Here is a 213,198-nt window from a genome sequence, read left to right on the forward strand (position 1 = left end):
CAATAACAACAAAATATACATCCCAAATATCGAGGTTTTACTGGTGAAACCCGATAAATCGAGATAATTTTTAACACAGAGCGAGCTGTACTACGTGGGCAGTCTTACCGATTCGTTGCCGCGCGCCGTGCGGCCGGCCCGGTGCACGTAGGAGTCTACATCGAGCGGGAAGTCGAAGTTGATGACGTTGGCCACGTGCTGGAAGTCGATGCCGCGGGACACGCCGGACTCTTTGTCGCGGCGACGCTTGGATGCTTGCTGTAAACAAAAATAACACTTCAAATCTAAACTTTATCCTTTTAAAAGTGGAAAAGTACTGCATTGAATGAGACTTGAACTCGGGGTCTCTGGGTCTATTTTCCAGCTATGCCGTGCCACCAAGACTTCAACCAAGGTAGAGAAATTTTCCACCATATTGGTGAATGGGACCTGTGGCGACATCTACTGAAAGAGTGTTATACTTAAACGACACCAGTTACGATGCGCTAACTATGCTAAGTTTTTACTTTTTGACAAGCAGAAACGTCTGCAATGGATGCCACTCATATTAGTTTAGCTTTCTGTTGGTCTTCCTCTCTTCAAGCGGCAGTATGCCTTCAACAGGTTTCTCTAGCGCCTTTTCATCAGAGGCGACGATGATCTGGTAACATCCACCGTTGAACTAGACGAACTAGTCCACGGACAGACAACGCACTGTGACCCTGAGTTCAGGAGGAACTGATATTAAACTGCTGTTTTTAGGCTTCTCTAGCGCCTTCTCATCAGAAGCGACTATGATCTGGTAGCGGCCTCGTTTAAACTGGTCCACTGACAGTGCACGACGACCGGCAGTTCCAGGTTCAGGAGGAACTGATATTGAACTGGTTAGTTTACCTTTTTCTTGGTCTTCCTCTCTTCAAGCGGCAGGATGCCTCCGACAGGTTTCTCCAGCGCCTTCTCATCAGAAGCGACTATGATTTGGTAGTGGCCTTGCTCGGTTAAACTGGTCCACGGAGAGACAGCGCACGGCGGCTCTCTGAGTTCAGGAGGAACTGATATTGAACTGGTTAGTTTACCTTTTTCTTGGTCTTCCTCTCTTCAAGCGGCAGTATGCCTCCATCAGGCTTCTGCAGCGCCTTCTCATCAGAAGCGACTATGATTTGGTAGTGGCCTCGGTTAAACTGGTCCACTGACAGACAGCGCACGACGACCGGCAGTTCCAGGTTCAGGAGGAACTAATATTGAACTGGTTAGTTTACCTTTTTCTTGGTCTTCCTCTCTTCAAGTGGCAGGATGCCTCCATCAGGTTTCTCTAGCGCCTTCTCATCAGAAGTGACTATGATCTGGTAGCGGCCTCGGTTAAACTGGTCCACTGACAGACAGCGCACGGCGACCGGCAGTTCCAGGTTCAGGAGGAACTGATATTGAACTGGTTAGTTTACCTTTTTCTTGGTCTTCCTCTCTTCAAGCGGCAGGATGCCTCTATCAGGTTTCTCCAGCGCCTTCTCATCAGAAGCGACTATGATTTGGTAGTGGCCTCGGTTAAACTGGTCCACGGAGAGACAGCGCACGGCGACCGGCAGTTCCAGGTTCAGGAGGAACTGATATTGAACTGGTTAGTTTACCTTTTTCTTGGTCTTCCTCTCTTCAAGCGGCAGGATGCCTCTATCAGGTTTCTCTAGCGCCTTCTCATCAGAAGCGACTATCTGCCCTATCTGGGGCCAATTTCTCGAAGCTACAAGTTACAATTTACAAGCGGTAGTCAATGTCTAATTTGACAAGTTGGAAAGAGACTTCCGCTTGTAACTTGTAACTTTCAGTTTTGAGAAACGGGCCCCTGGTAGCGGCTTCGGTTAAACTGGTCCACTGACAGACAGCGCACGACGACCGGCAGTTCCAGGTTCAGGAGGAACTGATATTGAACTGGTTAGTTTACCTTTTTCTTGGTCTTCCTTTCTTCAAGCGGTAGTATGCCTCCATCAGGCTTCTCCAGCGCCTTCTCATCGGAAGCGACGATGATCTGGTACCAGCTGCGGTTAAACTGTTCCACGGAGAGACAGCGCACGGCGGCTCTCTGAGTTCAGTAGGAACTGATATTGAATTACTGTTTTCAGTTTACCTTTTTCTTGGTCTTCCTCTCTTCAAGCGGCAGGATGCCTCCATCAGGCTTCTCTAGCGCCTTCTCATCGGAAGCGACTATGATCTGGTAGCGGCCTCGTTTAAACTGGTCCACTGACAGCGCACGACGACCGGCAGTTCCAGGTTCAGGAGGAACTGATATTGAACTGGTTAGTTTACCTTTTTCTTGGTCTTCCTCTCTTCAAGCGGTAGTATGCCTCCATCAGGCTTCTCCAGCGCCTTCTCATCGGAAGCGACGATGATCTGGTACCGGCCGCGGTTGAACTGGTCCACTGAGAGACAGCGGACAGCGGCTGGCAGCTCTGAGTTCAGGACGCAGGAGCCGATCTTGAACTGCTCTAGGTATAGTTTTAGCCTGGAATTATATGAAAAAATTGAAGATATTGATTAGAAATATTGAAGTATCGTTAGCGGACGTTTCCACTTATTAAAAATTGATATACTTATAGTTTGGGTCATCACGTTGTTAGTGGTGAGTTCTCAGTACTACTTCAGTGCCGTTACATGATGTAATTGTCTGTCGGTAGATGTCGGTATATGCCAGTTCAAAGGTGCGTATGCATAAGCAGAGGACTGGAAAGATTTGCGAGAGTCCGGTACGGCTTCGGTAGCTTAATTGGTTAAGACCTGCGGTTGCTGCGGGTTCGAGTCCCGTTGGGAGCATACATTTTTCCATTTTTCTTTTTTACAAGTCAATTTGCAGAAAATTCGCGTTTGTACGGGACAATGGTTGACTCTTTCGTGGAATGATTCCCTAATAGAAAATATGCAATCACATACATAGCAAGTATGTAGTAAAAAGCACTCACTTGTAACACCTATCCACCGTCCGCACAAAGATGATACTCTTCCCCCTGATCAGATTCAACTTGAGCAGCGCATACAAGATGGCGGCCTTATCGTCTTCCTCCGCGTGCACGTGGTAATGCTGCAGTTTTGATCCAGCTGCTAATTCAGGCTCCTCCAGTTTCAAGGTTACGGGGTTGCGCAGCACGATCTTCTTGAGACTGAGCACGTCTTCCGAGAGAGTGGCAGAGGCCAGGACGGCTTGGTAGATCTTGGGGAGGTGTCTGTGGACGGAGATGGTTAATTCAGACGAATCCCATTGTTTGACATAATGAAAAGTCATAATGTAATGATTACCAGGTTATCATTAGTCATAAAACTGCAAACTAAAAATTGCATGCGAGAACAGGCGCCGTGTAATAAGATGTCTTTTTAAGTTAAATTGCGATACCCGAGTTGGCATTAGTATAATAGAATATGACGTTTTTGGCACAAAATGCATCGTTAATTATATTCACATTAGAGTTATTCACATGACCTTATGGTTAGCAATATGCTGAGGCGGGACCATTTCGTGGTAAACAACAATATCTGGGCGACCGAGCTTCGCTCGGTTCTATTTTAATATATCACGTCTTTAGATAAAAAAAAACTCTTATAAATACAAAAACAAAAAAAAAGACAAAAAACAAAAACTTTATTTCTGGCCGGGATTCGAAACCCTGACACCTACGATCTATCTGCGTACATTAGACCGACCTCGTGCGACTGAGCTACGCGGAATCGATGCGCGCGCGGCGAAATTAAGGAACATATTTTACGTTTACAAATGCGAAAGAAAAACTCATGAAAACTCGAAAATTCGCGTTTTCCGGGATCTAAGGCTACGCTAGATCGATTTTTCACCCCCGAAAACCCCCACAAAACAAATTTCAGCGAATTCGTTAGAGCGGTTTCCGAGATCGTCGGTATATATAAATAAATAAATAAATAAATAAATAAATAAATAAATATACAAGAATTGCTCGTTTAATAGTATAAGATTTATACTGTTTTTTTTATAACCATTTGTTTGTATTTTTTTTTATGTGTGTTTACCATGAATAAATGCTTTGTATTGTATTGTATTGTATAGTTAAGTACCTCAAAAATTAAAATAAACAATGAATATATGTTGAATGTCCTGGAAATAATAGCAGTATCAGTAAACATCCCATATAAAATATAAACACAAGCAATACATGGTATATGAAATAAATTACACGCAAAAAATACAACATATATCAGGTTAATAAAAATATAAAACTAACAAAATAGACACATTAAATAATCAAAACATTTCATAAATATACCTAAAAATAAACCACATCAAAATAATAGATCAAGTACACAAACACAAAATATATAGGTCAAAAATAATATAAAGAAAAATATCATCAGGTAAAATATTGAGCATGCACAAGTAAGAATTATAATAAACGATAAACATAAAGATCTATTCTACAACACCAATAGAACACACAAGGAATAAGAATACAGGTAATGTAATATTTTATGCAGTTCATTCAGATAACCGGACACACAAGTAAGTATATAAAAATACACAATTTCAGTAAAGAACATCTTAAACCTGAAAAGTAACAATCGGCAGTAAGATAAAAAAAAATAACAACATACACAAAACAGTAGGACACTTTGCAAAGTGGATGGCCTCTTGGGCTTCTCGCGAACTTCGAAGGTACGCGCACAAATTGTAAAAAAGTACCACAATTGACCCCCTACAATAGTAACATTGGTGATGACGTCCCTCTCAAGGTCATGGGTGTTAAGGTAAATAGTAAAGACAAATGACTGTCTCCCTTTATTTGTTCAACTTTGCCATACGATGCTGCAGTCGAGATATCGCAGTGGTGAGAAGCCTTTTAAGTGGGACGTAGACAGATTCTCAATCAAAAGGTTCGCCCAATGAAATATCTATTCCTCCATCTCTATCTGTGCTGCTAGGATGACGAAAATAAGGAAATATAAATGTATTAGAAAGACTATGGTGGTTTTTATCCTACAATTTAGACATTAGACAAAGCAGTGATGTTCGGAATATAGCAGTGGCGGAAAGCACAAAAATGGAAACATATAAAATATTAAAATGCCGTATATTGCTTTCTAATGTAGATATTTTTAATTATTATCCGCAGTGGTGACAAGCCTTTTAAATTGTAATGTAGTGTTTTGGATATCGCATCGGTGAGAAGCCTTATAAATGGGAGGATAGAAATCTCAGTTATAAGGATTCCCGCAACGAGAAATCCATGTTTTATACCGGCGATAGACAAAACGCATTCGCCAGGATACTTTTACATGGGCTAGATGGAATAATTAATTAATAACAGTATTAATTAATTAATAACAGTATTAGGATTAATAACAGTAAAATGAGCCTTATTTGATCATCTATCTAGAAACACATGTATGAATTCCTTTATTTCTACCATGCTGCACCAAAATTGCTGGAAAAGTTACTTTTCGGCGAGAAAACCCCATGTTTTTGCGAAGGTGACGGAAATAACGTGGCGATTAGGAAATCGCATTGGCGAGAAGCCTTTTAAATGGGACAAATAGAATTCTCACTTAAAAGATTTCCCGCAATGAAAAATCCACTTTTCCTAAATAGGTCGGCTGCTTCTTCCGACCTGATGATGGATGATGATCATAGACTTCAGGAAATATTGTAGAATTCATCATATCAGCTCTTTATCGCCCACTGCTGAGCATAGGCCTTTCTTCTAGTACACCACTTCTCCCGGTCCTGGGTTAGTCTCATGCAGTTGTGACCCGCAATTTTACGAATGTCGTCGACCCAACGGATGCCAGTCACTGTAGTGTTGAATTTATTTTAGGATAAATGGTCGCCTAGGAAATATCTGGATTTTTGTAACTCTTGATCAATTTTTTCATATGGAAACCCTATTTATAGTTGAAACATAAAAGAAACATGTTATCAAAGAAAGAACTGGAGCAGCGAAGTCTTTTGGGATATCGCAAAGACGAGAAGCCTTTCAGTGGGTATCGAGCACTCCCACTGACAAGGTGTCCCGCTATGAAACACCCAAGTTCCAATTGTAGACTTAAATAATAATAAATATAACATAATTATTATAAGACATTCTTACACAGATTGACTGAGTCCCACGGTAAGCTCAAGGCTTGTGGTGTGGGTACTCACGACAAAGATACATAATAATATACACAATATAATAAATATATGTGTGCTCATCACACAAATAAATGCCCTTACCAGAATTCGAACCCAGGAATTAGCAGGCAGGATCACTACTCGCTAAGGCCAGACCTTTCGTCACACTTAAGAAACATGGTGCGATTGACGAAAGAGCATTTTGGGATATCGCAAAGACGAGAAACCTTTTAGTTGGGAATCAGAATCACGCAATCCCATTTAAAAGGTGTCCCGCTTTGAAAGATCCAAGCTCCGACTGCAGACTTAAGAAACATGTTGCGATTAACGAAAGAGCATTGTGGGATATCGCAAAGACGAGAAGCCTTTTAGTTGGGAATCACGCAATCCCATTTAAAAGGTGTCCCGCTTTGAAAAATCCAAGCTCCAACTGTAGACTTCAGAATATCTTACGATTGAAGGAAGAGCATTTTGGGATATCGCAAAGGCGAGAATCCTTTTCAATGGGAATCACGCAGTCCCATTCAAAAGGCGTCCCGCTTTGAAAAATCCAAGTTCCAATTGCAGACCTAAGAAATTCTGTCTTCACATTCCATCAGGTGTGACTAGGGTCAATCGCCGATAAGACTAAAAAAAAAAAAAGTTGCGATTGACGAAAGAGCATTTTGGGATATCGCTAAGACGAGAAACCATTTAGTTGGGAATCAGAATCACACAATCCCATTTAAATGGTGTCCCGCTTTGAAAAATCCAAGTGCCAACTGCAGACTTAAGAAATTCTGTCTTCACTTTCCATCAGGTGTGACTATAGTCAATCGCCGATGAGTCTATTAAAAAAAAAAAGATGTTGCGATTAACGAAAGAGCATTTTGGGATATCGCTAAGACGAGAAACCATTTAGTTGGGAATCAGAATCACACAATCCCATTTAAATGGTGTCCCGCTTTGAAAAATCCAAGCTCCGGCTGCAGACTTAAGATACATGTTGCGATACTTACGATTGACGTAAGAACGTTCTGGGATATCGCAAAGACGAGAAACCTTTCAGTTGGCATCAGGCAGTGCCAGTTGAAAGGTGTCCCGCTTTGAAACATCCAAGCTCAGACTGGGAATTTAAGAAACACGTCGCAATTGACGAAAGAGCACTTTGGGATATCGCAAAGACGAGAAGCCTTTTAGTTGGGAATCACGCAATCCCATTTAAAAGGTGTCCCGCTTTGAAAAATCCAAGCTCTGCCTGTAGACTTCAGAATATCTTACGATTGAAGAAAGAGCATTGTGGGATATCGCAAAGGCGAGAATCCTTTTCAATGGGAATCACGCAGTCCCATTCAAAAGGCGTCCCGCTTTGAAAAATCCAAGCTCCGGCTGCAGACCTAAGATACATGTTGCGATTGACGATAGAGCATTGTGGGATATCGCAAAGGCGAGAATCCTTTTCAATGGGAATCAAGCAGTACCATTCAAAAGGCGTCCCGCTTTGAAAAATCCAAGTGCCAACTGCAGACTTAAGAAACTCTGTCTTCACTTTCCATCAGGTGTGACTATAGTCAATAGCCGATCAGTCTATTAAAAAAAAAGATGTTGAGATTGACGAAAGAGCATTTTGGGATATCGCAAAGACGAGAAACCATTTAGTTGGGAATCAGAATCACACAATCCCATTTAAATGGTGTCCCGCTTTGAAAAATCCAAGCTCCGGCTGCACTAAAGATACATGTTGCGATACTTACGATTGGTTGGGAATCACGCAATCCCATTTAAAAGGTGTCCCGCTTTGAAAGATCCAAGCTCCGACTGCAGACTTCAGAAACATGTTGCGATTGAAGAAAGAGCATTGTGGGATATCGCAAAGGCGAGAATCCTTTTCAATGGGAATCACGCAGTCCCATTCAAAAGGCGTCCCGCTTTGAAAAATCCAAGCTCTGAGTGTAGACTTGAAGACCATCGGTTCTCTATTATTTAAGAGTGTGAAAAAACATCTGGATGTAATGTACCTGTAGTGAATGTGGTTGGCAACTGTCAAGTTTCACAGATACCATCAGCAGAGGTTTAAAATGCTCGCAAGGAGCCTGGCTTAACTTAATATTATACTTTAACATAATTAAAAGGAAACCTCTGCGGGTGCCATATGTAAAACTTCGTTATGTCGACCAATGAACATCCGTCAAAAATCCATAATTATACTGGTTACCGCCACATAGTTATGGGATTGGGATTTCACTGTAGCGAGAAGCCTTTTAAGTGGGACAAACTGCACTCTCATTTAAAGGTGTCCCGCACTAAGGTCCGACCGAGATCTCGGTCTCGGTCTCGGTCTCGGCATTCTCGGCCGAAAATCGGGCCGAGATCTCGGTCTCGGCTCTCGGCCAAAATGGGCCGAGATTCTCGGTGAAACCGAGACTCAGATTTTGAATTTATTGCGCACTCGCGTCCAATCGGTTTTTAGCTACCCTTTGATTACATCGCCCGTTTAGTATCCCGATTTTAGTGATTTTGGTAGGTCATTTATCGATATAAGCTATGGCGCCTGCTTACCATCAGGCGAGCCGTATACTTGTTTATCACTGATGTAGTCTATTTTGCTACGGTAGATAGGTAAGGGGTGCGGTAGGTTTGGGTAGTTACGGAACCAAACACTAAATACGGCCCGACATGCTCCTGGATTCCTGATTAATAGGCGAATTTCGGTTATGAAAACATTTTTTGCAAAAATTGCATGTTTTTCGCTGTTTTATAAATTCTCGGTCTCGGTCTCGGTCTCGGCCGAGAATCAAATTGAATCTCGGTCTCGGTCTCGTTCTCGGCCGAGACAAAAATATCGTTCTCGGTCGGACCTTATCCCGCACTGAGAAACCAACTCTTCGAACTTAACATAGTTCACGTACAATTATAATAACACAAGAGCGTAATATATGAACAAGATAACCTAAAATAAATACGCTAAAAAAAAAACAATGATTTTAGGAAGACATAAGTAAAGAATATCAAATTTAAAAACCTGTAATGTAAAGTTAATACCATAAAAATGAAAAGAGAAATTTATGCACAGATTATAAAGCCTGACCAGACATATATGACCACGCGCCATATTGCGGAATTAATTAGAACTATTTTCTTCATACTACACTGAACTGTCACCGCATACATCAGAATAACAGCGCCGTCTTGACAATAGTCACATATTTCTGCAGATGAACAAATAATACGACAATAACGGTTTTTCGTGATTTGTAACGTGTTTCAATAACAATAACGTAAATTTTAATTCAATTAACATTCAGTATACAAACGTTTATTGGGGAATCCCCGATGCTGCGTGTAGCGTGGAGAGGCGGTGGTGTTGCCAACAGTAAAAAGTGATAACTACCAACTACAGATTTCGTAAATGTTACTTTTATAAGACCAGAAATTAAAGTTATTTGATTAAATTCGTTTAATAGTTAACATTAAGTCTAAAAAACCGTATAAAAGTATTAACTACTTTCAAATTTTGAGATTTCGTACTTTATAAAAAAAACATACTACAGAAAAAAAACTGTTTTTTTTTTCACGGTTTTTTTTCATGTTTTTTTTTCAAGCCAGAAAAAAAACCGTTTTTTTGCAACCCTACATAGGTGCAGTACAGTTGAGTTCATAAAATGTGTGAATTTTTTCTCCTTATTGCAACGGGTTAAAGTGAAGAAATGTATAACGTATAATTATGAACTCGACTGTACAAATAGTGCAAAAAGGACGGCCTGACGTTGTCTTACTGGTCAGGCTTTAAAATTATAGTTCAAACAATAACAGCAAAAAAATGTTTTAAGTTAAAAGATGTGTACCATATTTACCCCAACAACTCCTTGATCTCATCCTCATAACCGAAGGAGAACACGAGGTCCGCCTCATCAACCACCAGCATAGCCAGGTCCTCCTTCAGCCTCATGTTGCCGGCCTTCAGGTGCGCCAGGGCTTTCGATGGAGTGGCTACAACTATGTCGGGCTTGTCGGAGAGCAGCGCTTTCTGAGTCTGCATGTCGCCATTGGCTGAGATGTCTATGCAGCGCACTTCTCGTGCACATTTGAGTGTGAGGTCTGCTATCACTGATGCAATCTGAAATAAAGAAAAATCGTTTTTATCATCCATCAAAAAAACTGATTTGTTGTGGAAAGGTTAGGTTGGGACTGGGCACAGAACTTTATTTAGATAGAAGAAACAAGTTCGTCTATTTGTATAGGGGCCGAGCGTGTCAAATTTTGTACTGAAGTTGTTTCTTGCCTGTAATTTTAAATATGTCTCAGGCTCTTGATTGTTCATAATTTTTGTGTTGTTGCAATTGAATATCACGTAACGAGGCATTTTTTATGTTTTGATTAACTTCAACTTACAAAAATTGACGCCCGAAAGCTGCAAGCTGCGATTAAAGACGGACAACTCAGTGGATTTCACTGAGTTCATTTGACACGCTAAGTAGATACGTTTGCTTGATCTATGGTATATATGACATCTGTGGGACTGGGATTAATTTGCTGATCAAATCTTTCCGAAATTTGTTGTCCTAGTAAACTATAGAAATCTACAAAACTATTAACCCGAAGCATGTATAAATATGTCCTTAATTTCCATTTTACTTCAACAAATACACAGTTTTTTTAATACATTCTCGCCACATCATGATCTTTAACCATTAAGATAGTAAAATATAACTATAAATATTATCATGGACATGGACATTTCATTCACAATTTCTGTTGATGGCGATTTTAAAATGTAATTCAATCAGATTTTATTCCTAAAGCTAAAATGAATTGTAACAAACTATTCTCTAAGGTTATTCAATATCCATTTTTTGGTTGTTTTAATTTTAAATTACAATGAACGCAAATAAAAGATAGAAACTCATTAAAAAAAGTCCAGACTCACCAGTGTTTTAAAAATCCCCACTGTTCATGATGTTAAATAAGCTGAAATTAAAAATCAGCTTAATACATTAACAATAAATAAGCATGGTGTTAAAGACTGTTCACAAGTAGAGATTAACACTGATGTTTTACAAAATAAATTACCCACTGCACCTTATCAAGTTATGACCCTCCTACACAAATTGATACTGAACCTGTGTGACCATTATTGAAATAGTTACTTGTTAAGGGTGGGGGGGGGGGGGGGGTAAGATTTTAGAACAGGTAAAAAGACCTTTTCTAAAAGCCACATGAAGTTTACCTTGTATTTTAAAAAATTACTGGATCAAGTTTTTTTTTAATACAGTCATGTAAAAAGAATAATTTTCTTAAGACAATAATTACATTGAAATTACAGATCTAGACATCTTCTATAGTTTATTTGCGTCCATTAAAGTTACCATCAATAGAATTTGCTAAAAAGTTGTCAAACCTTTTATTAAATATGTCCCAATTTTCATTTTGATCTCAACAAATACACATAGGCTTTTTGATACATTCTTGCCACAGCATGATCTTTAACCATAATAAAAAAGATAACAAAATATGACTAGAAATACTATAAAATGGATATTTCATTCACAATTAATATTGATGGTGATTTTAAAATGTAATTCAACCAGATTTTATTCCATACTAGCGAGCCGCCCCGGCTTCGCACGGGTACTATACCCACATGTAAACCTTCCTCTACAATCACTCTATCTATTAAAAAAAACCGCATCAAAATCCGTTGTGTAGTTTTAAAGATTTAAGCATACATAGGGACAGAGAAAGCGACTTTGTTTTATACTATGTAGTGATGATTGCTAAAGCTAAAATAAATAACCTTTAATATTTCATATCAAGTAAGACAAGATGATATCACTCATTATAAATTTATAACTAAATTGGTACAACCTGTTAAGGCACTTGTCCCTTCAAAAGCAAGGAAGTGATGAGCTATCGGGGATATAAACTTAATGAAGATCAAAGTCACTCTAATGTAAATAAATTCACTCACTCCTGATGGGACTTAAAGTACACATGGTATTTTTTTGAAGAATATTACCTGGCATCCTACCTGTTGAACTGGCAACAGGACAAAAGATAACAAAACAATACCACTTCAACTTATTGTCTAGAACAAAAGATGAGCAACAAATTATGGTCACCTAGTTAACTAACACCTTTGTTAACTAGGTGACCATAATTTCTCAGAGATAATACCTTTTTATGTAGGTAACTAAATTTATGTTTTATTTAAATAAGCATAATGCTTCAGTACAGTCAAGGTATTAAATACAACACATGCACATGAACCTGAGTAGCTTCTTTAGACTTACATTGACTGGGATATAGACTGTGATTACCTTTTTGATTTTGTCGAGCTCCTGATAGTTTGACACAGTTACAGTTAATATGGTCAATATAATTTCTAATGAAACTAACCAAGAATCATTTAAAACTGTAGGTTCTGTTTATTAAAATTATATAATATAATAACTCACCTGCCCACACAACTCCTTGCTTGGGGACAAAATCAAAGCCCGTATGCACTGGTGTTTACTAGTATTATTAAGGTGCAAGATCTTCTGTATAACAGGAATGGTGAAAGCAGCAGTCTTTCCAGAACCCGTCCGAGCTCGCATCAGGACGTCTTTTCCTTCCAGCAACAGGGGTATCGCCGTTTCTTGAATCAAGGTGGGTTCTGACCACGCCAGCTGCGCTATAGCCTAAAAATTAAATTACGTTTTTTATTTCGATCTATACTGCACAAAGGTTGATAAACGATCTGATAGGTAGTACACGGAAGTATAACTAAAGCATGGAAGCCATGCTAAAATAAGAGCTCGGTGACATGTATCTTACTCACACCACACTATTACCTTTTTTATATGAGCGAATGAGACAATATTCCACAACTTCTTTCGTTTTCTCGAAGGTTGTCCCTAAATGCTGATGTCAAAACGGACCTGGGGTCCATTTATTATACGGCAAAATTAAATATACGTTTGTCATTTCACACTCGGTCTCCATCTTTGACAACTGTACATAGTCGTATTATATTGGTTCGAGTTTTTAGCGCGACTTCAATGGTCGTCTTGACGATATTTATTTATTTTGTGAGGATTTCTGATAGATCGTGGAAAAAATAGCTCAGTGTATATTTGTGATAGTTCCAAGTTTCATTTCTGACTATGGCTTGTGTGATCAAGTGTTGCAAATCACATTCAGGAAGAAAAGAAAACACGCAAGAGGTTATATCATTTCATCGGTAAGTTTCTTGAGTTTTTGATAATATTTATTGATACGACCTGGCAGAAATATAAATGTACATATTAGTAGTTTATACAATTCAAATCTTATTCAATTCTGTATAGATTTTTGCATATTTTTTGGAAGTTTTCTCAAACTCGGAAAGGTTATGTTTTTTAGCATAGTGATGTGATGTGTTTTATCGACCTTGCAATAATAACCTATCAATATTCATACCTTAAAAACGCCATCAATGATTATTGTTCTTTGTTATGATTCTCTTGTTATTTAGCTATTTTACAAATTCAACTTTATATATTTCTTAGATTTCCGAAGAAGAAGACCGGAAACACGAAGTTCAAGGTGCGATGCTCGCGGTTCCTTTACTCCCAAGACTCCACCAAAAAGAAGGCCAAGAAGCTGAAATGGAGCAGGCCCCCAGATGTCTCCCCAGGTGTCTACCTTTGACAATTGTACATAATCGTATTATATTAGATCAAATATCTCGGCGGTCGTCTGGCCGATTTTTAATTTAATTGTGTTTATTCCTGATAGATAGTTGATGATCCTGCTAAATTCTTATTTGTGATGTGTTCAAGTTCCTTGTGTGATTATGGCTTGTGTGATTAAGGACTGTAATTCACGTACATGGAGAAAAGAAAACTCCCAAGAACCTGCTGTGTTTCATTAGTGAATTTCGGTCAGTTATTGATACTATTATTTGTAGGATCTAAACAAAGCATAAAATACGATCTTTTCATAGTTTATATAATAACTACTACCATGTTAAATTCTGTTCTGAAGTTTCTCCAAACTGTTTTTAGGTTATGTTTTTGTACTAGTGATGTGTCATTTTTATCGACGTCCCGACATTAACTCTATTGACATTCTTGCATTGAAAAGGACATAAAAATGATTAATGATGATCAGGTATCACAGACTGGGTAAATGGTAATGTAACATTTCTAGTGAATTAAACTTATAGTATTTTTTAGTTTTCCAGAAATTCTCAAACATTATTAAAAAGAAACTAAAAATAGGTGAAACTATTGAAATAATAAATTTTGGTACCTACACTGCCGTTTTGTTTTATTTTCTATTTGATAGAGAAAATATTATTGAGGTAAGTATAAGTAGATTCTTGAGTGGTGGACTAGAAATTAATAGAGGGATGCTACACGAATTAAATTACTTAGGTCTTTGCGTAAGGAGAAGAGAAGAATGTATTTATTTGTTTTATACTCGTATCTCCCATCTTCTATTTTTTACAAACTATTTAGGCCGATATTACACTATCATAGAAATATAGTCATAGACAACATGCCGTCCTTTTTATTCACGTTACAGAAAAAGGGAGGCATACAGACCTATGATCAGAGATATAGGTATGATAATGTAATATTAGGACTTGGTAAGAGAAGAGAAGTGACCGTTTATGTAGGTAAGTACATAAACAAACCATTTATTTGCAATCAGTAGGTACGGTTAGCCAAGAAGGCAAGAATGTATGAATATATGACTTTCATAGCCAAAAAGCCACATAATAATCCAAATGAAATGTTTATATCAATATTGTATGTTTTCGTTACTTTTATATATATAACGTTTATATTATTTTTAAGGTGAGAACGTAAGTAAGTGCATATTTTATCGATAATTGAATCGACAAAGTAACATCCCTAGCTAACACAAAACCAGGGACCACCTACCAAAAAGAGAAATAACTAGCATATATCCATCCTTTTTCAATACATTATCTAAGTCATAAGGAAGTCAAGGATGAGTATATGCATTTTACACGAATTTTTATTAGGGGGCTTGATCTTCATCGTAAAAATATAGTTCCCTCTCCTTTTTGTGATCGCTGTCAAATGCTAGAACCTCAGTCTTTAGACCACATCATTTTTATTTGCCCGTCCTTCGGCATACAGCGCCTTGTGCTGATGGATGAGCTACTTAATATCTATGGGGCACCTAATTTAATCCCGTCTTCAGTAACGGATTTATTAAAGGAGACTAAAACTTATATTTCTTTGTATAAATTTGTATATAATACTGTATATATGTTGTAAATAAGTACTCTTTAATTAAATTATTATTCTTAACGGATTTGACTAAATACCTGGAAGAGACGCATTATGCATTTTATTGACTTATTATCGTACTTACTGGATTTGACATAATATTGGAAGGAAGACTTATGAAATTCAAAACAAGATGAATAAGAAAGGCTATGACGAAACAACTGAAAGAGACGAATTTTTTATTGAGACAACTGAAGACATGCTTACTGGATTTGACACATGATATTAAAAGGAAGACTAATGAAATTATATTTTATAACTTATAAGTATTAAAACAAGAAGAAGAATAAAGGAAAATAGAAATACTTCACTCAAGACGAGGCGGTATGGCCTATGGTCCTAGCCTGTCCAGAAGGACGAAGAAAAAAATAAATAAAGCAACTCCCGAAAAGTTTGTACATTTGGATCACGTCTCCGATTTTGATAAAAATTGGTAGGCTGATAGAGTCCATGATGCTGAGCAAGATCGTGCATATACCTATTAACTATTGATGCGTGTATGAGAAGGTTAAATTTGGGAAAGAGGAAAAAAGTTGGACTATCTACCTACAGAGAGTCTTCAAAAAGAAATGAGATGCCATCAAAAACAAAACTTGTAAAAACACCAAGTCTCGCAACTCAGTTCTTCTGGCGTAAAAAGAGTTGAGATCCCTTTAATACCAAGTCGGTTAATTTACTCAGTCCCTACTTAAAGGACCTTCTGCCGTAAGTTGTTACGTAGTTTACCTATAGCTAACCTAATAACATCTTATAACGACCATATCAATATTAAATATATTTCATGTTTTAAAGAAAATGGACTGACTTGGCAATCGCATGAAACAATTTTGTCAACGGTGTAAATTGCGATTGCCAAGTCAGTCCATTTTCTTTAAAACATGAAATATATTTAATATTGATATGGTCGTTATAAGATATTATTAGGTTAGCTATAGGTAAACTACGTAACAACTTACGGCAGAAGGTCCTTTAAGTAGGGACTGAGTAAATTAACCGACTTGGTATTAAAGGGATCTCAACTCTTTTTACGCCAGAAGAACTGAGTTGCGAGACTTGGTGTTTTTACAAGTTTTGTTTTTGATGGCATACATTTATCACAATATGATGGATAATGAATAGGAAACCTTTGATGAGTGTATTTTTTATCTACAGTAACACCATGCCATTATTGCCATCCTTCAATAATTAAAAAAAAAACACGAAGGATCGAGTTGTTTCTGTAATGCCTAATTTCACTGTGAAATAAAAGTTATTTTTATCGGTATCTATTATTTTTAATAAAATCATTGACAAATCGCGTTCGCGAGTTTCGGCGGATAGTGTTCACCCGACGTGCCCACACGATGTTTGACCGCGGGAGCGTTACGGGCCACAGTTCATTGCCTTATGTAAAACTTGAAATGGTGTTTCTTCCGTGAGTGACCGAAATAATACGGTGGCTTATGTGTACATTGTGTGTGAGTGAATTTAAAGTGTTACAATGTCGATTTCGACGGCACAAGTGTTGATGAAGAAGGGGAAGAGAGGTGCAGCCGCGTACATTAGCGCGGATTGCGCGAGCGGATCCCCTCAGCACCTGGGTCCGCTGCTGGACGTGCTCCTGAATCCCAGCAAGGCCATCGACGAATGGGAGACGATCGACTGGTGCCGCTGGCTGCTGGCCGGCGGCCGCACGCCCGACGAGTTCGCGGCTGTCGGTGAGTTCACCCAGCTAACTGTACTCTACAATTATTTCTTTCTTTCTAGGTTATAACTGCTTTATTGCGTAGATTTGTGCAATATCTGCTATATTTGTGATCCGTGAGGTTCCATGCTAGTATAACTAGGACGTTTAAGGTCCTTTGAGCAGTGTGTTCAATTGGAATAAGTTTGACAGTTAGGACAGGTTAACTGTTAATTGACATGTATTCATTGTCTCGTTTTATGGAAAATTCTAATTTTATTATATTTGCTGAGTCCATGAGTATCTTTAGTATCAAATTGCTGCATATGTGATCAAGATCAATAATTAGTTAACATTTAAACCATGCTTTTGTATCGAAGTAAACAAATATAGTATGCCTGAAATGAATAGGAAAGGTGTATATTATATTAGTATTTTCTATAACCAATTGGAATAATACATTCAATCTCTTTATATTTTAATTCTACAAGTATTTGGAGTATCAAATTTGTACATTCAGTATATTTTATTGGTAATTTAGGTCAGTTAAAGGTGCAGTTCATACTGGGCAATCAATATAAATACTAACCATCCTGATTTAACTATTATCAGAAAAGTAAGTAACCTAATATGATTGACTTTTTTACGTGGTAACTGATGGAGCACTCCATGAAATAGTCTACTGTTGCCCCATACAAATTCTAATTTTCTGCAAATTGGCTGGTGTAAGGCAGTGTTCCCACTTAAGCGTCGCGTGTCTCGGGGCGCGCAATGAGTGTGGATGCGTCTTATGAGTGTGGATGGTCCCTAAGAGGATTTCTTATTAAAGTAAGGTGCAGAATGATGCACAATAAATCTATTGCCATTTTTAAAAATTGAAAAAAAAAAAAACAACATATGACATGAAAAGATGATAGTTTCATGTCAAAGACGAATAGAGAGGAGTTTGGTAAAGATACAGAAGATAGATAAGATCACTCAATAATCCGAGGCAAAACTAAGATCATAGATGCACTCAGCCAAGCCCAGATACAAAAATGGAGAATGGCTGGCCATGTTGCTAGGTACAGATGTTATTATATGCCATAGATCAAGCAAACATATCTACTTAGACTGTCAAAGGAACTCAATAAAATCCACTGAGTTGTCCATCTTTATTCACAGCTTTCGGGCGTCAATTTTTGTAAGTTGAAGTCAACAAAAACATAAAAAATGCCTTGTTACGTGATATTTAATTGCAACAACATAAAAATTATGAACATTCAAGGGGCTGAGACGTATTTAAAATCACAGGCAAGTAACAACTTCAGTACAAAATCTGACATGCTCGGCCTCTATACAAATAGATCAACTTGTTTCTTCTATGTCAATCTTGTTCTGTGTTGCTAGGCTCCAGGGTGATAGATGGACCATTCGAACAACAGCTTGGAAAAAGAAACAAGAGCTGGCCATTAGTACGGAAAGGCGACTTGGTAAAAGTAGCTGGGATCAGCTGGATATGGGTAGCCCAAGACCGCATCGGCCATCACAACTAATGTAGAATGTAGTCTGCCTCCTCAGGATATCTCCTTACTTAGTCGCTACAACTATCATCTGGAAAGATGCTGTGGCCAATGATGATGATGAAGACTGCATCAAATGTAGTCAGCTGAAAGAGGCCTGTACCTCAAATGAGGGTTCTGGTGTAACATAAATGTTAGTTTACCCGTTGACCACGAACGCTGTAAAGAGTTCGAAACGTCGGGATGAATTTTAAATTCATTATACGCAATTTCATCCGTTTCAATCAATCAATCAATCAATATTTATTTTATTTTTCCATAGTTTTATTTCATTGTAAACTAACAATAAGTTGTTTTTTACCAGACATAAAGGCTTTTTATTTTTTAACCCCCGACGCAAAAACGACGGGGTGTTATAAGTTTGACTTGTCTGTCTGTCTGTGGCATCGTAGCTCCCGAACGGATGAACCGATTTAGATTTAGTTTTTTTTTGTCTGAAAGCTGAGTTAGTCGGGAGTGTTCTTAGCCATGTTTCATGAAAATTGGTCTACTATGTTGCGGTCGGGATTTTTTACAAAATTTTAATTTTGTGGTTAGGTTATATATGATGCGTTTGTATGGGACTGCCCATGGAATGCTCGTGAGGTTTTTACCAGGTTTGGGTCTTGGACTATTTTGTATTAGTTGTTTTCCTATTGTACATACATACATACAATCACGCCTGTATCCCATAAAGGGGTAGGCAGAACACATGAAACCACTAAAGCTTCAGTGCCACTCTTGGCAAATAAGGGGTTGAAAGAAAACGAAACTGTGACATTGCAGTGACAGGTTGCCAGCCTCTCGCCTACGCCACAATTTTCCCCATATTTTCCTATTGTACATTGCATTAATAATATTTTTATTACAACGTTCATTATCATCTGCCATCTTAATCTAATTTTAACAACAGTCATGTTTACAATACTGATAACTGATAAGAGTTGACATGTTTTTTTATTATTGTTTGGTGGTTGTATAACCATTAGTTTAGTGGGATAGGGTCATTAACAATGCTCAACTAATGGCTTTATCATGTCTAGAACCTATTATAAACAATTAGACAGTATTGAACATAGTTAAAAGCCTGTTCGGGTCACTGGTACATAAAATAATTTCATGACATATCTATGTCACATACCTTCTTCTTCTTCCTCGTTCCCTCAATGCTGAGGATCGCGACCACAAGTAGCATGTCTCCATTAAATAAATAAATAAATATTATAGGACATTCTTACACAGATTGACTGAGGCCCACGGTAAGCTCAAGAAGGCTTGTGTTGTGGGTACTCAGACAACGGTATATATAATATATAAATACTTATATACATACATAGAAAACATCCATGACTCGGGAACAAGTATCTGTGCTCATCACACAAATAAATGCCCTTACCGGGATTCGAACCCGGGACCGCGACGCAGCAGGCAGGGTCACTACCGACTGCGCCAGACCGGTCGTCCATTGAACGCGATCATAAGCCATGTAGACTGCACGATATAGGCTGTCGCCAGTCGACTTCTTGGAAATCAGGCATTACATTGTGGAAATCCATGTCAATCAAAATCTAGAAATCTATTCGCAGATTAGCAATGGAATGTTCTAGGTTTAGATTCGGATTAGTAAACTAGCAGGCCCCAGGCTCTCATATGAACCATAGTAAAATGCTCACATTATTCTGTCACTGAACTGGAACACTGAACTGATGAGTGATGAGTTGATGACCAGACAGGTCATGCAAATGTATTTATTTGTTGCAAATAAAGTATGCATCATCATCATCATCATCATCACAGTATGTATCACAGCTCTAGGAGCCTAGGATCCGCTTTTACAACTAATCCCAAGCACAGCAGTTGTACGAAAGCACCTGCCATCTGACCTTACAACCCAAAGGGAAATTAGGCCTTTTTGGGATTAGTCCAGTTTCCTTATGTTTTCCTTCAATGTAAGTAACAGTATGTAATAACATACCAATTGCAAAAACACCTTTAATTGCAGTCAGTAAGAAACTGTGACTGTTTACAGTCATGACTCATTTCGAGCTGTCATACCATTATTGAATATTTAACACATGAATAATTTTGTCTTAGGCTTTGAGTAATAAACACCTTTGTGTAGTTGTATAAATAAAAACTCCAAGGCTTTGAATTAGAGTTTATATTTGATAACTAGAAACTAAACGGTTTGTAACTAAATGATAGAGATACATTTATTTTTCAAAACAAGACAACTTTGTCTTTTGTAAAAATTATTCATAATATTTTCTTTGGCTATCACTTTGTTTCCAAACTAAATAAACTAGTAGAGGTAAACTCACTTCTAAAATAAGTAGATGCATCACTACACAAGAAAAAATGTCTATGCTTGTATTTTTAAGGTCTCCTAGAGACTATCTCAAAGTCCTATTCAACATCACAAGTCTGATAGGATTACTTGAGCAGCTGGGTTTGGCACAGTAGGACTAGCCCAAACTACAATACCCGACACCCAAACAAAATATTATTATTTTCGTTAAAATTGCCAAATATGGCAAAGAGCAGAGTAAGTACTTAGTAGTTGTTAATTTATTATATAAGTCTTGATGTTGGTCTTTTAGATGGCAAAGTCCAGACAGGTAATCTCAATTCCCTAGCATGGATTGTCTATTACTGCCGTGACTAGTGTAAACGAGGCCTAATCCTTTAAGACTTTTCCTCAAATGGTCAATCGCGGATGCTGGGCCTATCGGTGTCAGCGCACGGCCGTGTAACCCATGTGGGTCAAGCGCAGGGGTCAATGACACCGTGCCAAAACCAAACCTCGCACTTTGACAGCTTATAAACCCTATCGCGAAGATATAAGGCCTGTCGCCGGTGTCAGTGTCCGTCTTTAGAATGACTTGCGACTTTTTACACATGGTCGTTTAGAGGTGTGATCATGCCAAATTATTATGCGTCACATAATCGATTTGGATGTGACTCGGTGACGTCATTTAATGAAGACTGAAGCTTTAGGTAGGTATTACTAGCTTTTGCCCACGGCTTCGCTCGCGTTAAATTCTAAATTTGCGGAATGCTCCATACAAACGTCCACCCACCCCATCTTAGGGAAGTGGGGGGTTCGAAGGAGACAAAAAGTAGCCTATGTCAGTTATGTCACTCTCCATCCCTTCAACTATCTTCACTTAAAAAAATCCTGTCAATTCGTCGCTCGTCGCTCCGTTTTGCCGTGAAAGACGGACAAACAAACAGACACACAGTTTCCCATTTATAATATTAAGTATGGATAAAGGGGGAGAATTTTCTTACGACCTCGTGTATTATAATACTTTTTAGGGTTCCGTAGTCAACTAGGAACCCTTCTAGTTTCGCCATGTGTGTCTGTTCGTCCGTCCGTCCGTCCGTCCGCGGATAATCTCAGTAACCGTTAGCACTAGAAAGCTGAAATTTGGTACCAATATGTGTATCAATCACGCCAACAAAGTGCAAAAATAAAAAATGGAAAAAAATGCCCCTTCCCCCTACATGTAAACTGGGCTGATATTTTTTTTCATTCCAACCCCAACGTGTGATATATTGTTGGATAGGTATTGAAAAATTAATAAGGGTTTGCTAAGATTGTTTTTTTGATAATAATAATATTTTCGGAAATAATCGCTCCTAAAGGAAAAAAAAGTGCGTCCCCTCTAACTTTTGAACCATATGTTTAAAAAATATGAAAAAAATCACAAAAGTAGAACTTTATAAATACTTTCTAGGAAAATTGTTTTAAACTTGATAGGTTCAGTAGTTTTTGAGAAAAATACGGAAAACTACGGAACCCTACACAGAGCGTGGCCCGACACGCTCTTGGCCGGTTTTTTTTATTTAGTCGTATGGCAACGAACAGAAACATTCATAGGTTAAAATTAAGTCCAATCAGCCATTTATTGGCCTCGTCGCTAAGGGTGATCAGGTCTTCTGGAGGTCCGTAGGAAGATTACCTTAGATTCCCTACACGTGTCCCCTGGGTGGTGCTAAAGAGTACCTAATCAACTTTGGCTGCTGCACTGCACTTTTTATGAGAGCCTCGCAGCAAATGCAGCAATATACAGAAACAGAGTTTGTCCACTGCTATTTTAATACTTAATTAACAAGTCTACTAATAATCATTATAGTAAAGGAATGACTAATTAAATCTGTTATGTATTCTACGAAATTGCTAAGATTTTAAGGTTTATATTAAGCTATGAGTTTTATGTTAATTGCTTTTGGCTTAAGCGCTTACCTTTATAGGTTGCTATTAGCCTTTTATTTTAACGATGATTTTACCTGCCTTGCTCGTAAACAGATTTAGTACTCATGCCAGTATTGTGGAAAAGTGCGATTTCTAATCGTATCCAATAGTTCCATAAGTAAGACGCGCCCCCAGGAGGCGCGGCGGCGTCGCGGCGCGCTCCACGACGCCTGGACCTGGAGGCACATCTTACGTCCTTCTTAGGGACCGGCCACACCAGAGCGTCGCGTGTCTCGGGGCACGCAACGGACGTCTCCGCCACGCCGCCTGAATGTAATTCAAAAAGTGGGGTCGGTCCCTTAGACATTGATGTAATTTTATTTTCACCACACCAACTGGTATATAGTTACTTTGCTATTCGAAAACAGATAGCAAAATTGTATTTTATCCACGAGAGTGCAAAAGTAATTTCATACATTTTAACTTGATATGATGATATCATAAGCTCGCTAACAGATTTTACCTATAAATGATGAGTTTGAATCATAAATATTGAATAGATTGATGGATTTAATTTAGTTTGATGTTTTGTAGTTGGTGGGGTGAAACATTTTGTGTTTCACTCGGTGGCAAAGTTTGTTTAATCTTCATGCCTTGAAACCGTAGCAACGCTCATGATTCCACTTTTTGATCCACTTGCTACGGTCGCGGATCAGTATTAAAATCTTGCGCTCGCTCGGGTATAGTGATGGGTCGTCGGTAAAATACTCGTTACCAGTATTTTTCCATTTGGGAATATTACCAGTAAAATACCAATCTTACCGGTAATATTACCAAAACCCGGTAATATACAAAATTAGCGATTTTTATGAGACGCGATGGTTATTTTTTTAATTATGTATTACTAAGTCGCCGCCATAAAACTTAAAAAAACCCGTAGAGTGCCTCGGGGAGTAAATTACCAATCTTACTAGTAATATTCCCAAAAATACCGAGTAAATTACCAGTCTTACTGGAAACATTCCTTTCCTACATCGTCACCAACTGCAAATATACTTCGTATAATTTTGTGGTATCATGTAGCAGAAATATCTGATATTTGAATATTTTGTCCCTGTTCCATAAAATATAAAAACTATTTATTAAACTTATAACTTTGCACACATCAGGCTAAATAGTAGGAAATTGACAGCTTTGGTTAGAGTGGAACCTACCCAAATTTATTTATTTTGACAAAAATTGTACTCAACGATATAAACGTAATTAGCTAATTACCGTAAACTGGGGTTACTTTGATACTTGGGGTTACATTGATAAAAACTTCGTTTTTTAACGCAAAATTCTACATGTCCCAACCCAACGCATCTGTCCATTTTTTTAACGGCGTTGGCACTATATTATAGTTACTTCCATTAGTTGCTCTAACGCAGCGAAAAAGTATAGTCGTGGGCAGTGCAAATCACGTGTCAAAATATAAGTATAGTATATCGCTATTTATCATGTTCAAATAACTTCTAAACTAACTTAGTGGGTATTAAAGGTAAAAGGTTCTCAGTGAATTATTAGCTTGCTAGACATATTTTAGGTATATCATTGTATTGAGTTTCGTGTTAAAATTCAAACTGCGCATTTTATTACTAATTATTTAATTTGTGGGGTGTCTTTGATCACCTGCATGGGGTAACATTGACCATGCTTACACAAAGTTGATTATTGTGTATTATGTCAAGGTACTTATTGAGACTGATAATTTGATCTCTTTTTGTGATAAATATTGAGACAATCTTACATAAAGTTGATTTTTCGTAGATGGTAATTTATATGTTTGATCAAAGTAATCCCAAAATAGCATACTTTTGCAGTTTGTTTGCAGTTTGTGCAGTTGCTTTATAGCAGTTGTAACTTTTGTACCTGCGAACAGATTTTTATGTTTCCTTGAGATAAAATACTTCTGTAAGGGGTTACATTCGATTACCACAAAAAACCTAGTTTTAGTTTTTTTTTCTCCGTACATTATTTTATTAGCATTTCTAGATTTTTAGCAGCGAAAGACTAAAAAAAGTTGATGTTAGAGAAGTTTAAACTTTGAAACTGATCAATGTAACCCCAGTTTACGGTACCTATCTATTGTAATACAATTGCAAGTCTGCATTAGGTACCCAATAACTTTGTGTTAACTATGTGTGTGTACAGAATAGGTAATGTGAAACAAAACCAGCAAAGTCCGAGTAGGACGGCCGATTTTTTTCTCTTTTTTACTCTCAGGTACAGTAAGAAGTGAAACTCCATTATCGGATCATTTTTCTACTATTTACAGTTTAACGAAAATTTGTTAGATGAGATTTAAGCATAAAATATTACCCTATTAATTTTCTATATTTACAATACAGAAACTAATCTGTGTGCCTACGGCTGTGTAAGTGCGTTTTCACATTATCCGATCCGATATCGGAAGTCGGAAGGATTTCAATGGAAAAAATCCAAGATGGCGCCTGTAATGTATGGGATATGGGTCCGACATCCGATATCGGATCGGATAATGTGAAAACGCACTAACCCTGCCTTACCACCTTTCGGTTCTATGGTCCTAGTACTACTACAGGTGATAGGAAATATGGATATTTGCAGGAAATTTTCTATTATTTCGCCTTCCGGTTCTGCGGCCCTGGTACTACAGGAGATCAAAAATATGGTGTAGCTGGGAAAAATTATAAATGAAAATGTTTATACAGACAGACACGTTGCTACAGATGTAGTGCAAAAGCCGAAAGGCTTTTCCTTCGTATTTTTACGGAAACGTTCGTATTTGCCATGCTAGTTCAGACATTGTCAGTACGTCTTATACTGAGACTGGCTGAAATAGCATCACACGCTCGTACATTTCCGTAAAAGTATGAAGAAATTCTTTTCGCACTAAATTTGTAATCTGTGAGTAGCCACATTTCTTAAATTATTTATTAATTAATTAAAAAAAAAACACAATTTTGAGATGCCTATAATTCTAGTATAAGAAGCTCTTTGATGTGATATGTAACATGTAACACAATCTTTCATTTAAAAAAAAATAATTATTACATTACCTAAAGTGACCCCTTATGATAGAAATGTATTAATGTAAGTGACATTTCCGTTTTTGGGTCATAAGGTTACATACGTCTATCAAATTTCAAGTTATTCGAATCCGTAGTTTCGGAGAAAATTGGCTGTGTCTGTGACAGACGGACGGTGTCACAGACCTTAGAGGCTGGCCTATAAGGGTTCTGTTTTTCCATTTTGAGGTACGGAACCCTAATACAACAAATTAAAACTGATTTAACAATTTTTTGTTATATTTTCGCCATATTATTCCTTAAAATTATGATTCATTGCAACTTTCATATCATACTACTATAGAAATATTACCAGTAAGATTGGTAAAATACTCGGTAGTATTGGGAATATTACTGGTAATATTGGTAGTTTACTAAATGACGTTAGGTAGGTATTATTTTTTGTTATAATACAGTGCAACATGTCTCCTTTGTATAAATAAACACAAAAGAAATATTTTTTATCTATTTTTATGTCTATATTTCTCTAAATTACCGCCTAGTGGTAATATTACTAGTAACATTACTGGTAAAATACTCGTTTTAGTAATATTACCGGTAACGACCCATCACTACTCGGGTATCAATATTGGCGTGACGTGCGGTTAAACAACAACTTTGCCCCCTTGTGAAACAAATAACTATTTACAGTCGGAATTACGTTCTAAGATGGAAAGTAAAGGCTTTATATTCAAATCTAATTTAGCTCTGTACCGAATGGGCAAACTATTATAATAAAATGTAAATGTTCATTTCCAATGAAAATTAAACGCCTGACGAGAAGGGTTGCTACATCAGAGCTGCTGTTGGACGTAATTTATGTCCATCATCCAGTCATCATTTCATCAAGGACATCATTTCGTCAACGAGGAACCTTGTGTGACATTGCACCCAAACCGCCGCAAAATGTGGGCATATCATCATTAATGCCAATTCCCTATGAAAATCGAGCGCGAGCGAGCGAGGAACGCTCGAACAGAGTTGTCACAAACGAGTTGGTCGTTTATAGTCATCAAGGCCGCTCTGCGCACCTCGATGCAATATGCAGGACGAGGAAGTAGATAAGCTGACATTCAGGATTAATCCTCGTTTTTTAAAGGCCCTAATACGGCAATGATGCCCTAATTTGTCAAATAAATGTGCCATTTCAGAACTTCATTTTATTCAGATGTAAATGCTGTTACGATACGATACGAACATATTGTCATTTCGGTAGCTCCTTAAATTGGTCTTAGGTCTTACTGATACAGATCACGAAAGGATAGCTTCTTTTAGTAGTTAAATGCTATAATTTTTGTATAAAATTGGCATGGGAGTAGAATTTAACGAAGTAATTTACAGCTAACAAACTAATACTATTACTATACTAAAAAAACTAAAAGGCCCTTTATGTAAGGAATGGGTACGCATCAAGCATCGATGCTTCGAGTCACGTAGGACAATGTAGAATTCTAGACCAAACCGACACGTTCGAGGTCTTGGTCACGGCCACTAGCTTAGTTTCATACCTCCGTGAAGTTGACCGCCCCATATCGAGTGCCCGCAAATTACATATCTATATCGTTAGTTCATCGTTAGTTCACGTTAGTTCAGTATGTGAAATCGTTAGGATCCGATAACAACATCACTTTTTTTAAAAAACAAAATGGAGGGGGCCAACTTCACGCTACCGCCCCAAAACTGATTTTACGGTTTTTGTCAATTGGAATCGAAAGATAATCGTTAATAGACGTTAGTTCAGTATATAAAATCGTTAGGATCCGATTAGAAGTATTTTTTTTTTTTAAATGAAGTGGGGCGGCCAACTTCACGCTACCGCCCCAAATTCGATTTTACGATTTCTATCAATTGAATTCGAAAGATAATCGTTAGTAGACGTTAGTTCAGTATATAAAATCGTTAGGATCCGATTAGAAGTATTTTTTTTTTTTAAATGAAGTGGGGCGGCCAACTTCACGCTACCGCCCCAAACTCGATTTTACGATTTCTGTCAATTGAATTCGAAAGATAATCGTTAGTAGACGTTAGTTCAGTATATAAAATCGTTAGGATCCGATTAGAAGTATTTTTTTTTTAATGAAGTGGGGCGGCCAACTTCAGGCTACACCGCCCCAAACTCGATTTTACTATTTCTGTCAATTAGAATCGAAAGATGATCGTTAGTTGACGTTAGTTCAGTATATAAAATCGTTAGGATCCGATTAGAAGTATTTTTTTTTAAAAAATGAAGTGGGGCGGCCAACTTCAGGCTACACCGCCCCAAACTCGATTTTACTATTTCTGTCAATTAGAATCGAAAGATGATCGTTAGTTGACGTTAGTTCAGTATATAAAATCGTTAGGATCCTAAGTGCAACACCACTACGCATTATTCATTTAAATGGGGGAACCCAAAACATAGGTTGCAGCAGTAAACTGTTTTTATGGCTTCTATCGTGCAAAATCGATATGGATTTGTTAGTTCATCGTTAGTTCACGACGTTTAGTATGTGAAATCATTACGATCCAATAAAAACATAAATTTTTCACTCATAGAAGATTCGCCATAAAAAAATAAAACTTAAAAATTTTAAAAACTCAACTTATGGTCCTATATCGAAGGTCGAAAAAAATACTTGGGATCGGATTCTTACGATGCCACTGTGTGAATACGTTCAAAAGACGTTGCTCAATCAAGATACACAGGTCACTTGCGGGCACTCGTAGAAGATTCGCCATAAAAGCATAAAACTTGAAAATTTTGAAAACTCAAGTTATGGTCCTATGTCGAAGGCCGAAAAAAATACTTGGGATCGGATCCTTACGATGCCACTTTGTGAATACGTTCAAAAGACATTGCTTAATCATAATACATAGGTCATTGGCGGGCACTCGTAGAAGATTCACCATAAAAAAATAAAACTTAAAAAATTTAAGAACTCAACTTATGGTCCTATGTCGAAGGCCGAAAAAAATACTTGGGATCGGATCCTTACGATGCCACTTTGTGAATACCTTCAGAAGACGTTGCTCAATCATAATACACATGTCGTTTGCGGGCACTCGCTGAAGATTCGCCATAAAAAAATAAAACTTAAAAAATTGAAAAACTCAACTTATGGTCCTATGTCGAAGGCCGAAAAAAATACTTGGGATCGGATCCTTACGATGCCACTTTGTGAATACCTTCAGAAGACGTTGCTCAATCAAGATATTCAGGTCATTTGCGGGCACTCGCTGAAGATTCGCCATAAAAAAATAAAACTTAAAAAATTGAAAAACTCAACTTATGGTCCTATGTCGAAGGCCGAAAAAAATACTTGGGATCGGATCCTTACGATGCCACTTTGTGAATACCTTCAGAAGACGTTGCTCAATCAAGATACTCAGGTCATTTGCGGGCACTCGTAGTAGATTCGCCATAAAAAAATACAACTTGAAAATTTTAAAAACTCAACTTATGGTCCTATGTCGAAGGCCGAAAAAAATACTTGGGATCGGATCCTTACGATCCCACTTCGTGAATACTTTCAAAAGACGTTGCTGAATCAAGATACATAGGTCATTTGCGGGCACTCGCAGAAGATTCACCATAAAATAATAAAACTTGAAATTTTAAAAACTCAACTTATGGTCCTATGTCGAAGGCCGAAAAAAATACTTGGGATCGGATCCTTACGATGCCACTTTGTGAATACCTTCAGAAGACGTTGCTCAATCAAGATACTCAGGTCATTTGCGGGCACTCGTAGTAGATTCGCCATAAAAAAATACAACTTGAAAATTTTAAAAACTCAACTTATGGTCCTATGTCGAAGGCCGAAAAAAATACTTGGGATCGGATCCTTACGATCCCACTTCGTGAATACCTTCAAAAGACGTTGCTGAATCAAGATACATAGGTCATTTGCGGGCACTCGCAGATGATTCACCATAAAATAATAAAACTTGAAATTTTAAAAACTCAACTTATGGTCCTATGTCGAAGGCCGAAAACAATACTTGGGATCGGATCCTTACGATGCCACTTTGTGAATACCTTCAAAAGACGTTGCTCAATCAAGATACTTAGGTCATTTGCGGGCACTCGTAGTAGATTCGCCATAAAAAAATACAACTTGAAAATTTTAAAAACTCAACTTATGGTCCTATGTCGAAGGCCGAAAAAAATACTTGGGATCGGATCCTTACGATGCCACTTTGTGAATACCTTCAGAAGACGTTGTTAAATCAAGATACACAGGTCATTTGCGGGCACTCGTAGTAGATTCGCCATAAAAAAATACAACTTGAAAATTTTAAAAACTCAACTTATGGTCCTATGTCGAAGGCCGAAAAAATACTTGGGATCGGATCCTTACGATCCCACTTTGCGAATACCTTCAGAAGACGTTGTTCAATCAAGATACACAGGTCATTTGCGGGCACTCGTAGTAGCTTCGCCATAAAAAAATACAACTTGAAAATTTTAAAAACTCAACTTATGGTCCTATGTCGAAGGCCGAAAAAAATACTTGGGATCGGATCCTTACGATGCCACTTTGTGAATACCTTCAGAAGACGTTGCTGAATCAAGATACATAGGTCATTTGCGGGCACTCGCAGAAGATTCACCATAAAATAATAAAACATGAAATTTTTAAAAACTCAACTTATGGTCCTATGTCGAAGGCCGAAAAAAATACTTGGGATCGGATCCTTACGATTCCACTTTGTAAATACCTTCAGAAGATGTTGCTGAATCAAGATACATAGGTCATTTGCGGGCACTCGCAGAAGATTCACCATAAAATAATAAAACTTGAAATTTTTAAAAACTCAACTTATGGTCCTATGTCGAAGGCCGAAAAAAATACTTGGGATCGGATCCTTACGATCCCACTTTGTGAATACGTTCAGAAGACGTTGCTGAATCAAGATACATAGGTCATTTACGGGCACTCGTAGTAGATTCGCCATAAAAAAATACAACTTGAAAATTTTATAAACTCAACTTATGGTCCTATGTAGAAGGCCGAAAAAATACTTGGGATCGGATCCTTACGATGCCACTTTGTGAATACCTTTAGAAAACGTTGCTCAATCATAATACACATGTCGTTTGCGGGCACTCGCTGAAGATTCGCCATAAAAAAATAAAAATTAAAAAATTGAAAAACTCAACTTATGGTCCTATGTCGAAGGCCGAAAAAAATACTTGGGATCGGATCCTTACGATGCCACTTTGTGAATACCTTCAGAAGACGTTGCTCAATCAAGATACTCAGGTCATTTGCGGGCACTCGTAGTAGCTTCGACATAAAAAAATACAACTTGAAAATTTTAAAAACTCAACTTATGGTCCTATGTCGAAGGCCGAAAAAAATACTTGGGATCGGATCCTTACGCTGCCACTTTGTGATTACCTTCTGAAGATATTGCTTAATCATAATACCTAGGTTATTTGCGGGCACTCGTAGTAGATTCGCCATAAAAAAATACAACTTGAAAATTTTAAAAACTCAACTTATGGTCCTATGTCGAAGGCCGAAAAAAATACTTGGGATCGGATCCTTACGATGCCACTTTGTGAATACCTTCAGAAGACGTTGCTGAATCAAGATACATAGGTCATTTGCGGGCACTCGCAGAAGATTCACCATAAAATAATAAAACATGAAATTTTTAAAAACTCAACTTATGGTCCTATGTCGAAGGCCGAAAAAAATACTTGGGATCGGATCCTTACGATGCCACTTTGTGAATACCTTCAAAAGACGTTGCTCAATCAAGATACTTAGGTCATTTGCGGGCACTCGTAGTAGATTCGCCATAAAAAAATACAACTTGAAAATTTTAAAAACTCAACTTATGGTCCTATGTCGAAGGCCGAAAAAAATACTTGGGATCGGATCCTTACTATGCCACTTTGTGAATACCTTCAGAAGACGTTGTTAAATCAAGATACACAGGTCATTTGCGGGCACTCGTAGTAGATTCGCCATAAAAAAATACAACTTGAAAATTTTAAAAACTCAACTTATGGTCCTATGTCGAAGGCCGAAAAAAATACTTGGGATCGGATCCTTACGATGCCACTTTGTGAATACCTTCAGAAGACGTTGCTAAATCAAGATACACAGGTCATTTGCGGGCACTCGTAGTAGATTCGCCATAAAAAAATACAACTTGAAAATTTTAAAAACTCAACTTATGGTCCTATGTCGAAGGCCGAAAAAAATACTTGGGATCGGATCCTTACGATGCCACTTTGTGAATACCTTCAGAAGACGTTGCTGAATCAAGATACATAGGTCATTTGCGGGCACTCGCAGAAGATTCACCATAAAATAATAAAACATGAAATTTTTAAAAACTCAACTTATGGTCCTATGTCGAAGGCCGAAAACAATACTTGGGATCGGATCCTTACGATTCCACTTTGTAAATACCTTCAGAAGACGTTGCTGAATCAAGATACATAGGTCATTTGCGGGCACTCGCAGAAGATTCACCATAAAATAATAAAACTTGAAATTTTTAAAAACTCAACTTATGGTCCTATGTCGAAGGCCGAAAAAAATACTTGGGATCGGATCCTTACGATCCCACTTTGTGAATACGTTCAAAAGACGTTGTTCAATCATAATACACAGGTAATTTGCGGGCACTCGTAGAAGATTCACCATAAAAGCATACAACTTGAAAATTTAAAAACTCAACTTATGGTCCTATATCGAAGGCCGAAAATAATACTTGGGATTGGATCCTTACGATGCCACTTTGTGAATACCTTGAAAGAACGTTGCTTAATCAAGATACACAGGTCATTTGCGGGCACTCATAGAAGATTCGCCATAAAAAAATATAACTTAAAAAATTGAAGAACTCAACTTATGGTCCTATGTCGAAGGCCGAAAAAAATACTTGGGATCGGATCCTTACGATGCTACTTTGTGAATACCTTCAGAAGACGTTGCTCAATCATAATACATATGTCGTTTGCGGGCACTCGCTGAAGATTCGCCATAAAAAAATAAAATTAAAAAATTGAAAAACTAAACTTATGGTCCTATGTCGAAGGCCGAAAAAATACTTGGGATCGGATCCTTACGATGCCACTTTGTGAATACCTTCAGAAGACGTTGCTCAATCAAGATACTCAGGTCATTTGCGGGCACTCGTAGTAGCTTCGCCATCAAAAAATACAACTTGAAAATTTTAAAAACTCAACTTATGGTCCTATGTCGAAGGCTGAAAAAAATACTTGGGATCGGATCCTTACGCTGCCACTTTGTGAATACCTTCAGAAAATGTGGCTGAATCAAGATACATAGGTCATTTGCGGGCACTCGCAGAAGATTCACCATAAAATAATAAAACTTGAAATTTTTAAAAACTCAACTTATGGTCCTATGTCGAAGGCCGAAAAAAATACTTGGGATCGGATCCTTACGATGCCACTTTGTGAATACCTTCAGAAGACGTTGCTGAATCAAGATACATAGGTCATTTGCGGGCACTCGTAGTAGATTCGCCATAAAAAAATACAACTTGAAAATTTTAAAAACTCAACTTATGGTCCTATGTCGAAGGCCGAAAAAAATACTTGGGATCGGATCCTTACGATCCCACTTCGTGAATACTTTCAAAAGACGTTGCTGAATCAAGATACATAGGTCATTTGCGGGCACTCGCAGAAGATTCACCATAAAATAATAAAACATGAAATTTTTAAAAACTCAACTTATGGTCCTATGTCGAAGGCCGAAAAAAATACTTGGGATCGGATCCTTACGATGCCACTTTGTGAATACCTTCAAAAGACGTTGCTCAATCAAGATACTTAGGTCATTTGCGGGCACTCGCAGAAGATTCACCATAAAATAATAAAACATGAAATTTTTAAAAACTCAACTTATGGTCCTATGTCGAAGGCCGAAAAAAATACTTTGGATCGGATCCTTACGATGCCACTTTGTGAATACCTTCAAAAGACGTTGCTCAATCAAGATACTTAGCTCATTTGCGGGCACTCGTAGTAGATTCGCCATAAAAAAATACAACTTGAAAATTTTAAAAACTCAACTTATGGTCCTATGTCGAAGGCCGAAAAAAATACTTGGGATCGGATCCTTACGATGCCACTTTGTGAATACCTTCAGAAGACGTTGTTAAATCAAGATACACAGGTCATTTGCGGGCACTCGTAGTAGATTCGCCATAAAAAAATACAACTTGAAAATTTTAAAAACTCAACTTATGGTCCTATGTCGAAGGCCGAAAAAAATACTTGGGATCGGATCCTTACGATGCCACTTTGTGAATACCTTCAGAAGACGTTGCTGAATCAAGATACATAGGTCATTTGCGGGCACTCGCAGAAGATTCACCATAAAATAATAAAACATGAAATTTTTAAAAACTCAACTTATGGTCCTATGTCGAAGGCCGAAAAAATACTTGGGATCGGATCCTTACGATTCCACTTTGTAAATACTATCAGAAGACGTTGCTGAATCAAGATACATAGGTCATTTGCGGGCACTCGCAGAAGATTCACCATAAAATAATAAAAATTGAAATTTTTAAAAACTCAACTTATGGTCCTATGTCGAAGGCCGAAAAAAATACTTGGGATCGGATCCTTACGATCCCACTTTGTGAATACGTTCAAAAGACGTTGTTCAATCATAATACACAGGGAATTTGCGGGCACTCGTAGAAGATTCACCATAAAAGCATACAACTTGAAAATTTAAAAAACTCAACTTATGGTCCTATATCGAAGGCCGAAAATAATACTTGGGATTGGATCCTTACGATCCCACTTTGTGAATACCTTGAAAGAACGTTGCTTAATCAAGATACACAGGTCATTTGCGGGCACTCATAGAAGATTCGCCATAAAAAAATATAACTTAAAAAATTGAAGAACTCAACTTATGGTCCTATGTCGAAGGCCGAAAAAAATACTTGGGATCGGATCCTTACGATGCCACTTTGTGAATACCTTCAGAAGACGTTGCTCAATCATAATACATATGTCGTTTGCGGGCACTCGCTGAAGATTCGCCATAAAAAAATAAAACTAAAAAAATTGAAAAACTCAACTTATGGTCCTATGTCGAAGGCCGAAAAAAATACTTGGGATCGGATCCTTACGATGCCACTTTGTGAATACCTTCAGAAGACGTTGCTCAATCAAGATACTCAGGTCATTTGCGGGCACTCGTAGTACCTACGCCATAAAAAAATACAACTTGAAAATTTTAAAAACTCAACTTACGGTCCTATGTCGAAGGCCGAAAAAAATACTTGGGATCTTTCAAGTTGTATTTTTTTATGGCGAATCTACTACGAGTGCCCGCAAATGACCTAAGTATCTTGATTGAGCAACGTCTTCTGAAGGTATTCACAAAGTGGCATCGTAAGGATCCGATCCCAAGTATTTTTTTCGGCCTTCGACATAGGACCATAAGTTGAGTTTTTAAAACTTTAAAGTTGTATTTTTTTATGGCGAATCTACTACGAGTGCCCGCAAATGACCTGAGTATCTTGATTGAGCAACGTCTTTTGAAGGTATTCACAAAGTGGGATCGTAAGGATCCGATCTCAAGTATTTTTTTCGGCCTTAGACATAGGACCATAAGTTGAGTTTTTAAAATTTTCAAGTTGTATATTTTTATGGCGAATCTACTACGAGTGCCCGCAAATAACCTAGGTATTATGATTAAGCAATATCTTCTGAAGGTAACCACAAAGTAGCAGCGTAAGGATCCGATCCCAAGTATTTTTTTCGGCCTTCGACATAGGACCATAAGTTGAGTTTTTAAAAATTTCAAGTTTTATTATTTTATGGTGAATATTCAGCGAGTACCCGCAAACGACATGTGTATTATGATTGAGCAACGTCTTCTGAAGGTATTCACAAAGTGGCATCGTAAGGATCCGATCCCAAGTATTTTTTTCGGCCTTCGACATAGGACCATAAGTTGAGTTTTTAAAATTTTCAAGTTGTATTTTTTTATGGCGAATCTACTACGAGTGCCCGCAAATGACCTAAGTATCTTGATTGAGCAACGTCTTTTGAAGGTATTCACAAAGTGGCATCGTAAGGATCCGATCCCAAGTATTTTTTCGGCCTTCGACATAGGACCATAAGTTGAGTTTTTAAAAATTTCATGTTTTATTATTTTATGGTGAATCTTCTGCGAGTGCCCGCAAATGACCTATGTATCTTGATTCAGCAACGTCTTCTGAAGGTATTCACAAAGTGGCATCGTAAGTATCCGATCCCAAGTATTTTTTCGGCCTTCGACATAGGACCATAAGTTGAGTTTTTAAAATTTTCAAGTTGTATTTTTTTATGGCGAATCTACTACGAGTGCCCGCAAATAACCTAGGTATTATGATTAAGCAATATCTTCAGAAGGTAATCACAAAGTGGCAGCGTAAGGATCCGATCCCAAGTATTTTTTCGGCCTTCGACATAGGACCATAAGTTGAGTTTTTAAAATTTTCAAGTTGTATTTTTTTATGGCGAAGCTACTACGAGTGCCCGCAAATGACCTGAGTATCTTGATTGAGCAACGTCTTCTGAAGGTATTCACAAAGTGGCATCGTAAGGATCCGATCCCAAGTATTTTTTTCGGCCTTCGACATAGGACCATAAGTTGAGTTTTTCAATTTTTTAATTTTTATTTTTTTATGGCGAATCTTCAGCGAGTGCCCGCAAACGACATGTGTATTATGATTGAGCAACGTCTTCTAAAGGTATTCACAAAGTGGCATCGTAAGGATCCGATCCCAAGTATTTTTTCGGCCTTCTACATAGGACCGTAAGTTGAGTTTATAAAATTTTCAAGTTGTATTTTTTTATGGCGAATCTACTACGAGTGCCCGTAAATGACCTATGTATCTTGATTCAACAACGTCTTCTGAACGTATTCACAAAGTGGGATCGTAAGGATCCGATCCCAAGTATTTTTTTCGGCCTTCGACATAGGACCATAAGTTGAGTTTTTAAAAATTTCAAGTTTTATTATTTTATGGTGAATCTTCTGCGAGTGCCCGCAAATGACCTATGTATCTTGATTCAGCAACATCTTCTGAAGGTATTTACAAAGTGGAATCGTAAGGATCCGATCCCAAGTATTTTTTTCGGCCTTCGACATAGGACCATAAGTTGAGTTTTTAAAAATTTCATGTTTTATTATTTTATGGTGAATCTTCTGCGAGTGCCCGCAAATGACCTATGTATCTTGATTCAGCAACGTCTTCTGAAGGTATTCACAAAGTGGCATCGTAAGGATCCGATCCCAAGTATTTTTTTCGGCCTTCGACATAGGACCATAAGTTGAGTTTTTAAAATTTTCAAGTTGTATTTTTTTATGGCGAAGCTACTACGAGTGCCCGCAAATGACCTGTGTATCTTGATTGAACAACGTCTTCTGAAGGTATTCGCAAAGTGGGATCGTAAGGATCCGATCCCAAGTATTTTTTTCGGCCTTCGACATAGGACCATAAGTTGAGTTTTTAAAATTTTCAAGTTGTATTTTTTTATGGCGAATCTTCAGCGAGTGCCCGCAAACGACATGTGTATTATGATTGAGCAACGTCTTCTAAAGGTATTCACAAAGTGGCATCGTAAGGATCTGATCCCAAGTATTTTTTCGGCCTTCGACATAGGACCATAAGTTGAGTTTTTCAATTTTTTAAGTTTTATTTTTTTATTGCGAATCTTCAGCGAGTGCCCGCAAACAACATGTGTATTATGATTGAGCAACGTCTTCTAAAGGTATTCACAAAGTGGCATCGTAAGGATCCGATCCCAAGTATTTTTTTCGGCCTTCGACATAGGACCATAAGTTGAGTTTTTAAAAATTTCAAGTTTTATTATTTTATGGTGAATCTTCTGTGAGTGCCCGCAAATGACCTATGTATCTTGATTCAGCAACGTCTTCTGAAGGTATTCACAAAGTGGAATCGTAAGGATCCGATCCCAAGTATTTTTTTCGGCCTTCGACATAGGACCATAAGTTGAGTTTTTAAAAATTTCATGTTTTATTATTTTATGGTGAATCTTCTGCGAGTGCCCGCAAATGACCTATGTAACTTGATTCAGCAACGTCTTTTGAAGGTATTCACAAAGTAGGATCGTAAGGATCCGATCCCAAGTATTTTTTTCGGCCTTCGACATAGGACCATAAGTCAAGTTTTTAAAATTTTCAAGTTGTATTTTTTTATGGCGAAGCTACTACGAGTGCCCGCAAATGACCTGAGTATCTTGATTGAGCAACGTCTTTTGAAGGTATTCACAAAGTGGCATCGTAAGGATCCGATCCCAAGTATTTTTTTCGGCCTTCGACATAGGACCATAAGTGGAGTTCTTAAATTTTTTAAGTTTTATTTTTTTATGGTGAATCTTCTACGAGTGCCCGCCAATGACCTATGTATTATGATTAAGCAATGTCTTTTGAACGTATTCACAAAGTGGCATCGTAAGGATCCGATCCCAAGTATTTTTTTCGGCCTTCGACATAGGACCATAAGTTGAGTTTTTAAAATTTCAAGTTTTATTATTTTATGGTGAATCTTCTGCGAGTGCCCGCAAACGACCTATGTATCTTGATTCAGCAACGTCTTTTGAAGGTATTCACGAAGTGGGATCGTAAGGATCAGATCCCAAGTATTTTTTTCGGCCTTCGACATAGGACCATAAGTTGAGTTTTTAAAATTTTCAAGTTGTATTTTTTTATGGCGAATCTACTACGAGTGCCCGCAAATGACCTGAGTATCTTGATTGAGCAACGTCTTCTGAAGGTATTCACAAAGTGGCATCGTAAGGATCCGATCCCAAGTATTTTTTTCGGCCTTCGACATAGGACCATAAGTTGAGTTTTTCAATTTTTTAAGTTTTATTTTTTTATGGCGAATCTTCAGCGAGTGCCCGCAAATGACCTGAATATCTTGATTGAGCAACGTCTTCTGAAGGTATTCACAAAGTGGCATCGTAAGGATCCGATCCCAAGTATTTTTTTCGGCCTTCGACATAGGACCATAAGTTGAGTTTTTCAATTTTTTAAGTTTTATTTTTTTATGGCGAATCTTCAGCGAGTGCCCGCAAACGACATGTGTAATATGATTGAGCAACGTCTTCTAAAGGTATTCACAAAGTGGCATCGTAAGGATCCGATCCTAAGTATTTTTTTCGGCCTTCGACATAGGACCATAAGTTGAGTTTTTAAAAATTTCAAGTTTTATTATTTTATGGTGAATCTTCTGCGAGTGCCCGCAAATGACCTATGTATCTTGATTCAGCAACGTCTTCTGAAGGTATTCACAAAGTGGAATCGTAAGGTTCCGATCCCAAGTATTTTTTTCGGCCTTCGACATAGGACCATAAGTTGTGTTTTTAAAAATTTCATGTTTTATTATTTTATGGTGAATCTTCTGCGAGTGCCCGCAAATGACCTATGTATCTTGATTCAGCAACGTCTTCTGAAGGTATTCACAAAGTGGGATCGTAAGGATCCGATCCCAAGTATTTTTTCGGCCTTCGACATAGGACCATAAGTTGAGTTTTTAAAATTTTCAAGTTGTATTTTTTTATGGCGAATCTACTACGAGTGCCCGCAAATGACCTGAGTATCTTGATTGAGCAACGGCTTCTGAAGGTATTCACAAAGTGGCATCGTAAGGATCCGATCCCAAGTATTTTTTTCGGCCTTCGACATAGGACCATAAGTTGAGTTTTTAAAAATTTCAAGTTTTATTATTTTATGGTGAATCTTCTGCGAGTGCCCGCAAATGACCTATGTATCTTGATTCAGCAACGTCTTCTGAAGGTATTCACAAAGTGGGATCGTAAGGATCCGATCCCAAGTATTTTTTTCGGCCTTCGACATAGGACCATAAGTTGAGTTTTTAAAATTTTCAAGTTGTATTTTTTTATGGCGAATCTGCTACGAGTGCCCGCAAATGACCTGAGTATCTTGATTGAGCAACGGCTTCTGAAGGTATTCACAAAGTGGCATCGTAAGGATCCGATCCCAAGTATTTTTTTCGGCCTTCGACATAGGACCATAAGTTGAGTTTTTAAAAATTTCAAGTTTTATTATTTTATGGTGAATCTTCTGCGAGTGCCCGCAAATGACCTATGTATCTTGATTCAGCAACGTCTTCTGAAGGTATTCACAAAGTGGGATCGTAAGGATCCGATCTCAAGTATTTTTTCGGCCTTCGACATAGGACCATAAGTTGAGTTTTTAAAATTTTCAAGTTGTATTTTTTTATGGCGAATCTACTACGTGTGCCCGCAAATAACCTAGGTATTTGCGGGCACACGTAGTAGATTCGCAATAAATATTAAGTAATATCTTCTCAAGGTAATCACAAAGTGGCAGCGTAAGGATCCGATCCCAAGTATTTTTTTCGGCCTTCGACATAGGACCATAAGTTGAGTTTTTAAAATTTTCAAGTTGTATTTTTTTATGGCGAAGCTACTACGAGTGCCCGCAAATGACCTGAGTATCTTGATTGAGCAACGTCTTCTGAAGGTATTCACAAAGTGGCATCGTAAGGATCCGATCCCAAGTATTTTTTCGGCCTTCGACATAGGACCATAAGTTGAGTTTTTCAATTTTTTAAGTTTTATTTTTTTATTGCGAATCTTCAGCGAGTGCCCGCAAACGACATGTGTATTATGATTGAGCAACGTCTTCTAAAGGTATTCACAAAGTGGCATCGTAAGGATCCGATCCGAAGTATTTTTTTCGGCCTTCGACATAGGACCATAAGTTGAGTTTTTAAAAATTTCAAGTTTTATTATTTTATGGTGAATCTTCTGCGAGTGCCCGCAAATGACCTATGTATCTTGATTCAGCAACGTCTTCTGAAGGTATTCACAAAGTGGAATCGTAAGGATCCGATCCCAAGTATTTTTTTCGGCCTTCGACATAGGACCATAAGTTGAGTTTTTAAAAATTTCATGTTTTATTATTTTATGGTGAATCTTCTGCGAGTGCCCGCAAATGACCTATGTAGCTTGATTCAGCAACATCTTCTGAAGGTATTTACAAAGTGGCATCGTAAGGATCCGATCCCAAGTATTTTTTTCGGCCTTCGACATAGGACCATAAGTTGAGTTTTTAAAAATTTCAAGTTTTATTATTTTATGGTGAATCTTCTGCGAGTGCCCGCAAATGACCTATGTATCTTGATTCAGCAACGTCTTTTGAAGGTATTCACAAAGTGGGATCGTAAGGATCCGATCCCAAGTATTTTTTTCGGCCTTCGACATAGGACCATAAGTTGAGTTTTTAAATTTTCAAGTTGTATTTTTTTATGGCGAAGCTACTACGAGTGCCCGCAAATGACCTGAGTATCTTGATTGAGCAACGTCTTCTGAAGGTATTCACAAAGTGGCATCGTAAGGATCCGATCCCAAGTATTTTTTTCGGCCTTCGACATAGGACCATAAGTTGAGTTTTTAAAATTTTCAAGTTGTGTTTTTTTATGGCGAAGTTACTACGAGTGCCCGCAAATGACCTGAGTATCTTGATTGAGCAACGTCTTCTGAAGGTATTCACAAAATGGCATCGTAAGGATCCGATCCCAAGTATTGTTTTCGGCCTTCGACATAGGACCATAAGTTGAGTTTTTAAAAATTTCAAGTTTTATTATTTTATGGTGAATCTTCTGCGAGTGCCCGCAAATGACCTATGTATCTTGATTCAGCAACGTCTTCTGAAGGTCCTCACAAAGTGGGATCGTAAGGATCCGATCCCAAGTATTTTTTTCGGCCTTCGACATAGGACCATAAGTTTAGTTTTTTAAATTTTCAAGTTGTATTTTTTTATGGCGAAGCTACTACGAGTGCCCGCAAATGACCTGTGTATCTTGATTGAACAACGTCTTCTGAAGGTATTCGCAAAGTGGGATCGTAAGGATCCGATCCCAAGTATTTTTGTCGGCCTTCGACATAGGACCATAAGTTGAGTTTTTAAAATTTTCAAGTTGTATTTTTTTATGGCGAATCTACTACGAGTGCCCGCAAATGACCTATGTATCTTGATTCAGCAACGTCTTCTGAAGGTATGCACAAAGTGGGATCGTAAGGATCCGATCCCAAGTATTTTTTTCGGCCTTCGACATAGGACCATAAGTTGAGTTTTTCAATTTTTTAAGTTTTATTTTTTTATGGCGAATCTTCAGCGAGTGCCCGCAAACGAAATGTGTATTATGATTGAGCAACGTCTTCTGAAGGTATTCATAAAGTGGCATCGTAAGGATCCGATCCCAAGTATTTTTTCGGCCTTCGACATAGGACCATAAGTTGAGTTTATAAAATTTTCAAGTTGTATTTTTTATGGCGAATCTACTACGAGTGCCCGCAAATGACCTATGTATCTTGATTCAGCAACGTCTTCTGAACGTATTCACAAAGTGGGATCGTAAGGATCCGATCCCAAGTATTTTTTTCGGCCTTCGGCATAGGACCATAAGTTGAGTTTTTAAAAATTTCAAGTTTTATTATTTTATGGTGAATCTTCTGCGAGTGCCCGCAAATGACCTATGTATCTTGATTCAGCAACGTCTTCTGAAGGTATTTACAAAGTGGAATCGTAAGGATCCGATCCCAAGTATTTTTTTCGGCCTTCGACATAGGACCATAAGTTGAGTTTTTAAAAATTTCATGTTTTATTATTTTATGGTGAATCTTCTGCGAGTGCCCGCAAATGACCTATGTATCTTGATTCAGCAACGTCTTCTGAAGGTATTCACAAAGTGGCATCGTAAGGATCCGATCCCAAGTATTTTTTTCGGCCTTCGACATAGGACCATAAGTTGAGTTTTTCAATTTTTTAAATTTTATTTTTTTATGGCGAATCTACTACGAGTGCCCGCAAATGACCTGAGTATCTTGATTGATCAACGTCTTCTGAAGGTATTCACAAAGTGGCATCGTAAGGATCCGATCCCAAGTATTTTTTTCGGCCTTCGACATAGGACCATAAGTTGAGTTTTTAAAAATTTCAAGTTTTATTATTTTATGGTGAATCTTCTGCGAGTGCCCGCAAATGACCTATGTATCTTGATTCAGCCACATTTTCTGAAGGTATTCACAAAGTGGCAGCGTAAGGATCCGATCCCAAGTATTTTTTTCAGCCTTCGACATAGGACCATAAGTTGAGTTTTTTAAATTTTCAAGTTGTATTTTTTGATGGCGAAGCTACTACGAGTGCCCGCAAATGACCTGAGTATCTTGATTGAGCAACGTCTTCTGAAGGTATTCACAAAGTGGCATCGTAAGGATCCGATCCCAAGTATTTTTTCGGCCTTCGACATAGGACCATAAGTTTAGTTTTTCAATTTTTTAATTTTATTTTTTTATGGCGAATCTTCAGCGAGTGCCCGCAAACGACATATGTATTATGATTAAGCAACGTCTTCTGAAGGTATTCACAAAGTGGCATCGTAAGGATCCGATCCCAAGTATTTTTTTCGGCCTTCGACATAGGACCATAAGTTGAGTTCTTCAATTTTTTAAGTTATATTTTTTTATGGCGAATCTTCTATGAGTGCCCGCAAATGACCTGTGTATCTTGATTAAGCAACGTTCTTTCAAGGTATTCACAAAGTGGCATCGTAAGGATCCAATCCCAAGTATTATTTTCGGCCTTCGATATAGGACCATAAGTTGAGTTTTTTAAATTTTCAAGTTGTATGCTTTTATGGTGAATCTTCTACGAGTGCCCGCAAATTACCTGTGTATTATGATTGAACAACGTCTTTTGAACGTATTCACAAAGTGGGATCGTAAGGATCCGATCCCAAGTATTTTTTTCGGCCTTCGACATAGGACCATAAGTTGAGTTTTTAAAAATTTCAAGTTTTATTATTTTATGGTGAATCTTCTGCGAGTGCCCGCAAATGACCTATGTATCTTGATTCAGCAACGTCTTCTGAAGGTATTTACAAAGTGGAATCGTAAGGATCCGATCCCAAGTATTGTTTTCGGCCTTCGACATAGGACCATAAGTTGAGTTTTTAAAAATTTCATGTTTTATTATTTTATGGTGAATCTTCTGCGAGTGCCCGCAAATGACCTATGTATCTTGATTCAGCAACGTCTTCTGAAGGTATTCACAAAGTGGCATCGTAAGGATCCGATCCCAAGTATTTTTTTCGGCCTTCGACATAGGACCATAAGTTGAGTTTTTAAAATTTTCAAGTTGTATTTTTTTATGGCGAATCTACTACGAGTGCCCGCAAATAACCTAGGTATTATGATTAAGCAATATCTTGAGAAGGTAATCACAAAGTGGCAGCGTAAGGATCCGATCCCAAGTATTTTTTCGGCCTTCGACATAGGACCATAAGTTGAGTTTTTAAAATTTTCAAGTTGTATTTTTTTATGTCGAAGCTACTACGAGTGCCCGCAAATGACCTGAGTATCTTGATTGAGCAACGTCTTCTGAAGGTATTCACAAAGTGGCATCGTAAGGATCCGATCCCAAGTATTTTTTTCGGCCTTCGACATAGGACCATAAGTTGAGTTTTTCAATTTTTTAATTTTTATTTTTTTATGGCGAATCTTCAGCGAGTGCCCGCAAACGACATGTGTATTATGATTGAGCAACGTTTTCTAAAGGTATTCACAAAGTGGCATCGTAAGGATCCGATCCCAAGTATTTTTTCGGCCTTCTACATAGGACCATAAGTTGAGTTTATAAAATTTTCAAGTTGTATTTTTTTATGGCGAATCTACTACGAGTGCCCGTAAATGACCTATGTATCTTGATTCAGCAACGTCTTCTGAACGTATTCACAAAGTGGGATCGTAAGGATCCGATCCCAAGTATTTTTTTCGGCCTTCGACATAGGACCATAAGTTGAGTTTTTAAAAATTTCAAGTTTTATTATTTTATGGTGAATCTTCTGCGAGTGCCCGCAAATGACCTATGTATCTTGATTCAGCAACATCTTCTGAAGGTATTTACAAAGTGGAATCGTAAGGATCCGATCCCAAGTATTTTTTTCGGCCTTCGACATAGGACCATAAGTTGAGTTTTTAAAAATTTCATGTTTTATTATTTTATGGTGAATCTTCTGCGAGTGCCCGCAAATGACCTATGTATCTTGATTCAGCAACGTCTTCTGAAGGTATTCACAAAGTGGCATCGTAAGGATCCGATCCCAAGTATTTTTTTCGGCCTTCGACATAGGACCATAAGTTGAGTTTTTAAAATTTTCAAGTTGTATTTTTTTATGGCGAAGCTACTACGAGTGCCCGCAAATGACCTGTGTATCTTGATTGAACAACGTCTTCTGAAGGTATTCGCAAAGTGGGATCGTAAGGATCCGATCCCAAGTATTTTTTTCGGCCTTCGACATAGGACCATAAGTTGAGTTTTTAAAATTTTCAAGTTGTATTTTTTTATGGCGAATCTACTACGAGTGCCCGCAAATGACCTGTGTATCTTGATTTAACAACGTCTTCTGAAGGTATTCACAAAGTGGCATCGTAAGGATCCGATCCCAAGTATTTTTTTCGGCCTTCGACATAGGACCATAAGTTGAGTTTTTAAAATTTTCAAGTTGTATTTTTTTATGGCGAATCTACTACGAGTGCCCGCAAATGACCTAAGTATCTTGATTGAGCAACGTCTTTTGAAGGTATTCACAAAGTGGCATCGTAAGGATCCGATCCCAAGTATTGTTTTCGGCCTTCGACATAGGACCATAAGTTGAGTTTTTAAAATTTCAAGTTTTATTATTTTATGGTGAATCATCTGCGAGTGCCCGCAAATGACCTATGTATCTTGATTCAGCAACGTCTTTTGAAGGTATTCACGAAGTGGGATCGTAAGGATCCGATCCCAAGTATTTTTTCGGCCTTCGACATAGGACCATAAGTTGAGTTTTTAAAATTTTCAAGTTGTATTTTTTTATGGCGAATCTACTACGAGTGCCCGCAAATGACCTGAGTATCTTGATTGAGCAACGTCTTCTGAAGGTATTCACAAAGTGGCATCGTAAGGATCCGATCCCAAGTATTTTTTTCGGCCTTCGACATAGGACCATAAGTTGAGTTTTTCAATTTTTTAAGTTTTATTTTTTTATGGCGAATCTTCAGCGAGTGCCCGCAAATGACCTGAATATCTTGATTGAGCAACGTCTTCTGAAGGTATTCACAAAGTGGCATCGTAAGGATCCGATCCCAAGTATTTTTTTCGGCCTTCGACATAGGACCATAAGTTGAGTTTTTCAATTTTTTAAGTTTTATTTTTTTATGGCGAATCTTCAGCGAGTGCCCGCAAACGACATGTGTATTATGATTGAGCAACGTCTTCTGAAGGTATTCACAAAGTGGCATCGTAAGGATCCGATCCCAAGTATTTTTTTCGGCCTTCGACATAGGACCATAAGTTGAGTTCTTAAATTTTTTAAGTTTTATTTTTTTATGGTGAATCTTCTACGAGTGCCCGCCAATGACCTATGTATTATGATTAAGCAATGTCTTTTGAACGTATTCACAAAGTGGCATCGTAAGGATCCGATCCCAAGTATTTTTTCGGCCTTCGACATAGGACCATAACTTGAGTTTTCAAAATTTTCAAGTTTTATGCTTTTATGGCGAATCTTCTACGAGTGCCCGCAAGTGACCTGTGTATCTTGATTGAGCAACGTCTTTTGAACGTATTCACACAGTGGCATCGTAAGAATCCGATCCCAAGTATTTTTTTCGACCTTCGATATAGGACCATAAGTTGAGTTTTTAAAATTTTTAAGTTTTATTTTTTTATGGCGAATCTTCTATGAGTGAAAAATTTATGTTTTTATTGGATCGTAATGATTTCACATACTAAACGTCGTGAACTAACGATGAACTAACAAATCCATATCGATTTTGCACGATAGAAGCCATAAAAACAGTTTACTGCTGCAACCTATGTTTTGGGTTCCCCCATTTAAATGAATAATGCGTAGTGGTGTTGCACTTAGGATCCTAACGATTTTATATACTGAACTAACGTCAACTAACGATCGTCTTTCGATTCTAATTGACAGAAATAGTAAAATCGAGTTTGGGGCGGTGTAGCCTGAAGTTGGCCGCCCCACTTCATTTAAAAAAAAATACTTCTAATCGGATCCTAACGATTTTATATACTGAACTAACGTCAACTAACGATCATCTTTCGATTCTAATTGACAGAAATAGTAAAATCGAGTTTGGGGCGGTGTAGCCTGAAGTTGGCCGCCCCACTTCATAAAAAAAAAAAAAATACTTCTAATCGGATCCTAACGATTTTATATACTGAACTAACGTCTACTAACGATTATCTTTCGAATTCAATTGACAGAAATCGTAAAATCGAGTTTGGGGCGGTAGCGTGAAGTTGGCCGCCCCACTTCATTTAAAAAAAAAAAAAATACTTCTAATCGGATCCTAACGATTTTATATACTGAACTAACGTCTACTAACGATTATCTTTCGAATTCAATTGATAGAAATCGTAAAATCGAATTTGGGGCGGTAGCGTGAAGTTGGCCGCCCCACTTCATTTAAAAAAAAAAAATACTTCTAATCGGATCCTAACGATTTTATATACTGAACTAACGTCTATTAACGATTATCTTTCGATTCCAATTGACAAAAACCGTAAAATCAGTTTTGGGGCGGTAGCGTGAAGTTGGCCCCCTCCATTTTGTTTTTTAAAAAAAGTGATGTTGTTATCGGATCCTAACGATTTCACATACTGAACTAACGTGAACTAACGATGAACTAACGATATAGATATATAATTTGCGGGCACTCGATATGGGGCGGTCAACTTCACGGAGGTTAGTTTCATTATACTTCCCTTTGTATCAGCTCGATTGAACATTTATTTCTGACAACTTACAGTATTCATAAAATAAAACTGAAAACGGAATATATTATTACGAATATATCGCGTATTGTTAATTTTATAATACAGCCGACGTTTCGAACACTTTACCACAGTATAATAAAGAGTACTATCGAACAGTATGGCCTTTCCCGCTCCCCGCTGAAAGTGCCACACAACCCCTCTCGGTTACCTCACCGCCTGTCAAAAACGCTAACAGTCGACTTGTCATATTTCACTCATACAAGCATAGTACGCGTTTTCACCTACACGAGCTTAGATTGTGTGCTAGGAACGCGTCTCTTTCATATATTTGATCTCCAGTGTCCGAGGTGTGACTGTACAGCGTTCGTGGTCAACGGGTGACTGAGGAAAATTCACAATACCTACTCACACATTTACTTAATAGTACATTGTGCAACAAGGGGAGGAAGTTGAATATTACTAACTTTTATTCACACTCGCAATGTAAAAAATATGTAAATAGATGTAAAAAAGTTAAGTACGGTACAAGAAATTTCATTATTCCATTGGGAGAACAATTTTTCTATAACTCCGCCTGCGTGCAATAGCACATTTAAAGTGCGGGTGTGATGAAAAGTATTATAAATCTTTGAAAAATGGTTGCTTATCATCCTAATTCCATCTTTATTTGTTGTTCGCATAAACAAAGCGATCTTGCGAGTCTGCTTAACATACACTCGTTATTATGTGCATCAGTGGCCTGTTTCACCATAGTGACAATTGCAGCCCGACTGTGACAGTTCGCCGTTCATTGCCTGTTCAACAAGCAAATATTGTCGCGGAGTATCAATGTTATTTATCGACCTAGAAATAAGCACAGTATTGTCAATGTCATGCACTGTTGAGAATAGGCCACAGTTCGCGCGGAGCTTACTCAAAACTATCTGGACTATCTCTAAGCAAACTACGCAAGTACGCACTGTTCAATATCAATTTTATAACCCTTTTTGCGAAAAAAGTTTATTGATAGACTAATGACTGCGCTGGACGCTCCGTTATGCCTGATCACGTGATGGCAGGGCTAAGTGGCAAGGCGTGCTTCCATTGATCGATGGGAATCTGGAAACTAGGAATTCAGAACGGACGGGTAGATGCGATGATTTCGAGTGAGATATGACAGGTTGACTGGTCGCGTTTTTGACAGGCGGTAACTGTGAGGTAACCGAGAGCGGAAGGGCGTCACTTTCTGCGAGGAGCGGGAGTGGTCATATTGTAGGATGGTACTCTTTATACTGTGGTTTAAGTTGAATGTTAAGCCGGCGTTTGCGCCAAAGTTTTTACGTATTAGCGAGGGTATATGTCAATGAAACAAAGTCTTATCTTGAGACGTTTTCAATTAAAAGGATATGCTAACAAACAACCGACATGACAATGACCATGACCTTTGGTTTTGGTGGTTAGTTGAAAACAATGAAACGATACACTTGTCTTCAAATCATCGGTTTGTCATGTCATAATACAGCATACAGAACAGTGTCACTGAGATGATGAGACCAACAAACGGTGACTCGGTTATATGGGGGTCGAAACGAACGTTGCTCTTGTGCACTTACAAAAAGAATAAGGTACTCGTACCTACTTGCCGCTCTTGTACTCTTCAACAGAATGGGGTACCTAGGTACAGTCGAGTTCATATGTGTACATTTTTTCACCTTATTGCTACGAGTTATATACAGATATTTATGAACTTGACTGTACCTACTTGTCGTTGACCTACAACTGAAATTTGCCAAATACGCAATGGCTCCCACATTCTGGCTGTTATAAATGTTATATAACGTGGTGTGATAGGGATTAGGGACAGCGCGATGGCGCAATGGCTCGTTGTCCCTGTCACATCGTGTTATGTTACAACATTAATAACAGCCCAGTATGGGAGCACCATGATATCGGTTCATACTACACATAAACCCGACTCGTCAACTCGTTCAACGCTTCGTCTATCGTATAAAAAATCGCACGATCCAAGCTGTCAGCAACAGAATAATTTAAAGTATGCGCAAATTGCTAAACTCTACGATTAGCTCGTTTCATTCTGTTTTTCCGCGCACTATTATGCTCCATTAATCCGCCATAGTGCACGCTCGAAGTGTGACGCGTGCGTGCTGTTTTGCTACTGCCACGTTAGGTCATTCCCCATTGGCCCCACAGTAACGTCACGTTAGCCGATTATATTCCCTCGATAGTGCTTAGGCCTATCTCGAATAATACTCGCGCTGCAGTTCGCGATTAGCTGCGTGGTAGTTTTTTCGCGTACCATGCTTCATTAATCCGCCATAGTGCACGCTGGAAGCGTGACGCGTGCTGCTAAACAGCTACTGCTAGGTTAGGTCATTCCCATTGGCCCCACAGTGACGTCACGCAGCCGATTATATTCCCTCGATACTAGTTGTGAGGCCGAAAAAAGCGTTGGAGGCCTAGCGGTAAGAGCGTGCGACTTTCAATCCAGAAGTCGCAAGTTCGATCCCCGGCTCGTACCAATCGGAACTTAAGTGAGAAATGTCATTTGATATTTGTCAGTCGCTTTTCGATGAAGGAAAACATCGTAAGGAAACCGGAATAATTCCAGTAAGGCCTAGTTGCAGTACCCTGTAAGGTCAGATGGCAGTCGCTTTCGTAAAACTAGTGTCTATGCCACATCTTGTGACTGATTAGTTGTCAAAGCGCCGGGATAACGCAAGGAGGATGTGGATGATGAGTTCTTAGGCATATTTCGTATAAAACTCGCACTGTTTTCAGTTCACGTCGTTCACGATTAGCTCCGTGTTCCGTGGTAGTTTTTTCGCGCATGCTTCATTAATCCATAGAGCACGCTTGGAGCGTGACGAAGGGCTACTCGGGTTAGGTCATTCCCATATGCCCTACAGAACACGGTTGAATGTCCTTTAGGTCAAGAATCGAAATTCATTCATCATTAGCGGTTAGTTGATTGACCACAGATAGGAGCTGATATTGATTGATTCATTATCATTATTATAGACAATTAGACATACATAGTGTCTACTAATGATAATGAAACGATCAATGCTACCGAAAGTCATGCATGACTCATGTCTAAGCCCGTCAAAACATATTTAACAAATTGTCTTAGATTGTCTTATTTAGCCGAGGACAGTTAAATAAAAAAATATTGACATTGCTATGTTTTAATGAGTTAACTTCATCGTTCACATTGTCAATGACGACGTTTCGTTAACTTTATTACAAAGACATTACCAATTACCACCGAAGTTTTAAAGAGTGTCCACTTGTACAACTGACACCAGTTTAAAGCTAAAAGTAATAAGTTATAATTGCTACTTGCGATAAATACAAAAGTATGTTCTCCTCAATGGTAAACTATGAAACCCAGTCGATGAAGCTCTTGCTAAATGCACAGTCTACGTTACGTATTGAATATGGATTCGAACAAAGTGCGAAAAATATGTATGTTAATGTACACGACTTTATACATAGCTTACATGCCAAGGTTGTGGATACATATTTTTGGCACTTTGTCCGCATCTAAAGCCTGACCAGAAATATACTACGCGCCAAGTTGCGGAATTTCATTACAAAGAAACTAGTTATTTTCTTCGTACTGTATGTACTGAACTGTCACCGTATACATCAGAATAACAGCGCCCTCTTGACAGTAGTCATATCGTCACTACTTTTAAAAAAAAACTTGTATTTTCGTCTGTGAATGAAAAGAAAATTGTAGTAAGTATGTATGGAATGCATATAGACTTACTGCATTTTAACTTTGAGGAGCAGTGTGAGATACGAGATTTTTTCAAAGTAGTGACGATATATTTCAGCGGGCACACTAGTTCGATTAACTTTACCGCATCGGTGCGTCCCTATCGCAACTTAGAGATAGTGCGAAAAGGACCGCCTGATGACGTTATATCGTTTATCACGCGACCATGCTGGTCAGGCTTTATATTGAACACGTTGACTGTAGTGGTGGTGTGTCAATGAGTTTCTCCGCGCGTCGAGCGTTGCTCCCCGGGGCGACGACCCGCGCCAGCTGATCCGCACGTGCCGTGCACCCTCGCAAGTCTCGCACACGCAGGTTACGTTACCAATCAGCTATGGGCACAGTATAATAAAGAGTACTATTATACAGTATGGCCACTCCCGCTCCCCGCTGAAAGTGCCGCCCATCCGCTCTCGGTTACCTCACAGTTAGCGCCTGTCAAAAACGCGACCAGTCGTCATATCTCACTCATACAAGCATGGTACTCGTATACCTACACGAATTACACGATACGAGTTTAGACCAGGGACCGGCCCGCTATCCCTTATACGGGGTTTTGTATGGGTATTTCGTTAGGCTTAACTTACCCTACCCTTTTGGCGCGATACCCTTTCATTTTGCTTTTAAAGCCCTAACGAAAGCGCTTACCTAAAATAGCCCAATACCCTTTCAAAACCCTTATCATCGGCTCAGCCTAACGCCATAAGGGTAAGCCTTATATTGGGTTTTATTTGCTCTCCCTTATAGCATATCGTGCGAGTTTAAATCCTGTACCTCGCTCATAAAGCACACATTACTCCGAACGAAATAACATACGATCGTTACCTACGGCGGCACTGTGTGTGATATTTGCGCGTTTCTGTTTGATGGAAACGGCTGTAAATAAAATAAGGTTCAATTTTCAATACCAAATCCGTCCGTCCGTCCGCGAATAATCTCAGTAACCGTTAGCACTAGAAAGCTGAAATTTGGTCCCAATATGTATATCAATCACGCCAACAGAGTGCAAAAATAAAAAATGGAAAAAAATGTTTTATTAGGGTACCCCCCCTACATGTAAAGTGGGGGCTGATCATTTTTTTTTTCATTCCAACCCCAACGTGTGATATAATTATTGTTGGATAGGTATTTAAGAATGAATAAAGGGTTTACTAAGATTGCTTTTTGATAATATTAATATTTTCGGAAATAATCGCTCCTAAAGGAAAAAAAAATGCGTCCCCCCCCTCTAACTTTTGAACCATAAGTTTAAAAAATATGAAAAAAATCACAAAAGTAGAACTTTGTAAAGACTTTCTAGGAAAATTGTTTTGAACTTGATAGGTTCAGTAGTTTTTGAGAAAAATATGGAAAACTTCGGAACCCTACACTGAGCGTGGCCCGACACGCTCTTGGCCGGTTTTTTTATCGGACTTGTCTTGATGAGTACCCGAAGTCTAGCTGATGCTGAACCCTGGCTGCACCTAGGGGAACTCGGGTTTAGTGTAATACAGGCAAACGCTGTTTTCGTCATCGGACTTGTCTTGATGAGTACTCGAGTGAGCAGTACCCGAAGTCCAGCTGATGCTGAACCCTGGCTGTACCTAGGGGAACTCGGGTTTAGTGTAACACAGGCAAACGCTGGTTTCGTCATCGGACTTGTCTTGATGAGTACTCGAGTGAGCAGTACCCGAAGTCCAGCTGATGCTGAACCCTGGCTGCACCTAGGGGAACTCGGGTTTAGTGAAACACAGGCAAACGCTGTTTTCGTCATCGGACTTGTCTTAATGAGTACTCGAGTGAGCAGTACCCGAAGTCCAGCTGATGCTGAACCCTGGCTGTATCTAGGGGAACTCGGGTTTAGTGTAACACAGGCAAACGCTGTTTTCGTCATCGGACTTGTCTTGATGAGTACTCGAGTGAGCAGTACCCGAAGTCCAGCTGATGCTGAACCCTGGCTGCACCTAGGGGAACTCGGGTTTAGTGTAACACAGGCAAACGCTGTTTTCGTCATCGGACTTGTCTTGATGAGTACTCGAGTGAGCAGTACCCGAAATCCAGCTGATGCTGAACCCTGGCTGCACCTAGGGGAACTTGGGTTTAGTGTAACCCAGGCAAACGCTGTTTTCGTCATCGGACTTGTCTTGATGAGTACTCGAGCAAGCAGTACCCAAAGTCCAGCTGTTGCTGAACTCTGGCTGCACCTAGGGGAACTCGGGTTTAGTGTAACACAGGCAAACGCTGTTTTCGTCATCGGACTTGTCTTGATGAGTACTCGAGTGAGCAGTACCCGAAGTCCAGCTGATGCTGAACCCTGGCTGCATCTAGGGGAACTCGGGTTTAGTGTAACACAGGCAAACGCTGTTCTCGTCATCGGACTTGTCTTGATGAGTACTCGAGCAAGCAGTACCCGAAGTCCAGCTGATGCTGAACCCTGGCTGTACCTAGGGGAACTCGGGTTTAGTGTAACACAGGCAAACGCTGTTTTCGTTATCGGACTTGTCTTGATGAGTACTCGAGTGAGCAATACCCAAAGTCCAGCTGATGCTGAACCCTGGCTGCACCTAGGGGAACTTGGGTTTAGTGTAACCCAGGAAAACGCTGTTTTCGTCATCGGACTTGTCTTGATGAGTACTCGAGCAAGCAGTACCCAAAGTCCAGCTGTTGCTGAACTCTGGCTGCACCTAGGGGAACTCGGGTTTAGTGTAACACAGGTAAACGCTGTTTTCGTCATCGGACTTGTCTTGATGAGCACTCGAGTGAGCAGTACCCGAAGTGTAGCTGATGCTGAACTCTGTTTGCACCTAGGGGAACTCGGGTTTAGTGTAACACAGGCAAACGCTGTTTTCGTCATTGGACTTGTCTTAATGAGTATTTGGGTGAGCTGTACCCAAGATAGAGCTGATGCTGAAACCTGGCTGTACCTAGGGGAACTCGGGTTTGGTGTAACATAGGCAAACGCTGTTTGCGTCATCGGACTTGTCTTGACGAGGACTTGGGTACGCAATAGCCAAGACAGCGCTGTAGCTGAGCCCTGGCGGTATCTAGGGCAACTCTAGTTTCGGTGCATTATAATATAGAAATATTTCATGCAATGTCAAGTTAGGCATAAAACATTAAATTAACTGTCAAAAATCCTACCAGAAGTGAATATTAACATCAAGTAGTTATAACAAATTTATTAATTTGCCATATATAAAACACTTTATTATGTCTAAAAAAATACGTATGTATATCCATTTGAATATCAAAATTAAGTACAGTCGATTTCACTAATAGTAACAGGGAATAAAGAGAATACTGGAGTTCCAAGCGTCCATAGACTGCGGTAACTATTTACTATCAGACGGGCTGTATGCTTGATTGCCACCAGAAAAGTATTTCTGTTTCAAACGATCTTCATAGAATTCACAACAATCAACAGAAATAGTTTGACAGATTCTATGGTACTACTCAACTCAACCAAGTACCACAGTCATAAAGACGAGTCTAAGATATTTTACACAAAACATACTATGAACAGAAAACAGCGTTTATTTATATTGCACCGAACCTGAGTTCCCCTAGGTACCACCAGGGCTCAGCTACAGCGCTGGCTTGGGTACTGCGCACCGAAGTCCTCATAAAGGCAGGGCCTATAATGAAAACCGGGTTTGTCTATGTTGCACCAAACCTAAGTTCCCCAAGGTACAGCCAGAGTTCAATATCAGCTCTACCTTGGTTACTGCTCACTCAAGTACTCATCAAGACAAGTCCGATGACGAAAACAGCGTTTGCCTATGTTACACCAAACCCGCGTTGAAAATGAAAATGAAATGAAAATGAAATATTTATTTTTCAAGTAGGCATATTACAATGCGCATATGAACGTCAAATAAAGCTACGCCGGCTCTAACCCTACGCCTCAGCCTCGAGAAGATTTCAGTCCCCCCTCAGTTGGGAGGGGGGTATCCACTATGGGACCGGCAAGAAACTCGGCGGGCAACTTCTTTTCAAAACATTACATCTTATAATTAACATGCATTAAATAACAACATACAATTTAACATGCAAAAGTATTCATCAAAGAATATGAACAGACTAGGTACTCTATGGAAATCAATTTCAATAAATTATATTATTGCTTAATAATACGTCGTTCTTCTTCAGAGAAAACATATCAAATTGTCATAGAAGAAAAAGATAATATGAATCTCAATATCATTAAATATGTAATTTACCTACACAACATAAAATATAAAATATTTGATGTGCTTTCTTATCTGAACTGTGTCCTCTATACATAATACAATTATTTTAATTGCTATTCGTTTTTTGTAGTTTCTGGTTCGGGCCATGCATGTTTGTCTGTCAAATAGTCCTCGACTCTGTAATAAGCCTTTAACATCAATGATTTTTTTAAGTAGTTCTTAAGAGCTGGGAGGTAATCTCAAAGCAGTGTCAGGTAACTTATTATAAAAATGAATGCATTGCCCAACAAATGACTTCTGTACTTTACGGACACGAAACTTCTTTATGGCAAGCTTATTTTTGTTTCTAGTGTTATAATTATGGATATCAGAATTCTTAGTGAAACAGTCTAAATTCTTAACAACATAAATTATACTATCATAAATGTATTGGGAAGCTACAGTTAAGATATTAATTTCTTTGAAGAGTTCTCTTACTGATTCACGTGTTCCTAAGTTGTAAATAGAACGAATGGCTCTCTTTTGTAATACAAAGATAGTCTGTATGTCAGCTGCTTTGCCCCAAACCAGAATACCGTATGACATTACACTGTGAAAATAACTATGATACACTAGGCGAGCTGTCTCAACATTAGTCAGTTGCCTGATTCTCCTAACGGCGTATGCGGCTGAACTTAATTTGCTTGCTAGTTTCTTTATATGAGGACTCCATTGTAGATTTTTGTCCAATGTTAAACCAAGAAACAGTGTTGTATCTACCATCTCTAAGCATTCATCATTCAAAAGTATTTTTGTATCGATTGGTTTAACATTCGGCAGAGAAAATCGAATACATTTGGTTTTCTTAGAATTAAGAAGTAAATTGTTGACAGTAAACCACTGCAGTACATCAGCTAACGTGCTATTAATTACATTGTAATCCGTAGATTTTCGGTCAACATTAAAAAGCAGTGATGTATCATCAGCAAAAAGTACTATTTCACAAAAGTTTTTCACTATACATGGCAAATCATTTATATAAACCAAAAACAGGAATGGACCTAAAATTGAGCCTTGTGGCACTCCTAATTGGACTACAGTCCCGCTAGAGCGAGTTTTGTTAACAACTACTGTTTGTGTTCTATTGCTAAGGTAAGAAGACATAAAGTTTAGGGCATTTATAGACAAACCATAATGTTCTAATTTCAAAATGAGCGTTCCATGATCCACACAATCAAAGGCTTTTGAAAGATCACAAAATATGCCAATTGCATCACAAGAATTTTCCCAAAAATTATATATATGTTTAATGAGTACCGAAGCAGCATCGGTCGTGGAACGGCCCCTTGTGAAACCGAACTGTTTGCTTGTAAGTAATCTATGTCTGTTGAAGTGTCCCAGTAGATCATTTAACATTAGCTTCTCAAAGACTTTACTTAGTACAGGAAGTATTGATATGGGACGGAAATTGGTTATATCACTCGAATCACCCGATTTAAAAAGCGGTATGACTTTGCTACATTTCATAAGATCTGGAAAGGTGCCTTGTGAAATTGAAATATTATATATTACGGCCAAGTAAGGTGCTATTATATCTATGACATGACTAATTACTTTAACTGATGTTCCCCATAAGTCTTCCGTTTTCTTTAAATTGAGTGACTTGAATGTTTTAACAATATTTACAGAGTCTACTTGACTAAATTCAAATGAATTATTACATTTCTTAACATTAGCACAAAGTAATGAATGGGCTTGAGCCGCAGAAGAATGTAAACATTTTGTGGTGTTAACGGCTATATTTGAGAAATAATCTTCGAATGCCGAGGCAACATCGCTGTTCGACACTATTTGTTGATTATCTGATACAATGTTGACTTGACAATCGCGTGATTTACATTTACCAGCTTCTTTATTTATAATACTCCAAGTTGTTTTCACTTTGTTGTCCGACACTTTCAATTTAGAACTAATAAAGTTTTTCTTGGCAGTTAAACACACTTTCTTGAAGATTCTTGAGTAGTTTCTTACATAGTCCAGGAATTCTGAATTCTTGTTCAGCTCTCTCTCACCATAAAGTTCATAAAGTCTTTTTCTACTTTTGTGAATACCTACAGAAGCCCATTCACTAAACTTTGTTTTAACTTTTGACCCACTAATAGATTTCACTTTGAAATTGTTATTAAATTGATTAAGAATTACATTGAAAACATCTTGATACAAATGATTACAGTCATAATGCGAAAATGGTATTATAGACAAACTATGTAGAATTTCATTTTTGAATGATTCCAAGCGAGATCCAGTAATGGGTCTATATGTTATTGTTTGTGGAGTATCATGAATAACGTTTAAGAAAGCTGCCCTTTGGCCGCTGTGATCGGAATGAAAACAGTTAAATAATTTCTTATCTATACATTCACAGTTACAAAAAATATTATCTAGGCATGTTGCACTAGTCACACCTACCCGGGTAGGTTCAAGAAATAAATTAAATAAATTAAATGATTTAAACAAACAGAACATTTTAACAGTATTACTAGATGACTCGAGCAAGTTAACATTAAAATCTCCACATACAATAACATGTTTTTGGCCCTTGCATACTAAATTCAGAACATTTTCCATTGTAGATTCAAATATGCTGAAGTCAGCTGATGGTGGTCTATAAACACATACAATAATATATCTGTCTAATTCAACACATGAAATTTCTATAGTTCTTTCTATGGAATATTTTACAACATCTTTGCGCTCTTTACACTTCATACAATTTTTAACAATAATAAGGGAGCCACCATGAGCAGCAGATTTTCTGGCAAAAAAACTAGCTAATTTAAAATTAACATAATCAAATATCAACTGTTCTTGTTTCAACCAATGTTCAGTAATACACATAACTTCAACATTATTACTATCTAAAAATAATCCTACTTCTAATTCTTTGCTGGAAAAACCCTGAATATTCTGGTGAACAACGTTCATATTCAGGTGTTTTTCCGCTGTCTTACATCATCATCATCATCATCATAAACTTAAGAGTTAATCTCTTGTCGGTGGAGTATTTTCCAACTTTTTCTATCCTGTGCCAGCTCTTTGACACTTTGATACGACACGGCCCCTACTTTTTCTTTTATTTGGTCCATGTAGCTGCGTCTGGGCTTTCCTCGACCTCTCTTACGACCAATCCGTCCCTTACAATCTAGTTTAAATGAGGCATGGGGTCCTTGGCTTTGTCAGCTGACTGAGACTTATATATAACACTATTACATCTATTTGGCTCAATATTGAAGGCCAATAACTCCACTAAATATACAAAATATCTGGGCAACCGAGCTTCGCTCGGTTCTGTTTCGTATCCTTGACATGTGTCGCCATCTAGTTCAAAAATGAATAGTACCTACATCGAGCGAAAGAATTCTCAGCCTTAACAACACAACTACTCCACACGAGATGGCGCGCATTTCGCCACAAAAACTCAAATAGTGTATTTTCTATTCGTTTTAGCCTTGACCTGTGTCGCCATCTAGTGTTTGCAATAAATAGTACTTACATCGACCGAAAGAATTCTGTCTTAACAGTACAACTACTGCACACGAGATGGCGCGCGAAGAAAAACGCATGAAAACTCGAAAATTCGCGTTTTCCGGGACCTAAGGATAAGTTAGACCGATTTTTCACCCCCAAAAACCCCCACATAACAAATTTCTGCGAAATCGTTAGAGCGGTTTCCGAGATCGTCAGTGTAAATAAATATATATATAAATAAATAAATAAATAAATAAATAAATATACAAGAATTGCTCGTTTAAAAGTATAAGATAATTTCTTTGGCAAAAATACCTTCCGTGGAGCTAGCATGAAGCGCTCAATGAATTTATTTAAGTCAAAGAAATGGTACTTTTTATTAACAGCTATGGCATGGTACATTAAAGAATTATAGTAAGCTATCTTACAATTATAGTCATATGATACATTTTCTGCATAAGGTAGTGCACATAATATAATTTTCCCCACACCAGATTTTTCAATAACATTTAGTGTGGACATCAATTTATCTATGCTAAGCTTATCTACATTAAGACTATTTCCTAATAAAATTACGTTCCCCTGGGAAAAGCCAGGGTAAAGCATCAGCTCTACCTTGGTTACTGCTCACTCAAGTACTCATCAAGACAAGTCCGATGACGAAAACAGCGTTTGCCTATGTTGCACGAAACCCGAGTTCCCTTAGGAATAGCCAGGGTTCAGCATCAGCTCTACCTTGGTTACTGCTCACTCAAGTACTCATCAAGACAAGTCCGATGACGAAAACAGCGTTTGCGTATGTTGCACGAAACCAGAGTTCCCCTAGGAATAGCCAGGGTTCAGCATCAGCTCTACCTTGGTTACTGCTCACTCAAGTACTCATCAAGACAAGTCCGATGACGAAAACAGCGCTTGCCTATGTTACTCCAAACCCGCGTTCCCCTAGGCATAGCCAGGGTTCAGCATCAGCTCTACCTTGGTTACTGCTCACACAAGTACTCACCAAGACAAGTCCGAGGAAGAAAACAGCGCTTGCCTATGTTACTCCAAACCCGCGTTCCCCTGGGAAAATCCAGGGTTCAGCATCAGCTCTACCTTGGTTACTGCTCACTCAAGTACTCATCAATACAAGTCCGATGAAGAAAACAGCGTTTTCCTATGTTGCACGAAACCCGAATTCCCTTAGGAATAGCCAGGGTTCAGCATCAGCTCTACCTTGGTTACTGCTCACACAAGTACTCATCAAGACAAGTCCGATGACGAAAACAGCGCTTGCCTATGTTACTCCAAACCCGCGTTCCCCTGGGAAAAGCCAGGGTTCAACATCAGCTCTACCTTGGTTACTGCTCACTCAAGTACTCATCAATACACGTCCGATGACGAAAACAGCGTTTGCCTATGTTGCACGAAACCCGAGTTCCCTTAGGAATAGCCAGGGTTCAGCATCAGCTCTACCTTGGTTACTGCTCACTCAAGTACTCATCAAAACAAGTCCGATGACGAAAACAGCGCTTGCCTATGTTAGTCCAAACCCGCGTTCCCCTGGGAAAAGCCAGGGTTCAGCATCAGCTCTACCTTGGTTACTGCTTACTCAAGTACTCATCAATACAAGTCCGATGACGAAAACAGCGTTTGCCTATGTTGCACGAAACCCGAGTTCCCCTTAGGAATAGCCAGGGTTCAGCATCAGCTCTACCTTGGTTACTGCTCACTCAAGTACTCATCAAAACAAGTCCGATGACGAAAACCGCGCTTGCCTATGTTAAACCAAACCCGCGTTCCCATGGGAAAAGCCAGGGTTCAGCATCAGCTCTATCTTAGGAACTGCTCACCCAATTAACTCATCAAGGCGAGTTGGATGACGAAAACTGCTTGTTTTTATGTTGGCAATTAACGTTTTCAATGTGTAATGTTAATGGTTAATTGTATTGATTTTCGGCCAACACTGTATATTTACATGCATACATACATATTTACATAATTATATTCATACATACATACCTACATACATTCATACATACCTACATACATTCATCCGTACGAACATACATACTGATCTATGGGCGACGATGATCATTTACCAGCCATCAGTCCCTTGTCTCCCAGTTCATTAAAAATAATTTCTAGCCGTGTTCTACTTTTATCCAACGAAAACATGTTTCGTTGCAAAATTAAAAATGGGGCGCAAAGTGCGGAGTGGCAACAGCGCATTTTCCTTCCTGTTCTTACAATAGCTTAGATTCATAATCCTGTCTCTTTCACGCAAGGCTCGACTACGCTTTAACAAGAGGGAAAGCCTTATAAATAGCGCTTAAAATAAGGGTAACCCTTATTAAAGGATTGCAAGCCGTATCGGATAGCGGTAAGCCAATGCACAGGGCTAGCTTTATTGTTTTGCTAAGTTTTTTGTAAGGGCTAGTCAAATGAATGGGCTTGCAGTTCGAAAGGGAGAGCCTCTCGATTGGGTCGTCCTTACGTTAGGGATTCCCAATGAAAGGCTTGTAGCGCGGAAGGGGTTGTCCGGTCCCTGGTTTAGACTACGCGAGAACACTGGGAACGCGCCTCTTTCATATATTGATAGCCATGGGTCTAGCACAGACAGCACAGTGTCAAACTTTTTGCGTTGGGGGCCAATATTTGAAGAAATTTTAGAGGGCCAGATTTACACTAACAGTTCAATCTTACAACGATGGTAATCGTATTCTATAGACTTCAATGAGTGCATAATTAAGTTATTAACAATCTTATACTATTAAACGAGCAATTCTTGTATATTTATTTATTTATTTATTTATTTATTTATATATACCGACGATCTCGGAAACCGCTCTAACGATTTCGCTGAAATTTGTTATGTGGGGGTTTTCGGGGGTGAAAAATCGATCTAGCGTAGCCTTAGATCCCGGAAAACGCGAATTTTCGAGTTTTCATGAGTTTTTCTTTCGCGTTTGTAAACGTAAAATATGGTCCTTAATTTCGCCGCGCGCGCATCGATTCCGCTTAGCTCAGTCGTACGAGGTCGGTCTAATGTACGCAGATAGATCGTAGGTGTCGGGGTTTCGAATCCCGGCCAGAAATTAAGTTTTTGTTTTTTGTCTTTTTTTTTTGTTTTTGTATTTATAAAAGTTTTTTTTTATCTAAAGATGTGATATATTAAAATAGAACCGAGCGAAGCTCGGTCGCCCAGATATTGCTGATTTATTTTACAAAATCGCGTGTTAATTTTTTTTATATGTTACTTAATCCCATGACGAACGGTCTAACCATGTAATTATCTGCAATTATTGGTTTTGACAAAAAAATGTCTGCAGCATTTCGTTTGCAAATATTGAAATAAACCAAGCTAATATATGTACGTATATTTACCAATCATTTACGCACATAGCACATAACAGAAACACCTGCCTAATTCCAACATAATAATTAACCTGTTTACCACATACCAGAGATGACTCCAGCTTACATAAGAGTCCCAGTGAGCCAATGGGTTATTTTGGACATAAGTTATTCCATCACAGCGTTGGCAAACATTTATATCACCTACACCTACGGCCATTATTTATAGAAATATGAATGGCACATTCCGTACTCCTAGTAAAAAGTAAACTAGCGACTGTTGTTGCGACTAGCTTACCGTGGGACTCAGTCAATCTGTGTAAGAATGTCCCATCATATTTATTGATATTATTCACAGATCACCCCATCATATTTATGTATTGATTTTATTCACATCAGATCACCCCAAGGTACAGTGTACAGTCAACCAATTACAATCCTATGCCGCTCTAGAAACTGGTAGTATTGATACGGATACGGATTGATAAATTCGCCAAATAATTTGCAGGTAAAAGCACCATGCACCATGGGGAATATGATTTTTAGCGGATCAAATTGAGCATAATGTCTGACCATTATTATGGCAGGTAGCTTTGTTTCTGCTGTTATGGCTTAACTTTATAATCCTCAGTTTAACCACCTTTTACGACAACCATAATAAACATAGCGTTACGTCATCGTTCCCTTGCAATAATGATAAACAATCTTTTCTTAATATAGCGTGTATTTATATTCCCAACGGACCCAATTACCGAGACGCATTAACCACTTTCGTTGACCTTGCTAGCCAAATAATTATAGATCGTCCTGACGACCTGTTTTTGATTACTGGAGATTTCAATATACCTGAGGCGAATTGGGTTATGAATTCAGCATCTGAGATGGAACTAACGGCGTGTATTAGCTTTAGCACTCAACTGATACATGAATTCATATCATATACCGGAACTAAACAGTTTAATTATGTAGTGAATATTAACGACCGAATTCTGGATTTGATTTTTTCTAACAACGACTGCTGCTTATCAGCTAGCGATTCACCACTCACGCTGGAAGATACACACCACAGAGCTTTATGTTTAGAATTAAACCTTAAAACATTCTGTCATTTAAAACCGGCGCCATACTGCGCTTATAACTTCAATGCTGGTAATTATAAAAAAATTAATGCTGAACTTTCAGATACTAACTGGATTCGTTTCTTTGATAATTTGAATATGGATGATTGTGTAACAAAATTTAATGGCTTAATTAAAACATTAATTTCCAAGTATATTCCACAGCGAATTGTTCGTCAGCCAACTTCCACCTCCCCTGTCTGGCACAGCGTACCCTTGCGTAAGGTTTTAAGAGAAAAACGGAAATATCATAAGCGTTGGAAATTATACGGCAACCCCTTAGACTATCAGACTTTTAGTACTTTACGCAAACGCGCCAACAAATTAGAGTTAGAATGTTATAATAATTACATATCTCATTCTGAGAGTAAAATTAAGAATTATCCTAAATTTTTCTGGTCTTACGTAAAGTCGATATTCTCTAAAAATAGACCACCTCAAACAATGCACTATAAAGGCATTACTAGTTCTGACGGCGAGCAAATATGTAACTTCTTTAATTTGCATTTCCAATCTGTTTTTGAGCATCCCAGTAACGTAGACTTGGATGAAATAACAAATAGCCCAGTGTCGGATTGCGTTATCGATTTCAGTACAATAGATATTAATTACAATATAGTCTTACAATATTTAAAAACGGTTAATGTCCATAAAGGTGCTGGGCCCGATGGCATTCATCCGCTTCTTATAAAGTCGTGTTGTTTTACTCTTGCTACTCCCGTCACTATACTATACACTAAGTCAATTACAGAAGGCATAATGCCAAATATATGGAAACGAGCTTGGGTCACCCCTATTCCAAAGGGTTCCGTTAGTAGTGATGTTGTTAATTATCGCCCAATTTCTAAATTATGCATTATTGGTAAGTTGCTCGAAAAAATCGTTACTGATCAATTATTTGGCGTTGTACGACGCGTTATTATTCCAAATCAGCATGGTTTTTATAGGGGTCGATCTGTTGACAGTAACTTGCTAACCTTCACTGACGAAATTTTTACTGCAATGGACGATGGTCATAGCATAGATGCAATTTATACCGATTTCTCTAAAGCGTTCGACAAAATTTGTCATTATACGCTGTTATCTAAGCTTTGGAGCCTTGGTATACATGGCGACCTATTCCGTTGGATTAAATCCTACGTTGAAAACAGGAGTCAGGCGGTTGTTTTGTCAGGCTACCAATCTCAATGGATGTCAGTCAGTTCTGGAGTTCCTCAGGGCTCTCATTTAGGTCCTTTGCTTTTCACCCTTTACATTAATGATATAACTAATCACATCCAAAACTCTAAATTGTTACTTTACGCAGATGACACAAAGATTTTTAGAGTAGTTAAAACTATCAGAGACTGTGAAACGCTGCAAGATGATTTAAACAATTTAGTTAACTACTGTGAAATAAATAATTTGTTTCTTAACTTAGATAAATGTCATGTCATCACCTTCTCAAAAAAGAAAAATGTAATTAATTACTCCTATAATTTATCCGGTAAGACCTTAAATAGAGTAACAGAAATTAGAGATCTTGGCGTGATTATGGATAGCAAACTCACTTTTATTCCACATATTAATAAAATGCTGGCAAAGTCTTATAAACAACTAGGTTTCATAATGCGCGTTGGTAAACCATTCAAAAGCCGTTTTACCTACAACATTCTTTACAATAGTTTTGTGCGTAGTCACCTTGAATTTTCTTGCTCAGTATGGAAACCTTCATACAAAGTACACATTGACAGAATTGAGCGACTTCAGAAAAGATTTATTAAATCAATGGCCTTCAGAACTGGATTAGCTTATACTTCTGACTACAATGATAACTGTAAACGTCTAAATATTCAAACTCTTAGTGACCGTCGCGATTCTACTGATTCCGTTTTGCTATTTAAAATTTTCCATTCACAATTAGAGGCCCCTAGTCTTTTACATAAAATTAGTTTCAGAGTTCCGCGAAGACGTGAGCGCTGTTGTCGTAAGAAAAACTTATTTTCTATTCCATTTAGTAGGACTGGCTATGGTGGGAATGTATTTATTAAACGGGCATGTAAACTTTTTAATGAGAATGTTAAGCTTCGTGATTTTGATTTTTTCAATGGCACACTAGCACAGCTTAAGAATGCATTTAAGTATAATTTTGATTAATTATTAATAGATATAATTTTCTTTTTGTTTAATGAATAGCACTACATATAACTTATAGCTTCTCTAGAGGTAAATCACTGTTTTTTTATACATATATCAAAGTAGATATTTATCTCATCAAACAATGTAAAATTAAGATAATTTTTCGCGCATTTTTAGTTGACATTGTCATCAGTGACACTTGGCTCTTGACAAGTAATTATTTAAAGATATTGGGTTACTTAACTCAAGCAGACTCAGAAATAATGACGCATTTTGTCAATAAAGATACATATCGTGTATTTCGACACTGCTAGTGTAAATCGAAATAGCGTCTCGGTCAAACGCATTGACTACGAAGCAGGAGATCTCGAGTTCTATTCCGGAGTCTTTTTTAATCATTTGAACTTTTTTTGGATTTATTAAGTTTTTTTATATTTTTTAATAGAATAAATATTGTATTAAAAAAGTCTCTTACTATATTTCTTTCCTATTTTTTATTTTCATACAAATATACAATACAATCTTTATTATGCCTTTGTTGATAAAATAAAATGTTACACGTCAGGTCAGGTACATAGGTCATAGTGTGGGCATAGTATTAGTAATGTGCTGACTTCCTTACATTAAATTTACTGAGCTAGTTGACCTATGTTATTGTTGTGTGAATGTTTTTCTTCAACAACTAAATAGTTATATATATGAATATGTATGTAGGTATGTGGGTAGCTTTTGCACATTGTAATTTTTCCTCAGTCACCCGTTGAGCTCAGAGACCACGAACGCTGTAGTGTTCGAAACGTCGGGATGAATTGTAAATTCATTATACACGATTTAATCCATTTTCATAGTTTTTATTTCATGAGTAACTATCGCGGTAACTGAAGACAATATTAACTAAATGGTTACAAATAATAATTATCATCAATATAATCTGGTCCAGGCAGGCAATTATGGTCGCGCGATAAATGATAAAACATCTGGCCGTCCCTATAATCGCACTTACTAATAGTGCGACAGGGACGGCCTGATATTTTATCGTCTATCGCGCGACCATGCTACCCGTGCTGTACTAGCTTTTGCCCGCGGCTTCGCTTGCGTAAATAATCACGTCAATTCGTCGCTCCGGTTTTGCCGTGAAAGACGGACAAACAAACAGACAAACACCCTTTCCCATTTGTAATATTTATTAGTATGGATTTGACATTATTATTTATATTTCAAAAATTATATATGTATAGCCCAATTTCGTCGGTAACAGCGTGTTCTGTAATGGCGTCGTTGGTGAAACAGTCGTCTGTCACGCCGTGAAGGTGCGTTCGATTCCCAGGATTCAATAAACTTTTTGTATTTTTTTGGATATAAATTTCGTATTTTTTATTGACCGAGCAAAAATGGAGAGCCGAAGGTATCAATTTTATTTTAGAGAACGTATTATTTTTTTTATTGTCATTTTGATTTTCTATTTATTAAGTTGAGATATAAAACACAACTTTTAATACCCTCGCCACACCTCGGACACTGGCGATCTAATATATGAAAGAGGCGCGTTCCTAGCACACAGTCTAAGCTCGTGTAGGTGAACGCGTACTATGCTTGTATGAGTGACATATGACAGGTCGACTGTTCGCGTTTTTGACAGGCGGTAACTGTCAGGTAACCGAGAGGGGGTGGGCGGCGATTTCAGCGGGGAGCAGGAGTGGCCATACTGTACGATAGTACTCTTTATTATACTGTGCCCTCGCTAAATATAATATTTTCTCGAGATTGCTCCTTAGATAAAAAAATACCACTTGAGTTTTTTATATAAGCATTACGTTACTCAGTTAACTATTGCATTGTCATTTACTAATTTAAGATTTCAAAAGCGATTTGAATACTCTTGCTCCATTGAAAATAAACAATTATAAAAAAAAATCATTCGAATCGTAGTTTAGAAACTAAAATTTATCTATACTTTTTGGATTTTTTAAAAATGACAGATTAAGATAATTATGTTAGAAATTCTGAGTTCGACGAACCCAAAAATTATTACCATGTAAGAGAATAGGTTTTTAATCTTTTTTGTGGAAAACGCTCAGTAACTACTGTACGAGTAGGTACTATCAGCAGCAAAAGTGCATGGAGAAATTATGAATGAATTCATTGATAAATTCGCCATGCACTTTTGCAGCTGATAGTACATATACATTTATGTATAATAATAAAACAAAAAATAGTGTCTCATAGTGTTGTGTTCCCTGCCGGTGAGTAAGGCTGCCAGAGCTCAACGAGGGTTCGGGGTGCTGACGACGGGAGGACTTGACTTGAGGATTTTGAGGAGCATCATCAGGAAAAATCGTCATGCAAGAGCAGGAGAACTTACCTAACTATGGCATGACGCGATCAAAATAAACATTTCAGTCGATACCTGAAAGACAGTAATGAAAATAATGGGCTTCGGTTTTCACACCGCTAAACAGAAACCATTACTTACTCAAAAGCAGAAAACTAACAGGTTGAAATTTGGACAAAAGTACAGAAACTGGACTGCCGATCAGTGGCGAAAAATAATATGGAGCGACAAATCCAAATTTGAGGTCATAGTTGGCGATGAACGAAGTAAAGTCATTCAAGAAAAAGGAGATGCATTTCACAAAGACTGTCTTGAACGCAAGGTGTAGTTTCCAGTATCTTTAAATGATTTGGGGCTGTATGTCGGCACAGGGTGTGGGATGTCTGCAATTTATAGATGGAACCGTCAATGCAGAGAAATACAAAAGCATCTTGGAATAGAGTTCACTACCGTCTATAAGAAAGTTCAAGTATATAAATGGATTTACTTTTCAACAAGATGGTGCCTTTATGTCATACTGGCAAGACAACGATGGAGTGGCTGAAACAAAAACAAATTCCTACCATATCATGGCCATCCAGCAGTCCAGACTTGTCTCCCATAAAAACTTTGTAGTGGTAAATGAAGAAAAAGTTGCGAAAAGATCCTTCTAAATCCAAAGCTGATTTTAAGGAGAAACTTGTGGGTGTCTGGAATGGAATAACCCCTGAGGAGTATAGACAGTTGGTAGATACAATGCCGCTCAGAATTAAGGCCGTTTTAGATGCAAAAGGTGACGCCACCAAGTGGTAGTTGTTCTTTTCTGCATCGGCTACGCTGAAGACGAACATTTTTGCGAGTGTTACATTTGGTGAAATTATGTTTTTTTGTTTACTAGTGAGGAAAATTGTTAATTTATGTTTTGAATAAATAAAATATGCATTATAAGCTCTCTTGTTTTTATGTTACATGTTCTACTAATCATCTAATTCATCCTGAATTTTGAGGTCGAAGTTAGGACATAATATTTTTTTCATACTAGACGATATCATTTGCATTGGGGCTCGTATTACGAGAATATCATTGTTATTTTTTTACAAGAGGCGCAAAGTAAAATCAACTATACTGCTATAGCATTCACTAAGATATACAATGGTACTTAAACATGGCGTTTCGTTACAAAAACGAAACACAATATTTATACTAACTAAATAATTTTTCAACAGAACTATTTGTTCACCAGTATACATTACGAGAATATTATTGTCATTATTTACAAGAGCTGCAAAGTAATACCAACTTATAAAACAGTCATATCAACTATACTGCGATGGCATTCGCTACGATACAAATAATAGAGTTGACAGCGATGCGTACATATTTATACAAACTTAATATTTTTAAATATAACTCTTCGTTGAGTTTACATTACAATAATATTCTTTTTATTTCTTTACGAGAACTACAAAGTAATGGCAACGTATAAAAAAGTTACAGGAAGTATACTGTCATAGTAACCGCTAAGATTAAGATTGTAAAGATAATTTTTATTTTTTTGGCATTACAAGAAGCTTCTTGTTAATAGAATTATCGTAACCTTTATTCTATTAGTTGTAAATAAAACTAGAGTTCTCGTATATGTAATTCAAACAGAACTGTTTAGTGCATATTAATGTTTGCTTAGTTCTATTGAATTCAAGATATAGTAAACGTAACAATACAGTTGTTTTTATTACGAGATTGTAGTATCAGTTACGATAAATCTATTTTACTAAACGTTCTGGTAGTATTGTTAAAATATTTTTTTTCCGTGAAAAAAAAAAAAATCAACTGTCTAATTAGTGGCTGTCACCGGATTTGAACCCATTTGAAAATGAAAATGAAATGAAAATGAAATGAAAATGAAATATTTATTTTTCAAGTAGGCATATTACAATGCGCATATGAACGTCAAATAAAGCTACGCCGGCTCTAACCCTACGCCTCAGCCTCGAGAAGATTTCAGTCCCCCCTCAGTTGGGAGGGGGGTATCCACTATGGGACCGGCAAGAAACTCGGCGGGCAACTTCTTTTCAAAACATTACATCTTATAATTAACATGCATTAAATAACAACATACAGTTTAACATGCAAAAGTATTCATCAAAGAATATGAACAGACTAGGTACTCTATGGAAATCAATTTCAATAAATTATATTATTGCTTAATAATACGTCGTTCTTCTTCAGAGAAAACATATCAAATTGTCATAGAAGAAAAAGATAATATGAATCTCAATATCATTAAATATGTAATTTACCTACACAACATAAAATATAAAATATTTGATGTGCTTTCTTATCTGAACTGTGTCCTCTATACATAATACAATTATTTTAATTGCTATTCGTTTTTTGTAGTTTCTGGTTCGGGCCATGCATGTTTGTCTGTCAAATAGTCCTCGACTCTGTAATAAGCCTTTAACATCAATGATTTTTTTAAGTAGTTCTTAAGAGCTGGGAGGGGTAATCTCAAAGCAGTGTCAGGTAACTTATTATAAAAATGAATGCATTGCCCAACAAATGACTTCTGTACTTTACGGACACGAAACTTCTTTATGGCAAGCTTATTTTTGTTTCTAGTGTTATAATTATGGATATCAGAATTCTTAGTGAAACAGTCTAAATTCTTAACAACATAAATTATACTATCATAAATGTATTGGGAAGCTACAGTTAAGATATTAATTTCTTTGAAGAGTTCTCTTACTGATTCACGTGTTCCTAAGTTGTAAATAGAACGAATGGCTCTCTTTTGTAATACAAAGATAGTCTGTATGTCAGCTGCTTTGCCCCAAACCAGAATACCGTATGACATTACACTGTGAAAATAACTATGATACACTAGGCGAGCTGTCTCAACATTAGTCAGTTGCCTGATTCTCCTAACGGCGTATGCGGCTGAACTTAATTTGCTTGCTAGTTTCTTTATATGAGGACTCCATTGTAGATTTTTGTCCAATGTTAAACCAAGAAACAGTGTTGTATCTACCATCTCTAAGCATTCATCATTCAAAAGTATTTTTGTATCGATTGGTTTAACATTCGGCAGAGAAAATCGAATACATTTGGTTTTCTTAGAATTAAGAAGTAAATTGTTGACAGTAAACCACTGCAGTACATCAGCTAACGTGCTATTAATTACATTGTAATCCGTAGATTTTCGGTCAACATTAAAAAGCAGTGATGTATCATCAGCAAAAAGTACTATTTCACAAAAGTTTTTCACTATACATGGCAAATCATTTATATAAACCAAAAACAGGAATGGACCTAAAATTGAGCCTTGTGGCACTCCTAATTGGACTACAGTCCCGCTAGAGCGAGTTTTGTTAACAACTACTGTTTGTGTTCTATTGCTAAGGTAAGAAGACATAAAGTTTAGGGCATTTATAGACAAACCATAGTGTTCTAATTTCAAAATGAGCGTTCCATGATCCACACAATCAAAGGCTTTTGAAAGATCACAAAATATGCCAATTGCATCACAAGAATTTTCCCAAAAATTATATATATGTTTAATGAGTACCGAAGCAGCATCGGTCGTGGAACGGCCCCTTGTGAAACCGAACTGTTTGCTTGTAAGTAATCTATGTCTGTTGAAGTGTCCCAGTAGATCATTTAACATTAGCTTCTCAAAGACTTTACTTAGTACAGGAAGTATTGATATGGGACGGAAATTGGTTATATCACTCGAATCACCCGATTTAAAAAGCGGTATGACTTTGCTACATTTCATAAGATCTGGAAAGGTGCCTTGTGAAATTGAAATATTATATATTACGGCCAAGTAAGGTGCTATTATATCTATGACATGTTAAGAGGGGGTAGAGCAGGGAGAATTTTCAGAATCTGTCAAATTACCCCATTACACACACAAACACCCTTCACTCACACTACCTTAACTTACTGGGAAAGGTCAGTGACCCTTAATTTTTTTTACGGGCGTTATTTTGAGTTTGTAGTTAACTACTGACCTCCTTTGAAAAATTAAAACTGTAAAAAGGTTCGCTTATAAGAAGACAGAGATAAAATCCGTGTAATCTAGCTTTCCTCCTCTGTTCATGTCTCGTGTGACTATAATTTACCTAAATAAAGTATGTAGATAACGTTCCTTACTCAGTTGATTGTTTACCTAGGTGTATTTCAAATTACTTTGCACTTCATTTTGCGTTACTTTTCTATACTTAGATAAAAAAATCGTCAGCCTGCCTATCCCAGCAAACATTATTCAAAAACGCGTGTGAAGGTTGATAACTTCAGGTCTTCAGAGGCCTGTGCTGTGCATTACGTGTATATGGGTTGTATAAAAGACTATCAGATATTTTTCTTTACTTATTTCGGTCCTTAGGTTTTTTATCATTTATTTTGCTATAAAAATAAAGTACCTAAGTGTATAAAATAAAGACCTAATAAATAGAGTACAGCCAGCAGCAGTCAAGTCAGAGACATAAAGAAAGACAGGGAATATCGGCGCATAATTATCTTATCCAATACAGCCACCGCCTTCTGCATCAGACTCTTGATATTACCCAATTTCCGAGTGTCTTCTCTAGATTTCAGTTTCTTGCGTTGAAAATGTTGAAACTACTCATACTTAGTATTAAATAAAACACAAATATATATAAAAATCATAATATAATTTTAAATTATAAAAATCATCAATCAAAACGCACCAAAAATAAAATATTGCTTAGGCTTTGTACCAGTTGCAGTCGCCACGTCTGTAAAGCCCCTTTATAGTTTCTTTTAAATGGCTAAATACCTAGATGTTATGTCATAAACATCTGTGATGTGAATGAAAATTAAAAAAGATCGCTCAGTAATAAGGTCCAAAATACCATCAAAATACGAAAAAGCAAAATTAAATGTCAATGTTTTATCACTACCGTATTTCGGGCAATAAGGGCTATTTTCTCATAATATGAAAAAATCTCAAAAGCAGAACTTTATAAAGACTTTCTAGGAAAAATACATATTTTGAACTTGATAGTTTGAACAATTTACAAAAAAAAGCATTTTTTACCTTAGATTGCACATTTCAGTATCGTAACGAATATTTCTTTGAAACAAAAAGAGAATATTTAAATATGTTCACGATGCCTACCGCAAACTGGGGTTACATTGATCAATTCTGAAATCGATCAATTTTGAAATTTAAACTTCTCTAACTTCTACATTTAATGGGTAAAAAAATTGAGAACATCAAGTTTCTTAGTCTTTCCCTGTTAAAAATCTAGAAAGGTAACAAAATAATGTACGAAAAAAAAAACGATGTGATTGTGAGTTAATTTAATAGCCTATGTTTTTTTTTATGGTAATCGAATGTCATCCCTTTCAGAAGTTATTTTATCTCAAGAAAAGATAAATATTACAACTCTTTAATGCTATTTTGGGGTTAATTTGATCAAAAATAAAAATTACCATCTTCGAAAATTCAACTTTATTTGCTATTGTCTCAATAGTTGTCATAAAAAAAGATCAAATTATCAGCCTCATCAAGTACCGGGACATAATCACACAATAATCAACTATCGCAAAATTACCAGTGTCGCTTCCCCAGCTTTTCTGGCATCTACTCATGGCGCGTCAAATCTCATAGGAAATATCTTAAGGGCTTTGCCCACAAACTATGAGATTGCGGGCTTTGAGGATGCCAGAAATGCTTTCAAAATTGCCTGCTCAGGCAAAAACTTTCCAGACAATCCAAAATCACAAAGGAGTTGGGATAATATTTATTGTGATTTATTAGCTTACAATACTCTTCTAAACAACTTCACAGTTCCAGAACACTCGAGGCTTTTGGCGGTCGGAGCCCGGGAAGCCGGTTACTGGCTACATGCCCATCCCTCACCAAACACTGGTACTTTCTTGGATCCGACCTCCCTTAGACTGGCGATTGGTCTGCGACTTGGGGTTTCGGTGTGTACGCCACACAGATGCTCTTGTGGCACGGACGTGGACCGACTGGGACACCATGGATTATCTTGTCAAAAAAGTGCAGGCCGTTTTTCGAGACACGCGTCGCTTAATGACATTATTCGTCGGTCCCTTGCAACCATCAATGTGCCTGCTCTCCTTGAGCCGACTGGCATAATCAGAGATGATGGCAAGAGGCCTGATGGAGTGTCCTTGGTCCCTTGGAGTATGGGACGAATGTTGGTGTGGGATGCTACCTGCATAGACACATTGGCACCGTCTCACCTCCAACGGACCAAGATAAAAGCGGGCGCAGCGGCAGAAAGTGTCGAAATTTTGAAACGTAATAAATACAAAAGTCTTGGCAAAGAATACCTTTTTGTACCCTTTGGCGTAGAAACTCTAGATCCATGCATGGGGTCCCAGCGCGAACAAGTTGTTCACAAAAATCGCGAAGCGTCTGGTTGAGGTAACTGGTGACCGAAGAGCTGGCGACTTCCTCGCACAACGTATCGGCATTGCGATACAGCGGGGAAATGTCGCCAGTATCCTCGGTACAATGCCTCAAGGGCCTATTTTAGACGTTAGCTAGCTTTTAAGTTTAGTCTTAGTTTCTTATATAATTATGTAAATATGTTCATGTAAATAAAGAGGTTAAAAAAAATTAATACATTTTATAAACTATGTGTAAGTATGGTCAATGTTACCCCATGCAAGTGATCAAAGACACCCCACAGAGTAAATCATTAGTAATAGTAATAAATGCCTAGTTTAACTTTAATATGGTTTACTGACGATTCGCCAAAAAACGTTTCCCAAAGTTTCACATCCCAAAATATTATTCCCAAACTATCATTTCCCAAATAAACGTTTGGCAAAACAACTTATCGCAAATTGACATTTAGCAAAACTTTTTTGGCAAGTATTTGTTTCCAAAACATTTACTTGGTCAAATTTCATTTTAAAATATTATTTAGTCAAAAGTATTGTTAGAAACCTTTCCATTTCCCAATATATTGTAATTAAATGGCGCACTAGAAATTTGTTTGTTGATTTTAACTTTGTATCCAAGATTTGTGTGAAAAATGTTATGTCGTATTTTTTATTTAAATGTCAAGGATGACTTTTCATTTACATGTCCGGATACATTTTATTAAAAAAAACCTTATAGTTTCAAGACCATTATGTTCTATTAATTTTTAATTACTTTAAAAAGGCATTTTCTTTGCTCACTTGACACGTTATCCTTCGCTCGTCGTCGCACCTAAACGACCCTGTCACACACGAGTTTTCTGTTACAATACTAATACAATTATTACATTGCGTCATGCCTTGTAATATTTATTGACACGTGGTTTTGCATCTGTAATTTGTAGAAACATTTTTTGATAAAAAAAGTAGTTGACAAAATAGTTTTGTCCAGTGATTAATTTGACAAAAATAAAGTGAGCAAACTTTTCTTGGCCAACTGAAGCCTTCGAATAAAACTGAAATTATCATTTGACAATTTTATAAATTTGGCAAAAAAATCTTCGAAATTAAAAATCCCGTAGAATTGAAAATGCAAATGCCTGTATTTTCGAAATTTGCGATGTGAAATTTTGACCAAACATGTTTTTGGGATATAAGTTTTGCTATTAAAAACGTTTGCGAAATAAAGTTTTGTCTAAATAAAATTTGACTAAGTAAAATTGTGCCAAATGATAATTTGACCACCATTGCGAAACATACCTTTGCCAAACAATACTTTGGGAAATGAAACTATGTATATGATTATTGTATTTGACGAAACGTTTTTTGGCCGAAACTAGGACACCACTCATAACATATTAAAACCTTATTTTTTGGTAAAATAAATATAATATATGCTCGTGACAGGTCAGGTTTTGTTCGTAATCCGAAAGAGTCCAGCCTAGCACTTTTCCCTATTCACCCCCTTTCTGGCCCTATTAACCCCAACGTTAGGGTGAGCAAAAATTACTAAATAAATTACATATTTTCAAAGACAAACTTAAGTTCACACCGCCGGAAGTTTTTTTGTGTAAAAAATTAACATGGCATATATCAAAAAACTGATATCGACGTTCAAAAGTCGGTTTTGGCCTTATTCACCACAAAATTTACGGTAGCGAAAAAAAATTTGGCTGTTCCATAGAAATGAGCGGTATCATGACAGTCAAAATGTATGAAACAGCCAAATTTTTTTTAGCGATTTTGCCATTGGTCCCATAATGAAAGTATTTTATGCCGTTACAAATAAATTTCAGGACTGACCATTGAACTTGGCACCCATTTAGATATCATTTATTTTTTCGCTGAAGTGAATAATCAAGGCATATATCAAAGTATTGAACTTGGCTCTCATTTCACATTTATGTTTTTGATGGGATATCATTACTTTTTGTAGGTATTTTAAGGCTACGGGAACGCTTATTAATATGTATTCACTAAGTTCACTGGTAAATCTAGGACTATTAACGCCATCTAGTAAACCCCGGTTGAACTAAACATGTTTTCACTGAACATAATTATCACTTTTCGAAAATCTTAAAAAATTGCCAATTTTTGATTTTTTTTTGTTTATTTATCTAATTACCTATCTTCATGCCAAATTCGAACTTTCTAGGTCATCTGGAACTGGGTTAGAATTTATGTCTATAGGTATATATATGATAAAGATGTCGATTTTTGGACGTTATTATCTAAACAACCGTTTGAGATGTGCTTATGAAATTTGTCGCACATGTCTATCTCGCATATCTCAATATGAGCCAAATTTGACACGTTTATGTAAAATAGTTTTTGAGTTATGAGGGGGTCAAAAGTGGCTCCAAATGGTTCGTGTAATATTACACACGGTGCTGCTCGCCAGTTCTTTTACTTGAACTTGGCTTGACACGCTACCGCGTGTCTAGATGCAAACTTCAAGTCCCAATAGATTTCATTTAGTATTTTGGAGAATCGTTTCATTTAGTATTTTGGCGGTAACTAGTAAGGATAACTTAAGTTTTACAATTGTATGAAAATAGTTTCTCATTTGGCGGGATTTTTTAACCGACTTCCAAAGTTCAAAAGGTTATAAACTTATGTCTTTTTAATATCACTTCTGGTCCAATTTCAAACCCCTCAAATACATATTAACTTAACGGCAACCTGATAATGACTTAAGTATTTTTGAAATAAATAAAATGCCGAAAAAAAAAGTTTATCAGCAAAAAATACTTACCTGCTTGAAAATAAGGTCATGACCGTTTTCATGTGCATTGAAATAGATATCACACACGAAAGAAAAAACGACAAGGCCCGGGTTCGATTACCGGCTCGGCCACCAATGGGCCTTGTCGTTTTTCCTTTCGTGTATGATATCTATTTCTATTTATTAATATCTGGGGTATTTATTAATATATTATTATATCACGTCTTTTGATAAAAAAAAATCTCTTATAAATACAAAAAAAAAAATACTTAATTTCTGGCCGGGATTCGAAACCCTGACACCTGCGATCTATCTGCAAACATTAGACCGACCTTGTATGGCTGAGCTAAGCGGAATCAATGCGCGCGCGGCGAAATTAACGACCATATTTTACGTTTACTAACGCGAAAAAAAAACTCATAAATACTCGAAAATTCGCATTTTCCGGGATCTAAGAATACGCTAGATCGATTTGTCACCCCCGAAAACCCCCACATAACAAATTTCAGCTAAATCGTTAGAGCGGTTTCCGAGATCGTCGGTATATATAAATAAATAAATAAATAAACATACAAGAATTGCTCGTTTAAAAGTATAAGATTTATATAAACTTGAAAAAGAACAAATCAAAAATTATTTAATAAAATACATTTATTTCTTCCCTAGTTGTATAGTTTCATACTTATGATTTTTATTTTAAAGTAATCCGTTTATATTATAGCAACCATGGGTGATTTTTGCGGATTTAAGTAGAAACGTGAGTTTGACAGAAGTGTGCTTAACATTTCCAAATGTTTATTTCTTATATCTAGTCTAACTACGAAGCAATACATTGACGTATAAATTGGGCCTTATTCAGAGAGGTCATAAAAACATATTTAAAGTCACTTTAGGTAAGTTATATATCTTTTATACAATGTGACAACCATTGACCACACATCCCAATTCACCCCTCTCACGACCCTAATCACCCCCTTCGCTAAACTATTCACCGCCTTTGCGACCCGATTCCCCCCATTCCCGATCCTATTCACCCCGCACGTCGCGGCTATTTATTCATCTCGTAAAAATTCCCCAACACAGTTGTATCGCTTTCTTCATGAAAACCATAATAAGAATGAAAATATTTCTTTTGATTTTCTGTTACTTAAATATAAATTTTTGAAGTGTATAACTACATTCAAAAGGATAATGAACAAATACTTAGCTAAATTTCACACAAAAACCAAGTTAAAATGAGTAAAAATCCAAAAACATTGAACGTCAACTTTGACAGAGATTTTTATGTCTGTAAATAAATTATTTTCCTATTTTTATTGCGGAATATAGAAGGAATATGTCGAAAAATATAATTACATTATATACCGCCGGAAGGCCGGAACCCTATTCACCCCAAATAACGGTATTTATTAAATTGTCAATATTTAGAATGTCGAAAACTACGGAATCCTACACTGACCGTGGCCCGATGCGCTCTTGGCCGGTTTTTCTTCTTAATGTTATGTAAGAAATAATAATAAAAATACACCTCCCAATTTATAATAAGTTTTCTTGCAATAATTTCATTTTTGGCACAAACTTTTATCGCCGACTGTACCTTTCTTTCAACAATCATCTATAGCTCTCCGAGATGTTTCTAAAAACCCCTTACTCATGGGGATACGACGTTTCATAACAGAGTTCCTATGATCACCTTCCTGCTCCATCATCAGATTAGCTCCATGATACCATAATATTACCCACATCTAGCGTCTCGCGAGCGTCACGTCGTGTATGGAAAAAGACGCCGCGTCGACGCGATCAGGCTTATACAGTTGGCCCGACGCGACGCTCGCGAGACGCTGATGTGGGGGGACAAATGATTTACATATGTTAAATTTCAGTTAAATCGGAAACCGGAAAGTGGGTCAAATTTAGCTTCTTCGTTTTGTCCCAAACTAACATACTAACAAGGCAAGTTGAATGAAAGCTTGTAAAAAGGCTTCTGATACCAGATTTGTAATAAGTTTACTTGACATGATTTAAGAACAGATGAGACAGACATATGCACTGAGAGGTAAGCTCGTGTTTCATGGACGTGTCAAATCACCTCATACAATTTACGGCTCTAATGCAACTAGATAGGGTTTGTTATTGCACTTTAATTTCATATTAGTGATTTCTAGCGCGTAAGATATATTTTGCTTTAACAATGGATATATATTTATGTGGATGAGAGTGATAACATACTTAATTTAGATTTTTATAAAGAATCAAATATTTTTAAGCGAAACTATCAGATATTTAGCGTCGTGCCAACTGTGTGGCAAAGCCTGTCGCCGCGTCGGCGCGCGTCTTTTTCCATACAGATGGCCCGAGACCACAAAGACCACAGAAAGACGATGTTTTTGCCGGTCATGAAGCATCACAAATTTTTGCCGGGAATACGTCGTCATATACTTATGGCCCCTATAGAAAATCAGATAAGTCACCATACGGAATACCCGCTCCCATTTCCCTTTCTCCTATTCTACATTAAGAATCGATTAATAAGTATCTGAATGTATGAATAAATTAAATTGTAATTGTTTACATACAACCTGTGAAGTTTGGTTGACAACATTTGACGTAGGTCCTGTCATATATATATTTTTAAAATGACTTGCTGTTAATACCAGCGTAATGAAAATTTATTCCAATGAGTAAAAGAAAACATGAAACTCTTTTCAATTTAACCGAACTAGAATGAAATCATTTAAACTCATTCGGTTGTGTTAGTAATTTTCTTTAATAATGTGATACATTTTTAAAGGTGGATAAAAATAAATAAACTTTAAATGAGGTTGGATCTCCACCTGACATTATTGATTTACCCTATTTATTTTGAGCACAGTTTTACACTGGTATGGTTTTTCGTGTACGTACACTATTTTCTGTCAAAATATTTGTCAAAATGAAACGTCAACGCGGAGCAACCGGCGACACGTCTGCCTCCGATGAGCCGCTCCGGGCATCTAATCGAAAGGAGAATTCTGACAGCAATGGCGAATGTATGGAAATTTTACGAAAGTTTAAGTTTAAGGTAAAATTTCTTTGTTGCCTTTGAGAGGAAAAATATAAAAAACCCCAAAACTTCTAGTCCATTTATCTGGCTTTTAGAAACACTTAATGTTTTAACTAAAGTATCGAATTTTTTTAACAAAGTTTACTAAACGGCGACATACGTTTTTCTCATTTTAGCTCAACTTTGCGTGGGTTTATTTATTATACCGTTGAGAATTGGAGATTCTGAATAGTCAAAAGTTGTAGCCACACTCTTTAAGATAATAACTACATTTATTTTGTTTTATTTTATTGAGAAATATGAGCAGCATTTGTTAAACGCCGAATGCATTTTTCGAGGATTTCGTACGACCCCCTCACGGCTGGGGCAATAACCACTGGCCGTTTACTATTGTCTAGTCTAGCGCCACCTTTACCTGTACGTAGTCAACTTTATTACGACGGTAGAAACGCTCGGTTTAGGCAGAGTGGTGCTGGTAGTACAATGAACGACCACAATAGCCTGCGTCTGCACTTGCGTTGTCAATGTCGTGGTAATGAACCATGGCAATGTAATATAGTGTCTGTGTCTATTTCTTCTATCTTTATGTTACTTGCATAAATATTCGCTTTTGTGTACAAACACATACAAATTGAGTACTCTTCGGAGAGTCAGAATTACGAAGTCTTGTTTATTTTTTAAAAGCGCCTGGCAACCGTTGGCTCGTTGGGTGGACGACATTCGAAAAACTGCGGGGCACCTCTGGATGAGACTAGCCCAGGACCGGGAAAAGTGACGTACACGAAGGGAGGCCTATGCTCAGCAGTGGGCGATAAATGGCTGAAATGATGATGATGAATTCTAATAATTATTTCCGCGATTTGTGACGCATTTCGAAAAGCATTGCTATTGATTTGTTCCTTCTGAACCTTCTGGAGAATGATGATTTATTGCGACTTCACACGCGAACTTTAAATACTCGTTATAAACATTTGATAGGTGGAATGGTTTGATCGGTAGCAATGATAATTTGATGAATTGTCCTGGCGTGCCCCGTTTTTGAATATACGTATATGAAAAATAATGAATTTTTAAGGCTATCGATTGATTTCCTAAACAACATAGTTGAACGGATAAACGTTTAGAACAAAGTTAATTTGATCTGCTGCTGAAACCTCACTCTTTTGTCGAATGTATCATACTCTTGCATGAGTGACCTTCGGTGGAACTCATTGACCTTATTCATGTATTTGTAATAAGGTTTACAGGTTTTCAGAATAATGTAATGGACTGCATGTATGTCGTTTTTCCGGGCCTTGGTTATAATTACAATTTGATTTTTTTTTTAAGATTAAGAAAATGTTACCTACTCAAGCTCCATTGCAATAATCTATCAGATATAATTGTTCAACTTGTCCTATCGAACGTGATTGCAGTATTTATTTATACACAAAGTATATGACTCAACGTATAATGACGCACTACTTACAATATCTGTTCGACGTACTATATATCCCAATATTCCCAATATATCCCAATTTGCACGCATTGACTTTCCGGGCAAACAGCTTCGATCTACAGGCCGTCTGAGAACAGTCCCCCGTCGCATGGCACTTTCAAGAAAGAACCCGCGAGTAATCGGCCCTACTTACTACGAGCACTTACCTGCCCATCTGAGAAATGAGCCATGTGACGAAGCATTTAAGCGCAAATTGAGAAACCTTTTGTTAGATAACCCCCTGTACTCTGTAAATGAGTACATGGATTTGAATTTTTAATGACCGATGATATTATTATGCCTATATTTCTCTGTTATATAATATTTTCTTGCTTCGTGATAATTTCATGATATTGTAACTTAATTTATTAATTTTATTTAGCTTGGCATGTGTATTATCTTTCTTTGTAAATGACGATCCTTATTGGGAGACCCAATTATTTTTATTTGGAATCTATTATGTAATTTTTGACGATCATGATGAGAAGATAAACATAATTTTGACATGTAGCAAATTTATAGTGTAATTTTTATCATGAAATAAAGAAATCTATCTATCTAATTTATCTATCTATGTATGTGCGCGTGCGATGCGCGTCGCTAATTGTCGCAGTCTGCTAATGTTGCGTAATGGACATAGACATAGATACCATTGTACTTTCGGTTTTCGAATCGTTGAACTTCGCGATGTTCACTTGACGTCTGTTCTTTTGAAAATATGCTACAGAATACGGACACCTGACGTTCTAGCACAACTTGCGATTTCGCCCGCGAGTCCATCCATACTTGAAGTCGCGCTTTACGTATGGTCTCGGGCCCGAGAACGCAAGTTGTGCTAATCCGCCTGGTAGAGAAGCTGTACGTAAGTACAATCAATCAGCTCTAATTCTGGGCGTTGGCGGACATATTACTATCAGACTATATTTCACTCCGTTTATCAATATGAAAGAAGAAAAAATAAAACTAAATAAATCTTCTAGTGGCACAACTGTTCAATCCAACATTCGCTGAGAAAAAAAAGATTGTTAAATAAAACACACCGTGAACGGAAACTTTTCTCTGCAGCTGACTATAGTGACTATACACTGTGGTGGAATAATATATGAACGACATGTTTGTCGCTGGAACGACCGGGGCGTGCTCGTAAGTTTCGCCAAAATTAATGGCCGCGCTCCGGAACCGATCCGTCTTGTTAAATTAAACACGAGTGCCATCCTCCACACTTGAGCGACAATTTGTGTATATAACAGCAACACCCCTTAACCATCGGTTGACTTTATCCCTTGTAATAAGGATTACTAATGTACAGCTAACAGTGTTGCCGATGGTACGCGGTCGGCCCAACGTCACACTTTGTCGCATGCCATTAAAACGCTTTGACAGTTTATTCGTATAAAATTACAAGCAAATCTGAGCGTTATAGTAAGCGACAAAGATTAGTGTAAGGGATATTTTGCCGGCCGCTGACATATTTATAGTCTTTATTGCAAATATATTCTTCTTCCTAATAGCTTTATCAGTATCACATTTCCTTGGGGTCAGTTCTCCTTAATATATACGGCGTCGCCAGGTGCGTCTGTCCTGGGTTATCAGAGGCCGGGAGGAAAGGGGTTGCCGCCCGAAGACATATAGACGGATAGGTCTGTGGCGGGAAATAGATAGGTATGTCGAACATGTATACTAAGTAATATGTATGTAATATGTTCTGTGTGGTGACGGGTTAAGAATTTCACCACCCCCTTTCTTCCCGTGGGTGTCGTAGAAGGCGACTATGGGATATGGGTAAAATTGTGGCGTAGGCGAGAGGCTGGGAACCTGTCACTGCAATGTCACAGTTTCTTTTTCTTTCAACCCCTTATTTGCCAAGAGTGGCACTGAAGCTTTAGTAGTTTCATGTGTTCTGCCTACCCCTTTATGGGATACAGGCGTGATTGTATGTTGTTGTTGTATACTAAGCAAGAGTTAAAATCGAAAAAAGAACTTAAGGTCTTATCAACATTTATTGCTTTAAATTGATCTAGACTACAAAGTTGCAAATAGGTACCATGTGTGGGTTAGCAAAGAAAAGAAATTAGACATTTGTTTGCGTTTTCCGCATACATATTTCTGAGCCGGACCACAAGTATTGCACGACTGCGCCAGATTCGCAGAGGCGTTGACCACTAAACCGCCGCGTCATCACGTATAATTACTATCTTCCAATACCGGTTGATAACTCGGCTCTCAATCACAAACTTAATTGAGAGATCACTTGCCCGATCACGGTGATCGACTTTGAAAGGTGGTCGTGTGAAACTTTACGTGTCTTGATTATCTATTGATTTAGGCGATAATGAGGATCGTAACCAACAATCAATACCTATTTGTCCAAGGGTACTCGACGACGGCGACATTTACAACTTTATAAAAACTTTACACGTGACCTGAAAAGTCACATTGGAGTGGCTTGACTACTAAAAGAAAAGACCGATACTGTTCAGACAATTTGTTCGGTTTCTTTTCAAACAAATTGATGAAAGTTAAACGAAACCGACCATGACCTTTATAAAAATCGTTACAAGTTCACTTCAGATCAAGCAAACAAAACAATCAATCAGCAGACTTTGAGAGAAACAAAATAAGTTCTAAAATTAGTCGCCTACACGCATTTGGCGAAGGATCAAAACGTAAATAAAGAAGATAGTATTTACTAACTAGTCTTATCTACGTTATCTGGCAAGCTTTCATTTTCATCGATCGATATTCTAGATATTCTTGATTTTTAATCGATAGTTACTATATTTGAATACTGTCCACATATCGCTTCAAAAATCGTAACAGATGCCTATATCTTTTCGCTTCTCGTTGTCACAGATTTCACGGAGAACATCCCTCTTAGTGTAGAGCCTGAGTGCACGCAAACAGGGGCGCGTAGCAGGCAGGGTGTGTGGCGTGCATGTCAAACTTATGGAAGCTCATACAAGTGTCCTGCACGGGAAGCATGGTCGCAGGCCGTCCCTATCGCACTATTTGTAAGTGCGATAGGGACGGCCTGATATTTTATCGTCTATCGCGCGACCATGCTTCTCGTGCTGGGGCCCGTTTCTCGAAAGGTACAAGCCTTGTATTACAAGTGTGCGAATTCTGTCAAATCGTATGGGTTGTCATGGGAACACACTTGTAATACCAGGCTTGTACCTTTCGAGAAACGGGCCCCTGAGCTCCTAAGTCGAAGCTGCATAGGGTGCACGCTCGCTTGCCCGCCCCGCTGCACGCCCCGCTCCGAGCCGCCACTCACGGCTCAGCCACGACATTGGTCTAAGCGCGGCAACGCTGAGCGGGCGGCCATACATTGGAGCGAGACACAGCGATGGGACTTTTCATTCGCACGTATGGCTGCCGCTCACCGCTGTCGCGCTTAGTCCCAATGTCGTGACTGGGCCGTCAGGCCTTACACTTATGGTGTCAATTTTCTTACAGCAAAAAACAACACTAATTAGGGTCTCAGTTGCAACTAATTGCAGCGGAAATAACTACCTTACAAGTCATTTCTCGCTTTCTAACAGCCGTGCTTCCGTGTTGCACAGTTGTAAATATGACTCAAATTAACATTTCGGGAAATTAGCGATCAAAGAACGCCGCTGATGAGCCCGTTTAATTGATTTATTGGTTTTAAATGGATATTTAACGAGTATAATGCGTACACACAGTAACAGATAAAACACCAGACATCATCAAATACAGGTTTTAATACATAAAACTCAAGAAAACAGGATATTGCTTAGACAAATCACACTACGACGCTCTAATGGCGGACGATGATCTTCTGACAGCTCGACCTTTTTTTTAACGAGGGGAAATGCGTTACGCATACCCATCCCAGGCGCAGGGACCGGCCTGGGATGGTTATGTGGGCCTCCCACACGGAGAAAAAAGTCTCGTCCATGATACCTGAATAGTGTAATCTGAACGAGAAAATCTAGTAAATTCTGGGACAATTGTTCACATAGTATAAATAACTAAACTAGTCTGTTTAAATGCGTTGAGCTTAGTGAACTAGTTATCTTGTAATTGCTACACATTAAAATAGCGTGTATTACTAGAATATTTAGTAATCATAACACGTGGACCGTACAAATAAATAATATTTTCTTGCAGAGCTTAATAAATGAAATGTGACCTTGACAATATATTCTTGTAAAGGTAATATATACATTACGTATCATAAAATAAAAATATTGTAAGGGTCACACAGTCAAAATGTGTGTATTACTAGATTATTCAGTATTTATAACAAATGGAGTGTCTAAATAAACAAAATAATGTAAACTCCACAAGAAATTCTTGTAAAGGTTATAAAACTTTAGTTAGGCCAATAATAGGTATCGTTAAGAATACAAGTCATCTGATATATAATTACATTCTCTTCATTTATGTAAACTTCATTAAATGGTTGATAGAACAAGAAAGTTAGTTACAGCAACTGCATTTATGGTACTCTCTAATAAATATACAATTGCGTTAACGTGTTATATTTTTATCGGTACCTATGAATTTGTCTGTGCACTGTATAGACAACTAACATTTCTTGTAAATGTAAAAAAAGGTTTGTTGTCTATACAAGGTGGTTCAGTAGGATTAAAGGCCGAGCCACGCCAGATACGTGTACGTAGACGTGTGCGTGGCGTGCGCGCTGTAAAGTACGAATCTTCAAAAGAGATGATACACCGCTAGACACACACGGGAAACACGTCACACAAGCGGTGTAATCTCTAATGAGGATTCGTCATTTACACCGCGTACGCTACGCGCACGTCTACGTACACGTATCTGGCGTGGCTCAGCCTTTAATCCTACTGTACCACCTTGTATAGACAACAAACCTTTTCTTACATTTACAAGAAATGTTAGTTGTCTATACAGTGCACAGACAAATTCATAGGTACCTACCGATAAAAATGCAGGTTGCTAGGACCAGTTCCAAGAGACAGAAGCCTATAGTTGAAACTGGGATCCGGAAACCTGGGTCACCCAGCATATGGAATGGATGCTATGAGCGGTGAAAATTGGTGAATCTGAAAGTAAATAAAATAATTATATAATTTGTTAAAAAATATATTTCAACGATCCTTAGTGCAAGACTTTGTTCATATATTCGTCAGTGTTAATAGAACCGTCCTTCATTTCGTCCAAAATTTATATTTTGCAGAATTTTTCCACTTTTGTTCCACAGTATGGCATGGGTCACAGGAAACTTGCAACCATTGTAAATCATCTGAAAAAGACATTAAAATTTCTATGAATAAATTTTACATTAAGTAATATTCTACGTCCACTTCAGATATATATAAAGTCTGTCCACGATAAAAAGTGGTCATATATAACATGGTAAATCTTGAGAATAATGAGAATTTATAAGCAGCATGTTTGTCAAATAATTTGTAGATATTAAACTACATTATAAAAATACAAACAAATTATAAACTTTAGGTGGCCTATGAATTTTAGCAGTATGTATCTCATGATAACAATATTTTTTTGTACAGTGTCTTCTTGCAGTCTTTAAGTACAACAGTTTTAATGACAAAAATATTTTTTTAATGTTTAATTATAATAGCCAAAATATACCCTATTACATACTGATTTTACGATAGTAATAATTTTTCTGATTGTAATCAGATTAAGAAAGTACTGAGATTTTCTAACTTTGCTGAATTCGAATTTTTGACACTTTTTGGCTCTCCATACAAAAACAACTGTCAGTGCTTGGAGTAGAAAGTCTTCCTGACTACCAAAAGTCGAAATGAGTTTCAAAAAGTATTTTTTTGTCTGCTAAGATGTCATTCTAATGTGTGTAAAACAGCTTATAAAAATATAAGTATTTATAAAATTGTGCCAGGAAGCGTGTGAAGTTTGTTAAAAAACACTGTACAAGAAATGAAATGCTTGATGGTATACATTCGGCGAAACCTCAGACACACTAAAGCATTATAAGGAATAGCTTTAATTATTATATAGTTTTATGTATACAGATTTATCAAAATATAATATTGCTTCAAAATGTGCATTCAGGAAGAAAAATTTATCATGTTATGTATGACCACTTTTTATCGTGGACAGTCCTTATTAGTTCAGTATTTAGATTTTGCCCACGTAATGTCGTATGAATTTGTATGCAATGTAAAATGAATACAACATTAAATGCCTTTTTACTCACCATTCTAATTATCTACTAAGTTCTACATGTACGGTATGTGACTCACCTGCTTTTGCCAACTCTGCCATCTCCCATCCTTGCAAGAGTTTTTGCACCTCTTCATCCATTTCCTAAAATGGAAACTACCAAACGAATGGATAATACGTAGTGAGTACGTTTAACGATAAATAATATAACCTATTGCGATCCGCGTCCACGCGTGATCTCTCATGACACGTAAATGGCCGCCGACCACGCCGCAAAACATTGCGTTTCGTTACACAAGCAAAACATTTATTTATGCGGACAATATTTTTGTTATAACAATTATTTTTCGGTGTATATTACGAGAATATCATTGTTATTTTTTACAAGAGGCGCAAAGTAAAATCAACTATACTGCTATAGCATTCACTAAGATATACAATGGTACTTAAACATGGCGTTTCGTTACAAAAACGAAACACATATTTATACTAACTAAATACTTTTTCAACAGAACTATTTGTTCACCAGTATACATTACGAGAATATTATTGTCATTATTTACAAGAGCTGCAAAGTAATACCAACTTATAAAACAGTCATATCAACTATACTGCGATGGCATTCGCTACGATACAAATAATAGAGTTGACAGCGATGCGTACATATTTATACAAACTTAATATTTTTAAATATAACTCTTCATTGAGTTTACATTACAAGAATATTCTTTTTATTTCTTTACGAGAACTACAAAGTAATGGCAACGTATAAAAAAGTTACAGGAAGTATACTGTGATAGTAACCGCTAAGATTAAGATTGTAAAGATAATTTTAATTTTTTTGGCATTACAAGAAGCTTCTTGTTAATAGAATTATCGTAACCTTTATTCTATTAGTTGTAAATAAAACTAGAGTTCTCGTATATGTAATTCAAACAGAACTGTTTAGTGCATATTAATGTTTGCTTAGTTCTATTGAATTCAAAATATAGTAAACGTAACAATACAGTTGTTTTTATTACGAGATTGTAGTATCAGTTACGATAAATCTATTTTACTAAACGTTCTGGTAGTATTGTTAAAATATTTTTTTTCCGTGCATATAATGCTAATGAGACTCATGGTTTGCCCACTAAAACCCCTCGATTACCACCTCTGGGCACGAGGTCACAGGCACGTTTCGGCACTCCTCCGACTAGTGACGTGACTAAGCGACACCTACCGTATTAGGGTTCGACACAAGCAATCACCACAATCGGTTATGAGTAGGTACTTACTATCAACTATATCACAGCAACCTAGATGCTCAAGGATGTCTAAACATGTACAAACAGCAACACCCTTAACTAACCATTGGTAGACTTTATGCCCTTGTAATAATAGTCTTTCAGCTGTTCAGAAATTCGTAAACGCATTGGCTGCACCTATACATCTAACGGAAAGTGACTGTTGACAATTCTTAAAGTTTATTTCAAAGTCATAAGATTCATTGAGAGTCAGAAACTCAGAACGCGTGAAATATTGCCATTTAATTTAGTAGGCTCCGTAGGCTGCCTGTGCTTCAATGGGTCATGGGGAATTTACAATTACTATCAAGTTTTCAAACTGAGGTTCAGAAGGTTCAAGCCCGGTATTGAGAGATGGCAGTCTATGCAGTACGACTACTCATTTTACTATAAGGCTACGTTCACACGGCGACTATTCGATTAGATATTTAATTTTACCGTATTCGATTTTACAAAATAAATTAGTTGCGATAATTTCGCCTCTCCGGTGGCAAGACCCTACTGTATAGTCGTATACGGTAAGAAATATGTCTTGAATATGAGATTTTCTCGTTATGGACGTCGTGTGAACGATTTACAGAGTTCCTATACAAATTTTACGATCACTACGATATTCGATAAAATCGCGTACACGGTATACTGGAAAAATTGTCCAATGTGAACGTAGCCTAACAGTAATTCTCTATATACTCGATCCTCTTTGGTAGTAACAATCAATCATGGCTCGTATTAGTTGTGATCAATTGTGTGATGATACGTGATGGATCGGCGCTTGCGTCAGTGCTCCGGTGAGTCCGACCAGTAATGGAGTATGCTGCTAATAGAGGAGATTATCAAGATCTCACTAATGTACACTCGAGCTTGTTCTGATATCTTATAGGCTACTTGACCCTTTTTTAAAGTCTATCTTATAATATTAATTACTTTTCAATGAACCGTAAAAAATATTGCCATATTTTATTATGACTTGAATACCGCAAAATATAGTTTGCCTTTTGTACTAAAAGTTTTTCTTTCTTTGTGTACAATACAGATTGAATAAATAAATAAATACATACCTACTTTTATTTCATCAGGCATAAACAACATCAGCCATGTTAGTCTATGATTATCTGTGCTTGTCGTCATTCGGCTGGAAAACAATATAAGACACAAATGTCATCATTTATGATTCCACATGAAGTTAGGTTGGAATCATATGACGTCACTACATCGCCGACAACGTTTTCGGTGTCAAAAAAAAGATGAATCTTTTTAAAAATACGTAGTCATCATGCAGTTTTAATACCTTAAACCTATATTGGGTTCTTAAGTCAAATTCTATAGAAAACAATAATTTATTGTGCCTATTGTAATATCGTTGGGTAGACTAGTTCACAAAGATCTTTACTAGCCAATTATCGAAAAATATATTTGCACACCTTTTATGGCCAGTATCTCAGAGTTGTGTAACTATATTTTCTGTACCTGGTAATGGTAAATAATGTAAATATAGGTATTCGTGAAGCCGGCTTCTAGTCCTGTGCCAGTCAATGCAATAGCCTAAATGACTTTGAGAAAGACATTTCTTGCTGTAATGAAGCCAACTGTACAAAAACATGCGTGTTGACTATTACACGCTGGTTCTCGCCGCATCATTTGCGTTGAATGTATTACTAAATAGTACTATTGTTGTTTTTTTTGTTGAACATAACGAGATTTAACAAAAGTCAAATTAATGAGGACTGATAACGAATATAAACAAGCTGTTTGTAAATAAGTTTACACTATTAACGCAAAACCACAGAATTAGATTTAGGTAGAAGAAACAAGTTCATCTATTTGTATGGCGGCCGAGCGTGTCAGATTTTGTACTGAAGTTGTTACTTGCCTGTGATTTTAAATATGTCTCAGGCCTTTGAGTGTTCATAGTTTAGGTGTTATTGCAATTAAATATCACGTAACGAGACATTTCTAACGTTTTTGTTGACTTCAACTTACAAAAATTGACGCCCGAAAGCTGCAAACTACGATTAAAGACGGAAAACTCAGCGTGTCAAATGAATTCAGTAAAAACTCAGATACGTTTGCTTGATCCATGGTATATATGACATCTGTGCGCAAAACTGATTTTTCATGTAAACAACTCAAAGAACAAGAATAAACCTAAACTGACGTTTGTCAGTTCAATGTTATGACCTGTGGTGTCTAGTAAAAATAGTAAAAATATAATTTTGTTTACTATTTCCACCAATATTGTCAAGGTTCTTCGTCGCACGATTTCCATCTTCTCTCTGCAGATTTTTTATAATTGTATCCAAATCTAACTCAACATTTGTTTGTCCACAGTTCGGAGCTACGACAAGCATGACAAATGCGGCCTCGTGTGGATCCCGCGCGTGGTGGCGTACCGCTGTCGCACGTGCGGCATCTCGCCCTGCATGTCCATCTGCCGCGAGTGCTTCCACCGCGGCGACCACTCCACGCACGACTTCAACATGTTCCTGTCGCAGGCCGGCGGCGCGTGCGACTGCGGCGACAACTCCGTCATGAAGGAGGACGGGTAAGTTGTCTTCATTCGACACACCCTGCCACTTTCGCACAACTTGTCTTGTCGCGCGCAAGTCCATACTTGAAGTCGCGCTTGATGTATGAATGGACTCGCGCGACAAGGCAAGTTGTGCTAAAGGGGCTGCAGGGGGGCCCGTTCCGCGGTGGGAAGTCTCGCCTCATCTTCATGGCGCGGTCTTCCGTCAGGTCAGAAGGAGAATGGCCGGGTAGCGTACGGACAGCAGGTCCGTCTGTCGTGAGTGCTGCCACCGCGGCGATTCTTGGCGTCATTTCTAACATAAGGTTCATTTCTCCGAAAACGTGACAAAAATGATGCTCATTTTCCCGGTCTTTAGCTACGGATGGCGGTACTGGTTAGAACAGGTATAGAAGACACTTGCTTGTAGTTGCTGTATACAACTTGTAGATCTAAGTATCACGTTCCCTGCAGATTTGACAACTAACACAAGGGTCGTCATTCTACTTCTGTATCAATTTGATTAGTGACAAAATTAAGAACTGAGTATTTTTAAAATTACCAGTTAGATTTCAAAATTACCGTTGAAACCGATAATACATGGCAACGTATCACGACTATCGCAAGCTTATTCGCTTAGCTACATTTTAGAAAACATTGATTTAAACTATCACGATTATTATTCATAATTATTTTTAATTATATAAAATAACATTATACATTTTACAAGGTCAATAAGTGAATACGTATGTAATGTAATCGGACAGTAAAATTCGTTGACATGGCTCAGTTTCAGATTCAAGTTTTAAATCATGATGATTTATTCAACAATACGTTCCGAAACCACAGAAAATCGCAGGGCTTAAAGTTTTTCAGTAGACATTAGATCGTAAACAGTCTCCGGTAGTCGCAAAAATGGCCGTCTGCCAGTTGACCAGATAGTCCTCCGATACTAGTTTATGCGGTGACTTCATCGCTGCAAATATGCGCGCGATGCGGTCTCGCAATGCGACAATGAACAGCCAATATGCTAAATTACTGCTCATTTATTGAAGTTATTCAATGCATGTACATATAAATGTGTACTACCTATAACACATTCTATTGACCAAAGGCGAATCTTAAATGTTTGCAATTCGGCTTACGAATGACTGGACAATATTGTAGATTCAGATTGACTGACTCTCACGGTAAAGCTCAATACAACAAGGCTTGTGTTTTGAGTACTCAGACAACGATGGATTAAACCTTCGAGAGCTGAGTTACAGCGCGGTTAGTCATAAAATTACACAAACGACAACTTTTTGTCGCTATTCGCTAATTCAGTGGCTATAAAACTCGCGTCAACAATACAAGCATGTTCTTTAAATATTGTAATTTATAACTTTATGAGACATCGCATTGTGACATCTTTATGTCATCATATATGTATGTTTGTTCATGTATGTGGCAGGCATCTTTTGGGCGAGCTCACTCCACCGTAGGCCACCGTCTTTGTCTTTAGCTAGTCTGTGGCCAAGAGTCAGCCCATTTGTGTCGCTTAACTTTCCGCTTTAAGGCTGATTATTATAAAAAAAACCGGCCAAGAGCGTGTCGGGCCACGCTCAGTGTAGGGTTCCGTAGTTTTCCGTATTTTTCTCAAAAACTACTGAACCTATCGAGTTCAAAACAATTTTCCTAGAAAGTTTTTATAAAGTTCTACTTTTGTGATTTTTTTCATATTTTTTAAACATACGGTTCAAATGTTAGAGGGGGGGGGACGCCCTTTTTAGGGTTCCGTAGCCAAAATGGCAAAAACGGAACCCTTATAGTTTCGTCATGTCCGTCTGTCCGTCTGTCCGTCTGTCCGTCTGTCCGTCTGTCACAGCCGATTTACTCGGAAACTATAAGTACTACAGTGATGAAATTTGATGGGAATATGTGTTGTATGAACCGCTACAAAATTATGACACTAAATAGTAAAAAAAAGGAATTGGGGGTGGGGCCCCCATACATGTAACTGAGGGATGAAAATTTTTTTTTCGATGTACATACCCGTGTGGGGTATCAATGGAAAGGTCTTTTAAAATGATATAAAGTTTTCTAAAAAACATTTTTCTTAAAGTGAACGGTTTTTGAGATATCAGCTCTCAAAGTCGTAAAAAGTATGTCCCCCCCCCTCTATTTTTATAACTACGGGGTATAAAATTCTAAAAAAAATAGAGGTGATGCATGCTAATTAACTCTTTCAACGATTTTTGGTTTGATCAAAGTATCTCTTATAGTTTTTGAGATAGGTTGATTTAACTGTAATTTTGGCAGGTGTATAAATTGACATAATAAGTTTATTATATTTGCTGCTACGGAACCCTTTGTGCGCGAGCCCGACTCGCACTTGGCCGGTTTTTTTTTCTTTTAGGAGCGATTATTTCCGAAAATATAAATATTATCAAAAAACGATCTTAGCAAACCCTTATTCATTTCTAAATACCTATCCAACAATATATCACACGTTAGGGTTGGAATGAAAAAAAATTTCAGCTCCCACTTTACATGTAGGGGGGGTACCCTAATAAAACATTTTTTTCCATTTTTTATTTTTGCACTTTGTCGGCGTGATTCATATACATATTGGTACCAAATTTCAACTTTCTAGTGCTAACGGTTACTGAGATTATCCGCGGACGGACGGACGGACGGACGGACAGACAGACATGGCGAAACTATAAGGGTTCCTAGTTGACTACGGAACCCTAAAAATATATATTATGATCTGAATGATAATCAACCTTATATACGTATCAGAAATATCAGAATAGATTTACCCAAGTTTGAAGTTAAGCGGCACATTTATAATAATTATAAAAAATCTTTATGTACATACATAAAGACGCATGTAACGCCGTGTCTTGCGTGGGCGACGGTCGCGCGACGGTCGCGCGACCGTCGCCGTCGCGTCTCATACTTCCATATCGATAAGGTTTGATTTCGTATGCGTCGCATCGCCGTCGCGCGACCATCGCGCGACCGTCGCCCACGCAAGCCACGGCGTAAGCAAAATATTGTTACTGCTTTTCTATCGCTCTTGCACACTCCACCAACAGATACCGATATTTTTTACTGTCAAAGTTCGCAGAAGGCCCTACACAATATACTTAAAATCGCTTGATCATCATTTCGCCGTGACCCACTCCATGGGCACAAACAGGATCGCCTACACAACATCAATATGGCGTTGACTTGACGCTATGGTCATCGGGATTGGTTATTAATGTGCCTCCATATTTGTCACGCTTCCTACTCTGATGGTAGGTCACAGCACAAGTACAGTCAAGGTATTAAATATGTGCGAGCAAAGTGCCAAAAATATATATACACGATTTACTGCTTAGACGTAAAGGTTTTAGATGCATAGTTTTGGCGCTTTATCCGCATATATATTTAGGACCTTTTAACTGTACAAGATAAAGTAATAATATATGAGTCATACGAGACGTGTTATTATTGCTTCATTTATGATGCAATAATTTGAACAGGTGGATTATTTCCCACTTATTTCAGAAGAAGAATTGAGGCTAAAGCAATGCTTAAGTGGATTTGCAGACATGAAAATAAACTTTTTTGTGAACCAAATGAACTAGGATGCTTGTAGAATGTATAGTTCAGTTTTCTTTGCTCCGTGCAGTTCGAAGTCCCTATAAATAACATGAGTGGGTGTTGCATTAGCAACTAAATAAAGCATTGTGTCGCCTACGTTTCGTTCATACCAGCGACTTTATCCGCTTACTAAACTCTAATTTTAACATTATATGGTAGACATTCGCTTGGCCGACATTGATTACAAGATACATTCCCATCGCTTTAGAACTGATCCCATCAAAAGCGAGTGAGCGATGGCTATCGGCTATAGAAATGAAGAAACAAAAGATAGTCGCTCCCGTGTAAATAAAAGAGACGACGTGATGATGTCGCAAGCGAGCAACATTAACAAACGGATCGCACGCGAGCAGCCGACATTGAATTCTATTGCGTCGCGCGAAGGTCGTTGCACTGAATGAGCCGCGAACTCGCGGCCGCCAGGATGTCCTTGTAGCGCGGCGATATAATCGCGGAGTGAGCCGCCCCTGCTTTTAGTGGGACCAGTGCCTTTTTAAAGCTTATACAATACAACCATTTAAGTAAGGCCCCGACCGACTAAATGAAACACGAATACTGGTTTTACAAACAGTTTGACTATTTTTAAACCTTATTTCAAAGTCAAACGGTTCACCTTATTGAATAGTTCGTTTTAATGGAAGTTGAACTTGAACTAGAGACCTTGACCATGAGCGACGTTGCGATAACGACGGTTTAGCGTTCGGTATAGAGGAGTATACTACAAAATATGACGTCATTACCAATGAAAGAAATATTTTCATTCTGTTGCTTATTATGAGTTGTGTTACTTGAAATAAATAAATTTTAATTTTTTAATGGGAATAATAGGATAGCTTGTCTATTCAAAGATAAATAAATAGTATAGGACGCTCTTACACAGATTGACTAAGTCCCAGACAAAATCTTCTAATTCAATACCATGTATTTGTAGACTTTCGGTGAAAATTGGGAACTAGCTTTATGAATCTTCACTTCATATATGTACCACATTCTTAAGTTATAAGAGTGATATAAAGAAAAATCACTGCAAGTAGGCAAACATAAATACCTACATTTCGAACAGTAAAGAGACTAATTTAAAATCCAAACTTTATTCAAACGCGGGACATGAAAGGTCGACCATTTGCTTAGTAATCAGCGTGTGAAACTGATAACGTATTATTTATTGTAGACTTATTAATCAAACTAATTAATATTAATGACCTTGTACAGTCACCAGCATAAATAAGTGATGATTTCTGTACCTTGTCACATTAACGTCTTGTTTGAAATGTCATACGAAGTTGTCAAACGATTAAAAGCGACAAGGTACAAAAATCATCACTTATTTCTGCTGGTGACTGTATACAAAATCAGATAATTACTAAACAACTTTAAACTAGCTACTGGCCTAAGCGTCTATTTCAGACGATTTATGGTGCAATGTTCGAGAGATATCGCTTTTGGTGGCTAAACAGACCTATGCGAGAGCGATATACGCTGCCACATACTGCTGACAAGGGAAGCTTGCAATCGATTGCGACGTTTTGCTATGGTGTCTTCTTTCCCTTTTGTCAGCAAGTGCCGCAAACCAGGTCTCATTGGCGAACTTGCGACCATCTCCGACGCACTTTCGCCACTCCGTCCGCTTCTCCGCAAGCTTCTCCCAGTTTTGGTAGTCGATCTTAAAGGCTGCCATGTCTCTCTTGGCGCAGTCTTCGAAGCGAAGCAATGCCCCCCCCCCCCCAACATCTCTTTTGGCATTCGCTACTTCGCCTAGAAGAACACGGCGAGGTAAACGGGAGGGCTCCATCCTGTGCACGTGCCCCAGCCAACGCAGTCGCCTCTGTTTGAAATAAACAAATAAATAATAAACTTTGAATTATTACACATTCAAATTGTATGCATTAAGCAAATATGTTTTCAAGTGTAATATCAATGTTACTGATATGGTGATAACTGATCGAGTTATCTATAGGTAAAGCCTATGTCAGCTAATTTAGATTGTCAGATGATTAAGTATTCTTAGTTGCTGCAGTTAACCTTGTGTAATATTTTGCTGTTGAACATAGCTTTCTTTAAAAAATCATAGCTGTGTAACACTTAAATAAAAATATTGTAAGACATTCTTACACAAATTGACTGTCCCACGATAAGCTCGAGAAGGCTTAAATATGTTGTTTGTACTCAGACAACCATATACAAGGTATATAATATCCAAAATATGCAGGCTTTATGATGAAAAATTCCAAGAGTTAGACATTTTTCACGAAACACTAGGTAGCTTCAAACAGCACACTACCTCTATTTGTAATAGATATTGTATTACTTAGTGATGTATACCGATACCACTCAAACACCAGTAAACAATATTTTGAATGTTATAACACTTTTAACTGATAATGTTTAGGTTAAGATAGTTAAATTAAGGAAACTGTAAGTCTACAATATTAGTAATTTACACTGTAACAATTGTCATAATACGAGACTGTTTGTTTCTTAAGAAATTAAAAAAAAAAAAATACTTGCATAGAAAACTTCCATATGCCAGGAAGAAATATATATCTGAGCTCATCCCACAAATGGGATTCGAACCCAGTACCGCGGTTTATCAGGTAGGGTCACTACGCGCTAGGCCATATCGGTCGACGAATTGCCTTTTTAGAGATTTCGACGGTAGACGTTCGCGGTAGGCCCTCTGCGTCCAACCCAAGGTTGCACGTTGCGGCCTAGAATCACTGTAGGTTGCGACCTTCGCCTCGAACTCGATCTCATTTCGGGAACTTGAAATATCATTGTCTGCCTGGGAACGACAACAACAAACAAACAAATCATTAATTTGTTAAACATAGGTACAACAGTATGTCTTAAGAATATTTGTATTGGATTTGTATTGTATGTCTTAAAGTACAATCACTACCTATCACTAATACCACTATGTTTCGCCATATGGCATACAAATTGTAGCTACAGACATGTAGGGTACATTTAAAATTTTGGATTACGATGTCACAGCAGATACTTTTATACTACTTTGTTTCTTATGCTAGTGATATTATTATTATTTGTTTGTCTTTTCCATATCTCGGGACCATGGGGTCCCGGACCTTTGGGAGGCATGCGTGGGGCCGAAGCCAACAGCACAGAGGCCCTTTAAGACATTTTAATCTAAAGGCAAGGGATACACTATTATTATGAGCCTATTGTGTCCCACTGCTGGGCAAAGGCCTCCCCCCTCTTTTTCCATTCCTCTCGGTTTTGTGCGACAACTGACCAGTCTCTCAAAAAGGAGTCTAAGTTATCCCGCCATCGCCGACGAGGTCTGCCGGATCCTCGATTTGACTCGAGAGGCTCCCACTGCGTGCGCAGTGATAGCTACAGATATTTTATATAGATACTTAGCGTTAAATTGAAATAAGTATAGAGAAAACTGAGCGGCCTTCTAGCATTGTCCAGTCATGATCCTGCAAGGGAGGCCACTCAGCACCCCCAGACAATAGCAAATGAAACAAAGAGAGATGATTAAACACGTGAACGGGTGAACATAGATATAAATTCTTGTATACCTATACCTACTTTACAACCATAACTTCAAAAAATACAAATGTACATTTTAAAAATGCCAAAATTCCTTTCGGGACAATAAGTAATATTTACATGAATTAGCAAATAGGCCCAACTCGTCTACATAATTATCTTTAGCAGACGGCGAGAAATGCCCAAGGCCGCCGCGAAGGTCTAAAGTCAAGTCAAGTTCAACCGGCGTCTGTCCTTCTCTAACGTCTAGTCATTACCGTTCCTCTCGCTCGCACACACGTGCCTTCGAGGTCCATATAGGACAGATATTTGTATTGTTTAAATAAAAAGAGGAGTTTTGTCTCATGTTTTATTTTTTTTATATTTAGAACTGAGCGCCGGTGAATTTTAAATTATTTTGGTCAAAAGTGAAGGACATGTTTTGTAACTGAGAATGTTTCAGTTCAGGGTTGATCATGTTTCAGGAAATTGTTTTAAGTTCAATAGAATTTTTAGCTAAGAACTATACAAAAACTGCACTCGTTTTAGAACAATTATTGGCTAATAAGGCAGTTTGTATTTTAGGTAGTTAAAATTGTGTATTTTATGAAGTTAAATTAATAGGAAATCCACCTGTCCCGCTGTTGAAGTCTCGACTACCATACACGCGAAAGCACCTGACTGACATACAGTTCAAGTTTATGTTGTAGATATTTTAACAATGTTATGCGACAAATTGGCAGCTTCATCGAACCTACTACAAAGTACCTACTAAAGGCATTCAATTTAGGTCGAGAAAAAGGGAGACAGATTTATGTATTTATTTATTTATTTAGGTTTGCCAACAGGTGTAATACAAAGATACTTAATACATTAAATTTACTTATATTATAAGATAAGCTTGCTCGAGTATGATTTTTCACCCAATTACAGGCAACACGGCATGCATGTTTCAAAATTTTCCTTAATCCTAAGTAGGAACAGATACACAGATATACCCAGTTATATAGCTCTGTCCCTATTTCTCAGCCTAAACTGAACGGCTTTAGTAAATGGTAACCCCCCAGGACTTACACATTGATAGAATTAAATCCTTAATCAAAAATATGACAAGCATCATTGAGTGTCCAGTTTCTAATGAAAAGCTTTTCACGTTACAGATTCTGCAGTAACCATGGCAACAAGTGTCCCAGACCCGGCACGGCGCCCGCGGAGCTCATGTGTGTGGCTGAAGCCATGATGCCAAGACTCATACTGCGACTACTGCAACATTTTAGAGAGAACAGGTAAGCCAACGAGAACAAGCGGGCCTCTATTACTAAGTAGTTTAGACTTAGGCCACAGTATAATAAAGAGTACTGTCGTACAGTATGGCCACTGCCGCTCCCCGCTGAAAGTGCCGCCCACCCCCTCTCGGTTACCTTACAGTTACCGCCTGTCAAAAACGCGAACAGTCGACCAGTCATATTTCACTTATACAAGCATAGTACGCGTTCATCCACACGAGCTTAGACTGTGTGCTAGGAACGCGCCTCTTTCATATATTTGATCGCCAGTGTCCGAGGTGTGCTTAGACTAGTCGTGTTTGCCCAGACCCTTTAGCACAACTTGCCTTGTCGCGCGCGAGTCCATACATCAAGCGCGACTTCAAGTATGGACTCGCGCGCGACAAGGCAAGTTGTGCTAGAGGTGCTGAACGTGCAAGTTGTGGAATGAGCTACCTTCTGAGGTCCCTTGCGCTTTGAATGTGGTTCTTCAAGAAGCAGGTGTTTAGGGTTCTCTCAGGGTGGCTCCCCTGATGTTGCTTATGTCCATGGGCGGCGATGACTGCTTCTCATCAGGCGTTTGCTGCTTATATTATGAAAAAAAAAAAACCACCACTACCGAGCGTTACCTGCACTGGTCCTACCGCGAGCTAGTAAGCTATCGGCTATAAAAACGAACACGTGCGAATAAAAGAGACACGGCGGTTTTGATAGCTCACCGCTGGGCGAGTAGCTATAAACATCGCCCTGTCTCTTTTATTTACACGGGAGTGGTTATCTTTTGTTTGTTTTTATAGCCGATAGCTCAAAGCTTACTAGCTCGCGGTGGGACCAGTGCCACAAGGCTATAGATTAGATTACATTTCATTTAAATTTGTGGGGATATTCATTTCCTAGAACTAACCATTTCACTCAAAAAATGTTTAGAGCCTTTACTTTGCATTGCTCGCCCAATATGAGTGATTCGTATCTGTCACCAGTATCGTTTTAAATGTACGTGTTTCGCAACCTAACACACTGGTACAGTACAGTACAACTATTCCACGGAGACAGCTCATCGTTCTGAAGACACGTGCGTGCTTAGATACATTATGTATAAGGTTAGCGCGGGTCGGGCAAACAGATTATCTCCGCCGCTCTTTCACCAGTCACGTTTGTCACACATCCACATCCGAATATAAATATGAACTGACTAGCCTTTTCGCGCGGCCTCGCCCGCGTATTAATCTATTTTCCTTTTCCCATTCAAACTTTGGACCCCCATTTCACCCCCTTAGGAGGTGAATTTAGAAAAATCCTTCCTTAGTGCTCCTCTACACCTTTTAAGGAACTTACGTGCCAAATTTGGAATCTCTAGGACCATCAGTTTCGGCTGTGCGTTGATATGTCAATCAGTCAGTTTCTTCTTTTATATATTTAGATGGGACTGTTACTAGTGATACGTTATTAGAAAAATCATAACTTGAATACGAATACGGGTAGCTCCGCGTTTTCAGATAATTACGTAGATCCTTCTTGTTACCTTAAAAGCTCGGCCACACATGCGCGTTTTGAGAGCGAAGGCGGAGCGTTAGCGGAGCGCAATGATAGCGGTGCGCCGGACGAACGCTGGCGTTGCGCCCACCGGACGCAGGCGGGATCTAACGAGGGCAGATTGCGAGCGGAATGCGCGCGGATTGCGAGCGGAACGCCAGCGTTCGTTCGGCGCACCGCTATCATTGCGCTCCGCTAACGCTACGCTATCAAAACGCTTTATGTGTGACGGAGGCTTAACTATGAAAACCAATCAATAGAGAGTATAGAAACCTCAATCAGTAACTTTGATCCATTGTTTGTTGTTTGGTCGCTATGAAAGTCGCCTTATTAACAAGTAGGTAATGTGAACGTCCTAAGTATAATTTTAGATATACCCATATGATGGTTGTCTATTGTTTGCCCGACAGTCATTTAACATAATATTCATTTGCCCGAATCTAACTTGCCTGAATTTCATTTGCCCGAATGATTTGTTTACCATAAAAATCATATGACATACTCGTTGTTTATCGGAATATTACCTTCCATAATCATACAATGCCATACTATTTGTTAGCCATATTATTAAGTGCAATAATATGGTTTCATAGAATATTCAAACGCCATAAGCAATTATTGCCATATTAATTGTTGCCCATATTATTACCTAACCTAACCTACTTTCTGATAGCAGTTTCATTTTCCAGGGGTCACAGTTCTAACCTAACCTAACCTACTTTTCCAGCAGTTTCATTCTCCAGGGGGTCACAGTTCTAACCTAACCTAACCTACTGTCTGATAGTATTTTCATTTTCCGGGGGTCACAGTTCTAACCTAACCTAACCTACTTTTCAAGCAGTTTCCTTTTCCAGAGGTTCACAGTTCTAACCTAACCTAACCTACTTTCTGATAGCAGTTTCATTCTCTAGTCCTTCTAGTACCTATAATAGTAGTTTTCGATTCTGCCAAAGCACATTATGGAAATTGACTTTTCTGGACGCTAATTTGTATGACAAATGATGGTATGGAATGTGGTAATTACGGATTTCGATGATTCTGACAAATGACATTATGGAAACTGACTTTATGGGAAACAAAGTTTCTGGCACTAGATTAATATAGTAAACAATGATTATGGCATAAGATGTTATGAGAAACAATATTATGATTGTTGAATAGGATGGCAAATAAAATTATGGCAAATGAAATTCTGGCAAATGGGGGTATCCCCCATATGATACTTACGGTCGATCTCCTAATCGATCATTATCGGTGCAGCGTGACCACGATTTGTTCTCGTCATGCTGGAATGCATATTGTAAATGACGAATTGCACTATTGTTCTCTTGCAGTCTTGTCAACGACGAAATGCTTGCCTTGTTTACACTGTAACTACAGACCTAATAACATGTTTTTTCCCCTCACTAGCTCGGAAACACGTGTTTTGTCTTTCAATACCAGCGGGTAAAAACGCATTTTATCCAGTAGTGGGTAAAGTAATTTGACCTTGAATAAAGTCAAATTAACTGCATTAAAATTGATAAAAGTAGGTGAATCTAGTAATAAAGATGATTTACCACCTGTGAAACTACTGGAAGCAGTGAAAAACGCATTTTTTGCGTTGTAGTTTCCTCGCTATAATGAGGGGAAAAGTTTTGTGTTACACTCGGGTGCAAATGTATTTTACTTCTCATGTGTTAAAAAACTCGCAAGTTCAGGATTCTATTCTCGAACCACTCGCTTCGCTCGTGGTTCAACTATAGAATCCTTTCACTTGCTCGTTTTTCAATTCCACACTCGACGTTAAAATACAACTTTGCCCCCTTGTATAACAAATAACTATTAAAGTTGTGGACTTTGATAATAATTGGGCACGAAAATTAACCCAGTATCTGCAAATTTATAATCTAGGAAAGGAATTAAATCTTATACATGTCCAGAATAGTTAATAGAAAACTAGTAAAAACCAGGTGTGGATTGTGGATACATAAGTAAAATCTTGTTCCCCAAAAACTCGACAGGTACGAATTGGAACTCAAATCTCTATAGATTGTGTGCATGAACAGTTGTTATTAGATAGTCGCCATCTGATTTTTTTTAATATACTACGTCGGTGGCAAACAAGCATACGGCCCGCCTGATGTCAAGCGGTCACCGTAACCTATGGACGCCGGCAACTCAAACAGTGTCACATGCGCGTTGCCACCCCATTAGAAACAGTACACAGCAAAAAGGAGTGTACAAGTTCTAAGGAGGGTTCGGGTTGCCAACGACACAAAGGACAATAGACGGAACAAGTTAGTTCCGTAAGTCCTCCCGTCATCAGCACACCACACACTCTGGCAGCCTTACTCACCGGCAGGAACACAACACTATGAGTAAGGTCTAGTGCTATTTGGCTGCGGTCTTCTGTAAGGCGGAGGTACTACCCCAGTTGGGCTCTGCTCTAGATTCGAGCGAGACGATATTATCCGCTGTGCTGTGCCCTACCACACAAAGCGGAATATGATTCGCTATGCCCTACCTCCTACAAGCCTCATATCAAGCCAATATATCAAAGCGGGCAAAGCTCTCACACACCTCTAAAGCCTTCGCCACACATAAAGCGTTTTGATAGCGTAGCGTTAGCGTTGCGCAATGATAGCGGTGCGCCGGACGAACGCTGGCGTTCTGCTCGCAATCCGCGCGCATTCCGCTCGCAATCCTCGCTCGTTAGTTACCGCCGGCGTCCGCTGGGCGCAACGCCAGCGTTCGTCCGGCGCACCGCTATCATTGCGCTCCGCTAACGCTCCGCCTTCGCTCTCAAAACGCGCATGTGTGGCCGAGCTTTAAGTGTAATAAGGCCTGAGTGGACGCCCGGAGCGGAGCGTTCGGCGGAGCGTGCAGCGGAGCGGGCGAGCACGTGCGTACATTCTATGCAGCGTCGAGTCAGGACACTTGTATGAGCTTCAATTGTTTGACATGCACGCCGCACGCCCCGCCCCGCTGCACACACAATATGAGTGTGCACTCAGGCCTACACTAAGTGCACTCTGTTAAGGCGTTGAAGTAAGTATTCAGTTATCACTGACCACCTCGACAGCTCCGATATATCTGATAGCTACTGCAATGGAAACACTACCTGAGTTTCTTTGTCTTGTATTTTTATTTTACACAATGATGACATTTCTCTCTATTGGAAAGGCCTCTGGAAGTTTGTTTTTTATTGCACCGCACTGCATTATCAATCGAGGTCGCCGCGGCATTACCATAACGTGACGCGATACGCTTACAGTTACATGAACTGATAGTCCCTGCGCTTCTCCGGACGTTTTCAGCGTCACTTCCAATAACAATATAAGCTTTCTAATCGAGTTTTATTTACATACCTTATTTGTTTTGTCCCTTTCTGTCTTGTTGACTTATGTATTTGAGAGAAAGGGACAAAACACTTTTTTAACTAATCAATTCAGTAATTCTTCTATGAATAGGGGCAAACGACTTCTTCTACGAAGGCAAACAACACCAGAACGATCAATAGCCGGCATTTCAGATGAGATTAAGTTATTTTCTTAAGGCTGCTTTCAAAAAAAACGTCAAAAGAATATAAAATTGTTAGTTTTAGTCGGTGAAATACTACACTTTCCGTTATCCAATAGATTTCTTTAATTAAAGTTCCAGTTAGAGCATCTTATTATCTTGATTTTTATAAGACTGGATTTTTGAAAACTAACTCACTAAATTAATTATGAATTTTTCTCTAATGCACGTTTAGAAAAACGCACGTATAGAGCTGAATCAGTCGATCTTATTTGTAAAATTTGGACAATTTTGAATATTAAAACGGGTAAATTTATAATTCGTATGTATATCCTGTACCACAATCATTTCAGACTAGATTTTTATTTTAAGTTTTTGAAAAAGAGTAAACTAGCCTAAGGCGAATTCAATTTTTTTCAGAAATTACCTAAAATTAAGTGACAATTTCTTTGAAAATCTACATCACATCGAAGTAAGTTTTGTACTAAATTAATCTAAAACGTTTACTTAAATTGCTGTTATGCCTTAGTGATTATAAATTGCTATTATTGATTTTTGCCAATTTTTTTAAAACGAGCCTTCACCGGTACAATTATTACCACTTTTGGACATTTTCTCATATTTTGTTAGACCAAGTAGAAAAAGTCCTATAATGTGATATATATTTATAAACTACTCGCAAAGCCCTTTAATTTGATACCACACACGGTATGATCGAGCGCTCGGTTGCGATTTCACTATTTTTAACACGAAAGCCCTCTTAAGGGTTTTATTGAAGGCCTCATCGGTTATCGAATATTAAATCATCTTCATACGTAATTTATAGGCCAAAGTTACAACGGCTAACTTATCAGTTAAACGAGTTCTGCGCTTAGTAAAAGGCTTAACCCCGTTAAAATATAGTTTATTTAAGACACTTTACGGAGAAGCCCTGCAAGTGCGTTTAAGGTTCGACGTTCAAGTGTTTTTAACCTCAGCTGGGGCCTATTGCATAACAATTTACAACTTGTATTACAAGTGGAACTCTCTTTCTTATAAAATGAATTGGAGGGGGACTACCGCTTGTAATATGAGTTGTAAATTGTTATGCAATAGGCCCCTGGTCGCTTGCATTATACATTTTATACGAATGCACTAGTATTTTCTTTAAAACCGTCATTTGTACAAATTCTGCTCAATGGTCCCGAAGTCCGCTTTTATTTAGAAACTACTTATTTCACTTCGCAAGAATAGGTAGTATTTGCGCAGTATACATTCTTCGAGAGCATTCCATGAAATAGTTTATCTCTGTCCCGTACAAAACGCGAATAAAAAAAGGCTGATGCAAGAGAATCTTACGGCTCAGCCACGACAATGGTCTAAGCGCGACAGCGGTGAGCGGCGGCCATACATTGGAGCGAGACACAGCGATAGGACTTTTCATTCGCACGTATGGCTGCCGCTCACCGCTGCCGCGCTTAGACCAATGTCGTGGCTGGGCCGTTAAGGGCATTGTGCAGAATTTATGTACAGAAAAATGATCGGCTGCTTTAGACGCCGATAAAATAATCGCAACACACGAAATATAATGCGTTTGTACGGGACAGCACATTGGATGCTCCGTCGGTGAAATCGGTAGGGACTTCACAAGATATTTTCAAATCCATGTTTTATTTTTGTTCCAGTGACCAACCCTCAGGCCAGGCACAACCCACATCGAACAGCTACCGCATAGCGGTGCAAGAATGCGAGGGCTACGTGCAGATGCTGATGGAGTTCAACAACATGGGAGACCTGATGCGCTCCGCCATGACCAAGGCGCTCATCAACCCTCAGGTATGTTCAAACCCAGGACCGTCGGCTTATCAGGCAGGGTCACTACCCACTAAGCCAGACCAGTGGCCTATAGCAAAGAGGATCGAGTATTATAGAGAGTTACTGTCAAAGTAAAATGTGTAATCGCAGTGCATAGACAGCCATCTCTCGACACAAGCTTAAAACTTTTGAACCTCAGTTTTGACAATTTGGCCCATATTCTTAGCTTGATATGTGTTCAAATGTCAAATATTAATATTAGCGCCATCTTTGGGGCGTAGGTGAGAGGCTGGCAACCTGTCACTGCAATGTCACAATTTCGATTTCTTTCAAACCCTTTTTGCCAAGAGTGGTCTTTCGTTCATCGTGACCTATTGACAAGTAGCAGTACTGATAATTTACGCTAGTTGACGCATGATTGTCGCCAGATGTCAATGTCACTTAACTATGCTTATACAAATAACCCGCATTTACTGATGTATGGAGTTACAACTCTTCCCTTATGCTGTAGGACAGTTGTTTCGTCAACAATTTGTATGTGAATGTGATGAAAGTCAAGTAATTGTCTGTAACAAGAAACATAATAACGGTGGTGCAGAAGAATAAGGAAAACCACAGGTTTATTATTTACGAATCAGGTTGCGGTCTAGCCTTATACAAACAAACACTAACCAGGCTTGGTTAAGAGGTTTGTTAGCAATATTTTTAGTACAGTCACCTGCAGTAACATCTTCGAATTCCGCAATAACATCGAACAAGATCTTATGCACTATTGTGTACTGGACCGACGCGTGGCAATTTTAATTGGTCCTAATTAGATAACAAAAGGCAAACGAAGTATAATTTCATTGATATAAACTAGGGATGTTACGAATATTTGCATTCGCATTCGCATATGCGAAAGATTCGCATTCTTTTAAACATTTGCATTGACATTCGCATTCGCTTCAAACAATGCGAATGTTTTGCGAATGCGAATGTGTGCAAGTCGCAGCTTGTTCCTCGCCCGCGCCGGCCGCTCCAATTGCTACTTGTCGACTGTCGACCCGCGCATGCGCAGATAGGTCAAATTCGTACGGCGTGAACCAATTTTGACCAATAGTAAGCATTTTTAATTTTTTACCTAGCGGGTTGTTGGTGATTGCTTGGTTTTTATTTTGTTTTTTTTTATGAAATTCAGCGATATTCACATTCGCATTCTGAATATTCGCATTCGCATTCGCGAATGTGACACATGCGACATTCGTGACATCCCTAATATAAACTGTTGGGCTGGTTTTAGTGTCACGCGGTCCGACCGCGCGGAGATATCCGTACGAATAATTTATATGAAGTTGACGTGGCAGTCCGCTTTACTCTTAACGTCTAGTAAAGCGGACGGAAATAGTCGAGAGCGTTTGTATGGAGAATTGACCCCTCCTGTATCGTCATACAGGAGGGGTCAATTCTCCATACAAACGCTCTCGACTATTTCCTCCCTGGTTTTGGAAGATAGAGCAATGATTTTTTCAATACCAGATTATTATTATTTTTATCTGTGTCGGGCCGTTTTGATTTTTTTGATATTCTTATCTTTAAAAACGCTAGAGCACATCGAAAATTTCCTAAAACGGCGCAAAAAAGGTGTGGTATTCAAAATTAGTACTATTAGCAAAAAAAACTAAGCGGTTCGACACAGATTATTTCATTATTCTTCAGATTCTCAAATTTCGTTACGATTGATTAAGTTTTGAAGGAGGAAACAGTCGAGAGCGGAACCTCGATTTTAAAGATTTTTTCGCAATATCATTTAACTTAGTTGCTCTGAATGGACATTTTTTTTTCGATAAATAGGTTTAAAGATCTTTATTTATCTCAAAAGAATACAGAACATATTCACTTACATGAGAATTGGTACTATTTTATCATGCAACTATAAAAATATTCGATGAGCGCACATTATATTCTTATTTACAAAATACACTTACTCTAAAACTTAAACTAAGCTTATTTTTTTTTTGTATAAGGTAGGTATAAATACATTAAATCTAGTTAATATCACTATAAATTCCCAAATTGAAAGCATTTTCGCTTCTGTAGCGACTTAAACGCTCCCTGAACTTAATACATATTAGTCCGATGTGGATCGCTCCGCTCGGTCGGTCTACGTGACAATAAAACCAGCCTTGATGTTTATGTCTGACCATGTTTTGTTATATGAGAGAGTACACAATGTTAAAGTCCCGTACGTTATTTACAGATGTACAGAAACCTGGTGGAGCCCCCATTCCCGGACACCGAGTACGGGCGCTACATGGCCGAGTCCAACCTCACCTACGAGAGGGCGCTGGATTCCTTCCCGGCGCCCGAGTACTTCCCTGACGAGTAAGTTGCAATAAGAGGAACCTAGGCTACTGTAGAACTATGTCATAGTGACGTTATGAATCACATTATAAGAAATTTCTTACTGCTTGTCATTTTGGCATGGTTGTAGACCTCGCGAAATCATCAAACTCATTGGAAGTGGTGGGTATCAAAATATATAATAGTTTGAGCCGTGACATTAAAGAAGCGGCTTCTTATGAGTTGTTTGTTAAAAAGCTGAAGGACTTCTTAATTGACAAGGCATTTTTTACGGTCCGTGAATTCTATAGTAAGTTTAATTTAAAATGATGAATGTGTGCTTTCTTCCTTTGACATTTTGTTTTAATTTCTTGTGTGTGTGTGTGTGTGTGTTTTTTTTTTTTATATATAATTATGGTTAGTATTTAAATTTATCATTATTTTTTGACTAAGTTGCTTAAGATTATTTAAATTCCTTATTTATTGTATTATTGTTTTTGTATTTTTGACATGTGTTGTTTATGGCATTAATGGTTTTGAATTGAATTGAATTGAATAGAGTGGCCTAGGGTTCCAATTGGTTGACTGTACAAGTTAGCGGCACGTAAGTTTAGCGCTGAGTGAAATGTGAAGAGGTAATCCCCTGAGAGACCTGTTTTTGACTTCGCGCTAACCTTACGTGTCGCTACTTGTACTTCCGGGCGAGACCGCAAGTTGTGCTAGACCAGCTGAGAATCTGCCATAAAAAATTGAAATCAGTTCGTTATCTGCTTCCCTATCTTGGGAATTTGAATCATAAATATTACGATAAAGACATCTTTAATTGCGATTTTCAAGGTATAGCCTCAGTACTAATTTTATAATTTACTGCAATATACAATCTCATCCACAAAAAGCACAAATTCTTTTGAATAGGAAAACCTACTTTTCTAAATCATATTGTCGTTTGTGTTGCAGATACCGCCACCTCCCGGCATTGGCCCCGCGACTGTCCCACAACACGCTACTGGACGAATTTATCTTCTGGACATTCAAATACGAGTTCCCTCAGAACGTAGTCTGTTTCCTGCTCAACATGCTGCCTGACCAGGACTACAAGGTAAGGCTGGTTGGAAAATATGTATGATGTATACTACGACTGTTTGTGTTCTAAAAAAAAAACAAGAGTGAGTGACTAGTGAGAATTAGGGTGTTTCCAAACTTATCGACGCGAAATCGGCCCTAGCCGACCAAAAATCACTCGTTAGTATGAAGACTCGTTAGTTTTCACATTATCCGATCCGATATCGGATGTAGAACCGATATCCCATACATTACAGGCGCCATCTTGGTTTTTTTACGCGTCGTCGTCGCTGAACGCATTTGGGGAGACTCGGCCACACATGCGCGTTTTGAGAGCGTTAGCGGAGCGCAATAATAGCGGTGCGCCGGACGAACGCTGGCGTTGCGCCCAGCGGACGCCGGCGGGAACTAACGAGCGCGGATTGTGAGCGGAATGCGCGCGGATTGCGAGCGGAACGCCAGCGTTCGTCCGGCGCACCGCTATGATTGCGCTCCGCTAACGCTACGCTGTCCTTCCGCGACTAGACATGAAATCGAAACACCGCAGAAATGTAGTCTGGCTCTGTCGCGCCAATATGCAAGAGCGATAGAGATAGATAGCTACGAAAGAGATCCTATCGTGAGCGTTTGTGCATTTGACTGCGCACACTGAGTAGACGCTTGGTCGGCTTGGCTTTGGGCGGAGCGGGCTCACCGCGTACACACTATGCAGCTCGGAGTCGGGACACTTGCATGAGCTTCACTTGTTTACATTGAGAGGTTCCCTATTTTCCTGACATGAAACTGGAGTAAAAACTTTAACCAACCGTATTGCTTCCAGGAACACCTAACCCGCACGTTCGTGATGCACTACGCTCGCATCCCGCTCGTCCTTGAGGCCGCCGGCGACCCCGATATGCTCTCCAACCGAGTCGTCCACATGTCCGTCCAACTCTTCTCCAACGAGGCCCTCGCCCTGCGCTGCGTCCAGCAACTACACCTCCTACACGTCATGGTCCTATCACTCAAGCTCATGATGGGCAAGATCCTCGTACAGAATACACTCCACGACCCAGAGAAGAACACCCATAAAGTGATAGACTGCACGCGGAGAGTGATGAAGGAACACTGCTACTGGCCTCTGGTGTCGGACTTCAACAACGTGCTGTCGCACAAGAGCGTGGCGCTAGTGTTCCTGCAGGACGACGCGCTGGTCGAGATGTGGTTCCAGTTCCTGTCCATGCTGCAGGGTGAGTGCACAGAATACCATCCTCAAGGCCTAGTAGTAACTAGAGAGTGACGGAGTAGCACTTAAGCCTCCGCCACACATGAGCGTTTTGAGAGCGTGGCGTGAGCGGGTCGCGATGAGAGCGTACCGCCAGCGCCGCGCCTCGCTCACAAAACCGCTGGTGTGTGGCAGACGCTTTAGTATACACGGTGTTTCCGGTATCACTCAAAACCTCAGACACCCCAACTGATTTTTATTTTTTTAAACTCATCTAGACTATTCATCTTTTAATCTGATCGTTACTTTTTTTTTTATTGAATTTTTAATTTTCTGTACAGCTCTACTTGACTTTTAGCTCTACACTCAATAAAGTAATTGCTAACTACCATCATAAACCATAACACTATTTATTTGTGTACGTTACTGCAACGACATAAGGTTTACCAATAGACAGCTAAGATGTCACTGTAAAACACTTTAAAGCTTTGTCACAGTAAACTTCAAATTGGACAGGTAATCGCAGTAAGCAAATAAACTCAATATTCAAAATGACAAGGTTGTAATTAGGTACGAGTTCAATTTGTTATGACTTATGATAAACATTAAGATTAAACTGACAAACAACGTCAAACTAGTAGCGGAAAAAAAAATCGTCCAAGTAACCAGCCAGTATTAATACCCCTAAATACTGAAAAAAGGTAAACAACCTCTTAGCAATGCGATATACACAATGTTGTATTACGAGTACAATAGAATGGGCACGTAAAAAATAATTAATAATACTAATTTAAATAAAAATATTACCCCCATCAAGATATAGCTCAATCGATTCTACTCTCGATTCTGAACAAACTGTTTTCAGGTTTTTAGTGTTAAGTGAAACACGGTGTATTACTCCTGTATCACAGACGTGTGCTTCCTCTTGCGGTAATTATCATCAGCGATGAGTTTTTTTTATACTACGTCGGTGGTAAACAAGCACACGGTCCACCTGATGGAAAGCGGTCACCGTAACTTATGGACGCCTGCAACTCTAGGAGTGTCACATGCGCGTTGCCAACCCATTAGACACTTGTACACTCCTTTTTGATGTGTTAAGTACTTAGCAAAAATGAGTGTACAGTCGACTACAAAGAGATGTACTTATCCATTTTTTCACCTTATTACAATGCAATAACTGATAGGCCGGAGCTGATAACTAACGTGTTTAATGAGTACTTCGCGTCGGTCGGCGAGACGGACCTTGGAGCCGGCGCCGATCCGTCGCGCGCGCATTGTGTGCATACCCCCGTTAATAATTCGATATTCATACGACCCGCCACAGAAAGCGAAATAATTAAATTAATAAAGCAGCTCAAAAATAAGTATAGTTCCGGTATGGACGAAATACCACCAGTCCTATTAAAAATATGTACAACAGAGTTAGCGACCCCTCTTACATGGTTAATCAATCAATCATTTAACGAAGGAAAATTCCCAGATGTACTAAAAATCGCAAAAATAAAACCTATTTTAAAACCAGGCGGTGATGCAAAAAACCCTACCCAATATCGTCCGATAGCCCTCTTACCGACCATTTCAAAGATTTTCGAAAAATGTATGATAAATCGTGTTTATAACTTTTTAGAGAAATTTAACATATTAGATAAAAACCAATTTGGATTCAGAAAATATCATTCAACGTCACTAGCGGTTTATAAATATATGCAAAACATTTTTGAGCATATAAACAATAAATCATATGGTGTAGGGCTTCTGTTGGATATGACGAAAGCGTACGATAAAGTATCCCACGAAATATTACTTTATAAACTGTATGGCATGGGAATACGCGGTCTCGCTCATAACTGGTTTAAATCATACCTTCAAAACCGTATGCAATGTGTACAAATAGATTTTTACGACGAAAAATCCGAAGCTATTAAAACAGTTACGTCAAACATGCGAAATATAACCTGTTCTATCCCCCAGGGAAGCGTTTGTGGATGTCTCCTTTTCTTGGCGTATATAAACGACCTGCCAAAAAACATAGACACGAACACGAGCTGCGTTATGTTTGCCGATGATGTTTCTCTTTTGTTTAAATGCAATAATAGTTTAGAATGTAATAATCAGCTTAAAAATATTTTTTTCACGGCAAAAAACTGGCTCAGTGACCACAATTTAGAAATTAATTTGAATAAAACCAAAATTATACAATTTAAACCTGCACAAAAAAAACCTATTGAGTTAAATTTAGAAAGCAATTCGTGTAATATAGAGGAAGTCACAGAATTCAACCTTTTAGGCATAACAATAGACTCCGGAATTAATTGGAAAGGACATATCCAAAAAATTAAAACAAAAATGTCTAGTTTTCTATATGCACTTAGTGTATTAAAAAGAAATACAAATTTTAAATGTGCGTTATCAGCCTACTACTCATATGCGTTCGCGTGGCTCCGCTACGCCGTGGAGCTGTGGGGGACAGCGCCGAGGCCGATCAGCTGTTCGTGATGCAAAAGAAATGTGTTCGTATCCTAGCTAATATCCGGATCCCGAACAGTTGCCGCCCATACTTTATCCAATACAGGCTGTTAACCCTACCCTGCATTTATATATTACAGGCTGCGCTTTTTGTCCGGGAAAATTCAGATTTATTCGTATTAAAACGAGATAAGGAAAATACTAGACCGCAATACAGGAATAAACTCCTTTTACCAAAAACTAATTTAGAAATGTGTAAAAATAGTCCCCAATATAAATGCATTTTGATATTTAATAAAATTCCTAACACAATCAAATTAGAACCTAGAAATGAATTATTTAAAAGCAAATTTAAAAAATTACTAATTGATAAATGCTATTACTCGGTTAAGGATTTCCTTAATGACAATAGTTTGGATAGCATACCATAATCTTTCAAATAATATTAGAATATTAAATGAATTGTATTTATTGAATGTAATCAAATTAAATCATTAAATTAATTGTTATTATATACTAATACCTAAAGTTTAGCTTTTAGTCTAGTTTTAAGTTTCTGTTGCATGCCCTTCCAGGGTGTCATGGCCTTACTTGTACCTTATTATGTAACATCCTAATTTTATTGTACATGACTACAACAAATAAATAAATGAAATAAAAATAAGGTGAAAAACTGTATACATCTCTTTGTAGTCGACCGTACAAGTTCTTAAGTTAAGAAAATCTGGCTAAATAGCTCTGTAACTAATTCATGGTTTTTCTCCCAGGAATGAACGTAAACGTCCGCGAAACCGACGGCCACATCGAGTTCGAGCCGTCCTCGTACTACGCCGCGTTCTCTTGCGAGCTGGAAGCGGCCGCTTATCCCATGTGGTCGGTGCTGTCCCACCTGACGAGTCCGCAACACGCGCCCCTGGCCAAGAGGATAGTGGCCGCCGCGGCCAACTGTCTGCAGGAGTGGCTGGATGAGATGCAGTGCACCACTCCCAGGGCGCTCCAGGTCAGTAGGCTCCTCGTGTTACCAGGGATAGAACCCGCATACCCCATGTGGTCTGTCGAGTCCACAACATGCCCCACTGGCGAAGAGGATAGTGGCCGCCGCGGCCAACTGTCTGCAGGAGTGGCTGGATGAGATGCAGTGCACCACTCCCAGGGCGCTCCAGGTCAGTAGGCTCCTCGTGTTACCAGGGATAGAACCCGCATACCCCATGTGGTCTGTCGAGTCCACAACATGCCCCACTGGCGAAGAGGATAGTGGCCGCCGCGGCCAACTGTCTGCAGGAGTGGCTGGATGAGATGCAGTGCACCACTCCCAGGGCGCTCCAGGTCAGTAGGCTCCTCGTGTTACCAGGGATAGAACCCGCATACCCCATGTGGTCTGTCGAGTCCACAACATGCCCCACTGGCGAAGCGGATAGTGGCCGCCGCGGCCAACTGTCTGCAGGAGTGGCTGGATGAGATGCAGTGCACCACTCCCAGGGCGCTCCAGGTCAGTAGGCTCCTCGTGTTACCAGGGATAGAACCCGCATACCCCATGTGGTCTGTCGAGTCCACAACATGCCCCACTGGCGAAGAGGATAGTGGCCGCCGCGGCCAACTGTCTGCAGGAGTGGCTGGATGAGATGCAGTGCACCACTCCCAGGGCGCTCCAGGTCAGTAGGCTCCTCGTGTTACCAGGGATAGAACCCGCATACCCCATGTGGTCTGTCGAGTCCACAACATGCCCCACTGGCGAAGAGGATAGTGGCCGCCGCGGCCAACTGTCTGCAGGAGTGGCTGGATGAGATGCAGTGCACCACTCCCAGGGCGCTCCAGGTCAGTAGGCTCCTCGTGTTACCAGGGATAGAACCCGCATACCCCATGTGGTCTGTCGAGTCCACAACATGCCCCACTGGCGAAGCGGATAGTGGCCGCCGCGGCCAACTGTCTGCAGGAGTGGCTGGATGAGATGCAGTGCACCACTCCCAGGGCGCTCCAGGTCAGTAGGCTCCTCGTGTTACCAGGGATAGAACCCGCATACCCCATGTGGTCTGTCGAGTCCACAACATGCCCCACTGGCGAAGAGGATAGTGGCCGCCGCGGCCAACTGTCTGCAGGAGTGGCTGGATGAGATGCAGTGCACCACTCCCAGGGCGCTCCAGGTCAGTAGGCTCCTCGTGTTACCAGGGATAGAACCCGCATACCCCATGTGGTCTGTCGAGTCCACAACATGCCCCACTGGCGAAGAGGATAGTGGCCGCCGCGGCCAACTGTCTGCAGGAGTGGCTGGATGAGATGCAGTGCACCACTCCCAGGGCGCTCCAGGTCAGTAGGCTCCTCGTGTTACCAGGGATAGAACCCGCATACCCCATGTGGTCTGTCGAGTCCACAACATGCCCCACTGGCGAAGAGGATAGTGGCCGCCGCGGCCAACTGTCTGCAGGAGTGGCTGGATGAGATGCAGTGCACCACTCCCAGGGCGCTCCAGGTCAGTAGGCTCCTCGTGTTACCAGGGATAGAACCCGCATACCCCATGTGGTCTGTCGAGTCCACAACATGCCCCACTGGCGAAGAGGATAGTGGCCGCCGCGGCCAACTGTCTGCAGGAGTGGCTGGATGAGATGCAGTGCACCACTCCCAGGGCGCTCCAGGTCAGTAGCCTCCTTGTGTAACCAGGGATAGAACCCGCATACCCCATGTGACCTGACGAGTTCACAACACGCGCCCCTGGCCAAGAGGATAGTGGCGGCGGCGGCCGAATGATGCTACATATTGTTATTGTAGCTATTTGATTAGCAGCTTACTCCGCCATAGGCAGCGATTGTCTGTTTTTTCTACACCACGCTTAACAAATTCAATACCAGACAAAAAATAACGCACCACGTCAGAAACTGGTGGGTTCTCCGGCATCCGAGCAAAAATTACAAGTGTCCACCAGGGGCCTATTGCATAACAATTTACAACTTGTAATACAAGTGGAACTCTCTTTTTTAATAAAATTGGATGGGGACTACCGCTTGTAATATGAGACCCAGGTGGTTCTTGGCTGCGAAAGTTAAATGGTATGCTTGTATTAATTGCAGTAAATGAATGAACCTTTTGTCCTCAGGCTGGCACGATGCACGCATCCTTCCACTTCCCGTTGCACCGCTACCTGGCAGCGTTCCTCTGCAGCTGCGTGCGCACGCTCGGCGTGTCGGCGGCCGATGTGCTGCCTCCACCTAGGGTGCTGGCGTTACTCGCCCACCATCCGCTCAGAGTGCAGGTTAGTGCCTCGTACCTTATAGATTAGCTTCATGAAGTCCACGACATCTACAGAAGACACTGGTCACACCAATAGCGAGGAGCAAATGATAGCCGCTATCTGGCGACGTTCCTCCGCAGTTGCGTACACACGCTCGGCGTGTCGGCGGTTGATGTGCTGCCTTGCCTCCACCTAGGGTGCTGGCGTTACTCGTCATCCATCCACTCCGGGTCCAGGTTAGTGCCTCATGTTTATAGGTTGGCTTCATGAAAGCCACGACATCTACAGCAGAAGACAGGCTTCTGAGCCAAGTATACAAACCTGCTTATAGTTATTGAAGATAACTGATCCTACTGGAGAAGTCTTGAAGTTTCCTCAAGTCTATAGGAATAGGCTCTAGCCGACCAAAGATCGCTCGATAGTATGCTCGACGAACACACCCGTACGAATGTTACTTGACATAGTCTACGCCTTACATTTGTTTTATTTCACGTGAATCACGTGGTCTACAAAGAAGTACTGTCACCGTTTAAAAGGTTACCTCAAACAGATTTAAAAAAAGGTTCAAGCTCGGAAATTAAATAAAAGTAATAATTAAGTAGTACTTAGAAGGAAAGAAAGTTGTATCAAATAGCTACAAAATATTAACTAGATACAAAAACAACAGTTTACAGGCACGATTCTGATCAGTACCCATCGATTCCTGCATAGACTAAACTAAATAAAGGAAGACGTGTAACTCAGTACATCGTTTTATATGTTTGACTCGTAAAACAATAGATGGCATTACTATACTCTCGCGACAAATGGTATTGTTCAATTCACGAAATAATTTCATTTAAATGACCTAAGTCGTATTATTTCAAAATTTGGAACATGATCGTACAACATTATCACTATATAACACCGAAATTAACAAAAACAATTAAGTCATTTTTTACCAATCGGGTACTTGAATCAGATTCAATTCATGGGAAGTGTTTTGTACGTTTGATGACTAATAGCAAACATTATAATCCGGTAGATGGCGCGTATGCAAGATGCACAACACTGCATGCTAAACAAAGTTGGCATATTAAAGATAAGTTTTAAATTCAATTTATTTATTGTTCGAATGTGAGTAGTTAAAATCGCTGTCAATAGAAATTGCCAACAATGTAAACAAACCATTATACAAAATATCAATATTTTAGCACAATTTTATTATTTCAAAGGTTGGATTTAGCCAGTATCTGTAGGCCTAGCACATGATGGCCGCGGGAGTATGTCGCCGCGAGATAGATGACACGTCTTTGTCTAATTGTATTAATGACATAAGGACAGGTAGTCTATCTCGCGGCGACATACTCCCGCGGCCATCATGTGCTAGGCCTGCTGATGAGTTAGAATGAAAATTAAAGACATTTTGACAACGTACAAGGTTTGTTTACATTGTTCACAAATTCTATTGACGGCGACTTTATAAATGATGAATTGATGATAGGGTTAGTATTTTGTAACATCACAATCTGCCAGAATTTGGCGTACAATACTCTTGACTCTCAATATGCACATTCATTATCATTAGTATTTGTTTTTTTTTGCACAAGTTTTAACGATTATTCTAAATTATCTTGGACGTACATCCCAGAATAGGCAAAATATGCTACGTAAAATATTACAACCCTAAGTGCGGATGTCAGGAAGGATTTCAAAGGCGAAAATCAAAAATGGCGGCTTAAATATATGGGATATCGGTCCTGCATCCGATATCGGATCGTATAATGTGAAAACGCACTAAGACGGAAGTATTACTTTCAGATTATTTTATTTTTATTACTATAAAAATGTTTTACCACAAACAGCTACATATATCAGCACGACAGAGTCAGATGGCACTATTATCAGAATAAGACAGAAGTTGTACGATTTGCGGCTAATTTATGATCAACATTCATCATTTCATCATCGATTTTTTTAAATATATGAATGTGGAATAAAACAATATATTTATAAGTCAATTTTATTAATTAAATTCTTTGAAAAGTTTCTTAATTATCATGCTAAGTGTTGAAATGCATTGAAATATTTATTTTCAGTACAGATGGTGTTTTTTTTACGCACTAGTGCGAGAAGTGGTTCATTACGAGTATATGTCAGGTCTAGACTTCGGAGGGCCATCTGTACTGAAAAACGTCGTACGATACACGTGCGAAAAGGAAATTCGTAACTCGTGTCGATTTTTACGCACTTGTATCGTAATGCACTATTTCCAAGTAGGCATATTACAATGATATGAACGTCAAATAAAGCTACGCCGGCTTTAACCCTACGCCTCAGCCACTTTTTTTCAAAATACACATGCAAAAGTATTCATAAAGAAAATATTAACAGACTGCTCTATGGAAATTAATTTCAATAAATTATACAAAGTACAAAGCTACTATGCTTAATAAGAGATGTTAGAGATACTGTATAGAGTCTCTAAGTGTCAAGGTATATCTAAAAAAATAAAAAAAATATACATGATGAAGAAAAAAAAAACGAACTGATACAAATAAAAAATAACGAAAATAACTTTAGAGTTTTAAAAGACTCTTGATGTCTCAACTAAAGAAAAAAATATATATAATGCCGCCGCGGGGCGGAGCGGCGGCGGGGGGCCGGCGGCCGAGGCTCAGGCTCGGCGATCAGCCACGACAGCGCCAGCTGCAGGAGGCTCGGCGGCCAGCCGCGACAGCGCCAGCTGCAGAAGGCTCGACGGCGACGGAGCCGGCGCGACGGCGCACGGGCGCGGGCTTGTGGGAGCGGGGCTAAGCCGGCTCGGGCGCGGCTCGAACAAGCGGGCGCAGGCGAGTCCATGCACACAGGGTACACGCTCGATGGATCTAGAACGTTATTCACAAAAGATGTACTCGTGTAATGCTTTACTTGTCAGTTCATACCTATTATTCAGGTCTTTTAGTTTCAATTCTAATTTGTGAAATTCATCGGAGTGATGGTTCAACTCCTGTGCTGTCAGGTCAAGTTGGTATTGACAGTTTAGAAGCTCATCGCTTATGGCAGCTGTTACATTTTGATGTATTTTGAATTTGCTTAGCTTTAGATATTTTTTAATTTTATTTGACCCTTTCAACGTCACTCTGGGATCACTGCCGCCCTCTATGTGCACAGACTGTTTTAAATCTACAGGGTCTTTCATTGGGGAGCATGATGCACTGTCATGAACCACATCTAAATCAAATATATTATATTCAGCAAATATACTTAAATTGTTTTCAGCCAGAGCGAAGTTCCCGGAGCAATACTTGCAATACCATTTTGAATCCGACTCCTGCAGTTGCTGCTCGAGGTCCCGGATGCGTTGTAATGCCTGCTCATTTATCTCTTGGCATTGCTGGAACCGATCAATGACTGCCTAGAGGTCATCCCGTTGTCCTTGCAGGTCTTCATACTTGACATCTTGGTTGGCTGATTGCTGATTTTTGAGGCTTGTGTTACTTGACATCTTGGTTGGCTGATTGCTGATTTTTGAGGCTTGTGTTTGTTTCATTCTAGCCACCATCACATCCCGGTGTGTTGTAACCTTGCTAGTTTGTTCTGTAACATTATTCATCATGTGAGATATTGAAGCCTAAATGTATTGTTAAAATATATTAAATAGGGCTTATAACAGGATATAATGTGATTAACATACAAGAATATGGAACCACAGCCTTGATTTTGTTAACAAGATTTCATATAACAAACTTTGTAATTCACTTTGTTGCAAGTTACACGGGATAGCAGTGAGTAAGGTTTTATTATCTCGAGTTGGTTTAACAAAGAAAATGTAAATATGGAAGTTAAAATACTATTATGTACTTCAAATGTTTACAAACAGAAAACACAAAAATAACCTATGACAGTTACTAGTTCTAGACAAATAATCTGAAAAACTACACTTAAATATTAAGTAAGCTATACCCATCTGTAAAAAACGCTAATTAATTATAATTTTAAATCTTGAACGCTACTCCGTTGACGGTTGGCGTAGTTTTTTCGTCAATATTTGGCTTCTTAGGCTGCATGAAAACTTATGATAACACTTTCTCATTTTAATTAAAATACGATACATCACTGTAATTCCTTATATTTTACATTTTTAATATTTATAACACATTATTGAAATGATTTAACACGAAGCTTGAATTTGACGTTTAACCCGGTCGGTGTTGCCAGTCCAGGCGTTGGTATCTCCTGCGAATTGCAAAGTATGCGTTAGGGCCCGCACAGACGGGTGACTCAATTTTTTTGTCTGCGGAGATCGGTCTATGGGCTAGTATGAAAGTGCGCACACGTTGCGACGCAACCTTTTTGTCTGCGGGTTCGACGAGTGACGACAAGCCTGCGACGTAACTGTCTCATTCTCTATATGTTTCAATGCAAGTGCGCACACGGTGACAAAATAGTCGCCGGTCGGTTGTCATTTTGACAGTTATCACTCAACCGCCTGGGCGAAAGTATGTTATTATTCGAAAAAAATATAATTTTAAATGCCGATTGTTGAAGTCGACATTGATACCTGTCGTTTAATTTCAATTCTTCAGAAGTAGAGGTAAGACCGACTTTATATGACAAGAATTTAAAAGAATGGAAAACGATGCCGGGTTGTAAAATTCTAACGAGTTCATCAAAACTTTTAAACACTTATTCTGAAGTACCAAAAATGTTTTTTGGGTAGGCTCTTAATTTCATGAAAAAAGAAAAAGTTGCGTCCGTAGTATCTTCATAGTAGTCTGTGGTTGCATCGCTGTCGTTCCCGTGTGCGCACCTTTGAAATTGTCGCAAGGAGTTACGACAGAGACAAAAAAGTCGTCGAGTGACTTTGTCGCCCGTCTGCGCGGGCCCTTATAACAAATAGTTTAATGTTTTGTGAAGATTAAAGAAATATTGTTTGTTGATAACAATGATAACTATGACGGGAATAATGAAAATCCGTTAAGTAGTTTTTGATCTATATATACTCGTTTCAAAGGAACGCGCGGATTTGCACGTGATGTAAAAATTTATGGAATCACAACGGCTGCACTGATTTTAATGATTGGGATGTCTATCAGTTTTCATTGAAAAGTTTATTCATATAAAAATCAAAATCATTGAAAAAATAAAAGACGGCGGCCGAAAAATGTGAAACTTAAAAAAATCAATCTCGTGAAATTGACTAGTAAATTTTCTAAGATATGGTCACATTTTTATTTATTAAAATAAAACCTGATAATGTCATCTGCAAAATAAAACAAAAATCATTTAAATCCGTTGAGTAGTTTTTGAACTATACGCAATGCAGATGAAGCGCGCGGGTTTGAAAGACGTCTTTGCACTTGATGTGATGCATCGCGTGTGATGTATCGTGGTTTTGGCTACGCAAGACGGTTTATTTATTTTGGTCGCAGCTCACTGTATTAGTGTTTTTAGTATTTATACTAGTTTTTTAAAGGTGAGCGGGGCCCGAGGGCCCCGCGGTGTTCTTTTTGGGCTTTTGTGCTTTGCTTTTTTGTTTTTGTGCTTTGCTTTTTTGTTTTTTTGCTTTTGCTTTTTGTTTTTGAGCTATGCTTTTTAGAGTTCCGTAGTCAACTAGGAACCCTTATAGTTTCGCCATGTCTGTCTGTCCGTCCGTCCGTCCGTCCGTCCGCGGATAATCTCAGGAACCGTTAGCACTAGAAAGCTGAAATTTGGTACTAATATGTATATCAATCACGCCAACAAAGTGCAAAAATAAAAAATTGAAAAAAATGTTTTATTAGGGTACCCCCCCTACACGTAAAGTGGGGGCTGATATTTTTTTTCATTCCAACCCCAACGTGTGATATATTGTTGGATAGGTATTTAAAAATGAATAAGGGTTTACTAAGATCGTTTTTTGATAATATTAATATTTTCGGAAATAACCGCTTCTAAAGGAAAAAAAAGTGCGTCCCCCCCCCTCTAACTTTTGAACCATATCTTTAAAAAATATGAAAAAAATCACAAAAGTAGAACTTTATAAAGACTTTCTAGGAAAATTGTTTTGAACTTGATAGGTTCAGTAGTTTTTGAGAAAATACAGAAAACTACGGAACCCTACACTGAGCGTGGCCCGACACGCTCTTGGCCGGTTTTTGTTTTTTTGCTTTGCTTATTTGCTTTTTTGCTTTAGCCTTTGAGTGCTTGGGAGCACTCTCTGCCCGCAGCTCGGCCTGCGGCCTCGCGTGCTTGGGAGCTTGTAAGACACGCTCCGGGCCTTCGGCCCTCCGCGTAGTTACTGTGGGGGTTGTAGGGAAGTTGGAGCTTAAACACGACCCAATCCCGTCGTTTCGCTTCTCTAAGACACTTTTACTATTGGGTCGTGTTTAAACTCCAACTTCCCGATCCGCCGGCGAGCCGATCAGCACTTTTAAGCTTTTTCCTACCGTTACGGATCTATGGGGATTAAAAAAAAAGACCTCCATACAAATTTCAATTGGCCTTTAAAGGGCGCCATTTTGAATTTTTCAAAATTTTCTTATTGTATACTAATCTAAGGGCGGCTGTCCACCCGTGTGCAAAATTTCAGCGCGCTCAGACCGTTTTGAAATTTTTCAAAAAAAAAAACCGGCCAAGAGCGTGTCGGGCCACGCTCAGTGTAGGGTTCCGTAGTTTTCCGTATTTTTCTCAAAAACTACTGAACCTATCAAGTTCAAAACAATTTTCCTAGAAAGTCTTTATAAAGTTCTACTTTTGTGATTTTTTTCATATTTTTTAAACATATGGTTCAAAAGTTAGAGGGGGGGGGACGCACTTTTTTTTCCTTTAGGGGCGACTATTTCCGAAAATATTAATATTATCAAAAAACTATCTTAGTAAACCCTTATTCATTTTTAAATACCTATCCAACAATATATCACACGTTGGGGTTGGAATGAAAAAAAATATCAGCTCCCACTGTACATGTAGGGGGGGTACCCTAATAAAACATTTTTTTCCATTTTTTATTTTTGCACTTTGTTGGCGTGATTGATATACATATTGGTACCAAATTTCAGCTTTCTAGTGCTAACGGTTACTGAGATTATCCGCGGACGGACGGACGGACGGACGGATGGACAGACAGACATGGCGAAACTATAAGGGTTCCTAGTTGACTACGGAACCCTAAAAAAGTCGGCCATTTTGATTTTTTTTAAATGCCATGCTATGGACCTTGGATGACGGTATAACATTTGTTCGAGCACTTTTCACTTCTTTGTACCGTTACGGAGCTATGGCGATTAAAAAAAAAACTTCCATACAAATTTCAATTGGCCCTCAAAAGCCGCCATTTTGAATTTTTCAAAATTTTCTTTTTGAATATAAATCTTGGGACTACTTTCCACCCGTGTGCCAAATCTCAGCGCGCTAGGACCATTTTGAAATTAAAAAAAAAAAGTCGGCCATTTTGAATTTTTTTTAATGCAACTTTTTTCTACTCGGATACTTGTATGACATTTGGTCGAGCACCCCCCCGGCTATCTCTTACGGTTTAAAAGTTGCCATACAAAATAAAAGTGGCCAGTTTTCCCACATTTGTAGCATTTTTCAATTTTTTTTATTTCATTCGAATCAAGGCCACTTGGAGATTCTATGACCAAAATTTGAGCTCTCTACGACAAACTTGAAAAATCATCAAAAAAAAAGTCGGCCATTTTGAAAAAAAAAATGGCGGCGTCAAAAACTGCCTAGGGTCCTCTATGACATTTGGTCGAACACTCCCCGGCTAACTCCAGCCGTTTGGCCAGGCCGTCCAACATTTTTTTACCCGGAACCGGTAGACCGACGGTCTGATCTATCCGGGGTCGCAGGACCAACCTCTATACGACCACACCAAACACTGCCACCTGCGAAAACTCCTTCTGCCCATTTTTTGAAAAATGTCAGTCGGCTATAGAATACATTTCAGGAGGAGGTAGGGCATAGCGAATGATATTCCGCTTTGTGTCTCTAGAGCAGAGCCCAACTGGGGTAGTACCTCCGCCTTACAGAAGACCGCAGCCAAATAGCACTAGACCCTACTCGTAGTGTTGTGTTCCTGCCGGTGAGTAAGGCTGCCAAAGCTCAACGAGGGTGCGGTGTGCTGGTGACGGGACGACTTACGGAACTAACTTAACATCATTAGCCCTAACCTAACAGTCAAGTAATCAAGTGTATTTTTCTGCATACTATGCATTAATGACATTATAAACTTACACACAAATTTATTTATATATTCTAGCGTCTTTGTCTTTTTTAGGTGACATTTTAGCATATTTTTGGCATCAGTCAGACATCAGTCTATCTTCAAAATCGCGGTGGCAACACTGCATGTTACGCTTTACTTCAAAATTATGACATAATCTCTGTCAACCAAGTCTGTCAGTAAATAAGAACAAAGAAAACTATATGCATCCTTTTCTTTAGGGTGCTAGAGAAAAGGATCCTTCCGACATCCAATATCGGATCGGATAACGTGAAAACGGATTAAGGTTTAATATATGTAGTACAGAAAACTCACCATAAGATCTAGCTAGATGAAGACGTTGCTTTGATGATGTTGATGCATAAAACATTAGCAACGCTACTAAATTAGAAACACGTGTTTAGTTTCGGACGACACGCCTATAAGCAACCTACATAATTTGGTCGAGTTAATTTGAAATGTCAAAAACAGTGCTAAGTAATTTGACATTTCAATACTAGGTAAGTATAACCAAAGATATATATGGGATAAAATAAAATATTATATACGTATTTCTAACAACGATTCAATTAAATGGGCAGGGAATCAAATTCCTTGACTGTATAGCTGTAGGTGCCTAAATAAAGATTTTTAATACTTATGGGTACCGATAAATTTATATAAATACAGTAAAGGGCGATAAAACTTGCACATCGGTCTTTGGAAAGAGACAACGTCACATAAGTGATTGGAGAGTAGAGTAGGTAGATAGGTACCTCCCTATGGGCCTATGGGTTTTATAAACACACAACAAGTAGGCGCGAACAATTCATACTTACTTTTCTATGATTCAACTTCACATCATACTTATTTTTCTAATATTCAACTAGAAAAAAAAAAGCGAAAAACAACAACATAATTCTTTTTAAACACATTAAAAAAAAACCGGAGCTGGGTCTCGAACCTGAGATCTCAAAAATGCAAGTCAGATACTCTAACCCCTAAGCCAAAAAACGAGGTGCCGCCGGCTCAAAATATTGAATCATATTCAGATGTGGTTACTCGGCAATGTAATTAATTATTATCTCACTAGGTGGCACTTTTCAACATTGAAAACAGCGCCATCTGTAAATAACTCGAAAACTAAGAGGTACCAGCGACGATAACTCGCGTTAAGTAGGTCGCTACACGATGTACTGAGTTACCAATCTTTCTTTATTTAATTAATCTATGGTATAACCAAAGATATATATGGGATAAAATAAAATATTATATACGTATTTCTAACAACGATTCAATTAAATGGGCAGGGAATCAAATTCCTTGACTGTATAGCTGTAGGTGCCTAAATAAAGATTTTTAATACTTATGGGTACCGATAAATTTATATAAATACAGTAAAGGGCGATAAAACTTGCACATCGGTCTTTGGAAAGAGACAACGTCACATAAGTGATTGGAGAGTAGAGTAGGTAGATAGGTACCTCCCTATGGGCCTATGGGTTTTATAAACACACAACAAGTAGGCGCGAACAATTCATACTTACTTTTCTATGATTCAACTTCACATCATACTTATTTTTCTAATATTCAACTAGAAAAAAAAAAGCGAAAAACAACAACATAATTCTTTTTAAACACATTAAAAAAAAACCGGAGCTGGGTCTCGAACCTGAGATCTCAAAAATGCAAGTCAGATACTCTAACCCCTAAGCCAAAAAACGAGGTGCCGCCGGCTCAAAATATTGAATCATATTCAGATGTGGTTACTCGGCAATGTAATTAATTATTATCTCACTAGGTGGCACTTTTCAACATTGAAAACAGCGCCATCTGTAAATAACTCGAAAACTAAGAGGTACCAGCGACGATAACTCGCGTTAAGTAGGTCGCTACACGATGTACTGAGTTACCAATCTTTCTTTATTTAATTAATCTATGATTCCTGTAACCACAACCTGCCATAACTTTATTTGTTTATACTTTTTACTATTTATATTTACGTCGTTGGGCGAATTAATCGCCATTATTATTATTTCGTATTGACTAAGTCAAATAAAACGAATGTTAGATTTTAATTAAGAAAGTCTTTATTGCTATCAAAACCTTATATTACAATAATGAGTACAGTTCCCACGGCTGGAGCTCTCGGAAACCACTTGATGGCTTTTACGGCACTTACAGCAAACACCGGCGTTACATTTTGGTGCCGCGACCAGGATTTTTACTATTTATTTTATATGATGTTTATATTTTTTAACATACATGTTTTATCATCCTTTACGTATTTACATTGTACCCCGCGAATGCTGTGATAAATATTGCTTAAGAAAAGTGAGTCAAAAACCATAAATTATTGTACATTAAATCTGATTACCTACTGAAGAGGTTAAATTACACAGCAATCAAGTATCTTCTGTGGCCCCAGGCCGCACTCGTCCTAATTACTTATATTTATAACTAAATTTCCACAACAGAGGACGCCTAAGTGCATTCAATTATAAAACAAATATAAAAATTAATAAAAAATAGATTCATCGGCAATTTTTGCTTTAAATTTGCCATTGATTTGAATAACACAAGGTCATAGGCAATCGTCATTCAAAAGAAATTTGACGGGATGGTAACGCAATAAAGCCTATCACGTCAGGTTTTCCTTATTCCACTATTTGTTGCGATAGGGACGCACCGACGCGATAAGTTTTATCACACTAGTGGTAGGTTTAGGCCCGACTTGCACAGACGCGTCCTCTGCAATGACCAATGACTATCTTCATCTAATTGATGACGGGCAGCGGCACGAAGTCGGGCTCGTGCGCGGGCGGCGGGTCGGCGCGGACATGCGGGCTGTAGTCGTACGTGAACAGCTTCACCGTGATGAACCCGCCCGAGCCGCGCGACCCGCGGTGCACGATGCCCGCGCCGCTCGCTAGGGCAGCCCCTGAAATACGGACGACTCGAGTCGTTAATGTCGTATATCGATAAATAGTAATTCACAATCGATTAACCCTTAATAACGGAGAGTTTGAGATTTGCAAACTTAAAAATGAATTCTAGGTATTATAATTGACAGATTATTTATTATAATCAACCTTTGCGATCGATAGTTAGCTTGTTCCATTTTTAAGTGAGAATGCATAAAACAACATGTTAGGTTGTAAGAAGGGTCAAAAAAGGCTAGTGGTGCGACTTTTTCAACGTGAGTAATCCGATTTAAAATGTGTTAAGCGGGTTACTCACTTTTTAATTAAGTCGAAATAACGCTCGACATGTTTCGATCCATTTCAGAGGATCTTTTACTTAGAGTAAAGACCCCGCCTTCCCAGAGTTATCCGAGTTAACGAACTTGACGTATTTTTCGTGCGTCGAGTCTACCGGTTGTGTGTCAGCACATCTCGCTTCTACAGCTAGTCTATTGGGTTAATCAGTCACTCACCCTTCATGGGCTCAACTGGCTGGACGTCAAGGAACGGCACCGTCGTCTGAGCGGCGTCCGCCTCGAAGTCCGAGTTGTCGAACTCGACGTACTGGTCGTGTGTCGAGTCTACCGGCATGGGCGCCGCGCTGCGCGTCGGAATGTCTGGCTTGTACAACTCTAGGCGCTTCCTGGAATTGCAATTTTATGCGTTACATGAAGTATGTAATGACTAATGATAGCGGTGTAGTCGAGGCTTGTTTTAATCGTGACTATAAGAAAATAATGAGTGCAATCATCGTATTGAAGGCTAGCAATTTAATACAGAATAATCATCAGATCTGTAGTGCGATGTGGAGTTTACGTATTTGTAAAAATGCAAATGTTACGTGACTGACCTTGGTTGTTCAGCGCCCTCTGTGTTGTCGTTACTGATCCATTGACTTCTGTCGGGCGCGAGGCGTCCTGTTGTGTAGTTGAAGGGTGTGGATCTGATCTCGAAGTGTAGATGCGCACCGATCATTCGCCACCTGAAATATTTTAACAGTTCTTAGTCTTTGATTTATCGTTGATTCATGCGTGATCGACTAAAAGATTGATCATCAAAGTCCAAGGAAAATCACCCAAACTATACTACTGATCTGACTCCAGACAATGCGTATCCAGCTCATCCGTCTATCGCCAATGCAGTTGCTCGTACCTATGTCAGTCTCAGCAACACCAACAACATCAGGGTCGAACTTGACCACCGGCATCAATCCCCCTCTCCCAAGCTACTAACCTGACTCCAGTTAGCACGTGTCCCTTGGGCGAATCCAGTTCGTCCAAGTCTATCGCCCGCTGCTCATACGTCAGAGTATGATAATCCGTCGCAGCAACACCAGCGTCCTCGGGGTCGAACTTAACCACCGGCACCCATCCACTGGGAGTCACCGCCCCTCGCTCGCCCAACACTCCCTCGCTGATTTGGAGGTGGAACACCCTGCCAAGCTTCACTATACGCAGTCCGGTTACTACCCTGGAACGTTTCAAATACAAATTAGAGTTCCGCAAACGTTCGATTTTGCAGCAATTTGCACTGCAACTTAACAAGTTTACATAGTTTTAGCACACATGGTGCTATTGCTATTTTATCGCGCTAGTGCGAGAAGTGGTTCATTATGTGCCTGTGTAAAACTTTAAAGGGCCATATGTACTGAAAACCGTCGTGCGATACACGTGGCATCTTACTAGACGATGCTGAAAACAAAACACTTTGATAATCATGCATCTGTGATTTTTTTTCTGTCTTCACCATTACGTTAGTCAATTCATCTAATACCTAAAACTTATGCTACCCAACTTAATAACTAAAGTAGGACACCCGCACATCTCATGCTATTAGTAAAGAACAGACCCAAAGCTGACCCGAAGCGACAAAGAACCGAACTAGCGATAGGCCCTCTGGTGCGCTGGAAGCTGTGCTGCCCGAATATATGGCTACTGCCGCTTGGTCGTCGTATTCAAGTATTACATACACCAGCCTATTATGCTTCCAATTGTATCACTTATCTACGTGGATAAAGCATCCGTCTTTTGGCAAGTTGTGAGAGTGACAGATGACTTATCCACGTTGATAAGTGATAAAATTGCAAGCATGATAGCTTCGCTGATTATTTACTTATTCAACAGTTGTTGACCTTGAATCAACAAGCTCATTATTTGTCAAGCCACATGTGGTGTTTTATCTATACTGTGAAAATGCTTACATCGACATGTGGGAAAAGTTAGCATAGATGAACATTTACGTAAGAAGAAGCACGAATCTACATATGATTATCTCTTGTGTCAATTTCTAATGTATAAGAAGTAGTTTCCCTTAGTTAGTTTCGGATTTTCTTCGATACTTATGATATGTTAAAAAGGTTCACAGTGAAATAGTAAAGTATCTGACAACAATGAAACTAAGATGAATCATCAAGTTTTTTATATTTAAAGAAAAAATGGAAAACTACGCTTCCGTCGGGACTAGAACCTCCATCAATCGCAGACTAGGCGGCCGCTCTTAACCAATTGAGCTACGGAATCTACAGTTGATGCGGATTCGAGTCCCGCCGGAAGCGTAAATTTTTCCATTTCTTCCTTTAGTATAAAAACTTGAACTATTAGCGGACGAATCGCTTGATAAAAATTTGAAGATGAATCTTGTAATACTTGAATACAGTAAACCCAAAGCTTCGCCGATCAGTCGACTGACTTGTTGGTCTGCAAGTCCGTCACAGCCTCGCGTAAGCTGAAGACGCGCTCGGCCTCCGCCGCCGGCTCCTCGCACAGACACATGCAGTACGAGCAGTGCTGGAGGTTCCAGCGCCACCACGAGTCCACCTTCAAGAAAATATTACTGTTAGGAGATGAGACTGATAGGAAGACCAAAAGTCGATACTTGAACATTTTCGTCAGACACTGCAGGTGGCAAAGGTGTCCTTGAAAATTTTCGACACAGTCCTCAGTTGTGTCTGTCTAAATGTTTATCAGAGACTACAGTGGATCAAAGGTATCCTTGAAAATTTTCGACACAGTCTTCAGTTGCGTCTGTCTAAATCTTTATCAGTGTTTCCTGCTAGTATCTCATAGACGCAGAAAAATAGCTCCAACATGCAAGCGCAGTCATGAAACAGGCAGGATCAGCTTTGGGCGAGATGTGCGGGCGTCCCGTACGGGACTAACTTGTTGTTCTTGACGTCCGAAGTCGCGTCAATGAGGCTGAAGTACCGGTCGGAGTCGCGCGTGTTCTCGTCGCACAGGCACATGCAATACGAGCAGTGCCAGAACAGCCATCGCCACCACGAGTCCACCTGGAAGGCTGTGCTGTGAGACTCTGAAGAGACGCGTTAGTTGTTCACCCCTGACTATTCTTCGCTGTGCTGTGAGACTAGCCTCTAAAGAGACGCTGTAAAGTTGCTGACCCCTGACCATTCCTGGTGAAACTCTAGATTAAAGGCCGATAATGACCTGTCAGTTAGTGAGCGCTGTCACTGAGTGAACGCTTGCAGCGAGGCGGACGAGCATGCGTCCTCCCTATGCAGCGTCGACTCACAGACACTTTTATGAGCTTCAATTATTTGACATGCACACCCCGCTGCTGCAATATGAGCGTGCCGTGCACTCAGGCTTTACACTAACTGACAGGCCTTGTCGTCCGGCAGTCTAGTCGTCAGTTCCTTTAAAGACTCTTTTATATTCTTGGAACTGTTTGAGTAATAAATCGAATTAACTGCGCATACAGATTTATAGAACAGAACATAACACGCTTCAGATTTACTCGACATCGCAGTTCGTTTTGTAATCTGTCGACCCCGTTTTACACCCGGGTCAAATAGATAAGCTAAACAAATAAACTCGCATGGCCAACGTTTGCTCCAATAACATACTCCAAACATCAGCAAATACGCGAGGCGTTTGGTCAATCACTGCGCGTCAATATACATTTGCACCTTATTACATTCAAAATAAAGCGCTAGATGTATATTTGGCTGGTGTAAATCGGTCTAACCTTGGTAGTTCCCAGCGTGCACCTGCCCGCTTTGCCGAGGGTTCGCCCGTTCTCATATTCGATCCACTCGTACCGCCGGTTGCTGTTCCGACCCTGAAACAGTTGATCGACCGCTCACTACTGTATCTTTATTCTAGGAATGCTTTAATTACTTTAATATACATGAGCGCAGCAAAGTTGTGTAGAATTGCAATTGTTTAGTTACAATAGTTACGTAAATACGAGCCTTGTCTATGTTGTTATGACTCTAACGCGTGTTTTGCCATTCTTGGTTCTTACTTAACATAAGACTTCCTTCCTTGATTATCTATTTTAATAAAAACAATAGGTAATGATTAAAGTCAGTTCATCTACTGAGGCTAGGAGATAAGCGTATTATCAAGATATCGCGACAAATTTCACCTAAAACAAAAAAAAAACATGGACTCACCGCAGGACAGACCCACATGTCCGAGTCAATATACTGGCAGTTGAGAATCCTCCCATTGCAAGGCCTCTGCTTCGCGCAGTACAGTTCCTTGAAGCAGCCGTGTCGTTCGGCCAACGAGTAGTACGCGCAGTTGTCCCTGCAAGTTCCGTCTGTGTTCATATCCACCTCGTTCTCGATGTAACCCTGGAGTAGGCGAGTTACTTGCGCAAACGTTTCACCTGGAATGTGCAAAGATTTTATGAGTGTCTGTGCCCCTGTGCTGGTTGATCGTTGCCTTTAAGTAAGTCAAATTCTGTAATATCTGCATTAAAAAATTGGGAATCCTTTAAGGTTGTTTACCTTCTTTGTGTTGAGCTGGATCGCACCGGTAGACCCCTCGTTTGGACATAGCAAGTGCTGCTTTAGCGGCGGCTGCTGTCTTTTCCGTTCTTTCAGAGTATCGTTGTCTGGTCAGGCTGGCTTCCTCTGTGTAGTTTCCTGGAACATTTATATTTTACTTTAGTCCACAGTGCACAAAATCAGGACAACATAATTTACAATGCGGTAGGTTCAGTGCACTATCCGTCCCCCTCTTCCGCTGTGCGTACGAGTGATGTAGTTAGCTGAGGACATGTCACAACGCTTAGCGCGGGAGGTTCAAGGTTGATGCGTTCTTTACGAGTCATTTGACTCGCTCAGTTGTATTGTATGTCTACAATAACTGGAATCAACGATGATTCTACAAGTGACAGTTGGTCGTTTACACTTGATATCCTCATTGTCCGTTGACTCCGTTGAAAAGCAAAAGATTTGCGTGTCGGTTCCTATTAAGCTTAGAATATCACGACAGAAATTAAACGCTATGTATTTTCAATTTTTCACCACTTCATTCATGACTTTCGCGCGTTCGCACTTATGTTTAGGTTTTTACATATAATTAGTGGCTCTGGGAGCTGTAGACCTTGACTACATGCGCTTAAAAAACGCAAAAGTGAGCAATTCCCGTTAGTCTTCTGCGTAATGTACGCTATTGTCACTTAAGCCCTTTATTTCAATTTCTGAAACTGGGTCGCCAAAAAAAATCGGATAATCATAGATTCTGGTTAGAAAATTAATGAGAATCGGTTCAGAATTACGACCTGTAGAGGTGAACATCCGGGCATACAAAAACAAATCGAGTTAAAACGTATAGGTGAAAAACTTAAGAAAGTCACCTGTTGTATGTGTGAGTGACCTGTTCGAATAGAGAACACATATTTAAAATTAGTAACACAAACAAAACAAACGCCTATTCGAACACGTCACTCACACATACAACAGGTGACTTTCTTAAGTTTTTCACCTAGAAGAGTCGACAAGAGGTGAGGCGGCACATTGTCACCAGTAGCCATTACCTTTCCCGTAGATCTTGAGCAGGATCCAGGAGAACTGCATCATGGCGTAACCTTTGATCTCCGTGAGCGCGATGGTGTTGTACATGTCATAGATCAGCTGGTGCGGCGACATCTGTAGCTCGCACAGGTCCTGGCTCTGTTCCTGTGGACATATTTTATTTCAAATAGAATTCTACTAAAGGCTCATAGGAGAAAGTTTGGATACTATTTTTGTTACGTTACGGTATTACATTGATCATCTCGAAATGGGTGAATCAGTTGCCGTGTCTCTTTTATTTGCACGGGAGTGCTTATCTTTTGTTCGTTTTTATAGCCGATAGCTTATAGCTTACTAGCTCGCGGTGGGACCAGTGCCTATGGTGCATTGGTGTAATTTCGAAGCACAGAAATGCTCGGGCAATTTTGAAAAGAAATAATGGTGATTTTTATGTGACTTTCAGAATTAGACGACTTTTGAAATTACCCCAATGCTCTCTAAATAAGATTGTTTTGCTGCCTATATTAGTAAAAAATGATAGTTCATTTTGGACAAAAATATTGAAATCAACTGAACTATAATTCCTAAATTCAGATTGAGTATGTCGTGACTTGTTTATCAACAAATTAGAAAATTGTGCTATAGCTATGATGCATTGTGAATCTTATGGACTTTCTACGTGCGCCCCAATTCGATTTAGTTGAATGACCTATTGCTTTTACGAACGAAGTTATACTTCATAATTCATTATATTTTCCGGTTTTCCATTAGGAAATAAAATGTTCAGCAAAAACATTAACTCACAGTTAGTTTAGGTATCGCATATTATGTAAATGCGCCGCGAAATACTGTTCAGCCTGCCGCGTTAGTTTACACAGTAAACTACCTTTTTTATAAGGCGTTAGGAGCCATTTTAGGGAAGTGGTTAATGCGAATATGTACAAAAGTCGGCAAAGGTTATTGACATAATGATTCGTTGGTTTCCGTGAGTAATGCCGAGACTGCCGAGACATATATAACTCTGTACAGAAGTCTAAGAAAAAATGTATTTCGGAACCATAAAGAGAAGTGTACTGTCGTCTAGATGTGGCTACACCTTTGGTTGACTCTCAGCTAGATGGCGCTAATATTTGTCAGTTTTTGACGCATATAAAGTTAAGACTATGGATCAAATTGTTAACACTTAGGTTCAAAAGTTTTAAGTCTGTGTTCAGAGACTACACAATTCACTTTGGTAATTATTCTCTATATACTCGATCCTCTTTGGTAATGCAGAGTTGCTGACCGCGTCGCTTTGTCTCTACGTGTTGTTTCCTCGTCTAACAATAATAATATAACAGGCGGATTATTATTATTAAACCATAACAGTTTCTGTAAGTAGGTTAAATTGGAAATTTGTGTTTAATGCTACCAAATAAGAAAACGTTTAGAAAACATCGCAATTTGGAAGTAAGACATAGAAAATATTTTTAGAATTACCGTTTCCCGAGTGTTTTACGTTAGAGAGACGATGATCGCATTGTAACGTATTTTTCAGCTAAATCTAAATCAGTTTATTGTTCTCCTTTCGTCCTCGACAAATCCTTTGTCTGGCGAACAGATCAGAATGACCAACTTCGGCTATTTGTGCAGATATAAGACCAGTCTACGTCTTTATTACAAAGTGTTATGGTCTAAATAATAATATGAGCATTTTACTGTACCTCTATCATAATTTACACTGTAAATGAATAATTCTTCAACCTTATTGCAAAGAAATAAACATCATCTCTGGCCTTAGAATAGTAAACAAATGCCCGCGCGGGATGTCATCATATGATTCTTTGTTCATTACACATATTTATCTAAAAGGAATGGCTTGATTAATTTTTCTGAGATGTTTTTCCTTAGACTCACTATTTGTTTTAATATAGATAGAATAATAACATAGGACACTAGAATTGTTCTCGTGGGATTTAGTTAATTTAAACGATACTGTTTTATCCATAACATAACAATCTATGGAGATAATGAGTTAGATTAATGAGTTGGACCGTGAGAAATTGAGAGTTAATAGCTATATCGATAAGAGCAGGTTTCTTGAAAGTCATAATTTGCCTTAATTTAATGATTATAAACAGACATTGCTTTGCAAATTGTAACGAGTGCTATTTGTAACAAGGATTCACCAAGAAAGTCCTCTGGCCCTAAGTCTAATTAAACCCAACGCGTTCTTAATTGGCACAATTAATGCCATTGATATTCTCAGACTACAAATCAGCCAGAGCCAAATTGTAACAACACCCCAAGGCTTCTTTACGATGTTTAGTAACGATGAGCCGAAAGTCGCGACAATCGTAAACACGATTGTATATGTTGGTCAAGTCAGTGGTTTAATGGTTTCAGATTCCGCTGATGTTATTGCTAACGCTCGCATTACGTCTTCCTGTGCTGATTATAACAATTATCGAATGGAATTCGTACCTACACATTTCTATTTTAACCGAAAATGCTTTGTCAGTAATGTTTTGATTGTGGTTTTGCGGTAGGTAGCAAATTAGCACCGATGTGATAGGAATCTGAAAAGAATAGCAGTTCAGAACTTTAGAAACGCCCTTAAGTATATATAATACGTTTTTCGAAAAATTACACGTTAGATATCCCTGATCCATTAGTACCTGCAAGGTGGACCGGAACATGTCCCCATGCTCAATCAACTCGTCCAGCCTCTGGACAGCGTCCGCCACCGACAGCTTGGGGTCCCGCAGGATCACCTCGGCCAGGTCCAGCCACTCGCGCACCGGCGCCGGCACCGCGCCCGGCACCGCCTGCCGCTTCACGAACTCCATGAAATTCTTGTACAGGTTGTCCACCACCCCTAGCTTCTCCGTCGCCTTCATCCACGGCCAGGAGGCCACTTGCGGCCGCGGCGGGATCGGCACCGCCGAGAATCGATCGTGAAAAGCCGAGAACGCCTTTGTCACTTCTATGTCAGCTCCCAAACCCGCGTTTATCCAGTCCGGGTTCGACGCGTTCGTCCATAGCTCCTTCTCGAGCTTGTAGAAAGTGTCTCGGATGTGGTCCACGGGGGACGGGTCGCCCAGCGCGAGGGCCACGCACAACGAGAGAGTTAGGAGTCGCATGTCGACCGTCGTCGCCGAGAGACCGGCGAGCACTGGCGCGGGGACCTAGCGAGTGAGTGGGGACCGCCGGTAGGGACGCGACCGCTACTTATCGACGATACCACTTACAATTAAATGCACGTGCGAATTTACAAACATGCAGCACAGTCATCTGTTGAACTGTTACAATTATTGGTGGCGATACGTAAATGGTGGCAACATTTTATTTACTGCACATTCAAGTTTAAGATTAAAGTCAGTCACGTTTTTTATCAGGCTTTTAGTTTATAGAATACCGAACAGTGGGCCATTCGCCATTCTTGCAAATAATATTTAGATTAGGGAATGATAATATTTTAAAAAGTCCGCTCATTGGCCACTTGAGTATCAAATTATTGACCACTTTTACTCTGTTTGAATTTAATCAATTTAGTCAATGTGATGTTTTGCAAATGCCTAGTAAATGAAGAATTTTCGAAGCACAGAAATTGCGAGTAGCATTGTTTTCTGAGAACACGACTACCTACTTACACAGTTAATGACCATGCTATCGATTACTACATTTCGATATCGGGTTCACTCATCCGTATCGTTATTAACAGTCAACACGTCGACACGCTCGACACACCACTGGCCCGCATAATGCTGTTAACGCACCAAACCCTCTGCACCCTCCGTGATTCCTATCGCAATAACAATACCGCTTTTATTGCAATGCACCGATTGCATCTATAAAGCGACGCCGGCCTACTGTCCCCGTATTCCTCAACGCTATCGAGTCGAACGCTCAGGCCAACCAGTGAAGCTAAGAGCTTTGGCTTCGTAACTACTTGGTATGATATAAGATTTTTTTAATCATACATGGGCTTACTCATGAGCATGACCACAGACCAGCCGATGAGAAGACGCGATGAGAGAGCAAGCTCGCCCAGAAGGCGCCTGTTCATTCTTGAGTTGAAGGTTGCTGGGTTATATGAGCTAGCAAATATGTAGACTCGGACAAGGAATTTTGCTTTGTATATATTGTTTTTATTGTTAATTAGTATGTATTTTCATTAGGATAGATTGGTATTTAAGTTCTAGATCATAAGTTTATCTGCTATGCCCTAACAGGGTGTCATATAACGTGTACCTACCCATTATTGTATACTTATGTGAAAGCATGAATAAATGAATATGAATATGAATTCCACTCTTTTTGGACGTATAAGAAAAGAAGAAGTAAAGCGCTTCGTGTGAATAGTGGAATATCTACCAAGTGATGGTGGAAACTGGCTCTAAAAGTGCCTTTACAATGTGCATATTCTGAGTTGGACTCTGTAGGCGTATGCAATAGCATCCTTATTATTGTTAGTGCTTCATTATTTCACGTACACTCTCCACATAATGCGGTTATCTCTAACCTTATACAGTTCAAATAAAGATAGTTTTCGTTTGTAGTGTATGTAACTTACTTGTTGTAGTATAAACGAACTCGTCAGCTGACGGCAGACACGCTCCCGCGCAATATGTCGTGATATTTATTATTGTTTTTAATTTAACTTCTGGGAATGGTGAATGGACAACAGTTTTTTTTTATTGTTCTTGACCCTGCTTTGTAACCTAACCTAGCCCTTGATATCGTAAGTTTTGTATGTGTTTGAACACTTCCATAGTAAATTTCTAGCCTTTGGGGGGATGATTTCTTTATTTTGGAGCTCAATATTTATTCTCGAAACGCTGGTTTGGCAATTTATTTCGAATACAGTCTAGCAGGGTTCAGATGGACGGCTGTCTATAATTTGTCACCATGTCTGTCACGTTCTAACAAGTATATAAGTACGAAAGTGACGCATGATACAAGTGACAAAACACGAACAAGATGCGGCCACACCCACAGTAATCCATTTTAATTAAGTGATGCGGTTTGAAGATGTTCCAGAAATTGGACCCTAACCCCTCAGTTTTGTTACGATTTGTGTTTTGTCCTCTGTTCTTATATTATTTTTGTTCTGTATTTTTTTCTGAATGTCAATGCCACCACATGTTGGACAGCTGTTCAAATAATCCTTTCTGTATCAATGTGTACGCCTAACTCAACGCGTGTCTTGTAATGCACCGTTGCAAACTACAATTTATATTTTACAATAACATGTTTGTAATTCCTATAAAATAATCGAGAAGGCCGAACAGGCTGTAAACTACGATACTACCCATACCTAAGTCAGGGTCAAGTGCACCTGAATATAATAATGTCGGGCTGCCCCCAACCCTACAGGGTCAAGTAGCCTGCTTAATATAAATAAATAATAAGTATTGGGGACACCTTACACAGATCAACTTAGCCCCAAACTAAGCAAAGCTTGTACTATGGGTGCAAAGCGACGATATACATACTTAAATAGATAATAGTACATTACTACAGAGGCCGGGACAAAGGACAAAAGGCCCGCCGAGGTATGTATAGTGCTTTTCTCAAACATGGTATGAAATAAATAAAGTCTACTGAAAATAGTAACTTTGGATGGCTGTATCTCCTAAACGGTACGTCGTAGCGTAAAAATAATCGAATTTTCGTTCCCCTTTGAGGCCCCGTATACGCTTATAAAAAAACAAAAAGTTAAAAAAAATTCAAAAAAAAAAACGAAAAATATTTTTTTTGTATGAAAACGCACCCAAAATCAAATATTGTCTAGGGCCCGTACCAGTTGCAGTCGGCACGTCTATAAAGCCCCTTATAGTTTTTTTTAATTTACCTGGATGTTATGTCACAATTATCTGTGTTTGGAAATTAAAAAAGAAGACTTTGCCGGCCTTGGCCTGCAAGGTTTGTATGAAATTCCATTATCTATCAATCGTCCTAGCCGCACCTGCAACGTCATACTTCGCTGCCAATTATAAGGCACATAACATCAATATTTCATACCATTTTTGAGAAAATACATATATACATAGAAAACATACATGACTCAGGAACAAATATCTGTGCTCATCACACAAATAAATGCCCTTACCGGGATTCGAACCCAGGACCGCGGCTTAGCAAGCAGGGTCGCTACCGACTGAGCCAGACCGGTCGTCAAATGTCATCCATCAAAATCGGAGCGGCCAAGCTGCTCACAAATACCTGAACACACCTCGATTTTCTAAACGTTGTATATCTGACTGCACGTCAGATATTTGTTGAGCAAATCAGGCGCTCTGATTATGTCATATATGTGATGGCGAGTGTACAATGAAATTTAGCATTTTTAATTAAACCTTGGATTGCATTCTGTACAAAACTCAAAAACTACACTTGCGGACGTAGAACACTAAGTAGTTGGATAAACTTTATCGCATCGGTTCGCCCCTATTGCGCTTACAGATAGTGCGAAAAGGACGACCTGACACTTGTAAATATCATTTATCACGCGACCATGCTTGCCTGCTTGAACTGTGCTTCTATGCTAATAGTACGAATAACGTGCAATTGCATAAAGGAATGTAGGCCACCAGCTTGTAATTAACACGTGGGTACTCAACACTAGAACATCGTCCTGCCTCCACGTTTAGCCAATGTAATAATAATCATCTTTATTGAGTTTACGTGGCTAACATGCAATATCATTAAGATATGGCTAGTGTTGGGTTAAAACTCGAGACCTCGAGTAACTTTCCTTTATATAAGACTCGATTTTTCAGACTTTTATAAAACATATTTTCGAGTTATTTTTCAAATAACACTGTGTTTTATTTAAAAAAAATGTCTTCATGTAGGTTCCATATGTTACAATAGCACATTATTATTAGATAAAATTTACAAAATTGTTGCGCTTAAAACACAACAACAGCAACGCGGGAGTCTCGGCGCTAGACGCAAAAGTTAAAGCTAAGTATTGCGCTTGCGTAGAAACAAATCGAGTTCTAAGAGTGTTAAGAGTTAAAAATACTCGAGTTCATACCAACACTATTAGTACCTACCATGGCTGGCTCTGCTGGCTGAATATTCGTAAACTTTATGACAACGTTATACGGTCCACCGACTGTCACCGACTACTAGTGATAAATATAATACACCGTGTTTTTTTTTGTTTTCCGTTAAATTCGACATGTAGCTAGGTTCATCATCAGGAACCACTCTGTAATAACTTTTAGTTAAATTCGCAAAAAAAATCTGATCATTTTCATACATAATAAATGAATTTATTAGTGTGAGAGACCCTTAAGAATAACATTCAAGTTAGTCTCAAGTGATTGACAGCACATGTCAGAACAAATAACATTAGGAATTGGTAAAAGCTGTCACACACATGTTCAGTAATTATCTTTATTTTTTTAATAACTCAATAACCATAAGAGTTTCTTAGAGAAATTAATTGTATTTGATCTAAAGAAGCTTCCCTTAAAGTTAACGGAATTCAATAAAAATACGGTGTATATATTGTTTGACGGTGTGATGTTTGTTCTAATATTTTACTGTAGGACGTGCGGATGGTGACTTTTGCACTGATATCCCTTATCAGGCTTCCTGGAATTGTTTATTTCCTAGTTGACCGACTACGACCAAGCCAAAAGGGTAATGATACTTATGGTGGTCGATATGGATGGATAATGCTTTGCTTTTGTGTTTCACACGAGATTTCCATCATTATTGTTTTAATAGTCGTCTTAGGCCCACTTGCACCAACCACTTAACTCAGGGATAGTGGGCTCTCATCTGTCAAATTCCATATAAAACGGTGGGTCAACCCTCGGGTTAACCCACCATTTTTGTTGGTGCAAGTGGCCCTTGTATGGTGTCATTTTAAAAATTGTTATGGGTTCTTCCAATATTATTGTGCTAATCGACGCGCCTTTAGAGACTTCGCGAAAATGTTGCGCTTATTTTTGTTCATATAGTAAATATAACTAGTCATCCTCCTGCGAACGATTAGGTAAGTTACATTTATTTTTAAATTCTAGTACCTTCCAAGAATTCCCACAGTCATAATGCTCTCTCTCAAGTGACTAACACAACTCTTTCGAACAAGGTTTTGTCAAGATTCTTTTTTTTGCAGGAAAACTTGTATTGTCATAAAAAGTTTAGCCTTCATATGAGTCAGTATCTGCCGAGTGTCGACTAGGAGTTGTTCTACTCGGAACAGGTTTCACATTTTATGCCTTGTGCGTTGCACCTCATTAGGTAGCGATTTATGCACCAATAAACCAATAAATACCAGTGTTATTAAACATCCAATTTAATAATTGGCCGCGTACGCTAGAAACTACTAAAACTAAATGTTATTTTCTACCGAAACGGACCAAAGGAAACGATTCACGATTCAGGCACAATTCATAAAATCGGTCAGGGAAAAATACCTACTGTTATAAAAGACGCGGCATAGGCATACATAGGTGCGAGGTATTTTTTAACTGTTAGGTTACCTGTTGTGAATCAATTAGGTCTATAACTGAAAAAATCTGTAGGTATAACATAGTAAAATTAGAAAAAATATAAAAGGTATTCGACCGATCAATTAGATATATCTTTATAAGAAGTCTTGTAAAAAATATAACATGTTTTTTGTCGCTTACTAAGCAGGCCTTACTGATAACACAGATAGCTTATAAAACAGACGGACTGCGGACACCTATTTTGCTCATTTCCGTTCTGACCATTGAATTCGGGGAATCATACACAATGTCTACTAATATGGCCTTCACACGCAAAATGTGCTATACAATGCGTGGACTTGACTCGACGTTAGTCACAGACCAAGACGGTACAGAGTTCAGGGCCTGGCAGGGATTGACGAACACCTGGCTATTCGTAGATCTCTTTACAATAAGGTTTATTGACGATTGTCAATTAAGTGTAAACGAAGACACGCTCCTTGTAAAAGTGAGTTCAAGGCGGCCAGAGTTGTGCGTGTATTCCCATTGTCCCCAATGAGATTGACGCCGTTCATGTGTTTGGCATGTAAAAGCATTGGATGGCGTTTGTCAAATGCATAAAAAGAGGAAGACAGACGTCCGCTAACTCTGATAAGTTTGTCGTCTTCGTCGTAAAATGGGTTCAACGATAAAATAGGATTTTTAGGGCCTAGAGGTTGCTTGTCACGCAACAATTTTAATTCTTGAGGAAAGCTAGACTGCTGTGACAAAGCGACCAATTTTTTGAAAGAAACATCGAGCTCCTCAGGTTGTAGCACACCCGTAGTTTTGTTGGAAAAGGGACGGGAATTGTGCGCAAACATAAGTAAATATGCTACCGAACAATTCACTAAGGGCCAGTTGCATCAACCACATTTGACAGACACATCGTCGTCACGCAGCAGACGTCTATGGAATTTCTCATACAATAAAAGTTAGAATGCTTTAACGATGACATACGGTTTGATGCAATCGGCCCTAAATGTAACATAATTACATTAAATGTTTGGATAAAGTTTCGACATAGCCCTTTCTGTGCCAACTACAAATAATAAAAATAGCTATTTGAACTGTAATCATTAAAATCGAATCAGACTAATAAACAGCCAACTGATTTGAAATTGTAAATAAATTTCTTTTTGTTTTAAGGTTGTCTTTGTTTATTGATAACCAAACAGCGTTTGCCTGAAAACGACACAAACGATCCGTTATCACCGCCAGTGCGTTACCCTGCGGCCCTGGCTTCCGTTACATGTTGCCCATTCAATCTGACAATGACAACTTACTGTACCCTTGTACAGTTATAACATTGACAGGTCACGGCCAACAACGCAAGCACGTCATCAACCCTGTTAAATGTTAACGTCAAAATACAGTGCAATAAATGGGCCTTTTTTTTTCAAAGTTGTCCACCCCACTTTTTTTGTAACATGGGTATTCTTAACGCGATTCATACTCAGAATCGCGAGGTCCCAAGATTTCCATACATTTTTCAAACATTCCATTCCGTTACCGCCATACAAAATGTATGAAAAAATGGTTACGGAATGGGGAAAAAACTTTGGGACACCTTTTGGATTGAAATAGCTCGCGATTCTGATATGGAAACCACATAAATGACAAAATTTTCCAAATCCAAAAAAAGTGGGGTGGACAACTTTGAAATACCTATAATGACCCAATATGTGTTGAAATGAGAAAGTCACTCATGGCCTTCTCTGCTGAACTTGTTACCTAGTATGCTTACTGCAGCAAAACATGGTCAAAAATTGGAAATCCTAGACTAAACCCTTACCATTTGTAATAGCAATCAGTAGACTTTGAATCTTTGCAGTAATGTTTTACTAAAAACGGTCAAGTTAACCTTGTCAGCAAAAAATATGGCAAAGAAAAATGTAATACTCACATTCATAATGCGCGTGCCGTCCTAAACCTAGGCGGAATCATCGATAAGTATAACCCATAATCCATACTAATATTATAAATGGAAAAGTGTGTGTGTCTGTTTGTTTGTCCGTCCTTTACGGCGAAACGGAGCGAAGAATTGTCGTGATTTTTTATGTGGAGATAGTTGAAGGGATGGAGAGCGGCATAGGCTACTTTTTGCCTCTTTGTAGCGCGGGCGAAGCTGCGGGCAAAAACTAGTACTTAAATAAATATTGAAAATGTAGGAGCGAAGGTTTTTAGTTCATAGAAAATTTGAATTGCGCGCCTTTTAGGACCACTTGCACCAAATGGAGGGTTGACCCACCATTTTATATGGAATTTGACAGATGATAGCCCACTAACCCTGAGTTAGTGCAAGTGGGATTGAGTTACAAATGTATGATTCCTAAAGTAGTTCTCACAAGTCACGTCATTTGTTTAGCCTGCCACCAATCCTCATGTAATTGTATTCTCACTTCTCAGTAACAATGGTATCAGGCTACATTTAATGAGGAAACTGTATAGCATTGTTTAGTGAAAGCATGAGCATTGACACGCGTGACTGACTCATCACCATATCAAGTTCACTATTTGAGTATACGAGTATACGTTTTGACAGATGTGGACAAACTCAAACCTTAGAATGTGTAAATTTAATTGAACTGTATTGACTAGCTGACGATTTGTAGTTATAGTTAGCGATGTGCCGTTCCCGAATTTTTTTCCGAGTACCTCTGTTCTCGGGAAAATCTATCGGAAAAGTTCTCGGTAATTTCTCTGGGAACTAAAAACTTTGTGTTGCAAACTCGACGATGTGTTGTTGTTTAATCGCTTAGTCATCATCATCCTCCTTGCGTTATCCCGGCATTTGCCACGGCTCATGGTAGCCTGGGGTCCGCTTTGACATTTAATCTCAAGATTTGGCGTAGGCACTAGTTTTTACGAAAGCGACTGCCATCTGACCCGAAGGGTAAACTAGACCTTATTGGAGTTAGTCCGGTTTCCTCACGATGTTTTCCTTCACCGAAAAGCGACTGACAAATATCAAATGACATTTCGCACATAAATTCCGAAAGATTCATTGGTGCGAGCCGGGGTTCGAACCCGCGATCTCTGGAACGAAAGTCGCACGTACTTACCGCTAGGCTACCAGCGCTTTAATCGCTTAGTAAAAGAAATAAAACAAATACCATAGAAACTTGACGCAATACTTTACTTTTCATAATAATTAAAACATGTCCTTGAAAAGTTCGTTCTATGGACGTTACACCATTGATGGCGATGGAGCCTGATTGAGCGTCGCCGGCTCAGCAATCAATAAAGCAAGTTGTTTGACCCCTGACTCACTCTCGCGCACAGTTACACGCATTGACTCATTGATCCCGTACGCACTCAACTCTGCTAATGTCACCTTTTGCTGTACAAAACGACAACTTACACCATACTCCTTTAGACGAAGAGTCTCTTTTTACATTACGAGTTGTCGATTTTTAAAAAACCGGCCAAGAGCGTGTCGGGCCACGCTCAGTGTCTCCACACTTCCGTAGTTTTCCGTATTTTTCTCAAAAACTACTGAACCTATCAAGTTCAAAACAATTTTCCTAGAAAGTCTTTATAAAGTTCTACTTTTGTGTTTTTTTTTTTCATATTTTTTAAGCATATGGTTCAAAAGTTAGAGGGGGGGGGGTGCACTTTTTTTCCTTTAGGACCGATTATTTCCGAAAATATTAATATTATCAAAAAACGATCTTAGTAAACCCTTATTCATTTTTAAATACCTATCCAACAATATATCACACGTTGGGGTTGGAATGAAAAAAAATATCAGCTCCCACTTTACATGTAGGGGGGGGTACCCTAATAAAACATTTTTTCCATTTTTTATTTTTGCACTTTGTTGGCGTGATTGATAAACATATTGGTACCAAATTTTAGCTTTCTAGTGCTAACTGTTACTGAGATTATCCGCGGACGGGACGGACGGACGGACGGACGGACAGACAGACAGACATGGCGAAACTATAAGGGTTCCTAGTTAGTTGACTACGGAACCCTAAAAAATACATGGTACAGTCAAGGTGGTAAATATAGATACGGACAGAGTGCCAATATGTATGCACGACTATATTGCTTACATGTTAAGGTTGTGGATACATATCTTTGGCGTTTTGTCCGCATCTATTGACTTGTACTTTTCTCACCTTTCTGCAGACAAGTCATTTAAACCATAATTCTTGTGCTAAGAGTCGAAAATGTCGCGTACAGTATTTTTTAAGGAAGTGATTTTGAATGTGTTAATTGCAAAAGACTATGAGATAGCGGAAAATAGGCTAATGATGATAATTAACCCTTCTGTCATTGTTAGAATTCTTGAAATATCATTTTAGAGCGTTTAACTGTAGTTTCATTTTTAGGGTTCCGTACCAAAAAGGTACAACAGGAACCCTTATGGTGCGACTCTGTCCGTCTGTCACATTTCTAAATATCTCGAGAACTACTAATGCTATCAACTTGAAATTTGGAATAGTTGTGAACATTGTAAACCTCTACAAATAGAAAGTATAATTTTTTTAAATATATTAATTTTAATTGTAGAAAATGGCCAAAATGAAAGGGGGGCAAACTGTAAATTTCAAGTTACTAGGTCAAGTGGGGTATCGTTGGAAAGAGCTCAAATTGAACGTAAATAAACTATTTTTTATAATTTTTTTGTTGTGGAAAAAAAAATTTTTTTGAAGGAAAATGTAAAAAAAAAATACCGTTCCCCCCCCCTTATCTCCGAAGTTTACCAACGAAAAATTATGAAAATTTTAGTACACATTGGTTTTATGCTATATATTACAGGAAAAATATAATCGTGTTTGTATTTTTTGAATACTTTTTTTTTAATCCACAAAATTTTTTTCAGATTTTTACTTTCAATTTACCCACCCTTGCGGATGTATATCGCACTTAAAATTAATACGAGATGTTCCGTAAACCATCTTCTGTCCAATAAAGTAAAAACTGTTTAAATCGGTTATCATTATAAAGAATTATCCCTGAAAAACCAGGTCGCGCAAATTAGTTAGCAAATTGACCGGGAGATGGCGCTATACACTATAATACTCATTAGTGCCTATACTTTTGTCTTCTAGTCAAGTCATTAGAGTTATATGAAAATATGAGATTATTTTTACTAGGTAGTTTGAAAGAAAGTTTGTACGGAACCCTCGGTGGGCGAGTCCGACTCGCACTTGGCCGGTTTTTTTTTTGTACCGTCACGGACTTTCATTGTTGATCCACTTTTAGCTCATTTTATACTGGTACATTTCATAGTTAAGCTATGACGTGTCCAGTGTAAAACGAGCTAGAAGTGGATCAACAATAAAAATCTGTTACCGTACATGACTATGTCTAACGGTAAAATTCTGATATCGGTAATGTAGACCAGATAGGTTGGTGACATAACATCTTATAACCCTTTTAGCTTTATTGCTTATAAATAGAACAGAAACGATTTTCGGCTATAAACCCCGTAAAATAAACTATCCTGTAGATATAAAAATCTTAAAACACACGTTTAAGAATGTTTTTATACCAGACATGAGTCACTGACGCCTACAGCTTAAAATTTGAGGTTATAAGAACGAGAGTGGTATTCAAGCTTAATAATACATTTGATATTAATTCAATATGCGGTGCATCTCAATCTTTCTTATATTTTGACGCGAAAAATAACATCAAATCAATCAAGTTGTAACTGTCAAAGTTCGAATGCTGAGCAGTCAAGGTATAAAGATTCGGACAGTGCCAAAAACATGTATTGCAAAAATGCTAAAATGGAAAGGAGCCCCGCTTTCAATTTGGGAATTTCAGTTAAAAAAAATTGTCCATTGAGAACAACTCAGTTAAAAGAAATAGTATTTTATACAATCGTGATATAATACTAAGCTTTCAGTCGAGTACCATGTTTAGGCCACGAAGCTTGCTGAGTGGCCTAATAGTACGGTACGAGAGTGAAAAGCTTAATTATATCACTATTGTATACAATACTTTTTCTATGAGTCATCATCTTCATCATCAATGGACGAAAAATATCATCATTCAAGTTAATAGCGTCGTTCACCGTTGTATCAACATCGAATTACTTGGCAACCAATTTTCTGTAATAACCGTCTGTGATTGGTCGATAACGCGAGAGATAAAAAAAAAAATGTGTTTCAGATGCAGAAAAATTTGCCAGGTATCGCAAATTAATATAGAACTTGTATGTTCTATTGTGCCGCCTGGGGGCGCGTCTTACGTCCTTCCTATACAAAATGTACTGAGGAGACGTTTTTTGAATTACATTCAGGCGGCGTGGCGCGGACGTCCGTTCCGCACCTCAGGACATGCGTCTCTTAAGTGTGGCCGGTCCCCTACACAGATAAAAATAATAATAATCTGAGTTGAAAAAATCATTGCTCTATCTTTAAAAACCAGGGAGGAAATAGACGAGAGCGTTTGTATGGAAAAGTGGCTCCTCCTGTATCGTCTTAATGTAGGACCAGGACCAATAAAGTCGTGTATTATCCCACTTAACCCTACCAGGTATTATAACATCGATTCTGTTTTTTTTGGATTTTTCTAGTGGGTAACTGACAATATACCAAAATATGCCGAAAAATCCGGGGGTAAAATTTTTTGCATTTAGGGTTATCTGGGTTAGCATCTATATTTTAATACCTTGACTGAACAAGTTTTTGGTAAGTTTGCGACACTTTATTATGTAATTCGGTGTTGGTGCAGCCAAGCGCCGCAGTGAGAGTGAGTACTAAGTATCCGGTTATATTGTTCTCGCCATTTCAATTATTCCTTTCCTACAAACAAAATGCCCTGAAAGCATATCGAGAATAATGCTTGCTTTAGATATAATTATAAACTGAAATAGATCCATACACCAAAGAAAAAACGATGAAGGTCACTGGTGAAGCCGGGAATCGAACCTGGGGCTTCAGGTATCGTGCTTAGCTTACCGCTACACCGCCTCCACGGCGTTGGCTGTTACCGTTTTTTTTTTCAGTAATGAAATAATTGTAAATAAATGTGTAGGCGTATCAGGAATTCAGCAAAAATAATGTGTTAATGTCTGCATCATAAAATGCACGGATAGAATCATACATAAGTGTATAATTAGTTGAATGAATAGATCGGTTAACCCATTCAATGCCGAAGACGCGAATTCGCGTCCTGTGAATGCGTAAACGTGATGCCGAGGACGCAAATTCGCGTCCACGAGTTATTTGTTTTTTTTTTGATAGAAATCAACTGTACTTAAAAGCTGAAACGAAAATGTTATTTTATTTATGAAGGATAATATTATACCGTCGCTGGTTTCTGGATTCAGTGCATTTGTAATTTTCATAATTCTTATCTCGGATGCCGAAGACGCGAATTCGCGTCCTGTGTATGCGTAAACGTGATGCCGAGGACGCAAATTCGCGTCCTTCAAGTGTGAAATAACCTAATGCCGCAGACGCGAATTCGCGTCCTTCAAGTGTGATATTTATAACCTAATGCCGCGGACGCGAATTCGCGTCCGTTGAAATGTTAACGTGATGCCGTGGACGCGAATTCGCGTCGTCGCGTAGAAGGCGGCGGCACTGCGTGATGATTAAAAATATGAGGCGTCGGCAATGAATGGGATCCTTCATAAATAAAATAACATTTTCGTATCAGCTTTTAAGTACAGTTGATTTGAATGGGATAATATTATACCGTCGCTGGTTTCTGGATTCAGTGCATTTGTAATTTTCATAATTCTTATTTTGGATGCCGAAGACGCGAATTCGCGTCCTGTGTATGCGTAAACGTTATGCCGAGGACGCAAATTCGCGTCCTTCAAGTGTGAAATAGCCTAATGCCGCAGACGCGTATTCGCGTCCTTCAAGTGTATTATATAACCTAATGCCGCGGACACGAATTCGCGTCCGTTGAAATGTTAACGTGATGCCGTGGACGCGAATTCGCGTCGTCGCGTAGAAGGCGGCGGCACTGCGTGATGATTAAAAATATGAGGCGCCGGCAATGAATGGGTTAAGTGTAAATAGTCGCTTACGCATTTTCTATGAATACATGTTTACTAAACTGGGACTCAGTCAATCTGTGTAAGAAGTAAGAATGTCCTATAAGATTTATTTAAACTACTCGCAGTTGCCAAAAAAACGAGTCACACTGTAAACTAAACTAACAGAGTTACCCACCTTCCATTGCTCTCGGGTGCAAAGGAATGCATGCAAAGCCTTGCATTGTCTCAAGATTTGTTTGTTTACCCTACAGTTGGAAGTTGTCGCGCGCCATCCGGCGCACGCGCATCACAATGCGAGGAACGTCCTCTTTCTACCAAAACTGTTTAAAAACTTATAAAGAACAAGAAACTTATAAAGAAAAGAATTCCTGTTGAAACGTCAATCGTCTCAGCTACGTGAAGAATTGTCTTTGAAGCCTACGTCATAATTATTATTTATTAAATTATGGGTATATCTGAACAAATGATTCCCTACAAACTGGTATTTATACCTTTTTACCTTTAATAAAAGTCATCCGATCGCTATGTCATGTCAACGCACGTAACTTATGTACCTAAACTGTTTGAATAAATAGTTTGCATTCCGATAAATAATCAGCCGTTAATTTGAATTTATTGTACGTTATCACTGTCACTAATCCACCGGTTGCTATTTGTCTCCTATCTATCGTTAACTCTATTTAACCGACACGTTCTGATTACAAACTTAGGGATCTAAGCGACAATTGTTGATCATGTACATATTTCTCATCCTGGTATATTTTAAATGTACAATGGGTGACGATTACGCGGGCATCCACTTACTACTTACTAGCTCCTAATTGTGCTGGCAAAACCTGGTACAAACCTGTAAATCATCCAAGACGAGCTGCAACACGCCGCGGCCGAGCAGGTGGTTGTGGGGGGGCGCCACCAGCGCGTGCACGCGCTCCAGCAGCCCCGGCAGCGCGCCCGGGTCGTGCGACACGCACCACTCCGCGAACTCCTGCAGCGTCGACGGCTCCAGCTCCTGCTGGATGCTCACGTACTCGCGCATCTGCCGGTTGGCCGACGACACCCGGGACAGCAGGTCCGCCATCTCGTGCAGCCGCAGCTCCAGACGCGCGCCCCGCACCCCACTCCTAGCCAACAGCTCAGCCACCGCCGCCGTCTTCTCCACACCCAATTCCAACCTCTGTATCGCGCGCGACACCTCACCCAACTTCGCCAAGATTACCCTCTCCTTCCTCTTAATTATAGGCAATTCTACACCCCCTGACGCGTTAAACGACTTCCCGACAAGGTCCCACGAGTTTAACACCTCTTCGCCGATCTCTTTTCCCAATCGCAACACGTCGAGCGCGTCATCGATGAGAGCGGAGCACGCGCCGAGCGCGAGCAGCGCGACCAGCGTGCGCGGGAGTGTGGCCATTGCGGAGGACGCGGGCGCACTGGCCCGAGACGAGCGAGGCCGTGGGGTGCCCAGCGCAATACCACCAATATTATCACTTTTCTATCTTTCGCTAGTCGGGTTCATTGGACGTTTGCGATTCCGTAAAACTTTGTTAAGCTTTGCTTAGTTGAGGGCAGTAAGATGTTCCTTGATATTAAATTTATTTATTTGTACTTATGGAACTCGTGCAAACAGCAAAATAGAATTATGACTCATCTATTTTTCGCTAGGTAGTCCGACCGGTTGCGTTATGATTCCGTATAACTGTGCGAGCGGTTAGCGTGGCACTTGTAGGTCATTCAGGTTCTTGTTCCAAGTGAACGTGTGTAATTTCTCTCTTTTTTATTTCCAACAGCTATTTAGTTACCTAGCTACTTTACCTATCTCAACACCGAATACATTTTCCCGGTGATTAATTTTCCAAATGTTTATTCGCGAACGTCTTTTTTCGGCTCAGGAACGCTTCGGCCCCAGTTTCATTTCGTCATCTCCATAAATTGTCCGCAGTGTTATGTTGTCACCCTACAATTCCTAATTCGTAACCTTCCTAACTCGTCCACTTTCTTATATCGTCAATACCCCATTTTGTCTAAATTCCTATTTTGACCATAGTGCCAACTCGTCCAATATCTGATATCGTCAATATACCATTTTTGTCTACGTTCCTATTTCGACCAAAGTGCCAACTCGTCCGCGTTCTTTTATCGACCTAGGATAAACGGTAAGGTAAAGCCTAAAGGCAGTGTTTCATTGGAAATCTTATAGGCAAGTGCGAGTCGGACACAGCCTTGAAGGGTATCGTAGTATAAAAAAAATACTTACTGGATCTCGTCCAAACAAATTTTCGCTGGATGTTTGCATGATAATATTGATAATGTACATCATATATTTTTTTAGATTTTTCATTCTCTTATTTTAAAAGTTACTTCAATATAATTTTTGAAGACCTTAATCCATACATACTCGTACATAGGTTCACGAAAAAAAAATTGCGAGTCTCTGTTTGAAGTATATTACTATGCTATGTAGTTGACGAGTTGGCACTGTAGTCTAAATAGGAATGTTGACGAGTAAGCACTATGGACGAATTAGGAGTGTTGACGAATCGGCACTGTAGTCTAATTAGGAATATAACCAAGTTACTACAGTGTCCCACGTAAGAAAGCGGGCGAGATAAGAAATTGACGATATAGGAATGCTGGCGAATCGGAACAGTAGACCAAATGCGAATGAGAACTACTTAAGAAGTTGACGAAATGAAACTGAGGCCGAAGCGGTCCTGAGCCCTTTTTTCTTATACTTCTGAAAACGCTAAGAAACCAATTTTGTATGTGACAATCTTTCTTAACTTTGTTCATAAACTGGCAGTATTTTCTCGACCATACAAGGCAAAAACATTTCGGATATTTTCGTGTAATGCACCTTTTTTTGATTGCTGTAAATTATTGGGTTGGTAAGAAAGTAATGTAATGAGCGATCGATTGAATTCCACATAAAATTTTTGAGAGAGTTCTAGAATCTTCTATGATCGAAAGTATATAAAGGGCGAGTCGCACAGTTTCTCGTCAGTCATTCACTAGCTGTCGCCGAGCTAATATAAGGAAGAAAATGGACGAATTAAAAGTGCATGTAAGGCATTGCTTACTATATGAATTTCAGTCTGGCCATTCAGCCGCCGAAGCAGTGCGTAATATATGTCAGCGTGTTGCTCCTGAAGTTGTGTCTGAGGCCACGGCGAAACGATGGTTCCAGCGGTTTCGTAGTGGCGACTTTTCATTATCAGATCAACCTAAGTCTGGTCGACCGGTGAAGATTGATGTAGCCAAATTAAAAACCTTAATTGAAGGAGATCCGAGGCTAACGAGTCGTACTCTTGCTACCGAGTTAGGCTGCTCTCATGTCACCATAGAAACACATTTACACGAGTTGGGAAAAAACTACAAATACAGTGTTTGGATACCGCACGAACTTGATAGAGATCAACTAAACCACCGTGCCGATATCTGCATACAACTTATGTCTTTTCGCCGCACATTCAACTGGTTGGACCATCTTATCACTGGAGAGGAAAAATGGGTCTTATATATAAATCACACACGCAAACGTCAGTGGCTAGCTCCAAACGAAAAAGGAATAGAGGCACCAAAAACAGAGCCTCACCCGATTGTACGTTGCTTCTGGAAAGTAATGTATGAAAATATTGGCATAATTAATGGAAGATTTTTTTTGATTGGGATATGTACATTATAGGCCGAAGTTATTTTTCATCAACCCTCCCCATCTCTCCCCCCTCTGCGTCACCCCTCTTCCCCCCCTTAAATAGCCGAAAATGCGGTTTTTCGTGATTTCTGACAAAACCGTTGCAGATACAGAAAAAGCGTGTAGGAACAAAGTAATCCTTAATAAATTTACTACAAATCATTCATCGACACTTTGGTTCCAGCACTTATAGTTTTCGCGTGATCCATCACGAAAGTTGGTCCTTTGCTGCAATTTTCTTTAGTGAATGTTAAGTTTTCTCCCAAATTGCTTACGAAATCTGTTTGATATTACTAAAATATTATAAACTGAAAATGAATTTCAGGGGGAAAAATCACTATGGGTGGAACTTGGACTCACGGCTTCTGGATTGAAACTCCAGGGCTCTACCAACAGCTACCAAAAGCTCATCCCCAGTCATCGATATACTATATGGATCAATGGTACTCCTAGCGACTACTACCGTGAAAATATTACGTCTTAAATAGTTACTGGAATTCCAAGACATATTGGAAATTCCACCCATGGTAGTGATTTTTCCCCCTTAATTTTATTTTAGTCATGGGTTACAATATTTTAGTCATATCAAACAAATTTCGACGATTTCGTAAACATTTTGGGCGAAAACTTAACATTCATTAAAGAAAATTGCAGCAAAGGACCAACTTTCGTGACGGATCACGCGAAATCTATAAGTGCTAGAACCAAAATGTTAATGAATGATTTGTAGTAAATTTATTAAGGATTACTTCGTTCCTACGCGCTTTTCCTGTATCTTCAACAGTTTTGTCAGAAATCGAGAAAAACCGCATTTTCGGCACTTTAAGGGAGGGTAGAGGGGTGACGCAGAGGGGGGAGGAGTGGGGAGGGTTGATGAAAAATAACTTCAGTCTATAACGTACATATTTCAATTAAAAAAAACCTTCCATTAATTATGCCGTAATTTTAGCTAATTTCCCCCTACTACGAAAAAAGTTATGCTGTCCGTTTGGTGGGATATTCATGGTATTATTCACTGGGAACTCCTACCAAGTGGAATGACTGTTACCGCATCAGTATACTGTAATCAGCTTGAAAATTTAAACCAAAAAATCTGTCAGAATCGTCCACAGCATGCTAAAGTTTTTTTCTTACACGACAATGCTCGCCCACACATTGCAAAAGTGACTCGGCTAAAGCTATTGGAGCTAGGTTGGAAAGTGATACCTCATCCACCGTACTCTCCAGACTTGGCACCTACGGATTACGCATTGTTCAGATCGCTAAGCAATGCCTTGAATGAAAAAAAGTTCGATGATCAAGCCCATCTACGACAGTACATAGCTGAGTTTTTGAATCTAAACCTAAGAACTTCTTCGCTGATGCTATTCATTCTTTACCAGAACGATGGAGACAAGTAGTAGATGGGTGAATCACTTTTTCTTGGTTGTTATTGCCATGGTTACGGTCCCCTGGGTCACCCTGGTTTTATGCAAAATTATGCTATTTTAATTATGCAAACATGCATTTGCATGTAGTCCATGTTTGTAGATGGCCCATTAAGAAAGGGTTGTATTAACAACAGAAAAATGCTTGTTTGCATAGTTTAAATGGCATAATTTTGCATAAAACCAGGGTGACCCAGGGGACCGTAACCATGGCAATAACAAGCAAGAAAAAGGTGATTCACCCATATAACGAAGGCCGTTATATTTTTGATAAATGATTAAAATAATAAATTAAATAAAAGTTACAATATTGGTTATGATTCGCTCATTACTTTCTTACCAACCCAATATTAAAATAGTAAGACGAGAACCAATTTCATTTATGTTATCCCAACAGCATCCTTCAGATTGCATTTACCTCATATAGAAGAATTTTTACTTTATATTTCATTATTTCATTGAATTGAAGCATTTGTAAATCTCGAAAGTCTCGAAAAGTGGACGCTAGCAACACAGAGTGACATCCCTCCTGCCACTTATGTCAACAAAGACATTGTGTCGAAACCGCACCCGCTTTTTTGCCGCTTTTTTTTAATGATGAGGGATATGCTAATGTGGTTCTACCTGCCGATGCCGTGACACACATCAGATAGATCGGGATATAGTAATAATAGGTTTTATTGGAGTTCTAACAATGTTCCGTCTACACGTGTATTGTTATGGTGGATGTTGACTCACAATACTGACATGACATGAGTGACATGCAACTAATGTAACTCGTAAACTAGAACATTCATTTGCTAATCCGCGAATAGATAACGTGCAAGTTAATCAGTGCTAAAACGTGTTATACTAACATACGTATTATTTTTTTACTTACTTGCGCAAAGTAACGCCTGATTCCATCGATTATTTTAACTCGTGCAAATTAGGCTATTGTAGCTTGTTTTTAATATTACAGCTCTTTACATAATAGTCTGGAAAGGATGGGAGAGGATCGTGGCGTGAGAAGAGCATACCTAATGTGAGACACCCGGGTGGAAAAAGTCCGCGTGGGCGTCCCAGATATCACTGGTGCGAGGAAACCCTAAAACACCTGTCCGCGCTCGGTTAACCCAACTGGCGTGAAGTAACGCAGGATAGGGCAGAGTGGCGATCTCGTGTGTCGTAGGTCAAGATCCTTTTTGGATCCCTGAGCCAGCAAACTAAGTGCGTAATAATAATAATAGCTGCCTGCGGCAGTCGTAAATAATAACACGCGTCTTTAATGTCCCGCTTACCTCCCTTGTTACAATGTACTATAGTTATTTAAAAATATTTTAAGCGGGTTACTCACGTATTAAGTCGATATAGCGTTCGACATGTTTCGATCCAATTTTCGAGGATCTTTCTCAAGAGTAGCGACCCCGCCTTTACATGTACAAGGTCACTATAGTACTTTTAACCATAAAAGTCCCGTGAGACTCATACATTAACATCCTTTACGTAAAGGCGGGGTCGCTACTCTTGAGAAAGATCCTCGAAAATTGGATCGAAACATGTCGAACGCTATATCGACTAAATACGTGAGTAACCCGCTTAAAATAATTTTAAATATGTATGAGTTCACGGGAGTTTTATAGTTAAAAGTACTATAGTTACCTTAGATTCCATTAGGTACATAGTTAGTTACATACAGGTCGACCTAATAAAAGCATGTTTAAAAAACCGGAAATATCGGTTGGAAGATTTTAAGAACAATCAATAAATACGACAACAATACACATCACCAACGAACAAAATAAAATATGTTATGTATTTTTTATATTGTTAATATACCGTCTCCTTCCTGTCCTAAAAATCATAACAAAGATCATAAATTCGGGAGAGCGGCGTATGGAGGGCAGACGGCAATCGAATTATATTAACCGGGAGGAAACATCAGTTACCCTCGCAGCACGCACGAATGATAATGCAAGATGCACACGTCCGTCCTCCCCTCGCGTGGGGTTCCGGCCCGCATCGTAAAATCATTGAATCGTGTAATCGGGTATAGCCAAAAATGATACAAAAGTGATATTTACTTATATGTTACACTTTTACAAAGAAATATTAATTTGTACCTACTTACATTGTGCCAAAATGTATGTACAGATGTATTGCGTAAAGTTTTTCCTTCGTATTTTTCCGGAAACGTTCGTATTTGTTCAGACCTACTGACACGTCTTGTACTGAGACTTGACTGAAATAGCATGACACGTTCGTGCGTTTCCGTAAAAATACAAAGGATAAGCTTTTCTCACTACATCTGTATATTTTCAGTATTATAGTTATTGTCGTGGAAAAGATAACTATTTCACTTATTTATTGTATTAAAATATGAGGTAATTAATCCGTGAAATAATGCAACTTACATAATTTTACAAACCGAATCTAGGAAATATACGTATCAGTTATTACAACGTTTTAAATAGTAGGTTGTACATGTACAACTAAGGGCGAGCGATCTATGTTATCCGAGTTCATTCAACGATTTAAGCGCAGGCGAGTGTTAAAATTTCTTTCTTGCTTAAACGAATATTACCGAGACACCCTCCAGGGTATACCCAAACCAAAGAATTACCATAGATTTTGGTCACAATTAGATATGATAAGAGAACATGAAGAACTCAAAACTAAAAAGCGTATTTTCTCCCACAGAGCTTGTTCTACGAGATCCTGGCCGGCATCTGGGTGCGCAACGGGCTGCAGATCAAGGGGCAGGCCATGACGTACATCCAGGCCAACTTCTGCAACTCCATGGTCGACATGGACATCTACTGGCTGCAGATCTGCGCCGCGCACCTGCCCGCCGACCAGTTCCTGGACATGTGCATTGATATGTGAGTTCATAAACACAGTATAATAAAGTTTAGGTACTATCCTACGATATGGCCACTCCCGCTCTCCGCTGAAAGTGCCGCCCGCCCGCTCTGTTACCTCACAGTGACTGCCCGTCAAGAACACGACCAGTCGACCAGTCATATCTCACTCATACAAGCATGGTACGCGTTCATCTACACGAGCTTAGACAGGAACGCGCCTATGTTATATTTGATTGCCATTGTCCGAGGTGTGTCATGCATATTTTTACCAACTTGGGCCTGAGATCTTTTTTTTCTGTAGCCTCGATAATGACAACACAGTCCTGTCACTCTACTTACACATAACAGGAGAACACTTCACGCGTTTTCCAGATTTTTTTATCCGAAGAATTGCATTTGTCTTATGTGTAGACCTACGCCTAATCCCCTTAAAAAAATCTAAAAATTCTTATATTACCATAACACAAAACAGTACAGCAATGGAAAAAATAAATAAATAAAAGGTAATATACAAATTCACTTCTTCCTCATCTTTTTGTCTTGCGACCGGAAAGTTCCAGCCAGACCATATGACCGTTGAAACTGAAGAATCGAAGTAACATTCCTCTGAAGAGTAGCCAGATGCACTATCTATCATGAAAACTATAACTGTGCTAAATCTTGCAGGTTTGGCGTCCGCGAGTGGCTGAGCATGGTGCCAATGCCACCCGTCCAAGCTGCTGAGCAAGACGCTATGGTGGAAGGTCTCCTCACCTTCCTAGCCATCCTCGTCTCTTCACGGACCAACCTTGGTAAGTCACCAGCCACAGATGTCATATATATCTTAAATCAAGCAAACGTATCTACTTAGCGTGTCACAGTAAAATCCACTGAATTGTCCGTCTTTAATCGCAGCTTGCAGCTTTCGGGCGTCAATTTTTGTAAGTTGAAGTCAACGAAAACATTAAAAATGCCTCTTTACGTGATATTTAATTGCAACAACACAAAAATTATGAACAACTCAAGGGCCTGAGACATATGTAAAATCATTCAGTACAAAATCTGACACGCTCAGCCGCCAGACAAATAGATGAACTTGTTTCTCCTATCTAAATCTAATTCTGTGTCACCAACTCAAGCCTTAAGGATTTTAACAGCTGATAAATTTTCAACCAATGTTCAAAATTTATGAAGGCCTGAGTGGACGCTCGCTTAGGCCCGCCCTTGTGCACCTATGCAGCGTCGACTCAGGACACTTGTATGAGCTTCAATTGTTTGACATGCACGCCGCACGCCCCGCCCCGCTACACGCACAATATGAGTGTGCACTCCGGCCTAACGGCCCAGCCACGACATTGGTCTAAGCGCGACAGCGGCGAGCGGCAGCCATACGTGCGAGTGAAAAGCCCCATCGCTGTGTCTCGCTCCAATGTATGGCCGCCGCTCACCGCTGTCGCGCTTAGACCAATGTCGTGGCTGAGCCGTAAGGCCTGATTTAGGCGGCGTGCAAACTTGCATGCGATTTTAGTTACGTTGCGGGCTATTGAGATAACATACATTTTTGCACAGACATCAAATACCGCAATGTAATAAAACTCGTATGAGGGTTCTCGTACCGTCTAAATTTGCCCTAAGAATCTTGACTATTTAACGTTTTTCAGATAGCATGATCTTTTCTTCAACTTCAAATAAAACTTTGCATGATCTTTCTTATCATTTACCCGTTCTCTGTTCAGGTAACGATGAACTAACGCAGTCACGGCTGGAAGTGAGCACACTGCTGGCCGCCGGTGACAAAACACACTCGCAACTCCTTGAGCTGATGCCTGAGCGATCTGGCAACGCACACACCAGGAATTTTGAAGTTGTTCTTAAAGAGGTACGCCACTAATTACTAAATTCAGAATCGGCTAATGTCATCTTCCGCGAAGAAGTGAAAGCATGGGCACGCGTTGGGCAGACTAACGTCTGTGACAAAGACCACATTGCAGGCCAGCATGCATGGGGCCCAGGATCGAGAGGCGTGGAGAGCACTGGTGTTGTATCCAGAGTCGCCACATCCCTCAGTCATGAGGATACGACAAAGAAGAAAAAGAAGACTGTCGTGTTACTGTGACCCTATAATGATGCTCCTAAACCTTCTGGCTGCTTGTCTAATGTAAAATCGATCTAAAAATTACTCAGTTTTTAAGCATAACCCCAAGTCTATCAGGTTTATTTAATGTTTTTTTTTTATCGTAAAGTATTCTCCTGATGTATATCTTGTTACAGTTATCAACATACCGGCCACCTCCCCGCGGCTCCGAAAACCTCGAGCAGGGCCTCTTCGTGCCAACCCCCCTGGTGTGGCAGAAGTACTACGACCCCCTCCACGTGCTGCGCCGCGCGGTCCACAGGAGAGACTTCCATGCCTCTATGGAGCGCTTCACCGCCTAGTGAGTTTCATAAACAGTTATTCTTCAGAACAACCAACATCTTTGAATTTCGGAATTTCCTGTTTGGCAATCCTCAATAGAAGCAGTCAGAGAACGCCTTGAAAAGATAATAAATGGTTTATTCAATGAGAGCAACGCGTTGCATTGGCGTTGTCAATACCCTTCATTATATGCTCACCAGCAGAGGTTGTTTGGTCAGACATGATGAATGACGATTGAAGTTCGTTTAGATTTGTGAATTTCATTAATTTCGGCATGAATATGACAGTAGACAAGTATTGTAACATTTGTAACTAATATATTGTTTGTTTTTAGCGTTCGCGAGAAGCAGAAGGCATCAGCGCAGCCCAGCACGAGCAAGCCCGGCGAGGGAGCAGCGCTCTGGCCGCCGTTACGACCGGCCGCCGCGCCGCCTCCTGAAGCCGGTGACCCTAGAGCCATCTGTGCCTCAGGTAAAATTTCAAAGCGTTTATAAGTTTCGTTTTAGTAGGAACCGGACTAATGTGTATTAAAGTCAGGGAGTGTTTTAGTAAAGTGGACGACATCAACTTCAATACAAATTGAACGTGCGGATTGCTCTAACTAAAACCAGCCTATGAGCTCATCACTCTCATCAGTTATCAGCGAAGTTTTCCACGATATGGGCTTGAGTTATTGTCTTCTTTTTGTGCCAAATACAGCTGCGTGGAATAATGCTTGTATTTTCTCTTCAAATGGATTGTTAGCGTAATGATCGAATTTTTAAACCTGTCTCATTTTCCAGGTGTTCTGCACGGCGCATTACTAGCGGTATTACATCGGGGGGTGCACAGGCGAGCGCCCGACACCAGCGCGCCGCACGCGCCACCCGACCACGTGCTTGCTCTTGCAGTATATCTTCTGGATGTAGGGGCTCAGCTGGCTGCCGAGCGAGCTACGGATCATGATGTGAGTATTACCGGCTATCTTCTTCCGTTGTGTCATTAATGCTGAGGATCGTGATATTATGTCATTCTATTGAAGACTAAGGGCCAAATCAACCACATTTGACCAGAGAGGTCTATGGAACTTCCCATACAATAAAGTTTAACGAATGATTTAATTATGACAGACGGTTTGATGCAACCGACCCTAAGTCCCTCCATTGGTATGTGTTCCTTGCCAAGCGTATGGCCTCGTGTAATTTTAATCGCATGGGTGCAGTAATTTGAACACATCATTTAGTAGGGGGAGGGGACTGAGGTCTCATGCCTTTAATTTTGCCCGTCATAATTAGGGCTCCATCACATCTAGCATCTTAGCGACGGGCCAACTGTATGGAAAAAGACGTCGCGTTTACGTCACGTCGACGTGGCGTCAGGTTTTGCCATACAGTTGGCCCGCGAGATGCTAGATGCGAGGAGGTCCTTAATTTCTCCAGGCTATCTGGCTAGCGACGTGGGATGTGACCGGAATAACTTGGTCCTGGCAAATTTTAGACAGCATAGATTACTATTTCTCTCAATTAATCCTGAAAGTTTAACCCTGAAATGCACGACCTTGATAAAGATTTATTTGAATTTTGATATGAAAGGAGTCAAAAATATATGATGTTTATATGCACCACTACGTATTTAAGGGTTAAAGAAGGTGCGTAGGCGAACGGCACAAACGTTCACGAAACGAAACGCTAGTCGATGTCTATCTCTATCGCTCTTGCGTATTGGCTCGACGAGTCAGACTACTTTTCGCGCCGTTTCGTTATCGCTTCGCGTCGGAGAAATGCCATTCGACTACGGGGCCTGATCATGTGAGCTATTATTGTTCCAGCTGGACGTGATGGTGGCGGGTGGCGAGGGCGGGTCGCGCGGCACGGTGGTGTCGGGGCGGCCGCTGCTGTCAGCCCTGTCAGGCGCGCTGGCGGACAACGCGCGCACGGTGGTGGCGCGCCTGCCGCCGCCGCGCGCGCCCGCGCCCGCGCCCGGGCCCGTCTACCCGCACCACTGCCACTCCGACAGTCAGTACACCGTCTTATACTCACACACCTACCAAGGGGTGTGTGACCCACTAGATAAGGATCTATACTACTAACCTGTTCCCTGCCGAACACTGGTGGTGCGCCTGCTGCCTGGCCCTGTCTACGCTCCGACAGTTCATTACACCCCCTTCCATATCTACACCTCTTCGTGTAGGTACTACTAACCGGCTCGCTGTCGGACAACGCTGGAACCGGTGGTGCCGCGCCCGGAGCCATCCCCGCACCACTGCCACTCTGACAGTCAGTACCGCAACTAAACACTCCCTTCCCTACACGTATCTGCCTCATTTTTTTTTTCAAAGTTTCCACCCCTTTTTTTATTTGAATTTTTTTATGTGGTTTCCACTCAGAACCGCGAGCTCTTTCAATCCTAATAGGAGAAAAAAAGTGGCCCAAGGTTTTTTTTCCCATTCCGTTACCGTTTCCTCATACATTTTGTATGGCGGTAACGGAATGGAAGATCTGAAAAATGTATGGAAATCTTGGGATATTTTTTTCTCCTATCGGAATCTAAAGACCTTGCGATTCTGAGTATGAATCGCGTAAAAACTACCTATGTTACAAAAAAATTGGGATGGACAACTTTGGAAAAAATGGCCCATCTACACCTCTACTAACGTCAACAAACAGCGCTCGCCCGATCACCTCTAAACTTACGCCCCCCCCTTCATATATGGCTACTCGGTTACGCTTACCGCCTTTAGAAGCTTCGCAAACATTTTTTTCCAATCGCCATCAATCCCGACATATTGTCCCATTTTAGTTTCATTACACATTTCACTTTGTACAGTGAGAAAATTGCATGGAGAAATTATGACTGAATTCATTGATAAATTTGCCATGCACTTTTGCAGCTGATAGTACTATAAAAGTTTTGATTTCTTGATGAGACTTTAAGATTTCGTATATCATCTACAAAACTCATACATAATCTTCAAGCGTCTCTATCACACCCTTTGATTTTAAAACCGATACTTCTAAAAGTACTTAATTAAATTTCCATTTATGACTGAAACGGGGCGTAAACATAAAAACTTATGTGTATTGTATAAAAAATTGTGTGTCGTTACAACTGCCTAAAACTTGTTTACTTTCGTGGCAGGTGACACAGAATGGGAGCCGACGGAACCCGAATCAGCACGAATATCACCGATGAAATCAGCACTGCTATCAGCTATGAGCACGGCGTTAGCAGTACCTCCGAATCTAGACGTAAGTATATTGCAATAAAAGACAGCCCTACATAATAGAACACTTGCCTATGCTTAAATTGACATACATTATACGACATTGAGCGATGGCATTAAGCTTCAAGATCGAGTGAGGAATGTCGAGATCCGACGCCGCACCAAGGTGCGGGACGTGAGTGACGTCATTTCCAAACTCAAATGGAATTGGGGGGGAGCATATTGCCAGGCAGAGTGATGGCAGGTGGACCAAAATGTTGACCGAATGGTGGCCGCTATCGGATGTAAGAAGCGCCTGGCATCCGTTGGCTCGTTGGGTGGACGACATTCGAAAAACTGCAGGGCACTTCTGGATGAGATTAGCCCAGGACCGGTTTAAGTGGCGTACACGAAGGGAGGCCTATGCTCAGCAGTGGGCGATTAATGGCTGAAATGATGATGATGATGATGATGAAATTTTACATATTTTATACCATGCACGAAGTAAAGCATCAGATAATTTTAATTAATTCACAGACAGTTATTTTTAAACCCTAATTTCAATTTAATGAGTCACATAGAAATACACTCACACACATTTACATGTACATACATTACACACAAACATTCTAAGACTTTTTATGTTATTTAGTTTCTTAGTGTCGTCTAAATTGTACATAGTCCATTTACTTAGTGCCACCTAGTCCATCTTCTAGGCCTTACAGAAAACCAGCGTTGCGGAGTGTGCCATGTGGCGCATACCGTGACACCTAGCTGAGTAAGGACCATTTAGCGCAACTTATAATTTTTTGGTTTGTTTGGTTTTAGTTTTAGATAGTTATTGATATGTATTTTATTTATTTATTTATTTATTTAACCTTTATTGCACAACATAAAGTACAAATGGCGAACTTAATGCCTTAAGGCATTCTCTACCAGTCAACCATTGGACCAAACAGAAACTTACAATTGTATTTTGTGCTAATAAATGCTTTTTCTTTCTTTCTTTCTTTCTAAATATATAAAGCATGTAAATGAGTTGACCGTGACGTCACTCGACACGATATCATCTGTCTGTCACACACATGCATATTTTCATTCCCTGATTCGTGCCAACTCTTGTGAGTCGACCTATACAACTGAACCAGGCCTTCGTCACTCACTCGCGGTCGCGCGTTAAATACATACCTACCCGCTAGCAGTTGCCTCGAGGTAACAAGTGGCCGAGGCCGCCGTCTGTGTAGTCGCGTGGCACGTACCTACTATTCTTCTGAGTTTTAAGTAGTAACTTATTAGTATAGCGTAGGCATTTGTCGTTTCGCGGGCAAGTGAAGGATCTGTTACGTTACTTTTTAGTAATCTGTGACTGAACAAATTTATAACATACTGATCTAATCGTAGATGGTGCCAAACTCAGCGGAACCAGTAGACACTGACGACCAATCGGACGGCGGTGGCGACGCCGCGCAAATCAGAGCTTTGGAGGTATTTTACCAGTTTTAACTTGTATTGTATATAGTTATCCAGCCATAAAGTTCATTTGTCCTTTTCTATCATACCAATACGTCGGAAAGGGACAAACGAACTTTATCGGCTTGATAACTTTAGAGTACGTTTATGAATAAGGGGGTTTGCCTTTTACAATTTTTGAGAAGTTTTCACTACGACATTGATACATCAAGGACCGACCCCACATAACTTGGGATAAGGGTAGGGATGCATCATGGAAGTTTGTTTACAGTGGGCCTATTGCGAACCACGTTCGACGTTATTGCTCTCCTATCAGTATCACCAACTAGTTCAGGGGTCACCAAATGGCGGACCGTGATTCCGCATCCGGACCGCCGACTAACTAATGTGGATCGCGTTTCGTCCTACTCTCGTCCGGAACGGACCGATATTAGTCTTCTTATTCTTACTATCAGGACCCCTGAAAAAACTAATTGGTGACCCCTGAACTAGCTCTTATTCGACTTTATGTTACAGAGCGGCAGTATCAGCTCAGCCGCGGAAGGCAGTCGCGCGCTCGCTCTAACAATGCCCGGCGCCGACACCGACATGGCCGACGACATGGCCACTGACATGTCGCTAGCGCTCAACGAGCGGGAACCATCGCCCCCCGCCTCCATCCCTATTGAATACGGTACGTGTAGTGTAGTGTACAAAGGTGTAGGAGGCAGTCCTCAATGATCATGCTGGCATTCAACGATTCGTATATTTTTTAAAGATTTGAATGCCACATTTTCGGCCGATGTGACTACGTCGCATGCTAGCAGGGTCGCCATGTACGGACAGCGTTAATAAAACAATCAGCTGCTACGTAAAATATTATAGGTACAGCCTATATAAAAACGTGTATGTTGCTTAATTGTTCAAGACATTTACATGTATTCTTGAACAATTAAGCAACATACACGTTTTAGGCTGTACCAACACTTTAAACGACACGTCTATTTTAATAACCTTTGGTTGAATTTAGAAATGACGACTTGGGTAGTCAAAGGGCACAGTATAATAAAGAGTACTATCGTACAGTATGGCCACTCCCGCTCCCCGCTGAAAGTGCCGCCCACCCCCTCTCGGTTACCTCACAGTTACCTCCTGTCAAAAACGCGAACAGTCGACATGTCATATCTCATTCATACAAGCATGGTACGCGTTCACCTACACGAGCTTAGAATGTGTGCTAGGAAACGCACCTCTTTCATATATTTGATCGCCAGTGTCCGAGGTGTGCAAAGGGTTGAGCCGAATATTTAAAAAAAATATTAAATGAACTTGAAATGACATTTCCTTATGAATTCCAGATGTGTCGACCCCCGAATGGAGCGTGAGCTTGCGAGAAGACTCACCGCCCTTGTCTCACGCCCTGCCGTGCACAGACCCGCAGCCTTCTACCAACACACAGGTACACATAAATGTGCATCATATTACTCCTATGCCTATTCTTGGCTTACATACGGCATCATACTATGGGGTAACAGTACAGAACCGATAGCATGGTCGCGCCGTTCTTTTCGCACTATTTGTAAGTACGATAGGCACGGCCTGACGTTTTATCGTTTATCACGCGACCATACTTGCCTACCAGCCGTATTGTGTTTCCAATTTCATCAGTTATCCACGTGGATAAGACATCCTGTTACTCTCACACCGGCATACTTGCCAAAGCGTGATGGATACGAGTATTTTATCCACGTGGATAAGTGATACAATTGGAAGCATAATATGCCGGCAGGACGTCAAGGATGTTTTTATCCTTCAAAAAAGTGCAGATACTAGCTAAAATAAAAATGAGAGCTGCACGGGAAGCATGGTCGCGCGATAGACGATAAACTAGCAAGTCAATATCGCACTATTTGTAAGTGCGATAGGGACGGCCTGATATTTTATCGTCTATCGCGCGACCATGCTTCCCGTGCTGTACTGCTTAACTTTAGAAGGTTTATCCCCCTTATTCATAAACGTTCACTAAAGTTAACAAGCCGATAAAATAATCGATGGAATCAGGCGCTACTTTGCGGAAATCCATGTTAATCATAAACTAGAACATTCCTTTGCTAATCCGCGAATAGATAACGTGCAAGTTAAACAGTGCCAACCTGTTCTTACTTGCGTATTTTTACATGCATTTTTAGTGGTGGGTTGTTGTATTTATTTGCGTATTTATTTTTGCGGTGGGAGGCTGGGAAAATTTATTGCATGTAAAAATTCGCAAGTAAGTATAACAGGTTGGCACTGATTGACTTGCACGTTATCTATTCGCGGATTAACAAAGGAATGTTCTAGTTTATGATTAAGCCGATAAACTCCGTTTGTCCCTTTCTATCACACCGAAAGAGACAAAGAAATTTTATGTGCTTGATAACTTTAGTGAACATTTATGAGTGGGTTAGTTAATATGTTAATCTTAGTTTGTAACAAATGTATCCATTGCAGGTGCAACTTCATACGGGCACGGACGATTCGATCCCCGTCAACGAGTCTATAATCTCGCTGCTGCTCAAACTGCACTCGCAGCTCTCGGGCCGATTAGACTCTTTCTCACTAGAAGAACCGGAACCAACCGTGGACGAGCCTATTGGTAAGCTGTTTATTTTTTAAATTTATGTCTAACTAGCGACTCGCCCCGGTTTCGCACGGGTACTATACCTACATGTATCCTTTAGAATCACTATCTAATTAAACAACCGCATCAAAATCCGTTGCGTAGTTTTAAAGATTTAAGCATACATAGGGACAGAAAAAGCGACTTTGTTTTATACTATGTAGTGATTTGATATAAACTGTATATTGAAATAATTAATGAATCTACGGTTGTACTCACGTTATTATATCGCTGTTGCTGCGACATGTTTCGGGCCAATTCGGAGGCCCCTCTTCAGGCTTATAGGAGTTCACGCGGCGGCCAAACTCCGTGGACTGTGTTTTATCGTGTATAAACTGTATATTTATTTAAACTAACACGATTTTCAGTCATATTATTAAAGTTAAACAGGACTTAGGGCCAGTTGCATCAACCACATTTGACAGACACATCATCGTCATGCTGCAGACGTCTATGGATCTTCCCATACAATAAAATTTAACGAACGCTTTAACAGTGACAGACGGTTTGATGCAACCGGCCCTTAATCGCGTAAAACTTACGTTTATATTTAGCCCGACGTTTTATTATGTCCATCACCAATTCACCACATCTAATGTTTGTGACCGAAAGTTTTGTCACGTTTACAAAATTGCTAATCACCGGATTCCACGAAGATGAAATCCCTTGCCCTTCATCTTGGTTGAAATTACGATGTTTTCTGATTTCAATCGCTTCACGTACTTTCCTCCTATAGTGAAGACGTTCAGTGGAATGGATCAAGGTTCAGTTGATAAAAACTGGTTTAGAGGTAAATGCGTTCTCGGCTAGTTAAAAACATATACAGAGTGGGGCCTGTAACAAAGGCGAAGAATTGAACTGTAGGGTATTCTCCTTATACTGATCAACATTTGTTCAGTGACTTTTAAAAATTATGAAGTCTTTAAATTTTTAATTTTTCATACAAAATAAATATTAGCTTCAATGTACGCCATTATTGTTGTCATTGATGTTGCCTGTCACACTTTAGACTTAACAGAATTCGCAATACATTACCTCTTAGAAAAAACTTTCAATGGTGATAAAAATCAAAATACAAGTTATTTCTAAAAGTCGCCGAACAAATGTTGATCAGTATAAGGAGAATAGCCTAGAGTTCAATTCTTCGCCTTTGTTACAGGCCCCACTCTGTAGATATGTCTTCCGCCAAGAAAACCTGTCCCAGGCATTCGTTATTGTAGGTTTCCTAAAGCACAGTATTTGATGTGAAAAACTCATTGCAGGTGACGGACCACACTTCATCGGCCAAGTCCTACGGAAACTGGCACGACTAGACGCGCGCTGCGCGGGCGCCATCGCTCACGTGCGGCACTCGCTGTGGCCGCACCAGCGCGAGCGGCAGGCCGAACAACGGGCAAGGTAAGATGTTAACCCTAACTTCCATTGCCAACAGATTGCCGCCATGTTTTTAGAGGAGGTTCCGCAAATTTTAATAAATTAAATAGAACAATCAGGCAGGTAGGAAAAACTCTTCTGTATATTTCAGAGTCTCCGAGGTCTTTTGAGAGTAGTGGAATCTTTTAAATCTGACGGCTTTAACACATTTCAGATAACTTTACTAATGCTGATGCAGGCCCGTTGATTTTTGAGAAATCCTGTTTGAAATATTTTCACACTAGCTTTTTCACGCGTAATAAAAACTTATCTTGTTTTCCCATACAAACCTTGGACCGCCATTTCACTCCCTTAGGAGGAAACTTTTGAAAAAGCACCTACGTGCCAAATTTGGAATCTCTAGGACCAGCGGCTTCGGCTGTGCGTTGCTACAAAACTGGCAGGCAAGCATGGTCGCGCGATAAATGATATAACATCAGATAGTCCCTTTCGCACTATTTGAAAGTGCGATATGGGACGGCCTGATGTTTTATCGTTTATCGCGCGACCTTGCTATCGGTTCTGGTGAACGCATCCCGAAACGTCCAAGACACATATTTATTCAAAGGCCTTTCCATTTGATTTGAATCTTGTAAGTTATCTTCTTGATCATCTTTCTCCAGGGAACGGCGCGAAAAGGAAGAGCGCTCCCGGCGCGCCCGCGAGCGTCAACAGCAGATGATGAAGGAGTTCCAGCGTCGCCAGCAGCAGTTCCTCAGCGCCATGCAGCGCCTGGAGCCCGAGCCCATGGACCTGGACGCGGACGCTGACTACGACTGCGTCATCTGCAACACCAGCTCCACTTCTACCCCGCAGCATCCTATAGGGAGGGTCGTCCTGCTGCAGTCTACTTCTGTGCTCGGCCACCGGCGCCGCCAGGACAGGTGAGTCGCCAGGTGTCTGCAGCATCATCACCAGCAGCTCCTCAGCCCGTGGACCTGGCCGCTGACTGCGTCATCTGCAACACCAGCTCTACTTTTACTCCGCAGCATGTTATAGGCAGGGTGGTCCTGCTGCAGTCTACTTCTGTGCTCGGCCACCGGCGCCGCCAGGACAGGTTTGTGCTCAATTTCTCAACCGACAGTCGTTTACCGTACTATCAGCTGCAGAAGTTCATGGAGAAATTATGGATGAATTCATAGCTGATAGTACCTACACCTTAAGCACCAATACAGACAGATGGCAACCCAACTACAGGGCATCTGTATCGGCCCAGAGACTGCACATGATAAAAGGGGCCAGGCCGTCCCACACTTACAAATATGTAGTGCGAAAGGGATGGGTGTTATATCAGTTGTCGCGATATGTAGCATCACTCGCGGACGTTATCCATACTAATATTATAAATGGGAAAGTGTGTGTGTCTATTTGTTTGTCCGTCTTTCACGGCAAAACGGAGCGACGAATTGACATGATTTTTTTAAGTTGAGATAGTTGAAGGGATGGAGAGTGACATACGCTACTTTTTGTCTCTTTCAAGTCGCGACAAGAAGCTGGTGCATGATAATAACCTAACCACAAAATTAAAATTTTGAAAAAACCCCCGACCGCGACCTAGTGGATCGATTTTCATGAAACATGGCTAAGAACACTCCCGACTAACACAACTTTCAAATAAAAAAAACTAAATCAAAATCGGTTCATCCGTTCAGGAGCTACGATGCCACAGACAGACACACACACAGACAGACAAACAGACAGACAGACAGACACGTCAAACTTATAACACCCCGTCGTTTTTGCGTCGGGGGTTAAAAAACAACACGTCAAAATGAAATGTAATTTTTTGTTGAACAGCGGAGGCGCGCGCCTTGCGTTGTCGGAGCGTGAGCGGGCGCGACTGGCGGAGCAGCGGGACACGACGGCCGCCGCGCACCACTACCGGTTGCACGACGAACTGCAACAACACTTCGACCAGGAAGGTAAGCAAATGTCGATCACTCTAATATGGCGTACTCAAATTCTGTCTCTCACATTACACTTTACACTTTAACCCCCTTATTCATAAACGTTCACTAATGTTAACAAGCCGATTGGTGTGATAGGTTCGAATTGCAGATGTGCAGTAAGGTTCGAATTCGACGACGTCACTACATCACTGACAGAGTTTTTGGTGGTCAAAATAAATAAAAAATACACACATTTGTAATAGAAAATACGTAGTAATCATACAGTCAGCAGCAGAAGTTCCGTAGCGGGCAAGGTGTTCACAATGATCCTAACACGCTCTCTTAAAAATAAGATCGTGTCAAGTTCATTTTGAACACCTTGCCCGCTACGCAACTTCTGCTGCTGACTTTACACTTTTCATACCCAAAATCTATAAATATTGTTTTTTTATGTCGAATTGCCCGTGTGGTGACGGGTTAAGAATTTCACCACCCCCTTTCTTCCTGTGGGTGTCGTAGAAGTCGACTGTGGGATATGGGTTAAATTGTGGTGTAGGCGAGAGGCTGGCAACCTGTCACTGCAATGTCACAATTTCGTTTCCTTTCAACCCCTTTTTGCCAAGAGTGGCACTGAAACTTGAGTAGTTCATGCGCTCTGCCTACCCCTTTATGGGAAACAGGCGTGACTGTATGTTGTCGTTATGTCGAATACTACAGAAGACAATCATTTATTGTGCCAAATTCAATATGAGTCTAGTAGCCTATAGTGATGATTGTGATATGTCGTAGCATGGCTGCTGTCGGTGTCGGTGGGGCTGGAAGGCGGCGTGCACGTGGCGTCGTGCGGACACCACCTGCACGTGCGCTGCCTGACGGCGTACCTGCGCTCCCTGGCGGCGCCCGCGCGCCCGCACAACTTGCACGTGGCGGGCGGCGAGTTCCTGTGCCCCGTGTGTCGCCAGCTGGCCAACAGGTACGCCTTTCTACTGTAAGGAGGTTGGTTGATGGAAACAACTTGTCTCTTTGAAGTATGATTTAATACTGGAATATGAGCCTTAACCTACGGAATATATAGAGAGTTACATGAATCATAATATACTTAAGCATCTATACACTACATCTCCCACGGAGGAAAAGAGAAAAAAAAATAGTACAAGTATTTTTTTTTCGAACTTATCAGTAATTAATTTAACAATCATGTATATATTTTTAATCTATAACTAAGTGCATAGGAATGCATATGTTTAGTTAGAGTTGTATGTTTACAATAATGCAGACATCATAGCTCTGATTACTGATATCTAATTACTAATACGTTTACGAGTATGTTCTGTATGAACCACAGTAAACAAATTAACAGACAGTAAGTAAGTACATGTAAGTGATATTTTTGTCGATGGCTCATTCGAAAGGACGTATTGGCAAACCAAAAAGAGTAGAGTTTCTCATAACCGAGTTTTAAGTACTACATTACCGGTCCGACACGACGGCTAGGCCACCTAATCTGCTAAGATTCAGCCACTGGCGCACGCACCGCGGCTCGGGCTTAGACTTAAAGATATACTCATCGGCGTACTCGTCGAGTCTCTCCAACCATCTCTGAAGGGGATCTACTAGGGAGCTGCGGTACCAGGTGAAGTCAGTCTCGATGTCGAACCAGGGCCGGTAGTCCATCGGGTATGCGGGTGGGGAGTCGAGAGTGGCGTGGTAGTTGAGCCAATCCGTGCAGCAGCGCGGTGGGACGGAGAACTCAACGGTAGTGTTGAAGCTCGGCTCGTGCGGCGGGCTCGGCGGGTGCGCGTGTGTGCGTGTGCAGGGCGGTTGTGTAGCGAGCAGGGTGGTGTGCGTGAGGTGCAGCAGCGGCAGCGTGTAGGAGACGAGCAGCGCGGAGGCGACGAGGATCCTGGCAGGATCGCCATGTAAGGAGGTTGGTTGATGGAAACAACTTGTCTCTTTGAAGTATGATTTAATACTGGAATATGAGCCTTAACCTACGGAATATATAGAGAGTTACATGAATCATAATATACTTAAGCATCTATACACTACACTACCTTTCATGGCCATGCTCTTTCTGCAGAAAATATTCACCAGCAGCTCACCCTCAAAAGTGTTTTCTCAAACATGCAATGAAATATTGTCTTTACGTTCCTTAAAATAGGCTGGGAAGTATCGCTTTTTGGGCGCAACAACTCGAGAGGACTGTAAAGGGATTTCATATTATTTTTCAGGCCTAGGCCTGCAAAGTAACTTTTTTTTATAAAATATTGTCCTTTAGAGCATTTTTTTTTATTTCATTGTATGTTTGAGAAAAGCACTATACATGCCTCGGCGTGAAAACGGATTCCCGGCCTCGTATCCCTATCCGGCCTCGCTCGCACGCTCGCTGGGCTGTATATACCCACTTGGCCGGAAATCCTCATTTTCCCGGCCTCTGATGTAATGTACTATTTCCGGTTCAGTAGTTTCGGAGAAAATGGCTGTGTCAGACGCACGAATAATCCTATAGGGGTTCCGACTTTCCATTTTTCGGTAGTAAATAAATAAATATTGGGGGGCACCTTACACAGATCAACTTAGCCCCAAACTAAGCAAAGCTTGTACTATGGGTGCTAAGCGACGATATACATACTTAAATAGATAAATGCATACTTATATACATAGAAAACATCCATGACTGAGGAACAAATATCTGTGCTCATCACATAAATAAATGCCCTTACCGGAATTCAAACTCAGGACCGCTCAGCAGGCAGGGTCACTACCGACTGAGCCAGACCGGTCGTCCGGACCGGTAGTACAGTCGCCATCAGATATATAACTAAGAGCGCCCGAGGTACTCAAAAATATCTGAACACGCCTCTATTGCCTAGGCGTTAGAGGCGTGTTCAGATATTTTTGAGTACCTCGGGCGCTCTTATATATCTGATGGCGACTGTACGTAACCTTAAAAAATCATCATCATCATCATCATCATTTCAGCCATTAATCGCCCACTGCTGAGCATAGGCCTCCCTTCGTGTACGCCACATATCCCAATCCTGGGCTAATCTCATCCAGAAGTGCCCCGCAGTTTTTCGGATGTCGTCCACCCAACGAGCCAACGGATGCCAGGCGCTTCTTACATCCGATAACGGCCACCATTCGGTCAACATTTTAGTCCACCTGCCATCACTCTGCCTGGCAACATGCCCCGCCCAATTCCATTTTAGTTTGGAAATGACGTCACCCACGTCCCGCACCTTGGTGCGGCGTCGGATCTCGACATTCCTCACTCGATCTTGGAGTTTAATGCCGAGCATGGTGCGCTCCATCGCTCTCTGTGCTACCCGTATCTTATGCACAGCCTTTTTAGTGAGCGTCCATGTCTCGGCACCATATGTCATGGTGGGCAGGACACACTGGTTGAAGAGACGAGTCTTCAGGCATTGTGGAACATTATTTGACTTAAGGATGTCCACTAGTTTGTTGAATGCCGCCCAGCCTAGCTGGATTCTCCTGGATATCTCCTTGTCTTGTTGTTCTTTATCAAAAGATAGAATATGTCCAAGATAAACGTATTGTTTAACCATCTCCAGATTTTCGTCTCCAACCGTTATAGTAGGATTCGAATCTCCAGTGATGTTCGACATAACCTTGGTCTTGGACATATTCATCTTGAGACCTACCTTTAAAGAAGCATGGAATAGACCTTGGAGCATGCTTTGGAGATCATCCAGGGACTCGGCAAACAAAACAATATCGTCGGCGAATCTTAAGTGCGACAAGAAGACACCATGGATGTTGATACCGGTTCTGTCCCATTCAAGCGTTTTTATGACATCTTCCAGTAATGCTGTAAAAAGCTTGGGCTTGGGTAAATATCATCAGTAATCAGTATCTTTATTGCTTCCATTGGTAAATACATGGTGTTAGATTTCGTTTGTCATTATTAATTCTACGAAATGTGTCTGTTGCAAGATCCATTTTTCTCACTTTTGATCCCGTGTAAAGTTCCTGGCAGGGCCGCCATGTAAGATTCGGGTTAGGTGAGTAATAAAACGAGCGAATGCTGGAACAAAAATATTGGCTGTATTTCATGTATTTTGCATTAAATATCTGTGTCTAATTAATTACCGTAATTACCCTGCAGTCTACCATTTTGAAGTCGTCGAAGTTGTTTATAAAGCCATGTGAATAATGTGTAATACTGTCTGTGCAGCGTGCTGCCGCTGCCGCCGCGCAGCGCCATCCCGCCGGCGCCGGAGTCGCCGCCGCACGAGGCTGTGCGCGAGATGCTGCTGCGCACGCACCCACAGCCTGTAACTATTACACGATTCTATAATACTATGCCCAATTCTTATACGATTTTCGACATCAGGATTTGGTAGCTCCTAAAACTGCGGAACTAGCCCGCATACTGAATTCAACAGACCGGATTTCAATCACTTACTCTTTACTTACTAACAGCCACAGACACGTGTATGTTTAGTACAGAAGTAGTGCGAAAAGATTTGCCTTCGTATTGTTGCAGAAACGTACAAACGTGTCAGTACAAGATGTACTGACATTGACGGAACTAGTATGACAAATACGAAGGAAACCCTTTTCGCATTAGGGGCCCATAGGGGGACATTTTGTACTGAAATTGTTACTTGCCTGTGATAGGAAATATGTCACAGGCCCTTGATTGTACATAATTTTTGTGTCGTTTCAATGATAATGATAAAATTTATAGTTTAATTTAAAATAACTTAAAAATATTTAGTAGTGTCAGAATTGATTCCCATTTGTTTTCTTTTTCTATTTAGTATATAACAAACTCAATAAAATATTTATTATCATAAAATACTTTGAGTACATAATTGGAGCATCCTGTATTTGGCCGAGCGCAAACCGGTCCGGCCAAAGCGGGCGGCTGCCAACAACAAGGAAAATAAGTGACAATAATTATGTGCTATTACTTAAATGCTATTTGCGCTCAGTGCAATGCTGGCGGTTTCTTGTTTTGGTTATAATATGTATAATGAATAGAATACCTACATAATTATATGATTGTTGTATTGTATAACATCTACCGCGGAATGGAATAGGTATCGAGACAAACCTTATTGGTTTAACGATACTATGTAAATTAATTAGAGATTTATGTTTGTAATTACCTAAATAAATAAATAATGAAATATCACTTAGCGAGCCATTTTTATGTTTTTGATGACTTCAACTTACAAAAATTGACGCCCTAAAGCTGTGAGTAGACTGACATCCCAGTAGTCTTGACTCAGTTCGTTTGGCACGCTAAGTACGGATGTAGTGCGAAAAGCTTTTCCTTCGTATTTTTCCGGAAACTTTCGTATTTGTCATGCTAGTTCAGACAGTGTCAGTACGTCTTGTACTGAGACTGACTGAAATAGTATGACACGTTCGTACGTTTCCGTCAAAATACGAAGGAAATTCTTTTCGCACTATACGTTTGTATCCTTTTGTCAAATTGTGCTCACACATTTGTTGATGCAGGCATCTAGCGCCCTGACGGACGCCATGAACAAAGCGATGGAGGACATGACAGCCACCGCCAGCACCAAGCTGCGGCAACGCTACGGCTCTTCACCCGCCGCCATCTTCACGTTCGTCACTTCATTGGGTATGTTCATGTCTAAATGTGAGCGAGTTTAGTAAAACGATCGCTTGCCATCAGGTGACCTGTCTGATCGATCGCCTGCTATCGGTAAAAAACCCTTATAGGATGACTTAAGAACTGTTTATGCCGCATGTTTCCGTAACGGCTCAGCCACGACATTGGTCAACGCGCGACAGCGGTGAGCGGCAGCCACACGTGCGAATGAAAAGTCCCATCGTTGTGTCTCGCTCCTATGTATGGGCGCCGCTCACCGCTGTCGCTCTTAGACCAATGTCGTGGCTGAGCCGTAAATGTTCGACACTCAAGAGAATCAAAACCTACAGGGTACTTTCCGTGAACTCAAAATCATGAAATTTGGTTCGCAGCAATGACTTATAGCACAAATAAAGAAAAGTTATTGCGAAAACCGTAAACTTTAGTAACATCATATAATAATAAAAAAAAATTAAATGTTTTTGCTTGCAACTTACTTTCCGTACAGGTGCCGTAGCCGAATGGCGTTTCTGCTACGCGAAACGAAAACGAAACGCCGCGAAAGGTAGTCTGGCTCTGGCGCACCAATGCGCAAGAGCGATAGAGATAGATATCTACGAGCGTTTCGTTTCGTGAGTGTTTGTGCCATTCGGCTGCGTACCCAGTAGGGAACCCTCGGTGCGCGAGTTCGACTCGCAGTTATGCCTCGAATTAATATAAATAACTGGCAAAGTATTGTGTTATTAATTAATTATTGACTAATTGTTTTTTTTTTCTAGTGCGTACGAACCTCGAATGCGAGTTGGTCCAGCGCGGTGGTTCCCTCGTGACTCCAGAGCCTGAACCGGCGTCTTCTTCGACGGCGGAACCCAGGCCGCGGTATAAGCCTCGAAACGACTGCATAGGTGAGTTTGAAAATAGTTTTTCCCTTTTAACTTTCCCTTTAAAACAAAGAAAGATTGGCGTTTACAGATGTTGGAAAAACATGTAGTTTGCGAGAAAACGGTGTTCGTGCGAACAATAAAAACTCCAAACTTTTAACAATAAGGATTTATTACGTTTGAGGTTAAATACGATAATATGAAAATTTACAAAATATTGCCCCGAGCGGCGTGTGCGCGCTTCCGAGGTGACTCGCTGACTGATCGGCCGCGGGCTCCCGCGGCCGTGAACTGCCCGGTGTCGCTGCGTCCCGCGCTCCTCGCCCCGTGCGTATGCACAGACTTGAACAAACGGTACCCTTAAATATAAAGAGTTGGGCGAAGCGCGGTCCAAGGCCGGGCGCCCTCAAATTTAAAATCGGGTGAAGACCGCCGTCATAGTATAAAAACAGTAATAACTCTTCTAACAAACGTACGCCGCGCGAGGTGCACACAAGCGCGTCGTGTGCGAACGCAACACACGCAAGCGGATTTGGATAAACGTGGATAAGAATAATACCTATGTATAATGATATTTGTTTTATGTCCAATCGATCTTACTCGTATTTCTATTCGGGAACAAAAGCCTATGTGGGAACTGGATTTAAATGAATTTGAGTAGAAAAGTCACGAATCGGACATTTTTTGTTGTACAATTGGTTTGTACTTATATAAAGGTCTGATTCATAAATTTTAAAGTGAATGATGGTTTTTAAGATGTTTGGCTTAACAGCAGAATTTTGGCTTTAGGACATGCTGTATTTCATCAATTTCCAAAAAGTTTTGTACATTTGGATTACGTTTTAGGTTATGATAATAATCAGTAGGCTGACCTATGGTCCATGATGCTGAGCAAGATCCACTAGGTTTCCCAAAATATCTTAATTACTTAGTTCGTATGAAAGTGTTCCTTTTTGGTACCAGAGTTCCATACATTTTCGGTAACAAGAAAGGAAACCACCTGAGATATTTTGGGAATCATGGACTATCAGCCTATCAAGTCTCAAATCAAAGATGTGGTCGAAATGTACAATTTTGTCGGGAATTACTCATTTATTGATCTATTATTAAAGTACACCCTGTAGTAGGGGGAAATTAGCTAAAATTACGGCATAATTAATGGAAGTTTTTTTTTAATTGAAATATGTACCTTATAGACCGAAGTTATTTTTCATCAACCCTCCCCACCCCTCCCCCCTCTGCGTCACCCCTCTACCCTCCCTTAAAGTGCCGAAAATGTGGTTTTTCTCGATTTCTGACAAAAATGTTGAAGATACAGAAAAAGCGCGTAGGAACAAAGTAATCCTTAATAAATTTACTACAAATCATTCATTAACACTTTGGTTCTAGCACTTATAGTTTTCGCGCGATCCGTCACGAAAGTTGGTCCTTTGCTGCAATTTTCTTTAATGAATGTTAAGTTTTCGCCCAAAATGCTTACGAAATCGTCGAAATTTGTTTGATATGACTAAAATATTGTAACTCATGACTAAAATAAAATTAAGGGGGAAAATCACTACCATGGGTGGAATTTCCAATATGTCTTGGAATTCCAGTAACTATTTAAGACGTAATATTTTCACGGTAGTAGTCGCTAGGAGTACCATTGATCCATATAGTATATCGATGACTGGGGATGAGCTTTTGGTAGCTGTTGGTAGAGCCCTGGAGTATCAATCTAGAATCCGTGAGTTCAAGTTCCACCCATGGTAGTGATTTTTCTCCCTGAAATTCATTTTCAGTTTATATTATTTTAGTAATATCAAACAGATTTCGTAAGTAATTTGGGAGAAAACTTAACATTCACTAAAGAAAATTGCAGCAAAGGACCAACTTTCGTGATGGATCACGCGAAAACTATAAGTGCTAGAACCAAAGTGTCAATGAATGATTTGTAGTAAATTTATTAAGGATTACTTTATTGATACACACTTTTTCTGTATCTTCAACGGTTTTGTCAGAAATCGCGAAAAACCACATTTTCGGCTATTTAAGGGGGGAAGAGGGGTGACGCAGAGGGGGAGGGATGGGGAGGGTTGATGAAAAATAACTTCGGCCTATAATGTACATATCCCAATCAAAAAAAATCTTCCATTAATTATGCCAAAATTTTCATACATAACCTTCCAGAAGCAACATACTACTGTGTAGGTTTCGATTTTCAGTGATGGGAGTAATAAATAATGTGTTACCGTTTCCACAGTGCCCCTGATGGTGGTGGCGGGCGCGCACGCGCGCATGGTCCGCGCGGGCGGCGGGCTGGGCGCGGCGGCCACGTGGCAGGAGCTGTGGCCCGCCGCCCTCGACCCGCCCGCCGGCCCCGCCAGCCCGCCCGTGCCCGCGCCGCAACAGCGCCCCGTACCGCTGCTGCTGAGGGATCCGCTGGCGCTGCTCATGCACTTCTTACTGCTGGCGCCGCAGGATCCACCCTACATGGCTCCCCGTAACTATCACCGATTCACCGCTGTCTCTTAGACCCGCCCGCCGGCCCCGCCAGCCCGCCCGTGCCCGCGCCGCAACAGCGCCCCGTACCGCTGCTGCTGAGGGATCCGCTGGCGCTGCTCATGCACTTCTTACTGCTGGCGCCGCAGGATCCACCCTACATGGCTCCCCGTAACTATCACCGATTCACCGCTGTCTCTTAGACCCGCCCGCCGGCCCCGCCAGCCCGCCCGTGCCCGCGCCGCAACAGCGCCCCGTACCGCTGCTGCTGAGGGATCCGCTGGCGCTGCTCATGCACTTCTTACTGCTGGCGCCGCAGGATCCACCCTACATGGCTCCCCGTAACTATCACCGATTCACCGCTGTCTTAGACCCGCCCGCCGGCCCCGCCAGCCCGCCCGTGCCCGCGCCGCAACAGCGCCCCGTACCGCTGCTGCTGAGGGATCCGCTGGCGCTGCTCATGCACTTCTTACTGCTGGCGCCGCAGGATCCACCCTACATGGCTCCCCGTAACTATCACCGATTCACCGCTGTCTCTTAGACCCGCCCGCCGGCCCCGCCAGCCCGCCCGTGCCCGCGCCGCAGCAGCGCCCCGTACCGCTGCTGCTGAGGGATCCGCTGGCGCTGCTCATGCACTTCTTACTGCTGGCGCCGCAGGATCCACCCTACATGGCTCCCCGTAACTATCACCGATTCACCGCTGTCTTAGACCCGCCCGCCGGCCCCGCCAGCCCGCCCGTGCCCGCGCCGCAACAGCGCCCCGTACCGCTGCTGCTGAGGGATCCGCTGGCGCTGCTCATGCACTTCTTACTGCTGGCGCCGCAGGATCCACCCTACATGGCTCCCCGTAACTATCACCGATTCACCGCTGTCTCTTAGACCCGCCCGCCGGCCCCGCCAGCCCGCCCGTGCCCGCGCCGCAACAGCGCCCCGTACCGCTGCTGCTGAGGGATCCGCTGGCGCTGCTCATGCACTTCTTACTGCTGGCGCCGCAGGATCCACCCTACATGGCTCCCCGTAACTATCACCGATTCACCGCTGTCTCTTAGACCCGCCCGCCGGCCCCGCCAGCCCGCCCGTGCCCGCGCCGCAACAGCGCCCCGTACCGCTGCTGCTGAGGGATCCGCTGGCGCTGCTCATGCACTTCTTACTGCTGGCGCCGCAGGATCCACCCTACATGGCTCCCCGTAACTATCACCGATTCACCGCTGTCTCTTAGACCCGCCCGCCGGCCCCGCCAGCCCGCCCGTGCCCGCGCCGCAACAGCGCCCCGTACCGCTGCTGCTGAGGGATCCGCTGGCGCTGCTCATGCACTTCTTACTGCTGGCGCCGCAGGATCCACCCTACATGGCTCCCCGTAACTATCACCGATTCACCGCTGTCTTAGACCCGCCCGCCGGCCCCGCCAGCCCGCCCGTGCCCGCGCCGCAACAGCGCCCCGTACCGCTGCTGCTGAGGGATCCGCTGGCGCTGCTCATGCACTTCTTACTGCTGGCGCCGCAGGATCCACCCTACATGGCTCCCCGTAACTATCACCGATTCACCGCTGTCTCTTAGACCCGCCCGCCGGCCCCGCCAGCCCGCCCGTGCCCGCGCCGCAACAGCGCCCCGTACCGCTGCTGCTGAGGGATCCGCTGGCGCTGCTCATGCACTTCTTACTGCTGGCGCCGCAGGATCCACCCTACATGGCTCCCCGTAACTATCACCGATTCACCGCTGTCTCTTAGACCCGCCCGCCGGCCCCGCCAGCCCGCCCGTGCCCGCGCCGCAACAGCGCCCCGTACCGCTGCTGCTGAGGGATCCGCTGGCGCTGCTCATGCACTTCTTACTGCTGGCGCCGCAGGATCCACCCTACATGGCTCCCCGTAACTATCACCGATTCACCGCTGTCTCTTAGACCCGCCCGCCGGCCCCGCCAGCCCGCCCGTGCCCGCGCCGCAACAGCGCCCCGTACCGCTGCTGCTGAGGGATCCGCTGGCGCTGCTCATGCACTTCTTACTGCTGGCGCCGCAGGATCCACCCTACATGGCTCCCCGTAACTATCACCGATTCACCGCTGTCTTAGACCCGCCCGCCGGCCCCGCCAGCCCGCCCGTGCCCGCGCCGCAACAGCGCCCCGTACCGCTGCTGCTGAGGGATCCGCTGGCGCTGCTCATGCACTTCTTACTGCTGGCGCCGCAGGATCCACCCTACATGGCTCCCCGTAACTATCACCGATTCACCGCTGTCTCTTAGACCCGCCCGCCGGCCCCGCCAGCCCGCCCGTGCCCGCGCCGCAACAGCGCCCCGTACCGCTGCTGCTGAGGGATCCGCTGGCGCTGCTCATGCACTTCTTACTGCTGGCGCCGCAGGATCCACCCTACATGGCTCCCCGTAACTATCACCGATTCACCGCTGTCTCTTAGACCCGCCCGCCGGCCCCGCCAGCCCGCCCGTGCCCGCGCCGCAGCAGCGCCCCGTACCGCTGCTGCTGAGGGATCCGCTGGCGCTGCTCATGCACTTCTTACTGCTGGCGCCGCAGGATCCACCCTACATGGCTCCCCGTAACTATCACCGATTCACCGCTGTCTCTTAGACCCGCCGGTCCTCCGATAACCGCTCCCGTAGATTAAACATGAGAAGATCATACCGTCGCATACGTTAAAATGCGACCGTCTAAGAACGCGCATACACTACGCCACACGTCGATGACGCCGGACGAACTTCTTATATTTAATCTATGCCGCACCGCAGCGACGACCTATAGATATACCACTGTTGTTCAGAAATCCTCTAGCGCTGTTGATGCATTTCTTACTATTGGCGTCAAAAGATCCACCTTATAATTATGGCTCGACGTTAGTATATTACCTAGCGGGAACTATGGCTCGCCTGCAGAACCTGCAAGTCCTCCCAATACCGACCCGCAGCGACGTCCTATACCGCTGTTGTTCAGAAATCCACTAGCGCTGCTGATGCACGTCTTGTTTCCATCCTACTTATATGGCTCCTCGTAAGTACATTCCACACCCCCCACCCCTTTAAACGACGCCCTGTCTGTACTACCCTTGGAACGTCGGCCTTCGACTTTGCCGAGCATATTGTTCCTTTGAAAAGTGTACCGGTTAGAACGCATGATATGCCCGAAGAACCTGAGTATTTATCTCGTGACAAATAGCTGAGAGCCGCCAGGGGTGGAATACCGCTAAGGTGGGCTGACACCGTGAAGAAAGCTTGTGGTTCCATGCAGATGGCGGTCCATATGGCCCTAGACCGCGTCAAGTGAAGAGAAATCACTGAGAAAAAAGAGAATCTATACTACTGTTGTTTTATGCAAGAAATTAACATTTTATATTAGTATTCGTTTACATAACATTATTATTCTCCGCAGAACACTTCACCTGCATAGTCCAAGCGCTATACGCTCTCAGCTACTACCAGATCGTCTGCCAATTCCTCGCCTGCGCCTCCGCCGCCGGCCGAGTGGCTTTAGGAGCTGCCACTCAACCCTCAGGGCTCGCACAAGCTGCCAGGCTATTACTGCAGGCGCTGGCGGGGTCAGAGCTGTTCACTGAAGATGAGCCTGGTGCGAGTGAAGACGTGGACGTGGCACACATGGAGCGTCAGGTATGTCGGCTATAACGTACAGCTATTAACTGATTGTCGTCGATTGCTGCTAACTGTAGTAGCGCTGGCGGCTGCCACTTAACTCGCAGGGCTGTCGAAAGCGGCTAGATTACTGCTGCAGGACCTGACAGGTTCGGAGATCTTTACTGAGGACAAGTCTAGTGCTGGCAAAGATATGGACAGCGTGGCTTTAGCGACAGGTATGTGTCTTTAAATTAAAGGAAAAAAAACAGGTATGTGTTCAGCTACTACCAGATCGTGTGCTACTTCACTCAGTTCCTGGTCTAGTGGCTTTAGGGCCTGCTAAATCGACCCTTAGGACTCGCTAAAGCTGCCAGGCTATTACTGCAGGCCCTGGCGGGGTCAGAGCTGTTCACTGAAGATGAGCCTGGTGCGAGTGAAGACGTGGACGTGGCACACATGGAGCGTCAGGTATGTGTGCTATGACGTGCAGCTATTAACAGATTGTCGTCGATTGCTGCTAACTGTAGTAGCGCTGGCGGCTGCCACTTAAGAGTCCGTCAATGTCACAAAGTAGAAAATCGCAAAATTGGTAGTTTTCTACGTCTGGTTTTAGTCTCAGTATATACTTATTGATAAGAACAGTACTTGTTTTAAATAGCGCGTCTTCTTATCTACAAAATCAGTAGTTGACATCAAGGAAAAGTTACTCCCTGAATTAATTATGAGTGTTTTCCTGACGCTCGTTTAAGAAAACCCGCAAATAGTGGTCACGTCTGAGTGAGCTCAGCTCAATTCTGTATGCTTTAGACTGCTAGAATTGATGTCGTCGCATTATTTATATCCTAAACTAAAAATTCAGTAGTTTACATGTGTATTATTATGCTACTAAAATACAGTAAATGGAAGTTAAACGAAATCAATTTCTGTCTGAAAATACTTCGAATCAAATGGCAATTACTTCGAAAACTTTTTAGGCAAACAAAAGGCTTTCTTGATAATTATAAACTTTAAGTATGTGTATGCAAAATAGTGTGTAATATAAATCAGGAAACACTTCCAATTTTAGATATATACTTACTTAAGACTCCTTATTCCTTAGAGCGCTCATCAATTTCACGAAACGGCCATCGATAGATGGCGTTGGCGCTCGGTACGCGAGCACCTGCAACTCAACGCGCGTTTCAACGCCGACACAAATAATCTTGATAGTTTTGAATTAAATTGGTAATAACATAATTTTCAATTTTATACGGGGAATTTCCTGTTCATGGTATGGTAGTAGTAAATAAGGTGATGAATGTAGTAAAAGTATAGTAGTCTACATATACATATATAAATACAGGTTTCCTAATTCATTGATTCAACAACCAACACCGCTGAGCCGAAACTACGAAAGCTAGAAAGTCGAAATTTGTATAGATTGCATTAACAAAATTTCGAAGAGATAAGAATCGATTATGAAAATTTACACCCCTAGTAGAGGGAAAAAGGGGGTGAAAGTTTGTATCGGGATCAATTTGTTTTTTTTTTATTAGGAAAATTTTAGTTAGGAACTTGAAATTAGAGAATAGTTTAATAGTGATTTCTGTTTTTTTATTGAATGTATATGCATACTGATTGGTCCCATTTTTATCAGAACCCAGTTCTGATGATGGGATCCTGGAGAAATCCAGGGAACTCCTCAAGTCTAAAAGGCATACATATGGCGATTTTTGTGTTTTTATATGAATAGCATGCATTTACGTACGGAACAATGACATTTGGTGCAGTGGAACTGTTGATGATGGTCAGACCGGAACTCCCTAAATCTAAACGGCACAGTTATAGTGACTTTCATATTTTTATAAGAACAGCATGCACTTACGTCCAGAATAGTGACATTTGGTGCAGTGGGACTGCTCATGATGTTGTGTCACTTTTTAACCATCGCCTCAAATCTCTCAAGGAAGGACGGTTCTCAATTCGTCTGTTTTTTTTTTGTTTGTTCCTCGATATCTCCGTCGTTACTGGACAGATTTAAAAAATTTAATAATTAAAGCATTAAAAGCAGTTTTAAAAAATACCTACACATTTCTACATGTGCTCTGCCTACCCCTTTATGGGATACAGGCGTGATTGTATGTATGTATTTGTACATAATCCAACATTCGCAAGTAGCTTTCATCAGAACCCAAAAGGCGGCGGTTTTTTTTTCTTAAAAATTATTAAACGTTTTTTTTATGGGATAGGAGGCAAACGAGCAGACAAGTTGCCTGATGTTAAGCGATCACTGCCGGCTATGGACACCCGAAGCACCAGAAGTGTTGGAGGTGCGTTGCCGGCCTTTAAGATAGATGTACGTTCTTTTCTTGAAGGTTTGAAGGTCGCATCGGTCCGGAAATACCGCTGGCAACAATTCATTCCACAGTTGGACAATTTATTAGTACAATTATTTACTAGTAACAATTCAATAGTCAAAATTCAAATGATATATTATAATAATACAACAATCAACATAATTTTAATTACTTACGTTTCAATCGGCTTCTTTTTTTTCATATATTTTCGTTTTACTTTTCCAAATTGTTGATTTTTATTCCTTTTGCCCATTCTTACGTCCTTGTAGAAAATAATCTACAAATAAAGAGAATATCGAATAACCACAAATTTCCTGAATAGTAGTTCTGTTGACCACCTCCTGACTCCATCATTAAATCCTGGACCTCGTCTAGATCGATGGTGCTCGTCAGCCCAAATCTAATGAGCCCAAACATGATGGGGTTATGATGAGGAGAATAGCAGTTCTGTTGACCACCTCCTGACTCCATCATGAGACCTTGGACCTCATCTAATTCGATGGTGCTCGTCGGCCCAAATCTATTGAGCCCAAACATGATGGGGTTATAATGAGGAGAATAGCAGTTCTGTTGACCACCTCCTGACTCCATCATGAGACCTTGGACTTCGTCTAGATCGATGGTGCTCGTCAGCCCAAATCTAATGAGCCCAAACATGATGGGGTTATGATGAGGAGAATAGCAGTTCTGTTGACCACCTCCTGACTCCATCATGAGACCTTGGACCTCATCTAGTTCGATGGTGCTCGTCGGCCCAAATCTAATGAGCCCAAACATGATGGGGTTATGATGGGGAGAATAGCAGTTCTGTTGACCACCTCCTGACTCCATAATGAGACCTTGGACCTCATCTAGTTCGATGGTGCTCGTCGGCCCAAATCTAATGAGCCCAAACATGATGGGCTTATGATGAGGAGAATAGCAGTTCTGTTGACCACCTCCTGACTCCATCATGAGACCTTGGACCTCATCTAGTTCGATGGTACTCGTCGGCCCAAATCTAATGAGCCCAAACATGATGGGGTTATGATGAGGAGAATAGCAGTTCTGTTGACCACCTCCTGACTCCATCATGAGACCTTGGACCTCATCTAGTTCGATGGTGCTCGTCGGCCCAAATCTAATGAGCCCAAACATGATGGGGTTATAATGAGGAGAATAGCAGTTCTGTTGACCACCTCCTGACTCCATCATGAGACCTTGGACTTCGTCTAGATCGATGGTGCTCGTCAGCCCAAATCTAATGAGCCCAAACATGATGGGGTTATGATGAGGAGAATAGCAGTTCTGTTGACCACCTCCTGACTCCATCATGAGACCTTGGACCTCATCTAGTTCGATGGTGCTCGTCGGCCCAAATCTAATGAGCCCAAACATGATGGGGTTATGATGAGGAGAATAGCAGTTCTGTTGACCACCTCCTGACTCCATCATGAGACCTTGAACTTCGTCTAGATCGATGGTGCTCGTCGGCCCAAATCTAATGAGCCCAAACATGATGTGGTTATGATGAGGAGAATAGCAGTTCTGTTGACCACCTCCTGACTCCATCATGAGACCTTGGACCTCATCTAGTTCGATGGTGCTCGTCGGCCCAAATCTAATGAGCCCAAACATGGTGGAGTTATGATAAGTAGAATAGCAGTTCTGTTGAACATTTCCTGCCTGACTCCATCATCATGAGAACCAGAACCTCATCATGGTCCCAAAATATAATAATAATTCAAATTCTCAACAAACTTCACGTATAACTTAAAATCCAAAATCATATGAAAAGCATGTCGAATGCTAAATTTGCATAAGGTGTAAAAAGGATCAAGATTTGTTTAGTCGCAGTTTACGGCACTTCTCGGAACTATCGAGCTGCTTACGAAAGCTAGGTGCGCCGGACGATCAAACGCAGGTCCGTTGTCTTCGAGCGCTCGGCGCAGACTGAGCGGGCTCGCGTTAGCACAGTGTCTTTTATTCGAATTTTAGGTGTTTTAAAAAATATCTATAGACAGAAAGGTATGTCTTATATGTATGATTTTTTTCTTATAGGTCAAAAAGAAGTTCTAGTTTAGGATAATATTATTTAAGAGTTACAAAAAATGCAGGAATCGCAGGTAAAATACATAATGTAAACCTCTTTTTATCGAAAAAATGGGGAGGATACGGAAGGTTATTTATCCACGATTTCAAGTAAATCTTAAAATGTCAAAGTATTAGCTAACTCGTACAGGATATAACAAATAGGATTGTGATCATTTATTATCCCAAATAACATTTTTAACAGCACAATCACTATTCTAAACGAGTTATCCCACTACGAAATTTGAAAACGTCTTCCGAAAAAACTGATTTTTTAGAAGTATAAAAAGACATATTTTAAAGTATTACCAATTGACTTTCTAGCTTAAGATATGTACTTTTAGGAACATTATCATTTTATTAATAATCATTTATAGTTTCTTTATAATTTTGAATGAAAAAGGTTACATTTTGCAAAAAACGCTCGTCTTTAGGAATAAGGCCTCTTAAAATTGTAACTAAAATGCGGTTGGCTGCTGTCGGCATCTTGATAAATTTGAATATGTACGACCGTCTTTTAGTTTTAAAATAATGTTATTCTATAAGCTACATAACTGGACTACAGAATTATTACCTTTTCATATTTTTCCTCACAAAGAGAACGAATAAAATCAATGTTGAATATAAATGATATTTTATGTTATCAATTGTTATAAAAAAAATTGAGGACTGGCCATTGAACTTGGCACCCTTTAGATCTCAATGATTTTGTCGTTTACGTCAACATTGTCAACAACCAAGGCATACTTATATAATATTGAACTTGGCTCACATTTCACATTAATGTTTTTGATGGGATTGTAACGTTACAACTGATCTTCAGTAAAACTATAGACCTGTCTTAAGTTCCTCTATGAGGGTCACTGACCTCTTCCAATAAATTGCGGTAGTGTGCGAAAAGTATATTGGTGAGTGTGACGTGCGTTAGTGTGTGTAAATGGGGTAATTTGACAGATACTGAATTTTTACCCATCGAACCGGCCTCTTAACTCGCAGGGCTGTCGAAAGCGGCTAGATTACTGCTGCAGGACCTGACAGGTTCGGAGATCTTTACTGAGGACAAGTCTAGTGCTGGCAAAGATATGGACAGCGTGGCTTTAGCGACAGGTATGTGTCTTTAAATTAAAGGAAAAAAAAACAGGTATGTGTTCAGCTACTACCAGATCGTGTGCTACTTCACTCAGTTCCTGGTCTAGTAGCTTTAGGGCCTGCTAAATCGACCCTTAGGACTCGCTAAAGCTGCCAGGCTGTTACTGCAGGCCCTGGCGGGGTCAGAGCTGTTCACTGAAGATGAGCCTGGTGCGAGTGAAGACGTGGACTTGGCACACATGGAGCGGCAGGTATGTGTGCTATGACGTGCAGCTATTAACAGATTGTCGTCGATTGCTGCTAACTGTAGTAGCGCTGGCGGCTGCCACTTAACTCGCAGGGCTGTCGAAAGCGGCTAGATTACTGCTGCAGGACCTGACAGGTTCGGAGATCTTTACTGAGGACAAGTCTAGTGCTGGCAAAGATATGGACAGCGTGGCTTTAGCGACAGGTATGTGTCTTTAAATTAAAGGAAAAAAAAAACAGGTATGTGTTCAGCTACTACCAGATCGTGTGCTACTTCACTCAGTTCCTGGTCTAGTGGCTTTAGGGCCTGCTAAATCGACCCTTAGGACTCGCTAAAGCTGCCAGGCTGTTACTGCAGGCCCTGGCGGGGTCAGAGCTGTTCACTGAAGATGAGCCTGGTGCGAGTGAAGACGTGGACTTGGCACACATGGAGCGGCAGGTATGTCTGCTATATTTTCCAGCTATTAACAGATTGTCATCGATTTCTGCTAACTGTAATAGCGCTGAGGATTGCCACTTAACCCTGAGGGCTGGCGAAAGCGGCTAGATTACTGCTACAGGTCAGAACTGTGGCGGGATCAGAACTGTTCACTGAAGATGAACCTGGTGCCAGCGAGGATGTGGATGTGGCACACATGGAGCAGCAGGTGTGTGTCTTCAGCTAACACCAAATCATATTCCAGTTCCTAAGTTCTGCGTCTGCTGCCAGTCAAGCAGCAGCAAATAGCTGATATTAATGTTCGATTTTATCGCTCAACAGAATTCACTTGAGGACAATCTTTAGGAATAAAGTTTACTGATATTTACTAAAAAGATTTTGCAAATCATTACTATTATAAACTGAACCCCTATTAGGCTCAAGTTGCCTGGAGCTGTTTACTAACGTTTAAGGTATTCGTTGCCTAAAGTGGAAAACTGGATTCGGCTTTTGAACTACGTGGGTCGCGCTTTCTTTGGTGTATTTTGTCTATTTCAGACCTGACAGGTGTAGTATACTAGAGAATTGGTCGCTGAAGATCATAATGTAACGGAATTACAAACAAATTTTATTAATAACGAAAAGTTACGAGTCGTAATAAGTGAACAATAGGCAATTAATTATAAAATACAATAAGGTTCAATACGGTTCGACATAATTTAACATGTTTCAGCTAAAAATATGTTCAAATAGAGAAATTACTCATTAAAATATACGTTAAATTATAGTTGGTAATAATGTTATGAAAATATGTCGTGACTTCGCAGAATGCTTCAAGCTACGTTAAAGTATTCTGCGTAGTCGTATAAAGCTCGGTCATGAGCCACGTTTTTAGTTTAAACTAGCTTCGCTTCGGCTTCGCTCGCGTTACAAAGAGACAAAAAGTAGCCTATGTCACTCTCCATCCCTTCAACTATCTCCACTTAAAAAATCACGACAATTCGTCGCTCCGTTTTGCCGTGAAGGGCGGACAAACAAACAGGCACACACACTCCCATTTATAATATTAGTATGGATTTAAAACCCGCCATGGTAGTTGCATTTTTGATATTGTCGGGTACGCGGTTGTAAACGGCCGCCCCCGTGTAGTATACCGATCGCTAGAACTTTACTTATGTCCACAGTTGCAAGAGCTGCTGCTGCCGTTCCTGCGCGTGTCGGCGTTGCTCCGCCACCACCTGTACGGCGGCTCGCTGCCCGCGGTGCCGTCGTGCGAGGCGGAGTTCCCCGCGCTGGCGCACTACCTGGAGCTGTGCACGCAGGCCGCGGAGGACGTGGCCGCCGCCGCCTTGCCGCACCACGCGCCCCAGCTGGCCCGCGCGGCCGCCAGAAGGTACTTCGAGGAATCCATTATAATCAAAATCTAGAAAATTACTTTGCTAATCCGCAAACAGACAACGTTGGAGCTTCGAAACCCAGCGTAAGCCGAAGGCCCGAGCCTGAGAGGCGCGCCAGCGGACCAGAAAGTTGGAGCGGAGGAGGAGTCTTGAGAAGCTCATGTAGCCTACGGCCTGTTTAATTAGTGCCCATGTTTCCCTCCCACTGCAATAATATAAGAAACCACCACCAAAAATACAATCATCCTCAGGAGATGCTGGAAATGTTGAAAATTCAAACTCCGAGATGTTGCCGGAGCTCATTAGTCATGAATCGAGGATGTTGAAGAAGATTGCTACTAGTGCTACTGCTACCCAAATCAGCCCATGTGGCTTCCAAAACCGTATTTATTTATTTATTTATTTTATTTATTTAATCAAAAAGTAACACAGCATTACAGTTTACACTAAGGCACTGTGAAACTACAAAATACAAAACAAGACATAAACGATAAATATTACAAAAAAGAATACAAATAATATGTCGTCGTATAATATGTCGTCGTACGTCATTACTCTAATAATCTTTAAGAGTGTCAAGTTTTAGCAGTTTAGTAATGTAATTGTATTCTTCACGTAGTTAAAATGGGATTGGGCTGGTCACGTCTACCGGATATCGAATGAGTTGTGAGGCAGAATCACCATGGAGCCCGAAAATTCCAATCGAAATCGCGCAGACTCCGTCAGCGATGGCGGGACGAACTTGAAGGAATGGTACCGCTTTGAATAGAGATAAATGGAAAGATTGGGGCCTTTGCCCAGCAGTGGGATACGACAGGCTCCAAATAATAATAAGGGCCTCTGCGCTGTTGGCTTCGTCCCTGCGAACGCTACCCAAAACTCCGGGACCCCGTGGTCCCGAGATATGGTAAAGACAAACAATAATAATAATTATACACGTTAAACTTTCGTGAGACATATTCAAATTATGAATCCAGTTCACGGAGTTTAGCCGCCGCGTGAAGTCCTATATGCTTGAAGAGGGGCCTCCGAATTGGCCCGAAATATGTCGCAGCAATAGCGATATAATAACGTGAATACAACCGTAGATTCATTAATTATTTGAATAATAATAATCTTCATGTGTTACAGACTCAGCCAAGCGGCCCGCGGCGGCCGCCTCGCCGTGCGGCGCATCCTCCGCTCCCTGCACGTGTCGTGGCTGCCACCAGCGCTACTAGCCCTCCCGCGCGACTACGACCGCCTGTTCTCCTACTACCACGAGCGCGTCTGCCTTCAGTGCGGAGCTGTGCCTAAAGAAGCGTCAGTCTGTCTCCTCTGCGGGACCCTAGTGTGTCTCAAGCAGCCCTGCTGTCGACAGCACCAAGTCGCCGAGGCTGTGCAGGTGAGAATGCCTTCTAGACTATGATCAGCCGTTCTACCACGAGCGCGTCTGCCTTCAGTGCGGAGCTGTGCCTAAAGAAGCCTCCGTCTGTCTGCTCTGTGGGACCTTACGGCCCAGCCACGACATTGGTCTAAGCGCGGCAGCGGTGAGCGGCAGCCAAACGTGCGAATGAAAAGTCCCATCGCTGTGTCTCGCTTCAATGTATGGCCGCCGCTCGCCGCTGTCGCACTTAGACCAATGTCGTGGCTGAGCCGTTAGTGTTTCTCAAGTAGCCCTGCTCTCGCCAGCACCAAGTCGCCGAGGCTGTGCAGGTGAGATGTCTCACGAGATTATGATCTGTTCTACCACGAGCGAGTCTACCTTCAGTGCGGAGCTGTGCCTAAAGAAGCCTCCGTCTGTCTCCTCTGTGGGTGTGTGTCTCAAGCAGCCCTGCTGCCGGCAGCACCAAGTCGCCGAGGCTGGGCAGGTGAGACTGCAAAGCTGGCAGGAGAATATGGCCGTGTCCAGTGACAGAGGTTGGATAGCGCGCCGCTGGTGTCTTAATTCTCGCCTAGAGTGAAGAACCATGCTTGATCGTGTACAACTATTCCTTCACACAGGGTCTTCCTCGAGTGATCGCGGTCTTCAGCCGCCATTTCCTAGTCGATAGGATCGATCCAGAAGGACAACATATCACCACCAGAATACAACCTTAATAAAATCAATCTCTGGCGCAGCCGGTAGGATCACAACATCTTACCAATTTCACTACTTAACTACTGTAGACTTATTTAAATTTATAACGATCGAGTATATTCCATTTCAAATACGAAGGCCCGATAGATAGATCTTGAAACTTAATAAAAGGGCTTGTAATGTTTGCCTTTTTACACGACTGCCCCAAAAAAGAGTGTATTGTTTTCAGCGTTCATGTTTGTAAGTATGTAAGTATGTATGTATGTGAGTTTCTTTGTTCCACCATAACTCCCGAATGCCTTAACCGATTTAAATGAGTGATGTATCATTGGAATCCTTACGTCACCCCAATGAACATAGGATATGTGACGTCACTTAAAATGCAATATGGCGGGCGTATTACGTCATAATACGCAAACTTTAGAAAAAAAAAATTTGCAAACCTATCGAGTGGGGTATCAAAATGAAGAGCTTTTAAAGGCGATTAATAATATATACACATTATATGCGTTTATGTCTTGTTTTGAGAGATTAAGAGTTTTCAAAATATGTAACTTAAACAAATCTAATATAAAAACCAAATATTATTGAACGAGACATTAAAATGAAGACTTTAGATAGAGGATAATAGAAAATATAGGTATCCGGAATAACAATAGGTGTTATTCGGGGACCTAATAGTTAATAGACTATGAATCGCGCGAATAGGGTTGAACACGTTAAAACTTAATCTAGGTACATTTACGTCTGTTTATTAGGTAATAGGATCATAAAGATACAAAAAAAAATTCCGAGAAAAAATACAATCGTTTTCGGCACGCCAACAGCGGTTCACCGACGGTTTCTTTGGCCGAATAACAATTAGAAGAATCTCATTAAGCATAGTATAACGTTCATCTGTAGTTGTAGATCATTTGGCATTAGGTAGGTACTGGTAGTTTTCTGGGACTCGCGTATAATTTGTTGTATGGATTCAAGAAGCTACTACCTTTAACTTTTCTAAAAAGTTTCTAAATATCTGAGAGTTCTATACATATTCAAAGCTATTTATTCCGAGCCTGAGATAGCATATTGACCAATTTCATGCGGCCGAAGGCCGGAAGGCGCCCACATACTTAGAGTCGTGCGAAGCCCGACGGACGCGGTCCAAGGCCGGGCGAAGCCCGACGCACGAGGTTGAAGGCCGGGCACCCAAGGCGCCCTCATACATAAAGTCGGACGAAGTCCGACGCACGCGGTTGAAGGCCGGGCGCCCAAGGCGCCCTTATACATAGAGTCGGGCGAAGCCCGACGCACGCGGTTGAAGGCCGGGCGCCCAAGGCGCCCTCATACATAGAGTCGGGCGATGCCCGACGCACGCGGTTGAACGCCGGGCGGCCCAAGGTGCCCTCATACATAGAGTCGGACGAAGCCCGACGCACGCGGTTGAAGGCCGAGCGCCCAAGGCGCCCTCATACATAGAGTCGAGCGAAGCCCGACGCACGCGGTTGAACGCCGGGCGGCCCAAGGTGCCCTCATACATAGAGTCGGACGAAGCCCGACGCACTCGGTTGGAGGCCGGGCGCCCAAGCCGCCCTCATACATAGAGTCGGGCGAAGCCCGACGCACTCGGTTGAAGGCCGAGTGCTCAAGGCGGTCTCATAAATAGAGTCGGGCGAAGCCCGACGCACTCGGTTGAAGGCCGGAGTCGGACGAAGCCCGACGCACTCGGTTGGAAGCCGGGCGCCCTCATACATAGAGTCGGGCGAAGCCCGACGCACTCGGTTGAAGGCCGGGCGCCCAAGGCGCCCTCATACATAGAGTCGGGCGAAGCCCGACGCACTCGGTTGAAGGCCGGGCGCCCAAGGCGCCCTCATACATAGAGTCAGGCGAAGCCCGACGCACTCGGTTAAAGGCCGGGCGCCCAAGGCGCCCTCATACATAGAGTCGTGCGTCGGGCACGTGGTTGAAGGCCCTCATAGTTAGAATCGAGTGAGGCCATGTACGCGGTCCAACGCCGGGCCAGGGCTGCGTCACTACTATTCTGCTGTTTTACGTGGGAACTCATTAGTATTACTTAAAAAAAACGTAAGTATTTGTAGTTTTGCGGGCAAGTGAAGGATCTGTTTGTATGGGGAGGGGATGCAGAAAAAGAGTGTTGTTGTTACGGTGTGCCATTCTCTATCCTCCGTACTCGAGTTATGGCTATGCAATAGATATGTTTTCAGTGCTTAAAGCACAGAACAAAAGTACAAGTGTCTAAAAGCGAATGCCGTTAAATAAAATAAATAAATAATGAATATTATAGGACATTCTTACACAGATTGGCTGAGGCCCACGGTAAGCTCAAGAAGGCTTGTGGGTACTCAGACAACGATATATTTAATATATAAATACTTATATACATAGAAAACATCCATGACTCAGGACCGGGATTCGAAACCGGGACCGCGGCGCAGCAGACAGGGTCACTACCGACTGCGCCAGACCGGTCGTCAAAATAAAGTTACCTACACGTTTCATACTAAAATATCAAGAACCAACACCATGACCTAAATAAAATAATTAGGGTTCATGAAATAAAACTATGGAAACGGATTAATTTTAAATTCATTATACGCGATTTAATCCGTTTCCATAGTTTTATTTCATGAGTAACTATCGCGGTAACCAAAGACAATATTAATATTATGGTTCGTTTGTGTGGTCACTAAAATGTAAGAAATAAAATAAATAATTAAAAAATTAAAAAACACGACTGCGGTTTTAAAGCGAACTGAAAAGATGAAAATAATCTTTAGTTATGCTGGTCAGTCAACTTGATTAATAAAGATTAGAATAATGAGTGTTTAGTCAAGTTCATAAATAGCTAAAGCAAAAGTTAATGCTCATGGAGGATATCGTGACCGTACCTGAATATTTTATTTCAATTGCAGTCGGGGGACCTTCTTGTCAGGTTTTTGTCCATTGTCCCCCGACTGCAATGGAAATAAAATATTCAGGTACGGTCACGATATCCTCCATGAGCATTAACTTTTGCTTTAGCTATTTATGAACTTGACTAAACACTCATTATTCTAATCTTTATTAATCAAGTTGACTGACCAGCATAACTAAAGATTATTTTCATCTTTTCAGTTCGCTTTAAAACCGCAGTCGTGTTTTTTAATTATTTATTTTATTATCTAATTTATATCGGTGTAAACTGCATAACTACAACCAAGTCTAAAATAAAGCGAAACTGCGTGTAAAGTACCACGCCAAAAAGGATCTGACCTGCCAGGCCAGCACGGTCGCGTGATAAACGATAAAATGTCAGACCGTCCCTATCGACCTTACAAATAGTGCGAAAAGGACGGCCTGATTTATCGCTCGACCATGCTTGGTGGACCTACTGACGTGCTATCGGGCCTTCGTATTCGAAATGGAGTATAACAAGCAATGTTTTCAACAATACAGTTCCTTAGGGAACGTACCCAAACTGCGGGAGGGTCTAATTTCTTGTCACGTAACCTGTGGAATATTGGCCCAGCCGTGGCTAGCAGTGAGACGCATATGTATATAGGCTGGTGATGATGATGAAGGTTATGGGATGAAAAAATGAAAAAAAAAAACGGCACAAATATGGTCACGTAGTTTGGGTATGTTCCTTTATGTTTACAACAGTGTTAGAATAAATGTGTTGTATTTCAGCACGCGATGGAGTGCGGCGGCGGCACGGGCATCTTCCTGGTGGTGACGTCCACCTACATCATCGTCATCCGCGGCCGCCGCGCCTGTCTGTGGGGCTCGCTCTACCTCGACGACTACGACGAGGAGGACCGAGACCTCAAGTAACACATAATTCATTTACATACATACAATCACGCCTGTTTCCCAGAGGGGTAGGCAGAGATCACGGATTTCCATTTACTACGATCCTGACAAACCACTTTCGCTTCACACACTTTCATAACGTTTCTCATACACGCTCGTCGGTTTCGAGTACTTCTGACCTGGCCTAATTTTCATTCATATAATTTCAATTCATTCATTTAATTTTCATTTATTTATTTAATATTTACGCAGCATTACGGCTACAAGACTAATACACTGTTAAACGATACAATGACATACTATAAGTACGTAAAACTAAAAATAGCATTATATCTACGCCACATAATAAAATTATCCATGTATCGCAGACGCGGCAAGCCACTGTACTTGTCGATCGACCGCGCGGAATTACTGCAGGCGCAGTGGCTGGCTCACCGCTTCGACCACACCAAGCGCACCTGGGTCTGGCACCGCGACTCGCTCTGAGGTAACTACAACCTTTCTATATTCTGAGGATGATGTGATCCTCTTATCCCTCACTAGGGACATAGAGCTCTTTGAAGAATCTTCCACTTTTGAAGATCATGGGCGATTGCTTCCAAATCCTTCTAGCCTAGTCCACTTGCGCCAGCCTCCTCCACGTGGTACAAGGCCGTCCCGACCGTCTACTGCCAGGTGATTGCCAGCAGACACCCTGCTTGAACAGGTGGTCTGCTCTTTCTATATTTTGCTGTCACTTAACACTTTGCAACCAAGACCTGCCTAGGCACTCGTGAACTTTGCTCAAATGCCGGAACCTGACGGGCGTTTTCTGGTCATACAAGCAGGCGGTTATAAATTACAGCCTGCTTATGACATAGTGCGCCATTTTCTGTCTGGTAGTGAAAGTGTTAAGCGTTATTTATGTAGGTACTAGCTTTTGCCCGCGGCCTCGCTCGCGTTAAATTCTAAAATTGCGGAATGCCCCATACAAACTTCCACCCCCCCATTTTCGAGACGGTTAGAAAGACAAAAAGTAGCCTATGTCACTCTCCATCCCTTCAACTATCTCTACTTAAAAAATCGCGTCGATCCGTCGCTCCGTTTTACCGTGAAAGACGGACAAACTAACAGACAAACACACTTTCCCATTTATAATATTAGTATGGAGGCACTTATCTCGTTTCTGAGTATTCGTTTTCAAAGATGAATAAATATCGTTTTGTTTTTCAGTGCCCATCTGAAGCTGCCGGGCGTCAAGGCGACCCGATCGCCGTCACTTCTAATTTGAACGACCTTACGAATCTGCAGGACTTGTAATCAAGGGATTATGATTATTTCTGTACCATATTTTTTCTTCTCACAGAGTCAAATATGAGATCTCTAGGGTCTTGCATTCTTGCAACTGAAGAAGTGTGGTAAAGAAATCCCGGACTGGACATACTGTGTACTACGCCAATACTATCGAAACTGGCCTCACAACCGGCCATACTATAACAATATTTATATAGACAAATGGCATATTCTATCATCACTAGAACGCCACTCGAGTATCGCTTCGATATCGTTAGATTACTACTTCTAGATAAAGCTAGGTGTATATAGTAGATAGCCTACGGCTGATGAGTTTTGTGATTTTTTATATTATATTTTACCCGAATTTGACGAACGACATAGATTATGTCAGATCTGATCTGTTTCTATGACCGCTCTCACCGGTCATTTATAATCTAGAAAACCGAGAGTCAGTAGCACTCTTTAACTGTTTTTGTATTTAAATGTGACGTTTTGCCCTTTTGTTGTACTAACAGCAACACTGTTAACTAACCATCGGTTGACTTTTTACCCTTGTAATAAGGATTACAAATGTACAGCTAACAGTGTTGCCGATGGTACCCGGGCATTTTTATATCTATAGGACTGTTTATGCACTGGTCCCACCAAAAGCCACCAATTATTTACATATAAAAGAGAGAGAGCGAGTGATTTATTGTGCATCGCTCGGCGACGAATTATTATCGCGTCTCTTTTCTTTACACGGAAGCGACTATATTTTGTTCGTTTCTCCCGCCGATAGCTCATCGATTCCTCGCTTTTGGCGGGACCAGTGCCTACTTTTTTAAATCTTGATCAAAAGTTGCCGTTTTTTTTCTTAAAATATCAATTCTTATTATCCGGGCCTTAGCGGTGTTCCGCAAGATGTTTTAGGTCCGGCGATGTATCTGCGAACAAAATGGCGTCGACAGTCCGCTGTACCGCCGTCAATTCGCTGGCTGTGAATGTAATTACTGTTGACTCGGTCGCCGACAACTTAGATGTAACATATTAAATTATTACTTATTCTTACTGGGTTTCGTATGTCCACTCTACCGGGCCATTTTGCTGTGGTGTGACCACACTGAACTAAATAGTCTTGTGCAATTCATGATTAAAAATACTTGGTATAACTCGTTGGATATCTCATATTGTTAGAAACACGTTGGAGTGGACATTTTTTCATATAATATAAACCATTCATACCATTATTTACTTATTTATATTCAACCTGTGTGGTGACGGGTTAAGAATTTCACCACCCCCTTTCTTTCCGTGGGTGTCGTAGAAGGCGACTATGGGATATGGGTTAAATTGTGGTGTAGGCGAGAGGCTGGCAACCTGTCACTGCAAGGCCACAGTTTCGTTTTCTTTTAACCCCTTATTTGCCAAGAGTGGCCCTGAAGCTTTGGTAGTTTCATGTGTTCTGCCTACCCCTTTATGGGATACAGGCGTGATTGTATGTATGTATGTATGTATGTTATATTCAACGCCAGTTTTGTAAACCCTAGTTTATTATTACGCTCGCTTCTAACCTTATTATCATGTTGGTGTTAATTAAGTTTGTATGATAGTTTTACATACGGAGTTAATGTGTAACCACTGGGACTAGTTCATGTTTGTGCAAAGATCGGTTTGTAGGTACCTAACATATATTTGGTGATTATTTAAATTTATTTGTTAATAATGGGCGGTTTAAAATTGTTTTTGTATGTCTATTTTGACCTTTGATCGATCAGAGCAACATGTATAATCAATTTCAAATACGAAGGCCCGATAACACTTGAGGCAGTCATTAGGCTTTAACAATAAGGTTAGGAAAACAAGAGATACATGGCTAGACCCTTTTTGGGCGTGGTATCACTTTCGCTATTCTCCTAATTAGATAACAAAAGACAAACATTAGCGATCATTTTGTTACGTTTCAACAACTATCGGGCCTTCGTATTTGAAATAGAGTATACATACAATAATAAACGCTACAGGCGCAGCGTCATTGTGTTATCAAATATTTGTTGCTGTATTCTTTATTCGATAGTTTAGGATCTGACGTCTCGTGCAATCCGGATTTTGGCATTACTCTAGGTCACGGACCGTTATGTTGTTACTGAAACGTGTTTATGCGATAAATCATTTAGAAATTTTAATTAATGTTTCAATTATGTAGAAATTTAATGTATTTTTGTAATCAACGAATTGATCCTACGAACTTTGTAGATTTTAGTGAAGCTAGCATACATCTAAATCGAATAAATAGGACGTAGGCAGTCAAAGACTGTAAAACATATTTTTAAACTGTATGGGTTATTTTCAAATTTATTGTCTCATTTTTTACTGCCTATGTCCTCGATTTTTTCCAATTTGTATATGAATTAATTCCTCTCAGCATACGCCTATTTGAGGTTAGCCATTAGACACTGTTAGAACACTTGCTAAGTTAAATCAAGCCCTACGTGTATAGAGACAAAGTTTTCGTCACCCGCGTGCTAGCACCAGCGACTAAATCGAAGATTGTTAACTCTTGTATGTATATTGTTCATGTATATATTCAATAATTAAAGTTGTTGATATTTCACTGTTGTTTTATTTAACAGCATTTCAACCTGAACTTTTGTTTGCAGATACAACTGCCTGTTTTTCGCTAGCTGAATGTTATTGTCGTTATTGATAATGTGGGCTAAGAGTTAAATTGTATCATAACATAACATCTTTGAAGAGCATTGAATCATGACAGATCATTTGACGTTTTGAAAACTCGTAGATATGTGCTACCAAAATGTAATAGACCTTAGACCACGGCAATAGATATCATTTTAATTCAATAGGATTTTTTTTGTGCCGCAATGTTGGCAACCATCGCTTGTCTGGGTCATGGCCTGGGTGATCATACCGTGGAGTGACGACGGGCTGTGCTAAACTAGAAGGAAATAGACAAAGTACCCTTCATATTACATCTGCGTACAAAAAAAATCTACCGAACTCCGCGGGCGGTAAGGAAATAACATGCAAATGCATCAGATACTCACAAATGTAAAAAATACACACGTACATTTTCATAAGAAAATATAAAAATTTTACCTTCCAATAAAATTGTTATTATTTTGCCTGGTATATCCGAGGTCTTATATAGAGAGAGTACGTCGTAGACGTCGCATCGGACCGATAGATGGCGCCATCGTTCGTTGTAAGTCGCTCCGGCGTCACACCGCCGCGATGTTGGTAGTCCCGTTTTCCCCACCTGCAACATAAGGCTCCTACGCGCCCCGGCCCGCCACCAGCCACCCTCATTGTTGAGGAGAAGTGCCGACGGTATATTAAGCCTACCAGGAAGGCATCACTCAGACCTCGGATATACCAGGCAAAATAATAACAATTTTATTGGAAGGTAAAATTTTTATATTATTTGTGCCGTTTGTATATCCGAGGTCTTATATAGAGACCTGTTTATTATCTCCTGGTGGCGAGTCAGCTGGCGCGCAAGCCTTTGGTAGCCCTATTGGCATAGCATAGAAGAATAAGTGAATCGGTTATTGAACCGATTTGACAGATGTATCAGTCGAAATCGCCTTCGATCCGCGAATATCTCGGTGCCAGAAACGCCTAAAGAGATTTTCGTGATGACGTTTAGCTTTAGTCAGCGAATAGTTAGAGAAATGACATTATTATACATTGTAGGCGAGGCTGACTTGAACAAGATACAAAGACCTTAGATACACTTTTATTATTAACAGACACGTTATTTTATCAGGTTATTATAAACCCAATTTCAGACACAAAGTGTGGAAATTAACTGTAAAAGTAGTGTAACTATCTGTACTGTAGCAGGGTAACGTAATTGATACTGCTTTTGTCAACCCTTCGTAAAAATTATCTAAATCAATATTAGCTTTGATATGACTATTTAAAGTCCAACGTCTTACGTCCATATCAAACACAGAAAAAGGTCATCACTCACGCGCCCGAGGGCTATTTGTTACGATACTGGTATTTTCGATCAGACTATTTCGCGTCAAGCGAGCGCGGTTACAAGCGAGACTCCTGAACTCTGAACTCTTTTTAGTGAGGGCATTTGAGGATACTGATCGCTCGGTAAAACTAGCCTAGAAGATGAAAAGTACGAGCGCTGTCGATTGCTACTACACTGGACGGAGGTATCAGTCGATTTCTTCAAGTCAGTCATTGACTCTTAGGGTAATCCATTACCTAATCCAAAACCCGATGCGACGGATTTCTACTTCGTGCAATGAAGGTCGACAGTGTAGACTGAGAGGTGACGTCCGTGTCGCATCGCTGGTGGTTGCTGAACACGTCGTGGTAGCAGGTCAAGGGGTGAATTAAAACACCGCCACACATGCGCGCTTTGAGAGCGTAGGCGGAGCGCAATAATGGCGGTGCACCGCACAAACGCTGGCGTTGCGCCCAGTGGGCACTAGCGGGAACTAACGAGCGCGGATTGCGAGCGCAACGCGCGCGGGACGCGAGCGGAATGCGCGCGCATTCAGCGCGCTGATAGCGTAGCGTTAGCGAAGCGGAATGCGCTTTATGTGTGGCGGAGGCTTAATACGTACCGTTGTACGGCGTAATGCAGGGCTCTCGCAGACGAAGAGGTACGATGACGGGCGAAGCAGAAGAAGGCGAGGTCACCGAAGGTCACTTACTTGGCTCCCAGGGGGTGCATACTGACCTCGTACGACAGTCTGTTGGAGTCAGCATGGTTACTGTCGTAGTTACTCGTAACCGAAGAGATGTAGTCCTGCCATCGTACAGCATAACATACAACCGAACTGTGCATAGCATATAGTGCTATGCGAACCTTAATCCGGCTGCATGTCACTTCAGTCGCCAGCGCCACCGCCTGTTGAAGATTATTTTCCATCGGAAGAGCTTTACTTTGTACAATATTCCGATTATTTAAGGTCTTATCGGGCTGCAAATGCAAGCAAAACAGGAGCGATTGGCCTACAGCTATCGGCAGCTGTACGAGGTAATGCTGGAAACCAACCTCCCTCTGTAGACTACGAAAGTTGTGAAATTGATGAAATCAGGTTCTACGATCGAATCAAGCTCTATATTAATTCAGTATAGTCGAGCCAGATGATAACTACTGAAGTCCTCCTGAGTTCCTGGCCCCTTTCGCTTTGAGCTGGAATCTCAAGTTCACTAAGGCGAAGCGGGTTTATTTTTCCCAATTTGTTTATTAGAGGCTCGGCGAATAAGTTAATCTCTCGAATGGACAGGGGGCGCCACAAGCCTCCGGGAAATCGTCGTGTACTTGGAACCCCCGCGGCCAGATTACCGATCGGTTTTGGTGTCCGCCCGGTAAACAGACGCACGCTCAGGATGCAGCACGCTGGCTCGAATTCAGATCTGGACATTCTGAAAGAGTTTTTTTTTTTTAATTCCGCAAACCTTTACGATGTCTTTGACCTACACAATGAGCGACGTACAGGAATCACAGGGTCGTCTCGCGAGGCGCCTCTCCGATTAGATAGCTCGCGAACATCGTCAGGACACCCTCGCAGCAGTGCGGCTCCTCGTCCGGTTATTGACGTCTTACCTCGTTCAACTATGGGTGGCCAAGCCACGTTAGGACGTAGCATCTTTAGAATTTATCTGTTCTCACTTCGGCGACGGAGGAGTCATTGGTCAAAATAGAGTGTAAATTCACGGGAACTGGAAAGAGAAGAGTGGATACCATAGTGTACGGGATGTCAGCTGATAGCGGCGCCCGGCGTCACATTGGAGGGCAGTATCAGCCTGGTCAGCAACAGAGTCTGCAACGATACCGTAGCAGACGGAGCCCGGATATGGTCGTGGCACCATTGTAGGGGAAGACAGTGCTCGCGGTGAGCGTGACATCTTAGGCGCGACGGGCGTTATCAGCGTGGCGGCTAGCAGTACCAAGGGACCACATCAGCAATCTTACCAGCTTGTCACTGCAGCAGACGATGTTACGTTCGGCGGTGAGATTGAGACGGCCGTCGTCAGCTCGAAAGGCGTCTTCGATGCCCCTGTCGCGTCACGCAGTATCGTGCTCGGTGGCCCTCTCGAGGTCGCCGCCGTCAGCGCGGGAGGCACCGGCGCCAGCATGACAGTCAGCTACATCGGTGAACAGCATCAACAGAGTTCGCGGCGTCGTCACGGCAGACGCGGCAGGAAAATTAGCGACGCCTTCGCGGCCGCCGCAGTATTGCGCTCGGTGGCGCGATGAAGGTCGCCGCGTCTGCAATCTTACCTCGTGCGATCGAGGCGACATCAAGGCGCCAGCATCAGCGTGTCGGCCGACGACACCGGTGGAAAACTTCAAGTAGCTTGCGGCGATGTCACGGCAGACGCAGCAGAAGGATTGCGACGCCTGTGCAGCGGTTAACAGTATTACGCTCCGCATCACCACTGAGGCTTGTCACGGCAGACGAACACTCTGCATCACCATCGAGGCGCCAGCATAAGCGTGGCGGCCAGCGATACTGGTGGACAGCTTCAGCAGGGTCGCGGCGTTTTCACGGCAGGTGAGCGCGCTGCATCACCATCGAGGCGCCAGCATAAGCGTGGCGGCCAGCGATACTGGTGGACAGCTTCAGCAGGATCGCGGCGTTGTCACGGCAGATGAGCTCGCTGCATCACCATCGAGGCGCCAGCATAAGCGTGGCGGCCAGCGATACTGGTGGACAGCTACAGCAGGATCGCGGCGTTGTCAGGGCTGACGCACGCTCTGCATTACCATCGAGGCGCCAGCATAACCGTGGCGGCCAGCGATACTGGTGGACAGTCAGCAGGATCGCGGCGTTGTCACGGCAGACGAACGCTCTGCATCACCATCGAGGCGCCAGCATAAGCGTGGCGGCCAGCGATATTGGTGGACAGCTTCAGCAGGCTCGCGGCGTTGTCAAGGCAGACGCACGCTCTGCATCACCATCGAGGCGCCAGCATAAGCGTGGCGGCCAGCGATACTGGTGGACAGCTTCAGCAGGATCGCGGCGTTGTCATGGCAGACGAACGCTCTGCATCACCATCGAGGCGCCAGCATAAGCGTGGCGGCCAGCGATATTGGTGGACAGCTTCAGCAGGCTCTCGGCGTTGTCAAGGCAGACGCACGCTCTGCATCACCATCGAGGCGCCAGCATAAGCGTGGCGGCCAGCGATACTGGTGGACAGCTTCAGCAGGATCGCGGCGTTGTCACGGCAGACGAACGCTCTGCATCACCATCGAGGCGCCAGCATAAGCGTGGCGGCCAGCGATATTGGTGGACAGCTTCAGCAGGCTCGCGGCGTTGTAGGCGGGGGCAGAAGGTGGCCGCGCTGGTAGCCTGCATATTGACGACAGATCACTAACGGCGCGGCGCTCGCGTCGGGGCAGCAGCAGACATACTTACAGCGTCGCACGCGACGCCTATGTGGCGGCCACAACGTTGTTCGGCGGCACCGCAGAGATGGCCATCGTTAACGAGGAGGCAACTTCTACGCAACTTCGGCGGCGCCGACGCGGCGGACAACACTGCCGCGGTCAGTGGCGCTATCACAGCGCTACAGTAAGTTCCGGCGCCGACACGTGGTTTGGGGCCTCCGCACCGAATCGGAAACCGAACATGTTCTTTCTAAAATAATATGAATCTGCTCACCCATTCGTCGGAGAAATTCAAACCTCCTTGGAGCGCGGTATTCCTCCACCGCGCCCTCCGCCGCCGCCGCCGCCGCCGCCGCCGCCGCAGCCCGCAGGTCGCGCAGCCCGCGGTCGCGAAGCACGTGGTCCCCGGAGCACGTGGTCCCCGGCGGAGCAACTTACCTACGTTACCGCTTATATTCTCGCGCGAAACTTTTAATACGCGGATAACACTTCCTACTTTAGTCTCGGAAATGCGAATAGTTTAAAAAGAAAACTGATTAACGGTAACGATTTTTGCAGCATGGAACTTTCTTACAAAAAAGTGGGTAGAATCATAAAGCACCGCTCGTTCATTTCTATCGTGAGAACCCCGAAAGACGAATAATGATCGCTAGCGAGGCATAATATATCTCATTATTCAAGAAGAACGAGCGTAAATTAAAAGCGAAGAAAGAATTGACGGTGAAAATTGAAATTGAAAAATTTCATAATTCCGAAACGTTATAAGCCACTTTTTAAATAAAAACACGAATAACTCTGGTTTGACCAGGAGTAACAAGGAAATAGAAACTAAAAGATTAATTTCGAGACACCATGCTGTAAAAATGTTCGAACGGAATACGCGACAACCGGTCACTTCGGCGTTCGACGAAACAATGAGGGTGGCTGGTGGCGGGCCGGGGCGCGTAGGAGCCTTATGTTGCAGGTGGGGAAAACGGGACTACCAACATCGCGGCGGTGTGACGCCGGAGCGACTTACAACGAACGATGGCGCCATCTATCGGTCCGATGCGACGTCTACGACGTACTCTCTCTATATAAGACCTCGGATATACAAACGGCACAAATAATAATTAATAACACATGTTCATTGTCATTGTCTGTCATACCGGGGATGGTCGTTTGAAAAAGAAACGCATAATTGTTAAAAGTTTATATTATATTGTACATCAACTATGATTTGTTTAGAGGTAGAACATCCTACGCTTAAAGTAACGGCTACGGGTACGGGCCGCGTCACATAGGCGGAGTTGATCGACAAATATACTCCAAACTAGACTATTTGATGCATGCAGATCCTATACTACGAGTGACATGTGAAGAAATATTAAAGATTTCATCAAGTTTCCACCAACTTGGCAAAAAGTGAGGCACTGCTACAAACGCCACATTTTCAAAACGTTCATGGGTACTGCCAGACTCAGCACTAATAAAGACGGATCAATGCTAGATAATAATTGCACGTAAAAAGAACATAGAAACAGGATGGACTTATAGGTACTAAAGTTCCTTGAAGATCAAAATAAAAACATTTCGATATAGGAAAATAAAGCTAAGCCTGTAGGCATATTTTGTTGCTTTATAAATTGTATATCACTCGTAATATAGGATCGCGATGTTTATATCAAATATTTTTCTTCGCAGAACCATATTTTGTTTTTCAAAAAAAAAAGTTTTATCACAGAAAATAATTAATACTATCAAACAATAGATGGCAACTCAAATATATGCACCAAACTAAATACGCTTTAGCTCCAAATGATTACAATTAGTTATTACTCTAAATATAGATAAATATAATGTTCTGTACGGATAGTAAAAAATATTAAAATATTTGATATTCAAAATATAATAGATAAATACGGAATGTAATTTTAAAGTAAACGCCAATAAGTATAAGCTTAGAGCGACATTAGACTTAAAGTAACATGTTCTCTAACGAGGTACAATCGAGAACACAAACATCGTTGCAAGCCCAATAAAAAGAAAAATATATTTACAAGACTTTAAAATACCGACAATAAGGTCGTGTACAATGTGCATATATTTTTGGAACATTAGCTTGTAAGTGTTTGTGAATTCGACTGCACAGCTAGTATAAAACAGCCAACCTACTTAACACTGGATACACTGGCTCTTATATTTGTGATCGTTATTACTTTATTACATATATAATAATTTAAAAACCAATCTCATATTTTTGACCGTGGCAGAAATAAGACAATTGTTCATGTTTTCTTTTTCAAAAAATTAGAATTGAAAGTTACAACAAAATCTGCAACGGTCAAAAAGATGAAATAACCTCAAAAGTCTCCTCAGTTCGCGAGCCAGCGCGCTCAAAGCGGCTCTAGCAAATACAAAAGACGAACACGAAATTATGATTTCAATTCCTTACTTTGATGTGTTTATTTCAGTAAAAACTGCACCTTTTTGTCAATAATTGTATCGACAATAAAAGAAAAGTTTTCACTGAAACAGACACATATTTCCTCGCGAACTGTGCTATCAAAATGACAAAATATACAGATTAGTCGTCCCGGCCTAGAGCGACGTTACATTACCTTACCTAACACTTGAATCCCGCGACAATACCTATGTACACACAACTATGTTTATGATTGTATAGTATCTAAAAAATTCTGAACACATTTTCAATAAGATATGGGACTTGCCGAGCGCCGCCGCGGCGTATGGCACGAACGATTCTAATATTAGCTCTGGAAAATACTATTTCAAAGAATCAATAAAGACAACTATAAAAATGACATTTTTCAAGGTCCGGCAACTATAGCGACAAGTAATTATGTAAGTTATAATAAGTGATTATAAACACACACAAAATAAGTTGCCGTTTCTTTAAAAAAGGAGTTCCACGACAATGTTCCTTTACAAAATGCGATTCTTCTAATACTTTTTGAAAACGCTAAGAAAGCGATTTTGTGTCTGACGATCGACTTGGTTAATAAATTGGCAGTATTTTCTCAAGCTTTACGGATTTCATTGAAGTAGGCAAAAACATTTCGCATGGGACATTCGTGGAATGCACCAAAAATAAATATTGTAATGATTGTTTCTTTTACTTTTATAGTCATTCTTAGAGATCATAAATCTAGAGTAATCTAGACAATATACAAACTAGACTTAAAAAAAAACTAAACGAACCTATGTTTTCTATTATGATGTGTTGAAATAGTATCTTTCAGCAGCTAACTATACTAATACATAATTTACATCTCCAAAATAAACTCGGACAAGCGGGTATCTATATTTATATATGTCATATATTTACCAATAGGCCCCATTTACGCGATTATCTATTAAGCATTTACGTATATAGTGCGACATGAATATTACATACATTTTTACTGTATCCATATTTTATATTTTATTAAATAATAAATTCGTACCAACTAATTCATATTTTTATGTACTACCTCGTATCGACACAAATCTGAGCCGGTTAGTATTATGCATAAAATAATGATTACTCGTGTATATAATATTAAAATAACTAATATATTTATTACAATATACTGGTCACTCTGAGATCTGATCAGCACTCTGGCTCCAATACTGTTGCTCGCCTTCACTCCACAGTATCGACAAAACACTTATTCATTGGAGAAGAGGTGGAAGATGTATGAAATCTGTACCTCCCATAACTTTAGTTCTCTAGTAGTTGCCGTTCGAAATAGCGGTATATTAGCGGTGTATAGCGCCATGTTATCAAGTTATAGAAGTTGGGGAGACTTTTCGTATACTTGACACCTACTCTACAATGAATAACACTTCAGTATCGTGTAAATACTATCAACAAACTTAACTGACCCTTGATAGACCGTATGCCATTTAACACATTCACTGCCAGATAAAGAAATAGCGCACTACGTTAGAAACCGGACGTTTTCAATAAAGTTCACGACTGCCTACCAGTCGGGTTCTTGGTTGTCAAAGTGTTAAACAAGGCTATAATGGTCATATAATGGAATCAGACGTTACTTTGCGGAAATCCATGTTAATCAAAATCTAGAACACTACTTTGCTAATTGCTTTACTTTACGGATTAGCAAAATGTTCTAGATTTAGATGTACAATGGTCAGTCAACTGTGAACACTCACTCACAACAATATGCCACGCATTCTTACGCTGAATTTTCGTACACAAGCTTAGATATAAGTGTCATAAGCCGGTTCGTTTATTACCCAAAGAGTTTTAAAATACTGAAGGCTGTAAAGGAGTATAAATCTTGCCTACGAGTTTGAGATGGCCTCATACTTTTTTGTGGTAACTAATTGTCAATCGTTAACCAGAATATTACATATACCTACTCCATTTCAAATACGAAGTCCACTAACACTTGAAACTTAACAAAGGGGCTTATGTTTGCCTTTTGTTATCTAATTACTTCAACCTGGTCGGTGCAAACTGCATACAACTATTAAGTCAAAGTAAATTTTTCACAATATCACGCCGAAAACAAAATCTGGGCAGGTATCTTTTGGTTTCACGCCCAATGACCGTCCCAAGTGCTACCGGGTCTTCGTATTTATAATGGAGTATACTGTAAATGGCCGTACAGCGACATCTGTTCAGCTTTAGGGGAAACTACTCAGATGTACACCACTTCTAGTATTTTATAAGTCTGTTTTACAAACACGGCTGATGACACCTCTACCGTGACACAACTATTGCTAACCTGTTCTATGGTCCATTGACATCATACAAAACGTACAACAGTGTATACTAGGGAGGTAACTACGCTAACATACAACTATCATATCAATAATTGGCAGATATGTTGGTGATGTCGATACATTATTATGTGGCATATATTATATTTAAAATAACATTTGTAAATTACTGAAAAATATCTTTGCTACGGGCGCGGCACGGAGTGTATCATTAATAAAAGTTAATATTGAACCTGAAAAATAAGATGTTAGGGTGTGTACTCATATATAGTTTTATTTTTAATTATGAACCAAAATCTGTATTTTATTGTACTAATACTAAAACTCGTCTGAACCGCGCCCTGATATTATTCCTTTACAAAATTATCGTAGAACACTATTTGTTAAGATTACCATCCTACATTGCCTCTCAAGAAAATTTTATGAAATAATGTTGTATTAAAAAAAAATCTTAAAATTCATACAAATAGCCCAGCACCGATAGCATGGTCGCGCGATAAACGATAAATCATCAGGCTGTCCCTATCGCACTTCAAATACTGCGAAAGGGTCGGCCTGATGTTATATCATTTATCGCGCGATCATGCTTGCCTGCCAGTCCACATAAAGCGAGGCAATCTGCTCTCACGGCAGACGTCCAATGTAGACATACCTCGGTCGAGGCAAGTTACTTGGCGTAACGAAGCGTAGCAAGCACTGTTTCGGTCAAGACACGTCTACATCGCACGCTTGCCGCGCGAGGAAATTACCTCGCTCTGTGTGGTTAGGTAATTCACAAAGGTACAAGTTACAAATAGTTTTTAACATGTTATGTTAAAAAAAGGCTTGCCCAAACACAGGGCGCGCCGTCAAACAGACTGCGTCCCGCCGGCATCGCGCCCTGCGCGTCCACGCGGCGCGGACGCCGCGGCACGCTGCGCCGCGCTCACTCACACAGTCAAGGGATGAGCGACCCTTCGCGGGCGCATGGTGTAGACGCCCACATTGCGCCGCGCCCGCGCCGCGTTTGCGCGCGCGATGAGGGCGTGTTGAGAGCGCGAGGCCGGCGTGATCCGCACGCGCCCTGTTTGAACACTCATCACGCCGGCGCTACGCGACGCGGACGCCACGCTGCGTCGCGCTGTGTGTTTGGGCAAGCCTTTATGCCTCTAATTATTGTAGTAGCTTTTTGCTACAGACAGGTTTTTTGTCAGTTGAAAAGTATATTTTATTTAATAATACATTCTTGAGAGGACAATATAGAAGGTTTACTTATACCTCTAGCAACAAGTGTGTGGAACACCCTCGCGACCACGCTCCGCGGTCAAACGTAAACTAACAACCACTCTTAGCTCATGATTTACAATAAGGTATACACGGTGTAACATGAGGAAACCGAATTTTAACAGTGTATTCCTGGTCACATTTTTAGACGAAAATTTCGCCTATTTTCAGAGTTATTCATCATCATCATCCCGGCATTTGCCATGGCTCATGGGAGCCTGGGGTCCGCTTTGACAACTAATCCCAAGATTTGGCGTAGGCACTAGTTTTTACGAAAGCGACTGCCATCTGACCTTTCAACCCAAAGGGTAAACTAGACCTTATTGGAATTAGTTTCAGAGTTATTACCAATTTAAAATATATACTTTCTTATTATTAGTACAAAAGGTCTTTTTAACGGCGTTGATACCATTGTGGAGCATAGGCTCCCTATCCTCATTGATAATCAAAAAGTGAGATGTAAAACCTTTCAAAATGTAGGTTATTAGAAAAAAAAATGTTAAAACTCATTTTAAGCGCTAGTCTTATGAATAACATTAACTTATTAAGCAATTTTTTTACAAAACTTGCTGAAACTTACATAAAACTTTTTGTTTCTTTTGGCCTCAGAAATTCGTGGTAAAAAATATTCGATGTCCTCATATTACACCATGTATTATGCAGTCGAGAGCGTGGTATCCTATGCTACTGGCAATCGCGTTAATGTCAACATGTATTAACGCTATCGAGTAAAATACTTTCCAAATGTTATTGGCATATATTTGATCAACAAATATTTTAATCTAGCCAATAGTTATATAAATCGGTTTGTCTCAAATATTAGTCGCTCCTGAACTAATATAGACCTTACATTATTTTAATAAGGGTTACAATGAGGTAAATAATATCGTTAAAAAATACCTATAAAAAAGTCAGTAAAATATTAAAAATCAACATATTTTAGTAAAATACTGACATTTAAGTAGATTAGTAATAATTCCATGATTCTTTTATTAAACTAATATTTGAGGCATACATTTTTTATCTCATGTTAAAAATACAATGAGAATTACAACAGTAAAATTACAGTAAGTCATTTTCATTCACTTTTAGTTATCGATATAAAAACGTTGCAATCAATGCATTTGATAATCAGTATCCATATGCAAGTTGGCGATACTTGCGTTTCCT

At 40.4% G+C, this 213,198-nt stretch overlaps 3 protein-coding genes and 1 long non-coding RNA gene across 5 annotated transcripts in view; 1 reads left to right on the top strand and 3 right to left on the bottom strand.

Annotated features, from left to right (window-relative positions):
• LOC125230727 (probable ATP-dependent RNA helicase DDX56) overlaps window positions 1-15,416 on the bottom strand; it is an 18,029-nt gene extending 2,613 nt beyond the window's left edge. The window contains exons 1-6 of the mRNA XM_048135986.1: window positions 15,402-15,416; window positions 12,532-12,756; window positions 9,931-10,193; window positions 2,928-3,188; window positions 2,278-2,473; window positions 109-258 (exon numbers count right to left, since the gene is read on the bottom strand). Of these exons, the coding sequence (XP_047991943.1) occupies window positions 109-258; window positions 2,278-2,473; window positions 2,928-3,188; window positions 9,931-10,193; window positions 12,532-12,756; window positions 15,402-15,416 (1,110 nt within the window). The remainder of the gene's footprint in view (window positions 1-108; window positions 259-2,277; window positions 2,474-2,927; window positions 3,189-9,930; window positions 10,194-12,531; window positions 12,757-15,401) is intronic.
• Window positions 15,417-16,561: 1,145 nt separating this feature from the next.
• On the top strand, window positions 16,562-198,880 carry LOC125230309 (E3 ubiquitin-protein ligase Ubr3). Its single transcript, XM_048135438.1, has 35 exons — window positions 16,562-17,060; window positions 91,487-91,700; window positions 99,956-100,081; window positions 106,759-106,909; window positions 109,128-109,252; window positions 110,168-110,309; window positions 111,093-111,501; window positions 114,713-114,945; window positions 117,034-117,189; window positions 158,312-158,493; window positions 159,142-159,266; window positions 160,191-160,333; window positions 160,726-160,889; window positions 161,205-161,341; window positions 161,653-161,816; window positions 162,678-162,864; window positions 163,988-164,097; window positions 165,453-165,536; window positions 166,038-166,194; window positions 166,859-166,959; window positions 167,991-168,135; window positions 169,422-169,557; window positions 170,196-170,456; window positions 171,370-171,494; window positions 172,251-172,434; window positions 175,663-175,762; window positions 176,958-177,084; window positions 177,834-177,959; window positions 180,178-180,417; window positions 183,787-184,022; window positions 191,330-191,538; window positions 192,674-192,926; window positions 197,274-197,413; window positions 197,765-197,883; window positions 198,609-198,880. Exons 1-34 carry the CDS (start codon window positions 16,844-16,846, stop codon window positions 197,880-197,882), a joined length of 5,727 nt encoding a protein of 1,908 aa, XP_047991395.1. The 5' UTR covers window positions 16,562-16,843; the 3' UTR covers window position 197,883; window positions 198,609-198,880.
• Window positions 127,406-151,940, bottom strand: LOC125230311. Of its 2 annotated transcripts, none has more exons than XM_048135440.1 (10): window positions 151,362-151,940; window positions 134,089-134,230; window positions 133,055-133,192; window positions 132,716-132,933; window positions 132,286-132,378; window positions 130,990-131,117; window positions 129,535-129,771; window positions 129,152-129,283; window positions 128,775-128,944; window positions 127,406-128,279 (listed from the first exon to the last, which is right to left on the bottom strand). In XM_048135440.1, exons 1-10 carry the CDS (start codon window positions 151,923-151,925, stop codon window positions 128,116-128,118), a joined length of 1,986 nt encoding a protein of 661 aa, XP_047991397.1. In that variant the 5' UTR covers window positions 151,926-151,940; the 3' UTR covers window positions 127,406-128,115. The 2 variants fall into 2 exon arrangements, with proteins under 2 accessions (XP_047991397.1, XP_047991396.1); XM_048135439.1 differs by lacking the exon at window positions 130,990-131,117 and adding an exon at window positions 131,460-131,587.
• A 993-nt stretch (window positions 198,881-199,873) lies between the features above and the next one.
• LOC125230312 lies at window positions 199,874-201,258 on the bottom strand. Its single transcript, XR_007177511.1, has 2 exons — window positions 200,181-201,258; window positions 199,874-199,920 (listed from the first exon to the last, which is right to left on the bottom strand). It is a non-coding gene; the product is annotated as an uncharacterized LOC125230312 (long non-coding RNA).
• Window positions 201,259-213,198: the final 11,940 nt, after the last annotated feature.

The sequence above is a fragment of the Leguminivora glycinivorella genome, chromosome 10 (assembly GCF_023078275.1).
Source record: "Leguminivora glycinivorella isolate SPB_JAAS2020 chromosome 10, LegGlyc_1.1, whole genome shotgun sequence".
Taxonomy (NCBI): domain Eukaryota; kingdom Metazoa; phylum Arthropoda; class Insecta; order Lepidoptera; family Tortricidae; genus Leguminivora; species Leguminivora glycinivorella.

What these genes read in the sequence shown, in the direction of transcription:
- LOC125230309 (XM_048135438.1), top strand. Translation starts at nt 16,844, where the DNA reads ATGTCGATTTCGACGGCACAAGTGTTGATGAAGAAGGGGAAGAGAGGT. An exon ending in CGACGAGTTCGCGGCTGTCG is followed by an intron (nt 17,061 to 91,486) that starts GTGAGTTCACCC and finishes GTTTGTCCACAG; the next exon opens with TTCGGAGCTACGACAAGCAT. An exon ending in GAGGAGGACCGAGACCTCAA is followed by an intron (nt 197,414 to 197,764) that starts GTAACACATAAT and finishes CATGTATCGCAG; the next exon opens with ACGCGGCAAGCCACTGTACT.
- LOC125230311 (XM_048135440.1), bottom strand. Translation starts at nt 151,925, where the DNA reads ATGGCCACACTCCCGCGCACGCTGGTCGCGCTGCTCGCGCTCGGCGCG. An exon ending in TCCAGCTCAACACAAAGAAG is followed by an intron (nt 132,934 to 133,054) that starts GTAAACAACCTT and finishes TGCACATTCCAG; the next exon opens with GTGAAACGTTTGCGCAAGTA. An exon ending in ACATGTGGGTCTGTCCTGCG is followed by an intron (nt 132,379 to 132,715) that starts GTGAGTCCATGT and finishes CAACTGTTTCAG; the next exon opens with GGTCGGAACAGCAACCGGCG.